The sequence below is a fragment of the Podarcis bocagei genome (genome assembly GCF_964188305.1).
Source record: "Podarcis bocagei genome assembly, chromosome: 7".
In the NCBI taxonomy this organism is placed as follows: Eukaryota; Metazoa; Chordata; class Lepidosauria; order Squamata; family Lacertidae; genus Podarcis; species Podarcis bocagei.
Window position 1 is genome coordinate 893232 of NC_138132.1, and position 251021 is coordinate 1144252.

At 49.3% G+C, this 251021-nt stretch overlaps 7 protein-coding genes and 1 long non-coding RNA gene across 15 annotated transcripts; 7 read left to right on the forward strand and 1 right to left on the reverse strand.

Moving 5' to 3' along the window:
* Nucleotides 1–11288: 11288 nt before the first annotated feature.
* On the forward strand, nucleotides 11289–82076 carry LOC308590372 (leucine-rich repeat and fibronectin type III domain-containing protein 1-like protein). 2 transcript variants are annotated; one of them, XM_081200375.1, is made up of 4 exons: nucleotides 11289–11526; nucleotides 50888–51044; nucleotides 77695–79089; nucleotides 81289–82073. In XM_081200375.1, exons 3-4 carry the CDS (start codon nucleotides 77714–77716, stop codon nucleotides 81788–81790), a joined length of 1878 nt encoding a protein of 625 aa, XP_081056501.1. In that variant the 5' UTR covers nucleotides 11289–11526; nucleotides 50888–51044; nucleotides 77695–77713; the 3' UTR covers nucleotides 81791–82073. The 2 variants fall into 2 exon arrangements, with proteins under 2 accessions (XP_081056501.1, XP_081056502.1); XM_081200376.1 differs by lacking the exons at nucleotides 11289–11526; nucleotides 50888–51044 and having other exon boundaries at nucleotides 77698–79089; nucleotides 81289–82076.
* Nucleotides 82077–92009: 9933 nt separating this feature from the next.
* LOC308590285 (uncharacterized protein) lies at nucleotides 92010–102579 on the forward strand. Its single transcript, XM_081200186.1, has 6 exons — nucleotides 92010–92156; nucleotides 95230–95822; nucleotides 96004–96085; nucleotides 96329–96411; nucleotides 98222–98348; nucleotides 98842–102579. Exons 2-6 carry the CDS (start codon nucleotides 95406–95408, stop codon nucleotides 101268–101270), a joined length of 3138 nt encoding a protein of 1045 aa, XP_081056312.1. The 5' UTR covers nucleotides 92010–92156; nucleotides 95230–95405; the 3' UTR covers nucleotides 101271–102579.
* A 2142-nt stretch (nucleotides 102580–104721) lies between these two features.
* LOC308590351 (uncharacterized protein) lies at nucleotides 104722–114282 on the forward strand. Its single transcript, XM_081200343.1, has 7 exons — nucleotides 104722–105037; nucleotides 108438–108942; nucleotides 109135–109216; nucleotides 109482–109564; nucleotides 110571–110697; nucleotides 111516–113431; nucleotides 113782–114282. The coding sequence occupies exons 2-6, from the start codon at nucleotides 108529–108531 to the stop codon at nucleotides 112841–112843; spliced, it is 2034 nt and encodes a 677-aa protein (XP_081056469.1). The 5' UTR covers nucleotides 104722–105037; nucleotides 108438–108528; the 3' UTR covers nucleotides 112844–113431; nucleotides 113782–114282.
* LOC308590658 lies at nucleotides 113049–114565 on the reverse strand. Its single transcript, XR_014009847.1, has 2 exons — nucleotides 114382–114565; nucleotides 113049–113249 (listed from the first exon to the last, which is right to left on the reverse strand). It is a non-coding gene; the product is annotated as an uncharacterized lncRNA (long non-coding RNA).
* A 1820-nt stretch (nucleotides 114566–116385) lies between these two features.
* LOC308590300 (uncharacterized protein) lies at nucleotides 116386–149296 on the forward strand. Of its 6 annotated transcripts, none has more exons than XM_081200220.1 (7): nucleotides 116386–116507; nucleotides 118069–118142; nucleotides 139325–139755; nucleotides 140361–140442; nucleotides 143826–143908; nucleotides 144212–144338; nucleotides 147126–149294. In XM_081200220.1, the coding sequence occupies exons 3-7, from the start codon at nucleotides 139342–139344 to the stop codon at nucleotides 149144–149146; spliced, it is 2727 nt and encodes a 908-aa protein (XP_081056346.1). In that variant the 5' UTR covers nucleotides 116386–116507; nucleotides 118069–118142; nucleotides 139325–139341; the 3' UTR covers nucleotides 149147–149294. The 6 variants fall into 6 exon arrangements, with proteins under 6 accessions (XP_081056346.1, XP_081056347.1, XP_081056349.1 ...); XM_081200222.1 differs by lacking the exons at nucleotides 116386–116507; nucleotides 118069–118142 and adding exons at nucleotides 126986–127468; nucleotides 128995–129068 and having other exon boundaries at nucleotides 147132–149296; XM_081200218.1 differs by lacking the exons at nucleotides 116386–116507; nucleotides 118069–118142 and adding exons at nucleotides 126993–127468; nucleotides 128995–129068.
* On the forward strand, nucleotides 122134–206430 carry LOC308590321 (uncharacterized protein). 2 transcript variants are annotated; one of them, XM_081200269.1, is made up of 5 exons: nucleotides 197626–198180; nucleotides 198805–198886; nucleotides 200553–200635; nucleotides 200961–201087; nucleotides 202230–206430. In XM_081200269.1, the coding sequence occupies exons 1-5, from the start codon at nucleotides 197779–197781 to the stop codon at nucleotides 203930–203932; spliced, it is 2397 nt and encodes a 798-aa protein (XP_081056395.1). In that variant the 5' UTR covers nucleotides 197626–197778; the 3' UTR covers nucleotides 203933–206430. The 2 variants fall into 2 exon arrangements, with proteins under 2 accessions (XP_081056396.1, XP_081056395.1); XM_081200270.1 differs by lacking the exons at nucleotides 197626–198180; nucleotides 198805–198886; nucleotides 200553–200635; nucleotides 200961–201087 and adding an exon at nucleotides 122134–122360 and having other exon boundaries at nucleotides 202475–206430.
* Nucleotides 194770–238389, forward strand: LOC308590286 (uncharacterized protein). The gene is made up of 6 exons (XM_081200187.1): nucleotides 194770–195073; nucleotides 226127–226621; nucleotides 227234–227315; nucleotides 228949–229031; nucleotides 229345–229471; nucleotides 235370–238389. Exons 2-6 carry the CDS (start codon nucleotides 226208–226210, stop codon nucleotides 237970–237972), a joined length of 3309 nt encoding a protein of 1102 aa, XP_081056313.1. The 5' UTR covers nucleotides 194770–195073; nucleotides 226127–226207; the 3' UTR covers nucleotides 237973–238389.
* LOC308590270 (uncharacterized protein) lies at nucleotides 218505–226014 on the forward strand. The gene is made up of 2 exons (XM_081200120.1): nucleotides 218505–224076; nucleotides 224339–226014. Exons 1-2 carry the CDS (start codon nucleotides 218533–218535, stop codon nucleotides 224585–224587), a joined length of 5793 nt encoding a protein of 1930 aa, XP_081056246.1. The 5' UTR covers nucleotides 218505–218532; the 3' UTR covers nucleotides 224588–226014.
* Nucleotides 238390–251021: the final 12632 nt, after the last annotated feature.

Genomic DNA, 251021 nt, shown 5'->3' on the forward strand with positions numbered 1-251021 from the left:
CCATTTTGGTTGCCCTCCTCTGGACACGTTCCAGTTTGTCAGCGTCCTTCTTGAATTGTGGTGCCCAGAACTGGACACAGTACTCCAGGTGATGTTTGACCAGAGCAGAATACAGTGGCACTATTACTTCCCTTGATCTAGATGCTATACTCCTATTGATGCAGCCCAGAATTGCATTGGCTTTTTTAGCTGCCGCGTCACACTGTTGGCTCATGTCAAGTTTGTGGTCAACCAAGACTCCTAGATCCTTTTCACATGTACTGCTCTCAAGCCAGGTGTCACCCATCTTGTATTTGTGCCTCTCATTTTTTTTGCCCAAGTGCAATACTTTACATTTCTCTCTGTTAAAGTTCATCTTGTTTGTTTTGGCCCAGTTCTCTAATCCAGTGTTTCCCAAACGTTTTTGGGCAACGGCACACCTGCTTACCGGAAAAAAATCTCGCGGCACACCACCATTAAAGCCCCGCCCCGTGACGTCAGCGCGCAGCGTCACGCCGGGAGGGACGCACAAAAGTGAACGTTTTTTCCCTCCCCCTTGCCGGGGTGGGAGGAGGCAGCAGAGCGAGGGCAGCTGAGGCGGCGGCGGCAGCTGAGGCGGCGGCGGCTGCGATAGCGGGCGGAGGAGGAGCCGTCGCCGGGAGTTGCTGCTGCTGCTGTTGCTGCTGCTGCCCGGACATGCCGGCCTCCTCCTCCTCCGCTGTCTCGCGCTCCTCCCTTTTGCGCGCGCTGCCCCGCCGCTCGGCACCACCACCGCGGAGCCGCCCCCGGCTCGACGCGGATCCTCGCCGCCGCCGCCTCTCGCCGCCGCCTCTCGCCCGCCTCCCTCCCACGGCACACCAGCCGGTGTCTCACGGCACACTAGTGTGCCGCGGAACACCGGTTGGGAAACACTGCTCTAATCTGTCAAGGTCGTTTTGAAGTGTGATCCTGTCCTCTGGGGTGTTAGCCACCCCTCCCAGTTTGGTGTCATCTGCAAATTTGATCAGGATGCCCTTGAGTCCATCATCCAAGTCGTTGATAAAGATGTTGAATAAGACCGGGCCCAAGACAGAACCCTGTGGCACCCCACTAGTCACTCTTCTCCAGGATGAAGAGGAACCATTGATGAGCACCCTTTGGGTTCGGTCAGTCAGCCAGTTACAAATCCACTGAGTGGTAGTGGTGTTGACCTCCCCACTGTATCCTGACCCACTGGAAGCTTCCAAATGCTCCACTTACAATGCATGGCAGAAACCTAACAGGATCCTTACCAAACTCAGGCCTTTACTTTAAAATGATATTTTAAAATTGACAGAGGAGGAGAAAACACACTTGCTCCATCTTGCACGTGGCAGCCCTTGATATATTTGAAGGTGGGTCTCCTATCTCCTCTCAGTCACCTCTCTTCCAGGCTAAACGCACCCAGCTCCTTCGACTGTTCCTCATCAGGCTTTGTTTCCAGACCCTTGTTCACCTTGGCTGCCCTCCTCTGCACACCTTCCAGCTTCTCAGTAACCTCCCACAACTGGACAAAGGAATCCAGGGGTGGTTTGACCAAGGCATGGATGTTGCAGGGGGTTGGGTTGGGAATCAGACAGCACAGGGAGAAGGTTCTAGATGGACCTCCTGCTCCCACCCCCTCCAGGCAAGTCATCTTCCCCTTCCCTCTTGCCCTCCCCAGACACTGAGCCCCACAAGGAAGGCAACAGCCCACAGGAAAAGGCCTGGCCTCCCCCAGCCCTCCCTTGCAACACAGCTGCCAATGGCAGAGCTGCCCTCACAATGAACCATCAGGATGCCATGGAGACGGCTGGCTTGCAGGTCCTGCTAGCAGCCAGGTGGATGGATCTGCTGAGCTGGATTCCCTCCAGCCCAGCCCTGCCCGACTCCTGACAGAAAATGAGTGTTTAACCAGAATTTAGGAGGCTAGGCAGAAGCACCTCAGCTCTGCCCAGGTTTGACAGCAGCTCCAGCTCAGGGGAAGCCGCTGGCCGAGAAGTGATTAGCGTTTACCATGCGCAGATTCCCAGAACATCAAAGGGCTGTTGGGGGTGCAGGCAGGTGCCACAAAGCCAGAGAAGCGTGTGGACAAGGCTGGGAGCCCAGGAAGGCCAGAATCCCTCTGATACTTGGCTCAAGTGGGTTGGAGTGCGAGTGTGGAGTCATAGGATTGTAGAACAGTGTTAACGGAGAAATCTGAGGGCTCCCTTGGACAAAAAACAAGGACCCCAGCCAGGAATACCAGAGCAAAACAGCAGCCAGTAGGCTTAGTCTTTACTGAAGACTGTCGCTACAGGACTCCCACCTGCCACCAGGTGGAACAAGATGGAGGCCCCGAACAAAAGAAGACCCCAAACTTTTATTAGTTGCTAATCCCCCATGTTACACCCCTAAGATTACATCATAACTACATCACGACTACATCATTGACACATCACAAAGAGGAGGGGTTGAGGGAGGAGTTGTGGTGGTAACCTGAGTGTCTTGTCACCTGTCCGGTTCCTCCTTTCCCCCTCCCCATGATTACATTCCTGAGGACAAAGGGGAGTTCCCTGTTTCCTGCCCCCAGAGGGAAGGGCTGGTCACTGTCCTTTGTTTCAGTCCCTCTGAATCAACTTCCATATGCAGGTCCTTTGTGAGTGTGATGGTCTTCTGTCCAGGACCATCAAGGTTGGCATGCCAACTGGGTAGGCCTCACTGTGGGCTTGGGGGATTATGGCTGCATTGTGTCAAGTCTATCTGCCCTCCCTTCCCCACAGGTGGGCGGGGTTTGCGGCACCGAGTGGGGCTCACCTGGGCAGGTGCCACCTACCTGCTTGAGCTGGCCTTTGACCCGCCCTTGGCCAGGGAGGACAATGGACGGCTGGCCGGGGGTGGGCCTAAGGCCAAAAGAAAAGAGGATGACCCCTCGGCTCAAGCCTCTTTTGCTGTTCTTCCTTCCAGGATCCATCCTTCCTTCCTTCCTTCCTTCCTTCCTTCCTTCCTTCCTTCCTTCCTTCCTTCCCCCTTTGATAGTCCTTCCTTCATGGTGTAAAATAAAAGTGGAATGGCACAGATCCGATGTACGGCTGATTTTCTATGAATTTATAACAGAAGCGTCGTGTATGTCGTGTGTGTGTGTGTGTCGCGTTTGTACAAACTGAATGATTGGGGGGGGGGTCCTGCAACAACAGGAAGGACCCTCAGGGGTCATCTGGCTCAACCCTTGTTGCAATGCAGGATGGCCATTCACTCTCCAAGGAATGAGAGCCCACCACCTGCCAAGGAAGCCCATTCTACCAGAGAGCAGCCCACCAGAAAGTTATTTAACACAGCCTAGAATAGCATTAGCTTGTTTTTCTGCTGCTGCTCTTGGCCCATGTGAAGCTTGAAGCCAGCAGTGTGATGCAGCAGCTCAAAAGCTAGGCTACTGAGGTGGCCGCGTGTTGCTAAATGCATTCCTCCTTGATTCCTGTTTTATTTACCCTGAAAAATGTATGCATGCTCAAAGTAGTCTTTGTAGTTAAAAGGATTTCTCTGATCTAACTTTGTACTCACCTGGTAGGTTTTTTTTTGGAAATGCTCAGAGGAAATCTGATTGGTTCTTACAAGTGCTGTGTTAAAAGTTCTTTTGTTAATAAAAGGGAGCTGGGCCAGGGTGTGGCGGATTATTATTGGCACTTCCTCCCAGAGTCTTGCTGGCCAAGCCTTGTGTGTATTTTATTAATCAGGGTCCAATCCTTCCTTTGCCTTCGGAACGCAACAGGCTGCACCGACAGAAGTCCAGTGCTCAGATCAAGGGAAGTCCGTCCTCAGCAGTGGGGCTGGGCAAGCGTCTGTGTGCTGAAGCCCCCCCGGCCTGCTGCTTCTCTAATGGGTGGGTGGGTGGGGGTCGGAAGGCGTGTGGCTGCACCACCAGCCCCTCATTCAGTGCCCACCTCTTAGGCATTACTTCTCTCACACCATAACACTCTCTCCTTCATTCTTTGCTTTTGTGAACACTTTTCAGTGAGCGGACGAACAGTGTGCACTCATTTTCCAATATCAGTGACCCTATTTCCTCTGATTCCGCTGTATATCTACAGCGGAATCTGCCTGGAGAAAAACAGGCAGGAAAAGACTGAAATGGTGTCACAGATTCGGCAGGGATGCTAAAGAGACACTGGGTAGCAATCAAAGGTATCAACTACCGTATTGGCCCAAATATAAGCCGCACCCGCAAATAAGCTGTACCTTTAAAATTCAAGGGGGGAACAGAGAGTACCCGAATGTAAGCCACTCCCTTAAAATTCCACAGGCACTCACACCAGCAAATGGCAAACGCAGAAGAAAACCCTACAGCGATATTGTGAAAGCCAATTTTTGTAAGGTCGCTAATTTAAGCCACTATTTAATTTTTCATGGTCGGAATTTGGGGGGGGGAGTGCGGCTTATATTCAGGCCAATACGGTATGTGGGACCCTGGGTTCCTGGGCACCCACACATTTTAAATGAAGGGCCCTCCCCCCAGGTTCTATTCCACGGCACTCGTTCACCCCATGGCACCCACTGGTGAGCTCACATCATCTTTTTAACAGCAAATCTCCAAAATTTGTGGGTGTCTTCCAGCAAATTGTCACAGAACTCGCTCAGGCCCTATTTGATGACTTCTACAATTCATAACCACACACAGTCAACGTACCTGAGTCGCTGGATAGCCAATGCAAAGAAAACATTTCTCCAACATATTTGGTGGTCAGTCTGGGCAATCGCATGGGCCAGCAGCGTGTGAGGATTTCTCAAACCTACTGGAATGGCAACCAGCTTCTTGCAAGAACTTTTGTTGTTCAGTCGTTTAGTCGTGTCCGACTCTTCGTGACCTCCTGGACCAGAGCACGCCAGGCCCTCCTGTCTTCCACTGCCTCCCTCATGCTGGTAGCTTCGAGAACACTGTCCCACCATCTCGCCCTCCGTCGTCCCCTTCTCCTTGTGCCCTCCATCTTTCCCAACATCAGGGTCTTTTCCAGGGAGTCTTCTCTTCTCATGAGGTGGCCAAAGTCTTGGAGCCTCAGCTTCAGGATCTGTCCTTCCAGTGAGCTACAGGTCCTTATTTCTTGGCCCTGGAGAAGATATGCTTTCCTCTGAGTTCCATAAGGAAGAGATGGGCTGGTGGAGGCCTATCCCGACTGGCCCTATGCTGTCGGAATGGAAAACTAGTATCATCTTCCCAATTTATACAAAATGGGATTGGAAGGATCCACAAAACTATTGGCCAATTAGCTTGTTAGACATCTCCTCAAAGTTATATACACGGCATCTCTCTCAAAAATTATCCAACTGGTTGCAAAATGACATTAATCATAAAGAACAAGCGGGATTCAGATTGGGACGCAGTATCGTTGATCCATGTTTTACTCTGAACCATATTATAAGGAAGTATGCCAGGAATATTAAGAATAATCTTTATGTAGCCTCTTATTGATCTTTCTGCTGCATTCGACTCTATTACTTGAAGCAGACGGTGAGAGAAATTTCAAATTGCTGACATCGACCATCGGCTTCTGCTATTGATCCAAGAACTATACGCAGCAATACACAAATGAGGGTCAGAGTAGGTCTGAATGGTGTTATGTCTGATGCTTTTAAGGGGCTGATGCCATGAGGGGTGAAGCAAGGTTGCGTTCTGGCTGCCACTGTTTTCAACATTATATTAATGGTTTGATGCCATATTTAGCCAATGTAAACGTCCCCTCTCCAGTCACTAGGAACAGAAAGAACCTCTCTCTCGATGTATGCAGATACATCAGGTTTCAGTGCTCCTGTGTCTTTCCTGATTGGGTGTCAGAGATTTCTTAGAGATGTCCAGCATGTACTGTAAACAGGAAAGCCTAACTATAAATTACTCCACAACCAAGATGGTGATTTTTGGCACACACAGTCCTAGGTATCAATGATGCTTAGATTAGCAAGCTGTAGAACAGAGTTGCTCCTTTAGATACATTTAGTGAAACCCTCCCTAGGAAGCGTCATATGGAGGCGGTAAAAGTCAAAGCACATAGGACCACAGAGGCCTCAATGAAGTTCTGTAACAATAAGGGAGGGCAGCTGATTGAACCTACCCTAAATATATTTGGTAGCAAAGTGCTTCCTCAAATGCTCTATGGTGTCGAAATCTGGGGCTCTGATACAAACTCCATCAACGTTTTGGAAACTGTGCAGAATAATTTCTCTCAGAAGCTGTACTCTCTGCCATCAAGAATATCAGCAGCTCTTCTTCATACAGAATCAGAGTGGCCAACAATTAAGACAAGAGCAGACTGTGTTCGGTTAAAGTATATTTTAATTTTTTTTACTATGCCTATTAAGGGACCTGGCTGGCGCTGTGGTCTAAACCACTGAGCCTCTTGGGCTTGTCGATCATAAGGTCGGCGGTTCAAATCCCCGCAATGATGGGGTGAGTTCCCGTTGCTCGGTCCCTGCTCCTGTCCACCTAGCAGTTCGAAAGCACCTCAAAGTGCAAGTAGATAAATAGGTACCACTCTGGTGGGAAGGTAAACGGCGTTTCCGTGCGCTGCTCTGGTTCGCCAGAAGCGGCTTTGTCATGCTGGCCCCATGACCTGGAAGCTGTACGCCGGCTCCCTTGGCCAATAAAGCAAGATGAGCGCCGCAACCCCAGAGTCGTCCGCAACTGGACCTAACGGTCAGGGGTCCCTTTACCTTTACTATGCCTATTGAGCATTTGCATGCAGTTTGGCTATATGGAATTGGGTGATAACCAACTCTGGGAAGCAGCTCATCAAGAAGTATTAGACTATTATTATTTTCCGGAATTGAAATCTGCTTTGACCTTGAGTGTCAACTATGGGATTGGCTCTTCTGGATAGAATCGAAAAGGGACCTGCACCTAATTAAAAACACTTACCGTATTTTTCGCACCATAGGACGCACTTTTTCCCTCCTAAAAAGCAAGGGAAAATGTGTGTGCATCCTATGGAGCGAATGCAGGCTTTCGCTGAAGCCTGGAGAGTGAGAGGGGTCGGTGCGCACCGACTCCTCTCGCTCTCCAGGCTTCAGGAAGCTATCTGCTAGCAGAGGGAGACCCAGCTCTCCCACCGCTAGCGGAGCGCTGCATTAATCCCGAAGCTTGGGGCGTGCGGAGCTCAGCACGCCCCAAGCTTCTGGGTGCCGGCAAGGTCTCCGCTAGCCCTGGGAGAGCCCCGCGACGTCGCACGGCTCTCCCAGGGCTAGCGGACCACTGCGCTAATCCCGAAGTTTGGGGCGTGCGGAGCTGAGCGCGCCCCAAGCTTCTGGGTGCCGGCAAGGTCTCCGCTAGCCCTGGGAGAGCCCCGCGACGTCGCGCGGCTCTCCCAGGGCTAGCGGACCACTGCGCTAATCCCGAAGCTTGGGGCGTGCGGAGCTCAGCACGCCCCAAGCTTCTGGGTGCCGGCAAGGTCTCCGCTAGCCCTGGGAGAGCCCCGCGACGTCGCGCGGCTCTCCCAGGGCTAGCGGACCACTGCGCTAATCCCAAAGCTTGGGGCGTGCGGAGCTCAGCACGCCCCAAGCTTCTGGGTGCCGGCAAGGTCTCCGCTAGCCCTGGGAGAGCCCCGCGACGTCGCGCGGCTCTCCCAGGGCTAGCGGACCACTGCGCTAATCCCGAAGCTTGGGGCGTGCGGAGCTCAGCACGCCCCAAGCTTCTGGGTGCCGGCAAGGTCTCCGCTAGCCCTGGGAGAGCCCCGCGACGTCGCGCGGCTCTCCCAGGGCTAGCGGACCACTGCGCTAATCCCGAAGCTTGGGGCGTGCGGAGCTCAGCACGCCCCAAGCTTCTGGGTGCCGGCAAGGTCTCCGCTAGCCCTGGGAGAGCCCCGCGACGTCGCGCGGCTCTCCCAGGGCTAGCGGACCACTGCGCTAATCCCGAAGCTTGGGGCGTGCGGAGCTCAGCACGCCCCAAGCTTCTGGGTGCCGGCAAGGTCTCCGCTAGCCCTGGGAGAGCCCCGCGACGTCGCGCGGCTCTCCCAGGGCTAGCGGACCACTGCGCTAATCCCGAAGCTTGGGGCGTGCGGAGCTCAGCACGCCCCAAGCTTCTGGGTGCCGGCAAGGTCTCCGCTAGCCCTGGGAGAGCCCCGCGACGTCGCGCGGCTCTCCCAGGGCTAGCGGACCACTGCGCTAATCCCGAAGCTTGGGGCGTGCGGAGCTCAGCACGCCCCAAGCTTCTGGGTGCCGGCAAGGTCTCCGCTAGCCCTGGGAGAGCCCCGCGACGTCGCGCGGCTCTCCCAGGGCTAGCGGACCACTGCGCTAATCCCGAAGTTTGGGGCGTGCGGAGCTGAGCGCGCCCCAAGCTTCTGGGTGCCGGCAAGGTCTCCGCTAGCCCTGGGAGAGCCCCGCGACGTCGCGCGGCTCTCCCAGGGCTAGCAGACCACTGCGCTAATCCCGAAGCTTGGGGCGTGCGGAGCTCAGCACGCCCCAAGCTTCTGGGTGCCGGCAAGGTCTCCGCTAGCCCTGGGAGAGCCCCGCGACGTCGCGCGGCTCTCCCAGGGCTAGCGGACCACTGCGCTAATCCCGAAGCTTGGGGCGTGCGGAGCTCAGCACGCCCCAAGCTTCTGGGTGCCGGCAAGGTCTCCGCTAGCCCTGGGAGAGCCCCGCGACGTCGCGCGGCTCTCCCAGGGCTAGCGGACCACTGCGCTAATCCCGAAGCTTGGGGCGTGCGGAGCTCAGCACGCCCCAAGCTTCTGGGTGCCGGCAAGGTCTCCGCTAGCCCTGGGAGAGCCCCGCGACGTCGCGCGGCTCTCCCAGGGCTAGCGGACCACTGCGCTAATCCCGAAGCTTGGGGCGTGCGGAGCTCAGCACGCCCCAAGCTTCTGGGTGCCGGCAAGGTCTCCGCTAGCCCTGGGAGAGCCCCGCGACGTCGCGCGGCTCTCCCAGGGCTAGCGGACCACTGCGCTAATCCCGAAGTTTGGGGCGTGCGGAGCTGAGCGCGCCCCAAGCTTCTGGGTGCTGGCAAGGTCTCCGCTAGCCCTGGGAGAGCCCCGCGACGTCGCGCGGCTCTCCCAGGGCTAGCGGACCACTGCGCTAATCCCGAAGCTTGGGGCGTGCGGAGCTCAGCGCGCCCTAAGCTTCTGGGTGCTGGCAAGGTCTCCGCTAGCCCTGGGAGAGCCCCGCGACGTCGCGGGGCTCTCCCAGGGCTAGCGGAGACCTTGCCGGCGCCCAGAAGCTTGGGGCACGCTGAGCTCCGCACGCCCCAAGCTTCGGGATTAGCGCTCCGCTAGCCGTGTCTAGGCTGCGGATAGCAGCCTGCTTCCCGGAGCGTCGGGCGCCCTGAAAGCAGAGCTCCCGGCGCTTTGGGAACACATCCGCAGCATGGGGACCCTTGCAGGAGCTCCCCGCAAGCTTCCCCACGCTGCGGATAGCAGCCTGCCGCCCGGCGGGTGGGGCACCCTGAAGCAGAGCGCCCCTCGCGCCAGGCATACATCCGCAGCGTGGGGAGCCCTGCAGCAGTTCCCCACAAGGCTCCCCAAGCTGCGGATAGCAGCCTGCCGCCCGGCGGGTAGGGCGCCCTGAAGCAGAGCGCCCCGCGCGCTAGGCAGACATCAGCCAGCCCCACAAGCTCGGGGGACAGCAGGGAGGCGCAGCGCCACTATCCCGCTGTTCCTCGACCTGGTTCGGTTTCCCTGACCTGCTTTTGGGGGGGAAATAAAGGGAAAATTTTTTTCCTTTATTTCCCCCCCAAAAAACTAGGCGCGTCCTATGGTCCGGTGCGTCCAATCGTGCGAAAAATACGGTAATTTTCCCCTTGGTAACCAGTCTTGAGGGCAGAGCATTTTAGAGCTAGTTATCTGACAAACTCTCACCACTTTCCTTAAGAAATGCCTTTACTGAGCTGGGTTTCAAGTACCGCCTTGGACGGCCACTACAAGATCCAGCACGCAGACAGTATTTGTGGTCAACCTCAGGTGGAAGACATCGCTCACGATCTGTCAGCCTGCCCCTTATAGAGAGATCCAAGAGATGAGAGTCTGAAATCTTTGTTCGCCCAAGCAAGCAGGCATACCCCAGCAGAAATGACCCCATTTCTTTTGAGTCAGAATAATAGCTTCTTTACACAGAGTGGCCCTCTATGCTTTGGCTGCGGGGGGGGGGGGGACAGGAAAAAGGGAGTTAGATAAAATCACTATAAATTGTTGTGGTGATCAGGGGGTTTGATCTGAAGTCAAGCTGGACAGCATTTTGGCGTCTCTAGTAATTTCTCTCTCTTACCTCATGGATGTTGGTAAACTGGATTTTAGAAAGGCAAAATAACATTGGAATTGGAGCTGTCAGAGATGCACAAGAGAAACTGTTTTAATGCTCAGGAATTTGGCAGTCTATGGTACATTATGCATTTTTATATTATGGATGCCTGCTCCATATTATTTTATTGACAATATTGCTTAATACAAGGTTTGTCATGGCCTTTGGCTAGAACAATAAAATTATGAACTGAACTGCTCTCAGGAGAGCGGAGCGCCCTGAGGGGAAGGGAGCGTCGCTTCCCGATCGCTCACTTTATTTAAAACCATTTACAACCGTTTCCTTTCGGCAACTCCTGCAGCCAAACCAAATGCGCAGCTTTCCTTTTCTTTGGTCCACATCAGCGACGCCGGGAGGGGGAGGGGGTGGTCATGTCGTCTGGACAGCCTTGGACCTGCAGAAACACGGCCCCGGCTTGCGGTTGACAAAAATGCAGCGCGAAGAATGTAAACCAGTCAAAACTACCAAGCCCCATCAGGCACTCTCTCCCCAAAAGGTGGGTTCCCTTAGTAGACGGGCAGAGGACCCGTCTCGTCCCCGGGGCAGGGGGCTTGGCAATGGGAGCGCAGTGGAGGCGCGGTGTGTCCGCAGCCGGCTGGAGAGCGGGGCGCAAGAGGCAGAGACCATCTCCCGACAGTCAGGTTGGCCCTCCGCGCCCTCTGGGGGCAACCAGCGCCCCAAGTGCCCCGGAAAGCCGAAGCAGCCCTCAGCGCCCCACCCCAGCCCTCGGCTGCCCGGCGGCATTACGGAGAGAAGCGCGCCCGGCGCCCCCGTCTTGCGCCAAAGGGCATCCCCGCTCCGCTCTCGGGAGCCAAAAAGCAGGCGAGGCAACGCCAGGGAAGGGGGCGCGCGGGGGTCGAGGGGCGCTCCCGGAGCTGGCCGGTTCCTGACGGCGGAGAGGCTCCCCCCAGCGGGCATGGCCGAGCCGGGGCTACGGCGCCTGCTCGGCTTTGGCGGTGGGGGGAGAGGAGAGGAGGAGCCACCGCCGCCTCCGCGACGCCGGCAGCCGAGCCGCGCTCCGACGCGGGCGAGCAGGACTAGGACGGCGGAGCGGGCAAGGCGCGGCCGGGCCACGGGGCGAGGGGGCAGGGGACGCGCCCGGATGGAGGAGCCGCCCTCCGGCCCCGCCGACTGAGCGACGCCCGCCGCGGCCCCGGCAGGCGGACAGGAGGAGCCGCCGACGGGCGCATGGCCAACCGAGCCGGAGCCGCCGCCGCGGAGCCCCCAGGAGCAGCAGCCGGGGAGGGGCGGCAGCAGCAGCAGCAGCAGGGACGGCGCCGCTCCCGAGGGAGGCCGTGGGGCCAGGTAAGAGGGCGCGGCTACATGGGGGGGGGGCACTCGCGGCTGCTGGGCAGGGGCCCCTTCCTCCCCGGCTCGAAATCGCCTCGAAATTGGCCAGCGCTTGCATCCTACCGCTCTGCCCCGAGGCGGGGCAGGCGGCCATGAGCGGAGGGATCCCCCCCCCCCACGAGAGAAGCGCCCACGCTTCCTCGCCCTGCCCGGCGGCGCTGGCTTATGTCCCCCACGCCCCGGACGAGCGAGGCTCCGCTGCAGCGCAGGCGTGGGGAGAACGCCGTTTCAGCACCCCGGAGGCAGCAGGCTGCGCCCCAGGGAAGTTTGCCGCTGGCTCCGGGCCCCGCAAGAACCGCCCCCCCCACGGGGGCTTGCGTGTTGCGGGTGGGGGGCGCTCCGTGTTTTCCGTTCCGCCTCCCGTGCTCAAGGCTTGGCTTAAGCGGCCCGCCCCTCCCGGAGCCGAGAGCCGGCGACCTGCTCGCTGCAGCCACGGCAACCTTGACTTCTACCAAGGCGGCGCCCCCTTCCTGGCCCGGCCCGGCTCGAGGGTCCTGCGCTCCGTCCTGGCTCGGCACCCGCCCGGCGGCGCCAAGGACGGGCCCAATCTGCGCTCCGCAGCCGCCTGGAAAGGCGAGGCGAGCTCCGAGGGGGCGCCCCGGCTTCGCTCGCCCCCCACAGTTGGGGAAGCCTCCGTCTGACTGGGGCGGGTGCGCTGGAGGGTCGTTGTCGGAGGCGGTCCTGCTTCCGAGTCGGCCGTCTGATTTTGGTGGGCAGAGAAAGCGGAGCTGCCGGAGCTGGAGTTTCCAGGCCGAGGCCTCCTCGGGAGGAGACGAGGGCGGCGCCCGCGGGAAGCTTGGGGACTCGCCCGCCCCGTCAGGGGTCGCTCTCCGCCGCCGCATCCCTGCCCCGCCGGAGGGAGGGGGTTCCAGGTGGGCTTCTCGACCCTTTATTCGGGGAGCAGGACGGGAGGAGGAGCTGCAGGCGGCGCCCCGGACACTCCTCGGGTGTTTCTCCGGGGGAGCAGCTTCCCAGGTTCTGGAAGAGAACCCAGACCTCGCGGCGGGGGCTCCTCGGCGCCATTCAGGCTGCGGAAGACCGAGTCAGACCAGCAGTCCGCCCAGCTAAGGACCAGCAGCAACGGCTCTGCTGACCGTCGGAGGTCCCTCCCGGCCTGCCTGCAGATGCCGCCTTCGGGGCTCGAACCTGCTGGGCGAAGGTGCTTGGCGGAGCTGGCGCGCGGAGCCATTTCGAAGCGTCACGTGCTTCCTTCCAGGCCAGAGAGAGAAGGGTGCAAAAGAGATGCGCGGAAGCAAATGGTCCAGTTGTCTGAGGGGAGGAGGGGAAGTGCTTGCCGCTGCCTTCCTCGCGGGCTGCCGGTGGGGGGAGCTAGAGAGCCTCGCCGGCCTCTCCTGCTCTGGGGAAGCGAAGATCCCACCCGCCCCCCCCCCGTGCGCCCCTCCTGGGGTGTCCCCGACTCTGTGTCTGTGTGTCTCTCCCGCCAAGGGGTGTCCTGTGGAGGGATGGAGTCCTGCTTTAGGGGAGAGGGGTCCAGTGGTCAGAGCTCCAGGGTTAGGCCCCTCTGCTGAAGTCCTTGGAAGTGCTGTTGAACCTCTCAAGAGTGATGTTGCGCAGGCAGAGCTCCTGTTTGCTGCTGACGTGGCGCTGGAAGAGCTGCAATGCTCCTGCTGTGCGGCTGGTGATGACCCCATAGCCCTCTGGCCGGTTGGAGTGGGAGAGTGGGAGAGTGGCTTGTGGCTTAGGACAACCCCCCCCCCATTCCTTGTGGACCTCCTTCTGGTGGGACTCCAAAGCTCCTTTCTCAGGCTGATGCTGGCCAGGGTAAGACTCACTGCCTGTGGCCTCCTTGGCTCCCTGCTGAGCTCTGGTCAAGGCAGCAGCACCCCAAGTAGAGAGGGTGGTATTGGGGTGAGCCTTTGGTGCCTGCAATGGCCCTGAGAGAGTCTGCCTCAGTGAGCAGGGTGCCCCCCAGGGGCAGGGGGAGTCCCCATGCACTAACTACCCTGCACTCCTGCACACTGGCTGCACTGTGGGGCTGGCCCCATGGGGCTTCTGGGAGCCTCTGTCTTCCGCATCCTCCTCGGGAGCAAAGAGAAAGATCCCTTCCATCACTGATGCGCTTCCCGCAACGGGCATTTCAGCGAAGCAGGAAAAGGTCATTGCTGCCCACGCAAATACTTCTGTGCTAATATAATATGGCAGAATACTTCTCCGGGTTCCGTAAACGAAGCTTTGCTTCCTGGAGAGATGCTGTTTGGGGCTGCCTTTTCCTCTCTTGGTTTGAGCCTTTGGGGACTTGCGGAAGTAGCAGCTAAGACCCGGAAGTCCCGCCTCTCCCTTCCTGCCATTTTGCCCACCTTGAAAGGTCAAGGCTCTTCCTGCTGGCCTTCTGCACTCCTCTGGGTGCCCTCGTCCAGCCTCCGCCCTCTGGCCCCGTCCCCTCTCTCGGTCCTTCTCTCTGGCATTGCATGGGGTTGGCCTAGATGACCTCTGGGTCCCCTTCCAACCCGACAATTCTGTGAGTCTGCGAATGTGGCTTTCGCTTCCCTCCCTCACCTGTGTGGGCTTTTTGTGGCTGTGCATTCCAAATATACTTAATTTGGGTTGATTCCCACCTGCAATTAGCACATCTCCTCCTCCTGCCTCCCCTCCCCTCTGCTTTCATCTTGTGTGGTTAACTGGAAGGGGAGAGGGGCTGATCCTCTGGCCAAGGGGAAGGGGGTGGCTGAGGGTCTGTAGGCCACTCAGTAGGTGAGATGCAGCTCTGGTGACTCAGAGGCTGTCTGTTCATGGATGAGGAGAGCGTCGCCTTCTGCTGATGTGGCTACCAGACTTCTATATTGTGGAGCTATGAAAGAGGTCCCCAGAAGTCCCTCTGGCTGGCCATTTACCCCAGTGTAGCCCACCACATGGGCTGGGGGCTCCTCCTGCCTTCTGACCAAGGTGCAGGGTCAGTGCAGAGTGGAATGTGGCCCTCTCTGTGTGGACTTCCATGGCACAGAGCAGAGGTGCAGTTGGGTCTCTCGCTTGGAGACCTCTTGTGTGGAGGTCTCCTCATCTTGCAGGGTCAGCGTTACCTTTGCAAGGTGCCTGCTCAGCTGAGGGAAGGTGAAGGAGTAGGGCGCGTCCTGCTTTCTCACTGCAGGAAGGGGCAGAGGGAGAGAGACCTGCCTTGTATGGAGTCAGGCAAGCTCAGTCCTGTCTGCACTGCAGAGGTGCTCCAGGGCTTTGGGCAGAAGCTGTTGACTCCCCAGGACCTTCTGTCTGGAAGGAGATGCTCTGCCCCTGAACCACGAGGGCCTTTCCTCGAGGTGAAGCAGGGTGACTTTCAAAGGAAGGCAAACCGTAAGCTGCTTTGAGCATGATTTTTTGTGTGGAAAAGAGGCAAACAGATGGATGGATTGGTTGATTGAGCAACCAGCTGTGCCATTCGAGGGTCCTGCACATCTGTCTGTCTTGGAAGGCCAGTTCTCTTGGGAGAAGGGCCTTTGGTGGCCCAAACCCTGTGGGTGGACATGGGGCAGGTGTTCAGACCATGGGCTGCCCCACGAAAGGGGACCAGGGCAGTGTTTGTTTGTTTATTTGTTGCATTTATACTTCATATTTTTTTCCTCCAAGGAGCTCCAAGTGGTGTACATTGTTCTCCTGCTCCCCATTTAATCTTCACAATGACCCTGCGAAGTAGGATAGGCTGAGAGGCAGGGACTGCGTTCCCCACCCACCCTATGAGCTGAGTGGCTCAGTGGGGATTTGAACCCTGCTCTCTCCCAAGTCCCAGTCTGGCCCTCTCCCCACTACAGCACACTGACTCTCTCAGAGTCCTATTGATGCTGCATGGGGTGCAGTGCTTGGAGGGAGGAGGATGTTTGCTTGGGAATCCTGGGAGGGGGAGCGCAAAGCCTTCTCCAGCCTCCTGGTCCACTGTGGCAGGTTGCCTTGCTCAGCCAAGGCTCTCCTTCTTCGGATGGCCAAGCGAGACCTGTGGGGAATGGGGAATCATAGAATCCTAGAGTTGGAAGAGACCCCAAGGGCCATCGAGTCCAACCCCCTGCCAAGCAGGAAACACCATCAGAGCACTCCTGACATATGGTTGTCAAGCCTCTGCTTAAAGAAGGGAGAGCAATATGGCTGCTTGCTCAGCGCAAAACTTCTGAAGAATCTGCAGGGGATGGCAGGCAAAGCAGGAGAGGGAGGAAGGAGGGCTGTTCTGGCACTGGTGATAAATGGCCAAGAGAGGCAGCCGGCTTGTTTGAGGGGTCTGCTCATTTATCAAAATAGATGGCTCTGTTTTGCTGCAGCTTCTGCAAAAGGGGTTGGAGTTTGGGTCTTGAGGACAGCAAACGTCAGTTGCAAGGAGTCTTGGAAGACGGTGATTATTTATTATTGTGATGGTTGTCATCTGCTTCTACCCCACCTTCCTCCAAGGAGCGAAAGACTGTGTATGTCGTTCTCCCTGCATTTTATCTTCACAGCAACCCTGTGAAGCAGGTTGCACTGAGAGAGGCAACCCAAGGGAGAGCTTTGCGGTTGAGGGGGGAGGATTTCAACCCGGGTCTCCCAGATCCTGGTATTACATGAATTTTAAGGTGTGCACATAGTGGACCAACACTCCACAGAAGACCACCACCTTTCTTGGTGGTAGATAATAATAATATTATAATAATTTATTATTTATACCCCCGCCCATCTGGCTGGGCCTCCCCAGCCACTCTGGGCGGCTTCCAGCAAAATATTAAAATACAATAATTCATCAAATATTAAAAGCTTCCCTAAACAGGGCTGCCTTCAGATGTCTTCTAAAAGTCAGATAGTTGTTTATTTCCTTGACATCTGATGGGAGGGCGTTCCACAGGGCGGGCACCACCACCGAGAAGGCCCTCTGCCTGGTTCCCTGCAACCTCACTTCTCACAATGAGAGAACCGCCAGAAGGCCCTTGGAGCTGGACCTCAGTGGATGATGGGGGTAGAGACACTCCTTCAGGTCTACAGGTATACACTCCTTCAGGCGTCTGCTCTGCATGCAAAGGCTCCCGGTTCATTCTTTGGCACCTCCAGGTAGGACTGGGAACATCCCTGGGCCCAAACCCTGGAGAGCTGCTGTCCATCAGTGCAGACAATACTGAGGTGTGAGGTGGACTCTTAACACCAGTCTGACACTAACCACTCTAGGAAGCATAGGAACCAAGCAAACTGCCTCACGTGGAATCAGGCTGTGGCTACATCTGTTTACGCTGCTTGTTCATGCTCAGGGAAGCCATTGCGATGTGGCCTCTGCTATTGTTGCACTAATTATAATAATACCTTGATTGTCCATGTACAACCTGTGTACAATGAAATGCACAATGACTGCAACACTCATCAGCCCCAAACAGCATAGGCAGGGATGACAGTAGTCCATCAACATGTGGGGGCTACTCATGGTCTGCAAAGATGGCTAGTGGCTGTCTAGGTTTCAGCCAGATGCAAAGCTGTCGTGGCTGATCTTGGAGGAGGGTGGAAGGGGGCTTGGAACCTGCCCCTTGTCTTGCTCAGGGGCTCAGTTTCCATGGCATTTCTTCTCACTATAAGCCTGAAATAATAAAGAGAAGAGTTTCCACATCTGCTGAGCAGGTGTCCTGACTTTGAGAATTTGCACTCTGGCATTATAAGAAGCAGCACTGTTTGTCTGGAGGGTGAATCACCACCGCCTGACATTCAAAGCTCTCAGGTGACCCCCCCCCCCAGCTCTCCTCCATCTCCTTGCTCTCCCCTGCTTTTCAGGAAAGGGGGTGGGCCCTCCTTCCTGTGTCAATCAGCACCTCCTTGGCAAGTGTTCAGGGAAAAGCCATCCCCGCCCCCCTGACTGTTTCCAACACTTCCTTTGCTCACTACAATTAGGAGCCATTTCTGAGTTAGAAAATTGCAGGCTCTTCATCTGAGCTCAGAATAGATTCCCTCGGAGTCTGTGTGTCCTCAACAGGCAGCTCATCTTTACCTTTGTGGAATTCCTCCCCTCCCTTTCGGAGAGAGGTTTATTTTGAGGCCTCCGGCATCAGGCAAGCGGCTTCTCTCCCCATCATCCTTTGTGCCCATCAGACATGTGGCTGGCCTGGGCAGGCTCTCCTCCTCCTCCTCCAGCTGAGCCATCAGCAAACGCTTTCTCTGCTGGACCCAGAGGCCTTGGAGTGACTGGGAGGCACCTGAGGAGGGAGGGGCCTCCTAACCTTGGCAGATTTCCTGGTGGGCCCTTTCAGTTTGGAGAAAAGGCAGGGAAGAGAGAACAGGACAGAAGCTTGTAGAATTAGGCATGGCATAGAGAAAGTGCACAGCTGCTCTCCTTCATAACACTAGGACTGCTGGGCATCCAGAGAAGCTGAATTTTGGGAGGTTCGGGACAGATCAAAGAAATGGTGTTAAGAGTCCACCTCACCCCTCAGTATTGCCTGCACTGGCTGGCAGCAGCTCCCCAGGGTTTCGGCCCAGGGATGTTCCCAGTCCTACCTGGAGGTGCCAAAGAATGAACCGGGAGCCTTTCATGCAGAGCAGACGTCTGAAGGAGTGTATACCTGTAGACCTGAAGGAGTGTCTCCACCCCCATCATCCACTGAGGTCCAGCTCCGAGGGCCTTCTGGCGGTTCCCTCACTGTGAGAAGTGAAGTTACAGGAAACCAGGCAGAGGGCCTTCTCAGTGGTGGCGCCCTCCCATCAGATGTCAAGGAAATAAACTGTGGAACTCCCTCCCACAAGAGGCAGTCATGGCCACCAGGGTGGAGGGCTTTGAAAGAGGATTAGACTTATTCGTAGAGTTGCTCTAGTGCTCTGATCCTGCTCGCTGGTTTCCTAAAGGCATCCGACCAGCCACTGAAAGGGCAGCATGCTGGACTCTAGGGGGCATTGGCCTGATCCAGCAGCCTCTTGCGATGCTCTTCTGGCCCTTGTGAAGCCCCGTGGGGTTGGGACGTCTGCCGCAGCCTGCGTCTGGCCAAGCGGCGAGCTGCGTATCCTGGCCTGCCCTCCCTGCGCATTCTGTGGGCTGGGTCATCCCTGTTTGCTCAGACAGTTTCAGCTGTCAGAAACGGGCTTCCTCTCCCGCCGCGCGTGGATGTTCAGAGAGCCAGACCCCGTGAATCTTCCAAAAATAGATACCCCATTTATCAAACCTGCTTAGAGGCGCGTTGGCGGTGGCTCAGGCCTGCCGCACGAAAGAGAGGCTGTGATTCAGGAGCTGGTGGCACGTCCTGGCCTCATGAGAAGCACCACAGAGGATGGGCTGGCAAGGAGGAGGAGGAGGCCGCAATGCCTGGAGGATGCCTTCTCCACCACCCCGGCTTCTGGAGAGGCCCCTGCTTCTGGCAGGGGAGAGTCCCTGGGCTTATGACCTTCTCTGTAGCTCCAGCGCAGTTCTGGATGCGTGCTTCCCTAGCAGAGTAATCTGAACCCCCATCAAACTGAGCTCACTGTTTATGTCCTCCAAGTGCTATTCTTAAAATCACGACTACAAAAGCACATTATGCAAATATTAATCTAGTGCTAACCACCCCGCTTTCTTCCTGTGCTGATCTAATGATTTTTTATGGCAGCCTCTTTTGAAGCGCTGCATTATAACTCTGTATAGAATTAAAAATCATCAAAGGCACCCCACTGCAACCATGCAATTACTCTTATTTGTTTTATATCTTCTGTAAATAAAACAGCATTTAAATATGACCTGCCCTTCCAGTCACTCATTCTGCGAGTGATTCCTTCGTCATTTCACAACGGCCGGCCACCAAACATGGAGCTGAAGACAGGCAGCCTCTGTGGCCGCGGGGGGGTTTGTGGCTCAGGAACATGCGTGGGGTGGGACAAGGCTGGGACATTGGGGGGACGGAGACCATTGGGTGCCAGATAACTGATTTTGGAGTATTTCTTTTAAAACTTGTTGTCCTTCCTTTCTGCCCATCAAGAGGACTTCTCCACCTCCTGGGGGGGGGGAGATATTCCTATAAAAAAACTCCACCTCATTAATTCATAGAAGCATCTACTCATTTTGAATCATTAAGTGCAATGAAAAAGTCAGCTGGTTCCTTGAGATTCTACTTCCTGGCTAGAATTCTCCAGAACTTTTGTGTCAAGATGGGCTGGAAGGGTGTGTCTTTTGGCCTTCAGGCCTTGGGCGGTGTTTGGTGGGAGGGAGTGGGGAGACACCCACTGAGCTCCCCCAAACATGCCCCAGGGTCAGAAGTGGATTTGGGGCTGTGTTGCTAAGCCGCTCTCTGCTAAATGGGCCTGGCTCTCAGTTAGCAGTTTGCGTTGCCTTTATCTCCATGAGTGAATGGAAGCCTTTTCCTCTTTAAGCAGGTGAGGCCTCAGCAGCCTTGACAGCTGCAGCCTTTTCCCCCTGGCAGTCAACCAGGTCAGGATTCATAGAATTGGAAGGGAACCCCAGGGTCATCTAGTCCAACCCTCTGCAGTGCTGAAGAATCTCTGACAGATGGCCATCCAATCTCTGCTTGAGAAACAACCTAGAAAGGTGGGTCCTCCTCCACCTTCTGAGGGTGTCTGTTCCACTGCTGAAGAGCTCTTACCCTCTTCCATGTGGCAGCCTTTCAGATATTTGAAGGTGGCTATCCTATCCCTTCTCAATCTCTTCTGCAGGCTAAACATCCCCAACTCCCTCAACTGTTCCTCATGTGGCTTAGTTCCCAGACCCTTCTCTGTTGCCTCCTCTGTGCATCTCCAACCTGTTTCCATGTGAATGACTTCTCCATATTCTCTGCTCCCTGAGCTGCACCAATACCAGGGTAGTGGTGTAGTGGTTAAGAGCGGTGGACTCGTAATCTGGGGAACCAGGTTCGCTTGCCCGCTCCTCCACATGCAGCTGCTGGGTGACCTTCGGCTGGTCACACTTCTCTGAAGTCTCTCAGCCCCACTCACCTCACAGAGTGTTTGTTGTGGGGGAGGAAGGGAAAGGAGATTGTGAGCCGCTTTGAGACTCCTTCGGATAGTGATAAAGCGGGATATCAAATCCAAACTATTCTTCTTCTAGATTCTTTTACACACACCCACAGTGTTTATTATGATGTTTACCTTGAACGTTTCTGCTGTCTGTGGGCAGGTAGCATATTAAAGGTGGTCTTATTGCAGCACCCAGAGCAGATGGCAGTATGCACTGAGTGGGGTTATGGGCTGCAAGTGAAAAACTACAGCGAGCCTGGGGTGGGGGCAAATGACAGCAGTCCAACCCCAAAGGCAGTGGGGGTGGAAGAGGAAGTGGGGCGGCAGTGGGAACCTCAGGAGGAAAAGGACATGAGTGCATGAGAGAGATTTCTAGGGAGGGAGGGGTGGCCTTCTTGGCCCTGCCTGTCCCCTTTGGGCAAAAGGATGCTCTTATCAGAAGGAGCCATGTGACCTCCCCTAATGCACTTGTTGGCCAACCCAGCCCAAACTATTGATTTGCTTTCAGCACTAATGCAGCAGAGGCAGGCTGAGCTTGCCAGCAGCCCATCTGCGGGAGATGCGTCAAGCCCTTGAACGTGAATTATTCACCGCCGCAAGCAGGCCCCTTGGCAGCCCCCACGGTGGAGTCGCGAGCCCCCCGGGGCTTCTGCAGCACCAGAATCCATCACGGCCAAGTCCCCAGAGGAGCGAAATGTGGGCACAATCAAGTTGGAAGGCTGGACTGCTGGGATGGGTGTGTGAGAGAGAAAAGTTCTGTTTCCAGCAGTGGCCTCCGCATAGTGGAGGTTTCAGGACCCTGGACAGGTCCATGCTGGACTGCAGCGCAAGAAGGAGCCTTCAGCTCTGCCATCGCCTTCACTTTGGTACAGCCTTCCTCATCCTGTGGGTCCCCAGATGTTGTTGAACTACAACTCCCATCACCCCTAGCTAGCAAGGCCAGAGGGATGGTGGGAGTTGTAGTCCAACAGCATCTGGGTTGATAACGGCTGCTTTAGTAGCTTTTGCCTCGGAAAGAGCTGGGAGGCCTCCGTTCATCTGTGAGCTGGAGTCCTCCAGATGAGACGAAGGCAATGTGGCTTCTCCTCAGGCTAGAGAGGTCCTGCCTCTCCATGGACTTCTCCTGGGCAAGCACTTTGGGTGTAGCCTGTACGTCTGAGGCCAGCCCTGCATATCGCTCCCTCTCACTCTCTGAATCCTGGCCTCACACAGACACCCACCCACCCCAGGAAGTCACAGCACTGGGGCTCATTGCTGGGGTTGGGGGGAGAGGGAGTCACAGTCTGCAATCCTGGAGAACGAAGTATTAGAGGTTACCGCCCACACACTTCTGCTGCGCTTTCGGCTTGTGTGGTGGCACCTCAGTAAAACCGTGTCTTACTGTTTGTAGCAGAGTTTTCCCCCAGAAGCAGAGGACAAGAACAGGAGTCATAGTCAAATTCCTCAGTCAAGAGCTTCTTCATTGCTTGACCGGTTGCACAAGCATTTCTGTTACAAATATATACAGTGGTACCTCTGGATGCGAGCGGGATCCGTTCCAGAGCCCCGTTCACATCCTGAGTAGAACGTAACACGTGACTGCGCATGCGCCGGTCACGTTTTGCCGCTTCCACGCATGCGCGTGATGTCATTTTGAGCATCTGCGCATGCGCGAGTGACGAAACCTGGAAGTAAAGTGCTCCATTACTTCCAGATCGCCATGGAGCGCAACCCGAAAAGGCTTAACCTGAAGCGACTTCAACCCGAGGTATGACTGTACAAACTATTTACATTCCTTCTATTTCTCTCCAGCAAGGTATAAACTCACTCTCTCTCTCTCTCTCTCTCTCTCTCTCTCTCTCTCTCTCTCTCTCTCTCTCTCTGTGTGTGTGTGTGTGTGTGTTGGGGGGGGGGGAATTGCAGCCTGCAACTTCCTCCCTTTATTTGCACCCCCAGCTGACACCAGTCAAGCCAAGAGTGACACTCCCAGACACTAAAGAAAATTCTGGAACCCTCTTTAAAGCTGAAAGGAACTTTTATCTGTTTATTGAAGAATGTTTTCCTAATATGAAGCTCAGGGATGTGGCCAGAGAGGAGGGGGCTTTGGAGGGGGGGGCGTTCCATTGTGAGGAAGCCGGAAGCACCTGGGCTGAGCTTTGCAGGGCACTGACCAGGGGAGGCTTCACCGGCTGCCCGTCTCACGTGCTCGACTCCCCACCCAGCTCAGGACAGGCTTCTTGGGCTCTGCTGCCTCCTTGCGTGGAGCTGGAGAAGGAGTGGGGTGCTTCTGGGCAGGGGGCCTCCCTTTGGAGAGGGGGGGGTTCCTGCAGAACAGGGAAAACCAACTCTGCACCCGCTTCTTCACAGTTAGGGCTGCCAACCAACCAACCCACAGTAATTGTTTGATCACCTGCCAATTAATAGATTAATGTGCCTATTATCAAAGCATTACTCTAGGGGTGCCTTCAGGAGGTACCAAAGCGAGATGCCAGTCAGTTTCCCATCCCTCTTTTGAAGTACGGACATATTTTCTTTTCCGTTGTTAACATTAATGCACCGGAGCTACAAGCATCCTCCAAAACCAAAGACGAGTGCCTTTAATTTGCAGCCTTGCCAATTAAACCCCCCTCTGATTAATCAACAAAATGTATTTCGAATGTTTGTGTCCTGCCTTTTGAGCCAAAGGGCCTGTAATTAAAAATGGTAAAAACGAGATACATAACAGTGATTGAAATATGATATTCCCCCAAACAGTCAATTAAGCAGCAGGGATGGCAGATGAGGCCGACAGCAGGAGAGCCCAGCAAAGCAGCCGGGAGCGGAGATCCCCTTGGCACGCGGAGCAGAAGGGCTTTGCTTGTGCCAAAAGGCTAACCAGTGGGGGGGGGGGCAGCGAGATGACACCCCACCCCTTCCAGGAGGGAAGAGGGAAGCGAGTTTGTCAAAGCTTCAGGACCCCGTATGGAAGGCCTTTACACACACAAACACAGAGAGAGAAAGAGAGTTCTTCACAGGGTCAGGGGGCACTGAGCCTCTGGGCCTCAGAGGAATTTCATTGGGGTGGGGAACTCATTTTCACTAACGGTTGCAATATATTTAGAATTGCTTTTTGCTCTTCTGTAATAATAATAATAATAATAATAATAATAATAATAATAATAATAATAATAATAATAATAATAATAATTTATACCCTGCCCATCTGGCTGGGTTTCCCCAGCCACTCTGGGTGGCTTCCAACAGGAGATTAAAAATACATTAAAACTTCAGTCGTGAAAAACTTCCCTAAACAGGGCTGCCTTCAGATTTTTCTAAATGTCAGATAGTTGCTTATTTCCTTGACATCTGATGGGAGGGTGTTCCACAGGGTGGGCGTCACCACCAAGAAGGCCCTCTGCCTGGTTCCATGTAACCTCACTTCTTGCAATGAGGGAACCACCAGAAGGCCCTCAGTGTTGGACCTCAGAGTCCGGGCAGAACGATGGGGGTGGAGACGCTCCTTCAGATATACTGGACGGAGGCCATTTAGGGCTTTCAAGGTCAGCACCAACACTTTGAATTGTCCTCGGAAATGTACTGGGAGCCAGTGTAGGTCTTTCAAGACTGGTGTTATGTGGTCTTGGCAGCCGCTCCCAGTCCCCAGTCTAGTTGCCGCGTTCTGGATTAGTTGTCGTTTCTGGGTCACCTTCAAAGGGAGCCCCATGTAGAGCGCATTGCAGTAGTCCAAGCGGGAGATAACCAGAGCATGCACCACTCTGGCGAGACAGTCTGCAAGCAAGTAGGGTCTCATCCTGCATACCAGATGGAGCTGGGAGACAGCTGCCCTGGACACAGAATTGTGACCACATTCAGAAAAGCCTGGCTGCTGAATCACGCCAAAGGGGGCCCGTCTAGTCCAGAGTCCTGTTGTCATTGTGACCAACCAGGTACCTCTTCTTAGAAGCCGACAAGGAGGAAGCAGCGATGGCCACCAAGCTGGATGGTTTTGAAAGAGGGTTAGACAAATTCATGGAGGAGGAGAGGGCCATGGATGACTCTGCTCTGCCCCCAACGTTGGGGTCAGCAGTGCTTCTGAATGCCTGTTGCTGGAAACCACAGGTGGGGGGAAGGATCATGTGCTGGAATCCTGTTTTGAGAGTCTCCCACTGGGGCATCTGTTTGGCCACTGGGAGAGCAGGATGCTGCTTGGCCTCATCCAGCAGGGTCTTCCTGCGTCTTTTGGACCTGAGTAGCACCAGTTCTCTCCCCTCTTGCGATTCCCAGCCACTGGCTCTGTCCAAAGTAGCTGACAATGCACAGAATGTAAACCAACAGCAGTCACAATCCATATCAAAATATTATATCAGCCCATTCAATAAACCTTTCGCTACCAGTTTGTTCAGGGAACAGAATATCCACAGTTCAATTCAATAAAAGAAGCCCAAGCTATAAAGCAGTAGCGAAGAACAGAGATGTGAAATCACATCCAGGTCAGAGTAGAGATTAAAATCAATCAGAGCCATGAGATCAAGGCAGTAAAGTGCACTTAAGTGAATTGATATGAAAAGTGCAATCAACACCAAGCAACCCAGAACGGGAGTTTTCAAAACCCCTCTGGAAGTTTAAGGATCAATCAGCCAATTGGTGTCCTGGCTCAATGAATGGATCTGAGCTGTTTTCTGCTGCCTCTGGGCCCACTTGAACCACAAGGACAGAACCTGCTTCCTGTCAGCATCTCCTGGGATGGCTCCAGCCCTTTCCATGGAAGGATAAAGTTGGCTGGGACACCCAAGGGTCATCTAGTCCAACCCCCCAGCAGTGCGGGAGGCAGAGCTGAAGCATCCCTGACAGAGTCCACCACCTTCTGAGGGAGGCCATTCCACTGTCAAACAGCTTGATTACTGTTAGAAAGGTCCTGTGTGAGTGCCTGGAGGTGGTTGGAGGATGAATGGTGGCTAATGGATTGAGGTTGAATCCTGACAAGACAGAAGTACTGTTTTTGGGGGACAGGGGGCGGGCGGGTGTGGGGGATTCCCTGGTCCTGAATGGGGTACCTGTACCCCTGAAGGACCAGGTGTGCAGCCTGGGAGTCATTTTGGACTCACAGCTGTCCATGGAGGCACAGGTCAATTTGGTGTCCAGGGCAGCTGTCTGCCAGCTCCACCTGGTACACAGGATGAGACCCTCCCTGCCCGCAGACTGTCTCGCCAGAGTGGTGCATGCTCTGGTTATCTCTTGCTTGGACTACTGCCATGCGGAAATTACAACTAATCCAGAATGTGGCAGCTAGACTGGTGACTGGGAGCAGCCGCTGAGACCATATAACCCCGGTCTTGAAAGACCTACATTGGCTCCCAGGACGTTTCCGAGCACAATTCAAAGTGTTGGTGCTGACTTTTAAAACACTAAATGGCCTCAGCCTAGTAGACCTGAAGGAGCGTCTCCACCCCCATCATTCAGCCGAAACACTAAGGTCCAGCTCCAAGGGCCTTCTGTTGGCTCCCTCCCTGTGAGAAGTGCAGTTACGGGGAACCAGGCAGAGGGCCTTCTCGGTGGTGGCGCCCGCCCTGTGGAACACCCTCCCATCAGATGTCAAGGAAATAAATAACTTTGCAACCTTTAGAAGACATCTGAAGGCAGCCCTGTTTAGGGACGTTTTTAATGAGTGATGTTTTAATGTATTTTTAATCTTTGTTGGAAGCCACCCAGAGTGGCTGGGGAAACCCAGCCAGATGGGCAGGGTATAAATTATTATTATTATTATTATTATTATTATTATTATTATTATTATTATTATTGAAAGCTCTTCTTAAGTTTTAGTCCAAATCTCCTTTCTTGTCCTTGGAATCTGTTGGTTCAGGTTCTGCCCCCTGGAGCAGCAGGAGACATTGCTCCATTCTCCCTGCGACAGCCTTTCAGGGATTTGAAGATGGCTATTGTATCACCTCTCAGTCTTCTCCAGACCAAACATCCCCAACTCCTTCAACCGTTCCTTAAAAGGCTGAGACTTCTCAAGGGTTGACTTTGAGACTCAAAAAATCCTCCTGCTAAAGGTGACTTGCAAGCAGCCTCCCACACCCTCAGACTTCAGATGTGCCTCAGAACTAGATGAAATGAAACTGGACATGCAGCTATTGGGTCACAGCACCAGAGATGCTGGACTTTGCTGGTGCTGTCAGGCCAGGACTTCCAGGGCTCTGAGAGGAGGGCCTCCCAGCACAACAAGCCTGATTTATGGCAGGCTGCATCCTGCCCCATCTCTCCTTGGTTCGTTGGGTCCCCTGACCTGCATGACCCCAGCCCTAACTTTGGGTGGATGAAGCTGAGCTCCGGTGGGGGCTCCCAGCTGCAAATGAGTCTATTTGGTCTGGAGTCCTGTTGGCATTATGTGGGTGCTCTGTCACCTCTCTGGTCAGCCACCAGGAACAGGACACTGGACTGTGTGAGCCATTGGCTGAATCCAGCAGGGCCATCTTATGTTATCTTCTTTCTTTGGCGATCCCTCGTAGCTGAGTAAGATTGTCTTCCACGAACACGCTTTTAACAGTGAGTCCGTAAGTGACTGTGGAGGCCAATTCTGGATCCAGTTGTCCTTCCACAGCGGGGACATTGGTTTCCAGGCAGGAGTTGATCACGGTGAGGGTTTGCCAAGCATGCCTTCCTCTTGGCACGTTTCTCCCTTGCGTCCTGAGTTCGAGTGTCTTCAAAGCCCAAGACACCTTTGGTCAAGGTTGTTCTCCAGCTGGAGCGCTCGCAGGCCAGTGTTTCCCAATTGTTGGTGTTTATACTACATTTTTAAAAATTTGCCTTGAGAGAGTCTTTGAACCTCTTTTGTTGACCACCAGCATTACGCTTTCCATTTTTAAGTATGGAATAGAGGAGTTACTTTGGAAGACGATCATCAGGCATCCGCACAACATGTCCAGTCCAACAAAGTTGATGTTGAAAAATCATTGCTTCGACACTGGTGATATTTGCTTCTTCTAGTACACTGGTATTAGTTCTCCTGTCTTCCCAAGTGATGTGTAAATTTTTCCGGAGACACCACTGATGGAACCTTTTGAGGAGTTTGAGATGGCGTTTGTAGTTGGTCCATGTTTCACAAGCAGACAGTAAGGTTGGCGGTACAATAGCTTTGTAAACATATCATTATGGAAACTCCAGGTCGAGGGACCATCTAGATTTCTAGACTCTCTGGGGCATTTGGCAAATGGGAGAACAGAAGGCTGAGCTCAATGGGGGTCCTCTTTGGCCTGATCCAGCAGGCTTTTCTCATGTTCCTATGTGCTCTGTCATGGCACCTGTGAGACAGAAAGCAGCAAGATCGGAGGGTGCAGCAGGAACGCCCATCAAAAGACCCCGTTAAAAGGTCAGAGAAAGCAGAGAGGTCTTTGCCAGGGCGTGTGGGGGCTTTGAAGGGCATAGTCTTCTCCATGTGCTCCCTGGGAGAGGGAGAAGAAGAAGAGACCCTCCTGGGCTCACTGTGGCCGAGTCCCGCCTGGGATTTTGGTACTTCTTGGTGGTGGGGGGGATGGGGTTGGGATACGCACTTGCCTGCCTGCCTGCCTGGGCTGCTGCCGCTGGCTGCTTGCAGAGTGAGTCATCCCAGCCTTTGCAATGGCAGCAGGAGCTGGTGACTTTTGAGCAGGATGTTCTGATGGGGAGGGACACTTGTGCGGGCGGCTGGCTGGCAACAGCGCCCAGTTGGCTGCTAGCCCTGTCAGCACTCCCAGTTCCTCTGCCTGCCACAGATTCTCTGTGCAAGTGGAGTAATAATGATCAGCGGTGAGCTTGGCACGGTGCTGGGTTCTGTCTGTCTTGCCGCTCGGAAGAAAGGGCTTTGCTCCTTTTTGCAACAGCCATGCTGAGTTGATTGCAGAGTTCCACATTCGGCTCGACAGGCTGCTTCTGTCACACACAAACGCCAGCATCGCGCAGCGTCCTGCAAATCCTGCACAACTAGGCAATTGTGTGTGAGGGTTTTTCTCCGAAACTAGTGGGATGAGGCGGGCAAGATCCAGCAGCTTCCTGAACAAGGAAATGGGGGTTTGTCTCCTGCTCCCCTCGGCATTCAGTCCAGAGTCTCCTCTTCCTCCAGGCCAAGGTCTAGCGCCCTGCTCATCTCACCCCCCAAATTGAGAGCTGCTTTCCAAGGTCTCTGGCAGAGGCAGGTCTTTGCCAGCTGTGCCACCTCTGACTAAAGACTGAACCTGGAACCATCAATATGCAGAGCACACAAAGCCTGAACCGTGGCTGTTTTTGCTAACACATCACTTCTTCCTCTTAAAAGCAGAGCATAATATATAGCCCCAGTTTTCTTATCAGCTTAATGCACTGGCTGCCATCATGAGTGTCACGGAACTTAAGAACACCTGCTGGATCCTGGATCCATAGTGGCTAACCTACAGACAGCCACCCAATCTTAAACAACTCCTAACCCACAATAATACTACAACCAGACTTAACACAGACATTGGCACCAGAGCCTGCAATAAACCCAGATGCCAACTTTGCTGCCACATACACCCGGACAACACCATTACTGGCCCCAACAACATCACACATACCATCTCGGGACTATTTAATTGCTCATCGTCTAACATTGTGTATGCAATCAAATGCCAACAGTGTCCTTCAGCTCTCTATATTGGACAAACAGGCCAAACCTTACGCCAAAGAATAAACGGACATAAATCTGACATCAAGAATCACAAAACAGAGAAACCAGTAGGAGAACACTTCAATCTCCCAGGACATTCTATACAAGATCTCAAAGTAGCTGTTTTACTACAAAGGAATTTCAGAAACAGACTGGAAAGAGAAGCTGCTGAATTACAACTCATTACCAAACTTAAAACAATGGAAAAACCTGGGCTGAACAAAGACATTGGATTCTTATCTCACTATACATGACTAAACCATTTCTCACCTCCTCACCCCTTGCCTTCTCCTGTAAGACCTATTACAGTCCTTAAGAGTCGTCAACAGGCTCTCCCAGCTATCTGCCTATCTCCCATTCCCACCACCCTTCTGAGTAACACCCCTCCCCACCTTCTCACTATATAGAAGGATCTGGCAACTTCTGTTTCAGTGTATCTGAAGAAGTGTGCATGCACACGAAAGCTCATACCAAGAACTAACTTAGTTGGTCTTTAAGGTGCTACTGGAAGGAATTTTTTTATTTTAACCAGATGCCAGTTATGGGGAGCCGGCAAGCAGGATTCTAGCCCAAGAGCCCTTTCCCCCTGCTGGGGTTTCCAGCAACTGCCCTCCCCAGGACTCTCCATAGTTCTCTCCTCCATGAATTTGCCTCATCCTCTTAGAACCATCTATATGTATATTTATTTCCCCAATCCATGTGGGCAGTTCATCTGAGAAGGAAGAAAATGCTTCCTCTGGGGTAATGTTGTTCTGCCCAAAGTATCGATTTGTTCTAGAAATTGCACTGAGGTCCAGCAGGGCAGTCTTGGGCCAGTGTGCGCTTTTGGACTGGCTGAGGGCAGGGCGATGTTGGGAGATGCAGCTATCGAAAGGGAATTCTCGTGCAGGGAGCAGGAGCCACTAGGCGAGCCGGCTGCTTGGCCTTGGCAGGGTTGTTCCTGGAGGTCTTTGTGAGTCCCGTGCAGGTGAGTCGGGGCTTGCGGCTCTCTTGCCAAACGCCCTCCTCTTCTGCCCTCCATAACAGCAACCTGCTGTGCTCTGTGAAGGCAGTAAAGGCGAATGTTTCTTCCCTGAATGGTGGGGGGAGGAGAGAGGTGAGTGGGGGGCATCCAATATGGAAGAGCTTCCTGGATGTTTCATGCCTTCGGGCACTGGTCTTCTGCTGGTGGGTCAGGAAACAAACAAACAAACAAACAAACAATTTATTTATACATACATACATACATACATACATACATACATACATACATACCCCACTCATCCGGCTGGGTTTCCCTAGCCACTCTGGGCAGCTCCCAGCAGATTAAAAATACATTAAAACATCAGACATCAAATATTTCCCTAAACAGGGCTGCCTTCAGATGTCTTCTAAAAGTCAGATACAGTGGTAACCTTGGTTTACAAACTTAATCCGTTCCGGAAGTCCCTTCTTAAACCAAAGCATTCTTGAACCAAGGCATGCTTTCCCATAGCGGCGAGGGACTCAATTTACAAATGGAACACACTCAACAGGAAGTGGAACCTGTTCTGCTTCCAAGGCAAAGTTCACAAACCAAAACACCTTCATCCGGGTTTGCAGCGTTTTGAATCCAAGTTGTTCATAAACTAAGCTGTTCTTAAACCAAGGTACCACTGTAGTTGCTTATTTCCTTGATATCTGATGGGAGAACATTCCACAGGGCGGGTGCCACCACCAAGAAGGCCCTGCATTGCAAGAGGGGGTTGGACTAGATGACCCCAGGGGTCCCTTCCCACTTTCTCTGATTCTCTTGCTTTCCTGGCTCCCTGTTCAGCTGCTTCTGCTCTATCCTTGGGGCATGTTGGGTGGGGGGGCTGAGCCCGGGGGGGGCCTTCCCCTCCCTTTCCCTCCTGGATGTGCCTTTGCCACGGAGGTTCTGGGAACTCCATTCTGCATTTCTGGCTCTGCCTCCCTCCAGCTCCCCATCTGCTCCTTCCTGTCTTGCCAAGTCCTTGTTCTTCGGGAGTCGGATCTGTGCAGTTTACCAGGAAGTGATTACTGTTTGGTTCGCAGAGGTTCTCCTGCAAGTGCTCCTAGAGGAGGCAGGAGGTTGGGTCCAGGGGGTTCCCCTCTCCTTGCTGCTGCTGCACAACATTTCTCAGCTAAGCTCTACGTGGGGCTCCCTTTGAAGGTGACCCAGAAACTGCAACTAATCCAGAATGCGGCAGCCAGACTGGGGACTGGGAGCGGCCACAGAGACCTTATAACAACGGTCCTGAAAGACTTACATTGGCTCCCAGGATGTTTCCAAGCACAATTCAAAGTGTTGGTGCTGACCTTTAAAGCCCTAAAAGGTAAAGGCACCCCTGCCCGTACGGGCCAGTCTTGACAGACTCTAGGGTTCTGCGCTCATCTCACTCTAAAGGCCGGGAGCCAGCGCTGTCCGCAGATACTTCCGGGTCACGTGGCCAGCGTGACAAAGGTGCTCTGGCGAGCCAGTGCAGCAGACACGGAAACGCCGTTTACCTTCCCGCTATACAGCGGTACCTATTTATCTACTTGCACTTAGGGGTGCTTTCGAACTGCTAGGTGGGCAGGCGCTGGGACCGAGCAGCGGGAGCGCACCCCGCCGCGGGGATTCGAACCGCCAACCATGCGATTGGCAAGTCCTAGGCGCTGAGGTTTTTACCCACAGCGCCACCCGCGTCCCTTAGCACCACAAGCCGTAAACGGCATCAAAGGCCCAGTATACCTGAAGGAGCATCTCCACCCCCATCGTTCTGCCAGGACACTGAGGTCCAGCTCCGAGGGCCTTCTGGTGGCTCCCTCCCTGTGACAAGTGAGGTTACAGGGAACCAGGCAGAGAGCCTTCTCGGTTGTGGCACCCTCCCTGTGGAATGCCCTCCCAGCAGATGTCAAGGAGATAAACAACTATCTAACTTTTAGAAGACAGTCCCTGTTTAGGGAAGTTTTTAATGTTTAATGCTTTATTTTGTTTTTAATTTTCAGTTGGGAGCCACCTAGAGTGGCTGCGGAAACCCAGCTGGATGGGTGGGGTATTAATAAGAATAAGAGTAACCGAAGTCCTCAGAAATGTGGCAGAGAGAGGGTACCAGGGTTTGGGGGGAGATGCTGGCAGATGTGTGTCTGAGAGCAAGAGGCTGTCTCTCCTGCCTTAGCATTCTAGAGAGAAGAGTGGGGTGTCAACAAGGTCATCTTCACCTCTGCAGTGATGGAAGAGTCTCCAGGAGAAGCTGTTGTCCTCCTGAGGGTTTCCTTCCTAATTTTTGTGATTGAAAGATGCTTTAGACTTTTTTTTTGCATTGCCTCTTGAACTCTGCCTTGGGACACCTTCACCATTGAGTTCCACCCGCCCTTGCCCTGCTGGCCCAGGAAGGCTGTGTGAAATGAGAAAGTGCATGGAGAAAAGTCCCATCCGTCCCCCCCATGAGACTCCAGACCTCACAGACACCCAATGCAGCTGAATGTTCAGGGTGGATAAAAGGAGGTCCTTCTTCATGTCACTCATGCGGTTAAGCTGTGGAACTCCCTCCCACAGCGATGGCCACCAACTCAGATGGCTTTAAAGGAGGATTAGACAGATTCATGGAGGAGGTGAGGGCTATGGGTGGCTGCCAGCCAGGGTGGCTCTGCTCTGACTCCACAGAGCAGGCAGCAGTGCTTCTGAATCCCAGTTGTTGGAGACCATAGGAATGGAGAGTCTTGTGTTCAAATCCTGCTTGCAGGTTTCTCATAATGGGCAACTGGTTGGCCACTGTGTGAACAGGGCGCTGGACAAGATGGGCCACTGGTTTGTTCCAGCAGCCAGGCTCTTCTTATTTTCTTCTAGAAGCCACAGGAGAAGAGGAATTTGGACCAGATGGGGCCCCCTTTGGCCTAATCCGGCGGGCTCTTCTTGGGTTCTGGGCTCCCAAAGTGTCTCCTGGTGGGGCAGGAGCAGCTACTTCCCGCTTGGGACAAAGCAGGCGAGCCTGACAGTGCTGAGTGGTGGCCAGTGGCTCAAGCAAGGGGTCAGCTGGACTCAGAAGAAACTTCATGGCCTCTTGCCAGCTACCTCACAGCCTTTGCTGCAATAAAGCCAGGACTCTTACAGAGAAGCCCAGGAGCCACTGACCAGGGGCGGTCAGGATCAGCCCAGGAAAGGACACCCCCTCTCCTCTGCAGGGGAGACAGAGAAGAGCAGTGCGGCAGATGGGTGGGTTGAGGTGGAGGCCTCCTGAGGCTTTGCTTGGCAAGAGCCAGAGCTCAGCCATGGATTTACAGCTAGTTTGGTGCTGATCTCGCTCCCGTTCCATGATTCAGGGTGCTGACCTGGCTCTCAGGAGCTAAGCCTTGCTGTGTTTTGTCAGGGAATTGCAGCATCCTGCTGAGCTGGGCATATCGACACCCCCCCCCCGCCCTCCCAAGCAGCTGAGTGCTTGTTGCCAAAAATAATGCCAGCTGAGCTGCAGGTGAGAGAAGAGGGTTGAGAGCTGCTCTCAGAAGAGAAGTCACTTCAGGGCAGAGAGGTTGTGGCTGTGAGTGACAGGGAAGTGGGGTGGAGAAGTTTTCTCCATGAGGTGGGGCTGAGATGATGATGATGATGATGATGATGATTTATACCCTGCCCATCTGCCTGGGTTTCCCTAGCCACTCTGGGCAGCTTCCAACAAAAGATTAAAAAGACATTAAAGCATCAGTTATTAAAATAACTTCCCTAAACTGGCTTCAGATGTCTTCTAAAGTCAGATAGTTGTTTATTTCCTTGACATCTGATGGGAGGTTGTTCCACAGGGTGGGCGCCACCACTGAGAAGGCCCTCTGCCTGGTTTCCTGTAACTTCACTTCTCGCACTGAGGGAAGTGCCAGAAGGCCCTTGGAGCTGGACCTCAGTGATGGGGGTGGAGACGTTCCTTCAGGTATACTGGGCTGAGGCTGTTTAGGGCTTTCAAGGTCAGCACACTTTGAATTGTGCTCAGAAGCGTACTGAGAGCCAGTGTAGGTCTTTCAAGACCAGTGTTATGTGGTCTCGGCGGCCGCTCCCAGTCCCCAGTCTAGCTGCCGCATTCTGGATCAGTTGCAGTTTCCAGGTCACCTTCAAAGGGAGCCCCACGGAGAGCGAATGGCAGTAGTCCAAGCGAGAGATAACCAAAGCATGCACCACTCTGGCCAGACTGTCTGTGGGCAGGTGGCCCCAGATGTGGCTTGGCTCCTCCCTGCAAAGAGATGGAAGGTTCTTGTCTGTGTGGCATTTCAGAGAGATTTTTTTTTGGGGGGGTGGGGTGGTCCTGGTACAAAACATGGACCAGGTCAGCTCATTAAGAAGAGTGGCTTGTTGGCATCCTCATTACGCCTCGTTAAGTCACAGAGACTCCTTTGCCATTGCCTTTTGGGGAGTCAAGAAGAGGGAGAGGCTGGCTGTACACACCTGAAGTTACATTAAAAAGAAAGACCCAGGACTAATCTATACTGGTGAGTTATAACGTTATAAATGCATTATAAAAATATGACACCAGAGGGTGCTGTACAGCAGCCAATGGAAAATTGCCTTGAGAGCTACAGTGGTACCTTGGTTTACGAACTTTACAGAAGTCTGTTCTTAAACCGAGGCTCGCTTTCCCTTACGAGGCCTCCTGCTGCCGGTGCCCTTCCATCATTCGGATTCCGTTTGTAGACCGAGGTAAAGTTCGCAAACCAGGACACTACTTTGAATCGTTCATAAACAGGGCTGTTCTTAAACCGAGGTACCTTTAAAAACAACCCCTAAAACAGCAATTTAACATGAGTTTTACTATCTAACGAGACCACTGATCCATAAAATCAAAGCAATAATCAATGCACTGTACTATAAAATAAACAAGACGGTATTGTAGATGATAAAAATTAAAAATAATTTTTTTTCTAACCTGCATTGATGATAGTCCTTGTTTGGATGGGGGGCTTTTATCCATTTCTGCAGTCTCACAATCCATCAATCAGGAGCTGAACTGGGTTCCGCACAGTCACAAAAACAAATGAACCGGAAAAGCCACAGAAACAAAAAATGCAAAATAAATAGCAAAAACAAAAGCGCCAAACTGAATCTGCTCTGAAACTCCATTTGACTTCTGAAAGGTTCAGAAACCAAGGTGTAGCTTCTGATGGTGCAGGCACCCCCGAAACAATATCCAACAGCTGCATCGGACGTTTGGCTTCCGAAAAACATTTGAAAACTGGAACATTTACTTCTGGGTTTTTGGAGTTTGAGAACCAAGGTGTTTGAGAACCAAGGTACCACTGTATTTGAAGAGTGAGCCATGGGCAAAATAACACACCAAAAATTGTGTAAGAGAAGCCTGCATGTGTCTGTGTGAATGGAGGGCCTTTGGCTGGGCATGCTCAGAAGCCTCCTGGGTTTCTGATGGCCAGGGGTGGGGTGGGGTGAGGGGCAGCCTTCCAAGCCCAGTCATCTGAACTCACGTCATGGTGGGAGTCTGCATGCATGTCCCCCCCCTGCACATTTCGATGAATGCATAAAGGGGTCGGTGCCTTCCCTGCCTGCATTTTACTTATTAATAAAAAATACCTTATTAAAAATATCCAAGCGGTTTACAATAAAAAATACATAAAATCATGCTGTTCTTAAAAAGTTAAAAACAGGCACCGATTAACCACTCTGGAAAGATGTATTCTTAATTGCCTGCACAGGCCTGGGGGAATTGAAAGGTTTTCAGCAGGTGTTTAAAAGTTAACGCAAAAGGCATCAGGGTGTGTGAGTCATCCTGGCTGCAGCGGCCGAGCCCCCGTCTCCTTTGCCTTTTGCATCAAAGGCTGCGGCAGTGACCTGGGATCAGAGAAGGGACCCCTGAGGGTCATCCAGCCCAACCCCCCACAGCGCAGGAATCACAGCTAAAGAATGCCTGGTAGATAGGGGGGCCACCTTTGTTCTGGCCAAATACAGGACAAGGCGGAGTGGCTGGGGAGCAGGTTCCCCCCCCCCCGGTGCTAAAGTGACTTCAGAGGAATCCATTACAATCTGTTGCAGCCAAACAGGATGGCCTTGCTGGAATTTGTCACACACACACACACACAAGTTCGTAAATTTGTCTCTGCTTGGATACCCAGAGATTAAATGCATGACCTTCCACACACCCTTACAATACCAGGACACAGCATTTTGTCCTGAAATACAGGACAAAACTGTATCAGTACTGTGGGAATGTTTAGGGATGCAGGAGAGGATATATTGTTTCATTATAGTATAACAATTATTTATTATTTATTTATTTATTTATTTATTTATTTATTTATTTATTTATTTATTTATTTGTACCCCGCCCATCTGGCTGGGTTTCCCCAGCCACTCTGGGCGGCTTCCACAAAGACCAAAAATACACTAAGATGTCACACATTAAAAACTTCCCTGAACAGGGCTACCTTAAGATGTCTTCTGAATGTCAGGTAGTTGTTTATCTCTTTGGCATCTGGTGGGAGGGCGTTCCACAGGGCGGGCGCCACTACCAAGAAGGCCCTCTGCCTGGTTCCCTGTAACTTGGCTTCTCGCAGGGAGGGATCCGCCAGAAGGCCCTCGGAGTTGGACCTCAGTGTCCGGGCAGAATGATGGGGGTGGAGATGCTCCTTCAGGTATACAGGACTGAGGCCGTTTAGGGCTTTCAAGGTCAGCACCAACACTTTGAACTGTGCTTGGAAACGTACTGGGAGCCAATGTAGGTCTTTCAAGACCGGTGTTATATGGTCTCAGCGGCTGGCCATTCCCAGTCACCAGTCTAGCTGCCTCATTCTGGATTAGTTGTAGTTTCCAGGTCACCTTCAAAGGGAGCCCCACGTAGAGTGCATTGCAGTAGTCCAAGTGGGAGATAACTAGCCTTTCCAACTTGTGTTAACAAGTTCACAATTTAGCAGAGTACCATTCCCCTTTTTAAACTTGCAGCAGATGCGTTTGCTCAGGCTCGCTAAAGCCTCTCGAATAACTGTTCTGGTATTTTCCCCTTATTTCCTCATAAAAGATAAGACACAACACAGTCTTCTATAAAAGTATAAAAAGAGTTTACTCACTTTCTCTTCACAATAGGATCCCAGAAGGCAGACTTACCTTAGAAAAGTAACATACACCTGGAAACTATCCCATAAGGAGACAGTCCCTCTGGAGGCCAAGAGAGCATCTTTGGCTAAGCAGATGTTGCTTCTTCGATGTATGTAGTCAAAGAGAGAGAGAAGAGAGAGATGGCTGCCCTGCCCTGTGCTTTTGTCGTTACCTGCACAGGTGAGGCCACGCCCACCTCTAGTCACACACAGAGGAAGTCTGTCCCAGCCCAGAAGGAAACAGGAAGTTGACCTGCTGGCTGGACAAACATTCCTCCCCATGTGTAAACATGTTCACTCTAGGAATGTTGTACTTGACTGCTCTTGTGTTTCACATCCCACAAAAACAGGACACAGCATTTTGCATCGACACACAGGGAAATCCTGTGTTATGCAGGGAAGGAGAGTCCATCACTTTTGCGGGGAGTCTGTTTCTCTATGGAATGGCTCTTGCTTCCCAACCTTCCCTGAACCATCTCTCTCTCTCTCTCCGCCTTTCCCACCACCTGCCTTCTTCTCAGATGGTGGCACAAGGCGGGATTTTGCTCAGTCGAATCCCCTGGGGCTGCTTTTGCCTCCTTGCAGCTGCGGCAGCCTCTGATCAGATTGCTCCTCTGCAGGGGCCTCGCATTGTGGCTTTGTTTGCTGAGCAAAGGCCTGACTCTGAGGCTGACCCGTTTCTGGGAGAAAGTGCTCCTGTGCCCAAATCTTGCTTGTGGGTTTTCCACCATGGGCCTTTGGTTGGCCTCTGTCAGAACAGGACAGTGGACCCAATGGGCCCTTAGCTTGAGGGCTCTCCATATGTTCTTATAGAACCTCCAGGTCCAGTGGCAGTCTATCCAGATTCCTGGGTTCTTAGGATGCTGGACTAGATGGGCTGTTGGCCTGATCCAGCACCCTCTTCTGGGGTCCTTATTTCATGCTGACTTCCATAGGAGCCAACTCCTAGGGGGCCAAGGTCCCTTCACCCCCCAATAAAATATTTGAGGGGCCCTCCCCCTACAGTTGATGGGCGTTGCCATTCAGATGCTGTGTGTGCACTGCGCCATGTGATCAATCATGCAGGGCGGGGCATACCTGGGTCCCCCCAATATTTTATCCAAGTTGGCCCCCCAGAGACATAGTGTGATGCAGTGGCGTAGCGTGGGTTGTCAGCACCCGGGGCAAGGCAAGTAATTTGTGCCCCCTAACCCGTGGATTTTGCGCCCCCTAACCCGTGGAGCGCGCCCCCCAGATGTTGCGCCAGGTGCGGCCGCCCCCCCCCTGCACCCCCACGCTACGCCACTCAGTGCCACGCTTAGCCTTTGTGGCCAGGAGCCATCGTGAGCATATTTTAAAGAGGTCTAGAAAGGGAGAACCCCCCTCTCTTTTCCCAGCCCCCACCCTCGAAGATGATGGTGGCGGTGAATTAAATTTGTATACCGCCCTTCATCCATATATCTCAGGGCGCTTCACAGCATAAACATGGCCGTTCACATCCTGCACCGGGTCTTTCCGCGCTCCCCACGATGCCCGCCGGCTACCGAGGAGAGACCCCAGACCCGGGCTTTGTGCAGGGGGGTGTCTATTCCCTCTGTGCGCCAGGTGCCTCCAGTGAGGCTGAAGGGCAGAGGGATGGGTGCTCCTGACAGATTTGGATTTTTATGACTTTTTTGTATTAGGCTTCTGCATTCTGGCCATCTTTTAGCGCAGTGTTTCTCAACTGGGGGCCATATGGCTCCCTGGGTCCTCCCCCCAGGATATTCCAAGGGGGCCACAGATGAAAATCGTGTAAATGGGGCGGGTACGGCACGAGACTGGGGGGGGGGCAGAGAGAGAAGTGATAAGTGAAGAAAACAGAAGTGACCTAGAGAAATAAACAAGAAAAAGACGTTGCTGTTTCTTTGCAAGAAGTGCTGCTAGAGCTGCAGAACGAAGTAGCAGCCAGAGTAACTTTCAGTCAAGAAAAACACCGTTTTTGGATAAAGTGTACAATATCTTTAAAGTTTCCACAGCTTTGGGATAAAGCAAAATTGTTTTAGTGGCATTTCCTACGTCTTACTTAGTAGAAGGAGGTTTCTACCTGGCCTGAGCAGTCTGAAGGGCGGGGGGGGGGGCAGCAGAGCGTAGAGGAGAGGGTCCCTGCCTAACCCCTTTCCCACCAGCCATTATCCAACTCAATATTATTCCAGGCTGAGCCTGCTTCTCTCAGCCCCGGGAAGCCATGAGTCAAGAGAGAGCCGGAGAGCCAGCGCTGAGAGCCGGAGCCAGCGGCGCCCCCTTCTGCCGGGAGACCCTCGCCCGCCCGCCGGCTTCCTCTCGGAGGGTTTAGGCGCAGCGAGGCCCCTTGGAGCTCTCCTCCCTCCCAGTCGGCAGAAGCAGCTGCCGCCTGTGGCTGGGCCGAGGGGATGTCGTCGGCGTCGGGGTGCGGAGGCTGCCCGTGCCCGGCCAGGCGTCGGTGGCGGCGTCGGCGCTGCTGCAGCGGCTGCTCCTCCTGCGAGCAGTGAGTGGAGCGCAGCTGCAGCGGCGGCGGGGGGCGCGCGCGCGCTAGGGGCGCAAGGCTGGCGGTGGCGGCGGGGAGCCCGGCGGAGGAAGGAATTTGTCCCTTCCCTCTGGACTCGCGCCCCCCCAGATGTTGCGCCCGGTGCGGCCGGCACCCCTGGCACCCCCCACACTACGCCACTGGTGTGATGTAGTGGTTAAGAGCGGTGGACTCGTAATCTGGGGAACCGGGTTCGCTTCCCCGCTCCTCCACCTGCAGCTGCTGGGTGACCTTGGGCCAGTCACACTTTTCTGAAGTCTCTCAGCCCCACTCACCTCACAGAGTGTTTGTTGTGGGCGAGGAAGGGAAAGGAGAATGTGTGCCGCTTTGAGACTCCTTAAATGGAGTGAAAGGCGGGATATCAAATCCAAACTCCTCTTCCTCCTCCTCCTCCACCCCTCCTGACTTTTATTTCAAGGCACCGGCAGAGAAAAATGTGGGTGTTGCTATTAGGGCTGCTGCCCTCGCCTCGATTTACAGGCGCTGCCCAGCGACACAGCCCCTTCCCTGCAGCCTCTCCAGGGTTGTATGGCTGCCCCTTCGTCTATTTTTACTCTGTCGTCCTCTGGGTGACCTTTTGTTTCTTCCCTCGATGGGAGATCAGCACCGATGTTTCCAGTGAGGGCTGAGCGAAAGGGAGACCCGGGGCCTTTGGCACAGAGAGGCAGAGGGGAAATTGAGAGAAAGATTTTGTGCTGCATAATGTGTTTTCCCGTGTATAACATGCCCCCTATTTTTTGGACTCCAAATTAAGAAAATGGGGGGGTTGCCCAGAGTTGTTAAGCTTTTTTGGGGGAGGGAATTGCCAAGGGTTGTTGAACTTTTTTGGGTGCGGAATGCCCAGAGTTGAGCTTTTGGGGGGGCAATGCCGAAAATCGCTCACCCACCTGACCGCAGCTGCCAATTGCACGCCTCGCAGAAGACACCAGTCATCTGCCAGATCACCACTGTATATCTCCTACTCACAGCTGCCAACAATTGCCCGTCTCCCCCTCTGCATTATCCGTGCATAAGACGACCCCAATTTTTTTTACCTTCTTTTTAAATAAAAAAACCCTCCTCTTATACACGGGAAAATACTGTAATCTCCTTTGGGTGCTGAGAAAGCAGCACCTCCCCCGCACCCCTCCTTCCCTTTAAACCAGCAGTTCCCAAACTATTTTGGGGGTCCCCACCTCCTTCACTCAGAGTGCCCCTCCAACCCTTCAAAAAGCATTATCTAGAACAGCGGTTTGCATGATCCCCCCCCAAGGAAGATAATAACACCCAAAGCAGTGCCAATTACCGTATTTTTTGCACCATAACACTCACTTTATTCCTCCTAGAAAGTAAGGGGAACTGTCTGTGCGTGTTATAGAGGAAATGCCTACGGGTGGCATGCCTACGGATTTTCCTCCTCTAAAAACTACATGCGTGTTATGGTCGGGTGCGTGTTATAGAGCGAAAAATACGGTAATTGCACATTTATTCAGATCCAGTCAAAAGTATTTAGTTTAATTCAACAGAACTGAAGCACTTGATCCAAGGATAGCAGCTTTCTAAGGTCTGGTGGACCCCTCTGGCACCCCCCTGACACCCCCTTGCTTCTTAGTCCCCCTCCCCCCAAGAATCCCTTCAACTCCAGGGGTGGAACCACCCCCAACTTGGCAGCCGGTCTCCCTGCTGGGCTCAGCCCCTCCAAGATCTGAAGACTTAGTGGTTGTCCCAGGGAGCTGGGCCGGGCCTGGGACTCGGCCACACTTCTGACTCCCAGTTGCAGATTCAGACCCCAATTCTCTTCCTTTTCTTCTCATCCGCTGGTCGTGCCGCTCCGGAGCCTGAGCCAGACTTCCTGGGACTCCTGATCTGACACAGAGATCAAGGAGACTTGCAAACAAGCCGTGGCACTGAGCAGCTGTTGCCTCCCACCGAGCAGGTGAGCAAATATTTGCGGGAATATTTGCTAGCTGCTTTCTAGGATCTGTGGTGGGCGGTAGGGGGGAGACGCTGACAGACGCAAAGAAGTCGTGAGGTTGCAGCCACAGGCTGGCAAAGATGATGTTGCTGCTGCTGCTGCTTCCTCCCTCCCTCCCTCCCTCCCTCCCAGCTCATCCCAACTCGTGAAGCAGACCTGATGGCCTCCATGCCCTTGACATGTGCCAGAGCAGCTGGAACCAGACTCTGCCAGGTTGGAGGTCCACAAAGCCAGGCAGTGCCAGTCAGCGAGGGCAAGGAGGTGCCAGCGGCGTCCTTCTGCTGAGCGCAGCAGGGGCATGTCAGGGTCTCTTTGCCTCTGATGCAAAATACCTGCTCATTAAGAGCAACATGAAAGGTGGGAAGCTTGTTAATTAGACCTTCATTCTGCCAGGGTCTCCCTTGCAAGTCTCTGGGGCTTAGAGGAAGGTTGTAGTCACGATCTGGCTGGCTGGCTGTGTGGCAGCCAGTGTGGTGTAGTGGTTAAGAGCGGTAGACTCGTAATCTGGGGAACCGGGTTCGCGTCTCCGCTCCTCCACCTACAGCTGCTGGGTGACCTTGGGCCAGTCACACTTCTTTGAAGTCTCTCAGCCCCACTCACCCCACAGAGTGTTTGTTGTGGGGGAGGAAGGGAAAGGAGATTGTGAGCTGCTTTGAGACTCCTTTGGGTAGTGATAAAGTGGGATATCAGATCCAAACTCTTCTTCTTCTTTTAACTTTATCCTACGGTTGCACAAAGCCTCCCACGGCCTTTCTAGGACACAAAATGATTGACAATAGCACAGGCTGGTATTAAGCTGCTGGCAGGGCCAGGGCTACCCCCCCCCCCACAGGGCAAGGTAAGGGGCATGCCTTCTATGGCAGTAGCAGATCTGGCCTCAGAGAGAGACATCACCTGCTGCTGCCGCCACACACACTTTGGACCAAGGCTGCAGGAGATTCCTGCTCTCATTCGGAAGCTGCGTTGGAAGTCTGGCTTACGGGAAAACATTCACAAATTGGAACACTCACTTCCAGGTTTGCAGCGTTCAGGAGCCAAGCCGTTTGACAACCAAGGTACCACTGTACCGGGGGCTTCCTTCTGGGGTCTCCTGGGCTCTGCGCCCACCTGGTGTGATTCATAGCAGCCCCTATGCTGTTGCCACAAAAATCTTTGATTCCCAGTTCAACCATTAAATGAGATTGTATCTTCCTGATACAGTGGAACTTTGGTTTTCAAACGTAATCCATTCCGGAAGACCAACTTCCGAAATGTTCAAAAACCAAAAATCAAAGGGCTGTTAGCAATTTCAGTGGAGGGGAGGAGAGAGAAACACGCCGTGGAATCTGTTTAAGTTCCAAAAAACGTTTGGTAACCGGAACACTTACTTCCAGGTTTGCGGCGTTTGGGAGCTGAAACGTTCAGCAATGGAGCCATTCGAGAACCGAGGTTTGACTGTATAGAGGTTCCTCTGCCAGGTCTCTGCTGCTGCTGCTGCTGCTGCTGAACCTAATGTTAAGGGGGGAAATTCCAGGGGGGAGAACGTACTCAACAGCCCAGCTCGTTGGGGTGCAAGTCTCCCATGGGTCCACGCAGTCAGTAAAAGAAGGAAGTTTCAGCCAAGCAATTCGGAGCGAAACACCGGTCAGTAGACCATGATTTTTAATGTTGTGAAACAGGTCTCCCCAGGAGTAAGAACCCCGAACAAGGGTTGACCTCCTCTTTTAAAACTTTCCTCTTTCCCCCAGAATACACTTTGAGGGGCATCACTGATACTGTACATCATCGCTACATCACTGGCATGTGACAAATGGGGAGGGGTACACAGGGGTTAGGGACGCGGGTGGCGCTGTGGTCTAAACCACTGAGCCTCTTGGGCTTGTTGATCAGAAGGTCGGCGGTTCAAATCCCCGCGACGGGGTGAGTTCCCGTTGCTCAGTCCCAGCTCGTACCAACCTAGCAGTTTGAAACCACACCAGTGCAAGTAGATAAATAGGTACCACTCCAGTGGGAAGGTAAACGGCGTTTCCATGCGCTGCTCTGGTTCGCCAGAAGCGCCTTAGTCATGCTGGCCACATGACCCGGAAAAACTGTCTGCGGACAAATGCCAGGTCCCTCAGCCTGTAAAGCGAGATGAGCGCCGCAACCCCAGAGTCATCTGCAACTGGGCTTAACTGCCAGAGGGCCTTTACCTTTACCTTTATACAAGGGTTACCAGTTCAACATTAGGTCACTTTATCAGACCCCTTTCCCAACACCTCTTAAGTCCCCATCACAGAAAGAACAATGAAACTCTTGACATCTCCTTGCCCTCAGGACTAGTCTGCAGATGGGCTTTCAGAACACCTGACTTGCTCAACTGTCTAGTGTTGCCCCCTTGGTCACTCCCTGGGTGGGGGGTCCTGTCTGTGCTCTCACGCTTGGGGAATAATGGTGGGATGCCCTGTTCCTGCTGCCTACAGTGACTTCCCGCTTCTTGGTTCATGGACAGAGGTGGAGCCCAAATTCACCTTTCTTTAAGGACCAAAATGGCGTTGGAATGAGGAGAGTCGGTTAAAGTGTGGATTTTCTACGAATTTATAAAGCTAGGTATCTTCCCTGAGCTGTCAAGTCGAAAGGATACATTCAGGCAAAATATTTGTAACATTGTAACAACTTTAAAGATGTGGGGGCCCCCTCTGTAATTTCTGTAACACTAACATGAGGCAGCTGGATCCGACCCGTGGCCCTTCTTGCCCAGCAGCCTGTTCTCACAGAGGCCAACCACATGCCTCTTTCGGGGAACCCGCAAGCCGAACCTGGGCTGCCAGAGCTCTTGCGCAAGAGTAGCCCCCCCCCCCCACCTCCTTGCCTCGCTTCTGCTGCTCTGGGTCTGGGCAGAGCCCCCGCTGCGCAAAGCCCCTTGTTTGAGCATGCAAATCGCTGCTGCTGCTGCTGCTGCATTATTTGTGGGCGCTTCAAAGCCCTCTTGTCATTTCGGCAGCGTCCTGGCAGGAGTGTCATCAAGGCCTTTGTGTGCAGCTGTCGCAAGAGCCTCTGGCTTTCTGTTCCTATCCTGGGAGTCCCCCCCCCCCCCGCTTGTGCGGTTGTTGTTTGGTGTGGCTTTCAGAGCTCAGCATTGTCTAGGGATTAGGAGCGCCGTGTTGCACTTCAGCGACATAAAAGGCAGGGATGGGGGAAACAGCGAGCCGAGTTTGTCAGGCTCCGCGCAGCCCTTGAAAGCCAAATCCTGCTTCTTCTCTCCCCTCCTTGCTCCCGCTGAGCTCACTTGGTGCGGCGGCTTCCAGTTCAGACGCAGGCAAGGCAAACGAGGGAAGAAGGGGCCGCTTTGCTTTGCCCATCCTGGGCTCCCTTCCTGAGCAGACGGGCAGCGAAGGGGAGGTCCTAGCCTCCAGGTATATGTGGCTGGGGTTGGGAAACCCAGCCAGCCAGCCCCCGAGTGGGTGGGCTGCAGGCGGGGGGGGGGCTGTCCCTTTCTGCCACCTGTGGAAAAGCGAAGCATGGGTTGGGGGAATTCCACTGCACATAAACCCAAAGGGGCTTACAAGATAGCCAAAAGGCCATATCTCATAATAAAGCCAAGAGCAGGTGAAAAGCAATTCAGTTAAAAAGCAAGAGTGCTAAATGCATGAAACCACAATGAAAGCCTGGCAGGTTCCCTGATGTGCAAAAGGGTCTCTCTGCAACATTTAGCAAAAAAAGTGGGCTTGCAGAACAGACACCGGAACATCAGAGCTGACCCACAAAAGATCCTTCTGCAAGCCGGTTTTGCAGAAAGCCAGCTAGTCTTGACCACCTGCCTGATGCAGCACAACCACAACGCTCTATTCTGCTTTGGTCAGAGCCACCTGGAGTCCTGTGTCCAGTTCTGGGTGCCATAATATAGAAAGGATGTTGACAAGCTGGAATTTGTGCAGAGGAGGCTGACAGAGATCATCAAGGGTCTGGAAACCAAGCCTTATGAGGAACGGTTGAGGGAATTGGTGGTGTTTAGTCTGGGAAAGGGGAGACTGAGATACATCCATATTCCCTGTCCCTTTATTTCCTTTCCTTAATTCAAACCCTGATCAAGATGGCTTACAGCATAAAAAAATACATAATCACAGTGCTTTTTTCCCAGGGAGGTGGGGGAATGACGACGACAAACTTTTTGTGAATCTTTGTACTTTTGTCCATATTCATTTTTCTCAATTTGAACTATAAAATGGTGATTGTCTTGAATCAAAATGAGAGTATCCCTAAACATTTTTAAAGAAAAAAACACAGGTCCTAAGCAATAAATGAGACACATCAAAAAGTGCAATTGAATTGAACAATTGCCACGTGAATCATGATCTCTTAAAAAAAAAGATGCAAAAAATGGACACCAATAACAGCAGCAAAGCCCCCTAAACAACCCCCCAGCCCAAGAGTCTGTTCAGCAGCCTCAGCTTTTGTAGCTGGAGTCCGTCAGCGCCCCCCCCAGGCCAGGTGGGGCAAGGCCTGGGCCAGCACAGACCCAGGGAAAGAGCTGGCCACTGGCCTTTCCAGGGAACAGCCTGGAGCCTGGAAGTCACTGCCACATCCCCACATGGGACTGGAATGGCTCTTCCACAAAGCCAGGAGGGTGAACTGGGCCAAACCTTTTTCTTAGGGGTGGGGTCCACAGAGGTAGAGAAAATCAGGTGCTCCTGTATCTTTAACACGCGACATGCAAGAATCCAGCAGGTTAAGCCTTTTGTACTGTGGAAATACAACTATGGGGAAAGTTTTCCCTGTTGGCAATTTGTCTGAAATCTGATTACTCCCCCCCCCCATCCCCCACTCTGTCTGCCCCATTCAAGCGTCCCATCACAACCAAGGACACAGTGAAATAGGAGCCGAGCAGGGCTGGGGTTTGTGAAAATAAGTTGTCTCAAGAGTCCTCAACGTCTTGCGTGTTTCGACTGCAGAGCAACCTCACTGAGGGAAGTCATTGATAGGGTAGAAAACTCATCTCTGTAGGCGTTTGCTGATGAAAAGCTGTGCTCAAAATGCTCAGGCCACGCAGTGTGTGAAGGGCAGCAGTAGATTATTCCTGTAATTCCACCATTCCCGCCACGGTGCCCAGATAATTTTAGCTGCATGTTTGCATTGGTCCCCTGAGCCAACATAAAATCACGCCGAGTCCCTTTCAGCGCCAGCTGGCTCCACCATCTCCCGCCCGCCAGCCTTTGCTTAGGAACCCAGGCAAAAAGGAGCATGAAGAAGCATTGTCTCCACCCCACGGATCAGGACAAAACTTGGGGTGTGGTACTGAAGCCGTTTCCCAACTTCGCCAGGGCCTGGCCCTGCAGCTTCTGAGTCTGGTCAGGTTCAAGGAAGAGACCACAACCAGGCAAAGTGAAGCACAACAGCAGCTAGGAAGCCGGATCATTTATTGCTGCAACAAGGTTCTAATTCCCCAGCCAAAACAAGGAAGAAGCAGCCCAGAACAAAGGGCACATGGCTTCTTAAGAGTTCCCACAATTTCCTGTGGTACATTTCGCACAGCATCATGAAAACATCATAGGTATGTCACAGAAAAGGTGTGGTGTCAGGCAGAAATGTTAGAACCGGATAGTTCAAGTACCCACTTCACACAAGTCAACAAACTATTTGCACATCCCTTTGTAAGGGATGCGGGTGGCGCTGTGGTCTAAACCACTGAGCCTAGGGCTTGCCGATCAGAAGGTCGGAGGTTTGAATCCCCGCGCCGGCATGAGCTCCCGTTGCTCAGTCCCAGCTCCTGCCAACCTAGCAGTTCAAAAGCAGGAAGTGCAAGTAGATAAATAGGTACCGCTCCAGTGGGAAGGTAAACGGCGTTTCTGTGTGCTGCTCTGGTTTGCCAGAAGCAGTTTAGTCATGCTGGCCACATGACCCGGAAAAACTGTCTACGGACAAACACCGGCTTCCTCAGTCGATAGAGCGAAATGAGTGCCACAACCCCAGAGTCATCCGTGACTGGACCTAATGGTCAGGGGTACCTTTACCTTTACCATACCTTTGCACGTCTTTTTCTCTTCCTGAATCTCATTTCCCTCTGACAACCCCTAGTCTGGTTCCTTTGTCTGAGCTGTTCACACCTGGTTTGGCAGTGGGGGGGGGCGGGATGCTGAGGACCTGAGGAAACATCTTGAGGATTATGGAGTCCCTGTTCCATTCAGGCCATGAGTCAGGCCCCCTCCCCTTACATCCTGGGACCACAATTTTATTACCTTTTGGAACGAAATAACACCCCAGAGGACAGGATCACACTTCAAAACGACCTTGACAGATTAGAGAACTGGGCAAAAACAAACAAGATGAATTTTAACAGGGAGAAATGTAAAGTATTGCACTTGGGCAAAAAAAATGAGAGGCACAAATACAAGATGGGGGACACCTGGCTTGAGAGCAGTACATGTGAAAAGGATCTAGGAGTCTTGGTTGACCACAAACTTGACATGAGCCAACAGTGTGACGCGGCAGCTAAAAAAGCCAATGCAATTCTGGGCTGCATCAATAGGAGTATAGCATCTAGATCAAGAGAAGTAATAGTGCCACTGTATTCTGCTCTGGTCAGACCTCACCTGGAGTACTGTGTCCAGTTCTGGGCACCACAGTTCAAGAAGGACACTGACAAACTGGAACGTGTCCAGAAGAGGGCAACCAAAATGGTCAAAGGCCTGGAAACGATGCCTTATGAGGAACGGCTAAGGGAGCTGGGCATGTTTAGCCTGGAGAAGAGGAGGTTAAGGGGTGATATGATAGCCATGTTCAAATATATCAAAGGATGTCACATAGAGGAGGGAGAAAGGTTGTTTTCTGCTGCTCCAGAGAAGCGGACACGGAGCAATGGATCCAAACTACAAGAAAGAAGATTCCACCTAAACATTAGGAAGAACTTCCTGACAGTAAGAGCTGTTCGACAGTGGAATTTGCTGCCAAGGAGTGTGGTGGAGTCTCCTACTTTGGAGGTCTTTAAGCAGAGGCTTGACAACCATATGTCAGGAGTGCTCTGATGGTGTTTCCTGCTTGGCAGGGGGTTGGACTTGATGGCCCTTGTGGTCTCTTCCAACTCTAGGATTCTATGATTCTATGATTCTATGACTACGGTGGCCCTGCAGGGTTTCAGGCTCCCAGCTGTACCTGGAGAGGCCAGCGGGATTTGAACCTGGAGCTTCTGCTTGCAAGGCAGCCACTGAGCTATGGCTCTCCAGGGCATTACAGGCGTGGCTGGCGTGCGTCCTGGGGGCCTGGTGCGCCACCCATGGGGCCGTGGCAGGGGGCGTTGCTGGCATGCATCCCGGAGGTGTGGTGCGCCACCCACAGGGCCGTGGCAGGGGGCGTGGCTGGCGTGCGTCCTGGGGGCCTGGTGCGCCACCCACAGGGCCGTGGCAGGGGGCGTGGCTGGCGTGCGTCCTGGGGGCCTGGTGCGCCACCCACAGGGCCGTGGCATGCATCCTCGCCCCCCCTTTGGAAGGCTCTATTTTGTTTTTGTTTTTTAATATATAAATTTTATTAGTATTTTCCACACAACAACACAAAAGATATCGAAAAATAACAAAACACAAAAACCAACGTTCAAAAAACCAAATCCATATCTTAATAATATAAGCACTAAAAAGAAAAACAAACATTGACTTCCATCAATCCCACAGCACCTCCTTTACCTCTCATTGTGTCTTCCTGTTTTCCTTATCATCTCTATGCTAACATCTAGATATAAATCCTTCTTTCTTATCCTTTCACTTCACAAGGTTATTCCAGACTCCGCCAGATTTCTGGCCTTGAACCTTGGCTTTTAACGTATTCATTTAGGCACTCCCATTCTTTCTTTACTCTACTTTTTGGTCTTTGTTTTATTATGTCTGTCAGTTTGGCTGATTGACATCCTGGGGGCGTGGTGCGCTGCCTGTGGGGGCGTGGTGCCCAGCGCGCGGGGGCAGCCACCATGGCACCCCACCAGGATCGTGCCACCAGGGGCAGTGCGCTCCCCCCGCACGCCAGTGCCTCCTACTGATCCAGGGTCGTTCTGCATGTGGCGCACCTGCTTTCGCCAGGAGCTGCAGCCTGATGCCAATGCTGCCAAATTGCGACTCTGCAGCTGCGGTTGCCATGGCGGTTGGATGTTCCCCGTCTGCTTTGTCAGGTTGATGCTCTTAATTGGCCTCCAGCCGAGACCCTAGAAATTAGCCGCGGAGAGGAAAGATCTGGTGGCAGGCGTGGCCTTCAGTGGCGCACTCACCTGGACGAGCAGCTGGGCTGCCACAGATGAGGAACAGGTGGACCTGGGGGGAACTGGGGGCCCCAGGGTGGCTGAGCAGGAGCCCCTGCCCTTTCTGGGACCTGCTTTCAGACGAAGCTGCTGCCAGAATTGTGCCCTTTGAGGAGACCTCCTTGCAGACGGGGGCCACTGGGGGTGGGGTGGGGAGATGCAGGGCGTGCCCCTCTCCCCCTGCTCCTTGGGGAAGGGGGGTTTGCTGGGATTGGCAGAAGACGGGAACCTGAGGTCTCCTGGGAGATGCTCCTTCTGGGAAAAGGGTCCTCTTGCAAAGTGGGGGCCTTTCAGTACCATTCAAGGAGGCTGAGCAATGAGAACTCGGCCCTCCCCACCCCAGGAGTTGTTTCCATTGGGAAAAGTGTGCTGCGGTGGTTAGAGTGTCTGTCCAGGACCTGGGAGAACAGGGTTCAAATTTCCCCCAACTTGGCCATGAACCTCACTAGGCGGCAAGTCACTGCCTCTCTCAGCCTAGCCTGCCTCACAGGGTGTAGGGATGATCGCTGCGTGCGGAGCACACTCCCCGCCCACGCATGACCTTGGGGTGTGGGGCACACTCCCCCTCACAGATAAAGCCACAGCTGTCTGAACATCGTGCCCTCTGTCTAACCTTTTGCAGTCTCAGTAGTCTGCGGTGTCCTGTCTGTAACCTTTGTCTCTGAGACCTTTTGTCTCCTTCATCATACACTGTGCAAGGGGAAAATGATGTGGTGGAAACAGGTGCCAAAATAACTTTGTACCACCCCATGATCTCGGGACTGTAAAGGTCACAGTCCAAAATGTATCTGCCTGGGTTTGCATATTGTGTCAATAAAAGGAGCCTCCACGGAGCTGGCCGGCAGCTTGCTTGCAGCTCACCTGCATTATCAACTCCTGCCTCATGTCCCTCACTTCAACAGGGTTGTTGTGGAGGTTAAATGGGGAGGAGGAGAATGATAAATGACACCTGAAGCTCCTTGAATAAAAAAGTGGGCTATAGATGCAATAAGAAAATGAGTGGGCCCCTTTGTCCTCTCAGGCAAAGTTCTTTCTGACGCAGCCTCCTCTTCCCTTCTTTTCTTTCAGGAGGGATGGCAGCCTGTGAGCCCCCCCAGGGGGGCTGGACTGACGGGCGAATGGCGGATCTGTCGCTCCAAGGGCATCCTGTGCGCCTGAGCTCCTGATGACAGGCGGTCCGGGAGGCTGGAGCCGGCCGGGCAGTGAACTTGGAGATTGCTTGAAAGTAAGTGCTGCCTCTTTGGTCAGGGTCCAAGCTGGGCTCTTCTTGGGGCCTCTGGGGGCCACCGGAAATGTCAGGATATGGGGCTAAAGGACCCCCTCCCTCTCCCCACACACATCCTGGGCACGTGGCAGATGTTCCCTCCGGCACTCACTCCCTCAAGGACTGTTGCCGAATTAGGTTTGATGATAAGGCGCAACTTCCCTGTTCCCCAAATTAAGGGGAAATTGCCGTGAAGGGAGATTTGAGCCTGTGCCTGCGTCAGCAAAGCTCTGCCGCGAATGCAAAGCACTCCCCCCCCCAAAAAAAAGGTCACCGCACCCAAGATGAAACCCCCCACCCACCCAGGGCTGTGTTTCGTTTTGGAGTTAATTTGCATTTTAAGCTCCTGTGATTCAATCCACCGCAGCACACCTGCCTCGTTTGCCAGCGAGTAATTAGATTGCTGTTCGGCATCTTGCAGTTCTCCGCTCTCTCGCAGCTCAATTCCGTTTTATGTTGCGGGTTTCAATTAAGCTATTAACACATTTTAGGATTCAGAAAATCGCAAAAAAAATAAAAATAATCCATTCTCTTCCGGCGGGTGAACTCGAAGGCATTTTTGAATCTGTCCAGGAGACAGGGAGAGAAGCGGGGATGTGCTTCAGGTGACCTGGGCAATTCTGTGCGTCGGCCGGAGGAGGCGACATCGCCGCCTTCTCCAATTTGCAGGGCTTGTAATAGGAAACAGGTCTACTTGAGCAGAGCACACAGGCGCTCACCTGAGCTATAGGGAGGGCGGCACGAGGGCCATCTTTACCGGGGGGGGGCGCAAGGGGTGCGGGACACCCCAGCACCGAATTCTGGGGGGAGCCAAATGTATACCTGCTGTATACCGATCCCTCTCAATTGTCGGCAGTGAAAATCAATGGAATGAAAGTTGTCCCCCTCTGTTGCTCTGTTATTCCATAGCGTCAAATATTCCCGATGAGTCAGGAAACAAAAGCAGTTATTTCCGCTGTGTCGTTGTTGCAGGTGAGCGGATTTTGCTACCCTCAAAAAGGTCAGCAACATTGGCTTCCCTCCCCAAAAACTTTTGAGTCTGCCCACCCCCCAAAACTAAATGTGGGAGCGCTGGGTGGATCTTTGCACCCCGGTGGGACATATGCTAAAGGTGGCCCTGGGCGACACTGTGGGGAGGGGTGGCGCTTGTGGGGTGTTTCCTGTGGGGGCTTGTGGGGGGCCCAGAAGGCACTGGTTTATTTTTATTTTTCTAATAATATTTTCATTAAATTTTCAACAAAATTAAAAAACAAACAACAACCACCACCACCACAACCACAAACTACACACTCACATACACACAAAAGCAGTATCAAATCCATAAAATGGGATTCTCCAAACCCCATGACTTCCCTCCCCCACCCAGTTCCTTAAATTTCCTTTTCAACTGCATATCATTTCCATTCCAAATTATTTTTTTCTACCTCAAATTCCCTATACTATTTCAAAAGTTACAAGTGTTCTTAAAATCTTGCCAACGTATTAACCTGTTTACAAGACTTTGCAAATACATGATAAATATTTCCCATTCTTTTTTAAATTTCTCATCGTCTTGATTTCTGAGCTTTCCAGTTAGTTTCGATATTTCAGCGTAGTCAATTAACTTGGTTTGCCAGTCTTCTTTGGTGGGACTGCTTCCTCTTGCCATCTGATTTCCGCCCACGTCCCCGCCTCCCCACCTTTGAACTGGATGCCAATTCCTGCAAGTTGCTTTGCCTTCTCACAGGTCTGGGCCTGGAAAGACCATCTTTTATGTCAGATGTTGTAAATGCAGCTGCTGGCGGTTTCTGCTGCATAACCACTGACTTGCTCGATGTTGACACTTCCATTCCACCTTAAGGAACAGGCATGGGATTGTTGAGTGTCACATGTCTGTTTACATTCCAGCACAGTATGCTGGGAACTTCCATTTGTATATAGCTTTTGCTTTACCCATTCTCTCTGGGATGACACGAGAGAAAGATGACATGTTTCTTTGTCCTGATTTATGATGAATAAATCTGTAGTTATAGTCTGACTTCACAAGCCTCACGCCTATTCTGTGTGCGCAGTACACTCTGCTAAGAGTGTGCCCTGGCTCTTGAAGTTGCTGATTTATGTCGGAGCACGGTCTGATGGATGGAGACAGCACAGCTGGGGCTTATCAGCCGGCCTCCCGGCCCTCTGCATGTCAACACTCATGCTGCTGTTGTTGGCTTCCATCTGTCTCAAGAGACAATGGAGTGTGCCTCCGAGGGTGAAGTCAAGTTGCTGGAGAATCGCAGCCCCTGCCTTCCTTGCTTTTTTGCTGCATTTGTGGCACCAAAGTGATCTCCGCAGAGAGTGAACCTGAGCAGAGTGTTTGGAGGCCCTGGGCTGCCCCGCTGGTGGGGTCCAAAGGAAAGCAGAGCAAAACGTTTGGCACCAGCTGGGCTGCAGGAGTTGCCGTAAGGAGGCAGACAAAATGCCCCCCAGCCGCCTTAGGGACTCCACTGTGGACTAGTGTAAGCTTTACTCCTTTGCCTTCTCTTCCCCCAAAGACATCTCGCAAGGCAGCAGGTGAATATTCTAGAATCACAGAATTGTAGAGTTGGAGAGGGACCCATGGGGGTCATCTAGTCCAGCCCCCTGCAATGCAGGAATTACAGCCAAAGAACCCAACCTCAGCTTAAAACCCTCCAAGGATGGAGAGTCCACCACTTTCCAAGGGAGTCCGCTCCACTGCTGAGAGGTTCTTCTTGTTATTATTATTATTTATTTAATTTATATACCTGGAGGTCTCAGGGCAGTTCACATAAAAGGATCACAGTACATAAAATAAAAATAAAAGCAATAACCCAATAAAAGAGCCACATTTTAAAAGGGTATGGGATGTCGATCAGGTCAGCCAAAGGCCTGGTTCAAAATGAACGTTTTTGCCGGGCGCCTAAAGGTGTATAGTGAAGGCACCAGGCAAACTTCCCTGAGGAGAGCATTCTTCAAATGGGGAGCCACAGCAGAGAAGGCCCCGTTCTTGTGTTGCCACCCTCTGGACCTCTTGAGGAGGGGGCATACGAAGGAGGGCCTCGGAATATGATCTCAGGGTCCAGGTAGGTTCATATGGAAAGAGGCTGTCCTTGAGGTATTGCAGTCCTGAGTTGCTTAAGGCTTTAGAGGTCAAAACCAGCACTTTTAATTGGGCCAGGAAACTATAATCAGTAGCCAGTGCAGTCGGATCAAGATTGGCTCAGACCGTCTTGCTCCAGTGAGCAGCCTAGACACTGAATTCTGCACCCGCTGAAGTTTCCGAACCGTCTTCAGAGGCAGCCCTACGTAGAACACATTGCAGGAATCGAACCCTGAGGTTACCAGAGCATAGACAACAGTAGTTAGGCCATCCCTGTCCAGGCAGGAGCGTAGCTGGGCCACCAGCTGAAGCTGATGGAAGGCCACTGAGTTCTTAAGCGCACAAAAGCTCTTCCAAATGTTGAGTCAGAATATCCTTCCTTGTCATTTGAAACCATCGGTTTGGGCCTTGCCCTCTGGAGCAGCAGAAAATAGGCTTCACCTTCTTCCACGTGAAAAGCTCATTGGATATTTGAAGGTGGTCTTCGTGTCACACCTCCCATCTTCTCTAACAAGAGACTGCGGCTCCAGCTGCACACTTAGCAGTGAGATCCTGGGGCACGGTGACCTTGGTCTGCTCCTTTGGGTTTCTCGTGCTCTCACTGCACACGTGGGAACATCTGAAGACGGTGCTTCTAATGCGCTCCTCCCCTCTGCTTCTCCTTGGAGAAAGAGCATCGCAAGGCCAAAGAGCATCGCAAGGCTGGCTTCTGCTTCCCAAATACACCTGAGTTTCACCTGAGAGTTTCACTCTGGTTTCAAAGCCCAGCCTCCTGAAGTCTTCTCGGGTCTGCCCACCTTGTTGGGCCGGACTCTCCCAAGGAAATGGCAATGGTTGGCATGGGGCAACCCAAGCGCTGCCCTCCTGACCCCCAGAATGGTGCAGCTGGCCCACCGGCCAGGGGGCCTGTGCAGCCCCCTCCTCGCCACTGCCTTGTCTGCCCCTGCCCCAAAAAGGGGAGCAGCAGGGCTGGGTGGGTGACTCTGCCCCTCTGCCCCCAATCTGGGTGGGTCCAGCGGCCAAGTGTGGGAATGTTCAGGGGTGCAGGAGAGGATATATTGTCTGATCATAGCCTTTCCAACTTGTGTTAACAAGTTCACAATTTAGCAGAGCAACATCTCCCTTTTTAAACTCACAGCGGATGCATTTGCTCAGGCTCGCTAAAGCCTCTAGAATAACTGTTCTGGTATTTCCACCTTATTCCCTCATAAAAGATAAGACACAACACAGTCATCTATAAAAGTATAAAAAGAGTTCACAATAGGATCCCAGAAGGCAGACTTAACTTAGAAAAGTAACATATACCTGGAAACTATCTCATAAGGAGACAGTCCCTTTGTCCTCTCTTGGCTGGAGGTCAAGAGAGCATCTTTGGCTAAGCAGATGTTGTGTCTTCAATACATGTAGTCAAAAAAAGAGAGATGGCTGCCCTGCCCTGTGCTTTTGTCGTTACCTGCACAGGTGAGGCCACGCCCACCTCTAGTCACATGCAGAGGAAGTCTGTCCCAGCCCAGAAGGAAACAGGAAGTTGACCTGCTGGCTGGACAAACGTTCCTCCCCATGTGTAAACATGTTCAGTCTAGGAATGTTGTGCTTGACTGCTCTTGTGTTTCACATCCCACATCAAGAAGGTGGTTTCATCACGTGCAGGAAAGGGAAGTGAGGGGCTGGTGGGGCTTGTCCACCTGGGAAGGGAACCCATCCAGGAGGAGGAAAACTCTGACTGTAAACCTCCGCTGCTTTGCAGGAGAGGAAAAGCCTACACAAATCTGGATGGTTGGATGGCGCCATACATGCCTCCTTCTAGCAACTCCTGCAGCCAAACTGGTACCAAACAGTTCGCACTGCTTTCCTTTGGATCCCATCAGAGTCACCTGGGCAGCCCAGGACTTCCAGACACTCTGCCCTGGCTTCTACCCCAGGGAGGTCACTTTGGTTCTGCTAACGCAGCGGCTTGACTTCACGCCCAGAGGGGCACTCCATTGTCACTCAAGGCAGACAGGTGCCAACTGTTGTGTGGAGAAGCTAAGAGGAGCCCCAGAGCAGCCCCTGGATCAGGCCCAAGTGGACCCACGTCCCCAGCCCCATGGCTACCAGGTTCCCCCCATGGGAAGCCCCACAAGCAGGACCAGAGGGCAACAGGCAGCCTCTCCTCACCGTTGCCCCCCCTCCAGGGCCTGGCCTTCAGAGGGTCTGAGGCCATGCAGGGAACACCAAACTGCTAAAGTTTTATTTCAATTAATTATTTGTTTTTTACGCATTGTGACCAATTCTGACAGCTTTTAGCTTTTAGCAATAAAGATTTCATTCATTCATTCATTTCACAAAGTCAAGCTGGGAGGCGGTGGGAGAGGAGTCAAGCAAGGAAGTTCTACAGGACCCCATCTAGGCTGTTCCAGCCTGAAAGCTTCCCCACATATTCTCCACAGGGGGGCTCCTTTCACCTCCCAGCCCGGGATAGTTATTTCTCCCAAACTAAGCAAATTGCAGGAGTCTAAACGGTCCCTTTCCTGATTCCGAATCCCGAATCTTGCTGCCTTGCATAAATAGGTTCCTCAGAAGTGGGCAGTTGCACCAACTCCCACCTCCATCAATGAGGGATTAAGCATTTCCAGTGAGCTCCCTCAGGTCTCCTAATTGTGCTTTGTGCTGGTTGCTCAGTTCAGCAGGCGGCAAAGCTGCCCTGTGCCACAGAGGCCGGATCCTGCTTTGGGTTTTCAGGTGCCCCAATGGGAAACCTGCAAGCAAGACTGGAGCCCAAAGAGTCCTCTCCCCTTTGCCAGTTTCCAGCAGCTGGGATGCAGAAACACAACTCCTTCCAGCTTCAGAGACAGAACATAGACCTCAATAGCCCTGCTCCCCTCCAGGACTCTGTCTAATCCTCTTTTTAGAGCCACCCAAGTTGATGGCCATTGCTGCTTCCTGTGGCAAGGAGTTCCACAGTTTAACTGTATGAAAAAGGACTCTCTCCCCCCCCCCCACAAGCCCATCTATGCACTGTACTGTTTTCCGCTTGAGGCAAAACAGGAAATGCCACCTTGCCCTGCTCCTGCCACCACTGCCTTTTCTGCTGCCACCGTGTGCCCTGCCGCACCCTCTGCTGTGGAGAAATGCCACCACCTCTTGCACCAGCAAGACTGTGCTGATTTCGAGTGAGAACTTGCCCCAAATGGATGTGATTTGCCCAGAATCAGTGCCAATGGCAGCAGTGGTTTGGCAGACAGGGCACCCGCGGGCATGCTTCCTGGGGGGTGTAGTGATCAGATGGGATTACTATAAGGAATTATGAAATGTGGAGCAAGCCATTGTGTCCGCGATGAAAGCATGGCGTTGACTGGGATTGATTCATTGACAATAATTTCTGATCAAATCCCACAAGCCTCTCCATCTATTGCATTTTTTCTTTACTGCCCAGTTCTCTCTGTCTGAGAAGCACATATAAGCATTCTAGGACATAGGCTGGTTGCCGGTTGCTGCACCAGGCATCCTAGACCATAAAAACAGTAGGCAGTTTCTTTTGATGTACCCTTCCTTGGTTTTGTTAAACTTAGGACCTGGAAATAGTTTCACAGGAAGGTGATAAAGATACCTATCGTATCTCCTTGCCATCCTTCCTCTAGTGTTTATTGCTTGTTTATGACCTCCGGGGTTGATGAATGCATTCTTCCTTTTTAGTTCTGTTTTAATTACCCCAGAAGTATGCATGCTTAAATTAGTTTTTTGTAGTTTATCTTTGTCCCCATGTGGGGTTTTTGAAATGCTCAGAGGAAATCTGATTGGTTCTTACGAACACTGTGTCAAAAGTTCTTTTGTGAATAAAACGACCTGGGCCGAGGAGTGGAAAGGAATTATTATTATTGGCACCTCCTCCCAGAGTCTTGCTGGTAAAGCCTGGTGTGTATTCTATTAATCAGAGTCCAATCCTTCCTTTGCTTTGGGGGGCTTCTGTCATCTGATACAGTGGCTGCACCCTGCCTCATGGCTGGGCCAGCTCTGACTCAGCTGCCACCTGCCTTTTTCAGACACGACTGTCCAGTTTGTGGGTGAATTTATGTCCTGCCGTGGATGTTTCTGGAATACTAATGTGACTGCCAAGTTGTGTTTGGGGGAATCCCCTTCATCTTGGTTTTCTTTCTTTTTCTCGGGTCTCATAAAACAATAGTAGAGTCATCTAGTCCAACCCCCCGATGAAGGAATCATAGAATCATAAGAGTTCAGAGGGACCTCAGGGGTCATCTAGTCCAACGCCCTACAATGCAGGTATCTCAACCAACACAGCCCTGACCGGTGGCCATCCAACCTCTGCTTTGGAACCTCCAAGGAAGGGAAGTCCACCATCTTCTGAGGGAGATAATTTCCACTGTCAAAATTCCACAGCTCTTACCGTCAGAAAGTTCTTCCTCACATTTAGTCAGAATCTGCTTTCTTGGAACTTGAAGCCATTGGTGCAAGTCAAACCCTCTAGGGCAGGAGAAAGCAAGTTCTCTCCATCTTCCATGGGACAGTCCTTGAGATGTTTGAAGCTGGCTCTCATATCTCCTCTTAGGCTCATATCTCCAGGCTCTAAGTGGATAAGGAAAAGGCTTTGTCCGTCTCTCCTAATGCTAGAACTCATGGACAGCCAGCTCAGCTGAGCGTTGGGAGATTTGGGACAGAAAAAAGAAAGTCCTTCTTGACACAGGGCAGAGTTCAACTATGGAACTCTCTCCCACAGGAGGCAGTGATGGCCAAAAACATAAAAAGGTAAAGGGACCCCTGACCATTAGGTCCAGTCGTGGCCGACTCTGGGGTTGCGGCTCTTATCTCATTTTATTGGCCAAGGGAGCCGGCATACAGCTTCCGGGTCATCTGGTCAGCATGACTAAGCCGCTTCTGGCACACCGGAGCAGCGCACGGAAACGCCGTTTACCTTCCTGCTGGAGCAATACCTATTTATCTACTTGCACTTTGAAGTGCTTTCGAACTGCTAGGTTGGCAGGAGCAGGGACCGAGCAACGGGAGCTCATGCCGGTGTGGGGATTCGAACCTCCGACCTTCTGATCGGCAAGTCCTAGGCTCTGTGGTTTAGACCACAGCGCCACCCGCGTCCCATGGCCACCAACTTTGAAGGCTTTAAAAGAGGATTAGGCAAATGTGTGGAGGAGAAGGCGATATGTGGCTCTTATCCAAGGTGGCTGTGCTCTTCTCTGCAGCTGGAAGCAGCAGTGCTGAATCCCAGTTGCTGGAAAACGCAGGAGGGCTTGAATCCTGCTTTCTGGTTTCCTAAAGGCATCTGTGCTGGATCGGGCCCCTTTGGTTTGATCCGGCTGCAGGCTTTTCTTAAGTTCTTCTGACAAGCCCCCCATTGAGTCTGAGTTGACAGAAAGGCCAAAAGTAGTTCTTGCTCCTCAGCTGCCCCTGGATGGAGGACTTCAGCTTGTTCTCCCCCTCCCAAATAACTTCTGGTCATTCTGTGATCCCTCTCCTGCTTGTTCTGCATATGACCCAGTCACTCTGGTTCCCCCAGACCCAGAAACCGCTGCCTGTGCAGGCAGAAACCACTTTATCTCCTACACCCCCTGCGCAAAGGCAGCCTTGCAGTCTCCCCATGCATAAAATCTGCTCTTGTTCGCTGAATATTTCATGGCGAGGCAACAAGATCTCCATCTCTGAATAAACCACTCTAGCCTGGGAGGGTTTTGCACATGTCGGAGCAGATGGCTGCTGCCTTCTCCAGGGGCAGCGGAGGGTTAGCCTGGCCTGTTCTCCTCGCCTGCTCCACACAGGGGAAGTTCAGCTCACCTGGGGCAAAGACTCTCTTTCTCCTCACAGGTGCCCCATTCCAGACACAGTGGGTTCAGATCTGCTGCCTCCCCCCCCCACACACACACCTCCCGGTGGTTGTCAAACTACTGATATATCCTTGGAGATTCTGGGAGCAAAGGAGGACAGGTTGCCACCAAGCGCCAATTTGCCTGACAGCCATCGCACTTATTTTGCAGTCTGGGGAGGTGGGAGATGAGAGGGGGAGCTTGCCCCTCCCCACCTGCTTGCTCTGTACTCAGGGAGATAACAAGGCGGGGGGGGGGTGAAGTAAGCTGTGGAACTGCTCTGGTCTGCAAAGCCATTGCAAGGCTGCTGCCGTTGCTGCTATAGCGGTGAATGTCAAGGAAAGGGTTCCCTGCTCCTTTGCAGTGCAACAGCCCCAGGGTCTTGCAGCAAAGCCCCTCCATCAAGACCGGGGGCCTTCTGGAAGCAAAGTCCCAGAGGTCTCCCACCTTTCCTAACCAGGGGCACAAGGGCCTGAAGATGCCCCACTTGGGCTTAGCATGGAGGGGGGCAAAACCATGCCAGAGCCCCCCTCCCCAATTGCCTCCCACCCACTCTGACCCCTCTTTTCTGCCTTATTTAAAAGGCCACCAGGCCTTGCTATAATTCCCAAACTTTTGCAAAGGACCGTGATTTTCTCTGGGATGTGAGCACTATCTGGTAACGGTGAGAACTGCAGTTCCCCCTCTCTTAATTTGGATATGTGTGGATTCCCCCCCCCCTTCAATCACTAAAGCGAGAGAAACTCCCTCTCCCCTTCTAATGAAAATGAATGTTTTTAGCACCCACAATGTGAGATGTGGCGATGGAATGAAAGGATTGTGTATTTTATGGGCTCCAATTAGCGCTGAAATATTAAAACATTAAATATTAAATGGGGATCATCCTAGAAGCTGCTGCAGAGAACTGAAATAACCCAGGAGAAGGGGGCTGGGGGGGCTGGGGGGGCAAGTCGGCCTCCGTTGGGGTCAAAGGTGCAGGAAAGGCCAGCTGGTGGCTGGTGTGGCTGGTGTTGCTGCTGACTTCAAGGCTTCTGACTTCAGGGCTGACGACTCCTGACTCCTTCGCAGCTGCTTGTCTCAGATAATTGGGCCCCCTTCAGATGAAAGCAAGACTCGCCGCCTCACTTTCAAAGGACTTGGAGGATGTTAACCAGCAACATGTGGTGGTGTGTCAACACCACATGGTGATGGTGCCCAAAATAGCCTCGAGGGCTCTGCGCCGGGCACACAGTGCCCTTCCTCTGCCTGGGTGAATTGGGGGCAGGCCGGTGTGAGGAAGGGGGGGACTTTTCGGCAGTCGCAGACTCTGAATGCAGACATGAAAGCTCACTCCTCGCCCAAGGGCCATAGACTCACAGAATGGCAGACTTGGGAGGGACCCCAGGGGTCATCGAGTCCAAAACCCTGCAATTCAGGAATCGGGAATCACAATTGTGTGCTCTTAGTCCAGTCCACTTTAGAGGAAGGTGATTGATGGCTCCTAGCCAGGACAGCTAGAGGCAGAACATGATTCTCAACGCCAGTGGCTAGAAACCGCAGAAGGGATTTAAAATTTATTTACAGAAATATTGTAAAATTTTTGGATGCTGATGACGTTGAAATGAACTGAAGGGGTTCTAGCAACAAGGTAAAATGTAAGATGGAATTGATAATAGATAAGCTAAATTGGATATGAATTTGCTGAACCAATTCTTAAAAGGGATACAAAAAAGGGAGACGTGAGGAAGTCAGGAAAATAAGTTAACGAAAGATGAGAAATTAAAAAAGAGGGAGTTTTGTTTTCTTTTATATGTGTTTTTTCTTTTTCTTTTTTGTGTTTAACGTTTATATTTTTGTATTTTGTAATTTTGTATTTTTCTGTTTTTGTATTTTTCTGAACTTTTCTACTGATAAAACTTAATAAAATATTATAAAAAATAAATAAATAGAAACCGCAGATAGGGGAGGCTTCCTCTTGTACTCAGAGGCTGCTTGCTAGCTTTGTTTGTTTGCTTGCTTGCTTAACTTATACACCACCCTATACAGTGGTACCTCAAGTCAAGAACTTAATTCGTTCTGGAGGTCCATTCTTAACCTGAAACTGTTCTTAACCTGAGGTACCATTGGGAATCATGCCAGATTCATTAATCAGCTAAAACGGAACCGCGAAGGAGAAAGAGCAAAATCACACAATATTTTCTCCAAAAGGAGAGTAAGAGGGAGCTGAACTCTAGATGAGGCCATTCCTCCTCCTCCCACTGTCCTAGATTGGTGAACTCTTCTTAAAGGGCTCCGACAAGATTCCGAAAATACTAACTACCCAACAAACCTGGCTCAAGAACTGGCCTTCGCTAAGAATCCTAAAAGGCAAATATAACTGATATAACGACCCAGAGGCCACCTTCTGACATTGGAAAAAACTTTCAAAGTCAACAGGTTACTTTACCTAATGGGGCCTCCTGCTGCTGCTGCAACACTGCTGCACAGTTTCTGTTCTCATCTTGAAGCAAAGTTCTTAACCCAAGGTACTATTTCTGGATTAGCAGATTCTGTAACCTGAAGCGTCTGTAACCCGAGGTACCACTGTACCCAGAGGCCTCAGGGTGATTCACAGAAAATATCACAATCTATAAAATCAAAATAAGAATGACAACCCAATAACACCCCCCCCCCAAAAAAGGAGCCACATTTTAAAAGGGCATAGGATGTCCATCAGGTCAACCAAAGGCCTGGTTAAAAAGGAACGTTTTTGCCAGGCGCCTAAAGGTGTATAATGAAGGCGCCAGGCAAACTTCCCTGGGGAGAGCATTCCAGATGGGGAGCCACTGCAGAGAAGGCCCCGTTCTTGTGTTGCCACCCTCTGGACCTCTTGAGGAGGGGGCATACGAAGAAGGGCCTCAGAGGATGATTTCAGGGTGTGGGTAGGTTCATATGGAAAGAAGTGGTCCTTGAGGTATTGCGGTCCTGAACCATTTAAGGCTTTAGAGGTCAAAACCAGCACTCTGAATTGGGCCAGGAAACTAATTGGTAGCCAGTGCAGTTGGATCAGGATCGGTGTAAGATGCTCAGACCGTCTTGCCGTCCGCTGAGCAACCTGGCCGCTGAATTCTGCACCAGATGAAGGTTCCAAACTGTCTTCAGAGGCAGCCCTGCATAGAACGCATTGCAGTAATCTAACCCTGAGATTACCAGAGCATAGACAACAGTAGTTAGGCTATCCCTGTCCAGACAAGGGCGTACCTGGACCACCAGCCGAAGCTGATGGAAGGCACTCGGGGCCACTGAGGCATCTGGGCGGCCCCTGGGAGAAGTCCATGCAGGTCTCGATGGGCCCCCTTTGGCCTCCTCCAACAGACAGGCTCTTCTTATGTTCAGTTTGGCCGTCAGAAGCGGTATCTGCCCGAGTGCATTCAAGGATTTCCCTGCCTGGCGAGGGCCGTGATGGGGCAGGGAGCAGGGAGAGAGCAGTGGCCAGGATTTCCTTTCCCCGCCTGCTGGGTCTTCATGATCCCCTTGAGCTTGAGGGTGCTATGCTGTAGCAAATACACTGTGGCCAGTGAGTCTGGGCTGTGGGTAGTGGTCAGCTCCTGTTAGGATGGCCAAAGGCAGGGGGTGCCCAAAAGCAAGTGAGGGACATAGCAGAGGGGAATGGAAAAGCTCCTTTTCTGGCAGCAGAGTCCGTGATGTTTTGGAGCCATCCATGGACAGCAATGTTCTGCCCGCAAAGGGCTCAGCGGATCACTCTTCTCTTCCTTGGTTTGCCTGGCTGTTTCCTGAGGAGGGAGGTTCCTGCTTTTCCTCCTTCCCTACATTCTTTCTTACATCACCAAAGAACTGGTGCTTTTGAATTCTGGTGCTGGAGGAGACTCTTGAGAGTCCCATGGACTGCAAGAAGATCAAACCGATCCGTTCTAAAGGAAATCAGCCCTGAGAGCTCACTGGAAGGACAGATCCTGAAGCTGAGGCTCCAAGACTTTGACCACCTCATGAGAAGAGAAGACTCCCTGGAAAAGACCCTGATGTTGGGAAAGATGGAGGGCACAAGGAGAAGGGGACGACAGAGGACGAGATGGTGGGACAGTGTTCTCGAAGCTACCAGCATGAGTTTGACCAAACTGCGGGAGGCAGTGGAAGACAGGAGTGCCTGGCGTGCTCTGGTCCAGGGGGTCACGAAGAGGCGGACACGACTAAACGACTAAACAACAACAACAACAACTTTCTTTCTCTCTCCACCCACCGCCCCACCGTATCCTGCAAAATAGTAAAATGCTAAAATGACTGCTGTGAATATTCATGAAACACCCCGAGTTGTGCCAGAACCAGATGCCAGAAAGGGCAGCTCGAGGAAGGTGGTTTTCTAGCCAAGAGTCGCTGGGCTTTTCCAGGCCTCTGAATTCCTGGACTTCAGCACCAGGCAAGAAAAGCCTGGAGGAGAATCGGGGCCTTCCCTGTTTCCAGTATTTGCCCAGTGTTTTCTAGGCGCAGGTCGGAAAGGGAAAACCCGCTGTTTCCCACTGAATCAGAACAAATGTCAAGAAAACCTGGGAAATAGCAGGTTTCCCCAGGGAAATCAGTGGGGCAAAAGTAAAACCTCTTGAACCCGTGCCTGGAAACCACAGGGCGAATTGAAGCGTAAACGAGCCAATTGTCAGTTCCCAATGGTATTTTTCTAGACATAAAGAAAAGCTACATGCACAAACAGAAACACACAACCGGAGGCTGTTGTATAGTAAAGTCCTCGTAGGACGGAAGCGGGGCAGCTGTTCTCCTGCTGGCCGCTTTTAGAAAAGCATCTTTGGCGCTGAAGATGCGAGCTGAAATGAAATGCAACCATGGGCAGATCCTGCTGGATCAGGCGGAAGGTCTGGCGCGTCCTCCTGTCCTCGCAGTGGCCCTTGAGATGCTTCGAGGAAGCCCACAAGCCGGAGCAGAAGGTCCTCCTCGTGGGACACGCAGCCAGCAGGGCTAACAACCTTTGGTTGCCTTCCCTCCAGCGTGTCTCCCCCTGATTCATGGACTTGTCCTCACGCTTCAGCTTCCAGGCAGCTCCCTCCTTATTAAGAGGCTGCTGTTCTTGGCTGTGCGGCTCAAGACAAGCTACAAAACAAGAGTAATTGGTTCTCATGAATATTCCTTCTCCCCCCTAACTGAGCCTTCTCTCCTGCACTATCTTCTCAGCCTCCTGGCAGGCTGCATGCATTACGCACTTTAATAATCCCACTTCCAAACAACGCCAAAGACTGATTTCTGTGCGCTGATTGATAGTTCCACACATCAACGGAACTATTCCACACAGGACTCAGGAGAGGATGAGGGTTGGGAAGGTTGGTGCGTGTTGTGAGTAGGGAGGGGTGGGGGAGGGGATCCTCCGGCTTCCTACTCAGGGCAGATGGGCTCTCCTGTCACTTTGCCTGTGGGTCTGTTGTTGTCTTGCTCTCTCTCTTGCCTTCTTCTTCTGTGCTCCTGAAGCAGTCTGTCCTTTAGATCTTCTTAGAATCACAGACTAGTAAGGTTGGAGAGTGTGCTGTGCCCGGGGGTAACCCATGAAACGCGGTCCAGGACCAGTCCAGAATCCAAAGATTCTGCTAGGAGTCAGTCCAACAGGGCCAAGTCAGGACACAAGGCAGGATACCAGGCAAGGACAGGTACAGGATCTCAGGCAGGATCTAGTATACAGCAATGTTGCTCCCAAAACCTAGAGCGGGGCCCGTCAGCCTTTTATCTTTGTTGGGGTAGTGGCCGGTCCTGATCCCCCAGTGACTCACCTCCCTGTCTTGCCTGAAGGCAAGCACTCCTCCTGCGAGTACTCAGTTCTCTCCTTCTCTCAGACCTTAGTCTCTGTAGCTCGGGAGACGTTGGTGGGTAACTAGACCCAGGGGCCGCCTCAGCCTCCCCTGACCCAACCGGTAGTGGAGCAGCTGTAAGTGATGGCCCAGCTGGAGGCAACAAGGTCATCCCCGCATCTGGAGCCAGGGCAGGATCAGGCCCCAGACTTGGTTCCGAAGCCGCCTGAGGCAAAGGATCCGGTGCAGACTGAGACTCCTCTGGTTCTGAGTCTGAGCCCAAGGCCCAGGCCATCACAGAGGGGACCCCAAGGGTCATCGAGTCCAACCCCCTGCAATGCTGGAATCTCAGCTCAAGCATCCATGGCAGATGGCCACCCGACCTCTGCTTAGAAACCTCCATGGGAGGAGAGTCCACCACCTCCCAAGGGAGACAATTTCCACTCTTGAACAGCTCTTACTGTCAGAAAGTTCTTCCTGATGTTTGCTCGGAATCTCCTCTCCTGTTGTTTGAAACCATTGGTTTGGGTCCTGGCCTCTGGAGCAGGAGAAAGCAAGATTGCTCCATATTCCGTGTGGCAGCCCCTCAGAGATTAGGAGATGGCTCTCGCATCACTTCTCAGTGTCCTCTTCTCCAGGCTGAACATCCCCACCTCCCCCAATCGCTCCTCATAAGTAGTCTCGGTTTCCAGACATGGGACTTGCCTGCCGGCTTCCCTGCTGACCTTGGCGCTTTGTCCCTGCAGCCGAAGTTCTCCTGAAGTCAACTGTCTTCCCCCTCATTTCCAGAAGTGATCCTGGGACTTGCGGCTGCTTGTCAAAGGCCGGACCAGCAGAGGAGGCCAGCCCTGGCAGTGCTTTCTTCCACCCTTGGCCGGCTTTAGTCAAACTGGTTCCTGGCAGATGCAGACGGGACGTTGCTTTTTGTGCTTCCGCCTCCCATTCCAGGTTGGAGCATGTCGTCAGCATTCCCGCTGCATGCATGGCCTTGTGGGGAAATGCCAGTCTTTCCACAACCAGGCCTTGGATCTGCACACGACACGAGGAAATCCTTTGGGTGTCTTCGCGGCAGCCACCCCCGTGGCACACAGCACCTGTTTCCTCTGCTTCTGCATAATTTTATAAACCTCTGTCATGTCGCCTTCCGTGGGGGACGGGAGGGAGGCTCCATTGTGCATCTGTGAGTGATGAGTGGTGACCCGTCATTTTCCTCCTCTTGTCTGGCCTCACTGTCTGACTTCTGTCCTTTTCCACTTCGCTGGCTGGATACTGCCCTCCGAGGAGCACCTGGTTCTGCTCTTGTCTTTCAGCTGCTTGCTGCCATTTCATGACACCCCCAATAACTCCTGCAAACCCCCCCCCCCAGCACACGGTCTGAGCAGTGTCCAAGGCTGCTTCACCGCCTTTGCCTCTTGTAATGTCTGCTTGGCAAGGCTCCAAGTACAGCTTTAGCCTCAGGTTAAAACCATCTCAATCATTGTCCCTCGCAGGAGACTTAAGCGCTCCGTATCGGAGAAGGGAGCAGGCTTCCAATCTGGCCGCAACTGGAGCAGTGCAGCAACTGGTCAGCTGCTTGTTATGTTCAAAAAATGCTTTGTGCACATGGTTCCAGCTGCCCTGACAGCCACCCTGCAAGGTGGGCCAGTATTATAATCCATAAACAAGAATTATAATAATTCTAAGCAAGTGTGCAAACTGACTTGCTGATCAGAAGGTTGGCGGTTTCGAATCCCCGCGATGGGGTGAGCTCCCGTTGCTCGGTCCCAGCTCCTGCCAGCCTAGCAGTTCAAAAGCACCTCAAAGTGCCAGTAGATAAATAGATACCAGTCCCGTGAGAAGGTAAACGGCGTTTCCGTGCGCTGCTCTGGTTCGCCAGAAGCGGCTTAGTCCTGCTGGCCACATGACCCGGAAGCTGTACGCCAGCTCCCTTGGCCAGTAAAGTGAGATGAGTGCCGCAACCCCAGAGTCGGTCATGACTGGACCTAATGGTCAGGGGTCCCTTTAAGCAAGTGTGCAATGGGGTGGGTGTCTGCAGAGGTTTTCAGGAGTAGCTGAAGCTACATACTCTGAATAAATAAATAAGTGCACACAGGTAGCATCAGAGGGCAAGTCTGCCATTTCTGGAAGTTCTCTCACCACCCACCACCCCCCGTTTCTCAGTGGGTAGACCAGCTGTCCATCTATAGCCTAACTTGCATCCAGCCAACGCCCATTCATCACTCTCGACTGGAGCCCCCAACACTTTCCCTGGCAATGCTGTCCCTCCAGGTGGAGCAACCGGGTCTGACCTTCCTGGATCCTTTGCAGGGGCATCCTAGCCCATGTCGCCACAGCCGCAGCCCTGGACACCTCCGTTGGAGCAGCAGCAGTGATCATTCCACCATCAGTGAAGGCCTAGCAAAGACGGATGGAGGACCAGACAGGAAGGTCCTTCTCTTGGGCTTTTGGGCCGGGGGGAGGGCATTTGCTTTGCCCAACTGGCCAGATCTTCCTTTCTAAATGCCAGCCATTGCTGTGACCTCAGTGTGGTGCAGTGGTTAAGAGCGGTAGACTCGTAATCTGGGGAACCGGGTTCGCTTCCCTGCTCCTCCACATGCAGCTGCTGGGTGACCTTGGGCCAGTCACACTTCTCTGAAGTCTCTCAGCCCCACTCACCTCACAGAGTGTTTGTTGTGGGGGAGGAAGGGAAAGGAGAATGTGAGCCGCTTTGAGACTCCTTAAAGGGAGTGATAAAGCGGGATATCAAATCCAAACTCCTCCTACTCCTACTCCTCCTCTTCTTCTGCTTCTTCCTCCTGTTCCTCTTCCTCTTTCTCTTCTTCACTACCTAAAAGGTGGGAGCAGGTTACTTCCTTGCAAAATGAACGAGGACAATGATGCCTGCCTTTCTTCCTGCTATCTTGGGTTCTGAAAATGCCAGGAACTTAATCTTTTTTAGAAAAAACACAAACAAGCCCCACTCTGACAGCTGAGAACCTGGAGATTGTGCTGGTGGCCTTTTGCTGCTGCTGCTAATGCCACCTGGTGGCAAAGCTGCAAACCTGCACGGGTGCTTCAAATTCCAGCGCAGGTGTCGCTGTTGCCACCCAGCGGGTCAGGAGGAAACTGCAAACAGTGCAGCTTTGGGCCTGGGGGACATAAGTGTTTCAGCATAATCTCAAATGCTGGTTTTCTAAGCATTAGGGGTTTTCATCGTCACAGTGCGTGCATGTTCCCTGGCCCCCTCTTTTCCTATCTTGGGCTGCAGCTCCCTCCTTAGATCATTTATTCCAATATCACCCGGTTGGGCGTCGCTTTCCTTTTGGGTGAAGACAGAGGCAAAGTAGGTGTTGAGAATTCCGCCTTCTCTCTGTCACCCAAGAGCATTTCTCCATCCTCTCCACGCTGAGCACTGACCACTTGCCTGTTCTTCCTCTAGCCGAAGAAACCTGCAGTAGAATATGTGAAATTGGGATATTTTGTCCACACCTGCACCCCTTTATAAATTAAAAAAAATTAAAATATCCAGTAGCACCTTAGAGACCAACTAAGTTTGTTCTGGGTATAAGCTTTCATGTGCATGCACACTTCTCCAGATACACTGGAACAGAAGTCACCAGACCCTTATATATAGTGGGAGGGTGGGGTGGGGGTTTTCTGGGGTTTATGCCATCAAATGCCAGCAGTGCCCTTCAGCTCTCTATATTGGACAAACAGGCCAAACCCTACGACAAAGGATAAATGGACATAAATCTGACATCAGGACTCATAAGACAGAGAAGCCAGGAGGAGAACACTTCAGTCTCCCAGGACATTCTATACAGGATCTCAAAGCAGCTGTCTTATTACAAAAGAATTTCAGAAACAGACTTGAAAGAGAAGTCGCTGAATTACAACTTATTACTAAACCGAAAGCTATGGAGAGACCTGGTCTTGACAGAGATATTGGATTCTTGTCTCATTACACGTGCTAAAGCTATTTTTGGTCATCTGCATACTATCCCTTGCTTTTTCCTGTAGGATTGATTGCAGTCATTAACAGGTTTACCATACCCTTTGAGTCAACCACCCATCTCCTACTACCCTCCTGAGAAATCCCCACCCCACCCTCCCACTATATATAAGGGTCTGGTGATTTCTCTTTCAGTGCATCTGAAAGTGTGCATGCACATGAAAGCTCATACCAATAACAAACTTAGTTGGTCTCTAAGGTGCTACTGGAAGGAATTTTTTTTTATTTTGTTTCAACTAAAGCAGACCAACATGGCTACCTACCTGTAAGTACATGCTATATGGTAATTTATGGACCTAATAAGTACCTCAAGCCATTGGCACATGTTGCCCTGCAACCAGTCCATGCAGAATGTCGGCACCCTATATATAGAAAGGAGCAAAGCAGGGATATTTTAGGGAGCAGGCGGGGGCCACGACTTGCATCATAGGAGCCTACACAACACAAAACACGGTTTCTGTAGGTAGGTTTCATTTTATTTGTTTTTTATCTTCTGTTTTGGAAATAGTTACAGGTAGGTAGCCGTGTTGGTCTGCCATAGTCAAAATAAAAAAAATCCTTCCAGTAGCACCTTAAAGACCAACTAAGTTAGTTCTTGGTATGAGCTTTCGTGTGCATGCACACTTCTTCAGATACACACTGAAAGCTCATACCAAGAACTAACTTAGTTGGTCTTTAAGGTGCTACTGGAAGGAATTTTTTTATTTTGGAAATGTACATTCAGGTTTTTTTCCCTTTAAATTTTTTGGAGGCCCCCAAGAGAGTGGGGCCCTAAGCTAGAACTTGTTTAACTTCTATGTAACTCCAGCACTGCTCCTGAATCCCAGTTTCTGGAAACCAGAGGAGGGGAAAGCACTCCTGGGCTCGGATCCTGCTTGCACGTTTCCCGCAAGAGGCACCTGGTTGGCTGCTGTGAGGGGAGGATGATGGGCTGGAAGGGCCAATGGCAGCCAGGCTCTCCACTTGCTCCGACCATAACGCCGTGAAGATGGAGATGAAACTCACAATAACCGGTCAATTTAGATGGAGAATGAATGACACCCTCTTTCAAGATAAGGAGATTCTCACGAAGGCCCAAAAGACCCTAAAAGACTATTTTGAAATAAATTTGAGGACTGACGTGGAGAAAAGAGTGATCTGGGACGCAAGTAAAGCTGTTATGAGAGGATTTTTGATCCAACAAAATTCAATAAAGAGGAAAAAACAAAATGAGAAAAAAGAGAAGATCTTGGAAATGATAAAGGAAGGAGAGAGGAAACTAAGAACAAAACCAAAGTCTCAGGACATTTTAAGAGAGATTAAGTTATATCAAACTCAATATATGGAATTGATGAACCAAGAGATTGAATGGAAGATAAAGCAAATGAAACAAAAGACTTTTGAATCAGCAAATAAATGCGGTAAACTTTTGGCATGGCAATTGAAGAAAAGGCAGAAACTAAATACAGTTACAAGCCTAGAGGTTGATGGAAAGAGTATATCTAAACCTAATGAAATTAGAAATTGCTTTCTAAGTTACTTCAAAAAACTTTACACCCAAGGCCCGCAAAATGAAGAAGATATAGACAAATTCCTTGGAAGATATGGATTACAAAATATCTCTCAGCAAAGTAAGATGGACTTGAACCAGAGAATCTCAGAACAAGAGGTAGAGGCTGCCATTCAGAATACGCAATTGGGCAAATCTCCGGGACCAGATGGACTGACTTCTAGATACTACAAATCGTTGAAGGAATGGTTGATTCAACCATTAAGAGAAGTTTGTAATGAGATCCTTGAAGGAAAAAGGGCACCTGAATCGTGGAAAGAGGCATATATCTCACTCATACCAAAGTCAGAGACTGAAAAGACCCAACTCAAGAACTACCGCCCGATATCACTCCTTAATGTGGATTACAAAATTTTTGCAGACATTTTGGCAAAAAGATTTAAAAGAGTTTTGATGGAGAAGATTCATAAAGACCAAGCAGGCTTTCTCCCTAAAAGACACCTAGCGGACAATGTAAGGAATGTAATAGACATTTTGGAAAAGCTGGAGGTGAATATAAACACTAAAGCAGTATTGATCTTTGTGGACGCGGAGAAAGCCTTTGATAATATCTCTTGGAGTTTTATGAGGAAGAATCTTCATGGGATGGGGGTAGGCCAGGGTTTTGAGAATGGTATGGCTGCAATATATTCCGAACAAAAAGCTAAGCTGATTGTAAATAATGTTGTGACTGAGGAACTTAAGATAGAAAAAGGAACTCGGCAGGGGTGCCCAATTTCCCCATTACTTTTCATTTCGGTTCTGGAGGTGTTGCTGAATATGATAAGAAATGACCAGCAGGTCAAAGGTGTGCAGGTCGGAGCTAAACACTACAAGTTAAGAGCGTATGCAGATGACCTAGTATTGACTTTGCAAGAGCCAAACACTAGTACGAAAAGGGTTTTAGAAATAATTCAACAATTTGGCCAGGTGGCTGGATTTAAGTTGAATAAGCAAAAAACTAAAGTCTTAGGGAAAAACCTAACAGATATGGAAAAGGAGAAGTTTCAGGAGGAAACAGGTTTGACAGTGGCTAAGAAAGTCAAATACCTAGGGGTTTATTTAACACCTAAGAATGTTAATTTGTATAAGGACAATTATGAAAAATGTTGGTCAGAGATTAAAAAAGATCTAGAAATATGGTCAAATCTGAAACTGTCAATGTTAGGTCGAATTGCAGTAATTAAAATGAATGTATTGCCTAGAATGTTATTTTTGTTTCAGACCTTGCAGATTCTTGATAAGATGGAATGTTTTAAGAGGTGGCACAAAGACATTTCGAAATTTGTCTGGCAGGGCAAAAAGCCCCGAATTAAATTCAAAATACTGACTGACGCTAAAGAAAGAGGGGGTTTCGCCCTGCCGGACCTAAAATTGTACTATGAGGCAGCAGCGTTTTGCTGGCTGAAAGAATGGATGCTCCTCGAGAATACAGATATCTTGGATCTGGAAGGCTTCAATAATGCTTTTGGTTGGCATGCATATCTTTGGTATGACAAGGTTAACAGTACCTTTAAAAATCACATTGTTAGAAAAGCATTATTTAATGTCTGGATAAGATACAAAGACTTATTGGAAAATAAAACCCCTAGATGGGTGTCACCAGTGGAGGCTAAAGCAGTGAAGAAACTCAATATGGAGGTCGGATGGCCGAAGTATTGGGAAATTTTAGAACAGGATGGAGACAAGGTTAAACTACAAAGTCAGGAGAAATTGAAGCACAAAGTAGAAAATTGGTTTCAATATCGCCAAATAATGGAAATTTTTAAACAGGATAGGAAAATCGGTTTCCAAGTGGAGAAATCAAAACTAGAGACCGAATTGCTAGAACCCAATACTAAGAATTTATCTAGAATGTATAACTTGCTGTTGAAATGGAATACACAGGATGAAACAGTTAAATCTGCTATGATTAAGTGGGCGCAGGATGTTGGACACAACATTATGTCAGATGACTGGGAATGGTTATGGAACACCGGTATCAAATTTACGGCATGTAATGCCTTAAAGGAAAACATTATGAAAATGGTATACAGGTGGTACATGACCCCAGTCAAGCTGGCAAAAATCTATCATTTGCCCGATAATAAATGTTGGAAATGTAAAGAGACTGAAGGTACTTTTTACCACCTTTGGTGGACATGCCCGAAGATAAAGGCCTTCTGGGAAATGATCTATAATGAAATGAAAAAGGTACTTAAATGTACATTTTCCAAAAAACCAGAGGCCTTTCTCTTGGGCATTGTCGGCCAATTGGTGACAAAGAAAGATAGAAATTTCTTTATGTATGCCACAACAGCAGCAAGAATACTCATCGCAAAGTATTGGAAGACACAAGATTTACCTACTCTGGAAGAATGGCAGATGAAAGTGATGGACTATATGACACTGGCAGAGATGACAGGCAGAATCCGTGACCAACGTAAAGAGATGGTGGAAGAAGAATGGAAAAAATTTAAGAGCTATCTTAAGGACTACTACAAACTCAACGAATGTTAAAATGTTGTGGTTGCTAGAAGTAACAGGGTACAGGGATACAAGGTTAGATAATAAAGGAGGACTAAGATGACAGAGATTAGAAAGTAACAACTGGGAGTTGCTAGTTCAAATATGGACACTGGGATGCAGAGAGGGGGGGTATGGGGAAGTCCAAGAAAAGAGGTTTATGAAAATATCTTTGAAAGCATTTTGTATGTTTGTTTTGTTTTGTGTTTGTTTGTTCTTTTTAAAAAAATGCTGTAAAACCAATAAAAATTTATTAAAAAAAAAAAAATGGCAGCCAGGCTCTCCTTAGGATCTCAGCTTTTTTGAATTCCCGGGGGTGATGCGGGTAGAGAGACACAGCCACCTGCAGATAAATGCTACAATACAGGCTGTGAATCTACGGCACTGGAATTTTTCAGAGCTTGTTCGGTGGGGGGATACTAGAAGGCTAGAGGAGTGATTATAATTAGGTACCATTTGTTTCTGATTATGACAAGGTTAATAATAAGGGAGCATAATTTATATAATTAGATTACAACCCTCTGTGGTTGCACAGGGTTGGTAGAGTCACATGCAGCTTCCTTCTGGGAGAAGATGGTGGAACCACCTTCAGCTGAAAGAGCGGCATTTGGGAGCTGTCTGAGAAGGTGTGCGTGCAATGCGTGTGTGTCAACAGAGGGGGGAGAGAGAGCGAGGGAGAGGGAGAGCAGTTGGGCTAACCTGTTCATTCATATTTCAGTTATCAGCCCATTTACTTTTAAAATATATATTCTTAAATACAGTGGTACCTCAGGTTACATACGCTTCAGGTTACAGACTCCGCTAACCCAGAAATAGTACCTCAGGTTAAGAACTTTGCTTCAGGATGAGAACAGAAATCGTGCTCCGGCGGCGCGGCGGCAGCAGGAGGCCCCATTAGCTAAAGTGGTGCTTCAGGTTAAGAACAGTTTCAGGTTCAGAACGGACGTCCAGAACGAATTAAGTTCTTAACCCGAGGTACCACTGTACAGATTCTTGATTAAAAATTAAATATAGATTATTGATTAAAAATACAGAAAGAATGATAAGGTAAAAGAAGAAGAAAGAAGAGGAGAACGAAAGGAAAAACTTATAAACTTATTATTAAACTTATCCTGAACTTTACCTAATACTGTGTCCAGGGCCGGCTTACCCATAGGCACCCGGGCGCCAGGCTCTCGGGGGGCCAGGTCAAGAGTCTGGGGCCAAGATTTGGAGTCCGGAGCCAGGCCAGCCGACAGCCGCTGCCGAGCGGAGCAGAGCCCCTCAGAGCGCCACAGGCTTTTCTGCTGCAGGTGCTGAGGCAGTCCGGCCGGCTCCACCCTCCTGCACACCTGGGATTGGCCAGCCGTTGAGAGGGCGCTGGGCAGTTTTTTGCACCCCGGCTCTGCATATGCTAAAGACAGCCCTGAGAGTGCCAGCCCATTTATTTCCACATAAGGAAAGCACTGTATGTCCTCTGTTTTGGGGGGGCTGTGACCATTTCTGCCCCAGCTCCTTCAGCCCAGCTTCTTCTCTCCCACCTTCCCACCCATCTATTGCCAGGTGATCTTGCGGAGGAAGCCATAATGGGGTGGAGGTAATGTGGTGCCCCCCCTGGAAAAACCTGGGAGGTGGGTGCAATCCAGCCCTTGAGCCCCCCACCCCCAGCAGGCTCCCACCCATTGTGCCTCCATCAGAATGGGAGTCCAAGGGCTCTGGGACCTGGCCAGGCAGGTGAAGAAGAGGAGCTTGGATTTAATATCCCGCTTTATCCCTAGCCTAAGGAGTCTCAAAGCGGCTCACAATCTCCTTTCCCTTCCTCCCCCACAACAAACACTCTGTGAGGTGAGTGGGGCTGAGAGACTTCAGAGAAGTGTGACTGGCCCAAGGTCACCCAGCAGCTGCAGGTGGAGGAGCGGGGAAGCGAACCCGGTTCCCCAGATTACGAGTCTACCGCTCTGAACCACTACACCACACTGGGGCCACTGCAGAAGTGCATCTTGGGGGACTTGGGGGAGGAGAGAAGACGAATGGTGGGGTGAGGGCTGTTGGAAGAGGGGCACCAGTGTAGGCTGGGGCTTGAACCATATTGGGGGGGGGGTGCTGATGTTGAAGACAAACCCCAATAGCCAGCATTGACAGAGCAGCAAAGGAGAGCTGTGCAGAGACTCCCGCCCAGTCCTTTGCCTACCCCACCCCCAGTCACCGCCTGCTCCTGCTGTCTCTTCTCTGGGCGGGGGGGGGGGTTCCCAAATATATTCACTTGACCTGGGTAGGACTCCCTCCCCTTCAGGCACTGTTCTGACCAGGCCGCATTTCCTTTAAAAAATAATAATAATTGTTTTTCTCTCTCACAGTTTTATACATTTTAACTTAACCATTTCAAACATTAAAATACAAGGTTCTTTTGAACCTTCAAACCTCTTTCCCTCCCCTCATGGGTTCCATGTTTAAGATTAAGTTTGCTGCATCTTTTACCCTTGTCCATCTGTTAAATATCCATAATTACCATAAATAATTCCACATTACACATGTCATTACATCCCTGCCAATGATTTTAACTGTTTACAGTGGTTTTAAATAAACTAAGAATTTACTTCAGTCTTTTGAAAATACTTGATCTTCCTGGTTTCGGATCTTCCCCGTCCGTCTCGCCATCTCCACATACTCCATCAGTTTCGTCTGCCATTCTTTTTTCATTGGTACTTCTCCTTCCTTCCATCTCTGGGCTAGAAGCATTCTTGCTGCCGTTGTTGCATACATTAAAGGTCTTTTGTCTTCTCTTGATATCTCTTCACCTGTTATACCTAACAAAAAGGCTGCTGGTTTTTTAACTAATGTGTTGTTAAACATTTTCTTTAATTCATTGTATATCATCTCCCAGAAAGCCTTTACCAATGTACACGTCTACCATATATGGTAAAAAGTACCCTCCTCCCCTTTGCATTTCCAGCACAGATTTGAACTTGTTTTGTACATTTTAGCAATTTTACTCAGTGTTAAATACCAACAATACATCATTTTCATATAATTATCTTTCAACAAACAGCATGCGGCAAACTTTATTTCCTCTTTCCATAACTTTCCCCAAGATGAGAGTTGAATATTATACCCAAAATCTCTAGCCCAGTGTATCACCACTGCCTTGACTTCTCCATCTTTTGTATACCATTCTAAAAGTAACTTGTACATTTTTGATAACATTTTCCAGCAGATTTATTTCGAACCTCTATCTCACTGTATCAAAACCTTTTTTTTAAAATCAACCTTAAAAAAACGTCATTTAATTGGTGAATCTGCAAAAAGAATGTCACAGGGCCAGCTGAAGTGTGCTTTTGCAGAAGGAGTCTCTGGGCAGATGCCGAGGCAAATGTTTTCGACACTTTGTTGGATGTCAACTTTTGCTTTAATATACTAATAGCCTTGATACGAATTTCCTCCTTCCTTCCTTTTTCTCTCTCGCTTCCCTTCTCCTTCCTTCCTTCCTTCCTTCCTTCCTTCCTTCCTTCCTTCCTTCCTTTTCTCTCGCTTTCCTTCTCCCTCCTCCTACTTCCTTCCTTTCTTCCTTCCTTCTGCCTCCCCCTTCCATCCTTCCTTCTTTCCTTCCCTCCCTCCTTCCTTCCTTCCTTCCTTCCTTCCTTCCTTCCCTCCTTCCTTCCTTCCTTCCTTCCTTCCTTCCCTCCTTCCCTCCTTCCTTCCTTCCCTCCTTCCTTCCTTCCCCTTCCTTCCTTCCTTCCTTCCCTCCCTCCCTCCCTCCCTCCCTCCCTCCCTCCTTCCTTCCTTCCTTCCTTCCTTCCTTCCTTCCTTCCTTCCTTCCTTCCCCTTCCTTCCTTCCTTCCTTCCTTCGCTCCTTCCTTCCTTCCTTCCTTCGCTCCTTCCTTCCTTCCTTCCTTCCTTCCTTCCTCCCTCCCTCCCTCCCTCCCTCCCCTTGGCCCTCTCCTCTTCTCCCAGGTGTGCTGCTTACCTTACCATGGAAAGGCTGGTCCTGTCCCTCCTGGTTATGAGCTCCGTGGCGAAGGCCACCACGTGTCCCACGCGCTGCATGTGCCAGAGCCTCTCTCCCTCCTTCACCATCCTCTGCACCAAGACGGGGCTGCTCTTTGTGCCTCCGAGCATCGACCGGCGGACGGCGGAGCTGCGGCTGATGGACAACTTCATCACCGCCCTGCGGAGGAGGGACTTTGCCAACATGACCAGCCTGATCCACCTGACGCTGTCGCGGAACACCATCAGTCAGATCATGCCTTATGCGTTCTTTGACCTCAAGGGCCTTCACGCGTTGCACTTGGACAGCAACCGACTCACCCACATCCACGAGGATCACTTCAAAGGGTTGGTCAACCTCCGCCACTTGATCCTCAGCAACAACCAACTGAACTATATCTCTCCCGGGTCTTTGGATGATTTCATTGACATGATTGAGGACCTGGACCTTTCCTACAATAACTTGGTGAACGTCCCTTGGGAAACCATAGGGAGGCTGTCCAACGCCAACACCATCAGCCTAGACCACAACCTCATAGACTTCATCCCCGAGGGAGTCTTCTCCAACCTCCACAAGTTGGCTCGGCTGGACATGACCTCCAATAAGCTGAAGAAGATTCCCCCGGACCCCCTCTTCTCTCGCATCCCTGTCTACGCCAAGCCAAAGGGGCTCCCCTTGTCCTCCCTGGTGATGAGCTTTGGGGGGAACCCCTTGCACTGCAACTGCGAGCTCGTCTGGCTGCGGCGCCTGACGCGGGAGGACGACCTGGAGACGTGTGCCTCCCCGCCGGAGCTGATGGGCAAGTACTTCTGGTCCATCCGGGAAGAGGAGTTTGTCTGCGAGCCGCCCATGATCACGCACCGGACCCCCAAGCAGGTGGTCATGGAAGGCCAGGGGGCTTCCCTGAAGTGCAAAGCGGTGGGCGACCCCGAGCCGTATGTGCGCTGGATTTCACCGGGCGGGAAGTTGGTCTCCAACACTTCCCGGACCGTCTCTTTTGAGAACGGCACCCTGGACATCTTGGTGGCTTCTGTGGAGGAGAAAGGGACCTTCACTTGCATCGCCTCCAACGCTGCGGGGGAGTCCACGGCCCCCGTGGAGCTGGTGGTCAACCCCTACCCTCACCTTGCAAATAGCACCAACTGTGATAAGGAAACAGAGCCAGGCCCCTCGGACATCCTCATCTCCGCCAAGTCCAGCTTCCCCAACGAAACCAAATCCCAGCCAGAGAGGAAAGTGGTGGTTGCTGAGCTGACCTCCTCCTCTGCCCTCATCCAGTGGCCTTCACAGCACCACATCCCAGGGATCCGGATGTTCCAGATCCAGTATAACAGCTCGGCTGATGACATCCTGGTCTACAGGTGAGTAGGCTCCTTTTCCTCATGCAGGCTGAGACCCTCCCCGCCTGCGGAGTGTCTCACCAGAGTGGTGCATGCTCTAGTTATCTCCTGCTTGGACTACTGCAATGCGCTCTCTGTGGGGCTCCCTTTGGGGGTAACCCAGTTACCTTCTTAAAAGACCTACATTGGCTCCCAGTACATTTCCTCAGCATCCGGGCAGAATGATGTGGGTGGAGACGCTCCTTCAGGTCTGCTGGACCGAGGCCATTTAGGGCTTTAAAGGTCAACACCAACACTTTGAATTGTGCTCAGAAATGTACTGGGAGCCAATGTAGGTTTTTCAAGACTTGTGTTATGTGGTCTCAGTGGCCGCTCCCAGTCACCAGTTTGGATTAATTGCATTTTCTGGGTCACCTTCAAAGGTAGCCCCACGTAGAGCACATTGCCGTAATCCAAGCAGAAGATAACCAGAGCATGCCCCACTCTGGCCAGACAATCCGCGGGCAGGAAGGGTCTCATCCTGCATACCAGATGGAGCTGGTAGACGGCTGCCCTGGACACAGAATTGACCTGCGCCTCCATGGACAGCTGTGAGTTCAAAATGACTCCCAGGCTGCGCACCTGGTCCTTCAGGGACACAGTTGCCCCATTCAGGACCAGGGAGTCCTCCACACCAGCCCGCCTCCTGTCCCCCAAAAATAGTCTTTCTGTCTTGTCAGGATTCAACCTCAATCCATTGGCTGCCATCCATCCTCCAACCATGAAGAGACTTTGTGGGGACACCATCTTGGCTTGGCTTGAATTGAGCTGCTTTGCTTCTTTTCAGTCAGATGGGGACTCCGTGGCAAACTGCCCTTCAGGGCTCGAGGTGGAGGGTGTGTCAGAAATGTCACGCACCTGAGCAGTTTACAAGATGCAAGCAAAGTGCAACAGGATAAAGCTTGCTGTGACCAGCAGGTTAATATTATCATATGTTTATTTATACCTCACCAGGTGACTTACAGGGGGAAATTAGGGAGAGCTCAAAACATGGAGGAAAGCAATCCTTAAAAATCAATTAAACATTGCTAGTTAGGTGGGAAGGTAGATGGGTGCATCACCTACAGATAATCAGTATGTATTGGGAATTAGCAGCCAGCAAGGGCAGCCACAAGAATCTCCCCAAGGGGAAAGATCAGGGAGGTGGCTCTCTCGAGTTTGGGCACGGGGGGAGCAGGAGGGCTGAGCAGAAAACTAGCCGCCCCATTGGGCCTTCCCTTCCTGCTCTTTGTCCCAGGGCAGAGCTCTGAAGGCCCCCCCCCCTCTCAGCCTGCCAAATGACCAGGAGTTGCTCCTTCTGCTGCCAGAGCAGCCGGTCAGCCCATCTCTTTGTTGTCAGTATTAAATATTTCCATCATTTCATTTCATTTATTGAATTCATATATCACCCTATACCCAGAGGTCTCAGAGCGGTTCACAAAAAAGATCACAATCTATAAAATAAAAATAAAAGCAATAACCCAATAATACCCCCCCCCCAAAGAAGCACATTTTAAAAGGGTATGGGATGTCAGGTCAGCCAAAGGCCTGGTTAAAAAGGAACGTTTTTGCCTGGCTCCTAAAGGTGTGTAATGAAGGCTCCAGGCAAACTTCCCTGGGGAGAGCATTCCACAGATGGGGAGCCACTGCAGAGAAGGCCCCGCTCTTGTGTTGCCTCCCCCGAACCTCTCGAGGAGGCGGCACACGAAGGAAGGTCTCAGAAAATGTTCTCAGGGTCCGGGTAGGTTCATACGGAAAGAGGCAATTCCTGGAGGTAATTAAACTTACACACCATTTGATAGTTTAACAAAACTGAAAGTGAGCTACAAGAAGGTAAAACAGCCAAACCCAGAAAAACCTTCAAGGCTGCTTTAAAGCATACAAAAGTTAAAATCCTAAAAAAAGATTAAAATCGCCTCCACTTTCTCAGCATCTGTCCAAACCAGGCGCCAAAAGGCACCTACAGTGAAGGCACTTGCTTGAGGTCAACAGGCAGGGAGTTCCAAAGGTATCTCCACACTGAGGGTTTGAGTTCTGACAAATGCAGAAAACGGGCATAACGTGGCCCCTGCCACAGGGCCAGTTCCGCCAATTGCCTGAGTTTGTGCCTTCGGCCCTCTGCACGCTCCCAGGGGCAAAGGCGCACTGTTCACGTTGCTGGCGCTGTGGACTGAGCCCCCTCTGTGTCCCTTTCCCTTGCAGGATGATCCCTGCTGCCAGCAAGTCCTTCTTCCTGAGCGACCTGGTTGCGGGGCGGGACTACGACCTGTGCGTCCTGGCCGTCTACGACGACGGCGTGACGCTCTTGACGGCGACGGCCGTGGTGGGCTGCGTGCAGTTCTCCACGGAGGAGGAGTACCGGCAGTGCCACTCCCTCCATGCCCAGTTCCTGGGCGGCACCATGATCATTATCCTCGGAGGCGTCATTGTGGCTGCCATCCTCGTCTTCATCTTCATCCTCCTGGTGAAGTACAAAGTCTACGCCAACCCCCACAAGAGCCAGGGCGCCAGGGTCAGCAGCGTCTGCTCCCAGACCAACGGCGGCCAGGGAGGCTCTGCGGTGCAGCCGGGCTCCAAGCCGGCCGAGGGGCTGCCACAGGACTGTGTGGCGCTGCCCGCCAGGGGCAAGACGGTGGTCGACCTGGAGGGCGAGAGAGCGGCCCCCACAGACGCGGCCCTTCGGAGGAGCGATGGTTTCTCCTGAGAGGCACGCCAAGCCCTGGCGACGGGCGCAGAACAATGCCCGGCACGGTTGTCTTTTAAGCGTCACGACTATTGTCTATTTTTAAGATCAGATGGTTTAAAAACTATTTTTTTAATCTGTAAAAGTTCTTGCATTCTTAACTATTTTTGTTGCACTATATTAAATATAAAGTGTGTGATTTACAAGGGCTTGGGCTTCTTCCTGCTCCCACCTACATCAACGCAGGCGGTGGGGGCCGAACGGTCTTTGGGGAATGTTTATTTGCTGATACGTAGCAGCAGAGCAGCAATCCCTTCCCCGAGCTTAAGCAAGGCTTTCCCCCAAGCAAGCATGCCAGAATGCCAGTGGCTGGAGACCACAGAAGGGGAGAATATGGCTCTTCTGCCCAGGTCCTGCTTGAAGGTTTCCCATGAGGACATCTACTTGGTCCCTGTGAGAACGCTGGACTGGATGGGGCCCCTTTGGCCAGATCCAGTAGGCTCTTCGTTGGCTCTTACGATCCTACTGGGCTGCAGCTCAAGGCTAAGGGCTCCCTTTGTGTTGGTGACCGGCCATTAGCTGTGTTGCCCAGTGGCATCTCCTGTCTGCCTGGGTCACCTGAGGCTGCCCCTCCCTGTAGGAATAACAGAGATGACAGGAGGTTGGATGCAGGTGAGCTGCGCAGGAGCAAGCTGGCAAGCAAGCGCCAAGCAAGCTGCCGGCTAGCTCTGCCGAGGCTCCTTTTATTAGCAGAAGTCAGCAATTGGAAACAGTAGTGAAACCACCCTGAACATGACGTATTTGCATCTAAGCACATTTCCAGCGTTAGCAAATACACGTGTCAGCAGGTGTTTCCCTCAGATGTTCCCCCCGATACTTGATGACGTCTGCGTCCCCCGTCATGCTCCAGCCAAGCGATATCTCTAGAAAACAAATTGTGAAAGGGCAAAAGGTCAGGGGGAAACCCTGTTTCCTAGCAAAGAAGGCAAAAGGTCAGGGAAAGCAGGCGTAATGCTCCTTGACATACTGTTGCACGTCTGGTGCGAGGTTTGCCTTCGCAAAGCGGAGCGTTACCTCCACACCTCCCCTCAGAAATTCCTTCCCTCTCCTCTGCAGCTCACCGGGGAGAAGAGGCTCTTGCTAGGACGAGGGTCTTTCTGGAGGCCAGGAGGGCCTCCTCCTCCCCCCCCCCCCGCGCCACCAGCTTGCTTCAGCAGGGGGGCCTGGCTGGGGGAAGCCTGCTGGCGGAAGTCCATCATGAAATGGCCCCTGCATCCCCACGAGCTTTTAGACCACCCTTGATAAGTTCAGTTCACATGAAATAATCACGTTACATTCCCATTTATTGCCTTTTCTCTGTGTATCTAAGAACACCGAGTTAGAAAGGGAAGCCGCTTTGCTGCAGACAACGTGGCCTTGGTCTAACTCAACTTGCACTGAAGTAGGACTCGGGGGGGGGACACACCTGCTCTATCTTCACTAACCTGTGCAATGTCACCTGTTCCATTTGGAAGCATCTGCACCCTTCCGCTGGTTCCTAGTAGGGCCAAGGACCTTTTGAAACCCTGGTTCAGTGCAGAAGCTCTTTGTTCCCTTTGAAACGATCCCCGTGACTGAACACCTTTGGGTCGTAGATGAAAAATGTCTGGTACAAGATGGGAGCACAGAGTTCAGCATGGAGCCTGCAGAATAATCTGCGTACGATCGGTGCTTGAGAAAGAAAGGCAGAGACGGAGGCCTTGGCAGCACTCAGAGGGGTCTTCTTAGTGGTGGCACAGTTTTGCTGCTGTTGCAGCTTATATACGGTACCTAGTCATTCCCAGGATGCCAAGCTCAAACTTAGTGGCAAGTACTCTTTGGTAAGAGAACTCCAGCAGAGATTTTAAATCACCAAATATACAGCAAAGTAAAGCAAGGAGATGAAGGCTGCTAGACCTTTAGAAGATGCCCGTGTGAGTTCCAAAACTCCCCAACACAGGAAAAGACCACACACTTGGTAAGTTAAAAAGGGTTTACTTACAAACTCTTCAAAGGTCAGTTTCATGTGCTTTTCCATAAAGCATTCAGAACAGGTTGTACAGGCAGTAAAACTTGGTTGAGTTCCAAAGTGGTGAAAGTTCCTAGATTATTGGTATAGGAACTCAAGAGTGGCTTGTTGGAGCCATGCAGTAAAGCTGTTTACAAACAACAACAACAACAACAACATGCTACAATACATGTCCCCCTTCCACACACAGGCAAGCTGAATAGATTTGTATCAAATATATATGAAATATGTCACATTGTTTGAAGTCTAGGGGGTGAAATCCACTGCTCAGGCTCTTCAGGATGAGGGGCTGAAAGAAAACCAGGCTGGTACATGGAGAGCTTGGGAAAGAAAATGGGATGTCCTTGTTGAGCCACTCATTGGCCTCTTGCGGGATGACATTGCCAAACTTGTTGGAGAGTCCTCAGGCAGTGTCATGAATGAGCCAGACCCCAGGAGAAGTTTGCAGCTAGCTCCCAGTGAAGAGAGGAGCCGGGAGGAGAGAGGGTTAACTACAAGGCAAGAGGATTATAGCCGTTTCCTGGAAGTAAACTCTCAGAGAATGAGGGAGAGGTAGGAGCTGACCCCCTCTCCCCTCGGTCGAGGTGTATGGAGGGGGGTCTTCAAGACAGAATACGTCACAAGAAGGCATTTGGCTGTTCCTGGCCTTGCCAGAAACACCCACCTTAGAACGGACATCTTGATCAATGGACGGACAGCTGTACTCGCCACTCTGGTGAACTTTGATGTTTTTGCAGCAACAAATCTTCCTTTAATTAACTCCGCTCGTTTTGTTATCAAGATTCCCTGACAGGAAGCCCCTCTGAGCCTCAAGGAAGTCCCAGTTCGAGGTCCCTTACTCTTGAACTTTGGTTCCAGCCTTTCCCCCTGCAAGCTGTTCCTTCTGTTTCTGTTTCCAAGGGAGGGAACAGCTCAGAACCCAGCCCAGAAAAGAGGATCCTGTTACCAGAAAGTAAGGGGTTGCTTTAGGGCCAGACCCCTTACCTGAGGTTACCTTGCAGGGAGCAAGGTTCCTCGGTCAGAGTGGAAGAAGAAAAAAGAGAGAAGGCAAAATTATTATTATTATTATTATTATTATTATTATTATTATTATTTATATCCCACCCTCCCCAGCCAAGGTCGGGCTCAGGGCGGCTAACAAGTTGAAAGAATACAACTTAAAAACAAGATTAAAATACAACATTAAAATATTGAAACATTAAAATATTAAAATGCAAAAAGCAAAGGGGGCTGTTAAGCCTCTGATCATTTCATTTGTTGTGGCAAAGATTCAACCTATCTGAAAGCAAAGAAAGGAGATCCCCGAGACAATTGGTGTTCTGGCTTTTAAATATTTCCATTTACAAGAAATCCCATCCTACAAATGTCAGTGACACGTAGGCAAATGCTAGAAAAACACCACAAAATTAGGAGGGGTTGCATCAGGTATAGCATCTAGATCAAGGGAAGTAATAGTGCCACTGTATTCTGCTCTGGTCAGACCTCACCTGGAGTACTGTGTCCAGTTCTGGGCACCACAGTTCAAGAAGGACACTGACAAACTGGAACGTGTCCAGAGGAGGGCAACCAAAATGGTCAAAGGCCTGGAAACGATGCCTTATGAGGAACGGCTAAGGGAGCTGGGCATGTTTAGCCTGGAGAAGAGGAGGTTAAGGGGTGATATGATAGCCATGTTCCAATATATAAAAGGATGTCACATAGAGGAGGGAGAAAGGTTGTTTTCTGCTGCTCCAGAGAAGCGGACACGGAGCAATGGATCCAAACTACAAGAAAGAAGATTCCACCTAAACATTAGGAAGAACTTCCTGACAGTAAGAGCTGTTCGACAGTGGAATTTGCTGCCAAGGAGTGTGGTGGAGTCGCCTTCTATGGAGGTCTTTAAGCAGAGGCTTGACAGCCATATGTCAGGAGTGCTCTGATGGTGTTTCCTGCTTGGCAGGGGGTTGGACTTGATGGCCCTTGGGGTCTCTTCCAACTCTAGGATTCTATGATTCTATGATTCTAGGTCAGTCAAGTCAAAAGTACAATATGTCAATCAAACCATTTGTGAATTGCAAGACTTTCACCTTTCCAGACAGAGTTGACATAAGACACTGACATTCCAAGCAGTTATTACAAGTTTCATTCAAATTGACCACAAGGGTAATCACAGGACAGGTGGGCTCCATTCACCTGACAGTCTGGACATGCATGGCTCTGTGCACTTAGGGGCCTATGATAGACAAAGGTTTCCCATAATGCACACGTGAAGGAGTGATTTCAGAAATCAAAGAATAAAGCATTTACAAAACATTTTACACTGTACCTCATCGCCAGGAGCCGGAGTCAAGTGTAAGTCATCAATTAAAAGAAACACGGTACAGTTAACTCTTTTTTTTAAGGACACCAAAACAGCACAGGCCTAGTGGTCGCAGTAGCTCTTCCCCGCAAATCTTTCTCCGATGAAAACCGTGTCCGCCCACAACCAATCTCTGCTCTGCTCTTTTCATTTCTCTGCATCTTCTGGGAGAAGGGGGGGGCAACTGGTTGCAGCAGGAAGGGGAGACTCCCTGGGCTCTTCGCCAGCCTGTCTCCACTCAACCCCTTGCCTACCCCCCCCCCAGCCTCTGCACTGATCTCTGCCACAGACTGCCCCTCCCCTCCTCCCCGCCCCCGTCTGCCCCCTCTTCTCTTTCTGACCACTCATCACTCCTCCTCTGGGCTCTGAGCCTTCCTTCCCTGGGAGAAGACATGCCATCTCCAGAGGAGGGGAAAACTTAAGCACTATGCAGACTTCCCAAGAAATAGACCAGAGGCAACTGTACTTCATCCAGCAGAGCTTTGTTGAAGGCAAATAGGCATAATGGTCACAAATCCAATACAGTCATACCTTGGGTTACAGACGCTTCAGGGCGCGTTTTTTTAGGTTGCAGACCACCAAAACCCGGAAGTGCTGGAACAGTCACGCATGTGCAGAAGCTCCAAATCACAACCGCACATGCGCAGACGCGGGTTGCGAGTGCTGCGGGTTGTGAATGTGCATCCTGCATGGATCACGTTCGCAACTCCAGTGTCTACTGTACATTCAGAATTGGCACAGAACACCAGAACAAAGATACTAAAAGAGAAAGTAGGTGAGACCCGGGGTCCTCCTGGCCTGTTCTAGTCAGCATGACCTTGACAGAAAGATAGCAGAACCAGTTTAAACCAGCTGCACTCAGCTTCCCAAACAAGAAATAACTCAAACAAGAACCTTCTTCCCGTTTCTTTCACACAGAAAGAAAACTTTCCAGAACCCTCTTGAATTAAGCAGAATAGCAAAAATCTCTACACATCAGATCAATACTTTCTGTACTGTTGTGGTAAAATCTGGGTGTGAGGCTGCTCTGCCACCCAGCTTGTTGGACTAAGTCCCTGCAGAAGAAAATGAGCTCAGCCGGAGACAGGAGCAAACTGCAGAAGATCCAAGTTTATTGTGCAACAGGTTCAAGGCGAGATTGAACAGCGAGAAAGGGGTGACATGAACTTTTGAAACTTCCCTCCATGTCCCAGAATACAGTGCAAAATACATCCCAGTTACATCATGAATACATTAAGAAGAGGTTGGGTCACACAGGATTAACATATGGAGGAGGGAGGGGGGAATATGCAGAGCTGGAGATATGCGCAGAGAAGCACATCCTGAGTACCTGATGAGAAGACAATGGTCCATGTATCCATGGTCTGCCACCTGGCCTTGCCCGGAGGAAGGGCTTGGCAGAGCGATTTGACCGGATTAGGGTCTTGACACCTTGCTTGAGGGATTATGGAGGACAGGGGAGGTGTCATGGAGTCCTAGAGAAATTGAGCAAATGGGCACGTTGATTTTCTATGAATTTTATAGATTTTAGTCCCTTTTGACATTGACAATTGGAAATAAATGGATATATTGTAGCGAAGAAGGAGGTGAAGAAGACATGCCCCCCCTTCCGTATCAGTACTAAGAAATGCAAACTGACGCACCTGTCTGCATCCAGCAAGTCCAGGACATTCATTCGTATGTACAAGATTTCCTAAGCAAAATAGGATGAATTAATTGTTTCCGCTTCATATTGGAAGTGTCCGTAGCATTGCTACATTGAGGCAGTGGGGGTTCCATTCATTAAAACAGGAGTAATACCTGCTAATTGCATCTAGCAGCCGCTGGGGGGCGCACTTAATGAGCGTGCATCAGTGACTAGGTGCATGAACACAAGGCAAGGCGGCACTTATGGACTTGATCGTGCATCAGTTTCCTGCCCCACCCGCCCCCCAAATAAAGCATATCTGGGTGTGTGTCCTGCACATCGCCCCCACTGTCCTGCTTTCGAAAGGGAGAGGGGGCTGAGCTGGGTGCGCTCGGCTTGCCAGGGGTTAAAAGGAACTGAGCTGGAGTCCTAGAGAGGATAGGAAATGAAATCTGCCGGCAGGTCCTCCAGAGCCCAAGCCCCGCCCTCCCAAGGTCTTCCCTGCAAGGAGAAGGCGGGTGGCTGCTGTCTCTCTGCTCTGCAAGTGCTGCCCCTTCTGGGATCTGGGGCGTCTCCCCTCTCTTCTGGATGGGGTGCATTGGGGAGAAGACTATAGCGGAATATGCGGGGGGGGGGCACCTCCAAGTCAGGGAGCAGAGGGTCCTGCCCCACCCCTCTGCAAAGCCAGAGAGGGGGCACGTTTGTAGGTCTGCAACTATTATTATTATTACTACTACTACTGTTACCAGTAGAAGGCTGATCGCCGAAGAATGGATGCTTTTGAATTCTGGTGCTGGAGGAGAAGAAGAAGAAGAGTTTGGATTTGATTTCCCGCTTTATCACTCCCCAAAGGAGTCTCAAAGCGGCTCACATTCTCCTTTCCCTTCCTCCCCCACAAGAAACACTCTGTGAGGTGAGTGGGGCTGAGAGACTTCAGAGAAGTGTGACTGGCCCAAGGTCACCCAGCAGCTGCATGTGGAGGAGCGGAGACGCGAACCCGGTTCCCCAGATTACGAGTCTACCACTCTTAACCACTACCCCACACTGGCTCCTCCACACTGGAGGAGACTCTTGAGAGTCCCATGGACTGCAAGAAGGTCAAACCTCTCCATTCTGAAGGAAATCAGCCCTGAGTGCTCACTGGAAGGACAGATCCTGAAGCTGAGGCTCCAAGACTTTGGCCACCTCCTGAGAAGAGAAGACTCCCTGGAAAAGACCCTGATGTTGGGAAAGATGGAGGGCACAAGGAGTCTCCTACTTTGGAGGTCTTTAAGCAGAGGCTTGACAACCATATGTCAGGAGTGCTCTGATGGTGTTTCCTGCTTGGCAGGGGGTTGGACTCGATGGCCCTTGTGGTCTCTTCCAACTCTATGACTCTATGACTCTATGACTCTATGACTCTATGACTCTATGAGAAGGGATGACAGAGGACGAGATGGTGGGACAGTGTTCTCGAAGTGACCAGCCTGAGTTTGACCAAACTGCGGGAGGCAGTGGAAGACAGGAGTGCCTGGCGTGCTCTGGTCCAGGGGGTCACGGAGAGTCGGACTAAACGACTAAACAACAACAACAACTGCTACCAGTGCCCTCTGTCAAGAGCTTGGGTGTAACCTTTGACGCCTCCCTCTCTATGCAGGCGCAGGTTGCAGCCACAGCAAAGGTGGCGTTTTTCCATCTCCACCGTATCAAGCAGTTGGTCCCTTACCTTTCTCGCCCTGATCTGGCCACAGTGATCCATGCAATGGTCCCTCCAGGCTTGATTACTGTAATTCACTCTACATGGAGCTGCCCTTGAAGCTGACCCAGAAACTCCAGCGGCTGCAGAATGCTGTGGCGAGGCTCCTTATGGGGTCCTTGCTCCAGGATCACATTCATCCAGTGCTTTTCCAGCTGCACTGGCTCCCGGTGGAGTACAGGGTCAGGTTTAAGGTGCTGGTTTTAACCTTTAAAGCCCTACACGGCCTAGGACCCTCGTACCTACGGGACCGCCTCTCCTGGTCTGCCCCACAGAGGACCTTAAGGTCCACAAATAACAACACTTTGGAAGTCCTGAGCCCCAAGGAGGTTAGGCTGGCCTCAACCAGAGCCAGGTATTTTTCGGCTGTGGCCCTGATCTGGTGGAACGCTCTGTCACAAGTGACTAGGGCCCTGCGGGACATGGCATCTTTTCCCAGGGCCTGCAAGACAGAGCTGTTCCGCCTGGCCTATAGGCTGGACTCAGTCTAAACCCCTCACCTTTTTTTTTTATGGAACCCTTTATATGGGATTTGTATATAATTTTCCCCTTGGCTCTTTTTGCTGGCCTATGTAGGACCAGCATGGATAGTTGGCCCCGGTGAATATTTTACATTTTCTCCCCTTACGGCTTTGATCTATGGGCTACCACTAAAACAAGGTTGCATTTTAAGCTGCATTTTAAACTGCAATCTGACTTACATTTTAATCAACTGGTTTTTTGGTTTGTTTTGTTTTCAATGTTTTTACTGTATTTAAATTCAGTGTTAGCCGCGCTGAGCCTGGTCTTGGCTGGTGAGGGCGGGGTATAAATAAAAATTTATTATTTTTTTATATAAAATATTTTATTACATTTTTCAGATACAAACTCCAGACATACAAAAAATACAAGAAAGAAATAAGAAAAAAGAAAAAAGAAAGACGAAAAAAACCAACTTTCCAAAACTTTTTTATACAACCTACTGGACTTCCCCACATCTTCCTCACCCTGCGTTCTTTACAATAAAAATATCAGCAAATTATTACCTTGTTTCATGTCTTATTTTGTACCTTTCAGATATTATGTTTTTGGATTTAAAATACTTTTTGTCAATTACTTGTACCTTAAATTAAACATAATATTACTTTAAATTTCAACCTTTTCTTACTTATAACTTAGTTTCCTGTTTCACCAAATCTAATTGCTGAAGCTAAAATTTCCAAATCGTGCAAATTCTTAACATTCATACAACTTATAATATTTTTGTAAATAGTCCTTAAATTTTTTCCAATCCTCTTCCATTGTTTCTTCTCCCAAATCTCGGATTCTGCCAGTCATTTCAGCCAGTTCCATATAGTCCATCAATTGCGTCTGCCACTCTTCCAGTGTGGGTAGATCTTGTGTTTTCCAGTGTTTTGCGATGAGAATTATTATTATTATTATTTCCCCAGCCACTCTGCAGGGCTCACAACAGAATGTTAAGATACAATAAAACATCAAACATGGAAAACTTCCTCAAACAGGGCGCTGCTTCCGGATACCCGTTTCTGGAAGCCCCGGGAGAGGAGCGGAGCTCTGGCGCCCGGATCCCGCTTGCTGCTTCCCCATGGACGCGCCCCGGCCAGATCCTGCAGCCTCTCCCGAGGTCCTTCGCTCTTCACGCAGCGCATCCCTGAAGGCGCTCGAGTCCCACCTGGCTGGATCCCCCAGATGATGGGATGCGCAAAAGGGGCTGCCTCGCCGTGCGCGCGGCGGTGTCGGGAGCGCGCCGGGCCCCGCCGCGCATGCGTCCCTGCCGCTGGGCCAGCCGAGCTCCTTCCGTGGACCTGGAGAGGTCGGCCGGCGGGCGCGCGCCGGAGGCTGCTGCTGCGGGGCTGGCGGGGCAGGTGAGTGGCGGGGGCGCGCGGGCGCGCGGGACGGGTCTGGCCGAGCTGCCTCCTGCTCCGAGGCAGGCGCACTCTGCGTGTGCTCAGAGGCACGCTCGTGGCCCGAAGAGGTTCGGCCGGAGAGCCCCACGCCAGCCAAGGCTTGTAGCCGGACAGGTGCCTTTCCCGGCGGGGCTCGGAGCGAGGATGGAGCCCCCAACACACACCCACACCCCCGCCGGGGCTCCGCTTTCGGAGAGCTGAAGGCCAGCCTAGAGGGTCCCCCAAATAAGACCCCTTGGGCGTGTGCAATGCATGGGACTCCAGGGAGGGAGGGCGTGGGGAGCTCCGCTTTGCAAGGGTGAAAAGGATCAGCTCAGGAGGCCAGACAAGAAGCTCATAGAAATAGTGAATTCTTATTCTTCTTATTATCAGGGGTCCCCAGGGTCACCTAGCCCAACCTCCCGCAAGGTAGAACTATTTTGCCCAACCTGGGGCTCGAACCCACGACGCTGAGATGATCGAGCCTCGCGCTTGACCCGCCCCTCTTGGGCTTTATCTCTGGGTGTCTGCAGTGCGCTTGGCTCCTCCTGCGATCCTGGGATAAAAAGAAGGCGAGCCTTGCAAGGGTTAAAAGGAACCGAGCTGCAATTCCTAGAGATGACGGGAAATAAGGGGGGGGGAGGCCGAGGTCCTCCCGAAGGAAAGCCCCTCCCACATTCCCAGCTTTCTCCCTGAAAGGGGGTGGCTTTTGTCTCCTCTGCAAGACCTGCGCCACTGGCACCTTTGGGATCTGGTACGTCTCCTCTCTCTTCCCCATGGGGCGCATTGGGGGTCCCAGAGCTGCAGGGCAAGGTGCATGGGGTGCCTGCTGAGGACCCCCAAGTCAGGGTTCTGCACCCTTCCTTCTCTACAAAGCCAGGGAGGGGGCGAGGGGGCAGGAGCTCCGCAGCTCTCCTCTTCCCTTGGATGGAGACCCTGCTTGGCCCCTTTGGGGAGGGGTCCCTGAGCCAGGGAGAAAAGGGATTGAGGAATCGGGGTCACGTTCCTTAGCCCAGGTGGCAGCCAGATGGAAACCTTTGGACGCTGAAACTTGGTCTGTATGGTGAACAAATAAACAAAGTCCATGCATCTCACAGTGCGCAGTTAGACCCATGGAACTCCCTGCCACAGGAGGAAGGGCTGGTCACCAAGCAAGAGGGTTTTCAAAGAGGATGAGGCCAATCAGGGAGGAGCAGGGGGCTACTGACAACAATAACAACAACAACAACAACAAAACAATTTATCAACAACAACAACAATTTATTGTTTATGCCCCACCCATCTGGCTGGGAAGCCACTCTGGGCAGCTTCCGACAAAAGATTAAAAATACATTAAAACATCAGTCATGAAAAACTTCCCTAAACAGGGCTGCCTTCAGATGTCTTCTAAAAGTAGGATAGCTGCTTATTTCCTTGACATCTGATGGGAGGGCGTTCCACAGTGCGGGCGCCACCACCGAGAAGGCCCTCTGCCTGGTTCCCTGTAACTTGGCTTCTCGCAGGGAGGGAACTGCCAGAAGGCCCTCGGAGCTGGACCTCAGTGTCCGGGCTGAACGATGGGGGTGGAGACGCTCCTTCAGGTATACTGGACCGAGGCCGTTTAGGGCTTTAAAGGTCAGCACCAACACTTTGAATTGTGCTTGGAAACGTCCTGGCCATGATGGTCATGCTCTGCTCCCACAGCCAGAGGCAGCCATGCTTCTGAAGGCCAGCTGCTGGGAAGGTCTTCAGTCCTGCTGGTGGGCTTGCCAGAAGAGGCCCCCTGGTTGTCCCCAGTAAGAACAGGAGACCAAATGGAAAGCAGAGCGCAACCTGGGGGTAACAGAATAAAGGATGCCAGGAGGAGCTGCCTGGACTGGGTGGACACAGAGGAAGAGTGAGAGGAACCAGCTGGGGGACCCCCAAGGGAAGGTGGCTGTGGGCCAGGGGAGGGAGCAGACTGGGAGAATGCGTCTGAAGCTGAAGAGATAACAGGGCTTAGTGAGTGGGGAGAGTCTGTGGCAGAGAGCAGTCCAGACAGAGGCAGAAGCTGCAGCAGGAAAGTGGGAAGAGGGAGGCAATGTTAGAAACCCAGATATATAAGCTAGGGGCCATTTTGGAGCAAGACAGCTCTCAAGTCTTATTTTTCAAATGATGGACTGACTGTGATTGATTCTCAGTTAAACATCCTGCTAGTTCAGATGACCTTGAGTTGGATTAAGAGTTTTGAGAACTTAAAGAAGAAAAGTCCCTTGATCCAGGAGCAGTCCACAGATATATTGGCCTGTTCCAAACTCTCTTTCTTAATGGTGACATGGACCATTCATGACGTAGGGATATTCTTCACAACCGTGAACAGGGCAGTCGGGTAGGCAAAGTGAAAACAATTCACTATAATGTTGTTTGCTGCTCCTGCTCAGAGTGCACAGAAAAAACATTCTGGTTCCAGGAATTCATTCTGAATGCGCCAATAAAATATAGCTGATGGCATTCTACAGGAGGGGGTATTAGTGTGTGAAAACAGTCCAGATCCAATGATACCCAGATGGTGGAGATGCCAGCTGCTATCCTGGCACCCAGGCAGCTTCACTTGGTGTTGCTCAGAGTCTGAGTTGTGGTGCAGTCCAGCCCTGGTCCCAAGCAAGACTCACCCACGCTTGCCCAGGGATCATTTCTCTTCTCCTTAAAGTAAAGGTAAAGGGACCCCTGACCATTAGGTCCAGTCGTGGCCGACTCTGGGGTTGCGGCGCTCATCTCGCTTTATTGGCCAAGGGAGCCAGCGTCCAGCTTCTGGGTCACGTGGCCAGCATGACTAAGCCGCTTCTGGCGAACCAGAGCAGCGCACGGAAACGGCGTTTACGTTCCCGCCAGAGCGGTACCTATTTATCTACTTGCACTTTGAGGTGCTTTTGAACTGCTAGGTGGGCAGGAGCAGGGACAGAGCAACGGGAGCTCACCCCGTCACAGGGATTCGAACCGCCGACCTTCTGGGAAGTCAAGGAGGAGGAGGCTAAGTCGGCCATGATTAAATGGACCCAATATCTAGGTCACACCATACAAATGTCTCAATGGGAGAATTTGTGGAAGGTAAATTGGAGGTTTACCGCCTGTTGTTCCATAAGGGAAAATATGCAAAAAATGTTATACTGGTGTTACCTGACGCCGCACAAACTCTCCAAGATGTATAAAAATACACCAGATGTATGTTGGAGATTTGGGGAAGCAGGAGGCACCATGATTCATATATGGTGGCCATGCCAGAAGATCAAAGAGTTCTGGAACGACATTCACTCAGAACTAAAAATAATGTTAAAGGTCAATTTCCCTAAAAAAACAGAAACATTTCTTCTGAGTATTACAGGCACAGATATCACCAAGGGTCTAAGGAAATTTTTTTTTTTGTATGTAACCACGGCCGTGAGGGTGACTATTGCAATATATTGGAAAAATTACAAACTTCCTACCAGAAAAAAACTGGTTACTCAAACTTACATACTATGTGGAATTAGCCTCTCTTTCTGAAGGAATTAGAGAAAAACCCAGACAGGAGTTCATTCTAGGATGGGATAATTTTAAGAACTACTTGAAAAATAGTTGTAATATAAACATGCTAGTTGCCTTTGAATGATTTCTGTAAATAGTATATATAAAGGAAAATGATATCAAAATAGAAAAGAGAATTTTTACAAATAATAGCAATAAATTTAATATAATATAAAGGGAAATACGGAGAAAATGGGAGGTAAAATGTATGTGTAGAAAATACATAGTTAAAATTGTATTTGAATTTCTTTTTCTTTTTCTATTTTTTTGATACTTTTTTCTTTCTATTTTTTTGGTGAACCTAGATATCTTTATCGGACTGACTGAAATGAAGATAATTATGTGTTGTATATATATGGAAAATAATAAATAAAGCAATTAATAGAAAAAAATACAGCAGGCACCTCTCATTAGGACAGGCAGAACTTGGCAGAAGGCCAAAGTATCCTTCCGATCTCCTGGAGGTGTCCAGAGAACAGAGATGGATGAGCAAGACTCAGCTGGCCCTGAAGCAGGAAGAGGCCATGCCATGGAAACTGGGAGCAGTGGGGGATTCTGGGAAATCTCTGTGAAGAAGGAACTGGTTGAGGAGGACACCCTTTGCTCAGAGGTGCAGAGCCAGCAGCTCAGGCAGTTCTGCTTCCAGGAGGCCAAAGGACCCCGAGAGGTTTGCAGCCAACTCTACCACCTTTGCCATCAATGGCTGAAGCCAGAAAGGCACACGAAAGCTCAGATGTTGGACCTGGTGATCTTGGAGCAGTTCCTGGCTGTCCTTCCAGAGGAGATGGAGATCTGGGTGAGGGAATGCGGAGCGGAGACCACCTCCCAGGCAGTGGCCCTGGCCGAAGGTTTCCTCCTGAGTCAGGCAGAGGAGAGGAAGCAGGCAGAGAGAAAGCAGGTGAGAGAGACTTTCCTCTGGATACTCCCAAGGGGCTCCAAAGAGGAGGGAGAGTATCGCCCAGTTCTCTACTAATTTGCCCATCCTTTTTTGGGAAAGCAAACCCATTAAAAAAGGAAGGGCCATTCCATTTCTAATCCTTCTCCTCATGCTCTGTTTTGAATGCTTTTCGCTCTTTCAGGGGAAAGAACTGTTTGCAGAAGTGGGTCTGGATTTCTCTGAGGCAGAACCGACTCCGTTGGATACCCGAGAGAGGCCACTGGGTAAGGAGGAATGAGTTTTTTCTCCATTTTGTCACATGTTGTAGATTTTGAAAGAACTCTGTGAGTACTTCTCATCTTTTGGAGAAGAGACTTGGGGTGAAAAATTCAGAGAAAAGGAGATACGTTTTTGCACAACTAAAATGGGAAATGGGTATAAACATCCTAAAGGGGTACTTTTTTGAAGGCCCATCTATAGTTTCCCCTCTGAGAGAAGCAGGCAGTCGTGACCTTTGTCTCTCGCAGGTGACAGGACGATGCCAGCCAGACCTGCTCAACCATCTCCTCACGATGGCGGAGGAGAAGCAGCAGCTGGGAAACCAGATCAGGTAGGAGGAAGGAGGCTATCATGGACTGGTTAGACACAGAGGAATGGTGGGAGGAGGAACCGCCAAGGAACGAAGGCTCAGGGCCAGGGGAGGGGTGGTGGGACGATGATGAGGGGTCAGAGGGAGAAAAGGAAGGAGACTGGGAGGAGGAGGTGTCAGAAGCTGGAGAGGCAACAGGGCTTAGTGAGCAGAGAGAGTCTGTGGCAGAGAGCAGCCCAGACTCAGAGGCAGAAGCGGAAGCAGGAGATGGGAGGAGAGAGGCAGGGAGGGGTTTGGCTTGTGTAGAGGCAAGGGGTCTCCCCATCCTCCTGCAACAAGCTCTCCTCCCTGCTTGTCTCCCACAACCCGGAGAGCCATGAAGCAGGAGGAGCAGTCTCAGGTTGCTTACGGAGTATTATGGAAAGGAAGGGACTTAGCTGGGAGAAATCGGGGCCTTTTGTCTCTGCAGCTGTCTCCTAATGGCAAGACCCACGGAGAAAAGTAGGTCATTAGGCCTGGCAATCCTACAAAGACCCCGTTTTTTTCTAATGAAGAGTTAAAATCACCCGTTCTGTGTAGGCAGAGAGGTGGGGCAACCAGGCTGCCTCTAGCATGAACAAATCTCTCTCCTCCTCCTGGCTTCCCTCAAAGAGGACCTAAACAAAGGCTGAAATGCTATTCAGGGAGGTTTATGTGCTGGGAATAAGGAACAGCAGCGTCCCCTTAACACACCTTCTGAATGTCGCTAGGATTGTTTTGTGGGATGTGAAACAAAAGAGCAGTCAAGTACAACCTTCCTAGAGTGAACATGTTTACACATGGGGAGGAATGTTTGCCCAGCCAGCAGGTAAACTTCCTGTTTCCTTCTGGGCTGCGACAGACTTCCTCCTCATGTGACTAAAGGTGGGCGAGGCCTCACCTATGCAGGTAACAACAAAAGCACAGGGCAGGGCAGCCATCTCTCTCTCTTTGACATTGAAGAAGCAACATCTGCTTAGCCAAAGATGCTCTCTTGGCCACCAGCTAAGAAAGAACAAAGGGACTGTCTCCTTATGAGATAGTTTCCAGGTGTGTGTTACTTTTCTAAGCTAAGTCTGCCTTTTGGGATCCGATTGTGAACAGAATGTGAGTAAACTCTTTTTACGGTTTTATAGAAGACTGTGTCGCGTCTTATCTTTTATGAGGGGAAAAGGGGAAAATACCAGAACAGTTATTATAGAGCCTTTAGTGAGCCTGAGCAAACGCATCTGCTGTGAGTTTAAAAAGGGGAATGTTACTCTGCTAAATTGTGGAACTTGTTAACACAAGTCGGAAAGGCTATAATCAGACAATAGATCCTCTCCTGCATCCCTGAACATTCCCACATGTTTATAAGTCATTACAGTTTCATTTCTAGATTGAATGTTAAAATAGGCTTCTAAGCGTTTTCACACTGTACCAAACCATGGCCAGGGTGCACCTAACCAGCGCCACCATTCACACAAAGGGGCTTCCCCCCCCATCCTTCTCATTCCCCCATTCACCTCTTGAACTTGGTCTTAGGGCATCGGGAGGGCCTCCTGACCCCCAGAACAGCACACAGGGAAATGGGATCCTTGCATAGGATTGCTTGCACAAAGAGAATGATTTGAAGAACACCAGGTTGTTAATAGCTCACATTAAAATACACAATGAATTATTCCATTAACACATTGAAATATTTATCCATAATTAAAATGTGCAGCAAAACAAACCCATTAAAAAAGAACAGCAGTTAAGAGGCAGAAAATAACAGAGTAAAGTGTAACAGATCACCTTTATGTTGCCTAAGAGGACAACCTTTTTCTTTTAGGGCCCAGTGTGCTTTAAAGATGTAGCTGTCCATTTCACAGACGAGGAGTGGGCGTTGCTGGATCCTGACCAGAGAGCTCTCCATAAGGAAGTCATGGAGGAGAATCATGGGATCTTGGACTCTTTAGGTAAGGCCTCCTATTGGATCATCCTATCTGCTTTGAAATTGAACACATCTCTCTATGGGAGGAACCTCTGATATTTCGATGGGGCTCAACAGTAAGCCTTGGATGAAAGACTATTGACAGCTTTCCCTGTGAATATTCTTCCTCCAGTTCTGCCTTTTCAAACCATGATCAGGCTGTCTGAACTGCCCAGGCCTACTTCAATGTAGGCTTCAGAGTGATTTAGGATGTAGAAGTAGCTTTTCCTAGGTTCCTTGTTATTGTTCTTGCTTCTTTGTGTTTTTGATTGACCAAAGATAGATTGACATTGGAGATGACACAGATTCCATGATTAGGCCAAACAGAAGCCATCCCAGAAAAGAGCCAGACCTTTTGAATTGCAGACAGTAAACTATGTAGGAAGAATTCACATCTAACTCCCTATAGTTCTTCCTGGGTCACAAGCATTATTTAGCATTGCTCCATAATCTGCTGCTCTAATCCATTTCTCTCTCAGTTGCAGGTGGTGATGAATTGGAAATGAAGAACAAGGGAGACCACAACAAAATCCACACAGTGGAGGAGCCATATCAGGATTCAGAGTGCGGACAGAGCTGCAGTCAGAGTTCCCATTCCACTTCCCATCAAAGAAATCCGCTTGAGAAGAAACCCCATCAGTGCTTGGAATGTGGAAAGAGCTTCAGTCGCCGAGGCCAGCTTACTGTTCATCAACTTATTCATACAGGGGAGAAACCCTATACATGTTTGGAATGTGGAAAGAGCTTCAATAAGAGCAGCAATCTCACTTCCCATCAAAGAATTCATACAGGAGAGAAACCCTATCAGTGCTTGGAATGTGGAAAGAGCTTCCTTCGCAGCTTCAGTCTCACTGTCCATCAAAGAAATCATACAGGGGAGAAACCTTATCATTGCTTGGAATGTGGAAAGAGCTTCAGTCAAAGGGTTGTACTCACAGCCCATCAAAGAATTCATACGGGAGAGAAACCTTATCAGTGCTTGGAATGTGGAAAGAGCTTCATTCAGAGACGCCAGCTTACTGTCCATCAAATAATTCACACAGGGCAGAAACCCCATCAGTGCTTGGAATGTGGAAAAAGCTTCATAGACAAAAGCCATCTCACTGTCCATCAAAGAATTCATACAGGGGAGAAGCCATATCAGTGCTTGGAATGTGGAAAGAGCTTCATAGACAAAGGCCAGCTCACTGTCCATCAAAGAATTCATACAGGGGAGAAGCCATATCAGTGCTTGGAATGTGGAAAGAGCTTCAATAAGAGCAGCACTCTCACTTCCCACCAAAGAATTCATACAGGAGAGAAACCTTATCATTGCTTGGAATGTGGAAAGAGCTTCATTCACAAAGGCCCGTTCATGGCCCATCAAAGAATTCATACGGGAGAGAGACCTTATCAGTGCTTGGAATGTGGAAAGAGCTTCATTCAGAGACGCCAGCTTACTGTCCATCAAATAATTCACACAGGGCAGAAACCCCATCAGTGCTTGGAATGTGGAAAGAGCTTCATAGACAAATGCCAGCTCACTGTCCATCAAAGAATTCATACAGGGGAGAAGCCATATCAGTGCTTGGAATGTGGAAAGAGCTTCAATAAGAGCAGCACTCTCACTTCCCATCAAAGAATTCATACAGGAGAGAAACCCTATCAGTGCTTGGAATGTGGAAAGAGCTTCAGTCAAAGCAACATGCTCACAACCCATCACAGAATTCATACAGGGGAGAAGCCATATAAGTGTTCAGAATGTGGAAAGAGCTTCGTTCACAGAAGCCACCTCACTGACCATGAAAAAATTCATACAGGGGAGAAAAAATATAAGTGCTTGGAATGTGGAAAGAGCTTCATTCAAAGAGGCCAGCTCACTGTCCATCAAACAATTCATACAGGAGAGAAACCTTATCAGTGCCAAGAGTGTGGGAGGAGCTTCAGAAAAAAGGACAGTTTCACTTCCCATCGGAGAATTCATACAGGGGAGAAACCCTACCAGTGCCAGGAGTGTGGAAAGAGCTTCCTTCACAAAGGACAGTTCATGGCCCATCAAAGAATTCATACGGGAGAGAAACCCTATCACTGCTTGAAATGTGGAAAGAGCTTCATTCACAGACGCCAGCTTACTGTCCATCAAATAAGTCACACAGGGCAGAAACCCCATCAGTGCTTGGAATGTGGAAAGAGCTTCATACACAAAGGCCAGCTCACTATCCATCAAAGAATTCATACAGGGGATAAACCATATAAGTGTTCAGAATGTGGAAAGAACTTCATTCACAAGTGCCAGCTCACTGTCCATCAAAGAATTCATACGGGGGAGAAACCATATCAGTGCCAAGAGTGTGGGAGGAGCTTCGGAAGAAAGGACAGTTTCACTTCCCATCAGAGAATTCATACAGGGGAGAAACCCTATCAGTGCTTGGAATGTGGAAAGAGCTTCAGTCGAAAGTACAGTTTCACTGTCCATCAAAGAATTCATACCGGGGAGAAACCCTATCAGTGTTCAGAATGTGGAAAGAGCTTCATTCACAAGTGCCAGCTCACTGTCCATCAAAGAATTCATACGGGGGAGAAACCATATCAGTGCTTGGAATGTGGAAAGAGTTTCAGTGACAATCACCAGCTCACTGTCCATCAAAGAATTCACACAGGAGAGAAACCATATCGGTGCTTGGAATGTGGAAGGAGCTTCAATCAGACGGCATCTCTCGCTTCCCATCAAAGAATTCATTCAAGAGAAAAGCCCTATCAGTGTGTGGAATGTGGGAAGAGCTTCAGTCAGAGCAGCCATCTCACTTCCCACCAAAGAATTCACAAAAGTGAGAGACCATTTCAGTGCCAAGTGTGTGGAAAGACTTTCAGCCACAGGGCCCGTCTTGCTTCCCATCAAAGAACTCACAGTGGGAGCGAACTACAGTAGTGGCTGTGTACAGATTTAATTGGAGGAGACTTTAGTTCGTATGAGGTAATGGTTGCAGCTGGGTTCTTTGCCACATCTGGTGCCCCATACATGACTAAGCCATTTCTCACCTTCTCACCCCTTGCCTTTTCCTGTAAGACCTATTACAGTCGTTAAGAGTCGTCAACAGGCTCATCTCAGCCACCTGCCAATCTCCCATTCCCACCACCCTTCTGAGTAATACCCCTCCCCACCTTCTCACTATATAGAAGGATCTGGCAACTTCTGTTTCAGTGTATCTGAAGAAGTGTGCATGCACACGAAAGCTCATACCAAGAACTAACTTAGTTGGTCTTTAAGGTGCTACTGGAAGGAATTTTTTTATTTTGACTATGGCAGACCGACACGGCTACCTATCTACAACTGGTGCCCCATAGTAATTCCTACCACGTACCCAGAACTGTGACTTGAAAGTCCTTCGCCAAGGTGTTGAATTCCTTCTTTATGTCATGCCTGGGGAGAGGGATAAGAGAGATTGGGTGACATTTACTGTCCATGATGAGCTTTCCTTGGAAGGAGTTGGTGTAAAATTTGAGATAGTTGATTGAATTAGATATTAATGATTTTAATTTTGTTTGAAGTGTCCTAGTTAATTGCATTTAACATTTTAGATAGAATGTATTAGTCTTGATTTGTATGCCTGCATTTTGTAACCCTCATTCCACCCTCCTGAACTATGTAACGCTGTGATGTGTATGTTCCCTACAGCTTGCAGCCTTTTCTGACCCCAGAAGGGCAGGTGATGTTTTGGGAAAGAGAGAAAGGGAGAAGTGTTGAGCTAGCATTTCCTTAGCCTGGTTGCCTAGGAACGTTGTTGAAGTGAGACATATGAGACCCAAATACAATAGAAATAGAAATACTTTGTTGTCACTTGTACAACTTATATACAGTGAGATTACACGAGCACCCCCCACTCAGCTCTCTTAGTCTTAATTCCCCTCGTTTACTGATGCACACCCACCAAACCCGAAAGTCAGTTGCCCTGTTTTTATCTTTTCATTCAGCAGCCTAACAGCCTAACAAATGGCCTGGGAACTGTGGGAGTCGATATTCGCATTAAGCAACACGTCCCATGATCTGAGAACTTTCTTGATGCAAGTGGAAGAGTGTTGTGGCATTTTATGAGTCTTTGTGTGCTGTGTATATTAGCTTTCTTCTAATGTGCCTCCTGGAAGCCTTTTCGAACTAGCTGCTCTGCTGAACAAGTGGTTAGCAAGGCTATCCTATTGCAATAGTTTGAATAAACTGGGTCCCAACAGAATTGCTCTCATTCCCTTGGTCCCGTGTTTATATTTGTGTTCCCTCACCTGGGAAACAAACTGATGGTGTAGAAGCAAATTCTTACTACCCAAGCTTTATTTATTATTTCTATAGATATTAAATTTCTAGAGCACCGTTGAGGAGGTTAAGGGGTGATATGATAGCCATGTTCAAATATATCAAAGGATGTCACATAGAGGAGGGAGAAAGGTTGTTTTCTGCTGCTCCAGAGAAGCGGACACGGAGCAATGGATCCAAACTACAAGAAAGAAGATTCCACCTAAACATTAGGAAGAACTTCCTGACAGTAAGAGCTGTTCGACAGTGGAATTTGCTGCCAAGGAGTGTGGTGGAGTCTCCTCCTTTGGAGGTCTTTAAGCAGAGGCTTGACAACCATATGTCAGGAGTGCTCTGATGGTGTTTCCTGCTTGGCAGGGGGTTGGACTCGATGGCCCTTGGGGTCTCTTCCAACTCTAGGATTCTATGATTCTATGATCTGAGGATGCCAGGGTGGTTCACATCATGAGTAGAGAGGTTCACAGTGCTTCCTCTTCCAGCGCCTCCAAGCTGCAAATTGGTGGGGCTCCTTCTTTTCTCCTGCTCATCTCCGTCTGCGCTGCTTTTACTCTGCTAGACCGGGTGCTCACAAGAGAGCAGTTGTGAGTCCCAGAACACCAGGACCCATTCCCGGGAACGCTGCGTACCTGTTCCAGTGCTGGAGGAGGCCGTGGGGCCTGCAAGAGTGTTCCCTAACGTTCCCCCACCAGCCCCACAGGCAAGCTGGATACATTTGTATCATATATATATCTGAAACCCATTCCATTGCTAGGGGGTAGGGGGTGGGATCCAGTGCTCAGGCCCCTGGGGATGAGGGGTTGAAATAAAGGAGGAGAAGGACCGCCCGGAGGACGGCCTTGCAGAGACACTCCTGGCCCCTTGCAGGACAACAAAGCAGCTTTGCCTTTGATAATTTAGTGTATGATTATGCAACTGTTATAATTTAGATATTATATTTTATGTGAGGGAATCACTGGGAATTTTGGTTATCATGTATATATGTTAAGTTTCAATAAATATATTTGAAAATTAAACAAACAAACAAAGCAGCCTTGTCGGGTGAGAGAGACCTCAGGCGACCCCTCCGGGCCTTTCACCCCTCGAGCTGTTGATACAGCTGGGACTAAGAGGCCATCCAAACACCCCAAATCCCAGTCACCCACGCAGGACGACGAGCCAGAGTGGGCCCCTCCACCTATAAACTCCCCTCCTAGTGATCTGCAGCGAAGAGGCTTGTAAACCCTTCAACGGAGTCCCGAAAGCCCTCAATGAAACATCAGGATTTCTCAAAGAACCATCGCTGACCAATGGGCATCGTCCAAGGTGAGAGGCAGCCAACCCGAAGTCAGGAAGCAGCAGCCCCGTGTCTGGAGCGCGTGATCCGCCAGGAGAGCGCAAGAAACCGAGAGCAGAAAGCGGGGAAGAAGCGCGCTGCAAAATGTAGCAACAGCGGATACAATGCATCCTCCTGTTTCCTTGTTTCTTGCAAGACAGAAACAGAGGGCGATCCAGGGCTCCCCTCCCCCCCTCCCTCCCTCCCTCCCTAGCAGAAGGTCCTTTGCCCCCCAGCTTCGCCCCAGGAGGCAGCCCATACCCCAGGCAGTAATCCGGATCCTTCCAGAGGAGAAGCGCAGGAAAGCCTCGCGACTGGGAGGAGGTGTGAATCTCGTTCTTGCTCTTTGGGGAAGCAGCTCCTTCCAAGGCGGTGGGAGCTGGGATGAGGGGCGGGGGGGGGGGCGACACTTTCTCCTTTCTGCAGGACAACCACTCCTCTTTGGTGACCATGGCGCAGCGTTTTAGTGGTGGTGGGAGGGATGCATTGTGAGAAAATCTCTTTCACCCCTTGCAAATACGACCCCCCTGGGGGCTGAGATGCCCGGGGCTCCTGCTTTGCAGAGGGAGGGGGGAGGAGCCCGGCTGGCCCAGGGTTCAAAGGAACTGGGCTGGATTCCGAGAGAGGACTGGGAATAAAGGGGGCCACGTCCCCCAGAGCCAAAGACCCTTCCTCCCCATCCCTTCCTGCAAAGGGGGGGGGGCTGTTGTCTCTCTGCTCCGCAAGTGCTGCCTCGGGGGCGCCTTCGGGGATCCGGTGAGTCTCCTTTCTCTTCCCCCTTTGGGCGTCCTGGGTCTCCCGCCCCCTTTGGATTCATTTCGCTCTCCGCAAATAAGGCGCCTCGACGCGTCTGCAAAGTACGAGGCTCCTCCCGGGCTCCTGAATAGAGAGGATGTGAGTTTGAAGTGCTCCGCCTTGCAAGGGTTAAAAGGAACTGAGCTGCATTCCTAGAGAGGACAGGAAATAAGGGGGGAGGACGAGGTCCTTCCGAGGATATCCCCCCCCCCATTTTCTCCCTTCCAGGGGGAGGTTTTCGTCTCCTTTGCAGGAGCTGCGTCGGTGGCACCTTTGGGATCTTGTAAGTCTCCTCTCTCTTCCCCATAGGGCGCAGGGGGGAGAAGGGGGCAAGTCCCAGGGCTGCCGGGGCGGGGGCGGGGGGGGAGTTAAAATTAAGTCTGCTGCAACTGGACAGTGCCAATCCTGGATGTGTTGCATTTCTGACCATTATGCTCGTTTGCCTTGGCTAGCAGTAAAGCTCGGCTGGATGAAATATATAATTGCCTCTGATCTATTTTTTGGGAATCCTGCAACGTGTTTGACTTTTTACTCTGCTAACTATGTGTGAGAGTTCTGCTCTGGATCAATATCCAGTAGAATTTAAATGACATAAATGGATATTCAATGAGGAGGGGCAGACCCATGGATTGGAGAAAAAGGTGGGATAAATACAGCACAAATCAAAAGAGGGAGCCCATCCATTAGGGGCCAGTTTCGGAGGCGTCTTCCAGGGCAGTTCCACCCAGAGGACTTGCAACCACCCCATGGGATCCAGAGCAGGAAGCCCCATGGCCACATCCTCTCTGTGCCAAAGGGACGGTGGCTGGAGCTTCAATTGGGCACTGCCAGTCCCCGAGGCCACCTGAGGGACCAGGTGGATGCCAAAGAACCTCCAAGCAAGTGGGGCTGGGGGGGGGGGTTGAGCTATGTAACACCTTCACCATCATCATCATCCCCATCCCATTTTCACCCTCCATTCCCAAGGCAGATGACAACATTAAAACACAATACTGAAAAGAACTTAAAGCGACTTACAATCACAGAATGAAGGGCAGTCCTACTTTTCTTGCTTTCAAGAGCTGTCCTTTGGTCAGCTCAGGATCTGGCCCTCAGAACAAAGGAAAAAGGGACCCCACCCCAGTAGTCTTTCTTGAGAACAGGGGAGATTCCACGTTCGGGAAAAGGAGAGAGGCGCTGGAAAGAAATGTGCCCTGGCATTTGGGGGGGGGAGGGACCCCCCACTCTTGCCTTGAGTCCAAACTATACTTGGTACAAATGACTCACTTGTCAATTCTGACCTTCATTCTTTCTGTTTTAAAAAAGAAACTTTGAGTCTGGGCTGTGATTCCTGCAAATACTTCTCCATGCTTGTCCAGGGAACCCTTTTCTCCTCCTTACTGTGTATCAATTTTATATCAGAAAAATGTATTTGCTTTTTAGGATTTGTCCCGGCCCCTACATGGGAGCAGTTCCTGAGAAAATATTTCTCAGTGGCAGAAGCTCCGGCCACTCACTGGAGACCTTCTAATCCCCTTCCCGTCTGGCCCAATACCGACCCTGCGGAAATCCTAGAATTGATAGCTGAGCTGAAAACTGGTAAGGCCCCTGGGCCAGATTTGGTCCCTGTTGAGGCTATAAAGCTACATTCTGCATGGTGGGCAGGGATTTTTAAATGCCACGGGCTTAATACCAGGAACGTGGAAGGAGGCCATTATAATTCCTATCTAAAAAAAAAGGCCCTCCCGGTGACCCAGGGAATTACCGGACTATCAGTCTGCTATCGTCCATTGGGAAAATATATGCCCGTTTTTTGCTGGCAAGGTTGACGAAGTGGTCAGTTGAGGCTGACCTGATTGGGCATGAGCAAGCTGGATTTAGATTAAACCGATCCACAACAGACCAGGCAATTATTCTTTATCACTTAGCCTGGAAATACTCGACACCTCGACGGGGCCAACTTTGCGCAGCTTTCATAGATTTGAAAGCTGCGTTTGATAGTATTCCGAGGCAATTACTATGGGATAAACTTGCCTGCTGGGGAATAGATAGACGGCTCCTGTGGCTTATCTCCCAACTTCATGCCGGGTCCGTGGCCAGGGTAAGAATATCCCCTGCTGGAGACCTAACTAACCCAGTGCCAATAAATAAGGGTGTACGCCAGGGTTGTATTTTAACGCCATTTCTTTTTAACTTATTTATCAGTGATATGAGGAACCCATTAATCAACTCACAAAAATTTATCCACACCCCCCGTATAGCAGATTATTGTTGTCCTTTACTTCTCTACACAGATGATGCGGTACTACTCTCTTACTCCAGAGTGGGTTTAAGGAGGGCACTAAAGATTTTTGCATCATATTGCCATTCTAATCATCTGTCTATCAACCACACCAAGTCCAAAGTACTGGTATTTTCAAGGAGTCGAAAATTATATTCATGGAAATTGGAGGGCACGAAAATTGAACAAGTACATAAATTTAAATATTTAGGAATTTATTTTCAATATAATTTAGGGTGGAAAGCGCACGTTGAATATCTTCAAAACAAGACAAAAGCCCTATCACACTCCCTCCTCCGTTTTTTCTACTCTGAGGGGGACCTATTCATCCCTGCGGCCTTGAAAGTGTATAGCATCAAAGTGATGGCCACAATGGCCTATGCTGCACCTTTATGGGCTGCCTTTGCAAACCTCTCACCTTTAGAGTCGCTTCAAAGCCAATTCTTACGCCGACTTCTAAAACTACCAACATGCGTAAGTAATGCGGCCGTTCGCTTAGAAATGAAGATCCCCTCAGTGGAGTTAGTTTTATGGAGGAGAGTTTTGATTTATTGGATATCCCTATGGCATAAACTCCCGAACCACTATCTCATTCAATGCATGTGGCGGGATGACTTCACAAATTTGTGGTCAGGAAAAATCCATGCCAAATTGCTGTCCTATGAGATCTCGCCCACTGAATTGCTCAAACTGGATCTAAACGTGGCAAAAAGGTGTATAAATCAAAGGCTGGATGATGCGGAGCTATACCAAAATTTCTTAGCTGGTGGTGGAGCCTGCTCGCCGTTAAATCTCGGCATAACCCCTATCTACCGTGCTCCGTCCTACTTAACATCGCTTATGGCCGCATCTCACCGATATGCCTTCATTAGAGCTAGGTTCAATGCTTTTCCAACAAACGTGCTGAGACATAGATTCACTAAGGGCCAAGTCCCTTCAATGTGTGCTTGTGAAATGAAAACATCTGAATCTCTACATCATGTTATGTTTATCTGCCCTATGTACAGTTCAGCTCGTGCTAGTATACTAAACTCCATAATCCAGCGTATGGCTGACAAACCAGTAGACCTACAGCTTGCCTGGGTTCTTCTAGATGTGGATCCTTATATTCCCCTACAGGTTGCTAAATTCCTAACAGCCGTCCTCTCGTACAAGAGACGGAATGGAATGTTAGCTGATTATTGATAGTTATAAGAATTTTCGATAATGACATCAGATATTGATTTTAGCGGAGTGTCTAAATTTTTAATCTTAATCTTAAATTTTTCTTTTGAATTGCCAATATTTGTCCTTGTGAGCTGTGAATTGTGTTATATTACTTGCGGCTTGTACGAGACCGCTGTTCTATTTGATTTGTTTTGTGTGTTGTGCTTTATGATGGGCGTAAAGCCGAATAAACATTTTGATTTGATTTGCTTTTTAGGATTTGCCAAAACCTCTCATTAGGACAGGCAGAACTTGGCAGAAGACGTAGGGACTCCTTCCGATCTCCTGGAGGTGTCTAGAGAACAGAGATGGATGAGCAAGACTCAGCTGGCCATGAATCAGGAAGAGGCCTTGCAACCAACCATGGGAGCAGTGGGGGATTCTGGGAAAACTCTGTGAAGAAGATCCTGGGTGAGGAGGACACCCTCTGCTCAGAGGTGCAGAGCCAGCAGCTCAGGCAGTTCTGCTACCAGGAGGCCAAAGGACCCCGAGAGGTTTGCAGCCAACTCTACCACCTTTGCCATAAGTGGCTGAAGCCAGAAAGGCACACGAAAGCTCAGATGTTGGACCTGGTGATCTTGGAGCAGTTCCTGGCTGTCCTTCCAGAGGAGATGGAGATCTGGGTGAGGGAATGCGGAGCGGAGACCAGTTCCCAGGCGGTGGCCCTGGCCGAAGGTTTCCTCCTGAGTCAGGCAGAGGAGAGGAAGCAGGCAGAGCAGCAGGTGAGAGAGACTTTCCTCTGGAGACTCCCAAGGGGCTCCTAAGAGGAGGGAGAGTATTCCCAAATCATTTCCTAATGGCCCCTCCTTTTTTGGAAAGCATCCAATGAATGATATCAGACATCCGTAAATTGTTTGTGTCCTAAGTCATTCCATTTCTAATCTACTTTTTTTGAATCCTTGTTGCTCTTTCAGGGGAAGGATCTGTTAGCAGAAATGGGTCCGGATTCCTCTGAGGCAGAGAAGACTCCCTTGGACTCCAGAGAGAGGCCTCTGGGTAAGGAGGAAGGAGTTTTTTCTCTGTTGGGTCACATTTTGTGGATTCTGAAACTAATCTGTCATTTCTTTTCATCTTATTGGAGAATTCACAGGGGACCAAGAGCCCAGAGAAAGAGAGATGTGTTTTTGCACTCTAGTATGTGAAATGGGTACAAACGTCCATATTTACGTGGCAACTCCTCCTTGTTTGAAGGCGCACCTGTAGTTTTCCTTCGGAGTGAAGCATGCGCTCTTGGCTTCCCACTTACCTTCTTCTCTTGCAGGAGACGGAACGAGGCCAGCAAGACCTGTTTGTCCATCTTTTCTTGGTGGCAGAGGGGAAGCTGCCCCTGTGGACCCAGAGCAGGTAGGAGGAAGGGGCCATGTGGGGAGAGAGGATGTCATGGACTGGGAGGAAGCGCCAAGGAAGGAGGGTTGAAGGCTCAAATAGGCTTCTAAGCAGTTCACACCCCATACCAAAGAGTGGCCAGGATTCTCCCCATCAGTCCCACAATGGGGCTTTCCCCCTCTCATTCCCCTGCGCACCTTGGAGATGTCTATAGGGCTTCAGGAGGGTCCTCCCCACCCGGCAAGAACAGCACAGAGGGAAAGAAGAAAGGGGATCCTTCCATATTTGTGCACAGGATTTGAAGAATGATTTGAAGAACACTGTTAATAGTTTCATTCTCCCGTCGCTGGATGTGTGAGTGTTAGATCACATGTCCTATGTTTACATTCCATGCTTGGAAGCGTGAGAACGGAAGACAGTTCCTATCACTTCCGTCCCCTTTGTTCTGTCTCTTGTTGTGCATGCGTTTTCGAATGTATATCTTGTTTGAAGTCCGGAGGAGTGTGTGCTGCTCTCAGCTCCAGACGGGTGAGATTGGACACCCGCACTCAGGGGGAGACACACCAACAAGCACCAGGTACTTAATACCCCTCGTTAAAATACAGTGGTGCCTTTGGCTACGTTGCCATCAGGTTATGTTACCTTCCGGTTACGAACGCGGAAAACCGGAAGTACCAGACCAGGTTACTTCCGGGTTTCTCCAATTGCGCATGCGCAGAAGTGGTTTTTCGCTGCTCACACATGCGCAGAAGCGATAGACCGCCCCGCACACATGCGCAGAGCAGGCACTTCGCGTTGCAGTAGTTTCCGGTTGCAAACGGCCTCCGGAACGAATCCCATTCGCAACCAGAGGCACCACTGTACGCAATGAATAATTCATTAGCACAACAAAATATGCATCCATAAAATGCGCAGAAAAAGATTCCCATTAAAACAGGACATCAATTAAGAGGCAGAAGACAACAAAGTGTAACAGTTCACCTTTATTTGGTCTAAGAGGACAACCTTTTCCTTTTTCTGTTAGGGTCCAGTGTGCTTTGAAGATGTAGCTGTCCATTTCACAGACGAGGAGTGGGCGTTGCTGGATCCTGACCAGAGAGCTCTGCATAAGGAAGTCATGGAGGAGAATCGTCGTATCTTGGACTCTCTTGGTAAGGCTTCCTCTTGGATCATCCTATCCGTTTTGTAATTCAAGACATCTCTCTATGGGAGGAACCTCTGATTTTTCAATGGGGCTCAACAGCGCCACCCACAGCACCTGGGATGCTAACACTCCCACAGCCAGCCTTGGATGGAAGACTGTTGACTGCTTTCCCTGTGAATATTCTTCCTCCGGTCCTGCCTTTTCAAAGCATGAAACCCAGCCAGGTGGTTGCCAGAGTGGTGCATGCTGTGGTTATCTCCTGCATGGACTACTGCTATGCGCTCTCCGTGGGGCAACCTTTGAAGGTGACCCAGAAACTGCAATTAATCCAGAATGCGGCAGCCAGACTGGTGACTGGGGGCGGCCGCTGAGAGCACATAACACCAGTTCTGAAAAACCTACATTGGCTCCCAGTACGTTTCCGAGCACAACTCAAAGTGTTGGTGATGACCTTTAAAGCCCTAACTGACCTCGGCCCAGTATACCTGAAGGAGCATCTCCACCCCCATCGTTCTGCCCGGATACTGAAGTCCAGTGCCAAGGGCCTGCTGGTGGTTCCTTCACTGTGATAAGCCCACCCTGTGGAACGCCCTCCCATCAAATGTCAAGGAGATAAACAACTATGTGACATTTAGAAGACATCTGAAGGCAGCCCTGTTTAGGGAAATTTTCTAATGTCTCACATTTTAATGTATTTTTAATCTTTGTTGGAAGCCACCCAGGGTGGCTGGGGTATAAATAATAAATTATTATTATTATTATTATTATTATTATTATTATTATTATTATTATTATTCCTGAGGCTCTAATCTGTTTGCCACTTAGTTGCAGGTGGTGATGAATTGGAGATGAAGAACGAGGGAGACCACAACGAAATCCACACAGTGGAGGAGCCACATAAGGATTCAGACTGTGGAGAGAGCTTCAGGCAGAGCTCCCATTCCACTTCCCATCAAAGAAATCCGATTGAGAAGAAACCCCATCAGTGCTTGGAATGTGGAAAGAGCTTCAGTCACCGAGGCCAACTTACTGTTCATCAACTTATTCATACAGGGGAGAAACCCTATACATGTTTGGAATGTGGAAAGAGCTTCAATAAGAGCAGCAATCTCACTTCCCATCAAAGAATACATACAGGAGAGAAACCCTATCAGTGCTTGCAGTGTGGAAAGAGCTTCAGTCACAGCCACCAGCTAAGTGTCCATCAAAATATTCATACAGGGGAGAAACCCTATAAATGTTTGGAATGTGATAAGACATTCACTCAGAGCTCCCATCTCACAACTCATCAAAGAATTCATACAGGGGAGAAACCTTACCAGTGCTTGGAATGTGGAAAGAGGTTCCGTCAGAGATACAAGCTTACTGTCCATCAGAGAATTCATACAAGGGAAAAACCTTATCAGTGCCAAGATTGTGGGCAGAGCTTCCGAAAAAAGGACAGTTTCACTTCCCACCAAAGAATTCATACAGGGGAGAAACCCTACCAGTGCCAGGAGTGTGGAAAGAGCTTCAGAACAAAGGAGACTTTCACTGTCCATCAGAGAAGTCATACAGGGGAGAAACCTTATCAGTGCTGGGAGTGCGGAAAGAGCTTCGTTCAAAAAGGCCATCTTATGTCCCATCAAATAATTCATACAACAGAGAAACCCTATCAGTGCCAAGAATGTGACAAGAGCTTCAGTCGAAGAGAGAGTTTCACTTCCCATCAAAGAATTCATACAGGGGAGAAACCCTATAAATGTTTGGAATGTGGAAAGAGATTTATTCTCAGAAGGCAGCTTACTGACCATCAGAGAATTCATACAGGGGAGAAACCCTATAAATGTTTGGAATGTGGAAAGAGCTTCATTAAGGGCAGCAATCTCACTTCCCATAGAATAATTCATACAGGAGAGAAACCTTATCAGTGCTTGGAATGTGGAAAGAGCTTCAGTCGAAAAGACAGTTTCACTTCCCATCAAAGAATTCATACAGGGGAGAAACCTTATCAGTGCTTGGAATGTGGAAAGAGCTTCAGTCGAAAAGACAGTTTCACTTCCCATCAAAGAATTCATAAAGGGGAGAAACCCTATAAATGTTTGGAATGTGGAAGCAGCTTCAATACAAGCGGCAAACTCACTTCCCATCAAAGAATTCATACAAGGGAGTAACCTTATCAGTGCTTTTAGTGTGGAAAGAGCTTTACTCATAAATGCCATTTTAGGGCCAATCAAAGAGTTAATCCATGAGAAAAACCCTAACAGTGGCAAGCATGTGGAAAGAGCTTCAGCCATAGAGCCCGTCTTGTTTGCCATCAAAGAACTCACAGTGGGGGCAAACTACAGTAGTGGCTGTATACAGATTTAAATTTAGGAGACTTTAGTTCATATGAGGTAATGATTGCAGCTGGGTTCTTTGCCACATCTGGTGCCCCATAGAAATACCTACTACGTACCCAGAGCTGTGACTTTTAAATTCTTGGCCAAGGTGTTGAATTCCGTCTTCACGTCATGCCTGGGGAGGGGGATAACAGTGATTGGGTGACACTGATGAGGTTGCTGTCCATGCTGATCTTTCCTAGGAAGGAGTTGGTGTAAAAAATGTGATAGTTGATTGAATATTAGATATTATAGATTTTGATCAAAGTGTCCTAGTATTAATTGCATCCAGCCTTTTAGATAGAGTGCATTAGGCTTGACTTTTGTATGCCTGCATTTTGTAAACCTCATTCCACCCTCCTGTAAAGTTGTCATGTGTAAGTTAAGGGGTGATATGATAGCCATGTTCAAATATATAAAAGGATGTCACATAGAGGAGGGAGAAAGTTTGTTTTCTGCTGCTCCAGAGAAGCGGACACGGAGCAATGGATCCAAATTACAAGAAAGAAGATTCCACCTAAATATTAGGAAGAACTTCCTGACAGTAAGAGCTATTCGACAGTGGAATTTGCTGCCAAGGAGTGTGGTGGAGTCTCCTACTTTGGAGGTCTTTAAGCAGAGGCTTGACAACCATATGTCAGGACTGCTCTGATGGTGTTTCCTGCTTGGCAGGGGGTTGGACTCAATGGCCCTTGTGGTCTCTTCCAACTCTATGATTCTATGATTCTAAGTTTCCTACCGCTTCCATCCTTATCAGACCCTAGAAGGGCAGATGATGTTTTGGCACAGAGGTCTGTGTTGAGCTAGCATCCATGTGAGAACTCACATCCCTCCTCAAAGGTCTTTGACATGTTTTGGGAACAGGAAAGTAAGATAGGGAATAGGAAAATCAACAGTCCCATGGAAGTCCTGGTTGCCATGGGCATGGTGTCAAAGTGAGACATAGGAGACCCAAATGACCTGGGCACTCTGGGACACCCCAAGGTAATTTCAGAGGAGTCGATATCCACATTGAGCCACGCATCCCATGACCCGTGACCTTTCTTGATGCAAGTGGAAGAGTGTTGTGGCATTTTATGAGTCTTTGTGTGCTGTGTATATAAGCTTTCTTCTAATAAGCCCCCTGGCAGCCTTTTCAAACCAGCCCTTCTGCTGAAGAACCGGATAGCAAGGCTGTCCTATTGCAATAGTTTGAATAAACTGGGTCCCTGCAGGACTCTGAGTTTCCTCTCCTTCTCTTGGTTCCGTGTTCTTATTTCAGATGTTCCCTTACATGTGTAACAAACCGCTGGCGTAGAAGCAAATTCTTACCACACAAGCAGGTAACGTACTTTATTATTTCTATAGCTATTAAATTTGTGCAGTGCCCTTGATCTGAGGATGCCAGGGTGCTTCACGTCATGAGTAGAGAGGTTCACAGAGCTTCCTCTTCCAGAGCCTCCAAGCTGCAAATTAGAATCATAGAATCATAGAGTTGGAAGAGGCCACAAGGGCCATCGAGTCCAACCCCAGATTGGTGGGGCTCCTTGTTTTCTCCTGCTCTGGAGGGTGGGATCCGAGCCAGTGGGTTAAAAGATAACAGGAATGGAGATTCCTATTAAACTTCAGAAAGAACTTTCTGCCAGTAAGAGCATATTTATAAGCAGAAGACACACGTTCTGTTAGCATTTCACTCCTCCCATTGCAAGGTCCATCTGATTCTTGTTTCCTTTCTGTTCCGTGAGGAAGGAAGCCAGTCTGTGTGAATTCCGTCTCTGGTACTATTGCACTTTTCCCTTCTGCTCTGCCTTGCGACGAGACAGGATGTCTGTATGAGGGCTGTTCCTCTCATACGTGTTCCGTTCTTTAATCTGTAATTAGTAGAAATAAAGTCGGTATGGCCAGATACCTCCTCACCTCTTTTACTCTGCTAGACCGGGTGCTCACAAGAGAGCAGCTGTGAGTCCCAGAACACCAGGACCCCTTCCCGGGATCGCTGCGTACCTGTTCCAGTGCCGGAGGAGGCCGTGGGGCCAGCAAGAGTGTTCCCTAACGTTCCCCCACCTGCCCCACAGGCAAGCTGGATACATTTGCATCAAATAGATATGAAACCTGTTTCATTGATAGAGAGTAGGGGGTAGGATCCCCCCGCTCAGGCCCTGGGGATGAGGGGTTGAAATAAAGGAGGAGAAGGACCGCCCGGAGGACGGCCTTGCAGAGACAACAAAGCAGCCTTGTCGGGTGAGAGAGACCTCAGGCGACCCCTCCGGGCCTTTCACCCCTCGAGCTGTTGATACAGCTGGGACTAAGAGGCCATCCAAACACCCCATTCACCCACGCAGGACGACGAGCCAGAGTGGGCCCCTCCACCTATAAACTCCCCTCCTAGTGATCTGCAGCGAAGAGGTTGTAAACCCTTCAATGGAGTCCCGAAACCCCTCAATGAAACATCAGGATTTCTCAAAGAACCATCGCTGACCAATGGGCATCGTCCAAGGTGAGAGGCAGCCAATCCGAAGTCAGGAAGCAGCAGCCCCGTGTCTGGAGCGCGCGATCCGCCAGGAGAGCGCAAGAAACCGAGAGCAGAAAGCGGGGAAGAAGCGCGCTGCAAAATGTAGCAACAGCGGATACAATGTTTCCTCCTGTTTCCTTGTTTCTTGCAAGACAGAAACAGAGGGCGATCCAGGGCTCCCCCCCTCCCTCCCTCCCTAGCAGAAGGTCCTTTGCCCCCCAGCTTCGCCCCAGGAGGCAGCCCAGACCCCAGGCAGAAACCCCTCGGGATGCAGAAGTGAATCCGGATCCTTCCAGAGGAGAAGCGCAGGAAAGCCTCGCGACTGGGAGGAGGTGTGAATCTCGTTCTTGCTCTTTGGGGAAGCAGCTCCTTCCAAGGCGGTGGGAGCTGGGATGAGGGGCGGGGGGGGGGCGACACTTTCTCCTTTCTGCAGGACAACCACTCCTCTTTTGTGACCATGGCGCGACGTTTTGGTGATGGTGGGAGGGATGCATTGTGGGAAAATCCCTTTCACCCCTTGCTGGGGGTTCTTCCTCTTTGCCACCTTTGAACCTTCCTTGCAAGAAACAAAGATAAGGTCTGCTGACCGCTATTTTCCTTCTTCAGCTTAGCTGGAGTCTCCTCCTTTTGCTGCCCCTAGGTAACTGGGGAAGAAGCGGTGTGAGGCCCGTAAACCCGATTATTTTCTTTAACCCTGTTGCTCCTGCTTCCCTTTCCAAGGGAGGGAACAGCTCAGGAGCCAGTCCAGAGGGTCACCCACATACGACCTCCCTGCTTTGCAGAGGGAGGGGAGAGGAGCGCGGCTCGCCAAGGGTTAAAAGGAACTGAGCTGCATTCCTAGAGAGGACAGGAAACAAGGGGGGGACGAGGTCCTCCCGAGGAAATCCCCCCCCCCATTTTCTCTCTTGCAGGGGGAGGTTTTCGTCTCCTTTGCAGGAGCTGCGTCGGTGGCACCTTTGGGATCTTGTAAGTCTCCTCTCTCTTCCCCATAGGGCGCAGGGGGGAGAAGGGGGCAAGTCCCAGGGCTGCCGGGGAGGGGGCGGGGGGGAGTTTATCTTCTTCTTCTTGGGCGATTCCTTGTAGTTAAGTAAGATGGTCTTCCACGAACACGGGCTTAACAGTGAGTCCGTAAGTGACTGTGGAGGCCGATTCTGGATCCACACCTCCTTCCACAGTGAAGACATTGGTTTCTGGGTAGGAGTTGATCACGGTGAGGGTTTGCCAAGCGTGGCTTCCTCTTAGCACGTTTCTCCCTTGCGTCCTGAGTTCGAGTGTCTTCAAAGCCCAGGACACCTTTTGAAAAGGTGCCCTCGCAGGCCACTGTTTCCCAGTTGTCAGTGTTTATACTACAGTTTTTTAGATTTGCCTAGAGACAGTCTTTGAACCTCTTTTGCTGATCACCAGCATTATGCTTTCCATTTTTAAGTTCAGAATAGAGGAGTTGCTTTGGAAGACGGTCATCAGGCATCCTCGCCATCACTCCCTGACCCCCAGCCCCGAGGCTAAAATCGAAGCCAAGACAGCTAGCGGGATCCATCCCGCTCGCTGTCATGGCTTCTTTGCTCTTTGAGGCACGGGGGGGGGATTTTTTTTCTTTATTCCCCCCCCCCAAAAAAAAATTAAGTGCGCCCTATGGGCCAGTGTGCCCTATAGGGCGAAAAATACGGTAAATGACATAAATGTGTCATTTCCTAAATGACATAAATGGGTATTCAGTGAGGAGGGGCAGACCCGTGGATTGGAGAAAAAGGTGGGATGAATATGCCACAAATAAAAAGGGGAGCCCATCCATTAGGGGCCAGTTTCGGAGCCGTCTTCCAGGGCAGTTCCAGACAGAGGACTTGCAACCACCCCATGGGATCCAGAGCAGGAAGCCCCATGGCCACATCCTCTCTGTGCCAAAGAGATGGTGGCTGGAGCTTCAAGTGGGCACTGCCAGTCCCCGAGGCCACCTGAGGGACCAGGTGGATGCCAAAGAACCTCCAAGCAAGTGGGGCAGGGTGGGGGTTGAGCTATGTAACACCTTCACCATCATCATCATCCCCATCCCATTTTCACCCTCCGTTCCCAAGGCAGATTACAACATTAAAACACAATACTGAAAAGAACTTAAAGCCACGTACTATCACAGAATGAAGGGCAGTCCTACTTTTCTTGCTTTCGAGAGCTGTCCTTTGGTCAGCTCAGGATCTGGCCCTCAGAACAAAGGAAAAAGGGACCCCACCCCAGTAGTCTTTCTTGAGAACAGGGGAGATTCCACATTCTGGAAAAGGAGAGAGGCGCTGGAAAGAAATGTGCCCTGGCATTTGGGGGGGGGAGGGACCCCCACTCTTGCCTTGAGTCCAAACTACACTTGGTACAAATGACTCACTTGTCAATTCTGACCTTCATTCTTTCTGTTTAAAAAAAGAAACTTTGAGTCTGGGCTGTGATTCCTGCAAATACTTCTCCATGCTTGCCCAGGGAACCCTTTTCTCCTCCTTACTGTGTATCAATTTTATATCAGAAAAATGTATTTGCTTTTTAGGATTTGCCAAAACCTCTCATTAGGACAGGCAGAACTTGGCAGAAGACGTAGGGACTCCTTCCGATCTCCTGGAGGTGTCTAGAGAACAGAGATGCATGAGCAAGACTCAGCTGGCCATGAATCAGGAAGAGGCCTGGCAACCCACCATGGGAGCAGTGGGGGATTCTGGGAAAACTCTGTGAATAAGATCCTGGGTGAGGAGGACACCCTTTGCTCAGAGGTGCAGAGCCAGCAGCTCAGGCAGTTCTGCTACCAGGAGGCCAAAGAACCCCGAGAGGTTTGCAGCCAACTCTACCACCTTTGCCATCAGTGGTTGAAGCCAGAAAGGCACACGAAAGCTCAGATGTTGGACCTGGTGATCTTGGAGCAGTTCCTGGCTGTCCTTCCAGAGGAGATGGAGATCTGGGTGAGGGAATGCGGAGCAGAGACCAGTTCCCAGGCGGTGGCCCTGGCTGAAGGTTTCCTCCTGAGTCAGGCAGAGGAGAGGAAGCAGGCAGAGCAGCAGGTGAGAGAGACTTTCCTCTGGATACTCCCAAGGGGCTCAAAAGAGGAGGGAGAGTATCCCCCAATTCTCTACTAATTTGCCCATCCTTTTTTGGAAAGCATCCAAGGAATGATATTGGACAGCCCTAAAGTGTTTGCGTCAGCTGCTCCTTTTCTAATCCTTCTCCCCACTCTCTCTGAAATCCTTGTTGCTCTTTCAGGGGAAGGATCTGTTAGCAGAAATGGGTCCGGATTCCTCTGAGGCAGAGAAGACTCCCTTGGACTCCAGAGAGAGGCCTCTGGGTAAGGAGGAAGGAGTTCTTTCTCTGTTTCGACACATTTTGTGGATTTTGAAACTAATCTGTGAATTCTTTTCATCTTATTGGAGAATTCACAGGGAACCAAGAGCCCAGAGAAAGGGAGATGTGTTTTTGCACTCTAGTATGTGAAATGGGTACAAACGTCCATATTTACGTGGCAACTCCTCCTTGTTTGAAGGCGCACCTGTAGTTTTCCTTCGGAGTGAAGCATGCGCTCTTGGCTTCCCACTTACCTTCTTCTCTCGCAGGAGACGGAACGAGGCCAGCAAGACCTGCTTGTCCATCTTTTCTTGGTGGCGGAGGGGAAGCTGCCTCTGTGGACCCAGAGCAGGTAGGAGGAAGGGGCCATGTGGGGAGAGAGGATGTCATGGACTGGGGGACACAGAGGAATGGTGGGAGGAACTCTCAAAGAAGGAGGGTTGAAGGCTCAAATAGGCTTCTAAGCAGTTCACACCCCATACCAAAGAGTGGCCAGGATTCACCCCATCAGTCCCACAATGGGGCTTTCCCCCTCTCATTCCCCTGCGCACCTTGGAGATGTCTATAGGGCTTCAGGAGGGTCCTCCCCACCCGGCCAGAACAGCACAGAGGGAAAGAAGAAAGGGGATCCTTCCATGTGGAAAACGGGAATATTTGTGCACAGGATTTGAAGAATGATTTGAAGAACACTGTTAATAGTTTCATTCTCCCGTCGCTGGATGTGTGAGTGTTAGATCACATGTCCTATGTTTACATTCCATGCTTGGAAGTGTGAGAACGGAAGACAGTTCCTATCACTTCCGTCCCCTTTGTTCTGTCTCTTGTTGTGCATGCGTTTTCGAATGTATGTCTTGTTTGAAGTCCGGAGGAGTGTGTGCTGCTCTCAGCTCCAGACGGGTGAGATTGGAAACCCGCACTCAGGGGGAGACACACCAACAAGCACCAGGTACTTAATACCCCTCGTTAAAATACAGTGGTGCCTTTGGCTACGTTGCCATCAGGTTATGTTACCTTCCGGTTACGAACGCGGAAAACCGGAAGTACCAGACCGGGTGACTTACGGGTTTCTCCAGTTGCGCATGCGCAGAAGTGGTTTTTCGCTGCTCACACATGCGCAGAAGCGATAGACCGCCCCGCACACATGCGCAGAGCAGGCACTTCGCGTTGCAGTAGTTTCCGGTTGCAAACGGCCTCCGGAACGAATCCCATTCGCAACCAGAGGCACCACTGTACGCAATGAATAATTCATTAGCACAACAAAATATGCATCCATAAAATGCGCAGAAAAAGATTCCCATTAAAACAGGACATCAATTAAGAGGCAGAAGACAACAAAGTGTAACAGTTCACCTTTATTTGGTCTAAGAGGACAACCTTTTCCTTTTTCTGTTAGGGTCCAGTGTGCTTTGAAGATGTAGCTGTCCATTTCACAGACGAGGAGTGGGCGTTGCTGGATCCTGACCAGAGAGCTCTGCATAAGGAAGTCATGGAGGAGAATCGTCGTATCTTGGACTCTCTTGGTAAGGCTTCCTCTTGGATCATCCTATCTGTTTTGTAATTCAAGACATCTCTCTATGGGAGGAACCTCTGATTTTTCAATGGGGCTCAACAGCGCCACCTGCAGCACCTGGGATGCTAACACTCCCACAGCCAGCCTTGGATGGAAGACTGTTGACTGCTTTCCCTGTGAATATTCTTCCTCCGGTCCTGCCTTTTCAAAGCATGAAACCCAGCCAGGTGGTTGCCAGAGTGGTGCATGCTGTGGTTATCTCCTGCATGGACTACTGCTATGCGCTCTCCGTGGGGCAACCTTTGAAGGTGACCCAGAAACTGCAATTAATCCAGAATGCAGCAGCCAGACTGGTGACTGGGGGCGGCCGCTGAGAGCACATAACACCAGTTCTGAAAAACCTACATTGGCTCCCAGTACGTTTCCGAGCACAACTCAAAGTGTTGGTGCTGACCTTGAAAGCCCTAACTGACCTCGGCCCAGTATACCTGAAGGAGCATCTCCACCCCCATCGTTCTGCCCGGATACTGAAGTCCAGTGCCAAGGGCCTGCTGGTGGTTCCTTCACTGTGATAAGCCCACCCTGTGGAACGCCCTCCCATCAAATGTCAAGGAGATAAACAACTATGTGACATTTAGAAGACATCTGAAGGCAGCCCTGTTTAGGGAAATTTTCTAATGTCTCACATTTTAATGTATTTTTAATCTTTGTTGGAAGCCACCCAGGGTGGCTAGGGGCACAAATAAATTATTATTATTATTATTATTATTATTATTATTATTATTATTATTATTATTATTATTCCTGAGGCTCTAATCTGTTTGCCACTTAGTTGCAGGTGGTGATGAATTGGAGATGAAGAACGAGGGAGACCACAACGAAATCCACACAGTGGAGGAGCCACATAAGGATTCAGACTGTGGAGAGAGCTTCAGGCAGAGCTCCCATTCCACTTCCCATCAAAGAAATCCGATTGAGAAGAAACCCCATCAGTGCTTGGAATGTGGAAAGAGCTTCAGTCACCGAGGCCAGCTTACTGTTCATCAACTTATTCATACAGGGGAGAAACCCTATACATGTTTGGAATGTGGAAAGAGCTTCAATAAGAGCAGCAATCTCACTTCCCATCAAAGAATACATACAGGAGAGAAACCCTATCAGTGCTTGCAGTGTGGAAAGAGCTTCAGTCACAGCCACCAGCTAAGTGTCCATCAAAATATTCATACAGGGGAGAAACCCTATAAATGTTTGGAATGTGATAAGACATTCACTCAGAGCTCCCATCTCACAACTCATCAAAGAATTCATACAGGGGAGAAACCTTACCAGTGCTTGGAATGTGGAAAGAGGTTCCGTCAGAGATACAAGCTTACTGTCCATCAGAGAATTCATACAAGGGAAAAACCTTATCAGTGCCAAGATTGTGGGCAGAGCTTCCGAAAAAAGGACAGTTTCACTTCCCACCAAAGAATTCATACAGGGGAGAAACCCTACCAGTGCCAGGAGTGTGGAAAGAGCTTCAGAACAAAGGAGACTTTCACTGTCCATCAGAGAAGTCATACAGGGGAGAAACCTTATCAGTGCTGGGAGTGCGGAAAGAGCTTCGTTCAAAAAGGCCATCTTATGTCCCATCAAATAATTCATACAACAGAGAAACCCTATCAGTGCCAAGAATGTGACAAGAGCTTCAGTCGAAGAGAGAGTTTCACTTCCCATCAAAGAATTCATACAGGGGAGAAACCCTATAAATGTTTGGAATGTGGAAAGAGATTTATTCTCAGAAGGCAGCTTACTGACCATCAGAGAATTCATACAGGGGAGAAACCCTATAAATGTTTGGAATGTGGAAAGAGCTTCATTAAGGGCAGCAATCTCACTTCCCATAGAATAATTCATACAGGAGAGAAACCTTATCAGTGCTTGGAATGTGGAAAGAGCTTCAGTCGAAAAGACAGTTTCACTTCCCATCAAAGAATTCATACAGGGGAGAAACCTTATCAGTGCTTGGAATGTGGAAAGAGCTTCAGTCGAAAAGACAGTTTCACTTCCCATCAAAGAATTCATAAAGGGGAGAAACCCTATAAATGTTTGGAATGTGGAAGCAGCTTCAATACAAGCGGCAAACTCACTTCCCATCAAAGAATTCATACAAGGGAGTAACCTTATCAGTGCTTTTAGTGTGGAAAGAGCTTTACTCATAAATGCCATTTTAGGGCCAATCAAAGAGTTAATCCATGAGAAAAACCCTAACAGTGGCAAGCATGTGGAAAGAGCTTCAGCCATAGAGCCCGTCTTGTTTGCCATCAAAGAACTCACAGTGGGGGCAAACTACAGTAGTGGCTGTATACAGATTTAAATTTAGGAGACTTTAGATCATATGAGGTAATGATTGCAGCTGGGTTCTTTGCCACATCTGGTGCCCCATAGAAATACCTACTACGTACCCAAAGCTGTGACTTTTAAATTCTTGGCCAAGGTGTTGAATTCCGTCTTCACGTCATGCCTGGGGAGGGGGATAACAGTGATTGGGTGACACTGATGAGGTTGCTGTCCATGCTGATCTTTCCTAGGAAGGAGTTGGTGTAAAAAATGTGATAGTTGATTGAATATTAGATATTATAGATTTTGATCAAAGTGTCCTAGTATTAATTGCATCCAGCCTTTTAGATAGAGTGCATTAGGCTTGACTTTTGTATGCCTGCATTTTGTAAACCTCATTCCACCCTCCTGTAAAGTTGTCATGTGTAAGTTAAGGGGTGATATGATAGCCATGTTCAAATATATAAAAGGATGTCACATAGAGGAGGGAGAAAGGTTGTTTTCTGCTGCTCCAGAGAAGCGGACACGGAGCAATGGATCCAAATTACAAGAAAGAAGATTCCACCTAAATATTAGGAAGAACTTCCTGACAGTAAGAGCTATTCGACAGTGGAATTTGCTGCCAAGGAGTGTGGTGGAGTCTCCTTCTTTGGAGGTCTTTAAGCAGAGGCTTGACAACCATATGTCAGGACTGCTCTGATGGTGTTTCCTGCTTGGCAGGGGGTTGGACTCAATGGCCCTTGTGGTCTCTTCCAACTCTATGATTCTATGATTCTAAGTTTCCTACCGCTTCCATCCTTATCAGACCCTAGAAGGGCAGATGATGTTTTGGCACAGAGGTCTGTGTTGAGCTAGCATCCGCGTGAGAACTCACATCTCACTTCAGAGGTCTTTGACATGTTTTGGGAACAGGAAAGTAAGATAGGAGATAGAAATGTCAAGAGTCCCATGGAAGTCCTGGTTGCCATGGGCATGGTGTCAAAGTGAGACATAGGAGACCCAAATGACCTGGGCACTCTGGGACACCCCAAGGTAATTTCAGAGGAGTCGATATCCACATTGAGCCACGCATCCCATGACCCGTGACCTTTCTTGATGCAAGTGGAAGAGTGTTGTGGCATTTTATGAGTCTTTGTGTGCTGTGTATATAAGCTTTCTTCTAATAAGCCCCCTGGCAGCCTTTTCAAACCAGCCCTTCTGCTGAAGAACCGGATAGCAAGGCTGTCCTATTGCAATAGTTTGAATAAACTGGGTCCCTGCAGGACTCTGAGTTTCCTCTCCTTCTCTTGGTCCCGTGTTTTTATTTCAGATGTTCCCTTACATGTGTAACAAACCGCTGGCGTAGAAGCAAATTCTTACCACACAAGCAGGTAACGTACTTTATTATTTCTATAGCTATTAAATTTGTGCAGTGCCCTTGATCTGAGGATGCCAGGGTGCTTCACGTCATGAGTAGAGAGGTTCACAGTGCTTCCTCTTCCAGTGCCTCCAAGCTGCAAATTAGAATCATAGAATCATAGAGTTGGAAGAGACCACAAGGGCCATCGAGTCCAACCCCAGATTGGTGGGGCTCCTTGTTTTCTCCTGCTCTGGAGGGTGGGATCCGAACCCGTGGGTTAAAAGATAACAGGGATGGAGATTCCTATTAAACTTCAGAAAGAACTTTCTGCCAGTAAGAGCATATTTATGAGCAGAAGACACACGTTCTGTTAGCATTACACTCCTCCCATTGCAAGGTCCATCTGATTCTTGTTTCCTTTCTGTTCCGTGAGGAAGGAAGCCAGTCTGTGTGAATTCCGTCTCTGGTACTATTGCACTTTTCCCTTCTGCTCTGTCTTGCGACGAGACAGGATGTCTGTATGAGGGATGTTCCTCTCATATGTGTTCCGTTCTTTAATCTGTAGTTAGTAGAAATAAAGTTGGTATGGCCAGATACCTCCTCACCTCTTTTACTCTGCTAGACCGGGTGCTCACAAGAGAGCAGCTGTGAGTCCCAGAACACCAGGACCCCTTCCCGGGATCGCTGCGTACCTGTTCCAGTGCCGGAGGAGGCCGTGGGGCCAGCAAGAGTGTTCCCTAACGTTCCCCCACCTGCCCCACAGGCAAGCTGGATACATTTGCATCAAATAGATATGAAACCTGTTTCATTGATAGAATAGAATAGAATAGAATAGAATAGAATAGAATAGATTCTTTATTGTCATTACACAAGTGCAACATTGTACAAAGTGCAACGAAATTGGATGCCATCCCTTAAAACATCAAAAGCAAAACAACAACAACAACCAAACAAACCACATTCCAGCCACACCCACACCACACCCATCAAACTCCCAGGTCACACTATCGAGTTACAGCATTCAAAAAGGCCACAGCTCTTGGATAGAAACTGTTTTTCAGTCTATTTGTCTTTGACTTGATGTTTCTATATCTCCTGCCAGAAGGCAGTAGTGCAAACAGACCGTGTCCCGGGTGAGATGAATCATGCAGGATGTTATTTGCTTTCCTAAGACAACGGGAACCGTACAGTTCTTCCAAAGATGGGAGAGGATGACCAATAATCCTTTGGGCTGTGGTTATGACCTTCTGGAGCACCTTCCTCTCCCTAGCTGTACAACCGGAGAACCAAGCACAAATACAGTATGTAAGAATGCTCTCTATGGAGCCTCGGTAGAAGCACACCAGCAGTCTCTCACTCAGATTGTTCTTCTTTAAAAGTCTGAGGAAATAAATTCTCTGCTGGGCCTTCTTCACCAGAGCGGTGGTATGTGCGCTCCAAGTCATGCCCTGATCGATAGCTACTCCCAAAAACCTGAATTCCGCCACCCTCTCCACCCGTTCCCCGTTGATATACAAGGGCTGAATGTCCGCCTTTTTTTTCCTGTAATCCACCACCAATTCCTTGGTCTTAGCCGTATTAAGAGCCAGATTGTTCTCTCCACACCAAACACAGAGCCGCTCCACCTCGTCCCGATAGGCGGACTCATCCCCTCCTGAAATGAGCCCCACCACCGTAGTGTCATCAGCAAACTTGATGATTTTGTTGCTGGAATAGATGGCTGTACAGTCATACGTATAGAGAGTGTAGAGCAGGGGACTCAACACACAACCCTGTGGTGAGCCGGTGTTAAGGCTAAGGGCTGTGGACATGTGTGACCCTACTTTAACCCTCTGAGAACGTTCTGACAAAAAATCCAAAACCCAGAGACAGGTGGAGTTGGAGAGTCCAATCGCCTCTAGCCTGGACACCAGTCTATGGGGGAGGATAGTGTTAAAAGCAGAGCTAAAATCCACAAACAGCAGCCTCACATAACTCCCCGGCTGCTCCAGATGGGACAGAGCAGCATGGAGAGTGGTATTGATGGCGTCTTGATAGAGACGGACCTTGATATCAACACCTTGGTATTGATAGAGAGTAGGGGGTGGGATCCCCTGCTCAGGCCCTGGGGATGAGGGGTTGAAATAAAGGAGGAGAAGGACCGCCCGGAGGACGGCCTTGCAGAGACAACAAAGCAGCCTTGTCGGGTGAGAGAGACCTCAGGCGACCCCTCCGGGCCTTTCACCCCTCGAGCTGTTGATACAGCTGGGACTAAGAGGCCATCCAAACACCCCATTCACCCACGCAGGACGACGAGCCAGAGTGGGCCCCTCCACCTATAAACTCCCCTCCTAGTGATCTGCAGCGAAGAGGTTGTAAACCCTTCAATGGAGTCCCGAAACCCCTCAATGAAACATCAGGATTTCTCAAAGAACCATCGCTGACCAATGGGCATCGTCCAAGGTGAGAGGCAGCCAATCCGAAGTCAGGAAGCAGCAGCCCCGTGTCTGGAGCGCGCGATCCGCCAGGAGAGCGCAAGAAACCGAGAGCAGAAAGCGGGGAAGAAGCGCGCTGCAAAATGTAGCAACAGCGGATACAATGCATCCTCCTGTTTCCTTGTTTCTTGCAAGACAGAAACAGAGGGCGATCCAGGGCTCCCCCCCCCCTCCCTCCCTAGCAGAAGGTCCTTTGCCCCCCAGCTTCGCCCCAGGAGGCAGCCCATACCCCAGGCAGAAACCCCTCGGGATGCAGAAGTGAATCCGGATCCTTCCAGAGGAGAAGCGCAGGAAAGCCTCGCGACTGGGAGGAGGTGTGAATCTCGTTCTTGCTCTTTGGGGAAGCAGCTCCTTCCAAGGCGGTGGGAGCTGGGATGAGGGGCGGGGGGGGGGGCGACACTTTCTCCTTTCTGCAGGACAACCACTCCTCTTTTGTGACCATGGCGCGACGTTTTGGTGATGGTGGGAGGGATGCATTGTGGGAAAATCCCTTTCACCCCTTGCTGGGGGTTCTTCCTCTTTGCCACCTTTGAACCTTCCTTGCAAGAAACAAAGATAAGGTCTGCTGACCGCTATTTTCCTTCTTCAGCTTAGCTGGAGTCTCCTCCTTTTGCTGCCCCTAGGTAACTGGGGAAGAAGCGGTGTGAGGCCCGTAAACCCGATTATTTTCTTTAACCCTGTTGCTCCTGCTTCCCTTTCCAAGGGAGGGAACAGCTCAGGAGCCAGCCCAGAGGGTTGTCAAAATAAGTCCCTCCTGGAGGCTGCGATGCCCGGGGCTCCTGCTTTGCAGAGGGAGGGGGGAGGAGCGCGGCTCGCCAAGGGTTAAAAGGAACTGAGCTGCATTCCTAGAGAGGACAGGAAACAAGGGGGGGACGAGGTCCTCCCGAGGAAATTCCCCCCCCCCCATTTTCTCTCTTGCAGGGGGAGGTTTTCGTCTCCTTTGCAGGAGCTGCGTCGGTGGCACCTTTGGGATCTTGTAAGTCTCCTCTCTCTTCCCCATAGGGCGCAGGGGGGAGAAGGGGGCAAGTCCCAGGGCTGCCGGGGAGGGGCGGGGGGGGGAGTTTATCTTCTTCTTCTTGGTCTTCCACGAACACGGCCTTAACAGTGAGTCCGTAAGTGACTGTGGAGGCCAGTTCTGGATCCACGCGTCCTTCCACAGTGGGGACATTGCTTTCCAGACGGAAGCTGATCACGGTGTGGATTTGCCAAGCGTGCCTTCCTCTTAGCATGTTTCTCCCTTGTGTCCTGAGTTCGAGTGTCTTCAAAGCCCAGGACACCTTTTGAAAAGGTGCCCTCGCAGGCCACTGTTTCCCAGTTGTCAGTGTTTATACTACAGTTTTTTAGATTTGCCTAGAGACAGTCTTTGAACCTCTTTTGTTGACCACCAGCATTATGCTTTCCATTTTTAAGTTCGGAATAGAGGAGTTGCTTTGGAAGACGGTCATCAGGCATCCTCGCCATCGCTCCCGGACCCCCAGCCCCGAGGCTAAAATCGAAGCCAAGACAGCGAGCGGGATCCATTCCGCTCGCTGTCATGGCTTCTTTCCTCTTTGAGGCTCGGGGGGGATTTTTTTTTCTTTATCCCCCCCCCAAAAAAAATTAAGTGCGCCCTATTGGCCGGTGCGCCCTATGGGGCAAAAAATACAGTAAATGACATAAATGTGTCATTTCCTAAATGACATAAATGGGTATTCAGTGAGGAGGGGCAGACCTGTGGATTGGAGAAAAAGGTGGGATGAATATGCCACAAATAAAAAGGGGAGCCCATCCATTAGGGGCCAGTTTCGTAGCCGTCTTCCAGGGCAGTTCCACACAGAGGACCTTGCAAGCACCCTATGGGATCCAGAGCAGGAAGCCCCATGGCCACATCCTTTCTGTGCCAAAGGTACGGTGGCTGGAGCTTCAAGTGGGCACTGCCAGGCCCCGAGGCCACCTGAGGGACCAGGTGGATGCCAAAGAACCTCCAAGCAAGTGGGGCAGGGGGGGGGTTAAGCTATGTAACACCTTCACCACCATCCCCATCCCATTTTCACCCTCCGTTCCCAAGGCAGATTACAACATCAAAACACAATACTGAAAAGAACTTAAAGCCACTTACAATCACAGAATGAAGGGCAGTCCTACTTTTCTTGCCTTCGAGAGCTGTCCTTTGGTCAGCTCAGGATCTGGCCCTCAGAACAAAGGAAAAGGGGACCCCACCCCAGTAGTCTTTCTTAAGAACAGGGGAGATTCCACGTTCTGGAAAAGGAGAGAGGCGCTGGAAAGAAATGTGCCCTGGCATTTGGGGGGGGGGAGGGACCCCCACTCTTGCCTTGAGTCCAAACTACACTTGGTACAAATGACTCACTTGCCAATTCTGACTTCATTCTTTCTATTTTAAAAAAGAAACTCTGAGTCTGGGCGGTGATTCCTGCAAATACTTCTCCATGCTTGTCCAGGGAACCCTTTTCTCCTCCTTACTGTGTATCAATTTTATATCAGAAAAATGTATTTGCTTTTTAGGATTTGCCAAAACCTCTCATTAGGACAGGCAGAACTTGGCAGAAGACCTAGGGACTCCTTCCAATCTCCTGGAGGTGTCCAGAGAACAGAGATGGATGAGCAAGACTCAGCTGGCCATGAATCAGGAAGAGGCCTTGCAACCCACCATGGGAGCAATGGGGGATTCTGGGAAAACTCTGTGAAGAAGATACTGGGTGAGGAGGACACCCTTTGCTCAGAGGTGCAGAGCCAGCAGCTCAGGCAGTTCTGCTACCAGGAGGCCAAAGGACCCCGAGAGGTTTGCAGCCAACTCTACCACCTTTGCTGTCGATGGCTGAAGCCAGAAAGGCACACGAAAGCTCAGATGCTGGACCTGGTGATCTTGGAGCAGTTCCTGGCTGTCCTTCCTCTGGAGATGGAGAACTGGGTGAGGGAATGCGGAGCGGAGACCAGTTCCCAGGCGGTGGCCCTGGCCGAAGGTTTCCTCCTGAGTCAGGCAGAGGAGAGGAAGCAGGCAGAGCAGCAGGTGAGAGAGACTTTCCTCTGGAGACTCCCAAGGGGCTCAAAAGAGGAGGGAGAGTATTCCCAAATCATTTCCTAATGGCCCATCCTTTTTTGGAAAGCATCCAATGAATGATATCGGACAGCCCTAAAGTGTTTGTGTCCTAAGTCTTTCCATTTCTAATCTACTTTTTTGAATCCTTGTTGCTCTTTCAGGGGAAGGATCTGTTAGCAGAAATGGGTCCGGATTCCTCTGAGGCAGAGAAGACTCCCTTGGACTCCAGAGAGAGGCCTCTGGGTAAGGAGGAAGGAGTTTTTTCTCTGTTGGGTCACATTTTGTGGATTCTGAAACTAATCTGTGATTTCTTTTCATCTTATTGGAGAATTCACAGAGGACCAAGAGCCCAGAGAAAGGGAGATGTATTTTTGCACAACTAGTATGTCAAATGGGTGCAAACGTCCACATTTACATGGCAACTCCTCCTTGTTTGAAGGCGCACCTGTAGTTTTCCTTCGGAGTGAAGCATGCGCTCTTGGCTTCCCACTTACCTTCTTCTCTCGCAGGAGACGGAACGAGGCCAGCAAGACCTGTTTGTCCATCTTTTCTTGGTGGCGGAGGGGAAGCTGCCCCTGTGGACCCAGAGCAGGTAGGAGGAAGGAGCCATGTGGGGAGAGAGGATGTCATGGACTGGTGGGAGGAACTGCCAAGGAAGGAGGGTTGAAGGCTCAAATAGGCTTCTAAGCAGTTCACACCCCATACCAAAGGGTGGCCTGGATTCACCTCATCAGTCCCACAATGGGGCTTTCCCCCTCTCATTCCCCTGCACACCTTGGAGATGTCTATAGGGCTTCAGGAGGGTCCTCCCCACCCGGCCAGAACAGCACAGAGGGAAAGAAGAAAGGGGATCCTTCCATGTAGAAAACGGGAATATTTGTGCACAGGATTTGAAGAATGATTTGAAGAACACTGTTAATAGTTTCATTCTCCCGTCGCTGGATGTGTGAGTGTTAGATCACATGTCCTATGTTTACATTCCATGCTTTAAGCGTGAGAACGGAAGACAGTTCCTATCACTTCCGTCCCGTTTGTTCTGTCTCTTGTTGTGCATGCGTTTTCGAATGTATGTCTTGTTTGAAGTCTGGACGGGTGAGATTGGAAACCTGCACTCAGGGGGAGACACACCAACAAGCACCAGGTACTTAATACCCCTCGTTAAAATACAGTGGTGCCTTTGGCTACGTTGCCATCAGGTTATGTTACCTTCCGGTTACGAACGTGGAAAACCGGAAGTACCAGACCGGGTTACTTCCGGGTTTCTCCAGTTGCGCATGCGCAGAAGTGGTTTTTCGCTGCTCACACATGCGCATAAGCGATAGACCGCCCCGCACACATGCGCAGAGCAGGCACTTCGTGTTGCAGTAGTTTCTGGTTGCAAATGGCCTCTGGAACGAATCCCGTTCGCAACCAGAGGCACCACTGTACACAATGAATAATTCATTAGCCCAACAAAATATGCATCCATAAAATGCACAGAAAAAGATTCCCATTAAAACAGGACATCAATTAAGAGGCAGAAGACAACAAAGTGTAACAGTTCACCTTTATTTGGTCTAAGAGGACAACCTTTCCCTTTTTCTTTTAGGGTCCAGTGTGCTTTGAAGATGTAGCTGTCCATTTCACAGACGAGGAGTGGGCGTTGCTGGATCCTGACCAGAGAGCTCTGCATAAGGAAGTCATGGAGGAGAATCGTCGTATCTTGGACTCTCTTGGTAAGGCTTCCTCTTGGATCATCCTATCTGCTTTGTAATTCAAAACATCTCTCTATGGGAGGAACCTCTGATATTTCAATGGGGCTCAACAGCACCACCCGCAGCACCTGGGATGCTAACACTCCCACAGTCAGCCTTGGATGGAAGACTGTTGACTGCTTTCCCTGTGAATATTCTTCCTCCAGTCCTGCCTTTTCAAAGCATGAAACCCAGCCAGGTGGTTGCCAGAGTGGTGCATGCTGTGGTTATCTCCTGCATGGACTACTGCTATGCGCTCTCCGTGGAGCAACCTTTGAAGGTGACCCAGAAACTGCAATTAATCCAGAATGCGGCAGCCAGACTGGTGACTGGGGGCGGCCGCTGAGAACACATAACGCCAGTTCTGAAAAACCTACATTGGCTCCCAGTACGTTTCCGAGCACAACTCAAAGTGTTGGTGCTGACCTTTAAAGCCCTAACTGACCTCGGCCCAGTATACCTGAAGGAGCGTCTCCACCCCCATCGTTCTGAAGTCCAGTGCCAAGGGCCTGCTGGTGGTTCCTTCACTGTGATAAGCCCACCCTGTGGAAGCCCTCCCATCAAATGTCAAGGAGATCAACAACTATGTGACATTTAGAAGACATCTAAAGGCAGCCCTGTTTAGGGAAATTTTCTAATGTCTAAAATTTTACTGTATTTTTAAATCTTTGTTGGAAGCCGCCCAGAGTGGCTGGGGTATAAATAAATTACTATTATTATTATTATTATTATTATTATTATTATTATTATTATTATTATTATTATTATTATTCCTGAGGCTCTGATCTGTTTGCCACTTAGTTGCAGGTGGTGATGAATTGGAGATGAAGAACGAGGGAGACCACAAGGAGATCCACACAGTGGAGGAACTGTCTCAGGAGTCAGACTGTGGAGAGAGCTTCAGACAGAGCTCCCATTCCACTTCCCATCAAAGAAATCCGCTTGAGAAGAAACCCCATCAGTGCTTGGAATGTGGAAAGAGATTCAGACACCGAGGCCAGCTTACTGTTCATCAACTTATTCATACAGGGGAGAAACCCTATAAATGTTTGGAATGTGGAAAGAGCTTCACTCAGAGCTCCCATCTCACGACACATCAAAGAATTCATACAGGAGAGAAACCCTTTCAGTGCTTGGAATGTGGAAAAAGGTTCCGTCAGAGACACAAGCTTACTGTCCATCAGAGAAATCATACAAGGGAAAAACTTTATCGGTGCCAAGATTGTGGGCAGAACTTCAGAAAAAAGGACTGTTGCGCTTCCCATCAAATAATTAATACAGGGGAGAAACACTATCAGTGCTTGGAATGTGGAAAGAGCTTCAGTCGAAAGGACAGTTTGACTTCCCACCAAAGAATTCATGCAGGGGAGAAACCCTATCAGTGCTTGGAATGTGGAAAGAGCTTCAGTCACAGCTACCAGTTAAGTGTCCATCAAAGAATTCATACAGGGGAGAAGCCATATCAGTGCTTGGAATGTGAAAAGAGATTCACCCACAGCACCAGTCTCACAGCCCATCACAGAATTCATACAGGGGAGAAGCCATATCAGTGCTTGGAATGTGGAAAGAGCTTCAATCAGAGTGCCCATCTCACTTCTCATCATAGACTTCATACAGGGGAGAAACCCTATAAATGTTTGGAATGTGGAAGCAGCTTCAATAGGAGCAGCAATCTCACTTCCCATAGAATAATTCATACAGGGGAGAAACCCTATAAATGTTTGGAATGTGGAAAGAGCTTCACCTGGAAAATAAGTTTCACTTCCCACCAAAGAATTCATACAGGGGAGAAACCCTATCAGTGCTTGGAGTGTGGAAAGAGCTTCAGTCACAGCTACCAGCTAAGTGTCCATCAAAGAATTCATACAGGGGAGAAGCCATATCAGTGCTTGGAATGTGGAAAGAGTTTCACCCGGAGCACCAGTCTCACTTCTCATCACAGAATTCATACAGGGGAGAAACCCTATAAATGTTTGGAATGTGGAAGCAGCTTCAATACGAGCAGCAAACTCACTTCCCATCAACAAATTCATACAAGGGAGTAACCTTACCAGTGCTTTTAGTGTGGAAAGAGGTTTACTCATAAATGCCATTTTAGGGCCCATCAAAGAGTTAATCCATGAGAAAAACCCTATCAGTTACAAGAGTGTGGAAAGAGCTTCAGAAAAATGGATAGTGTCATGTCCCATCAGAGAATTCATACAGGGGAGAAACCCTAACAGTGGCAAGCATGTGGAAAGAGCTTCAGCCACAGAGCCCGTCTTATTTGCCATCAAAGAACCCACAGTAGGGCAAACTACAGTAGTGGCTGTATACAGATTTAATTTTAGGAGACTTTAGTTCATATGAGGTAATGATTGCAGCTGGGTTCTTTGCCACATCTGGTGCCCCATAGAAATACCTACTACGTACCCAGAGCTGTGACTTTTAAGTTCTTGGCCAAGGTGTTGAATTCCATCTTCACGTCATGCCTGGGGAGGGGGATAACAGTGATTGGGTGACACTGATGAGGTTGCTGTCCATGCTGATCTTTCCTACGAAGGACTTGGTGTAAAAAATGTGATAGTTGATTGAATATTAGATATTATAGATTTCGATCAAAGTGTCCTAGTATTAATTGCATCCAGCCTTTTAGATAGAATGCATTAGGCTTGACTTTTGTATGCCTGCATTTTGTAAACCTCATTCCACCCTCCTGTAAAGTTGTCATGTGTAAGTTTCCTACCGCTTCCAGCCTTTTCAGACCCTAGAATCATAGAATCATAGAGTTGGAAGAGACCACAAGGGCCATCGAGTCCAACCCCAGATTGGTGGGGCTCCTTGTTTTCTCCTGCTCTGGAGGGTGGGATCCGAACCCGTGGGTTAAAAGATAACAGGAATGGAGATTCCTACTAAACTTCAGAAAGATCTCTTTGACATTAGGAACAGTTCAACAGTGGAAGAGACTCCATCAGAAGGTGGTGGCCTCTTCTTCCTAGGAGGTTTTTAAGCGGAAGTCAGGTGGCCAGCTCTCACTGAGTTGAGATTCCTGCACTGCAGCGGGTTGGACTAGATGTCCTTTGAGGTGCCCATCTTATATTTGGGCATCTGGCTCTTCCTGCCCAAGTGCAGAACTTTACGTATGTCCCTGTTGAAATTCCTTTTGTTAGCTTGTGCCCAGGTCTCCAATCTGTTAAGCTCATGTTGAATCCTGATTCTTTCGAGCGAGCCAGTGTGGTGTAGTGGTTAAGAGCGGTAGTCACGTAATCTGGTGAACCGGGTTCGCGTCTCCGCTCCTCCACCTGCAGCTGCTGGGTGACCTTGGGCCAGTCACACTTCTGTGAAGTCTCTCAGCCCCACTCACCTCACAGAGTTTTTGTTGTGGGGGAGGAGGGGAAAGGAGAATGTGAGCCGCTTTGAGACTCCTGAAGGGGAGTGAAAGGAGGGATATCAAATCCAAACTCTTCTTCTTCTTCTTCTTCTTTCTTCTGTGACATTAGCTACCCCTCCTAGTGTGGTGAGCGGCATTCTCTGATGAGCGTCCCCTCAACTCTTCTGTCCAAGTTGTCTAATAAAGGCATTGAGCGACAGACCCAGGACAGAATCCTGCGGCAATTGTCGCTTTCTTCCAGCACAGTGAGAAATATGCATTGGCCGTCTTTAGTGCCCTTGTTTGGCAGCCTGTATTGTGGTATTTACACTCCTGGTTCTGCAGAGACCCATCCCCTCACCCTCCCAAATAGGAGACAGCCAGCATGTTCAAAATCGATAAATTAAGGTCTACGTCTCGCTCAGGCATGTGCCTCCAAGCTGCAGATTGGTGGTGCTCCTTGTTTTCTCCTGCCCTGGAAGGTGGGATCTGAACCCACGGCTTCAAGGTAAGAGGAAGGGAGATTCTGATTAAAGTTCAGGAAAACCGTTCTGACTGCATGACGTGTTGAACTGTGGATCAGACTCCCTCCGAAGGAGGTTTTTAAGCAGAGGTTGGGTGGTCCTCTGTTCGTGCATTGCAGCGGGTTGGACTAGATGTCCTTTGAGGTGCCTTCCTCCTCTCCCCTCCTCTTCTCTTTCTGACTGCCACAGTCATCCTCCGCATCTCCAGGAAGGTGGCAATGTCTGCTTGAAGCTCTTCCTGGGATCTGCTGAACAGACAGAGGACGCCTGCTGCCAGAAAAGGCACAACTCCTCTGGGAGTCAGGAGAAGCAAGGTTGCATAGTGACACCCAAAGGACACCAGAGAAATAAAGTTTCTGCACAGGGATACAAAAGGTTATACACAAATTTATCTAGAGGTTCTAGGCGTCACCAGAAGAGTTACTTTGTTTTGGAAAGAAGCAAAAGGCTTCATTAGGAAGGAAAAAATAAGAGAGCAAGGCTGAATGAAATGGGGGCGGGGGGGGAGAGCCTCCCTCGACCTCCGAGTAAAGGTCGCATTGCGTGATTTCTCTCTTGAGGGTCCCAATCCTTTCAAGGTGCAGTTTACACCAAAGTCAAGCCAGGCTGGTGTCGGGAGAGCTTCTGGCAGAGCCCCTCCCGCTCTGGGTCTTTTGTGCTCCTCCTGCTTCTGTTTCCAGGGGAAGGGAGAGCTCAGAAGCCGGTCCAGGGGGTCCCCCAAAGAAGACCCCCCCCCGGGTGCTGCTGCGATGCCCAGGGCTCCTGCTTTGCAGAGGGAGAGAGAGGGGGGAGCTGGGGGCGCCCGGCTGGCCCAGGGTTCAAAGGAGCTGGGCTGGATTCCGAGAGAGGACTGGGAATAAAGGGGGCCACGTCCCCCAGAGCCAAAGACCCTTCCCCCCCCGTATTTTAGTCCTGAAGGGGGGCTGCATGGGGGGGGACCCCCGAGTCAGGGAGCAGAGGGTCCCGGCCCCCTTCTTCTCTGCAAAACCAGGGAGGGGGCGAGTTTGCAAGAGCTCTGCCCCTCTCCTCTTCCTTCCTCTGGGGGTCTTTGAGTCAGAAGGAAAAGGCCGACGAAGAAACCCCCTTCGGGTGGACGAATCAGGCGCATTGGGGAGGAGAGCCAGACATTTCGACACGAAATACAGTGGTACCTCGGGTTAAGAACTTCATTCGTTCCGGAGGTCCGTTCTTAACCTGAAACTGTTCTTAACCTGAAGCACCACTTTAGCTAATGGGGCCTCCTGCTGCTGCCGCGCTGCCGGTGCGCGATTCCTGTTCTCATCCTGAAGCAAAGTTCTTAACCTGAAGCACTATTTCTGGGCTAGCGGAGTCTGTAACCTGAAGCGTCTGTAACCCGAGGTACCACTGTATTGTTCTTTTCCACACGTTGTCACAATGACCTTCAGATCAAAGACAGATCAAAGAACCTCCGGTTGCAGACGCTTCAGGTTGCAGCATCCGCGAAGCCCAGGGACTATTTCTGGAAGGAATGAAGTCCTTAACCCGAGGTACCACGGGATCTGCCAGGCAGGCCAAGCCGACCTGCTGGGCGAGAAAGAGCAAGAGCGAGGCTGCGGGAAGGCGGACGGCAGAGAAGACCCCCGGGCGAGGGGGGCCCGGATCCTGCCGCGTGCTGCTGCTTTCCCCCGGGCCCGATCCTGCAGGCTCTCCGGATCTTCTCCGCTCTGGGCCCCGCGCCTCCCCCCGGGGGCTTTCCCCCACGAAGCTCGGCCCCGTCCCGGCTGGAGGGGGAGAGAGCAGCTCGCCAAGGGTTAAGGAAGGGCCGCCGAGCTGGCTTCCTAGAGAGGACCGGAAAGGAAGGCGGGCCGCTCCTCCTCCTCCGCTCTGACGTCCCTTCCGGCCTTGCCTTCGCCGGCCGGGCTCCTCTCGGGGGAAGCCTGCGGAACTCCCGGCCCCGGGAAGGGGCCAAGGCGGCCCTCGGAAGCGGCTCCGGAAAGCAAAGCCCCATCAAAGGAGAAACGGCGTCGCTTCTCCTTTTGTGCACCTCCGAGGCTGAGGTAAGATGATCATAGAATCATAGAATCATAGAGTTGGAAGAGACCACAAGGGCCATCGAGTCCAACCCCCTGCCAAGCAGGAAACACCATCAGAGCACTCCTGACATATGGTTGTCAAGCCTCTGCTTAAAGACCTCCAAAGTAGGAGACTCCACCAAACTCCTTGGCAGCAAATTCCACTGTCGAACAGCTCTTACTGTCAGGAAGTTCTTCCTAATGTTTAGGTGGAATCTTCTTTCTTGTAGTTTGGATCCATTGCTCCGTGTCCGTTTCTCTGGAGCAGCAGAAAACAACCTTTCTCCCTCTTCTATGTGACATCCTTTTATATATTTGAACACGGCTATCATATCACCCCTTAACCTCCTCTTCTCCAGGCTAAACATGCCCAGCTCCCTTAGCCGTTCCTCATAAGGCATCGTTTCCAGGCCTTTGACCATTTTGGTTGCCCTCCTCTGGACACGTTCCAGTTTGTCAGTGTCCTTCTTGAACTGTGGTGCCCAGAACTGGACACAGTACTCCAGGTGAGGTCTGACCAGAGCAGAATACAGTGGCACTATTACTTCCCTTGATCTAGATGCTATACTCCCATTGAGGCAGCCCAGAATTGCATTGGCTTTCAAGACTTTGTGGATCTCAGTTGATTTGGTTTCCTCTTTCTCCGGGGCCACTTGCATTCATCATCCAAAGGAGCATTCTCAGAATTGCTTCTCCATTAGGGAGTCTGTCAGCTGTCTCTCCCCTGGTGCTGCTGCTTCTTCCTCCTTCTGCTCTCCCAATATTTCCCAGCTTCTCCCCTCTGCAGCCTCTGAACTATGACCTTCTGCAAACCACTGTTGTCAATCTATACTGTCCTCCTCTTCTCGGGAAGGTTCAGGAGGAGGGAAAGGGGTCTCCAGCATTCCTCTTGGGTCCAGTCCCGGACACCACCTGGAGCCTGTTGGAGAAAAAGGTGGGATAGAAATGCCATTAGTGTACATGACCCCAGTCAAGCTAGCAAAAATTTATCATTTGCCTGATAATAACTGTTGGAAATGTAAAGAAACTGAAGGTACTTTCTATCACCTTTGGTGGACATGCCCGAAGATTAAGGCTTTCTGGGAAATGATATATAACGAAATGAAAAAAGTGCTTAAATGTACTTTCCCTAAGAAACCAGAGGCCTTTCTCTTGGGCATTGTCGGCCAATTGGTGTCAAAGAAGGACAGAACTTTCTTTATGTATGCTACAACAGCAGCAAGAATACTTATCGCAAAGTATTGGAAGACACAAGATCTACCCACCCTGGAAGAATGGCAGATGAAAGTGATGGACTATATGACACTAGCCGAGATGACTGGCAGGATCCGCGATCAGGGAAAGGAGACGGCGGAAGAAGAATGGAAGAAATTTAAAATTTATCTTAAGGACTATTATAAACTTGATGAATGTTAGAATGTCGAGGTTTTGAGCAAGAAAGGGTTACAGCAACATAAGATTAGACTGGAGGAAAGTTTAAGAGGACAGAGGATCGACAGAAAAATTTACAGTTGCTAAAAACTTTTGGTCATTGGGATGCAGAAAGGGGAGGTATGGGGGAGTCTGAGAAACAAGGTTTATGAAAAAAAGGTTATGAAACTATACATGTTCGTATGTCTTTTTATATGTTTGCATTGTTTTAAATTTTTTTTTGTAAAACCAATAAAAAAAAAATTATAAAAAAAAATAGAAATGCCATTAGTAAAAGAGGGAACCCAGGTGAGAACCCAACCGCTGCATTTGGGGCCAGTTTCCGAGGCGTCTTCCAGGGCAGTTCCACCCAGAGGGCCTTGCCACCGTCCCCGCGGATCCAGAGCAGGAAGTCCCCAAGGGACGGTGGCTGGAGCTAGACATGGGCCCTGCTGCTCACCAAGCCACCCAAGCAGATATGGCTGGGTTGGGGCGAAGCTCTGGACTATGAAGTGGGGTTGGGAGGTACCCCCACTGTTGCCTTGGCTCCAGATTACACTCACTTGTCACTCACAGTTATGGCTTCTCCCTCCTCCTCCTCTCCCCACGATTCCTCAGGGAACATTCTTCTTCTCTTGGCTGTGCTTTGATCTTACAATAGAAGAATGTGTTTGATTCGTAGGACTTGCTGCACCTTCCATTTGAACTTGCCAGAGGACCAAGAGGCTCCTTCCGATCTCCTGGAGGTGTCCTGAGAACAGAGATGGATGAGCAAGACTCAGCTGGCCCTGAAGCAGGAAGAAGCCATGCCATGGAAACGGGGAGCAGTGGGGGATTCTGGGAAAACTCCATGCAGAAGATCCTGAGTGAGGAGGACACCCCTTGCTCAGAGGTGCAGAGCCAGCAGCTCAGGCAGTTCTGCTACCAGGAGGCCAAAGGACCCCGAGAGGTTTGCAGCGAGTTCTACCACCTTGACCATCAGTGGCTGAAGCCAGAAAGGCACACGAAAGCTGAGATGCTGGACCTGGTGATCTTGGAGCAGTTCCTGGCTGTCCTTCCAGAGGAGATGGAGATCTGGGTGAGGGAATGCGGAGCGGAGACCAGTTCCCAGGCGGTGGCCCTGGCCGAAGGTTTCCTCCTGAGTCAGGCAGAGGAGAGGAAGCAGGCAGAGCAGCAGGTGAGAGAGACTTTCCTCTGGATCTCCCAAGGGGCTCCTAAGAGGAGGGAGAGTATTCCCAAATCATTTCCTAATGGCCCATCCTTTTTTGGAAAGCTTATTATTATTATTATTATTATTATTATTATTATTAATGACACCCTTGTGGCTGGGTGCCTTCCAGCACATATAAATGCATAAGAAGACATCAGATGTCTTCTAAAAGTTACACAGTTTTTTATCTCCTTCTCACCTGATGGGAGGTCATTCCCCAGGGTGGGGGCCACTGTGGAGAAGGTCTTCTGCCTGGTTCCCTGTAACTTCACTTATCACAGAGAGGGAATCAGCAGAAGACCCTCGGAACTGGACCTCAGTTCATGGAGACGCTCCTTTGGGTATACTGGGCCTTTGAGGCCAACACTTTGAATTGTGCTGGGAAACGTTCTGGGAGCCAGTGAAGATCCTTGAGGACCAATGTTTCATGGTCCTGGCAGCCAACCCCAGACACCAGTCTAGCAGAAGCAGGAAGCAGCTTTCACCTCTGTCCCCCGAAAGCGCTTGCCTCTGCCATTCCTTCTCTAACCCTTCTCCCCATTCTCTGTTTTGAATCCTTGTTGCTCTTTCAGAGGAAGGATCTTTTGGCAGAAAGGGGTCTTGATTCTTCTGAGGCAGAGAAGACTCCGTTGGACGCCAGAGTGAGGCCTCTGGGTAAGGAGGAAGGAGTGTTTTCTCCCCCGTTTTGTCACATTCTCTTGGTTTTGAAACTAATTGTGAGTTCTTTACATCTTTTGGGGGAAGATACCTGGAGCCCAGAGCTCGGGGGGGGGGAGATGTATTTTTGCACAACTATTACAGTGGTGTAATACAGTGGTGTAAGGACGCGGGTGGCGCTGTGGGTAAAAGCCTCAGCGCCTAGGGCTTGCCGATCGAAAGGTCGGCGGTTCGAATCCCCGCGGCGGGGTGCGCTCCCGCTGCTCGGTCCCAGCGCCTGCCAACCTAGCAGTTCGAAAGCACCCCTGGGTGCAAGTAGATAAATAGGTACCGCTTACCAGCGGGAAGGTAAACGGCGTTCCGTGTGCTGCGCTGGCTCGCCAGATGCAGCTTTGTCACGCTGGCCACGTGACCCGGAAGTGTCTCCGGACAGCGCTGGCCCACGGCCTATAGAGTGAGATGGGCGCACAAACCCCAGAGTCTGTCAAGACTGGCCCGTTCGGGCAGGGGTACCTTTACCTTTTTATTACAGTGGTACCTCGGGTTACATACGCTTCAAGTTACAGACTCTGCTAACCCAGAAATAGTGCTTCAGGTTAAGAACTTTGCTTCAGGATGAGAACAGAAATTGTGCTCCGGCGGCACGGCAGCAGCAGGAGGCCCCATTAGCTAAAGTGGTGCTTTAGGTTAAGAATAGTTTCAGGTTAAAAATGGACCTCCGGAACGATTTAAGTACTTAACCCGAGGTACCACTGTATATGAAATGGGTACAAATGTCCAAATGTGCTCAGCAGGGGAGACACTTACGATCGTAATTTGATTAGTTTACAATTACAGTCCAATAATTGCCTCCTTATAACAATGCGACATTATGATACAATTACTAATACCAATCTTTAAGATACCAAATTACCGTATTTTTCGCCCCATAGGGTGCACCGGCCCATAGGGCACACCTAGTTTTTTTGGGGGGAAATAAAGAATAGGCTACTATCCGCAAGCCTAGGGAACCTGCGGGAAGTCACGCCCGTCTCCCCAGGCTTGTGGATATCTGCCCAAAGGCTTCGGGATGCAGGCAACTCTCTTTGGGATGCGGGCAACTCCGCAAACCAGGTCGGGGAACAGCGGGATGGCGGCACTCCGTATTTGCAGAGTACACAGCGAAAGGATGAGCAGTACGTGCCACATGCTTAACTTTGCTTTATTTTCACTTCAATGTTGAGAGATTACAAACATGTATCTTGCCTCTGCGGGAGCAGAGAAGCAACCGTCCTTCTCCTCGGAACAAAGAACACCGAGGGAAGAGTGAAAAACAGGAAACCAGTGTACGTCACATCCAGTCTCCCATTCCCGTGGGAAACCCAACAGTACTCTGACTGTGGAATGTAAACATTGTCTTGTGACAAGCACTTCGCTGCACAGTGAAGAAAGCAGAAACCAACAAGCTTGTGGGGCTGCCCGATATCTGCTGTGCAGCGCGCCCCAGGCTTTGGGATGCAGGCTGCTATCCGCAAGCCTTGGGAGCCCGACGGGAACTCCCGCGGAGCTCCCAAGGCTTGCGGATAGCTTCCTGAAGCCTGGAGAGCGAGAGGGGTCCGTGTGCACCGACCCCACTTACTCTCCAGGCTTCAGCGAAAGCCTGCATTCGCCCCATAGGACGCACACACATTTCCCCTTCATTTTTGGAGGGGGAAAAGTGCGTCCTAGAGGGCGAAAAATACGGTGTATAATATAGGTGGCCCCCCGCATGCTAAAACCGATGGTTTGATTATTTTCTTGATTTCTGTATTCCAAAATCTTATTAATTTCAATTACACTCCTGTCAAGATAACAATCCTTTATACAACAGCTGCAATATTAATGACTTCCATTTGTAATGAAACATCAAATAATATATAAAACTACAAGTGAGGCACTCCAGCGCTATCCATACTCTTCCCATGTGTGGCAATCTTTCTGTTCGTGATGTTTCTTCCTGTCCTTGTAAAATGTTTTATCTTTTCCTGGTTGTTGCTGTTCTCCATTATTCCTTGGACGGAGCTAATATCCCATTGTGGTTTCAGAAATTCTCCATCGCTCTGTCCTGTGCTTCGTTGTTTGGCAACTTTAACAGCAGCTGCAAAAATCACACTGTCCCAATAAATAATCAGTTTTTGCCATTTTTCTTCTCTGCCTGGGAAGGAGAGGGATCGGTCAGAACTGCAAATGACTCAGTAATGAACCTTATCAGCTCCTACACAACTTTCAGATTCCTTACATCCCTCTGTCTGGCCTAAGAGAAATGCGCATTTATCCAATTAAATTAAATTAAACTCCAAGTCCTTTTGGCATTATTCAGTTCAGTCTGTATATAATAAAAAATGGGGAAGAGTCAGCTCTAATTTTCCATCGTAAACAATTTGCAAAATAGAGCTTCCCTCCCTTTTTCCTTTTTGTTTTTACACACACAGTTCCATTTGATGTTATATTCCATATCTGCAGTCCAGTTTCATCCCTGCTCACCTGTATATATATAATTTGAACTAATATTCAATGGCGGACTGCCAAATCATTAATAATAATAATAATAATAATAATAATAATAATAATAATAATAATAATAATAATTTATTATTTATACCCCGCCCATCTGGCTGGGTTTCCCCAGACACTCTGGGCGGCTTCCAAAAGAATATTAAAATACAATAATACATCAAACATTAAAAGCTTCCCTAAACAGAGCTGCCTTCAGATGTCTTCTAAAAGTCTGGTAGTTGTTGTTCTCTTTGACATCTGGTGGGAGGGCGTTCCACAGGGCGGGCGCCACCACCGAGAAGGCCCTTTGCCTGGTTCCCTGCAGAGAAGAAAACTTGATATAAAGAAGCCATAGGCTCCCCTCCCCCCACTCACTGTCTTTTGCACCAAATGAAGTCTACTTTCAAATTCAAACCTTAAAGACTTTGCAGCTGGTTCAATTCCACAGTTTATGATCTCATCTCTTCCAGCAATGCCTGTGCATTAGTCCAAATTGAGCTCTGATTGACAGGAGAACCTCTGCTTCTTAATGGCAGCGAAGGAGGGTTTTCGGCAGGCAAAGGGCTTTTGCACTCAGCGCCTCCCTGCCTCTCGCAATCCATGCCGGAGCCGGAACCTGGTACCAAGGCGAACTGGGAGTGAAGCCCGTTCCCCCCTGTCCCTGGGGGAAACTTGCAAGGAGAATTACCCTCAGTCATCCTTGTTTTTCCTTTGCCAACGATCTCCCGCTGCCTCCATTAAAGCAGAGCGGAACCGGAAGCTAGCAGGGGAGACTTGGACAAGCCCCATCTGTACGTAGAGATGCACTGTTTCACCTCTGAGGGAAGCAGGCGCTCACGGTTTCCACTTACCTTGGTCTCTCCCAGGTGACGGAATGATGCCACCAAGACCTGCTCCTTCATCTTTTCATGGTGGTGGAGGGGAGGCAGCAGCTGTGGACCCAGATCAGGTAGGGGGAAGGAGCCTTGTGGGGAAGGACTGCTTGGATGCAGACTGGCTGGACACAGTTGGATGGTGGGAGGAGCCAGAGAAGAGGGAGCCGACTGGGAGGAGGAGGAGGGGTCTGAAGCTGGAGAGGGAAGAGGGCTCAGGGAGCAGAGGGAGTCTGTGGCAGAGAGCAGCCCAGACTCCGAGGCAGAAGCTGCAGCAGGAGAGAGGGATGAGGAAGGCAGAGAGGGGTCTGGCCGCTGTAGAAAACAGCAGAGCCAAGTGAATGTTCTCTAAGAGGACAGCCTTTTTCCTGTTCTGTTAGGGTCCAGTGTGCTTTGAAGATGTAGCTGTCCATTTCACAGACGAGGAGTGGGCGTTGCTGGATCCTGACCAGAGAGCTCTCCATAAGGAAGTCATGGAGGAGAATCGTGGGATCTTGGACTCTCTCGGTAAGGCTCCCTATTGGATCAGCCTATCTGTTTTGTAAATCAAGACATCTCTCTATGTGACGAACCTCTGATATTTCAATGGGGCTCAACAGCGCCACCCACAGCACCTGGGATGTTAACACTCCCACAGCAAACCTTGGATGGATGGCTATTGATTGTTTTCCCTGTGAATATTCTTCCTCCAGTTCTGCCGTTTAAAACCACGATCAGGCTGTCTGAACTGCCCAGTCCTTAAATGTAGGATTCAGAGTGATTTTTGACCAAAGAGTTGCTTGACAGATTCCACGACTGAACCAAACAAACTCCATCCCAAAACAGAGCCAGGCTTTTTGAATCTCAGGCAGTGAACCCTGTAGTAACAATAATGATAATTTTATTATTTTCACACTGCCCATCTGACTGGGTGGCCCCAGCCACTCTGGGCAAATTCCAACAAATATGAAAAAAAATATAAAACATCAGACATTAAAAACTTCCCAATACAGAGGTGCCTTCAGAAGTCCTCTAAAAGTTGCATAGTTATTTCCTTGACATCTGATGGGAGGGCGTTCCACAGGGTGGGTGCCCCTATTGAGAAGGCCCCCTGCCTCGTCCCCTGTAACTTCTCACAGTAATGTAACATTTAAGTACAGTGGTACTTCGGGTTAAGAACTTAATTCGTTCCGTAGGTCCGTTCTTAACCTGAAACTGTTCTTAACCTGAAGCACCACTTTAGCTCATGGAGCCTCCTGCTGCTGCTGTTAGTGAAGTCTGTAACCTGAAGCGTAGTTAACCTGAAGCGTATGTAACCCGAGGTAACACTGTACAGTGGTGCCCCGCAAGACGAATGCCTCGCAAGACGAAAAACTCACTAGACAAAAGGGTTTTCCGTTTTTTGAGTCGTTCCACAAGACAAATTTCCCTATGGGCTTGCTTGGCAAGACGAAACGCCTTGCGAGTTCTTGCGAGTTTGTTTCCTTTTTCTTAAAGCCGCTAAGCCGTTAATAGCCGCTAAGCCGCTAATAGCCGCTGAGCCGTTAATAGCCGCTAAGCCGCTAATAGCCATGCTTCGCAAGACGAAAAAACGGCAAGACGAAGAGACTCGCGGAACGGATTAATTTCGTCTTGCGAGGCACCACTGTATATCTTAAATTTTGGACAGGGAACTTTCCCGCTTTGGCCACCTTTTAATTTCCGTCTTAAAAACTAAGGGGGGAAATCTGGGTGTCCTATGGAGCGAATGCAGGGGGGGAGGCAGGCAGGAAAAGCCCCCAAGAGCCACACACAAGCTTCGCGCAGCTCTTGTGGGCTTTTCCCCAGGAGGGAGAAGGGACTGACGCGGCCAGTCAGTCCCTTCTCCCTCCTGGGGAAAAGCCTTGCGCAACCTCTCCAGCCGGGGGGGAGGCTGCGCAAGGCTAAAGAGGAAGCCAGGGCAGTGAGCGCAATCCATCCTCTTTAGCCTTGCGCGCCTCTCCAGTCGCGGGAGGCTGTGCAAGGCTAAAGAAGCCAACTTTTTAAAAATCTCTCTATCTCTACCTCTTTTTCTTTTTCCATCCTTTCTCCACCCCCTTCTTTTCCTCTGGATCAGTGTTTTTATCTAACATTTTAGTTTGGAGGGGGGGATATTATAAAAAAGGAAACTTTGCAGCTTTTATTTTGGTATACAATAAAAACAGATTAAACAAAACACAAAAGAAGGAAATAGCATAGAAGAGGAAGAGTAAAGGGAAAGAGGGGGGATACAAAGCCATTTACCAGAGGTAGATCTTAACCCTTGCCTCACCTGGGAGCTTCTCTGGGCAGGTATTCCCTGGGCTTAAGTGGGGTGGGGGAAGAGTGGCAGGTAGGGGGGTACCTACCTAGACACTGAAGCCACATGTCTCTCCGATGAAAATTGGGAGTGTGTGAAGTGGCTGTGGATCTCCTGCCGCAGAATTGTAGGACTGTATAGAGTTGGGAGGGCCACCCGAGGGTCATCTAGCCCAGCCCCCTCACAATGTAGGAATCACAGCTAAAGAACACCAGGCAGATGGTTCCCTGACCGCTGCTTAAAAGCCTCCAGTGGTGGAGACCCCCAACACCTTCCATGGTCATAGAATTGCAGGGTTGGAAGGGAACCCCAGGAGTCATCTAGTCCAGCCCTGGTGGACAGCGGGCACGATCCATCCCATTGCGCAAGGCTAAAGATGCTGCACAAGGCTAAAGAGGCCAAGGCAGCGAGCGGGATGGATCGCGCTTGCTGCCTTGTCTTCTTTAGCCACGCTGGAGAGGTTTAGCTCCTGGCTGGAGAGGTTGCACGGCTATGGATCCCGCTTGCTGTCTTGGTTTCTTTGCTCTTTGGGACTGGGGGGGAACCCGGGCTTCCCCCGCAGCCCCGAGAAGCTCTGGGAGAAGCGGACAGGCTGTGCGCATCATGTCCACGGCTCTTTGGGGATGGGGGGGGAATAATATTTTCCCCCTTGATTTCCCCCTCTAAAAACTAGGTGCGTCCTGTGGTCCGGTGCATCCAATAGAGCGAAAAATATGGTAATAATAAAAGCACATTTTATTTATGTAGATAGTACAGATCCATATTTAAATTTGAACAAAATGACATTACCAGGTTAAGCTGTACTTTTCAAAACTAGAGAGAGAAAACATATGAAAATCAATGTGATTTGTATACGAAACTAGACATTTTGTAGAACAAAAGGAACATTATAACATCTAACTCCCTTCAGTTCTTCGCCTCTCCCAAGCATTAATTAGCATTGTTCCATAATTTGGGGCTGCACTTCTTCCCGAGACTCTAATCCGTTTGCCTCTTAGTTTCAGGTGGTGATGAATTGGAAATGAAGAACAAGGGAGACCACAACGAAATCCACACAGTGGAGGAGCCATATCAGGATTCAGACTGTGGAGAGAGCTTCAGTCAGAGATCCCATGCCACTTCCCATCAAATAAATCCCCATGAGAAGAAACACTATCAGTGCATGGAATGTGGAAAAAGCTTCAGGACGAGATTTGAACTCACTTCCCATCAAAGAAATCATACAGGGGAGAAACCGTTTCAGTGCGTAGAATGTGGAAAGAGCTTCAAACAGAGGGCCCATCTCACTTCCCATCAAAGGATTCATACAGGGGAGAAACCCTATCAGTGCCTGGAATGCGGAAAGAACTTCAGTCACAGCCACGATCTTACTTCCCATCGTAGAATCCATACAGGAGAGAAACCCTATCAGTGCTTAGAATGTGGAAAAAACTTCAGTCAGAGCTCCCATCTCACTTCCCATCAAAGAATTCATACAGGGGAGAAACCCTATCAGTGCATGGAATGTGGAAAGAGCTTCAGGACGAGCTTTGAACTGACTTTGCATCAAAGGATTCATACAGGGGAGAAACCCTATCACTGCTTGGAGTGTGGAAAGAGCTTCACTGCTAGCTCCTCTCTCACTTCCCATCAAAGGATTCATACAGGGGAGAAACCCTATCACTGCTTGGAGTGTGGAAAGAGCTTCACTGCTAGCTCCTCTCTCAGTTCCCATCAAAGAAATCATACAGGGGAGAAACCCTTTCAGTGCTTGGAATGTGGAAAGAGCTTCAATCAGAGGGCCCATCTCACTTCCCATCAAAGGATCCATACAGGGGAGAAACCCTTTCAGTGTGTGGAGTGTGGAAAAAGCTTCACTCGGAGTGCCAATTTCACTTCCCATCAAAGGATTCATACAGGGGAGAAACCCTATCAGTGCGTGGAATGTGGAAAGAGCTTCAGGACGAGCTTTGAACTGACTTTGCATCAAAGGATTCATACAGGGGAGAAACCCTATCACTGCTTGGAGTGTGGAAAGAGCTTCACTCAGAGTGCCAATCTCACTTCCCATCAAGGGATTCATACAGGGGAGAAACCCTATCAGTGCGTGGAATGTGGAAAGAGCTTCAGGACGAGCTTTGAACTGACTTTGCATCAAAGGATTCATACAGGGGAGAAACCCTATCACTGCTTGGAGTGTGGAAAGAGCTTCAGTCAGAGCTCCCATCTCACTTCCCATCAAAGGATTCATATAGGGGGAAAACCCTATCAGTGCGTGGAATGTGGAAAGAGCTTCACTGATAGCTCCTCTCTCACTTCCCATCAAAGAAATCATACAGGGGATAAACCCTGTCAGTGCGTAGAATGTGGAAAGAGCTTCAATCAGAGGGCCCATCTCACATCCCATCAAAGGATTCATACAGGGGAGAAACCCTATCAGTGTGTGGAATGTGGAAAAAGCTTCAGGACGAGCTTTGAACTGACTTTGCATCAAAGGATTCATACAGGGGAGAAACCCTATCACTGCTTGGAGTGTGGAAAGAGCTTCAGTCACAGGTACAATCTCACTTCCCATCGTAGAATTCATACAGGGGAGAAACCATATCAATGCTTGGAGTGTGGAAAAAGCTTCAGGACAAGCTCTGAACTCACATCCCATCAAAGGATTCATACAGGGGAGAAACCCTATCACTGCTTGGAGTGTGGAAAGAGCTTCAGCTCTAGCTCCTCTCTCACCTCCCATCAAAGGATTCATACAGGAGAGAAACCCTTTCAGTGCTTAGAATGTGGAAAAAGCTTCAGTCGGAGGGCCAAGCTCACTTCCCATCAAATGATTCATACAGGGGAGAAACCCTTTCAGTGCGTGGAATGTGGAAAGAGCTTCACCAGGAAAGAAAGTCTCACAGCCCATCACAAAATCCACACGGGAGAAACCCTAACAGTGCGTGGAATGTGGAAAGAGCTTCAGTCAAAGCAACAATCTCATTTCCCATCAGAGAATTCACACAGGGTAGAAACTATTTCAGTGCCAAGAGTGTGATCGGAGGGATTTATGAAAGTTTGGTCTCATTTTTAAAGTTCTTAACACAATTGGAGCTCTTAAAAGGACTTAGAGGTCTCTGAAGAAGCTAAAATCAAGACAGGTTTGCAGTCTTGACTATGCTACCTACTCAGTGGATTTGTCACTGGCTGACTGGTGCTCATCAATGGTTCCTCTTCATGCTGGAGAAGAGTACCTAGTGGGGTGCCACAGGGTTCTGTCTTGGGCCCGTGACGAGAACCTGCTTGTCATCAGTAATAATCAGTCTCACGCCAAGATGGATTGAGGGAATCTAACAGCCTCAGGAGCTGCTGCAGCTCAACATTTATTTTGTACCGTAAAAAAAATTCTCTCTAAGGAAAAAATAGAACATTGTATCAGCCGGCAGATAAAGACAATACCATACATGGGTATCATGCCACCATCAGGCTATGCTACGTGGACCAATCATTGAGATCGCATGAGGTGTTCATGCGCTGTTCATACTCCAAGCAACGCTTCTTGCTTGAACCCTGCAATAAACTTTCACCCATGCGCTTATGCATAAGCAACCATTTCCCTACATGCCCTCTTTTCTTATTTGTTTTATGAAAAGTAAAAAATTTAACAAAACCTAATCAGAATCATTTATCTCATTGCCTAAACGCTTATATTTTGCAACATAAATTCCTCTCATCATCCCTGTGGCGGGTCGTGGTTTGTACCACCACGTAGTACATTGGGCAAACAAAGAGGGCAGGCATTGAATGCAGCAGCACAACACAATGAATCCTACAACAAGCAAAATTCCAATTAGCAAAAGTTTTCTTAACCATGCTCTATTAGGTAACCAAGAAGACAACCATTCCCATGGATCAAAACCTTCGGGTGGATTCAAAGGATTATGGGCTATCATTTGTTCCATATAATCAATAGTAGCAGAAATATGAGAAGGAATCAAGGCACAAACTCCACCTTTGGAGGCAAGGATTACATCCAAGGCATAACGGTTTTGAAGAGCTACATCTCTTATTACTGACATTTCTTTGTTAATTGTTTTTAAGGCCAAAATGGTAGAATTAAACAAAGCCTCGGTCCAGTTTGCCAATCTATGCAGATGACGGTAATTCATGGCTACACCTAAAGAGGGCATAAGGGACCTAGAGATGGCTGTCTCTATATATCGAGAAACAGGTGATTGTACTTCCCTTCTGTTACGCAAACGGACCGCTGGGAGCTTGTCCATTTTATACACCAGGGGTATGACTACTCCTAAAGTGCAAGTTCCAGAAAAAGCAAAGGGGATTTCTTTGTAGGCTCTTGTGCCACAGAATAGCCATAAATCAGATTGAAGGAAACATGTAGATTTGCTGCTCTTCTTCATCCAATCCAACCAAACATAAAAATCTCTACACGCAGCGTGTTGTTCATAAGTCATGTTGGTCGTGACATTATTAACTAAAACTCTTGGCCTGCCACTCATAGCGGTAACATTAAGAAAACAAGAAGATCCATTAACATACTCATAGGTCCAATTACAATATGGATAATAACCTAAAAATTTACTACTATTATGACTGAAACAAAAACAATGAGACGCTACTTCTACAAGCAACAAAAACACAGGGGGTGAACTTGTACGATTATCCTTCATATTATTACTAATCTTATATGAAGCATTTACTGGAATACCATGCAATAATATGCCAGACCTCTTTGATTGAGGAGGTATATGCATACACACCCAACATTCAGAAAGATTAAGTATAGAAGCAAAATGATTTATGTCCCTAACATAGGTATTATTATTCCAAATCTGATGATAAGGTTCAGGCTTCCGGGCCTTCTGCAAAGGAGCAGCATGACGAAGGCGGCGCTTCACAGTGTCCACAGAGGGGCTCCACCCGTGTGAAGTAGAATTGTGTGGCCAATCGGGATGATGCCATACTGGTTGCTTGGGGGGGCAATAAGGATGAGAATGGTAAATCACTCCAATGGCCGCTTCCGAGCAACCTGCGTGATATTTCGTGGCTCGATTATTGGCATGTAAAAACCATGTAAAAACCAGAAGAAGCCACACAACCATTTTTGCAGACACAGGAGCCCATTTGCTGTAAATAGGCCTCATTTACTGCTCCTTGTACTGCCGAGCCAAAAGTCCAAACCCAACGTAACGTGATGGTGCAGATGGGATGACCGCTATTGGGGGGCAAAACCCAAGCGATGCCAGTCCAGCGAGGGCATCCTTCGAAGCCAGGCTCATTTCCCAAACAAGAGGCGGCAAAACTATAATGGTAATTGGTAGTCACGGTGGCTTCCCAGGGGGAAGGGGGGCCAATGCGGTAGGGACGAAGATGGCCTTTCAACGTGCCGGGAAACACTGGAACAGCTGTGGAAGGTGACTCTATCCAGGACGCATCAATGTGGCGATGTCTTCAACTGCAATGTGGGTTGAGGTCAGGTGGGAGGTCATCACTGGCAGATAGCGTAAAATACAGTTTCAAGGCGCTGGTGTCTCCTTGGGCGAAGACGAGGCAACAGAAGAGCGCCAAGGTCGAACGCACCAGGCTGGAACCCATCGTGTTTCTCCATCCACGTCAATGGCAGCAAATCCGCGACCCCAGGAAATCAAAGAAGTTGGACCCTTCCACTGCGGATCTGGAAGCAACCTGTAAGACACTAAAGGGCGCTGCAACACTTCTTCCTTCCTAAAGTGAAGTTCAGCAGGTGTAAAATTCCTATTATGAGGGTACAACAGATGATTTAAGGTAAACAACACTTGATGTACAATATTAGGTATTTCAGAAACAGTAGCTGAGCGGCCTCCCAATTGCTTGTTGAGAAGGGTCTTAAAAGTCAAGTGGGCATGCTCAACGATTGCTTGTCCTGTAGAATTAAAAGGGATACCATGAATCAACCTTATATCCCACAGAGAGCAAAATGTGGAAAAGGCCTGAGAAACATATGCAGGACCATTATCAGTCTTTAAAGTATGGGGTTTTCCCATAACAGCAAAACAACGCTTCAAATGTTGAATAACATGACGAGTGGTCTCTCCTTTTAGGGGAGTGGCCCAAATAAAGCCAGAGGCAGTGTCCGCAGTGAGATGTACTTTGGAAAATGGAGCCAAAGATGGTGTGTGGGTGACATCCATTTGCCAAATTGCCAGGGGATGCAGACCTCTAGGGTTGACTGCATCATAATGGATGACTGTGGGTGATTTAGAGCACACAGCGCACTGTGACACAATGTCTCGAGCTTGAGAAATAGGTAATGAAAAGGATTTAGCTAACACCTTAGCATTTTGATGAAATACTGAATGACTCTCAAATGGGTCAGAAAATAAAGAAAAGATGCCATCCTTCAAAGCTTGATCTGCCCGGTCATTACCTTCTGCCAAATAGCCAGGGTGACCAGTATGTGATCTAAGATGTGCTGACAAATTCTGGCTTGTACCAAGCCCTGCAAAGTGGAGAACAATGTAAACAAATTATCATCAATAGCAGGAGTAATATACGACAGCGGTAACACATTCAACAGATTATATACATACTGAGTATCCACAATGAGATTGAAAGGGATATCAGCAAACTGTTGGAAAGCTAAAATTACAGCTGCCAACTCAGCACGTTGTGCTGAGGACTGCCCAGGAGTGTACAAACTTTTCCAATCCCCCTCCTCTTCCCACACCACCACCCCTCTGGACTTGGTGCCATCGGTAAAAACCGTGAGGGCGGAGGGCAGGGGCAAGGGGGATAAAGCAGTTCGGAGGACATATAAGGAAAGATAGACGAGGGTCTCTGGGAGGATTGTGAACAATTTTTCCCAAAAAATCAGCAAAAGTTATTTGAGTACAAACGGCTGTCATCATCAAATGCATAAATTCTTCCTGAGAGAAGGGTAGATAAACTGATAATAAGTCCAGTCCGGAGAGAGCCAGGGCTCGATGTCTGCCCCTGGCAACAAGATCCATGACGCTATTGGGTGTAGCATATACATTACGCGGGGGAGTATGAGGCAAATGAAGCCATTCCACAATAGACACAGTCCCAGGCTTCCGGCCAGTGGTGTACAATATGGCCGTTGGAGTGGGGTGGCAAACACTGCAAGTGATAACACTGCCATGGAAAGAGAAGGGATCCTGTCCACCATACATCTGCGGAGATGGTTGTTCATGGTTGTTAGAGCCTCTTCCATTGCAGGGGTAACTGTGACCTTGTCTGCTGGATCCTTATGTCCTTTAAGGGCAGAAAATAGTGGAGACAGAGTGGAGGTGGGCAGGTCCAAGTAACTCTTTATCCAATTCAGCTGTCCAAGAAATTGTTGTAAATCCACCAATTTAAGATGATCAGGGAACTGTAGTTGAGGCGCAACTGGAATGGCAGCAGCTGCAGTCAACTTGTGTCCTAAATACATAATAGGCAGGGTCCGCTGAATTTTTTCTTTAGCTACTGTCAGCCCTGCCTTCATCATAGCATGGGTTAAATCCTTGAGAAGCTCGTCAGAGACATGCAGTGCTGAGAGCAAAATATCATCCATGTAATGATAGCAAATGACTGCTGGGTGGCGCTCGCGGAACGGCTGAAGTGCCTTGTCCACAAAATATTGGCACAAAGTTGGAGAGTTCCGCATTCCTTGAGGTAAGACAACCCATTGAAAGCGTTGAGTGGGTTGAGAATTATTTAGGACAGGTAATGTGAAAGCAAGGGACGCGGGTGGCGCTGTGGGTAAAACCTCAGCGCCTAGGACTTGCCGATCGCATGGTCGGCGGTTCGAATCCCCACGGCGGGGTGCGCTCCCGTCGTTCGGTCCCAGCGCCTGCCAACCTAGCAGTTCAAAAGCACCTCCGGGTGCAAGTAGATAAATAGGGACCGCTTACCAGCGGGAAGGTAAACAGCGTTCCGTGTGCTGCGCTGGCTCGCCAGATGCAGCTTGTCATGCTGGCCACGTGACCCGGTAGTGTCTGCGGACAGCGCTGGCTCCCGGCCTATAGAGTGAGATGAGCGCACAACCCTAGAGTCTGTCAAGACTGGCCCGTATGGGCAGGGGTACCTAATGTGAAAGCAAACCGTTGTCTGTCCTGTGACGCCAAAGGGATAGAGAAAAAACAATCCTTGAGATTGATGACTGCAAGCTGATGGTCTTGTGGCAACATATTAGGATTCGGAATGCCAGGTTGTAAGGTCCCCATTGGTTGCATTTGCTCATTGACCTTTCGGAGATCCTGAAGGAAGTGCCATTTGCCAGAGGCCTTCTTGATGACAAAAATGGGTGTATTCCACGGGCTGGTAGAAGGTTCAATGTGCCCCAGTTCGAGTTCTGCAATTAGCTGGGCCACCACTGCAAGCTTTTCTTTAGGCAAGGGCCACTGATCTACCCACACGGGGGTGTCAGTCGTCCAACAAAGAGAAAGCGCAGTCCGGGGCATGGCAGGGGCGGCCCTCAGCATAAATTTGTAGAAATGGTGGTATCCGCTGTGGCAAGCAGATCTCGCCCCCAAAGGGAGACAGGGATGTCCAGAACCAGTGGTAAGATGGTCATCTCAAAACCTTGTGAGCCTTGGATCAAAATAGGGTTCCTGCTGCGGCGGGCCGAGGTGGAGCCTCCAACGCCGACAACAGTAGAAGCTGGTTCGGTGGGCCAAGCAGGGGGCCAATCCTTGGAGGCGGTCACGGAGCAATCAGCGCCGGTATCCAGAACGCCGTCAATCGTGCGGCCCCCAAGGGTCATCTGGATCTTTGGTCGCTCCTCCGTGACTGAAAAAGTAGCGGCAACGAGAGGATCATGGTTCTGGGCTGACCCCAGGACGCATATGATTTTTGCTACAGGAGAGCCAGATGGCAGATGCACTGGGCGATCAGAGAATACAGTCACATAGGGGTCATTTTGTTGTAACCCATGTAAAACATCTGGAACAAGGTGGACCCCTTGCCGCAAGATCTCTGACAATGGAAAAACAAGGCACTGTGCTGAAGAAGAAAAACCAGCCCCTACTGACACTCGAACTTGTTGCGGCACATAGGGGACTGGCAGGCGTAAGTCCTGAGTTAAAAAGAGGTGCGGTAAAGCCGGAGGTGGGATGACTGGAGAATGCGCTGGATCCCCTATTGTTGAGCCTGGGCCCGGGGTGGGCCCGACTGCCGGTTTCCTGTCGGCTGGTTTTGCTGGTTTTGCTGAGGAGCGGCACTGGTTGGCCTAGTGGAAACCCTTCTTGCAAATGGGGCACTTTGTGCTAGGGCGACGTTGCTGTGTGGTTGATCTGCACTGCACATGAAAATGGCCCACTTTGCCACATCCAAAACAGGTTTTATCCTTGGCAGGATTCTGGGATACGGTGGAGGACAAAGCCGTGGCTAGCAGGCGAGCTTTATGTGTCTCAGTCCCCACCGATTGGCAGGCTTTAAGCATATCTGCAATGGCTATATTGGGAGTTGTCATCAAAGGGCGCAGTGCTTGCTTACAGTCCTCATTGGCATTATCAAACGCAAGCTGGCGGACAATCACTTCTTGGGCTGCCACGTCCTGAACTTGCCACTTAAGGGTGTTGTCAGAGCTGCTTCCAGATCCTAGCTCAAAGAGGATCACGCTAGCCAGCGTTCACTTTATAAAAGTCTTTATTGAGTTACAGTTTCCATTCTCAAGCTGCTGCGTGCAGCTCTACGTCTTATGGGTTAGACCGGCGAAGCTCCGTCTGAGTCTCCGCCCCCTGTACACCAGCTTAATACCCTAGCCTTACTCCACCTTTTCCGCCTGACCGTTCTTCTCTGGGTCCCTCTGCCCCCCGCTGTCTCTTCCTTCCTGGACTCTTCTGACGCTGACCCCCCGGACCCTTCTGTCTCCTTGCGTCGGGCTTTAGGACCTGGCTCCCTTTCCGGGCTGCTTACTGCGCCACCTTCCTGTGCATTTGAACTTGGCGCGCGCGCCCAACCTTCCACTTTCCGCTTAACCGTTTCTTCGCTCCCCGATGGAGGTGTGGCCACTCCTGACTCATGCCCTCCCCCCTGCTGCGAGCTGCCAGAGCTCGATACCTGGCGCCCTTCCTCTCCACTGCGCTCTGTTGGTGACGCTGGCCCCGATTTCCAACTGCTGCCCTCTGAGCCCCCTCTGGACCCTTCTTCCTGGGGTGTCCCCCTAGGTTCCCCCCTTGCTCTGGCCACTGGCGCTCCTTTCTGTGAATCTTCTGATTCACTGGAAAGACTCGGAGATCTCGGGTCGTCGTCATCACTCATCTTTTCTTCGGCCTCCTCCCCCTCGCTCTCTGTTTCCTCCCTTGCCCTCGCCTCTGCTCCTGAACCCCTGACAGGTGTTATACAAGCGATCGACAAATTGTCCATAAGGCTCTGTAGGGCCCTGTCTGACGCTGCCCCAACGGCCACCGCGCTCGTTTTTGTCATCAGGAACCGAGGACAAAGCCTCTTGGGCGGTGGCGGTGCTGGCTGCCCAATACATAGGATCAAGGGCCAACTGTTGGGCAATAGTAAGAAAATTGCCCCCACCCGTTAACCCATCAAGAACATCAGTTTGGGTCAACATAACAGGGGCTGGGGGTGCAGCCCCAGCGCCAGCAGCGGCAATCGCGGCTTGGTGAGCAGCCTGTGCAGCGTTGTTGAGATTATTGCGAATACCGTCAATGCGACGTTGACAAGCCCAGGGCCAGGCTTGTACAAACAAAATCATTTGATGAGGCTGCATTACTGTGCGGGCCAACAACTTAATAGAATAGAGTAGAATAGAATAGAATAGAATAGAATAGAATAGAATAGAATAGAATAGAATAGAATAGAATCCTAGAGTTGGAAGAGACCACAAGGGCCATCGAGTCCAACCCCCTGCCAGCAGAAAACACCATCAGAGCACTCCTGACATATGGTTGTCAAGCCTCTGCTTAAAGACCTCCAAAGTAGGAGACTCCACCACACTCCTTGGCAGCAAATTCCACTGTCGAACAGCTCTTACTGTCAGGAAGTTCTTCCTAATGTTTAGGTGGAATCTTCTTTCTTGTAGTTTGGATCCATTGCTCCGTGTCCGCTTCTCTGGAGCAGCAGAAAACAACCTTTCTCCCTCCTCTATGTGACATCCTTTTATATATTTGAACATTGCTATCATATCACCCCTTAACCTCCTCTTCTCCAGGCTAAACATGCCCAGCTCCCTTAGCCGTTCCTCATAATGCATCGTTTCCAGGCCTTTGACCATTTTGGTTGCCCTCCTCTGGACACGTTCCAGTTTTGTCAGTGTCCTTCTTGAACTGTGGTGCCCAGAACTGGACACAGTACTCCAGGTGAGGTCTGACCAGAGCAGAATACAGTGGCACTATTACTTCCCTTGATCTAGATGCTATACTCCTATTGATGCAGCCCAGAATTGCATTGGCTTTTTTAGCTGCCGCGTCACACTGTTGGCTCATGTCAAGTTTGTGGTCAACCAAGACTCCTAGATCCTTTTCACATGTACTGCTCTCAAGCCAGGTGTCACCCATCTTGTATTTGTGCCTCTCATTTTTTTTGCCCAAGTGCAATACTTTACATTTCTCCCTGTTAAAATTCATATTGTTTGTTTTGGCCCGGTTCTCTAATCTGTCAAGGTCGTTTTGAAGTGTGATCCTGTCCTCTGGGGTGTTAGCCACCCCTCCCAGTTTGGTGTCATCTGCAAATTTGATCAGGATGCCCTTGAGTCCATCATCCAAGTCGTTGATAAAGATGTTGAATAAGACCGGGCCCAAGACAGAACCCTGTGGCGCCCCACTAGTCACTCTTCTCCAGGATGAAGAGGAACCATTGATGAGCACCCTTTGGGTTCGGTCAGTCAGCCAGTTACAAATCCACTGAGTGGTAGCATAGTCAAGACCGCATTTTACCAGCTTCTTTACAAGAATATCATGGGGCACCTTGTCAAATGCCTTACTGAAATCAAGGTAGGCTATATCCACTGCGTTCCCTTCATCTACCAGGCTTTTAATTCTGTCAAAAAACGAGATCAGGTTAGTCTGACATGACTTATTTTTCAGAAATCCATGCTGACTATTGGTGATCACAGCATTCCTTTCTAGGTGCTCACAGACTGTTTTCTTAATGATCTGCTCCAGAATCTTCCCTGGTATTGATGTCAGACTGACTGGGCGGTAATTGTTTGGGTCCTCTCTTTTCCCCTTTTTGAAAATAGGGACAACATTTGCCCTCCTCCAGTCTGCCGGGACTTCGCCTGTTCTCCAGGAATTCTCAAAGATGACTGCCAGTGGTTCTGAGATCACATCTGCCAGTTCTTTTAATACTCTTGGATGCAGTTCATCTGGCCCTGGAGACTTGAATACATCTAAACTTGCCAAGTATTCTTGTACTATCTCCTTAGTTATTCTGGGCTGTGTTTCCTTTGCTGAATCATTTGCTCCAAATTCTTCAGGTCGGGCATTGTTTTCTTTATCGGAGAAGACTGAGGCAAAGAAGGCATTGAGGAGTTCAGCCCTTTCTGTGTCCCCTGTATGCATTTCACCATCTTCTCCTCTGAGTGACCCCACTGTTTCTTTGTTCTTCCTTTTGCTACGAACATACCCATAAAAGCCTTTTTTGTTGCTTTTAACCTCTCTAGCAAGCCTGAGTTCATTCTGTGCTTTAGCTTTTCTGACTTTGTGTCTACACGTGCTGGCTATTTGTTTGAATTACTCTTTGGTGGTTCCCCCCTTTTCCATTTTTTCTACACATCCTTTTTTAATCTTAACTCAGTTAAAAGTTCTTTAGATAGCCACCCTGGCTTCTTTAGGCACCTTCCATGTTTCCATCTCATTGGTATTGCCTGACGTTGTGCTTTTACTATCTCCCTCTTAACAAACTCCCAGCCATCATGAACTCCCTTTCCTTTTAGTATTACTGTCCATGGGATCTCACCCAGCACTTCCCTAAGTTTTATGAAGTCGGCTTTCTTAAAGTCAAGAAATTGAGTCCTAGTATGCTTGGCTGCTCCTTTCCGCTGTATAGTAAACTTCAGAAGAGCATGATCACTCGCGCCTAATGATCCTTCCACTTCTACCCCGCTAACCAGCTCATCAACATTGGTTAGGACCAGATCTAAAATGGCTGTTCCTCTTGTTGCTTCTCCCACTTTCTGGACAATGAAGTTGTCTGCAAGGCCAGTGAGGAATCTGTTTGACCTTATGCTCTTGGCTGAGTTTGACATCCAACAAATATCCGGGTAATTGAAGTCCCCCATTACTACTATCTCCCTTCCTTTTGCATGCTTGGCCATCTGTTCCAGGAAGGCATCATCTATGTCCTCCGTTTGGCTTGAGGATCTATAGTAAACTCCCACAATGAGGTCTCTGTTATTCTTCTCTCCCTTAATTTTGACCCAAATGTCCTCTGGGATTAGATCTTGTTGGAAAAGGGTACCGAAAAGTCTCAGGGTATAAGGGGAATGCAAGCCATTGTCCCGGACAGAGGAATACAGTTCCTTTATAAATCTCAAATCGAACTGTTCATGCCGAGGTGGCCCACCTGCCGGAGCAGCAGGAACAAGGAAAGGAAAAAGATTTGGGGTAGCAGAATCAAAAGCCAGCAACGGAGCAGCGGCACGGAGAGATTCTTGAAGAGGAGTGGTAGTGGGTGGTGTAGAAAGCGAAGGAGGTGGAGGAGGTGGTGGTGGGACAGGAGGAGCCGAAGGAGAGAGATCCGACGGTTTAGGAGGTACATAAACTGGTGGTTCCGAAGAAGGCAACGTGGGATGCAAAGAAGAGCCGGGAAGATAGGTAAAACAGCCGATGTGGCAGCTAGGAGGATATTTGCAGGAGTTAAGCTCGACATAGCTTTGTAGACTTTACACCAGGTATGCAAAACTTTGACATCAATTTGAGGATGGTTGTGGAAAAAATGCCCTATCTTTTCCCAATCTTTTAGGTCCCAAGTGCCATCCTGGGGGTACCAGGGGCAGTGAGTGTCCAGAGCCTCTATAAGTGCCTTAAGATCGGCATCCAGAACAACAAGGTTGTTACTGGCCAGGAGAAATTTAAGTTCATAAAAAAATTTCTTCTGCGGTGCAGAAAGAGATTGCCCCATGATAGCGAGAGAAGTGAAAAAGAAAAAAAAGAGAGGGAGCACTCACCAGGATCCACAGAGGATGAGAGGCGCCTGAAACCCTTGCCGGGCAAGGTGAGTGCTGAGAGGTTTGTAGCATCGCGAAGTCCGAAATCAAACACACGGGGCACCAAATGACGAGAACCTGCTCGTCATCAGTAATAATCAGTCTCACGCCAAGATGGATTGAGGGAATCTAACAGCCTGAGGAGCTGCTGCAGCCCAACATTTATTTTGTACTGTAAAAAAATATTCTCTCTAAGGAAAAAATAGAACATTGTATCAGCCGGCAGATAAAGACAATACCATACATGGGTATCATGCCACCATCAGGCTATGCTACGTGGACCAATCATTGAGATTGCATGAGTTGTTCACGCGCTGTTCATACTCCAAGCAACGCTTCTTGCTTGAACCCTGCAATAAACTTTCTCCCATGCGCTTATGCATAAGCAACCATTTCCCTACAGGCCCGGTCTTATTCAACATCTTTATCAACGACTTGGATGATGGACTCAAGGGCATCCTGATCAAATTTGCAGATGACAGCAAACTGGGAGAGGTGGCTAACACCCCAGAGGACAAGATCACACTTCAAAACGACCTTGACAGATTAGAGAACTGGGCCAAAACAAACAAGATGAACTTTAACAGGGAGAAATGTAAAGTATTGCACTTGGGCAAAAAAAAATTAGAGGCACAAATACAAGATGGGTGACACCTGGCTTGAGAGCAGTACATGTGAAAAGGATCTAGAAGTCTTGGTTGACCACAAACTTGACATGAGCCAACAGTGTGACACGGCAGCTAAAAAAGCCAATGCAATTCTGGGCTGCATCAATAGGAGTATAGCATCTAGATCAAGGGAAGTAATAGTGCCACTATATTCTGCTCTGGTCAGACCTCACCTGGAGTACTGTGTCCAGTTCTGGGCACCACAGTTCAAGAAGGACACTGACCAGCTGGAACGTGTCCAGAGGAGGGCAACCAAAATGGTCAAAGGCCTGGAAACGATGCCTTATGAGGAACGGCTAAGGGAGCTGGGCATGTTTAGCCTGGAGAAGAGGAGGTTAAGGGTGTTGGGATACTGCCAGGGAGATAAAGTCCATCATGGCCCCCAAGCCGGCTGCCGGACGATCCATCGATCTCCCATAGTCACGCAGTATCAGCTATTAGTGACATGAGCTCCAGAAATAGCCCAACATCTAGAGCCGATGCACACTCTCTATCAGCAGATAATGCACAGCCAAAGTTGCACTCAGGAGAGCATTATTTACAAGTTTTATTCAGCGTTGATCAGAACAAAGAAAACCATGACCGCCTGCTTCAGTGTCTACGACACAGAGAGAAACGAAAGCAAAGACACAACAGAAACATCCTGTGAAACAGGAAATACGCAGGCTGTGACACAAACATCCTGCTCCCTTTTAAGGTGGAACAGAAATATCCTAACAAAGGGGTGATATGATAGCCATGTTCAAATATATAAAAGGATGTCATATAGAGGGGGGAGAAAGGTTGTTTTCTGCTGCTCCAGAGAAGCGGACACGGAGCAATGGATCCAAACTGCAAGAAAGAAGATTCCACCTAAACATTAGGAAGAACTTCCTGACAGTAAGAGCTGTTCGACAGTTGAATTTGCTGCCAAGGAGTGTGGTGGAGTCTCCTTTTTTGGAGGTCTTTAAGCAGAGGCTTGACAACCATGTCAGGAGTGTTCTGATGGGGTTGGGCTCAATGGCCCTTGTGGTCTATTCCAACTCTAGGATTCTATGATTCTATAAGTTCGTTTCTCTTTGAAGGATAATATTTTATGGCGGCCAAGAGGGCCAAAATGGAGCCCGGCACACTTTCGCTGCGCCTGCAAGCTGTCTGTGCCGATCCAAACGTCCTCCTGCCTCTTTGGCCGGTTTAGCAGAGCGAACACAGCGGTCAGAAGCGATTGCAGTGTGTGGGTAATAAATCAGGACACACGCAAGCCGTTCTCTTATCTTCAACAGCCTTTAATTGTGTTGCATAACATCGTAAATTCCACTTCAGACACCCGGCGACAAAGCACACATCTCTCCTCTCGCAGAGCGGAGAAGAATAACACACACAGAGAAAACCACTCCCGTATGTGTATAGCAGCCACGCCTCAAGATGTGAGACGTCACTCAGAACTCTTAACCCTGTAAGTTCTGAAACCCTTCACACCCCCTCTCGTCTCGCATCCTGAGGGTAAGTGTGAACACCCATTTACAGACCTTTTTGAGTTCAACTCACCTCCCATTGCCTTTTGCCGCCCTCTGGCATCTGTCCCAGGCAACTGTTGAACCCCTTGAGACCTCCCAGAATCGCATTGCGCGAAACCAACCCACGCCCTGGTGACCTGAAACCTCTCAGGTGGAACCCCCTTTGTGGCGCGTGTTGACCGTCTGAGCACAAACTCAGGTGCTCCTCCTGACCCACTGAGGTCAGCAAGCGTGTCCTCTACATCAGAAGACTCCCCCTCTGACTTGCTGCGTCTTCGGGCCTTCTGGACTTTGCTAACAGGAGACGAAGGCTCACTCTTCGGTTCTCTCTTAACAGCCTGCGGAGAAACTCAACCCTGTTCTTGACCCTCATCAGAGACTTGCTCCTCAGCAACAGGCTCAGCCTCTGCCTCTCCTTCCTCAGAATCAGACAGACACTCTGAGAGAACGTCAGGACCATCATTGAGTCTTGACCAACTATCCTGCTCACAGAACTCAGCATGCTTACTGATCAGAAGCTTGGTCTGATCACCTTCTGGGTATGCAAACTTCCACCCATTTGTCGCAGGTTCATACCCACAGAAGATCATTTTCTGGTACCTTGGACCACCTTCCTTCCGTTGAGCCGTTGGTATAGGCACCCAAGCCTTGGAACCAAACACACGGAAGAAATGCACCTGTGGCTTTTTCCGATGCAATAGAAAAAACGGTGTGTCACCTATAACTTGGTTATAGGACCTGTTCATCGTAAAATTGACAGCTTTCCACGTCTCACTCCAAAAGCTCTGAGGCAACCCAGAGTCACACAGTAGAACCCTGACAGCTTCAGCCAGTGTTTTACTCCTGTGCTCTGCCACGCCTCTCTCCTGAGGAGACTCAGCACCCGTCACCTGGTGACGTATTCCCTTTTGCTTGAAAAACTCCTTCAGAGCAGACCCAGTAAATTTTGACCCACGGTCGCTCTTGAACCCTTGCAGCTTGGTGGAGAACCTCAGTTCCACCTCCGCAACCCAATCTTTGATCAGTTGCGCCACCTCGCCCTGCGTCTTCAGCGAGAAAGACCAACCGTTCTGACTAAAATCGTCTGTCAGCGTCAGCACAAACCTGGCCCCTCCCAGACTCGGACACTCCATGGGACCAAACAGGTCTGTGTGCAGAAGCTCAAAAGGTTTTGTGGTTACCCTCTCCACCCTGGGATAACTGCACCTTTGTACCTTTGCCCTTCTGCATACCTTGCACTCTAGGGATTTTCCACACGCTTTGAGTTTGCAACCCTTAGTGCAGCTGGGCAACTTCTGAACATCTTCCAAACTGCTGTGCGACATTCTCTTGTGCCATAAGTGAACACAAGAATCATGACTGGGAACACTAGCACACTGCGCCTGTGCTCTTCCGGCATTCCCCCCACCCTCCAGAGGTGTCTCTAGAACAAAGAGATTGTTATTGCATTCCACGCTGACAAGTTGTCTCCCCCCCCCCCTGGAAATGGAACAGACATCATTTTCAAAGCAAACCTTGTACCCTTCCTTTACAAGAGCAGGTACAGATAACAGACAACAATGCATCTCTGACACAACGTAGACTTCCAGCTCTGCCTGTAAAAAGGAAACATAAACATTTGTCACGTTAGACAATGGCCTTTGTGACCCATCAGCAAATTCAACAATTGTCCCAGCTGAAACAGCCCTGCAGTTTCGCAGCTCGCCAGCAGGTGGCGCTGGTATCAGGTGATGACTCGCTCCTGAGTCGACTACCCATTGCATCACCCTGCCCTCACTGGAGTTGTTCTTTAGGGTTGCCATGGAAGCAGTAAGATGATAAGAACTGTCTCCACTCTCTGAGGCATGTCCTCCCTTCGCATTCCCATGCTGGCCTCCTCTCCTGGACTGGCTCCCATGGGAAACGACCTTGGAGACATCCTGCCTGGCCTCTCTGCTTCTCTGCGGACAGGATCTTTTTAAATGACTGGTGGAATTGCAGACATAACATCGACGAGTGGAAAAAGCCTGGACGGAGCTTTCAGCTGGCCTAGCCCCCCCTCTGTAACCGGATGGGCTCCCTGTGCCAGCTCAGCCCTCTCTGACACGGCGTTCCTGATCGTCAGCCAAGCGTCCTGCCACGTACTGCAGAGTAAGATCTGCGGGACTCATCGACTCCAAAGTTAGACACAAATTGTCATAACTTTTGTTCAAAGAGCTGAGCAAAATATAAACTTTCAGCTCCTCTGAAAAGTTAACTTGCAACAGCCTCAACTCATTGTGTCAGGGGTTCAGGAGCAGAGGCACAGGAAAGGGAGGAAACAGAGAGCGAGGGGGAGGGATCCGAAGGAAATATGAGCGATGACAGCGGCCCGAGATCTCTGAGTCTTTCCAGTGAATTGGAAGATTCACAGAAAGGGGCGCCAGTGGTCAGAGCAAGGGGGCGCCTAGGGGGACACCCCAGGAAGAAGGGACCAGAGGGGACTCAGAGAGCAGCAGTTGGAAATCGGGACCAGCTTCCCCACCAGAGCGCAGTAGGGGGGAGGGGTCCCAGGTATCGGGATCTGGCGGCTCGCCGCAAGCGGGAGGGCATGAGTCAGGATTGGCCACACCTCCATCGGGGAGTGAGGAAACGGTCAAGAGGAAGGTTGAAGGCTGGGCGCGCGCGCCAAGTTCAAATGCACAGGAAGGCGGCACAGTAAGCAGCCCGGATAGGGAGCCAGGTCCTAAAGCCCGCCGCAAGGAGGGAGAAGAGTCCGGGGGGTCAGCGTCAGAAGAGTCCAGGAAGGAAGAGACCACGGGGGGTAGAGGGACCCAGAGGAGGAAGGAAAGACGGAAGAGGTGGAGTAAGGCTAGAGTATTAAGTTGGTGTACAGGAGGCGGAGACTCAGACAGAGCTTCGCCGGTCTAGCTTCTAAGACGTAGAGCTGCGCGCTGCGGCTTGAAAATGGAAACTGTAACTCAATAAAGACTTTTGTACAGTACTGCCGGCTAGCGTGGTCCTCTGTGAGCTGGGACCTGGAAGCGGCTCTGACAGTAAGCTCCGTCTCACCGCTTGCACCAAAAGCCTCGCAGCGTGAGTGGACGCAGCGAGGGGTGAAGGTTGGTGCTTCGCGAGCTCACGAAAGTCGGACGAGATGAATACTGAACAGCAGATAGCAGTCCTGCAAAATGCAGTGACACAACTAAACGCCGAGATACTCGCATCCAGGAAGAGGGAGGAGGAAGCGGCTGCCGCCTACAAGGATCTCCAAGTCAGGTTGGAAGTGCTTACAAAGCAGGGGCAACCGGGACCCAAATCGGAGGGAATTGGGCTGGGGAGAAGAGGAGGCAGCCTTGTATCTCATTTCGATGGGAATTTACAGCAGTACCCCAACTTCCGAGCAGATGTGCAGTTTGCGCTGCAACTGCTGGACAAAGACTTTAGAGATGAGCAAGAGAAGGTGGGGTTTATTCTATCCCATTTGCATGGAGACGCTAAAGCGTGGCTGCGCAATCTGTGGAGAGATAAGGATCCGGCGCTCCGAAGTGCGGATGCCTTCATTAAAGCGATGGATTCGTGTTTTTTATCAAATATAGACGTTGATATCGCCAGAAAAGAGATACATGGGCTGAAACAAGGGAGGGCCAGTGTGAGGCAGTATCATTCCCGCTTTTTTGCACTGGTCAGTGCCCTGGAATGGGACAAAGATTCAGCTCCAGTCAGAGACCTTTTCTGGGAAGGATTGAACAGTGTGGTAAAAGACGAAATTGCGAGGGGGGAGAGACCCCGGAGCACTCAGGAGATCGTTCAGAGGGCGCTGACGATTGGGGTGCGTCTAGAAGAACGTCCATGGAGCAGAGACGAAGGGCGTGGAGGACGTGAGTCGGCAAGAGCGCCTTCCTTCTTTCCCAGGGATGCAGCGTGTGCGCACTCCACGCCTCCACCAGGAGGAGGAGGGGAACCTATGGAGGTTGGAGGTGCCAGGGCTCAGTCAGCAACCAGAGCCCTAGCACCGGGAGCAGTCAAAGCGAAGCCTCCTAGAGGGAACAGGAAGTGCTACCTCTGTGACAGTCCTCAGCACATGGCGAAAGAGTGTCCCCAGAGGCTCCACAAGCGCACTGCAGCCTCCGCGACGGTAACAGAAGCAACTCAGCAGAGAGAACCACAGCAGGGAAACGACGGAGTCTGGCTGGAAACAGAGGCACTGGGGCCCAGCCAGACGAGTCAGTGAAGCAGTCCCCAGAGATTTTGCAGCCCACAGACCCCTTCCCGCCCAAACCAGTGGTGCAGCTCACCGCATCGCTCCGGCTACCCAATTTACTTACAATGGAAGTGCCAATTACCATTGACTCTGGTAGCAACGCGGACTTTATAGGACAGGATTTCATCGAGCAGCACAATATAACGCTACTGCCAGCCACGCTGCCCCTGAAGGTTGTCACGGTGGATGGCAGGGAATTGCTAGGGGGGCAGGTGGTGAAGCAAACGCCACCGATGGTGATGCAAATTGGACATCACAGGGAAGTCATCAGCTTTAATGTCACCCAACTGTCGGACACGCCTGTAGTATTGGGCATGAGTTGGCTGGACAGGCACAGTCCAACGTTGGCGTGGTACCAGCGGCAACTAACTTTCGGCTCCTCTTACTGTGCAGAACACTGCATCCTGCCCAGTCCGGAGGGGGAAGAAGAGGACACACAGCTGCAATTGGGCACGCTGCAAGCAGTGCCCCACAAGTACGCAGAATTTTTGGAGGTTTTCTGCGAGAAGGAGGCGGACAAGCTACCTCCCCACAGGCCCTATGACTGCAAGATTGACCTCCTGCTAGGGGCGACGCTGCCGACAGGGAAACTGTATTCCATGTCTGAAGATGAGCTACAAGAACTCAGGGAGTTCATAGATCATAATTTGGAGCGCGGATTCATCCGGGAGTCCAAGGCAGTGGGGGGCAGTCCCGTATTCTTTGTGAAGAAAAAGGACACGCCCCAAAAAAGACTTGTGGTGGACTATAGAATTTTGAACTCGAAAACCAAGCCCACGGCTTTCCCCATGCCCAAGATCGACGACCTCCTCGCGACGGTGCGCAAAGGACGCGTGTTCACCAAGTTGGATCTGCGAGGGGCGTACAACCTTATTCGCATACGGGAGGGCGACGAGTGGAAGACGGCTATGTTCACGCCCCTGGGCACCTACGAATACAGAGTTATGCCATTTGGATTACAAAATGGCTCCCACTGTTTTCAAGCTTTCATGCATCACGTGTTAGCGGGGCTCCTCTACAAGAAGTGTGTCTGCTTCCTGGACGACATCCTGATATTTTCAGAATTGCAGGAGGTTCACGACAGAGACGTCAAGGAAGTTCTGCAAAGGCTACAGGAGCATAGACTGTATGCCAAGCTGGAGAAGTGCCAGTTCGACATGACGGAGGTGGATTTCCTGGGCTACAAATTGTCGGACAAGGGGCTCGCCATGGACAGCACCAAGGTTCGCGCAGTGTTGGACTGGAAGAGCCCGCGCAACCGGAAGGAGGTCCAGCGGTTTGTGGGCTTTGCTAACTTCTATCGCAAGTTCATCAAGGGGTTCGCGATGCAGACGGCGGCCATTACCGACACGCTCAGCTCCAAGAAGAAGAAGTTCATCTGGACGGAGCAGGCGGAGCAGTCCTTTCAGAAACTCAAGCGTCTCTTCTCGTCCGAAGAGCAGCTACTGCATGTAAATCCCGGCAAACCGATGAGGGTTGAAACAGACGCCTCAGACAGGGCCGTGGGAGCAGTCCTGTTGCAGCAAGACCCGCATGGGGATTGGAGGCCGTGCGCCTTCTACTCCAGGAAGCTCAGCAAGTCGGAGCAGAACTACACCATCTGGGACAGGGAGTTGCTTGCCATTCATGCAGCATTCAAGGCGTGGAGGCACTTCCTGATCGGAGCCAAACACACAGTGCAGGTCCGCACGGACCATAAGAATCTGGAGTACTGGCGCACGGCGAGGTTCCTGAACCAGAGGCACATATGTTGGGCAGAATTCTTTGCAGACTTCGACTTCAGGATAGAGTACGTCCCAGGTGACAACAACGTCATGGCGGATGCACTGTCCAGGAAGCCGCAATACCTCGAGGAGGCGACGCCAGCGGCGGCCAAGCACATTTTCGCACCAGAAGCGTGGGGGTGCTCTTCGGCAACCGTAGACCTGGATGCTGTACGCCGCGTGCTGCAGGAAGACTCCTTCGCACGAGCGAAGATGGAGGAGGTGCACAGGGGCACGGCGAAGGGCGACGAGTTCCAGATACGCGAAGGGTTGCTCATCCGCAAAGGGGCCCTCTACGTACCGGGAGACGAATTCCACGCTACGGTACTGCAGCAGTTGCACGACGCACCCACCGCCGGGCACTTTGGCACGGAGAAGACGATAGAATTAGTCGCCAGAGACTTCTGGTGGCCCAAGATGCGGGGGGAAGTCGCGGATTACGTCGCGAGGTGCGACACCTGCCAGAGGGCTAAGCCAGTGCATAAACCGCCGGCGGGACTGCTTGAACCGCTGCAAACTCCACTCGAACCGTGGGAGAGGGTGGCCCTGGACTTTGTCGCGGATCTGCCCAGCTCGAGGGGTAAGACAGCAGTGCTAGTGGTGGTGGACTTGTTAACCAAAATGGCACATTTCATTCCATGTGCGAAGGTGGCCACGGCGGAACAGACTGCCAAACTGTTCATAGATCACGTGTTCAAGGTTCACGGTCTGCCACGGTCTATACTGTCCGACAGGGGGCAACAGTTCATCTCGAACTTCTGGCAGAAGCTGATGGGCATCCTGAACGTCAAGATCAACCTGGCGTCGGCTAGACACCCGCAGACCAACGGACAAGCGGAGCAGGTCAATGCTATCATGCAGCAGTACCTGAGATGTTACGCAAATCAGCAGCCTGCAACGTGGGTGGACTACCTGCCACTCGCCGAGTTCGCCTACAACAACACGAAGCACGTGTCCACGGGGGTGACGCCGTTCTTCGCCAACAATGGGAGGCATCCCAGAACCTTCCCGGGATTAGAGAGAGTGGGGGAGGGGGAGCCACAGGCAGCGGACGCCTTCACGTCAGAGTTGCAGGAGGTCCACGAACAGCTTCGAAGGCAGTTAGAGCTAGCTAAGCACGCATACAAACTGCAGGCTGACAGACACAGGAGGGTTGGGGAAGAAATACAGGTGGGAGACTGGGTTTGGTTGGCAGCCCAGGCAGTGCCGGCCAGATCGTTAGCGAAAAAGAAGCTCGGACATAAGCAGCTAGGGCCCTTCCAAGTCGAGGCACAGGTCAATCCGGTGGCTTTCCGGCTGACACTTCCAGAGGGATCCAGGATGCATCCGGTATTCCATAGATCAGTGCTCACTCCCTACAAGGCACCTCACAGATTTCAGGAGCCAGGGACGGCACCGAGCCCGCTCAGGGAAAGGACCACGCAGGGGGGTCGCCAGAGGGGGAGCCCATCAACGAGGTCACAGAGATTTTAGACTCAAGATGGGGGGAAGAGGGAGTAGAATACCTTCTCGCCAGAGAGGGCACCCCAGCCAGTGCCAACAGCTGGGTGCCGGGCTACGCTTTGGAGGAACCTCTGCTCAAAGACGAGTTTCATGCCCTCTTCCCACACAGGCCCATGCCAGCCGAGTTTTTCAACGACTGGCTTTTCACACCCACGCTTTCAGCCAGCACGTTCCAGGGGTTCGACTCGGACGAAGAACCGACACTGGACACACGTTCCCCAGAGGGGTCACCCTCAGGATCTGCCTCAGAACCCTCGTATTGGTGGGATGATCGACCAGAGGAGCAGTGGCGCAGGAAGTGGCTGGAGGGGCCCGGGCGAGCAACGTACCCAGAAGAGACCGAGGGAGAGACGGACATGGACGTGTTCGGGGAGGACCTTGGGTTCGAGCACGGCGGCACAGAGATGGAAGCAGAGGACATCGACGGCGGCGAGTGCAAGGAGGAAGAGCCGGACTTATCCAGTTGGATGTACGCCACGGGAAACGAACTGTATCCGGCACTCACCCCCATAACAACGGAGCACCCAGCACCCACGCCTGAAGGAGGGGAGGGGGGAAGGGGGGGCTTCGAGGGGGGATGGATGTCAGGGGTTCAGGAACAGAGTCACAGGAAAGGGAGGAAACAGAGAGAGAGGGGGAGGAATCCGAAGGAAATATGAGCGATGACAGCGGCCCGAGATCTCTGAGTCTTTCCAGTGAATCGGAAGATTCACAGAAAGGGGCGCCAGTGGTCAGAGCAAGGGGGGCGCCTAGGGGGACACCCCAGGAAGAAGGGACCAGAGGGGACTCAGAGAGCAGCAGTTGGAAATCGGGACCAGCTTCCCCACCAGAGCGCAGTAGGGGGGAGGGGTCCCAGGTATCGGGATCTGGCGGCTCGCCGCAAGCGGGAGGGCATGAGTCAGGATTGGCCACACCTCCATCGGGGAGCGAGGAAACGGTCAAGAGGAAGGTTGAAGGCTGGGCACGCGCGCCAAGTTCAAATGCACAGGAAGGCGGCACAGTAAGCAGCCCGGATAGGGAGCCAGGTCCTAAAGCCCGCCGCAAGGAGGGAGAAGAGTCCGGGGGGTCAGCGTCAGAAGAGTCCAGGAAGGAAGAGACCACGGGGGGTAGAGGGACCCAGAGGAGGAAGGAAAGACGGAAGAGGTGGAGTAAGGCTAGAGTATTAAGTTGGTGTACAGGAGGCGGAGACTCAGACGGAGCTTCGCCGGTCTAGCTTCTAAGACGTAGAGCTGCGCGCTGCGGCTTGAAAATGGAAACTGTAACTCAATAAAGACTTTTGTACAGTACTGCCAGCTAGCGTGGTCCTCTGTGAGCTGGGACCTGGAAGCGGCTCTGACACATTGAAAACAGAGAGCATCTCAGTAACATGCTGTCTGATGTTGCCACCTGGACGCAACTTCATCTCAAACAAGCGTCTAGTGGTGTGGATCTTTGCACCAGCCGTGGTCCTGTGGTGCACTCTCTCTAACGCTGCATAAGCTTCCTGAGCAGTCTCAAGACCCTCGACCAACGGTAGCTGTGAACCCTCCAAACTGAGCACTATAGCTCCCAGGGCTTTCTGGTTTTTTCTCTGCGAAGCGTTTGCAGCTGCAACCTCTGCTGCCGAAGCACCGGCCGCTGCTGGTGGTAGTGGAGGCCCTTGGACCGCCTCCCACAGCCCCTTGGCTACCAGCCAGGCCTTCAGCTTCCTGCTCCACTCTTGCCAGTTTTGCCCATTTAATTTTTCGAAGGGGACGGAATATGATTCATGGCTGTCTGCCATCTCCTCCCCCGGGGCTGAGCGTACTCACGAACAACAGCAGTAGCTCCTTCCGGCTCCCAGCTTATCCTCCCAGCGAGCTCCTTTCAGCCTCAAAGGAAAGCAAAGCTCCAGCTGGCTCCAGCATCTTCTCAGCTGGCTTCCCCCACACACGGGACGTCTCCGCTGCAACAGCTTCAAAGCTTTGGCTAGCTGCCCATAACCTATGGCGGCCAAGAGGGCCAAAATGGAGCCCGGCACACTTTCGCTGCGCCTGCAAGCTGTCTGTGCCGATCCAAACGTCCTCCTGCCTCTTTGGCCGGTTTAGCAGAGCGAACACAGCGGTCAGAAGCGATTGCAGTGTGTGGGTAATAAATCAGGACACACGCAAGCCGTTCTCTTATCTTCAACAGCCTTTAATCGTGTTGCATAACATCGTAAATTCCACTTCAGACACCCGGCGACAAAGCACACATCTCTCCTCTCGCAGAGCGGACAAGAATAACACACACAGAGAAAACCACTTCCGTATGTGTATAGCAGCCACCCCTCAAGATGTGAAACGTCACTCAGAACTCTTAGCCCTGTAAGTTCTGAAACCCTTCACATATTTCTTCTACTCTGAGCCACTTAAAGAGAATTGGATTCCTGCAAGACAACCACTCTTACCTGGACGTCTATGTCCTCTTGGACACATTATTTCTTTTTTTCTTTTTTATGGTTCCTCTCTTAAAGTAATTATTTGGTTTATTTGTTTAATTGAAATCTTAATTTGAGAAATTGGTTTTTATGTTAAACAGCTTATGTGTGTTGGGGATCAGGCTGGAAGGAAGAGGGAGGGCTGGAAAAATGCAGGAAACAGGATCTCTTGGGAAAGAGTTATTCTGTGACCTTGACAAACTGAAAAGGTGCTGCTGGAAAATAGGCTGCTTTGAGAACAAGGGAGAGGGAGATTTTGAATATGGCAGTTCAAAAACAGTTAACACTAGGCCTGTGTTAAATTTGGAGAAGCTATTAGCCCGAATTGATAAAAATCATTAAATGGTGACAAATTTGACCACTGACAAAGAAAACAGAAGCACTAGATGTCTCCATGAAAGGAAGGGAGGAGAAGTCTGAAAAGCTGGAAAAGAAGACAAAAAGTGGAAATCAGAACAGGAGACGCTTAGGATTGATGTGGACGGTTTGGGTGGAAGATAAGAGGCAATTGCGAGCGCTTTGGCGGTTCTTGAGATGAGACAGAAAGCCCAGCCTCTGAGACGGAGAGGAGGGAGGAGAGCAGGATTTTAGCAAAGGTTTGAGCGGAGTGGCTGGGAGTGGAAGAGGAATTCATGGAAGAGGCGCCACCCCCCTCACAGCCGGGGATGGTGGTTTTTGGGTAGAAAACCAATGTGAATAAATCCCCCCAGTGCCACCCCCTGGCCGGTCTTCCTGTCTCCCTCTCCCTGTGCCCCCACCCTGCCCCAATCAAAGTCCCAGCCAGCAGCTGCCCTCCAGGCCTTCCTCCGCCCATCTTGGGGCCTCAAGGCATGCGGGCAGAATTTGGTGGGGGGCCAGGCTGGGCTAAGAGGTCTGCTTTCCTCTCCTTGCACTGGGAAGCTTGTCTACTAACTAATAGATAAAGGGTTGTTTGGAAGACTAAGCCATCTCAACCCCCCACCCTGTTTTAAGGAAAACCCGCAGGAGGAGCGGGTAAGGGAGGCAGAACTAGGAAGTCCAGAAGTGACCGAGGCCGAGCAGCCACAGGAACCAGAACCACAACCAAGTGGACCAGCTGCGTCCAACCCTACGACCCCGTCACAGCCGGCAGCCCTGGAACAAGAGCCAGAAGCAGGAACCCCTACAGAGACACCCAAGACCACAAGGCTTACGTAGGTGACCGGCATATCTCAACGACTAGGAATGCTAACCTCCTGGGCGCAACGGGAACTTAGAGGGGAGGGGGGGTTATGTACTAAGCTTGGATCCTAGAAGAAAAGGCTAGTAGGATCCTAAAATGCAACAACTGATTGGCCTGCAGGAAAAGACCAATCAGGCTCCAGGAGGGAAGCAGAATCAGCCAATCAGACGGGACTAATTGTGTAAATAATGTAGATAAAAGCCTGAGGTTGGGGGGGGGGGTGCAATTAAATCACTGCTTTACAATCTGCAATAAAGAGCATGAAATCACTACAGGACTCCTGAGTAGATTTCAGAGAATCTAATGCATCTTTGGTTGGGATTGTCCAGCAAGGAGATTGGAGATGGTTGCCAGTCAAAGGGTAGTTTAAGACACAGGGGAGGGGAGACCTCCTTGTGAAAGGGGGGGCAGTTTTGGGAGACATTCCAGCCGTGCCATTGGCAGCCAGAAGAGGAATCCTGGAAGAGGACACTCCAGGCTCATCTAGTCCAACCCCTGCGATTCAGGAACCCCGGTTCTTAGTCCCGCCAGCTCCCTTGAGCTGGGCAACTCAGATGCCTGGAGCAGCGCCCCGTTGGAGAGCAGCCTTGGGTCGCCTCTGGAGCTGGCCGGACCTTTTGGACGGCTGTTTCCATCCCCCCTGCCTTCTGCTGGCAGGCCCGGTTGGGTGTTGTAGTCCAAAGCTTATTGAGGGTGCCTGGTCCTGGAGGTGGTTTTTAAGTTGGAACTATGTTTTGACCCTTTGCCAAAAGGAGATGCCACAAAGTGTGTGTGTGAGGGGGGGTGTCTTTTCAGTGCCAGGATACAAGGTGCTCTCTTGACTTGGGAGCCCAATCCCTCTCCCCCACCCCTAGAAAAGGGGGTCTTCCCCTCATCCTCTCCTTGCAGGACCCCCTTTTCCTTCCTCTTTGCTCAGAGAGTCGGAACCAAAACTAAGAATTTGACAAGAATGTATAACTTGCTGTTGAAATGGAATACTCAGGATGAAACGGTGAAATCTGCAATGATTAAATTGGCACAATATGTTGGACATAATATTATGTTTGCTGACTGGGAACAGTTATGGACCACAGGTATGAAGTTTACGGCATGTAATTCCCTAAGCGAGAATATTATGAAAATGATATACAGGTGGTACATGATCCCAGTCAAGCTTGCAAAAATCTATCATTTTCCGATAATAAATGCTGGAAATGTAAAGAAACTGAAGGTACATTCTTTCACCTTTGGTGGACGTGCCCAAGGATTAAGGCTTTCTGGGAAATGATATATAATGAACTGAAAAAGGTATTTAAATATACCTTCCTGAAGAAACCAGAGGCCTTTCTCCTGGGCATTGTCGGCCAATTGGTGCTAAAGAAGGACAGAACTTTTTTTATGTATGCTACAACAGCAGCAAGAATACTCATTGCAAAGTATTGGAAGACGCAAGATCTACCCACACTGGAAGAGTGGCAGATGAAGGTGATGGACTATATGGGATTGGCAGAAATGACTGGCAGAATCCGAGACCAGGGAGAAGAGTCGGGGGAAGAAGATTGGAAGAAATTTAAAGACTATCTACAGAAATATTGTAAAATTAATGAATGTTAGAATGATGTTGGATAGAAATTAAGTGGTTTCCAGCTGTAATGCTTTAAGGAATATGAAAAAAGGGTTATTAATAGGTAAAAATTTAACGTTATTATTTTTAAGATCAAAGATTAGGATAAATAAAGAGGGTAAGGATTTGCTGAACCAACAGATGGAAGTGGAATACAAAAAAGGGAGGTATGAGGAGGTCCGGGAAACAAGCTAAAGGAAAATAAGTAATGGAAATCTGAGTGTTTTTAACCATTTTTATTTTGTATTTTTGTTATTTTTTTCATTTTTACTGTACTATTTTAAAAAAATCTTAATAAATATCTTATTAAAAAAAACAGAAAAAGAATCCACTTAATACAGAACATCAATTAAGAGGCAGAAAACAACAAAGTGTAACAGTTCACCTTTTTCTTTTAGGGTCCAGTGTGCTTTGAAGATGTAGCTGTCCATTTCACAGATGTGGAATGGGCATTGCTGGATCCTGACCAGAGAGCCCTCCATAAGGAAGTCATGGAGGAGAATTGGGGGATCTCGGACGCTCTCAGTAAGGCTTAATATTATGCCTGCCCCCCTCCAAGATGGCCCCCTTTTGCTCTTGAAGGGCTGGTCTGTCTGCAGGGAACTTTCATGGGGGCAGAAGCAGAGAAAGGGCCTCAGGAAAGCAGCCATGGCTCTGGTCAGATGCACAGGAGGAGGAGGAGGGCTGACCCAAATTATGATCTATTCCTTCAATGCCTCCTTCACGTCATGACTGCACACGAAAGCTCATACCAAGAACTAACTTAGTTGGTCTTTAAGGTGCTACTGGAAGGAATTTTTTTTATGTATGCTACAGCAGCAGCAAGAATTCTCATTGCAAAGCATTGGAAGACACAATTCCTACCCACCTTGGAAGAATGGCAGATGCAACTAATAGACTACATGGAAATGGCGGAAATGACTGGCAGAATCCGAGACCAGGGAGAAGAGCTGGTGGAAGAAGATTGGAGGAAATGTAAAACTTATTTGCAGAAATATTGTAAAATTTTTGAAAGCTGATGACATTGAAATGAATTGAAGGGGTTCTAGCAACAAGGTAAAATGTAAGATGGGATGGATAATAGATAAACTAATAGAATATGAATTTGCTGAACCAATTTTTAAAAGGGATACAAAAAAGGGAGACGTGAGGAAGTCAGGAAAATAAGTTAACTAAAGATGAGAAATCAAGAAAGAGGGAGTTTTTGTTTTCTTTTACCGTATTTTTCGCCCCATAGGACGCACTTTTTCCCCTCCAAAAAATGAAGGGGAAATGTGTGTGCGTCCTATGGGGCGAATGCAGGCTTTCGCTGAAGCTTGGAGAGCGAGAGGCATCGGTGCGCACTGACCCCTCTCGCTCTCCAGGCTTCAGGAAGCTATCCGCAAGGCTTGCAAGCCCGGTGGGAGTTCCCGTGGGCTCACAAGGCTTGCGGGCAGCAGCCTGTAGCCCCCGCGAGTGTCCGCAAGCCTTGCGCGCCTGGCAGGAGGTCCCGCCGGGAGCGCGAGGCTTGGGGTGGCAGCCTGTTGCCCGAAGCACGGGGAGCCCTCCAGAGGGCTCCCCCTGCTTCGGGCAAGTGTCTGCAAGCCTCGCGCGCCCGGCAGGAGGTCCCGCCGGGTGCGCGAGGCTTGGGGTGGCAGCATGTCGCCCGAAGCACGGGGAGCCCTCCAGAGGGCTCCCCCTGCTTCGGGCGAGTGTTTGCAAGCCTCGCGCGCCCGGCAGGAGGTCCCGCCGGGTGCGCGAGGCTTGGGGTGGCAGCATGTCGCCTGAAGCACGGGGAGCCCTCCAGAGGGCTCCCCCTGCTTCGGGCGAGTGTTTGCAAGCCTCGCGCGCCCGGCAGGAGGTCCCGCCGGGTGCGCGAGGCTTGAGGCGGCAGCCTGTCACCCCGAAGCACGGGGAGCCCTCCGGAGGGTGCCCCGTGCTTCGGGCAGGTGAGCGCAAGGCTTGGGGCGGCAGCCAGGGCTGGGGGGGGGAAATAATTTTTTTAAATTCATTTCCCTCCCAAAAAATGAGGTGCGTCCTATGTGCCAGTGTGCCCTATAGGACGAAAAATACGGTATATGTGTTTTTTCTTTTTCTTTGTGTTTAATTTCTGTATGTTTGTATTTTGTAATTTTGTATTTTTTTGTCTTTGTATTTTTCTAAACTTTTCTATTGATAAAACCTAATAAAATATTATTAAAAAAAAAATATAAGGCTCCAGGCACATTCCCCATTCAGCAGAGTTTCCAGCACGGAAGAGACGAGAGGTTTGGGCTACATTGCTAGGAGTTTTATTATCTAGCTACGCAGGCAGAAAAATACATCCTCTCTCTGTGAGAGCAGAGAGCAACTGAACAACAAAGGAACAGGAAACCACTAACATCCCATCCGTCTCCCGTGAGACTTCCAACAGTATGGAATGTGTGGAATGTAATGAGAATCTTGTGACTCCAAAGCACTGCTCAGTGGCAAACAGAAATGGCAAGCATTTTCTCCTCACTTACAGGGACATTGGGAAGACAAGCTGGCCTTGTTGTGAGCCAGGTGTCCTAGAGAGACTCTGAAAGGCCCATGGAATCAAAGGGAGGCTGGGGAGGAGAACAGGTCCTCTCAGGAGTGGCTTCCGAGTGCCATGATGCACTGGGGCAGGGCAGGGACAAATGCAGAAGGGCACAGCCGGCCAATCCAATTCCCCGAAATTCATCACCCATCCTGAGACCCTCAGAAGAAGATTCAGGAGGGGCCTGGGCCCCTGACCAGCTACGTGGCTGGATGGTCATTTCCACCATTCAAGAGGCGAGTCCCTCCATCCCAACCAGGGACGGGTGTTGCTTTACTTGCCAACAAGCAGGACACGCACGCCTGTTTGTTGCCATCAGGCTGCAATAAGCTCAGGGGAAGTGGCAGGTTGGGGCACCTAGGAGAATATCCTACGCTGCATCAAGGATTCCCTGCCTGAGCTGCTTCAGGTTGTGGCAGATGTTCTCCTGGAGACACCTAGCTTGGTTGTCCTAGGGGATTTTAGCATCCATGCTGACACGACCTTACAAGGGGCCGCTCGGGACTTTGTGGAAAGCATGGCCTCCATGGGGCTGTCCCTGAATAAGTCTGGCCCAACCCATAGCCGCGGACATGCCTTGGACCTGGTGTTTACCTCTATGGATGTTGGTGATATGACACTAAGTAAAAGCGAAACCAAAGAAGTGCCATGGTCAGATCACTTCCTGGTGCAATTGGACTTCTCTGTGACCCTTCCCTCTGCAGGGAGGTGGGACTGATTTGGATGGTCCGCCCCCACCACTTAATGGATCCATATAGTTTCCAGAGAGTGGTAGGGGATGCTTTACCCCATGTTGATGGCCTTTCAGCTGATTCCCTGGTGGCCCGCTGGAATATGGAGTTAACCAGGGCTATTGACTGTTTGGCTCCGAAGCGCCCTCTCCGATTGCATGGAGCCAGGACAGCCCCGTGGTTTTCCATGGATCTGAGGGCAATGAAACAATTGTTGGAGACAGCTAGAGCGCCGGTGGTGGATGACCCATTCCGAATCTGACCGGACACAGGTTAGAGCTCTACGTTGAGCCTACCAAGGGGCGATAGCGACGAAGAAGAAGACTTTCTTTGCCGCCTCTATTGCATCTGCAGAAAGAAGAAGAAGAGGAGTTTGGATTTGATATCCCGCCTTTCACTTCCTTTAAGGAGTCTCAAAGCGGCTAACATTCTCCTTTCCCTTCCTCCCCCACAACAAACACTCTGTGAGGTGAGTGGGGCTGAGAGACTTCAAAGAAGTGTGTCTAGCCCAAGGTCACCCATGTTGGAAACTGGCCCCCTCGGGAAAGGCTGGCTCCTCTTCCCAGGCTTGTCGGGGCCTGTTGCCGATAACCTACCCTGGCTGGCATCCTGGCAGACCAGGGAGATCTGAATAGGCGACACCTCCCTGATGAAAGGTGCACACCCCCTTCCCCCTTGCATAGCAGCAGGAGAAAGAAAACAGTCAGAAAGTGGTCTATTTTATCTCTGTTTTATTCCTGACTGTACACTGTACAAAAACATGTCTGCTCACTCAGAATCCTCCGAGCAACTGAGAAAGTCCTCCTGGACACAAACAACAGGAAGGTCTCCTATTACACAGAGTACATAACCCTGAGAATCGCCTGGAACATCCTGTCCCACACTTAGACCCATCATGTGATGTAAACATCGAAATGCTTGTTCGCAGCTGCGTAGTACTCATATCATAACAACCCAGCAGCTGCATGTGGAGGAGCGGAAACGCGAACCCGGTTCCCCAGATTACGAGACTACCGCTCTTAACCACTACACCACACTGCCTCTCAAATAGCAGCAGGAGACTTTTTCAGGTGGTTTACAATTTAGCGGAACCACCTGCGACATCAGGGCCCAGTACGGGCCACATGATCTCCTGCAATGATTTTGCAAAGTTTTTTGCAGATAAAGGCACTCAGATTCGAGAAGAGGTAGACTCCACCGTGGGAGCAGGGCCGGGGCAGGAGAGTGCTAGAGTCCTGTCTAGTCAAATTGCGTGGGATCAATTCCAATTGGTTACCTCCGAGGATGTGGACAGGCTGCTTGGACGAGTGAAACCAACCACCTGTCTCCTGGATCCTTGCCCATCCTGGCTTATAAAAGCTAGCCGGGAAGGGCTGGGCGATGGGCTTCGTGGGATGGTGAATGCTTCCCTCCATGAGGGAACCTTTTCCAACCCGCTGAAAGAGGCGGTTATTAAACCGCTTCTTAAAAAACCATCTTTAGATGCGGCCACGATGGCCAACTATCGCTCAGTCTCAAATCTTCCATTCTTGGGCAAGGTGATTGAGCGAGCGGTTGCTGAACAACTCCAGGCATGCCTGGAAGAAGCGGACCATTTGGATCCCTTCCAGTTGGGATTCAGGCCTCATCATGGGACTGAAACTGCCTTGGTTGCACTGGTTGATGATCTCCGGCGGGCTAGGGACAAAGGTGAGAGCTGTTTCCTAGTTCTGCTGGATCTCTCAGCGGCTTTTGACACCATCGACCATAACATCCTTCTGGACCGTCTTGAGGGGCTGGGAGTTGGGGGCACTGTCATACAGTGGTTCCGCTCCTTCCTCCTGGGCCGTGTTCAGAAAGTGGGGGGGGGGATGAGTGTTCAGACCCCTGGGCTCTCACTTGTGGGGTGCCTCAGGTTTCTGTCCTCTCCCCCATGCTTTTCAACATTTACATGCAGCCGCTGGGAGAGATCATCAGGAGGTTTGGGCTGGGTGTTCATCAGTAGGCGGATGATACCCAGCTCTACCTCTCTTTCAAATCAGAACCAGTGAAGGCGGTGAAGGTCCTGTGTGAGTGTCTGGAGGTGGTTGGAGGATGGATGGCGGCTAACAGATTGAGGTTGAATCCTGACAAGACAGAAGGACTGTTTTTGGGGGACAGGGGGCGGGCAGGTGTGGAGGACTCCCTGGTCCTGAATGGGGCAACTGTGCCCCTGAAGGACCGGGTGCGCAGCCTGGGAATCATTTTGGACTCACAGCTGTCCATGGAAGCACAGGTCAAATCTGTGTCCAGGGCAGCTGTTTACCAGGATGAGACCCTATCTGCTTGCAGACTGCCTCGCCAGAGTGGTGCATGCTCTGGTTATCTCCTGCTTGGACTACTGCAATGTGCTCTATGTGGGACTACCTTTGAAGGTGACCCGGAAACTACAACTAATCCAGAATGTGGCAGCCAGACTGGTGACTGGGAGCAGCCACCGAGACCATATAACACCAGTCTTGAAAGACCTACATTGGCTCCCAGTACATTTCCGAGCACAATTCAGAGTGTTGGTGCTGACCTTGAAAGCCCTAAATGGCCTCAGCCCAGTGTTCCTGAAGGAGCGTCTCCACCCCTATCATTCTACCCGGACACAGGTCCAGCGCCGAGGGCCCTCTGTCTGAGGGCCTTCTCAGTGGTAGAACACCCTCCCAGCAGATGTCAAAGAGAACAACTACCAGACTTTTAGAAGACATCTGAAGGCAGCCCTGTTTAGGGAAGCTTTAAATATTTGATGTATTATAGTATTTTAATATTTTTTTGGAAGCCGCCCAGAGTGGCTGGGGAGGCCCAGCCAGATGGGCGGGGGTATAAATAATAAATTATTATTATTATTACACCCAAAGACACCCCATGTGGTTTAGCGGATGGACTAAGAGCCCTGGAGATGGAGGAGGGAGACCTGGGCCCAGTTCCCCCCATGGCTAGGAGCTTTGGAGGGAGGTGGGGAAGATGGGGAGTGAGAGGAGCTGGTTCTGGGTGGAAACATCCACTCTGAGGAAAAGATCACCAGCTAGAGAAAGGAGTCTCTGAGCTTAGTGGGAAGGAGAGTGTGTGGTGTCCTGGGAGAGTAAATCAGGCCAGGAATGAACTGGGAGGCTGAGCCAGGAGAAGGAGGAGCTGGAAAGAGACCGGCTGCTGAGCTCTCATCCCAGTCAGGAGGGGAGAGATCCTTCTAGAAAGAGAAGACTCCCAAACCAGAGATCCCTTGGGTCTTTGGCTTGGAGTACCTTGGGAGTAGGGTAACTGGCAGAAAGTGCCACCTTGTTAAGAGCCAAAGTATTAGGTGTGAAACAACAGAGAAAACCTTGAAGGGAAATAACATTGTAAACTGAAATATCCTAAGTTTTATCCACTCATGTCATAAACTTCCTTGTTAAATAAAATTGTTAATGTTTATTTGAATAAATCTTGCCTGAGACTCCCAATTAGTAAGTTTTACCTCACGCGAAGGACAGATCGTGAAGCTGGGGCTCCAATACTTTGGCCACCTCATGAGAAGAGAAGACTCCCTGGAAAAGACCCTGGTGTTGGGAAAGATGGAGGGCACAAGGAGAAGGGGACGACAGAGGACGAGATGGTGGGACAGTGTTCTCGAAGCTACAAACATGAGGGAGGCAGTGGAAGTCAGGAGGGCCTGGCGTGCTCTGGTCCAGGGGGTCACGAAGAGGCAGACACGACTAAACAACTAAACAGCAACATTTTAAAGCCATCTAGGTGAGCGGCCATCACTCCTGTGTTTAACATCCTGGGGCACACCTAGAAAGCATCCTAAAAAGCAGAGACATCACCCTGCCAACAAAGGTCCGTATAGTAAAAGCCATGGTTTTCCCAGTAGTGATGTATGGAAGTGAGAGCTGGACCATCAAGAAAGCTGATCGCCGAAGAATGGATGCTTTTGAATTCTGGTGCTGGAGGTGACTCTGGAGAGTCCCATGGACTGCAAGAAGATCAAACCTCTCCATTCTGAAGGAAATCAGCCCTGGACAGGTCCTGAAGCTGAGGCTCCAAGACTTTGGCCACCTCATGAGAAGAGAAAGACTCCCTGGAAAAGACCCTGATGTTGGGAAAGATGAAGGGCACAAGGAGAAGGGGACGAAAGAGGACAAGATGGTGGGACAGTGTTCTCAAAGCTACCAGCATGAGTTTGAGCAAACTGCGGGAGGCAGTGGAAGACAGGAGGGCCTGGCATGCTCTGGTCCAGGGGGTCACGAAGAGGCGGACACGACTAAATGACTAAATGATGACGACCTCACGCGAGTCCCCCACAAGATAATCTGAGGTAGTTGGAGGGCATTTGTGGAAATTGTGTTCTGTGAGGTGGGTGAACTATATTTAGGAGAGAAGACGGGTCCAAGGGTGCCGGGGGGGAAAGAGCCCTTGCGTCGTCGCATATTAATTGGGGGCAGAGGTGGGATATGAAGTTAAAACCCACACAGATCCTATTTAGTTTTGAGCGGACTGGCAGACTTAAACATTCATTAGGAAAACTGGATGCTGTACGTACGCCTACAGATATGTGGAATTTTGAGTGAAATATACTCAGATCTCAGAGAGGATGAAACCTCTGATTCCCTCACATTTAAGGAGAGAGTGAAAGTGCGCTTTGGACTGACTGCAGAACAAAGCCAAAAAGCCTTTCGTGAAATTAAAAGGAAACCAGGAGAGACGTAGGCCCAACTGGGTAGCCGAATTGACCAAGCTCTGGACAGATGGGAGGAAAGTTAGATGAGCTCAAACAGCTGATCAGTTTAGAGCAATGTTTCCAAGAGGTTCCTGCTCATTTAGGCTGAAAACAGCAACTGAAGTCTCTACCTTGGGAGATGAAATCAAAGGAGACTCAGGGGGAGCAGTAATACTCAGTCCCTTCCAGAAAAAGTAATAATTGGAAACCCAGGGAGGAAGTGGGGTCTCAAAACGACAACCCTGAAGCGCAGGCCCTGTCATGGCTAAAATGGCCACTGTTTGTTTAATAAAGCTGGGTCAGCATGACTCAGCGGTCTGCACCAAGTTGTATATATAAGTGAGAAATGTTAGTTTGTTGCTGAGGCTGGTGTTTGGGTTGGTTGGTTAGTACTGGTGTGTATAGGTATTCAGTCGTGTTTTGCACAAAGATTTTTAAGAATAAAACTCTGCAAGGATATTCTCGTGGACTCTTTTTGTGCCGACAAGGAGACTGAGGAGACAAAGGGAGGTCAGAACCCTTTCCTTCTTTTTTTTTTGCTTTTTACAAACACTGACAGGTTATGGGCCCAGTGTTTCTGAGCATGTGCAGAATGCAAAACGACTGACGGCATCTCAGCAGGGAGCTGGTGAGTCCTGGTGGTGTACGGAGCCAGTGGCTGTGCGTTGGAGCAGTTGGTGGCAAGCTGTAACTGTCTGCAGCGACGCTGGAGCAGCTAGGATCTGAGGATCAGGAAAGCACTCAGCGTCGGCTACTGGAACAGTTTGAACTGCTAGAGGACCACAGTAGGCGACTCACAGAGCAGCTACACCAGTTGCAGAGCCAGGCGGGACCTGAGGGTCAACAGAGGCAGCAGCTAGAAGCCGGTGAGTGCCAGCCAGGACCATCCAGTTGGACTCTAAAGAGAGAGTCAGGAGAGATTGCTGGAGGCCCCACAGAAGGGGCTCAGCAAGCACCAGCAGAGATGGCAGATTTCCAGTCTTCCCAAGTTGTAAATATTGGGGGAGGCATCCCTTTTGAACTTCTCTCAGAGAGCAACTGGCTGAGTTGGTCAATTAAAATGCAGCAGTTGTTAAGGAGATAGACTATGGGACTGTGTTGAAACTGAGGTTTTGAGACGGGACTCTGCTGAGAAAAAACGGCTAGATGAAAGGGCCCGTGCCCAAATTATGCTGTGTTTGAGCAACTCTCAGTTATTGCATGTAGCAAATGCTAGCACAGCGTTTGAGTGCTGGAATTTATTAAGGGCAATGCATGTCAGAGAAACTGCTGGAACTATCGTTTCTCTGACCAGAAGGCTGTTCAGGACTGTTATGAAAGAAGGTGAGAGTTTGGCAACTCATCTTCAAATGCTAAAATCTCTGTTTCTTCAACTACAGCAGAGAGGTAAGCGTTATGATGAGACTGACCAAACATACATTATCCTTTCAAGTTTGCCTGAAAGCTGGTTGCCTGTGATTAACAGCATGGAGAGTATGCGTCCCCGAGATCTGACCCTTGAGTATGTGGTTGGCAGATTGACCGAAGAAGCAGAAAGAAGGTCAGATAAACAGGCTGAACTCCAAGAGCGGAGGAGTTACAGTCGAGGGGGGCAGCAGCAGAATCTGCCAATGGAGCAATGCCAAGGTTTGGACTTGGCCATGGCGGTGAGGAGGTGCTATAGATGCAACCAACCCGGGCATCTCCAACGTCAATGCAGGGCAAGACTTCCAGGAGACGACGTGGAGCAGAGACAGCAATCGACGCAGAAACGTAAGCAGAAGGGGTTCTCTTCAGGGAAGCAGAACACGCGTTCTGCTCAGTTTGTGTCTGCATTTTCTCGAGAGGAGAGAAAGATACCTCGAAGATCATGGTTGCTGGACTCTGGCAGCAGCAGGATTATCTGCAATAGTCGGGAGGACTTTAAGACCCTGGAGAAGCCAGCTGATGGAAAAGACTCAATCTATCTTGCTGATGGTCGTAGAAGCAAGATTGATGGCCAGGGAACATGTTTCCTGCAGTGCTTGAACACTACTCTACCAGAGACTCTGTTTGTCAGCAGTTTGGACTATTGTTTACTGTCTGTAAGCTGTTTGATTAATGCAGGGTATAGTGTTAAGTTCACGCAGGATGGCTGTCTGATAAAGAATGGAACTCAGGTATGTGGCCATGCAAAGATGGAAAATGGGTTATATGTAATGCAGGACAAGCCTGTTAAAGCAGCCCAGGTGGTTCAGGATAATTTGCCAGTTCATAAGGGGTGTTTACATGAACTGCACAGAAAACTGGGTCACGCCAATTTCCGTGTGCTTTCAGAGATGCAAAAGGTGTGCAAGAACCGAAAAGTAAATAGCTGTATTTATTTTATTTATTTATTTATTTACGGCTATTAGCCCATAAAATATGTACAAACATAAAAGCACAGAGGCATAATGACCGATATATTCGACACCAAAGGGTGAAGATCATGGTACTAGGGTGGGTCAATGAGCAGAGCTAAATAACAGCTTGGGGCCCAGAGAGCTCCAAGGGACGGATCACAGAAAAAAGAAAAACTGAAGACGAGGTCCGACATGCACTCTCATCGTAACTGTCCGATTAGTTTTGGTGTTGTTGTTGTTTTTTGGTTGTTTTTGTGTGTGAGATAACCGCGTTCAGGAATCTCGCCACCTGCAGAGTTACCGAAGGATCTGTATCCTGCAAAAGTAGTGCGGCGTGTGACTCAACAGGCCGGCCCACCAAGCGCAGTAAAGCAGGACCTAGGAATTTAGTCCTGGCTATGCTATGTAGGGGGCAGTTGAACATTATATGTGGAAGAGATTCAACAGTTTTCCCGTCACACACGCATAGCGGAGACACCAAACCCTTAGAAAATCTGTGGCTCAGCAGGTTCGATGGAAGGACATTGAACCTTGCACGAATAAATGCAAGTCGGTGTGGTACAGATGAAAGAGATGACATGTATGATGGAAGGCCAAGTGGTGGGGTTATTCCGTGATACCTGGGGGAGCAAACACCCCCACCCCAGGCGAGGTTGTGTTGATTTTCAATGTCTGCTAATCTTTGCTCTATATGGCTTTTGGCTGAGCATAAGTTCATCTTTAGGGAGTCACAGAATCACAGAATCACAGAATCACAGAATCATAGAGTTGGAAGAGACCACAAGGGCCATCGAGTCCAACCCCCTGCCAAGCAGGAAACACCATCAGAGCACTCCTGACATATGGCTGTCAAGCCTCTGCTTAAAGACCTCCAAAGTAGGAGACTCCACCACACTCCTTGGCAGCAAATTCCACTGTCAAACAGCTCTTACTGTCAGGAAGTTCTTCCTAATGTTTAGGTGGAATCTTCTTTCTTGTAGTTTGGATCCATTGCTCCGTGTCCGCTTCTCTGGAGCAGCAGAAAACAACCTTTCTCCCTCCTCTATGTGACATCCTTTTATATATTTGAACATGGCTATCATATCACCCCTTAACCTCCTCTTCTCCAGGCTAAACATGCCCAGCTCCCTTAGCCGTTCCTCATAAGGCATCGTTTCCAGGCCTTTGACCATTTTGGTTGCCCTCCTCTGGACACGTTCCAGTTTGTCAGTGTCCTTCTTGAACTGTGGTGCCCAGAACTGGACACAGTACTCCAGGTGAGGTCTGACCAGAGCAGAATACAGTGGCACTATTACTTCCCTTGATCTAGATGCTATACTCCTATTGATGCAGCCCAGAATTGCATTGGCTTTTTTAGCTGCCGCGTCACACTGTTGGCTCATGTCAAGTTTGTGGTCAACCAAGACTCCTAGATCCTTTTCACATGTACTGCTCTCAAGCCAGGTGTCCCCCATCTTGGGGGGAAATTCCGATGCTCAGGAGTTTGGCATGGATTTTTCCTACCCACGGATTGACAAAGTCGTCTCGCCAGAGGCACTGAAAAAGGTAATGGTAGGGAAGCCTATGCCAGCTGGACAGCCAGTAGCCAAAGACTCGCTTCCAGATGACGGTCTCCAATGATGCAATCCTTAACTCCAGACGTATGGCTGCGTTGCTCACACACATGGGGAGTTTCAGGAGGCGACGGAGAAACTGATTCTGCAATGTCCCAAGCGATGTTAAATTGGACCCTGGGGCCCAGAGTGGGGCAGCATAACAGAGGGTGGAAACCACTTTTGCGTGGTATACCTTCAAAGCAGAAGGGATGTGGGAGGCTCCGTCGGCCGCAAAAAAATTGGAGCAGAGAATAGAGTATTGTTTTCCCTTTGTTTAGTAGATACTGAATCTGTGGCTTCCAGCTTAGGTTGTAGTGAAAAAAAGACTCCTAGGTATTTAAATTTGAAAACCTGTTCTAGTTGGACTCCATCTAACTTCCAGCTGTAAGTTTTCCGAGACCTGGTAAAGACCAGGACTTTAGATTTCCCATGATTAATAGTCAGATGGTTAAGTTTGCAGTAAGCCGCAAAAATCTTTAGAGCTCTGCATAGACCGACTCTAGAGTACGAAAGGAGCGCTGCATCGTCGGCATATAGAAGCAGAGGGCAGCGAAAATCAGCTAGGCGGGGGGCATGGATGTTGGCTTGAGACTCATTCAGAAAGAGCCTCATATCGCTAATAAACAAGTTAAAGAGGAGTGGGACCAAAATGCAGCCTTGGCGCACACCTCTATTTATTGGGACCTCGTTGGATAGGTTTCCCGCCGGTGTGAGTCTCACTCTAGCTGACGACCCGTGGTGTAATTGAGTTATAAGCCATAACAGCCTTCTATCTATGCCCCATCTCTCTAATTTCTTCCATAGACAGTTTCTTGGGATACTGTCGAAGGCGGCCTTTAGGTCTATGAAAGCGACACATAGGCGCCCCCGACTCGGGGCAGAATATTTTCTGGCAAGATGATACATAATTACCATATGATCAGTGGTCGAATAATTGTTCCTAAAGCCCGCTTGCTCATGGCCAATCAAATTTGAGTCGTTTGCCCAATGGGACAGCTTAGACAGCAAAAATTTTGCATAGATTTTCCCGATGATAGACAAAGGCTGATGTTCCGATAGTTCTCCGGGTCAGCAGGGGGACCTTTTTTATGGACTGGCACGATCACGGCCTTCTTCCATGACCTAGGGATAAGCCCTGTAGAATTAATTGCATCAAAGACTTTGGCCAAGATTTCAGCCCACCACCTCGGTTGCGCAACAATAGCCTCAGCAGGGACTAGATCCAGCCCGGGGGCTTTGCCCGTTTTCAGATCTAATATCAAGTTCATTATCAGGTCTGGGTCGGTAGAGGGCCACAAAGGTAGATGGTCGGCTCGGAATTCCGTGGATGAGTTGGATTCCTCTGCCAAGGAGAAATATTTACTCAAGAATTGTTCCCATGTGGGCGCAGGGATAATCGTCAGTGGGTACTTCCTTCCTCTTTTGTTTATCAAGGCCCAAAATTCCTGTGGTCTGCGGGATCTAGAGGCCGCAATCAAGGCTCGCCAAATAGCTGTAACTGTTTCCTAGATTGCAATGTATGTAAAATGGCCAAATCTAAGAGGAAGCCTGTGGCTTCTAAAAGTGACAGAGTATCTAAAGAGGTTTTAGAACTTGTCCATTGTGATGTGATAGGCCCTTTTCCACAGAAGACTAAAGGGGGCACCAGATATGCTTTTCTGGTAATAGATGATAAATCACGTTTTAGTTGGTTGTTTTTGTTGAAGCAGAAATCTGAGTGTTTCCCCACATTCAGAGAATGGGTTGCCCAAGCTGAAAAGCTCTTCGCTCGGCCTGTTGTGCAGTTGCAAACAGATAGGGGCGGAGAATTTCTGAACAAACAATTTGGGGCATGGTTGCGACGTAAGGGGATCACTCACCGTTTGACTAACCCTTATAGCCCTGCTGAAAATGGTCTGTGTGAAAGACGTGGGGCTGTAATACAGTCAGTAAAGGACTGCCTGCTAGTGGATGCAGGATTGGGCCACAACCATAGGCTGTGGGGCGAGGCTTTTCTGACAGCGAACTTTTTGATTAATAAAACCTGGTCTAGCTCTATAAAAGATATTCCTTATCGTGTGTTGTTTGGTAAAGAACCAGACTGGACAATGCTCCATAACTGGGGTGCTTGGGCACATGTAAATATCCCCAAAGCTCAGCGCCAGAAAGGGGGCGCTAGAGCGCAGAAACTGAGGTTTGTGGGATATCAGTCCTATGGCAAAGGGTGGCGTTTCAATTTACGCCCAGGACGAGTGGTTCTGTCACGAAGTGCAGACTTCGCTGACCAGGACAGATGGACTGTGATCCATGCCAACCCAGATTGCCTACTGCTCCTGCAAGTAAGAGAAGAGGCTTCTTCTCAGCCATTGGCAACACAGGAGCAGGATGAGGAAGAGGCACATATTTCCCCAAAAGACATGGCAATAGATAATACTTCTCTAGAGGAAGAGGAAGAAGAGCCAGAGATAAGGGGGGAAGAAGAAGTAGTTGTGCCTAGGCGCTCCCAGGGTTCAAACAAGGGTGTACCTCCTCAGCGTTTGACCCTAGGAGGAGTGAGAGTATGCAATGTGAGTTGTGTGGAACCTCAAAGTTATAATGAAGTCTTAGACTTATCCCCTGGGGAACGTGCTTTGTGGGAACAAGCTATGAAAGAAGAAATGGACTCTTTTAAACGTAACAAAGTGTTTGAGGTCATAATGCCACCACCTGGTGGCAGAGTGGTGTCATGCAAGTGGGTTTACAAAAGGAAAACCCTTGCATCTGGGGAACCACGTTTTCGAGCCAGATTAGTAGCCAGAGGGTTCACTCAGATTAAAGGGGAGAGTTATGATGAAGTGTTTTCTCCCACTGTAAAGAGTGAAACTTTTCATTTAATGCTTTCCATTGCTGCTGTAAGACAACTAGCAGTGCACCATTTTGATGTTGATGCTGCATATCTGCATGCAAATTTAGACCACGAAGTGTTAATTAGACAACCCCCTGGGTTTGAAGGGGAAAATGGTGCAGTCTGGCGTTTGAAAAAGGCTGTTTACGGTCTCAAACAAAGTGGAAAGTGTTGGAACCAGTGTTTAAATGAAGCCCTTGTAAAACTTGGTTTTAAAAGGAGTGGCTGATCCATGCCTGTACACCAAGGGGACAGGCAACAAATATCTAATGCTCTTAGTCTTTGTTGATGATTTGCTTGTGGCAGGGAGTTCCACAGATGAGATCCAGAAGCTCACAAGTCAACTGGAAAAGAGGTTTAAGCTTAAAGCCTTAGGGCCTGTAAGCAATTACTTGGGAGTAGAAGTAAGGCAGGAAGCAGATGGAAGCTTCCTATTGAGCCAGAAAGAGAAAATTCTTCATTTAATAGAACAATTTGGCATGGAAAACTGCAAGCCAGTTCAGACTCCCATGACACCAGATTTCCGAAAGACACTGTGTGATGATGAATTTGATCAGCCTGAGTTGTATCACTCAAAAATAGGATCACTGTTGTATCTAAGCCAGTGGTCAAGGCCAGACATTGCATGTGCTACAAATGTTCTGAGCCAACGTGTATCTAAACCCAGTACTGCTGATTGGTGTGCTTTGAAAAGGCTTATCAGATATCTAAAGGGGACATTAAATGTATGTTTAAAGATATCTAGTACACAAGATGAAAAACTAGAAGTATTTGTTGATGCGGACTGGGGAATCTGTGTAGGTACCAGAAAATCTACAAGTGGAATGGTTATGATGTTTGCCAATTCCATAATTGGATGGAGGTCCAAGAAACAAGGATTTGTTGCAACCTCATCCTGTGAGGCAGAATATGGGAGCCTAACGCTAGCATGCAACGAAATCATATGGTTTATACAGATACTAAAAGATCTAGATTATAAAGTAGACTTGCCTATCCAAGTGTATGAAGATAGCCAATCGTGCATTGTGTTAGCGGGCTCGGAAATAATGACATCCGCATCAAAACATATTGCTATCAGTCATGCGAATGTGAGAGATTGTGTACAGAATGGGGTAATCAAACTGGAGTACTGTCAGTCACAAGATAATATTGCTGATTTGTTTACCAAGCCTTTGCCAGCAACATGCCATAATGAATTGATGGCAAAACTGGGTTTATGTATGTAATGCATGTATGTATTGTTTCTGTTGGGGTTTTTCGCATTTAAGAAACAGAAGGGGTGTCACGGCTAAAATGGCCTCTGTTTCTTTAATGCGAATAAAGCTGGGTCAGCATGACTCAGCGGTCTGCACCAAGTTGTATATATAAGTGAGAAATGTTAGTTTGTTGCTGAGGCTGGTGTTTGGGTTGGTTGGTTAGTACTGGTGTGTATAGGTATTCAGTCGTGTTTTGCACAAAGACTTTTAAGAATAAAACTCTGCAAGGATATTCTGGTGGACTCTTTTTGTGCCGACAAGGAGACTGAGGAGACAAAGGGAGGTCAGAACCCTTTCCTTCTTTTTTTTGCTTTTCACAAACACTGACAAAGGAGACTTAGGAGGAGCAGTAATACTCTGTCCCTTCCAGAAAAAGTAATAATTGGAAACCCAGGGAGGAAGTGGGGTCTCAAAACGACAACCCTGAAGGGCGGGCCCAAGGGTGCCGGGGGAAAAGAGCCGTGATACGAAGTAAAAACCCACACAGAAACGTACCCAGAGACACAGAACAACCAGTTTAATAAAGGAGTGAAGTTCTTTGACTAAAAAGAGAAAAAATTCCTGTCAGAAAATGACCAGCAAGCGCCAAGCCAGAGAGACTCAGGATGACCCAGCTGCTGCGTCTGAGGAGAATCCTAATATATTGAGTTAGAGATGATGAGGCTAAGATTGGAATTGTCTAAGGTTGAAGCAGAGAAAGAAAGAGAAGAGGCCAGAATGGCAGCTGCCCTTCATTCAGCAGAGATACAGGAAGAGAGAGAGAGGGGGGGGGAGAGGGAGGGAGGGAGAGAGAGAGAGAGAGAGAGAGAGAGAGAGAGAGAGAGAGAGGAGCCCAAGAAGAAAGAGACAGGGAGGCCAAGATGGCCCATGAAAAAGAGATGCTTCCTTTAAAAATGGAGGAGATTCAGGCGAGGGCAGAACTGCCGCAAGCAAAGGTCCTTCAAGAGGGGCCTAGACCCTCCACAGAAAGAGAAAGAAGAGCTTTTCTAGGGGGACAGGGATATTGTCCTCCATTTATTCCTCTTTCTAGCCCCCATGCTGCTCCTTGACATGACTGAGTGAAGAAAGACCAGCCAGACAAGAGCATTTGGAGGGACCAGTGCCAGGCAGCGTTGGGACATTTAAAAACAGCCCTAGATCCGGGGTCAGCAAGCTTTTCCAGCCGGGGGCCGGTCCACTGCCCCTCGGACCTTGTGGGGGGCCGGACTATATATATATATTTTTTTATAATAATTTTTATTAATTTTCCAAACATATAATAGAACAAAAACAAAACAAAAGCATACAAGACATACAACAAATAAACATGTATAATTTCTTAAACTTATTTTCCTAAACCTTCTTTCCCGGACTTCCCCATACCTCCCTTTTTCTGCATCCTTATGTTAACCCTTTCTCAGCAACCCTTCGCTTCAGTTAATTCGATCATTTTCGTTATGCATTCTTTAAAGTTATGATTTACCGCTGCAAATCTCTGTTTCTTATAACCATGACATCTCAGCCATCATCAATTTTACAACAGTCTTTAAGGTATTTTTTGAATTTCTTCCAGTCTTCTTCCACCGTCTCTCTCCCCTGGTCACGGATTCTGCCGGTCATCTCTGCCATTCCCATATACTCGATCACCTTCGCTTGCCATTCTTCCAGAGTAGGTAGCTGCTGCGTCTTCCAATACTTTGCCAGAAGGATTCTTGCCGCTGTGGTGGCATACATAAAAAATGTTTTGTCCTTCCTTGACACCAATTGGCCCACCATGCCCAGGAGAAATGCCTCTGGCTTTTTCAAAAATGTCCATTTAAGGACCTTTTTAATTTCATTATAGATCATTTCCCAGTAGGCCTTTACCCTCGGGCAGGTCCACCAAAGGTGATAGAAGGTACCTTCAGTCTCATTACATTTCCAACATTTGTTACTGGGCAGATGATAAATTTTTGCAAGTTTGACTGGGGTCATGTACCACCTATAAATCATTTTCATTATATTCTCTCTTAATGCATTACAAGCTGTAAACTTAATACCTGTGTTCCATAACTGTTCCCAGTCATCAAACATTATGTCATGACCTATGTCTTGTGCCCATTTGATCATGGCTGCTTTTACTATTTCATCTTGTGTATGCCACTTCAGCAGCAAGTTATACATTCTCGACAAATTCTTAGTATTGGGTTCTAACAATTCTGTTTCCAATTTCGACCTCTCCATCTGAAAACCTATTTTCCTGTCCTGTTTAAATACCTCATTTATCTGATGGTAATGCAACCAGTCTCGTACCTTAGACTTTAATTTATCAAAACTCTGCAATTTAACTCTTTCACCATCTTGTTCTAGAATTTCACAATACTTTGGCCATTTGGATTCGGGGGCCGGACTATATTTGTTTTTTTGGGGGGTGAACAAATTCCTATGCCACACAAATAACCCAGAGATGCATTTTAGGTAAAAGGACACATTCTACTCATGTAAAAACACGCTGATTCCCGGGGGCCGGATTGAGAAGGCGATTGGGCCGCATCCGGCCCCCGGGGCTTAGGTTGCCTCCCCTGGCCTAGATGGACCTTGGGGTCCCTTCCAACTTTAGGATTCTGCTCTTCATTTTGGAAGGCGGACAAGGAGCAAGAGCCACCTGCCGTCACAGAAGGAAGAGGACGGAGTCTTCATCTCCTTGGTTGCCCTTCTCTGGGAGGGTGGGCAGATTGTGAGGAGCAAAAACGAGGACGCGATGATGACTCTCACTTTCAATACTCCTACTATAGGTAGGCTAGAGAAGCTGTGAGATGTTTTGCTGGGGGGGGGCAGGAGAAGAGAAGAGGAACGCAAGTCTTCCACCCCCAGTTATGTCTCCTCCAGAACGTCTGGCCAGAGACATTTTGACCCAGAAAATCCACCTGGACAGAAATTTTACCCCTGAGAAAGAGGACGTGTCCTGGAAAAAGAGGACACATGGCAACCCTTCTTCTCTGGCGTCCCTCGTAGCCGAGTAAGATTGTCTCCCCTAAACACGGTTTCAACCATGAGGCCCTCAGTGACCGTGGGGGCCAATTCTGGATCCAGGCCTCCTTCCTTGCCTGGTTGAAGGAGCTGTGAAGACACGCTGATTCCAGAGGAGGAGGAGCGTCAAACACACCGTTTAATCCACACGCGTCTGGCAACCCAAGTCTAAGCCAAATTCTAAGACTTACTGAATGCAGGAATTTTGGGGGTATAAGAATGCCAGCGTGTTCAGAACACACAATGTCACCAGAGGGGAATAAAAGGCTTCCTAGGAAAACCCCCTTGGCTGCTCCTGTGTTGCTTCCAAGGCGACTTCACTAACAGAGAAGAACATAGGATATTTATGGCTGAAATACAGACACAAAGCAGCAGATGGGACAACGCAGAATGGCCCCCCCCCCCAGCCATGTCTGGCAATGTCTCCCCCCTCCAGCTGCTCCTTCCGCCCCCCCGGAACCCCCTCTTGCTGGGACAGGGCTCTCTGCCCCGCAGACCCGCCCAGGGGCCCCCAAGAGAGACTCGCCCCCCCGGAGAAGTGACACAACCCCCCGGTCCCCCATCTGGCCCCCCCAAGACCCCCCCTCCCCCGCCCAGACGCCCCTGCGCAGCCCCGGGCAGAGAGACGGGCTCCTCCTCCCGGACACGGGTTCCCCCTTCCCACGCACACGCGCCCAGTCCCGGGTTCTGATTCCTGCTTCCTCCCTCCCCCCCCCCCCGGAAGGGGCAGCTCTGCGCCTGCACGACGCCCGGATTCCTCCGCAGGGAGAGAGAAGGGTTAAGGGGCGCCGAGCTGGCTTCCTAGAGAGGACAGGAAAGGAAGGCGGGCCGCTCCTCCTCCTCCTCCCCTCTGACGTCCCTTCCGGCCTCGCCTTCGCCGGCCGGGCTCTGGTGGGTCTCCTCTCGGGGGAAGCCTGGGGAACTCCCTGCCCCGGGAGGCGGGAAGGGGAGGGAAGAGAGGCTGGGGGGTCCGGGAGGGAGCCAGAGGGACCTCAGGCCCTGGCCAGGGAGGTGGGCCTGGAAGAGAGTGAGGAGGGAGAAGGACCTTCGGAGGGAGATGATTGTGAGGGAGAAGGATATTAAGAGGGACATAATTGTGAGGGAGAAGGATATTAAGAGGGACATTATTATGAGGGAGAAGGATATTAAGAGGGACATTATTATGAGGGAGAAGGATATTAAGAGGGACATTATTAGGAGGGAGAAGGATATTAAGAGGGACATTATTATGAGGGAGAAGGACATTCGGAGGGACATGATTGTGAGGGAGAAGGAGATTAAGAGGGACATGATTGTGAGGGAGAAGGATATTAAGAGGGACATTATTAGGAGGGAGAAGGATATTAAGAGGGACATTATTATGAGGGAGAAGGACATTCGGAGGGACATGATTGTGAGGGAGAAGGAGATTAAGAGGGACATGATTGTGAGGGAGAAGGATATTAAGAGGGACATTATTATGAGGGAGAAGGACACTAAGAGGGACATGATGGTGAGGGAGAAGGACATTCGGAGGGACATGATTATGAGGGAGAAGGATATTAAGAGGGACATTATTATGAGGGAGAAGGATATTAAGAGGGACACAATTGTGAGGGAGAAGTATATTAAGAGGGACATTATTATGAGGGAGAAGGATATTAAGAGGGACATGATTGTGAGGGAGAAGGATATTAAGAGGGACATTATGAGGGAGAAGGATATTAAGAGGGACATTATTGTGAGGGAGAAGGACATTAAGAGGGACATGATTGTGAGGGAGAAGGACATTAAGAGGGACATGATTGTGAGGGAGAAGGACATTAAGAGGGACATGATTGTGAGGGAGAAGGACATTAAGAGGGACATGATTGTGAGGGAGAAGGACATTAAGAGGGACATGATTGTGAGGGAGAAGGACATTAAGAGGGACATGATTGTGAGGGAGAAGGACATTAAGAGGGACATGATTGTGAGGGAGAAGGATATTAAGAGGGGCATTATTATGAGGGAGAAGGATATTAAGAGGGACATTATTATGAGGGAGAAGGATATTAAGAGGGACATAATTGTGAGGGAGAAGGATATTAAGAGGGACATTATTATGAGGGAGAAGGATATTAAGAGGGACATTATTATGAGGGAGAAGGATATTAAGAGGGACATTATTATGAGGGAGAAGGATATTAAGGGGGATATTATTATGAGGGAGAAGGATATTAAGAGGGACATAATTGTGAGGGAGAAGGACATTAAGAGGGACATTATTATGAGGGAGAAGGATATTAAGAGGGACATTATTATGAGGGAGAAGGATATTAAGAGGGACATTATTATGAGGGAGAAGGATATTAAGAGGGACATTATTATGAGGGAGAAGGATATTAAGAGGGACATTATTATGAGGGAGAAGGATATTAAGAGGGACATTATTGTGAGGGAGAAGGATATTAAGAGGGACATTATTGTGAGGGAGAAGGATATTAGGAGGGACATTATTAGGAGGGAGAAGGATATTAAGAGGGACATTATTAGGAGGGAGAAGGATATTAAGAGGGACATTATTATGAGGGAGAAGGACATTCGGAGGGACATGATTGTGAGGGAGAAGGATATTAAGAGGGACATTATTGTGAGGGAGAAGCATATTAAGAGGGACATTATTGTGAGGGAGAAGCATATTAAGAGGGACATGAGGGAGAAGGACATTAAGAGGGACATAATTGTGAGGGAGAAGTATATTAAGAGGGACATAATTGTGAGGGAGAAGGATATTAAGAGGGACATAATTATGAGGGAGAAGGATATTAAGAGGGACATAATTATGAGGGAGAAGGATATTAAGAGGGACATTATTGTGAGGGAGAAGGTTATTAAGAGGGACATTATTATGAGGGAGAAGGATATTAAGAGGGACTTTATTATGAGAGAAAAGTATATTAAGAGGGAAACACCACGAAGCTTCCCTTTTCTCTCTATTCATAAATCTCTGTATGTCGGCCATTTCCCCTCCCTAATTCTTTATTTGACTAAAAGTGTCTTCCAGGGCAGTTCCACCCAGAGGGCGTTGCCACCGTCCCCGCGGATCCAGAGCAGGAAGTCCCCAAGGGACGGTGGCTGGAGCTAGACATGGGCCCTGCTGCTCACCAAGCCACCCAAGGAGATATGGCTGGGTTGGGGCGAAGCTCTGGACTATGAAGTGGGGTGGGGAGGGACCCCCACTGTTGCCCTGGCTCCAGATTACACTCACTTGTCACTCACAATTATGACTTCTCCCCCCCCCCCCCGACAGCTTGGAGTCTGAGCTGTGGCGCAATCCAGCCCTGGTTCCAGATTACACTTGATACAAATGACTTGATACAAATGACTCACTTGTCATTCACAGTTATGACTTCTCCCTCCCCCTTTTCCCACCCAGGCAGCTTGGAGTCTGAGCTGTGGTGCAATCCAGCCCTGGTTCCTAGCAAGACTCAGGAAACATTCTTCTCCTCTTCATCTTACAACAGAATAGTGTGTTTGATTCATACGATTTTCTGCACCTCGCATTAGTACCCACAGAACTTGGCAGAGGACCAAGGGGCTCCTTCCGATCTCTTGGAGATTTCCGGAGAGCCCAGATGGATGAGCAAGACTCAGCTGGCCCTGAAGCAGGAAGAGGCCATGCCATGGAAACTGGGAGCAGTGGGGGATCCTGGGAAAACTGTGTGAAGAAGAACCCAGGTGAGGAGGACACCCTTTGCTCAGAGGTGCAGAGCCAGCAGCTCAGAGAGGAGGCCAAAGGACCCCGAGAGATTTGCAGACAACTCTACCACTTTTGCCACCAGTGGCTGAAGCCAGAAAGGCACACGAAAGCTCAGATGTTGGACCTGGTGATCTTGGAGCAGTTCCTGGCTGTCCTTCCAGAGGAGATGGAGAGCTGGGTGAGGGAATGCGGAGCGGAGACCAGTTCCCAGGCGGTGGCCCTGGCCGAAGGTTTCCTCCTGAGTCAGGCAGAGGAGAGGAAGCAGGCAGAGCAGCAGGTGAGAGAGACTTTCCTCTGGATCTCCCAAGGGGCTCCTAAGAGGAGGGAGAGTATTCCCAAATCATTTCCTAATGGCCCATCCTTTTTTGGAAAGCTTATTATTATTACTATTATTATTATTATTAATGACACTCATGTGGCTGGGTGCCTTCCAGCACATATAAAAGCATCAGAATACAGCAGATGTCTTCTAAAAGTTACGCATTTTCTTATCTCCTTCTCACCTGATGGGAGGGCATTCCCCAGGGTGGGGGCCACTGTGGAGAAGGTCTTCTGCCTGGTTCCCTGTAACTTCACTTATCACAGTGAGGGAATCAGCAGAAGACCCTCGGAACTGGACCTCAGTTCATGGAGATGCTCCTTTGGGTATACTGGGCCTTTGAGGCCGTTTCGGGCTTTGGGGTTCAGCACCAACACTTTGAATTGTGCTGGGAAACATTCTGGGAGCCAGTGAAGATCCTTGAGGACCAATGTTTCATGGTCCTGGCAGCCAACCCCAGACACCAGTCTAGCAGAAGCAGGAAGCAGCTTTCACCTCTGTCCCCCGAAAGCGCTTGCCTCTGCCATTCCTTCTCTAACCCTTCTCCCCATTCTCTGTTTTGAATCCTTGTTGCTCTTTCAGAGGAAGGATCTTTTGGCAGAAATGGGTCTTGATTCTTCTGAGGCAGAGAAGACTCCGCTGGACGCCAGAGTGAGGCCTCTGGGTAAGGAGGAAGGAGTGTTTTCTCCCCCGTTTTGTCACATTCTCTTGGTTTTGAAACTAATCTGTGATTTCTTTACATCTTTTGGGGGAAGACACCTGGAGCCCAGAGCTCGGGGGGGGGGGGAGAGATGTATTTTTGCACAACTATTATATGAAATGGGTACAAATGTACTCAGCAGGGGAGACGTTTATGATAGTAATTTGATTAGTTTACAGTTACAGTCCAATAATAGCCGCCTTATAACAATGCGAAATTACAATACAATTACCAATACCAATCTAATACAAAATTATATAATATAGGCGGCCCCCCGCATGCTAAAACCGATGGTTTGATGATTTTCTTGATTTCTGCATTCCAAAATCTTATTAATTTCAATTACACTCCTGTCAAGATAACAATCCTTTATACAACAACTGCAGTATTAATGACTTCCATTCGTATGGAAACTTCAAATAATATATAAAACTACAAGTGAGGCACTCCAGCGCTATCCATACTCTTCCCATGTGTGGCAATCTTTCTGTTCGTGATGTTTCTTCCTGTCCTTGTAAAATGTTTTATCTTTTCCTGGTTGTTGCTGTTCTCCATTATTCCTTGGACGGAGCTAATATCCCATTGTGGTTTCAGAAATTCTCCATCGCTCTGTCCTGTGCTTCGTTGTTTGGCAACTTTAACAGCAGCTGCAAAAATCACACCGTCCCAATAAATAATCAGTTTTTGCCATTTTTCTTCTACACCTGGGAAAGAGAGGGATCTGTCAGAATTGCAAATGACTCAGTAATGAACCTTATCAGCTCCCTCACAACTTTCAGATTCCTTACATCTCTCTGTCTGGCCTAAGATAAATGTGCATTTATCCAATTAAATTAAATTAAATTCCAAGTCCTTTTAGCATTATTCAGTTGTCTGTATATAATAAAGGATGGGGAAGAGTCAGCTCTAATTTTCCATCGTAAACATTTTGCAAAATAGAGCTTCCCTCCCTTTTTCCTTTTTGTTTTTACACACACAGATCCATTTGATGTTATATTCCATATCTGCAGTCCAGTTTCATCCCTGATCACCTGTACATATATATTTTGAAGTAGTATTCAATGGCGGGCTGCCAAATCATAAATGCAGAGAAGAAAACTTTACATAAAGAAGCCATAGGCTCCCCTCCCCCCACCCACTGTCTTTTGCACCAAATGAAGTCTACTCTCAAATTCAAACCTTAAAGACCTTGCAGCTGGTTCAGTTCTGCAGTTTATGAGCTCATCTCTTCCAGCAACGCCTGTACATTAGTCCAAATTGAGCTCTAATTGACAGGAGAACCTCTGCTTCTTAATGGCAGCGAAGGAGGGTTTTCGGCAGGCAAAGGGCTTTTGCACTCAGCGCCTCCCTGCCTCTCGCAATCCATGCCGGAGCGGGAACCTGGTACCAAGACGAACTGGGAGTGAAGCCCATTCCCCCCTGTCCCTGGGGGAAACTTGCAAGGAGAATTACCCTCAGTCATCCTTGTTTTTCCCTTGCCAACGATCTCCCGCTGCCTCCATTAAAGCAGAGCGGAACCGGAAGCTAGCAGGGGAGACTTGGACAAGCCCCATCTGTACGTAGAGATGCACTGTTTCACCTCTGAGAGAAGCAGGCGCTCACGGTTTCCACTTACCTTGGTCTCTCCCAGGTGACGGAATGATGCCACCAAGACCTGCTCCTTCATCTTTTCATGGTGGTGGAGGGGAGGCGGCAGCTGTGGACCCAGATCAGGTAGGGGGGAGGAGCCTTGTGGGGAAGGACTGCTTGGATGCAGACTGGCTGGACACAGTTGGATGCAGAGGAATGGTGGGAGGAGCCAGAGAAGAGGGAGCCGACTGGGAGGAGGAGGAGGAGGAGGAGGGGTCTGAAGCTGGAGAGGGAAGAGGGCTCAGGGAGCAGAGGGAGTCTGTGGCAGAGAGCAGCCCAGACTCCCAGGCAGAAGCTGCAGCAGGAGAGAGGAGGGATGAGGAAGGCAGAGAGGGGTCTGGCCGCTGTAGAAAACAACAGAGCCAAGTGAATGTTCTCTAAGAGGACAGCCTTTTTCCTGTTCTGTTAGGGTCCAGTGTGCTTTGAAGATGTAGCTGTCCATTTCACAGACGAGGAGTGGGCGTTGCTGGATCCCGACCAGAGAGCTCTCCATAAGGAAGTCATGGAGGAGAATCGTGGGATCTTGGACTCTCTCGGTAAGGCTCCCTATTGGATCATCCTATCTGTTTTGTAAATCAAGACATCTCTCTATGTGACGAACCTCTGATATTTCGATGGGGCTCAACAGCGCCACCCACAGCACCTGGGATGTTAACACTCCCACAGCAAACCTTGGATGGATGGCTAGTGATTGTTTTCCCTGTGAATATTCTTCCTCCAGTTCTGCCGTTTAAAACCACGATCAGGCTGTCTGAACTGCCCAGGCCTTCTTAAATGTAGGATTCAGAGTGATTTGGGATGTTGAATTAGCTTCAGGCAAGTTTCTTGCTTTTGTTCTTGCTTCTGTCTCTCTCTGGTTGACCAAAGAGTCGCTTGACATTGGAGATGGCACAGATTCCACGACTGAACTAAACAAATTCCATCACAAAACAGAGCCAGACTTTTTGAATCTCAGGCAGTGAACCCTGTAGTAACAATAATGATAATATTATTATTTTTACCCTGCCCATCTGACTGGGTGGCCCCAGCCACTCTGGGCAACTTCCAACAAATAGAAGGGAAAAAAAATCAAACATTAAAATCTTCCCAATACAGAGGTGCCTTCAGAAGTCCTCTAAAAGTTGCATAGTTATTTCCTTGACATCTGATGGGAGGGCGTTCCACAGGGTGGGTTCCCCTATTGAGAAGGCCCCCTGCCTCGTTCCCTGTAACTTCTCACAATAATGTAACATTTAAGTAAGGAAACTTGAATAATAATAATAATAATAATGCTGATATGACAAGTTTCTGCTGCATTCTGTGATGTCAAGAATTTATGAAAATTGGTTTAAGGTGATGCACATCATCATTAAATTTTTAGCCACTAAAGAAATTGGCCACCTTTTAGATAATAATGAAAACACATTTTATTTATGAAGATAGTACAGATCCATATTTAAATCTGAACAAAATGACGTTACCAGGTTAAGCTGTACTTTTAAAAACTTGAGAGAGAAAACATCTAATATTCAACTTGATTTGTATACGAAACTATACATAACAAAAGGAATATAAATCCTTTATCCCTTTATCCCATCTAAATCCCTTCAGTTCTTTCTCTGTCACAAGCATTAATTAGCATTGTTTCATAATTTGGGGCTGCACTTCTTCCCGAGACTCTAATCCGTTTGCCTCTTAGTTTCAGGTGGTGATGAATTGGAAATGAAGAACAAGGGAGACCACAACGAAATCCACACGGTGGAGGAGCCATATCAGGATTCAGACTGTGGAGAGGGCTTCAGTCAGAGCTCCCATTCCACTTCCCATCAAAGAAATCCCCATGAGAAGAAACCATATCACTGCGTGGAATGTGGAAAGCGCTTCACCTGGAAAAAGTGTTTCACTTCCCATCAAAGAATTCATACAGCGGAAAACCCCTATCAGTGCCTGGAATGTGGAAAGAGCTTCAGTCAGAGCAGCATCCTCACTTCCCATCGTAGAATTCATACAGGAGAGAAACCCTATCACTGCTTGGAGTGTGGAAAGAGCTTCAGTCGAAGCAGCAGCCTCACTTCCCATCGTAGAATTCATACAGGGGAGAAACCATATCACTGCGTGGAATGTGGAAAGCGCTTCACCTGGAAAGAGTGTTTCACTTCCCATCAAAGAATTCATACAGGGGAAGACCCCTATCAGTGCCTGGAATGTGGAAAGAGCTTCAGTCAAAGCAGCAACCTCACTTCCCATCGTAGAATTCATACAGGGGAGAAACCCTTTAAGTGCTTGGAATGTGGAAAGAGCTTCACCTGGAAAAAGTGTTTCACTTCCCATCAAAGAATTCATACAGGGGAAAACCCCTATCAGTGCCTGGAATGTGGAAAGAGCTTCACCTGTAAAGAAAGTCTCACTGTCCATCAAAGAATACATTCAGGGGAGAAACCGTATCAGTGCTTGGAATGTGGAAAGAAGTTCACCTGGAAAATAAGTTTCACTTCCCATCAAAGAATTCATACAGGGGAGAAACCCTTTAAGTGCTTGGAATGTGGAAAGAGCTTCAATCACAGTGCCAATCTCGCTTCTCATCGTAGACTTCATACAGGGGAGAAACCATATCAGTGTGCAGAATGTGGAAAGAGCTTCATTAGAAAGCACAGTTTCACTTCCCATCAAAGAATTCATACAGGGGAGAAACCATATCAGTGCATGGAATGTGGAAAGAGCTTCAGTCAGAGGGCCCATCTCACTTCCCATCAAAGGATTCATACAGGGGAGAAACCATATCAGTGTGCGGAATGTGGAAAGAGCATCATTCCAAAGCACAGTTTCACTTCTCATCGTAGACTTCATACAGGGAAGAAACCCTGTAAGTGCATGGAGTGTGGAAAGAGCTTCATTAGAAAGAACAGTTTCATTTCCCATCAAATAATTCATACAGGGGAGAAACCATATCAGTGTGCGGAATGTGGAAAGAGCTTCACCAGGAAAGAGAGTCTCACTGTCCATCAAAGAATTCATACAGGGAAGAAACCGTATCAGTGCTTGGAATGTGGAAAGAGCTTCAGTCAGAGGGACAAGCTCACTTCCCATCAAAGGATTCATACAGGGGAGAAACCATATCAGTGTGCGGAATGTGGAAAGAGCTTCACCAGGAAAGAGAGTCTCACTCTCCATCAAAGAATTCATACAGGGGAGAAACCCTATCAATGCTTGGAGTGTGGAAAGAGCTTCACCTGGAAAGAAAGTCTCATTGTCCATCAAAGAATTCATACAGGGGAGAAACCGTATCAGTGCTTGGAATGTCGAAAGAGCTTCAACAGGAAAGAAAGTCTCACTTCCCATCAGAGAAATCTTACAGGGGAGAAGCCCTATCAGTGCCAAGAGTGTGATCGGAGGGATTTATGAAAGTCTGGTCTCATTTTTAAAGTTCTCTAAAAAAATACAGTTGGAGCTCTTAAAAGGACCTAGAGCTGGCTGAAAAAGCTAAAATCAAGACAGGCTTGGACAAGTTCGTTTCTCATTGAAGGAAAAGGAGAATGTTAGCCGCTTTGAGACTCCTTAAAGGGAGTGAAAGGTGGGATATCAAATCCAAACTCCTCTTCTTCCTATTCTTCTTCTTCTTCTTCTTGCAGGACCCCCTTTTCCTTCCTCTTTGCTCAGAGAGAAACAACTCTCTCTCAAGGGACCCTGGAGCCAAACACCTGTAGAGTTTTCCTCTGGCTTCTGAAGCAAAGGGTGTACAGAAATCTGTTCCCCACAGAGGAAGAAGCTCGCCAGGCCCCCAAGGTCCCCGGATGGAGGAGCTCTGCGCCTGCACCACGCCCGGGGTGTTGGAAAAACGCCTGGGAAGGCCACCACCTTCCCAAGACACCGAGGCATCTCTCCGGTGGTCACCCTCTGACTGTAAATCTTCCTCAGTCCAGAGAGACTGGTAATAAGCAACCCCTCCCTCCTGAAAGGAGCACACTCGTCTTCTGGCATCTCATTGCAGAAGAAAGAGACAATCAGTAGCTATAAATTACTTTATTCATTGTCTATACACAGAGAATCCACCTGCATGTCTGCTCTCTCTGAGCAGCAGAACAGAAGAGCGCACTTCACACAGAAGCAAAAGTAACTTTTCACAGTGCTGAGATTTCCTGTCTCACGCTCTCAGACACTCACATGATGTAAACAACCATTGAGCTGCTCTCTGAGCAGCTAGTGAGATAAAAATCCGCCGGGAGAGAGGGACCAGCAAAAGGGTTAAGGGGCACCGAGCTGGCTTCCTAGAGAGGAATAAAGGGAGGAGGCTCCCCAGAGCACAAGCTCCACCCCCATCCAGGCTTTTGTCTCTCTGCTCTGCAAGTGCTGCCTGGGGGCGCTTTCTGGAATCCTGTGAGTGGCCTTGGGGAGATGGGGGGTCCCAGGGCTGCAGGGGAGGGTCCCCCAAAGAAGACCCCTCTGGGGCCCTGGCTCCTGAGAGAGAGAAGGGAGCAGGGCGAGCTCTGCTTTTCAAGGGCTCAGAAGAACAGCCACGAGGGCCAGGGAGTCATGATGAGGGACCCCCAAAGACATCTAGCCCACCCCCAGCCAGCCAGGAATCTTCTCCCCAGCCTGGGGCTCGATCCCAAGAGCCTGAGATCAAAGAGATTTGTGCTCTACCCACTGAGCTCTCCTACCTTGTTCAGGTTCATTTCTGGAAGAGTCAGAGAGAGAGAATGTGAGCTTGGTTTGCTCCACCTTGCAAGAGTTAAAAGGAACTGAGCTACATTCCTAGAGAGGACAGGGAATAGGGGGGGGGGACGAGGCCCTCTCAAGCAAATGCCCCTCCCTCCTTCCCAGGATCCTCCCTGCAAGACGGGGAGGGGGCTTTCATTTCCTCTGCAGGAGCTGCCTCAGTTTCCCTTCTGGCATCTGGGGAGTTTCCTCTCTTTTTTGCCATAGGGTGCATTGGGGAGAAGTGGGGCGGGGGTGTCCCAGGGCTGCAGGAGACGAATCTGTGGGGACTCTGCTCAGCTCCTGCAAGGGGATCCCCAAGCCAGGGCTAAGAGGTTCTGCTCCCCTTCCTCTGCAAAGCCAGGGAGGCTGCAAGTAACAGGAGGTCTGCAAGTCTTCCTTCGCATTCAAGAGACCGCTTGCTACAGTCACAGAAAATTGCTGATGTGTTAACCAAACTAAACCTGATGGATGCTAACCCTGTAGACACACCGATGACAACAGGTTATCAGGTAGATGATACTGAAGAAGCATTTTCTGACACTACACTGTACAGAAGTGTGCTAGGCAAACTAAACCTCATTGCTAGATGTTCAAGACCTGACACTGCAGTAAGCACGTATTTGCTAAGCAGACACATCAACAATCCTACTGTTAAGAACTGGAAAGCTCTGAAATGCATAGCACGCTATTTGAATGGCACTATGCACTACAGACTGAGATTTAACAATCAAAAGTCAGGGGGTCTTTGCTGAAGCAAAACAGCAAGCTGGCTGGCAATTGCTTCCCAACTTGAACCCAAAGAATGTAGAATCATGAAGGCTTACACAGCCTCTGGAAAGGTGATTCCATGCTGTTGCAACTCATGCCTTAGATTCTGCATTTCCATGAGGTGAGCACGTATAGCCAGATGGAAGCATCTTGAGGCACAAAAAAATGGCCTCTGTGCTAAACAAAGTCCTTCCATCTCGCAGTGCGCAGTTAGTGTTATGTACTGAAATTCTCACCCTGGGCCAGCAGGGGGATTCTGTAGATAGTTTTCACTCAGTTCCACATATGCAAATAAGGGATTGAAAGTGATGTTCAGTGATTGGACAGAAAGTGGTTACCATTGTGTTGTAGTGGAGCTCTATATAAGCAGGCTGGCTGAACCCTTCAGTTCAGTTCTGTTCTGGCCTGTGAATAAACAAGAGCTGTTTGACGAATTATTGTGTCGTCTGATATGTTCACCCACAACTTAACAGTTAGACCCATGGAACTCCCTCCCACAAGAGGAAGAGATGGCTTGAGAAGAGGATGAGGCCAATTCAGGGAGGAGCAGAGGGCTAGCGATGGCTCCAGGCCCCCCAGTGGGAGGCAGCCATGCTTCTGAAGGGGGAGGGAGTTGCCCTCAGAACAAAGACAGAAGTCTGCCTTACGAATATGGGAATATAGTGCTTGAACTCCGAGTCTGGGCTGTGATTCAGACTCACCCATGCTTGCCCAGGGAACATTTCCCTTCTCCTGGCTGTGTATCAATCTTGTAGTAGAAGAATGCATTTGCTTTACTGGATTCTCTGGCACCTTGACAGATTAGAGAACTGGGCAAAAACAAACAAGATGAATTTTAACAGGGAGAAATGTAAAGTATTGCACTTGGGCAAAAAAAATGAGAGGCACAAATACAAGATGGGGGACACCTGGCTTGAGAGCAGTACATGTGAAAAGGATCTAGGAGTCTTGGTTGACCACAAACTTGACATGAGCCAACAGTGTGACGCGGCAGCTAAAAAAGCCAATGCAATTCTGGGCTGCATCAATAGGAGTATAGCATCTAGATCAAGGGAAGTAATAGTGCCACTGTATTCTGCTCTGGTCAGACCTCACCTGGAGTACTGTGTCCAGTTCTGGGCACCACAGTTCAAGAAGGACACTGACAAACTAGAACGTGTCCGAAGGAGGGCAACCAAAATGGTCAAAGGCCTGGAAACGATCCAAAACTCCAAGGTGGCTATCACCTATGGAGGCGAAAGCTTTGAAAAAACTCAACATGGAAGACAAATGGCCAAAATATTGGGAAATTTTAGAACAGGAGGGTGACAAATTGAAATTGCAGAGTTATGACAAGCTTAAGGAGAAGGTGCGGGAATGGCTACATTATTTCAGATAAGAGAGGTTTGTAACTTGGATAAAAAAATTGGTTTCCAGGTGGAAAAATCAAAGTTGGAAACAGAACTGTTAGAACCCAATGTAAAGATACTTTCGAGAATGTATAACCTGCTGTTGAAATGGAATACTGAGGGAGAAACAGTAAAATCGGCAATGATAAAAGGGGCACAAGACATAGTTCATAATACAGTGGTACCCCGCAAGACGAACGCCTCGCAAGACGGAAAACCCGCTAGACGAAAGGGTTTTCCGTTTTGGAGGCGCTTCGCAAAACGAATTTCCCTATGGGCTTGCTTCGCAAGACGAAAGCCCATAGGGAAATCTCCGGGGACCTCTTTTAAATGCTAGCGGTGGGGAGCAAAGCCTTCCCCCCCCCCTCCGGCCTTCAGAAGAGGTCCAGGAAGGCTGGCGGGGGCCGAAAGGCTTTGCTCCCCAGCGCCAGCATTTTAAAAGCAGTCCGGGATAGCAGGGAAGCGCTTCCTGCTATCCCGGACGGCTTTTGAAGGCAGGAGAGTCTCCGCCAGCAGCGGCAGCGCTGCCGCTGCTGGCGGAGAGGTCCGCGAAGCCTGGGCGCGCTGCGCGCAGGCTTCGACATGCCGGCAAGTCTCCGCCAGCAGCGGCAGCGCTGCCGCTGCTGGCGGAGAGATCCGCGAAGCCTGGGTGTGCTGCGCGCAGGCTTCTGCATGCCGGCAAGTCTCCGCCAGCAGCGGCAGCGCTGCCGCTGCTGGCGGAAAGGTCCGGGAAGCCTGGGCCGGACAGCTTTTGAAGGCAGGCGGGGGGAGCAAAGACTTTCGCCCCCGCCAGCCTTCAGAAGAGGTCCAGGACCTCTTCTGAAGGCTGGCGGGGGGCAAAAGTCTTTGTCCCCCCTGCCTGCCTTCCCAGGGGCTTTTAAATCGCCCCGGACAGCGGAGAAGTCCTCCGCTGTCCGGGGCGATTTTAAAATGCCGCCCGCCAGCATTTTAAGATCGCCCCGGACAGGGGAGAAGTCCTCCGCTGTCCCGGGGTTTTTTAAAATGCTGGGGGTGGGAAGAAAAGCCCTTGTCCCCCCCCCCCAGCCTTCAGAAGAGGTCGGGGGACAGACTGTCCCCGGACCTGGTCTGAAGGCGGTTTCCCTAGGAACGCATTAATTGATTTTCAATGCATTCCTATGGGAAACCGTGCATCGCAAGACGAAAAAACCGCAAGACGAAGAGAATTGCGGAACGAATTAATTTCGTCTTGCGAGGCACCACTGTATCATGTTTGCTGACTGGGAGAAGTTGTGGACCACAGGGATTAAGTTTACGGCATGTAATGCCTTAAGAGAAAATATAATGAAAATGATGTATAGGTGGTACATGACCCCAGTCAAGCTTGCAAAGATATATCATTTGCCCAATAACAAATGTTGGAAATGCAAAGAGATTGAAGGTACATTCTTTCACCTTTGGTGGATGTGCCCAAGGATCAAAGCCTTCTGGGAAATGATATATAATGAACTGAAAAAGGTATTTAAATATACTTTCCCGAAGAAACCAGAGGCCTTCCTCCTGGGCATAGTAGACCAATCGGTGTTAAAGAAGGATAGAACTTTTTTTATGTATGCTACAGCAGCAGCAAGAATTCTCATTGCAAAGCATTGGAAGACACAAGATCTACCCACCTTGGAAGATTGGCAGATGCAACTAATGGACTACATGGAGATGGCGGAAATGACTGGCAGAATCCGAGACCAGGGAGAGGAGACGGTGGAGGAAGATTGGAAGAAATTTAAAATTTATTTGCAGAAATACTGTAAAATTTATGAATGTTAAGGACATTGAAATGAATCGCAGGGGCTTTAGCAACAAAGTAAAATGTAAGATTGGACTAACAACAGATAAATTAATAGGATATGAATTTGCTGAATTAATTTTTTAAAAAGGGATACAAGAACGGGAGACGTGAGGAAGTCGGGAAAATAAGCTAATTGAAAATGAGAAATTAAGAAAGAGGGAATTTTTGTTTTTTGTTACTATATGTGTTTTTATCTTTTTTCTTTTTCCTTGATGTGTTTAATGTTTGTATTTTTTGTATTGTATTGTTTTTTGTGATTTTGTATTTTCTTTGTTTATGTATGCTTGTCTATTGTGAAAAATTAATAAAATATTTATTTTTTAAAAAGGCCTGGAAACGATGCCTTATGAGGAACGGCTAAGGCAGCTGGGCATGTTTAGCCTGGAGAAGAGGAGGTTAAGGGGTGATATGATAGCCATGTTCAAATATATAAAAGGATGTCACATAGAGGAGGGAGAAAGGTTGTTTTCTGCTGCTCCAGAGAAGCGGACACGGAGCAATGGATCCAAACTACAAGAAAGAAGATTCCACCTAAACATTCAGAAGAACTTCCTGACAGTAAGAGCTGTTCGACAGTGGAATTTGCTGCCAAGGAGTGTGGTGGAGTCTCCTACTTTGGAGGTCTTTAAGCAGAGGCTTGACAACCATATGTCAGGAGTGCTCTGATGGTGTTTCCTGCTTGGCAGGGGGTTGGACTCGATGGCCCTTGTGGTCTCTTCCAACTCTTTGATTCTATGATTCTCTCAGTAGGAAAGGCAGAACTTGGCAGAAGACCTAGGGACTCCTTCCGATCTCCTGGAGGTGTCCAGAGAACAGAGATGGATGAGCAAGACTCAGCTGGCCCTGAAGCAGGAAGAGGCCATGCCATCTAACATGGGAGCAGCGGGGGATTCTGGGAAAACACTGTAAGGAAGAACCCGGGTCAGGAGGCGGGTCAGGAGGACACCCTCCGCTCAGAGGTGCAGAGCCAGCAGCTCAGGCAGTTCTGCTCCCAGGAGGCCAAAGGACCCCGAGAGGTTTGCAGCCAACTCTAGAAGAGGAGGGAGAGTATCCCCCAATTCTCTACTAATTTGCCCATCCTTTTTTGGAAAGCATCCGAGGAATGATACTGGACAGCCCTAAATTGTTTGCGTCTGCTGCTCCTTTTCTAATCCTTCTCCACACTCTCTCTTGAATCCTTGTTGCTCTTTCAGGGGAAGGATCCATTAGCAGAAATGGGTCCGGATTCCTCTGAGGCAGAGAAGACTCCCTTGGACTCCAGAGAGAGGCCTCTGGGTAAGGAGGAAGGAGTTCTTTCTCTGTTTCGACACATTTTGTGGATTCTGAAACTGATCTGTGATTTCTTTTCATCTTATTGGAGAATTCACAGAGGACCAAGAGCCCAGAGAAAGAGAGATGTGTTTTTGCACTCTAGTATGTGAAATGGGTACAAACGTCCATATTTACGTGGCAACTCCTACATGTTTGAAGGCGCACCTGTAGTTTTCCTTCGGAGTGAAGCATGCGCTCTTGGCTTCCCACTTACCTTCTTCTCTTGCAGGAGACGGAACGAGGCCAGCAAGACCTGCTTGTCCATCTTTTCTTGGTGGCGGAGGGGAAGCTGCCCCTGTGGACCCAGAGCAGGTAGGAGGAAGGGGCCATGTGAGGAGAGAGGATGTCATGGACTGGTGGACACAGAGGAATGGTGGGAGGAACCGCCAAGGAAGGAGGGTTGAAGGCTCAAATAGGCTTCTAAGCAGTTCACTCGCCATACCAAAGAGTGGCCAGGATTCACCCCATCAGCACCACAATGGGGCTTTCCCCCTCTCATTCCCCTGCACACCTTGGAGATGTCTATAAGGCTTCAGGAGGGTCCTCCCTGTTGTGAAATCTTTGTGGCGCTTTAGCAGAAATGCTTAGAGTTCCAGGTTCTTCAGTGCAGTATATTTATTGTGAGCTCTAGATCTACAAATATCTACAGGCTATAATACAGGAGCAGTTCATACAGTCAAACGGAGTACCTGGCTGCACCTTAAGGCAAAGAGGAAGACTCTCTCACTCTGACCACACTCCTCTGCACCACCACCTTTACTGCTGGACAGGTTTCCCTTTCAAACCAAGGATTGCCAATCAACTGACAGCATTCTGACCCTGCACTTGCATAGAAAGTATTGCAGGCCGATTGCATCAGCCAGTTGCATCAGCTAGCAGACTCAAGCCTGCAGACTTACTATCTCACACAGCATTCTGGGATCCCAACACTCCCCACCCGGCAAGAACAGCACAGAGGGACAGAAGAAGGGATCCTTCCATGTGGCAAACGGGAATGTTTGTGCACAGGATTAGAAGAATGATTTGAAGAACACCAGTTTCTTAATGCCCCTCATTAAAATACACAATGAATAATTCCATTAACACATCTAAATATGCATCCATAAAATGTGCAGAAAAAGAATCCAGTTAATACAGAACATCAATTAAGAGGCAGAAAACAACAAAGTGTAACAGTTCACCTTCATGTTGTCTAAGAGGACAAGCTTTTTCTTTTAGGGTCCAGTGTGCTTTGAAGATGTAGCTGTCCATTTCACAGATGTGGACTGGGCATTGCTGGATCCTGACCAGAGAGCCCTCCATAAGGAAGTCATGGAGGAGAATCGGGGGATTTCGGACTCTCTCAGTAAGGCTTAATATTATGCCTACCCCCCCTCCAAGATGGCCCCCTTTTGCTCTTAAAGGGCTGGCCTGTCTGCAGCCCCCACAGCCTCCCATCAGGGCCCCTTCATGGGGGCAGAAGCAGAGGAAAGGCCTCAGGAAAGCAGCCATGGCTCTGGCCAGATGCACAGGAGGAGGAGGGCTGACCGCTCTCCTTCCCTCTCAGACTCCATCCATCAGCAGCCCCTCATCCCCTCATAGGGGCAGGGCCGCCAGAGGTGCAAGGTGCTGAGCAGGGGGGAAGATCCTCCAGGACAGATAAGACACCCTCCCATATTTTTTTCAGGCTCCTCTAAACTGCCCAGGCCTTCTTAAATGTATCTCCAAAGTGATTCAGGAAGGTGAAGTGGCTTCTGTCATCATCAGGGGAGAAACCCTATCAGTGCTTGAAATGTGGAAAGAGATTCATTGAGAAGGCCAAACTCATGATCCATGAAAGAGTTCCCAGTGGGGGGCAATGATTTCAGTGCCAAGAGTGTGGAAAGAGCTTCAGTCACAGGGCCTGTCTTCCTTCCCATAAACAGGCAGGACACACACGCCTGTTTGTTGGCATCAGGCTGCAAGAAGCTCAGGGCAGCATCCGGACAACGTCCTTGCCGTGCGTCTTGATCTATCAGAAAAGAACATGGAGAAGTGCCAGGCTGGGGCACCTAGGAGAATATCCTACACCCGCCCTAACTGTGGTTTAGCGGACGGACTAAGAGCCCTGAAGTGGGGAGACCTGGGCCCAGTTCCCCCCATGGCTAGGAGCTTTGGAGGGAGGTGGGGAAGATGGGGAGTGAGAGGAGCTGGTTCTGGGTGGAAACATCCGCTCTGAGGAAAAGATCGCCAGCTAGAGAAAGGAGTCTCTGAGCTTAGTGGGAAGGAGAGTGTGTGGTGTCCTGGGAGAGTAAATCAGGCCAGGAATGAACTGGGAGGCTGAGGCAGGAGAAGGAGGAGCTGGAAAGAGACCGGCTGCTGAGCTCTCATCCCAGTCAGGAGGGGAGAGATCCTTCTAGAAAGAGAAGACTCCCAAACCAGAGATCCCTTGGGTCTTTGGCTTGGAGTACCTTGGGAGTAGGGTAACTGGCAGAAAGTGCCACCTTGTTAAGAGCCAAAGTCTTACGTGTGAAACAACAGAGAAAACCTTGAAGGGAAATAACATTGTAAACTGAACTATCCTAAGTTCTATCCACTCATGTCATAAACTTCCTTGTTAAATAAAATTGTTAATGTTTATTTGAAGAAATCCTGCCTGAGACTCCCAATTAGTAAGTTTTACCTCACGCAAGTCCCCCACAAGATAATCTGAGGTAGCTGGAGGGCATTTGTGGAAATTGTGTTCTGTGAGGTGGGTGCACTATATTTAAGAGAGAGAACGGGCCCAAGGGTGCCAGGGGGAAAAGAGCCCTTGCGTCGTCGCATATTAATTGGTGGCAGGGGTGGCATACAAAGTTAAAACCCACACAGAAACGTACTCAGAGACACAGAACAACCAGTTTAATAAAGGAGTGAAGTTCTTTGATTAAAAAGAGAAAAAATTCCTGTCAGAAAATAACCAGCAAGCGCCAAGCCAGAGAGACTCAGGATGACCCAGCTGCTGCGTCTGAGGAGAATCCTAATATATTGAATTAGAGAGGATGAGGCTAAGATTGGAATTGCCTAAGGTTGAAGCAGAGAAAGAAAGAGAAGAGGCCAGAATGGCAACTGCCCTTCATCTAGCAGAGATACAGGGAGAGAGAGAGAGAGAGAGAGAGAGAGAGAGAGAGAGAGAGATGAGCCCAGGAAGAAAGAGACAGGGAGGCCAAGATGGCCCATGAAAAAGAGATGTTCCCTTTAAAAATGGAGGAGATTCAGGCGAGGGCAGAACTGCCGCAAGCAATGTTGGGGGTGGAGATTTCACCTCAGCAAATGTAAAGTACCATATTTTTTGCTCCATAGGACGCACCTGACCAAAAGAAAACAAGAAAAAAAACACAGGAAAACAAGAAAGAAAAATCTGACTCAAATGTTGTACTAAACTATTTAAAACACAAAGTGGGTGGCTCCTGTCCACTTTGCTGCTTTAAAGCGAGCCACGGTATATAATGAAGAGAATGGGAAAAGGACAGACATTCCATTAGAATGTAGCTGTTTTCATCATCACTGGGAAGTCAGTATTGGCAACAGTCACAAAAACTAAAATTTGAGCATTTTACTGTTATTAATCAAGAATATTAAGAGTCAGGGAGAGAAACCAGGGCTGTGCAAATGAGAAGGGCTTGGAGTATGGAGGAACAGCAAAGAGATCAAATGATTGTGCTCCAGTTCCTAAATCTCTGAAGTTTTCTCAAAACAGGCATGGTTGTTTTGAAAGGAAGATTCAAAATGGAGTGACTGAGCAAAGAAGAGAGGAGGAAAAGAGGGCAGATAAATAGCTTCCATTCAATAACAAGAGAGCACAATGTTTTTGGTTTGGTATAGGTGGACTGTGCTTGTAAGAATTTTTTTTTAACGAATTATAGATTTGGAGTGGAATATCAGTGCCTCTTTTCAGCAATAAAGATTAGCTGCTAGGAACATGGTCCACACACAAACACACAGGATGTCCGGTTATAGTTGTGCAGTTTAAACTGTTCCTGAGCCAGATGCCTGCTCGGTTTTAGCTGAGCTCACTATGACTGGTTTGTGGAGATGCTTTGCATGTATTGATGACTATTTCCGCAAAACTGCTACTTGAAGAAATGCCCAAACTTAATATCTCGGTAGTGGCGCCCGCCCTGTGGAACGCCCTCCCATCAGATGTCAAAGCGATAAATAACTACCTGACATTTAGAAGACATCTTAAGGCAGCCCTGTTCAGGGAAGTTTTTAATCTGTGATATTTTACTGTATTTTTGGTTTCTATGGAAGCCGCCCAGAGTGGCTGGGGAAACCCAGCCAGATGGGCGGGGTACAAATAATAAATTATTATTATTATTATTATTATTATTATTATTATTATTATTATTATTATTAATAATAATAAACTTCAAATGGAGCAGGCCCAAGGGTGCCGGGGGGGGGGGGAGAGCCGTGATACGAAGTAAAAACCCACACAGAAACGTACCCAGAGACACAGAACAACCAGTTTAATAAAGGAGCGAAGTTCTTTGATTAAAAAGAGAAAAAATTCCTGTCAGAAAATGACCAGCAAGCGCCAAGCCAGAGAGACTCAGGATGACCCAGCTGCTGCGTCTGAGGAGAATCCTAATATATTGAATTAGAGATGATGAGGCTAAGATTGGAATTGTCTAAGGTTGAAGGAGAGAAAGAAAGAGAAGAGGCCAGAATGGCAGCTGCCCTTCATCCAGCAGAGATAAAGGCTGAGAGAGAGAGAGAGAGAGAGAGAGAGAGAGATGAGTCCAAGAAGAAAGAGACATGTTTCCTTTAAAAATGGAGGAGATTCAGGCGAGGGCAGAACTGCCGCAAGCAATGTTAGGGGTGGAGATTTTGCCTCAGCAAATGTAAAGTATGTACAGTGGTACCTCGGGTTACAGACGCTTCAGGTTACAGACTCCGCTAACCCAGAAATAGTACCTCGGGTTAAGAACTTTGCTTCAGGATGAGAACAGAAATCGATCTCCGGCAGCAGCGGGAGGCCCCATTAGCTAAAGTGGTACCTCGGGTTAAGTACTTAATTCGCTCTGAAACTGTTCTTAACCCGAGGTACCACTGTAAAAGCTGATGGTGTGCAGGCCTAACGGTCCAAGCTTCAAAATGCCAGTTTTCGAAACGAGGCAAATCAAAGAACATACATTTATGGCTGAAATAGAGACACAAAGCAGCAGATGGGACAACACAGAATGGCCCCCCCCCAGCCATGTCTGGCAATGTCTGCCCCCTCCAGCTGCTCCTTCCGCCCCCCCGGGACCCCCTCTTGCTGGGACAGGGCTCTCTGCCACGCAGCCCCCCCAGGGGCCCCCAAGAGAGACTCGCCCCCCCCGGAGAAGAGACACCCCGGGTCTCCCATCTGCCCCCCCCCCAAGACCCCCCTCTCCCTCGCCCAGACGCCCCTGCGCAGCCCCGAAGCCCCAGGCAGAGAGACGGGCTCCTCCTCCCGGACACGGTTTCCCCCTTCACACGCACACGCGCCCAGTCCCGGGTTCTAGGTCCTGCTTCCTCCCTCCCCCCCCCCGGAAGGGGCAGCTCTGCGCCTACGCGACACCCGGATTCCTCCGCAGGGAGAGAGAAGGGTTAAGAGGCGCCGAGCTGGCTTCCTAGAGAGGACAGGAAAGGAAGGCGGGCCGCTCCTCCTCCTCCTCCTCCCCTCTGACGTCCCTTCCGGCCTCGCCTTCGCCTGCCGGGCTCTGGTGGGTCTCCTCTCTGGGGAAGCCTGGGGAACTCCCTGCCCCGGGAGGCGGGAAGGGGAGGGAAGAGAGGCTGGGGGGTCCGGGAGGGAGCCAGAGGGACCTCAGGCCCTGGCCAGGGAGGTGGGACTGGAAGAGAGTGAGGAGGGAGAAGGACCTTCGGAGGGACATGATTGTGAGGGAGAAGGATATTAAGAGGGACATGATTGTGAGGGAGAAGGATATTAAGAGGGACATTATTGTGAGGGAGAAGGATATTAAGAGGGACATTATTGTGAGGGAGAAGGATATTAAGAGGGACATTATTGTGAGGGAGAAGGATATTAAGAGGGACATTATTGTGAGGGAGAAGGATATTAAGAGGGACATTATTATGAGGGAGAAGGATATTAAGAGGGACATTATTATGAGGGAGAAGGATATTAAGAGGGACATTATTGTGAGGGAGAAGGATATTAAGAGGGACATTATTATGAGGGAGAAGGATATTAAGAGGGACATTATTATGAGGGAGAAGGATATTAAGAGGGACATTATTATGAGGGAGAAGGATATTAAGAGGGACATTATTATGAGGGAGAAGGATATTAAGAGGGATATTATTGTGAGGGAGAAGGATATTAAGAGGGACATTATTGTGAGGGAGAAGGATATTAAGAGGGACATTATTAGGAGGGAGAAGGATATTAAGAGGGACATTATTATGAGGGAGAAGGACATTCGGAGGGACATGATTGTGAGGGAGAAGGATATTAAGAGGGACATTATTAGGAGGGAGAAGGATATTAAGAGGGACATTATTATGAGGGAGAAGGACATTCGGAGGGACATGATTGTGAGGGAGAAGGAGATTAAGAGGGACATGATTGTGAGGGAGAAGGATATTAAGAGGGACATGATTAGGAGGGAGAAGGATATTAAGAGGGATATAATTGTGAGGGAGAAGGATATTAAGAGGGACATTATTATGAGGGAGAAGGATATTAAGAGGGACATTATTATGAGGGAGAAGGATATTAAGAGGGACATGATTGTGAGGGAGAAGGATATTAAGAGGGACATTATTATGAGGGAGAAGGATATTAAGAGGGACATTATTGTGAGGGAGAAGGATATTAAGAGGGACATGATTGTGAGGGAGAAGGATATTAAGAGGGACATGATTGTGAGGGAGAAGGATATTAAGAGGGACATGATTGTGAGGGAGAAGGATATTAAGAGGGACATGATTGTGAGGGAGAAGGATATTAAGAGGGACATTATTATGAGGGAGAAGGATATTAAGAGGGACATGATTGTGAGGGAGAAGGATATTAAGAGGGACATTATTATGAGGGAGAAGGATATTAAGAGGGACATGATTGTGAGGGAGAAGGATATTAAGAGGGACATGATTGTGAGGGAGAAGGATATTAAGAGGGACATTATTATGAGGGAGAAGGACATTAAGAGGGACATTATTGTGAGGGAGAAGGATATTAAGAGGGACATTATTATGAGGGAGAAGGATATTAAGAGGGACATTATTATGAGGGAGAAGGATATTAAGAGGGACATTATTATGAGGGAGAAGGATATTAAGAGGGACATGATTGTGAGGGAGAAGGATATTAAGAGGGACATGATTGTGAGGGAGAAGGATATTAAGAGGGACATTATTATGAGGGAGAAGGATATTAAGAGGGACATGATTGTGAGGGAGAAGGATATTAAGAGGGACATTATTATGAGGGAGAAGGATATTAAGAGGGACATTATTATGAGGGAGAAGGATATTAAGAGGGACATTATTATGAGGGAGAAGGATATTAAGAGGGACATGATTGTGAGGGAGAAGGAGATTAAGAGGGACATTATTGTGAGGGAGAAGTATATTAAGAGGGACATTATTATGAGGGAGAAGGATATTAAGAGGGACATGATTGTGAGGGAGAAGGATATTAAGAGGGACATGATTGTGAGGGAGAAGGATATTAAGAGGGACATGATTGTGAGGGAGAAGGATATTAAGAGGGACATGATTGTGAGGGAGAAGGATATTAAGGGGGACATGATTGTGAGGGAGAAGGATATTAAGAGGGACATTATTGTGAGGGAGAAGGATATTAAGAGGGACATGATTGTGAGGGAGAAGGATATTAAGAGGGACATTATTATGAGGGAGAAGGATATTAAGAGGAACATTATTATGAGGGAGAAGGATATTAAAAGGGACATTATTATGAGGGAGAAGGATATTAAGAGGGACATTATTATGAGAGAAAAGTATATTAAGAGGGACATAATTGTGAGGGAGAAGGACATCGGAGGGACATTATTGTGAGGAAGAAGGATATTAAGAGGGACATGATTGTGAGGGAGAAGGATATTAAGAGGGACATGATTGTGAGGGAGAAGGATATTAAGAGGGATATAATTGTGAGGGAGAAGGATATTAAGAGGGACATGATTGTGAGGGAGAAGGATATTAAGAGGGACATAATTATGAGGGAGAAGGATATTAAGAGGGACATAATTATGAGGGAGAAGGATATTAAGAGGGACATTATTATGAGGGAGAAGTATATTAAGAGGGATATTATTGTGAGGGAGAAGGATATTAAGAGGGACATAATTGTGAGGGAGAAGGATATTAAGAGGGACATTATTATGAGGGAGAAGGAGATTAAGAGGGACATTATTATGAGGGAGAAGGATATTAAGAGGGACATTATTATGAGGGAGAAGGAGATTAAGAGGGACATTATTATGAGGGAGAAGGATATTAAGAGGGACATGATTGTGAGGGAGAAGGATATTAAGAGGGAGATTATTATGAGGGAGAAGGACATTAAGAGGGACATTATTGTGAGGGAGAAGGATATTAAGAGGGACATGATTGTGAGGGAGAAGGATATTAAGAGGGAGATTATTGTGAGGGAGAAGGATATTAGGAGGGACATTATTGTGAGGGAGAAGGATATTAGGAGGGAGATTATTATGAGGGAGAAGGATATTAAGAGGGACATTATTATGAGGGAGAAGGATATTAAGAGGGACATTATTATGAGGGAGAAGTATATTAAGAGGGAAATAATTATGAGGGAGAAGGACATTAAGAGGGACATTATTGTGAGGGAGAAGGATATTAGGAGGGACATTATTGTGAGGGAGAAGGATATTAAGAGGGACATTATTGTGAGGGAGAAGGATATTAAGAGGGACATTATTGTGAGGGAGAAGGATATTAGGAGGGACATTATTGTGAGGGAGAAGGATATTAAGAGGGACATTATTGTGAGGGAGAAGGATATTAAGAGGGACATTATTATGAGGGAGAAGGATATTAAGAGGGACATTATTATGAGGGAGAAGTATATTAAGAGGGACATAATTGTGAGGGAGAAGGACATTAAGAGGGACATTATTGTGAGGGAGAAGGATATTAAGAGGGACATTATTGTGAGGGAGAAGGATATTAAGAGGGACATAATTGTGAGGGAGAAGGACATTAAGAGGGACATTATTATGAGGGAGAAGGATATTAAGGGGGACATAATTATGAGGGAGAAGGATATTAAGAGGGACATTATTATGAGGGAGAAGGATATTAAGAGGGACATGATTGTGAGGGAGAAGGATATTAAGAGGGACATTATTATGAGGGAGAAGGATATTAAGAGGGACATTATTATGAGGGAGAAGTATATTAAGAGGGACATTATTATGAGGGAGAAGGATATTAAGAGGGACATTATTGTGAGGGAGAAGGATATTAAGAGGGACATTATTATGAGGGAGAAGGATATTAAGAGGGACATTATTGTGAGGGAGAAGGATATTAAGAGGGACATTATTGTGAGGGAGAAGGATATTAAGAGGGACATAATTGTGAGGGAGAAGGATATTAAGAGGGACATGAGGGAGAAGTATATTAAGAGAGACATGAGGGAGAAGTATATTAAGAGGGACATAATTGTGAGGGAGAAGTATTTTAAGAGGGACGTAATTGTGAGGGAGAAGGATATTAAGAGGGACATTATTATGAGGGAGAAGGATATTAAGAGGGACATAATTATGAGGGAGAAGGAGATTAAGAGGGACATTATTATGAGGGAGAAGGATATTAAGAGGGAGATTATTATGAGGGAGAAGGACATTAAGAGGGACATTATTGTGAGGGAGAAGGATATTAAGAGGGACATTATTATGAGGGAGAAGTATATTAAGAGGGACATTATTGTGAAGGAGAAGGATATTAAGAGGGACATTATTATGAGGGAGAAGGATATTAAGAGGGACATTATTGTGAAGGAGAAGGATATTAAGAGGGACATTATTATGAGGGAGAAGGATATTAAGAGGGACATTATTATGAGGGAGAAGTATATTAAGAGGGACATAATTGTGAGGGAGAAGGACATTAAGAGGGACATTATTGTGAGGGAGAAGGATATTAAGAGGGACATAATTGTGAGGGAGAAGGATATTAAGAGGGACATAATTGTGAGGGAGAAGGACATTAAGAGGGACATTATTATGAGGGAGAAGGATATTAAGGGGGACATAATTATGAGGGAGAAGGATATTAAGAGGGACATTATTATGAGGGAGAAGGATATTAAGAGGGACATGATTGTGAGGGAGAAGGATATTAAGAGGGACATTATTATGAGGGAGAAGGATATTAAGAGGGACATTATTATGAGGGAGAAGTATATTAAGAGGGACATTATTATGAGGGAGAAGGATATTAAGAGGGACATTATTGTGAGGGAGAAGGATATTAAGAGGGACATTATTATGAGGGAGAAGGATATTAAGAGGGACATTATTGTGAGGGAGAAGGATATTAAGAGGGACATTATTGTGAGGGAGAAGGATATTAAGAGGGACATTATTGTGAGGGAGAAGGATATTAAGAGGGACATGAGGGAGAAGTATATTAAGAGAGACATGAGGGAGAAGTATATTAAGAGGGACATAATTGTGAGGGAGAAGTATTTTAAGAGGGACGTAATTATGAGGGAGAAGGATATTAAGAGGGACATTATTATGAGGGAGAAGGATATTAAGAGGGACATAATTATGAGGGAGAAGGAGATTAAGAGGGACATTATTATGAGGGAGAAGGATATTAAGAGGGAGATTATTATGAGGGAGAAGGACATTAAGAGGGACATTATTGTGAGGGAGAAGGATATTAAGAGGGACATTATTATGAGGGAGAAGTATATTAAGAGGGACATTATTATGAGGGAGAAGGATATTAAGAGGGACATTATTGTGAAGGAGAAGGATATTAAGAGGGACATTATTATGAGGGAGAAGGATATTAAGAGGGACATTATTGTGAGGGAGAAGGATATTAAGAGGGACATTATTATGAGGGAGAAGGATATTAAGAGGGACATTATTGTGAGGGAGAAGGATATTAAGAGGGACATTATTATGAGGGAGAAGGATATTAAGAGGGACATTATTGTGAGGGAGAAGGATATTAAGAGGGACATTATTATGAGGGAGAAGGATATTAAGAGGGACATTATTATGAGGGAGAAGGATATTAAGAGGGACATTATTATGAGGGAGAAGGATATTAAGAGGGACATTATTATGAGGGAGAAGGATATTAAGAGGGACATTATTATGAGGGAGAAGGATATTAAGAGGGACATTATTATGAGGGAGAAGGATATTAAGAGGGACATGAGGGAGAAGTTTATTAAGAGGGACATGATTGTGAGGGAGAAGGATATTAAGAGGGACATAATTGTGAGGGAGAAGGATATTAAGAGGGACATTATTGTGAAGGAGAAGGATATTAAGAGGGACATTATTATGAGGGAGAAGGATATTAAGAGGGACATTATTATGAGGGAGAAGGATATTAAGAGGGACATTATTATGAGGGAGAAGGATATTAAGAGGGACATTATTATGAGGGAGAAGGATATTAAGAGGGACATTATTATGAGGGAGAAGGATATTAAGAGGGACATGAGGGAGAAGTTTATTAAGAGGGACATTATTATGAGGGAGAAGGATATTAAGAGGGACATGAGGGAGAAGGATATTAAGAAGGACATTATTATGAGGGAGAAGGATATTAAGAGGGACATGAGGGAGAAGTTTATTAAGAGGGACATTATTATGAGGGAGAAGGATATTAAGAGGGACATGATTGTGAGGGAGAAGGATATTAAGAGGGACATTATTGTGAGGGAGAAGGATATTAAGAGGGACATTATTGTGAGGGAGAAGGATATTAAGAGGGACATTATTATGAGGGAGAAGGATATTAAGAGGGACATTATTATGAGGGAGAAGGATATTAAGAGGGACATTATTATGAGGGAGAAGGATATTAAGAGGGACATTATTATGAGGGAGAAGGATATTAAGAGGGACATGAGGGAGAAGTTTATTAAGAGGGACATTATTATGAGGGAGAAGGATATTAAGAGGGACATGAGGGAGAAGGATATTAAGAAGGACATTATTATGAGGGAGAAGGATATTAAGAGGGACATGAGGGAGAAGTTTATTAAGAGGGACATTATTATGAGGGAGAAGGATATTAAGAGGGACATGATTGTGAGGGAGAAGGATATTAAGAGGGACATTATTATGAGGGAGAAGGATATTAAGAAGGACATTATTATGAGGGAGAAGGATATTAAGAGGGACATAATTATGAGGGAGAAGGATATTAAGAGGGACATTATTATGAGGGAGAAGGATATTAAGAGGGACATTATTATGAGGGAGAAGGATATTAAGAGGGACATTATTATGAGGGAGAAGGATATTAAGAAGGACATTATTATGAGGGAGAAGGATATTAAGAGGGACATAATTATGAGGGAGAAGGACATTAAGAGGGACATTATTATGAGGGAGAAGGATATTAAGAGGGACATTATTATGAGGGAGAAGGATATTAAGAGGGACATGATTGTGAGGGAGAAGTATATTAAGAGGGACATTATTATGAGGGAGAAGGATATTAAGAGGGACATTATTATGAGGGAGAAGGATATTAAGAGGGACATGAGGGAGAAGTATATTAAGAGGGACATTATTATGAGGGAGAAGGATATTAAGAGGGACATTATTGTGAGGGAGAAGGATATTAAGAGGGACATTATTATGAGGGAGAAGGATATTAAGAGGGACATTATTATGAGGGAGAAGGATATTAAGAGGGACATTATTATGAGGGAGAAGGATATTAAGAGGGACATGAGGGAGAAGTATATTAAGAGGGACATTATTATGAGGGAGAAGGATATTAAGAGGGACATTATTGTGAGGGAGAAGGATATTAAGAGGGACATTATTATGAGGGAGAAGGATATTAAGAGGGACATTATTATGAGGGAGAAGGATATTAAGAGGGACATGAGGGAGAAGTATATTAAGAGGGACATTATTATGAGGGAGAAGGATATTAAGAGGGACATTATTGTGAGGGAGAAGGATATTAAGAGGGACATAATTGTGAGGGAGAAGGATATTAAGAGGGACATTATTGTGAGGGAGAAGGATATAAAGAGGGACATGATTGTGAGGGAGAAGGATATTAAGAGGGACATTATTGTGAGGGAGAAGTATATTAAGAGGGACATAATTGTGAGGGAGAAGGATATTAAGAGGGACATGATTGTGAGGGAGAAGGAGATTAAGAGGGACATTATTATGAGGGAGAAGGATATTAAGAGGGACATAATTATGAGGGAGAAGGATATTAAGAGGGACATAATTGTGAGGGAGAAGGATATTAAGAGGGACATAATTGTGAGGGAGAAGGATATTAAGAGGGACATTATTATGAGGGAGAAGGATATTAAGAGGGACATAATTGTGAGGGAGAAGTATATTAAGAGGGACATTATTATGAGGGAGAAGGTTATTAAGGGGGACATTATTATGAGGGAGAAGTATATTAAGAGGGACATTATTATGAGGGAGAAGGTTATTAAGGGGGACATAATTATGAGGGAGAAGCATATTAAGAGGGACATTATTGTGAGGGAGAAGGATATTAAGGGGGACATAATTATGAGGGAGAAGCATATTAAGAGGGACATAATTATGAGGGAGAAGGATATTAAGAGGGACATTATTATGAGGGAGAAGGATATTGAGGGACATAATTGTGAGGGAGAAGTATATTAAGAGGGACATTATTATGAGGGAGAAGCATATTAAGAGGGACATTATTATGAGGGAGAAGTATATTAAGAGGGACATAATTGTGAGGGAGAAGTATATTAAGAGGGACATAATTGTGAGGGAGAAGTATATTAAGAGGGACATAATTGTGAGGGAGAAGTATATTAAGAGGGACATTATTATGAGGGAGCAGGATATTAAGAGGGACATTATTATGAGGGAGAGGATATTAAGAGGGACATGATTGTGAGGGAGAAGTATATTAAGAGGGACATAATTGTGAGGGAGAAGTATATTAAGAGGGACATAATTGTGAGGGAGAAGGATATTAAGAGGGACATTATTATGAGGGAGAAGGATATTAAGAGGGACATTATTATGAGGGAGAAGCATATTAAGAGGGACATTATTATGAGGGAGAAGGATATTAAGAGGGACATTATTATGAGGGAGAAGGACATTAAGAGGGACATAATTGTGAGGGAGAAGTATATTAAGAGGGACATTATTATGAGGGAGAAGGTTATTAAGGGGGACATTATTATGAGGGAGAAGTATATTAAGAGGGACATAATTGTGAGGGAGAAGTATATTAAGAGGGACATTATTATGAGGGAGAAGGATATTAAGAGGGACATTATTATGAGGGAGAAGGACATTAAGAGGGACATAATTGTGAGGGAGAAGTATATTAAGAGGGACATTATTATGAGGGAGAAGGATATTAAGAGGGACATTATTATGAGGGAGAAGGATATTAAGAGGGACATTATTATGAGGGAGAAGGATATTAAGAGGGACATTATTGTGAGGGAGAAGTATATTAAGAGGGACATTATTATGAGGGAGAAGCATATTAAGAGGGACATAATTATGAGGGAGAAGGATATTAAGAGGGACATTATTGTGAGGGAGAAGGATATTAAGGGGGACATAATTATGAGGGAGAAGCATATTAAGAGGGACATAATTATGAGGGAGAAGGATATTAAGAGGGACATTATTATGAGGGAGAAGGATATTAAGAGGGACATTATTGTGAGGGAGAAGGATATTAAGAGGAACATTATTGTGAGGGAGAAGGATATTAAGAGGGACATAATTGTGAGGGAGAAGGATATTAAGAGGGACATGAGGGAGAAGTATATTAAGAGAGACATGAGGGAGAAGTATATTAAGAGGGACATTATTATGAGGGAGAAGTATATTAAGAGGGACATAATTGTGAGGGAGAAGGATATTAAGAGGGACATTTTTATGAGGAAGAAGTATATTAAGAGGGACATAATTGTGAGGGAGAAGTATATTAAGAGGGACATTATTATGAGAGAAAAGTATATTAAGAGGGAAATACCACGAAGCTTCCCTTCTCTCTCTATTACTAAATCTCTGTATGTCGGCCATTTCCCCTCCCTAATTCTTTTTTTGACTGAAAGTCCAGTTTCCGAGGCGTCTTCCAGGGCAGTTCCACCCAGAGGGCCTTGCCACCGTCCCCTCGGATCCAGAGCAGGAAGTCCCCAAGGGACGGTGGCTGGAGCTAGACATGGGCCCTGCTGCTCACCAAGCCACCCAAGCAGATATGGCTGGGTTGGGGCGAAGCTCTGGACTATGAAGTGGGGAGGGGAGGGACCCCCACCGTTGCCTTGACTCCAGATTACACTCACTTGTCACTCACAGTTAGGACTTCTCCCTCCTCCTTCTCTCCCTACACTTCCTCAGGGAACACTCTTCTTCTCTTGCCTGTGCTTTGATCTTACAATAGAAGAATGTGTTTGATTCGTAGGATTTGCTGCACCTTCCATTAGAACTTGGCAGAGGACCAAGGGGCTCCTTCCGATCTCCTGGAGGTGTCCTGAGAACAGAGATGGATGAGCAAGACTCAGCTGGCCCTGAAGCAGGAAGAGGCCATGCCATGGAAACTGGGAGCAGTGGGGGATCCTGGGAAAACTCCATGCAGAAGATCCTGGGTGAGGAGGACACCCCTTGCTCAGAGGTGCAGAGCCAGCAGCTCAGGCGGTTCTGCTACCAGGAGGCCAAAGGACCTCGAGACGTTTGCAGTCAACTCTACCACCTTGACCATCAGTGGCTGAAGCCAGAAAGGCACACGAAAGCTGAGATGTTGGACCTGGTGATCTTGGAGCAGTTCCTGGCTGTCCTTCCAGAGGAGATGGAGAACTGGGTGAGGGAATGCGAAGCGGAGACCAGTTCCCAGGCGGTGGCTCTGGCCGAAGGTTTCCTCCTGAGTCAGGCAGAGGAGAGGAAGCAGGCAGAGCAGCAGGTGAGAGAGACTTTCCTCTGGATACTCCCAAGGGGCTCCAAAGAGGAGGGAGAGTATTCCCAAATCATTTCCTAATGGCCCCTCCTTTTTAGGAAAGCTTATTATTATTATTATTATTATTATTATTATTATTATTATTAATGACACCCATGTGGCTGGGTGCCTTCCAGCACATATAAAAGCATAAGAAGACATCAGATGTCTTCTAAAAGTTACGCAGTTTTTTATCTCCTTATCACCTGATGGGAGGGCATTCCCCAGGGTGGGTGCCACTGTGGAGAAGGTCTTCTGCCTGGTTCCCTGTAACTTCACTTATCACAGTGAGGGAATCAGCAGAAGACCCTCGGAACTGGACCTCAGTTCATGGAGACGCTCCTTTGGGTATACTGGGCCTTTGAGGCCAACACTTTGAATTGTGCTGGGAAACGTTCTGGGAGCCAGTGAAGATCCTTGAGGACCAATGTTTCATGGTCCTGGCAGCCAACCCCAGACACCAGTCTAGCAGAAGCAGGAAGCAGCTTTCACCTCTCTTCCCCGAAAGCGCTTGCCTCTGCCATTCCTTCTCTAACCCTTCTCCCCATTCTCTGTTTTGAATCCTTGTTGCTCTTTCAGAGGAAGGATCTTTTGGCAGAAATGGGTCTTGATTCTTCTGAGGCAGAGAAGACTCCGTTGGACGCCAGAGTGAGGCCTCAGGGTAAGGAGGAAGGAGTGTTTTCTCCCCCGTTTTGTCACATTCTCTTGGTTTTGAAACTAATCTGTGATTTCTTTACATCTTTTGGGGGAAGACACCTGGAGCTCAGAGCTCGGGGGGGGGAGAGATGTATTTTTGCACAACTATTATATGAAATGGGTACAAATGTCCAAATGTACTCAGCAGGGGAGACGTTTCCGATATTAATTTGATTAGTTCACAATTACAGTCCAATAATAGCCTTATTATAACAATGTGAAATTACAATACAATTACTAATACCAATCTTTAAGATACCAAATTATATAATATAGGTGCCCCCCCCGCATGCTAAAACTGATGGTTTGATGATTTTCTTGATTTCTGCATTCCAAAATCTTATTAATTTCAATTACCCTCCTGTCAAGATAAGAATCCTTTATACAAATAATATATAAAACTACAAGTGAGGCACTCCAGCTGTATCCTTACTCTTCCCGTTTGTGGCAATCTTTCTGTTCGTGATGTTTTTCTCCTTCCTTGTAAAATATTTTATCTTTTCCTGGTTATTGCTGTTCTCCATCATTCCTTGGGCGGAGCTAATATCCCATTGTGGTTTCAGAAATTCTCCATCGCTCTGTCCTGTGCTTCGTTGTTTGGCAACTTTAACAGCAGCTGCAAAAATCGCACTATCCCAATAAATAATCAGTTTTTGCCATTTTTCTTCTCTGCCTGGGAAGGAGAGGGATCGGTCAGAACTGCAATTGACTCAGTAATGAACCTTATCAGCTCCTGCACAATTTTCAGATTCCTTACATCCCTCTGTCTGGCCTAAGATAAATGCGCATTTATCCAATTAAATTAAATTCCACATCCTTTTAGCATTAATCAGTTCAGTCTGTATATAATAAAGGATGGGGAAGAGTCACCTCTAATTTTCCAGCGTAAACATTTTGCAAAATAGAGCTTCCCTCCCTTTTTCCTTTTTGTTTTCACACACACAGATCCATTTGATGTTATATTCCATATCTGCAATCCAGTTTCATCTCTGCTCACCTGTACATAGATATTTTCAACTAGTATTCAATCGCAGGCTACCAATTCATTAATGTAGGGAAGAAAACTTTATATAAAGAAGCCATAGGCTCCCCTCCCCCCACTCACTGTCTTGTGCAGCAAATGGAAGTTTATTCTCAAATTCAAACCTTAAAGACCTTGCAGCTGGTTCAATTCCGCAGTTTATGATCTCATCTCTTCCAGCAACGCCTGTACATTAGTCCAAATTGAGCTCTGATTGACAGGAGAATTTCTGCTTCTTAATGGCAGCGAAGGAGGGTTTTTGGCAGGCCAAGGGCTTTTGCACTCAGCGCCTCCCTGCCGCTCGCAATCCATGCCGGAGCCGGAGCCAGGTACCAAGACGAACTGGGAGTGAAGCCCGTTCCCCCCTGTTCCTGGGGGAAACTTGCAAGGAGAATTACCCTCAGTCATCCTTGTTTTTCCTTTGCCAACGATCTCCCGCTGCCTCCATTAAAGCAGAGTGGAACCGGAAGCTAGCAGGGGAGACTTGGACGAAGCCCCATCTGTACTGAGAGATGCACTGTTTCACCTCTGAGAGAAGCAGGCGCTCACGGTTTCCACTTACCTTGGTCTCTCCCAGGTGACGGAATGATGCCACCCAGACCTGCTCCTTCATCTTTTCATGGTGGTGGAGGGGAGGCAGCAGCTGTGGACCCAGATCAGGTAGGGGGAAGGAGCCTTGTGGGGAAGGACTGCTTGGATGCAGACTGGCTGGACACAGTTGGATGCAGAGGAATGGTGGGAGGAGCCAGAGAAGAGGGAGCTGACTGGGGGGGGGAGGGGTCTGAAGCTGGAGAGGGAAGAGGGCTCAGGGAGCAGAGGGAGTCTGTGGCAGAGAGCAGCCCAGACTCCCAGGCAGAAGCTGCAGCAGGAGAGAGGAGGGATGAGGAAGGCAGAGAGGGGTCTGGCCGCTGTAGACAACAACAGAGCCAAGTGAATGTTCTCTAAGAGGACAGCCTTTTTCCTGTTCTGTTAGGGTCCAGTGTGCTTTGAAGATGTAGCTGTCCATTTCACAGACGAGGAGTGGGCGTTGCTGGATCCCGACCAGAGAGCTCTCCATAAGGAAGTCATGGAGGAGAATCGTGGGATCTTGGACTCTCTCGGTAAGGCTCCCTATTGGATCATCCTATCTGTTTTGTAATTCAAGACATCTCTCTATGTGACGAACCTCTGATATTTCGATGGGGCTCAACAGCACCTGGGATGTTAACACTCCCACGGCAAACCTTGGATGGATGGCTATTGATTGTTTTCCCTGTGAATATTCTTCCTCCAGTTCTGCCGTTTAAAACCATGATCGGGCTGTCTGAACTGCCCAGGCCTTCTTAAACGTAGGATTCAGAGTGATTTGAGGTGTTGAAGTAGCTTCAGTCAAGTTTCCTGCTTTTGTTCTTGCTTCTGTCTCTCTCTGGTTGACCAAAGAGTCGCTTGACATTGGAGATGGCACAGATTCTACGACTGAACCAAACAAACTCCATCCCAAAACAGAGCCAGGCTTTTTGAATCTCAGGCAGTGAACCCTGTAGTAACAATAATGATAATTTTATTATTTTTACCTTGCCCATCTGACTGGGTGGCCCCAGCCACTCTGGGCAACTTCCAACAAATAGAAAAACATAATCAAACATCAAACATTAAAAAATTCCCCATACAGAGGTGCCTTCAGAAGTCCTCTAAAAGTTGCATAGTTCTTTCCTTGGCATCTGATGGGAGGGCGTTCCACAGGGTGGGTGCCCCTATCGAGAAGGCCCCTTGCCTCGTCCCCTGTAACTTCTCACAGTAATGTAACATGTAAGTACAGTGGTACTTCGGGTTAAGAACTTAATTCGTTCTGGAGGTCTGTTCTTGACCTGAAACTGTTCTTAACCTCAGGTAACACTCCTGCTGCTGCGCTGTTGCTGCATGACTTCTGTTCTCATCCTGAAGCAAAGTTCTTAACCCAAGTTACTATTTCTCGGTCAGCGGAGTCTGTAACCTGAAGGTTATGTAAACCGAGGTGCCACTGTAAGGAAACTTGAATAATGATACTAATGCCTACATGATAAGTTTCTGCTGCACTCTGTGATGTCGAGAATTTAAAAAAACATCCAAATTGGTTTAAGGTGATGCACATCATAAATAAATTTTTAGCCACTAAAGAAATTTAAATTTGGCAGCTGCTACACACATTTGTTCAATATATGCAAATTGTTTTTCAGCACATCGAAGTGACGCGCAGCGTAAATTAATAATGCAGAGTTTTAAAGAATTAAGAGCTTTACTGAGTTAAAATAAACTTCTTCATAAACAACATGGTTCCAAACAGGTTGACTGAGATTCCATACTGACTCTGCTCACAACTGATTCACTGATTCCTCTGATTCACTGCTTGTGGCACTTTGTAAAGTGTCAGTGCCTGAGGGCAAATTTTCCCCACTTCCTATCCTTTCCTCAGCAGCTGGCTGCCTGAGAGGCTCCTGTGGCTGTCCTGAGAGAGGAATTAAAATACTAGGATTGGCATGAACCTGTTCCCACCTATCCTGTTCAGCAAATTCAGCATTTTGTGAAATTACTACTTGGCCACATCCCAAAGCAAAACGATAAGACCTGCTAGAATAGCCCTGATAGCCAATGAAACGTAGCACTCTGGTTTTAGGCTCACCTTTGTGTCTCAGAGACTTGGGGATATGAACAGAAGCCCAAGTCCCCCACACATGTAAACCTGTGTAATCCGGTTCCTTCCCAAAAAGCATTCTGTAGGGCACATCACCCGTGGCAGTAGTGAAAGTACGGTTCACTAAAACATTGGCAGTCAGGAGAGCTTTTCCCCAGAGCTTTGCATCATTTTGCAATCCAGCATCAGTTAACAAGCTGTCCTTTACAATTTGCATGTTACCCACACGTCTCTCTGCAACTCCATTTTCCCTTTTTTTTAAAATATAATTTTTATTAACAAACCAATCAAATCACATTAGTACCAAATTACACAGCCAAATTTTTAAATTTTTGTTGGGGGTACCCATGCTTCAAGCTCAGAAAGGGATCCAAACATCTCTCTTGCTGCTGCTTTAATGTTCACAGTTCTGTTCAATCTTCTCTTTATTGTTTTCCTCATCTTCTTGTTATTGTCATATAGTAACAATAATGATTGTTACAAGGTTGTTGCAGGAAATTAGAGTTTTGCTGACATAGTTCAGTTATGAATACATCATTTTTTCCAGCTTTAGGTCTCTCTGTGACCCCATCACTTGGCGGAGAGTGCTGTAAAGGGTACAAGCCATCCACCATTTTTGTAGAAGAAATTTCCTTGCCCTGCTTCTTAATAAAACACTCATCACCCACAAAAATAAATTCAAATCCAACATTTGTAAGGCATGAAATTGACAATAAAGAAAAATCTAGTTCTTCAACAAACAATACACCCCTCAGTTCTGCATCTAGGCATGGCAAATAACACGTACCTATACCTGAGATTGGGCAATGCCGCCCATCAGCAAGACAAATGCTGTCCTTGCCTTTTGGCAAATTGCTGAGTGTTGTAAAGCAGTCAGGGCTGTTCATCATGATTCTGGCAGAGCTAGAGTCCAAGATGTAGTTGTCTGGAGAAATTTTCTTTTCTTGCGGCGGCTGAGACGAAATGCGTCCACTTTTCTGTCTCACGTGGATCGCTCGCTTTTCCTGGGTATTTCACATGGCAATCTTTCTTCATGTACCTGAGCTTCCCACACCAATAGCATTTCTTTGCCAACACGGCACGATCCGTGGAGCGTTCTTCGGTCCCATCTCCTGAGCATCAGGGTTTCTGGTTAGCAGGGCGACGCAAACTCCTCTGGTCTGCCTTCTCACTCAGCTTTTCCATGCGCTTTTCAGATTCCTCCTGTAGACGGGCTGTTACATACACCATTGATAAATCTTCTTGCCTCATGCTTTCAAGAGAGGCTATCACAATATTAAAGCTTGGTGGGAGACTGGATAGCAGGATATAGACTTGATCCAGGTCTGGAAATCTTTTATCTCTCCTTTGCAACTGGAGGAATAACATGTGCAAAGTCTGGAGGTGTGTAGTTAAACATCCGCCTTCAGGCAGCACTGTTCTATACAGTCTCCTAGTTAGTCCAATTATTGAACCAGCACTGTCAGACAGGTGTATCTGACGTAGATGATCCAAATATTGTTTGGCAGAGTCCAATTCTGCAATGTAGAATTATAGAGTTGGAAGAGACCAGAAGGGCCAGCGAGTCCAACCCCCTGCCAAGCAGGAAACACCATCAGAGCACTCCTGACATATGGTTGTCAAGCCTCTGCTTAAAGACCTCCAAAGTAGGAGACTCCACCACACTCCTTGGCAGCAAATTCCACTGTCGAACAGCTCTTACTGTCAGGAAGTTCTTCCTAATGTTTAGGTGGAATCTTCTTTCTTGTAGTTTGGATCCATTGCTCCGTGTCCGCTTCTCTGGAGCAGCAGAAAACAACCTTTCTCCCTCCTCTATGTGACATCCTTTTATATATTTGAACATTGCTATCATATCACCCCTTAACCTCCTCTTCTCCAGGCTAAACATGCCCAGCTCCCTTAGCCGTTCCTCATAAGGCATCGTTTCCAGGCCTTTGACCATTTTGGTTGCCCTCCTCTGGATACTTTCCGGTTTGTCAGTGTCCTTCTTGAACTGTGGTGCCCAGAACTGGACACAGGTCTGACCAGAGAAGAATACAGTGGCACTATTACCGTACTTTTTGCTCTATAAGACTCACTTTTTCCCTCCTAAAAAGTAAGGGGAAGTGTGTGTGCGTCTTATGGAGCGAATGCAGGCTGCGCAGCTATCCCAGAAGCCAGAACAGCAAGAGGGATCGCTGCTTTCACTGCGCAGCGATCCCTGTTGTTGTTTTGGCATCTGAAATTCAGAATATTTTTTTTCTTGTTTTCCTCTTCCAAAAACTAGGTGCGTCTTATGGTCTGCTGCGTCTTATGGAGAGAAAAATAAGGTGTAGTTCCTGGTGCACAGTAGACGCTCTGGTCAAGTAGATATGGAAAGAGTTGGTGTCACATTGAAAGCATGTCTCTGTCTCCTTGAAGAGATGGCAGTCAGACACAAGTATACATTATATAAGAATTGCCGTGCAAAAATCATAGAATTATAGAGTTGGACGGGACCACAAGCCAGGTGTCACCCATCTTGTATTTGTGCCTCTCATTTTTTTTGCCCAAGTGCAATACTTTACATTTCTCCCTGTTAAAGTTCATCTTGTTTGTTTTGGCCCAGTTCTCTAATCTGTCAAGGTCGTTTTGAAGTGTTATCCTGTCCTCTGGGGTGTTAGCCACCCCTCCCAGTTTGGTGTCATCTGCAAATTTGATCAGGATGCCCTTGAGTCCATCATCCAAGTCGTTGATAAAGATGTTGAATAAGACCGGGCCCAAGACAGAACCCTGTGGCACCCCACTAGTCACTCTTCTCCAGGATGAAGAGGAACCATTGATGAGCACCCTTTGGGTTCGGTCAGTCAGCCAGTTACAAATCCACTGAGTGGTAGCATAGTCAAGACCGCATTTGACCAGCTTCTTTACAAGAATATCATGGGGGACCTTGTCAAATGCCTTGCTGAAATCAAGGTAGGCTACATCCACTGCGTTCCCTTCATCTCCCAGGCTTGTAATTCTGTCAAAAAACGAGATCAGGTTAGTCTGACATGACTTATTTTTCAGAAATCCATGCTGACTATTGGTGATCACAATGTGCAGGACCTGTGATTCCTCTAGAGCCAACAAAATGTGCGCTCGGGCTCTATCATCTTCTTCACGTTCCTTCTCAGAGGGTTGTGGATTCAAACCAGTTTCCACACAGGACCAAAGTCTATCACGTTTTAGAACCAGTTCAGTCTTGAGAGCCCAAGTCAGGTAGTTCTTACCATTCAGACGTTTCATCTGGGCAGTGTTGCCAAGATTAATAAACCTCAGGTTGCTGAGCTGACGTGGCTTCTGCTCCTTGCTGCACCGGGTCTGCTTCTTTGGTACACGGCCTCACCACTGGACCTTCAGTCCCTTTGAGGTCCTCACCAACAGCACCCTGATTCTCCAGCTTTAGCAATTTGCCATCCATAAAACACTGGGCCCCATGACCTGACACGAAACGTAAATTAATAACGCAGAGTTTTAAAGAATACGAATCCAAACTCTTCTTCTTCTAGGCCATATCTAGATCCTCCGTCACTCTTTGGAAGCTGCATCCCTTATTAATAACGCAGAGTTTTAAAGAATAAGAGCTTTACTGAGTTAAAATAAACTTCTTCATAAACAACATGGTTCCAAACAGGTTGACTGAGATTCCATACTGACTCTGCTCACAACTGAGGCAGACTGACTCTGACTGAAATCTTTCAGAGAACACACAGAGAAAATGGCGGCTAAGTCACATGTCAGAGTGACTCAACAGTTAGCAGGCCTGAATAACTTTAGTAGGCCCAAATGATTGTGCAGTCCCAGCACTTCCCAGCCTGCTTTGCTGCTTCTGCTCTCATGTGTCTTCGTCACATGCCAAGAAGTTCACGTTTGCCATTTTTATTCCTCTACTCTTACATCGCCCACCACAAGGCAGCTGACTATGACCAAGTCAGTCCAGAGTCAATGTTCCCAGATATTTCTCCAGCTCTTAAAATTTGTTTACATTTATTACTGCATACTGAACAACTTAGCATATTGAATATATCTTAATTTTAACAGCAAACTTTCCCGCCTTGGCCACCTTTTTCAATAAAAGCACATTTTATTTATGAAGATAGTACAGATGCATATTTAAATTTGAACAAAATGACATTACCAGGTTAAGCTGTACTTTTAAAAACCTGAGAGAGAAAACATTTAATATTCAACTAGATTTGTATACGAAACTAGATATTTTTCCAGAACAAAAGGAATGTTATAATATCTAACTCCCTTCAGATCTTCCTCTGTCCCAAGCATTAATTAGCATTGTTTCATAATTTGAGACTGCACTTCTTCCCGAGACTCTAATCCGTTTGCCTCTTAGTTTCAGGTGGTGATGAATTGGAAATGAAGAACAAGGGAGACCACAACGAAATCCACACAGTAGAGGATCCATATCAGGATTCAGACTGTGGAGAGGGCTTCAGTCAGAGCTCCCATTCCACTTCGCATCAAAGAAATCCCCTTGAGATGAAACCCTATCAGTGCTTGGAATGTGGAAAAAGCTTCACCTGGAAACAGAGTTTCGCTGCCCATCAAAGAATTCATACAAAAGAGAAACCCTATCATTGCTTGGAGTGTGGAAAGAGCTTCAGTCACAGCCACAACCTCACTTCCCATCGTAGGATTCATACAGGAGAGAAACCATATCACTGCGTGGAATGTGGAAAGAGCTTCAGTCAGAGCTCCCATCTCACTGCACATCGAAGGATTCATACAGGGGATAAACCCTTTCAGTGCTTGGAATGCGGAAAGAGCTTCAATCAGAGGGCTAAGCTCACTTCCCATCAAAGGATTCATACAGGGGAGAAACCCTATCAGTGCTTGGAATGCGGAAAGAGCTTTAATCAGAGGGCTAAGCTCACTTCCCATCAAAGGATTCATACAGGGGAGAAACCGTATCAGTGCTTAGAATGTGGAAAGAGTTTCACTCGGAGTGCCCATTTCACTTCCCATCAAAGGATTCATACAGGGGAGAAACCCTATAAGTGCTTGGAATGTGGAAAGAGCTTCAGTCAGAGGGCCCATCTCACTTCCCATCATAGAATTCATACAGGGGAGAAACCATATCAGTGCATGGAATGTGGAAAGAACTTCAGTCAAAAAAGCAGTTTCACTTCCCATCAAAGAATTCATACAGGGGAGAAACCCTATCAGTGTGTGGAATGTGGAAAGAGCTTCACCAGGAAAGAAAGTCTAACTGTCCATCAGAGAAATCATAAAGGGGAGAAACCGTATCAGTGCTTGGAATGTGGAAAGAGCTTCACCTGGAAAGAAAGTCTCACTGTCCATCAAAGAAATCATAAAGGGGAGAAACTGTATCAGTGCTTGGAATGTGGAAAGAGATTCACCAGGAAAATAATTTTCACTACCCATCAAAGAATTCATACAAAAGAGAAACCCTATCACTGCTTTGCGTGTGGAAAGAGCTTCAGTCACAGCTATACTCTCACTTCCCATCGTAGAATTCATACAAGGGAGAAACCCTATCAGTGTGTGGAAAGTGGAAAGAGCTTCAATCTGAGTGCCCATCTCACTTCCCGTCAAAGGATTCATACAGGGGATAAACCCTGTAAGTGTGTGGAATGTGGAAAGAGCTTCACCAGGAAAGAAAGTCTCACTGTCCATCAAAGAATTCATACAGGGGAGAAACCCTATCAGTGCTTGGAATGTGGAAAGAGCTTCAATCATAGGGCCAATTTCACTTCCCATCAAAGGATTCATACAGGGGAGAAACCCTATCAGTGCTTGGAATGTGGAAAGAGCTTCAGTCAAAAGAGCAGTTTCACTTCCCATCAAAGAATTCACACAGGAGAAAAACCCTATCAGTGTGTGCAATGTGGAAAGAGCTTCAGTCTGAGGGCCCATCTCACTTCCCATCAAAGGATTCATACAGGAGAGAAACCCTATCAGTGCATGGAATGTGGAAAGAGCTTCAGTCAAAAGAGCAGTTTCACTTCCCATCGTAGAATTCATACAGGGGGGAAACCGTATCAGTGCGTGGAATGTGGAAAGAGCTTCAGTAAGAGGGCCAAGCTCACTTCCCATGAAAGGATTCATACAGGGGAGAAACCCTTTCAGTGCTTGGAATGTGGAAAGAGCTTCACCAGGAAAGAAAGTCTCACTGTCCATCAAAGAATTCATAAAGGGGAGAAACCATATCACTGCTTTGCGTGTGGAAAGAGCTTCAGTCACAGCTATAGTCTGACTTCCCATCGTAGAATTCATACAGGGGAGAAACCGTATCAGTGCATGGAATGTGGAAGGAGCTTCAGTCAGAGGACCAAGCTCATTTCCCATCAAAGGATTCATACAGGGGATAACCCCCATCAGTGCGTGGAATGTGGGAAGAGTTTCAGTCACAGCTACGATCTCACTTCCCATCAAAGAATTCATACAGGGGAGAAACCCTATCAGTGTGTAGAATGTGGAAAGAGCTTCAGTCAGAGGGCCAAGCTCACTTCCCATCAAAGGATTCATACAGGGGATAACCCCCATCAGTGCATGGAATGTGGGAAGAGTTTCAATCACAGCTACGATCTCACTTCCCATCAAAGAATTCATACAGGGGAGAAACCCTATCAGTGCTTGGAGTGTGGAAAGAGTTTCAGCTGGAAACAAAGTTTTGCTTTCCATAAAAAAATCCATACAGGGGAGAAACCGTATCAGTGCTTGGAATGTGGAAAGAGATTCATTAACAGCTCCACACTCACTTCCCATCAAAGAATTCATACAGGGGAGAAACCCTTCAAGTGCTTGGAATGTGGAAAGAGCTTCACCTGGAAAATAAGTTTCACTTCCCATCAAAGAATTCATACAGGAGAAAACCCCTTTCAGTGCCTGGAATGTGGAAAGAGCTTCACCAGGAAAGTAGGTCTCCGTGCCCATCAAAAATTACACACAGCAAAGGAGTCAGATCAGTGTTAGGAATGTGGAAAGAGCTTCAGTCACAAAGGAAATCTCATTTCATCAAAGAATACGTACGGGGAGGAATCATCAGTGCCAAGTGTGTGATTGGAAGGAGTTTTGAAAGTCTGGTCTCATTTTTAAAGCTCTTTTAAAAAAAATTGGACCTTTTAGAAAGACAGAGCTGGCTGAAAAAGCCAAAATCAGGACACGTTTGGACAAGTTTGTTTCTTTTTGAAGGAAAACATTTCATCTACTCAGCCCCTTAAAGAGAATTGGCTGTCACCGATGGAAGCGAAAGCTCAGAAAAAGCTTAATATGGAGGTCAGATGGCCGAAATATTGGGAAATTTTGGAACAAGAGGGAGATAGCCTGAAATTGCAGAGTTTTGAGAAATTAAAAAACAAAGTGTGAGACTGGCTTCATTATTATCAGATAATGGAGGCATATAATTCGGACAAGAAAATTGCCTTCCAGGTGGAAAAATCAAAATTAGAAACAGAACTGTTAGAACCCAAAACTAAGATTTTGTCAAAGATGTATAACTTGCTGTTGAAATGGAATACACAGGATGAAACGGTGAAATCTGCTATGATTAAATGGGCACAAGATGTTGGACATAACATAATGATGGCTGACTGGGAACAGTTATGGACCACGGGTATGAAGTTTACGGCATGTAATGCCTTTAGAGAGAATATTATGAAAATGATATACAGGTGGCACATGACACCAGTCAAGCTTGCAAAAATCTACAATTTGCCCAATAATAAATGCTGGAAATGTAAGGAAATTGAAGGTACATTCTTTCACCTTTGGTGGACGTGCCCAAGGATTAAGGCTTTCTGGGAGATGATTTATAATGAACTGAAAAGGGTATTTAAATATACCTTTCTGAAGAAACCAGAGGCCTTTCTCCTGGGCATAGTCGGCCAAATGGTGCCAAAGAAGGACAGAACTTTCTTTATGTACGCCACAACAGCAGCAAGAATACTTATTGCAAAGATGAAGGAAAATTTGGAGAAGCTATTAGCCCAAATTGATAGAAATAGTGACATGGTGACAAATTTGACCACTAAAGCAGAGACACTGACAAAGAAAACAGAAGCACTAGATATCTGCATGAAAGGAAGGGAGGAGAAGTCTGAAAAGCTGGAAAAGAAGACAAAAAATGGAAATCAGAACTGGAGACGCTTAGGATTGATGTGGACGGTTTGGGTGGGAGATAAGAGGCAATTGTGGGCGCTTTGGCGGTTCTTGAGATGAGACAGAAAGCCCAGCCTCTGAGATTAAGAGGAGGGAGGAGAGCAGGATTTTAGCAAAGGTTTGAGCGGAGTGGCTGGGAGTGGAAGAGGAATTCATGGAAGAGGCGCCACCCTCCTCACAGCCAGGGGGGTGGCTTTTGGGTAGAAAACCAATGTGAATAAATCCCCCCAGTGCCACCCCCTGGCCGGTCTTCCTGTCTCCCTCTCCTTGTGCCCCCACCCTGCCCCAATCAAAGTCCCAGCCAGCAGCTGCCCCCCAGGCCTTCCTCTGTTCATCTTGGGGCCTCAAGGCATGCGGGCAGCATTTGGTGGGGGGCCAGGTTGGGCTCAGAGGTCTGCTTTCCTCTCCTTGCACTGGGAAGCTTGTCTACTATCTAATGGATAAAGGGTTGTTTGGAAGACTAAGCCATCTCTACCTCCCACCCTGTTTTGAAATAAAGCCTATTTAAGAATTAGGGACATGGAGGAAGGAGATTGTTATGTACTAAGCTTGGATCCTAGAACAATAGGCAAGTAGGATCCTAGAATGCAACAACTGATTGGCTGCAGGAAAAGACCAATCAGGCTCCAGCAGGGAAGCAGAATCAGCCAATCAGACGGGACTCATTGTGTAAATAATGTAGATAAAAGCCTGAGGTTTGGGGGGGGCAATTAAATCACTGTTTTACAAGCTGCAAAAAAGAGCATGAAATCACTACAGGACTCTGAATATATTTCACTGGCGATGAAGGTGGGATCCTGCTGAGCTGTCTGCCGTGCACCGCATACAGCCGCCACTGGCAACACAGCATTGCACCGCGCATCCAGGCTACAGCTCCAGGACCCAAGGACCCAGAATGGTGACAGACAACCGCTTCATGCCATTCAGCCCGGCCTCAGGAGACTGGGAAGGATACGCCACCCACTTCCAGTTCCTCCTGGAGGCAAAGGACGTCATGAGACACAGCCAAGAAGAGGGCAACCTTCTTCAGCATCTGTGGAGAAGAAACGTTCAAGATCGCCCGAGTCCTCCTCGCTCCCACAAATATTGCGACCGTTCCCTATGACACGATAATAGAACGGCTGAAGGGGCACTTCTCGCAACAACCCTCAGTGGTAGCGTGTCGAAATGCCTTCTAGGCAAAGCGGCAGGTCTCCGGAGAAACCATAGCCGGGTATGTGACCTCCCTCTGCCAGGCTGCCTGGCTCTGCAACGTCACAGAGCTGGAGAACATGCTCCGTGACTGCCTCGTGGGCAGCCTGAGAGACAAGAAGCTGCAGTGGCGCCTCTACGCCAAGAAGGACCTGACGCTCCAGGCTGCCCTAGAGGAGGCTTTAGCAACTGAAGCTGCCGAGAGGTCAGTGCAAGGATTCCAATCAAACATGTCGTCCCAACCAAGGATCCACCATGAGGACCTCACCGACGACTCAGAATCCAACTGGGAGGACGTGCACTGAGTGCAACAGCGCACATAAGCCGCACGCCCACCACGACAGCCTCGTCCGGAAGACGGGAACTGTGCAAGTTGCGGGGAGAGCCACGAGCAGAGGACTTGCCATTTCCGCAACGCAGAATGCCGACAATGCAGAAAAGTGGGACACATCGCCCGGGTGTGCCGTGCCTACCCTGCCCTGCCCGATGCCTCGAACCAGATGGCCGACCCAAGAGTCCCAGGCCCCGTGGTCTGACACACCAAGGCAACTCGGCGAAGATCACAGACTGTCAGGTATACCAGTTGCCTCATTCTAATGCGGACAAAATTTACATCGAGGCACAGATAGAGACAGCCCCGTGCCGCCTGGCGCTTGATACAGGCTCAACCCTGTCCATAATCTTGGCATGGACATTAAGGAAATTGTGTCCCAGTGGTGGCTCCAAGTTAGGCCAGCCCCATTCACCCTCTGGGAGACTTCCACAAACGCAAGGTCCCCACGATGGGGGTGGGAACCTTCAATGTACAATATCGAGGGCAGAAGTGGCAGTTGGACTTGATCGTGGTCAAGGGGTGCTACGTTAGCTTACTGGGGTTGGCATGGTTTGGGGCACTGGGGCTAGCTATCACTGGGGTGAACCGCACCAGCTCCCACATGGACGCCATGTGCAAAGAGTTTCCAGAGGTTTTCGATGGGGCATTGGGATGATATCTTGCCCCCCCTCTTGGCCTACAAGTACACCCTGCCATACGACCCATCATGTTCAAGGCCCACCAGGTCCCGTTCGCCTTCAAAACCCCACATTGACGAGGAATCAGACTGGCTTGTGGAGCAAGGAGTGCCCTAGCCGGTGCCTAATGCCCCCTGAGAAACCCCAATCATCACACCCATCAAGCCCAATGGCTCAGTCCACACCTGCGCAGACTACAAATGTACCATAAAGAAGGCCCTTACGGCTCATGCATACCTGGTGCCAATGGTCAGCCATGTCCTCGCCACCCTGGCGGGGTCTAAGAATTTTGGCAAGCTGGCCCTGGCCCAGACCTATCAGCAGTTGCCAGTGGACGAGGCCACTGCGGAGGCACAGACGATTGTAACACACGGGGCCGGTTCCGTGTCAAGGGGCTGAAATTTAGCGTCCGCGTGGCCCCAGGCATATTCCAAAATCCAGTGGACTCTCTCCTCAAAGGAATTCCCGGTGTCACACTCTTTTTCGATGATGTGTTGATCACCGGGGCCATGCTGGGGGAGTTTGGGGACACACTCCGCAACATCCTGCACTGTTTCCAGACGGCCGGCCTCAAGGTGAAGTAGGAAAAGTGTCTGCTAGGAGTTCAATAGGTGGTTTTTCTAGGATTTACAGTAGATGCAGAGTCCATCTGACCGGGGACAAGGTGTGAGTTATTTGCAACGCCCCTGCACCTAAGGGTAAGGTGGAACTCCAAGCCTTCTTGGGACTATTGAACTTCTACCATGCCTTCTTACCCCACAAGGCAGCAGTCGCAGAGCCCCTAGATAGACTGTTAGATAAGCAGGCCCCGTGGGTGTGGGGGCAGTGCCATGAGGCTGCGTTCCAAGCCGTCAAAGATCTGCTCATCTTGAACTCAGTCCTGGCGCACTTTGACGAGAGGTTGCCGGTGGTCCCACCTGCATGTGGACTTCGCTGGCCCCTTCCAGGGAAGGACATTCTTCGTAGTGGTGGACTCATACTCCAAATGGCTGGAGGTCGTCCAGGTACTGTCCACTTCCATGGCTGCGGTCATCCGAGTACTATGTAGGCTGTTCAAAACCCACAGACTCCCTGACACCCTCATCTCCGACAACGAAACAGCATTCCAGAGTACAGGATCACACTTCAAAATGACCTTGACAGATTAGAGAACTGGGCAAAAACAAACAAGATGAATTTTAACAGGGAGAAATGTAAAGTATTGCACTTGGGCAAAAAAAATGAGAGGCACAAATACAAGATGGGGGACACCTGGCTTGAGAGCAGTACATGTGAAAAGGATCTAGGAGTCTTGGTTGGCCACAAACTTGACATGAGCCAACAGTGTGACGCGGCAGCTAAAAAAGCCAATGCAATTCTGGGCTGCATCAATAGGAGTATAGCATCTAGATCAAGAGAAGTAATAGTGCCACTGTATTTTGCTCTGGTCAGACCTCACCTGGAGTACTGTGTCCAGTTCTGGGCACCACAATTCAAGAAGGACACTGACAAACTGGAACGTGTCCAGAGGAGGGCAACCAAAATGGTCAAAGGCCTGGAAACGATGCCTTATGAAGAACGGCTAAGGGAGCTGGGCATGTTTAGCCTGGAGAAGAGGAGGTTAAGGGGTGATATGATAGCCATGTTCAAATATATAAAAGGATGTCACATAGAGGAGGGAGAAAGGTTGTTTTCTGCTGCTCCAGAGAAGCGGACACGGAGCAATGGATCCAAACTACAAGAAAGAAGATTCCACCTAAACATTAGGAAGAACTTCCTGACAGTAAGAGCTGTTCGACAGTGGAATTTGCTGTCAAGGAGTGTGGTGGAGTCTCCTACTTTGGAGGTATTTAAGCGGAGGCTTGACAACCATATGTCAGGAGTGCTCTGATGGTGTTTCCTGCTTGGCAGGGGGTTGGACTCGATGGCCCTTGTGGTCTCTTCCAACACTAGGATTCTATGATTCACATCACAGGAGTTCCAGACCTTCGCAACAGAAAATGCCATCTGCCATGCACAATCAGTGCTGTTCCAACCCGCCACCAATGGCCAAGCAGAGCGCATGGTGTGGACCACCAAGGACACCCTCCGCTGCATGACACAAGGGGACTGGGAGTATTGCCTAGCTGCATTTGTCCTAGTCCAGCATAGCACCCCCAACACAGTGATGGCCGGAGCCCAGCGGAACTACTCATGGGCTGGCGCCTCACAAAAAGACTGGACTGCCTTCACCCCAACAGGGCCCATGACGAGGCAGCAGTGGGGGAAGGTAGGAACCCCCGGACCTTCCAGCCCCGCGACCCAGTGTACCCAGGGCCTGGCATGGGTACCCACCACAGTCACCAGAGCAACTGGCCCCGTGTCATACGAGGTGCTAACGAAGGGGGGAAAGCTTGGCGCCGCCACTGCGATCAACTGCTGCGATGGTTCCTGGGGGGGAACTGCAAGGAGGGCTGGACAGAGGAATCCCAAGGGGATAGCAGAAGGGTGAGGCCCATAGAGCAGGAGGAGCAGGTAAGGGAGGCAGAACAAGGAAGTCCAGAAGTGACCGAGGCTGAGTAGCCACAGGAACCAGAACCACAACCGAGTGGACCAGCGGCGTCCAACCCAACGACCCCGTCACAGCCGGCAGCCCTGGAACAAGAGCCAGAACCAGGAACCCCAACCGAGAGACACCCAAGACCACAACGCATACATAGGTGACCGGCGTACCTTAAAGACTACGAATGCTAACCTTCTGGGCGCAACGGGAACTTAGAGGGGAGGAGGGTTATGTACTAAGCTTGGATCCTAGAACAAAAGGCAAGTAGGATCCTAGAATGCAACAACTGATTGGCCTGCAGGAAAAGACCAATCAGGCTCCAGGAGGGAAGCAGAATCAGCCAATCAGATGGGACTAATTGTGTAAATAATGTATATTTATAATGCCTGAGGTTTGGGGTGCAATTAAATCACTGTTTTGCAAGCTGCAACAAAGAGCATGAAATCACTACAGGACTCCTGAGTAGGTCATGTGTAAGTTTATTAAATTTGTGAGGCCCATGCCTTTACACAAAACACCATAAAACATTATTAAAAGAGGACTCCCTGCTCCTGAATGGGGTAACTGTGCCCCTGAAGGACCAGGTGCGTAGCCTGGGAGTCATTTTGGACTCACAGCTGTCCATGGAGGCGCAGGTTAATTCTGTATCCAGGGCAGCTGTCTACCAACTCCACCTGGTACGCAGGCTGAGACCCTACCTGCCCGTGGACTGTCTCGCCAGAGTGGTGCATGCTCTGGTTATCTCCCGCTTGGACTACTGCAATACGCTCTATGTGGGGCTACCTTTGAAGGTGACTCGGAAACTACAGCTAATCCAGAATGCGGCAGCTAGACTGGTGACTGGGGGCAGCCGCCGAGACCACATAACACCGGTCTTGAAAGACCTACATTGGTTCCCAGTACGTTTCCGAGCACAATTCAAAGTGCTGGTGTTGACCTTTAAAGCCCTAAACGGCCTCGGCCCAGTATACCTGAAGGAGCGTCTCCACCCCCATCGTTCTGCCCGGACGCTCAGGTCCAGCGCCGAGGGCCTTCTGGCGGTTCCCTCATTGCGAGAAGCAAAGCTACAGGGAACCAGGCAGAGGGCCTTTTCAGTAGTGGCGCCCGCCCTGTGGAACGCCCTCCCATCAGATGTCAAAACGATAAACAACTACCTGACATTCAGAAGACATCTTGAGGCAGCCCTGTTCAGGGAAGTTTTTAATGTATGATATTTTAGTGTTTTTTTTGGTTTCTATGGAAGCCGCCCAGAGTGGCTGGGGAAACCCAGCCAGATGGGCGGGGTACAAATAATAAATTATTATTATTATTATTATTAAAGATAAACAATAAAATTATAAAAGTAAGCTAAAATTCATGCCATGCTGTCCCAGCAAGGAAACTACCCAATAAACCCCACCATTCAGGGAAGAAGATACAGCAACAGGTTAGGAGAACAATGGGAGGGACCTCACCGTTTCATCCAGGAACCATACCCTAGTTTTCATAGCCTTCACCACAAAGACCGCTACCACGTGAGAGATCCGTGGATCAGCGTCCACCAGTAAAAACTTTACTTGGTCCTCAGAGTTGACTCTTGATTTGGGAATAGTTTGTAACATCGCATCCCTGAAAGCCAAATAGATGGGACAATACAACATGTAATGTATGCGATCCTCTTTGGTTCTCATATAACAAGGACATATACGCTGCTTTACTGGGATTTTTGCATATCTGCCTGACAGATAGGCCGTAGGAATGGTTTGAAAACGGGCCATAGTAAAGGCTCTCCGAAGAGTGGGATTGATGATATTCGCCAAATAATTGGCGCAGATTTTGACTACTTTCAGTCGGGGAAGCAGTGGGAGGACCCTAGGATCTGTATTTTTGTGATATCTAACAAAGCGTCTCTCTCCAGGATCCATTTCCGGACTTTGTCCGGACTCCACAGTTTAAGGATATTAAACTCCGGTAGGGTGTATCTAACCAGGATCTCAGATAAGTTTTGGCGCCAAGTGGTGTTCTTTTGAAAAGATACAAAGGCTTGTTTGGCCAATAAGGTGTTTGAAGTGTTTGCAAGGTTGATATAAAATCGTAGGAATCTTAAGTGGGCCCTGGCAGATACAGAGGGTAATCCAACGTCCACCCTCAAGAAAGCTGCTAGGGTTCCTTGAGGAAGGCCTAGAATCCTCTTGAGATAATAATTTTGCAAAATTTCAAGCTGTTCCAACAGCCTCTGGTTCCACTCCCAGAGTTCTATCCCATATAACATCTGGGGGATAGCTTTCCCAACAAAAGCTCTTAATGCCGGGATCACCAGTTGTCCCCCTCTGGAATGGAAGAAACTAAGCAAAGCACCAATTGTTCTTCGTGTTAGAATGGTTACAGCCTTAAAGTGGGCTAGCCAACTAGATGTAGCCTGGAATGTAACACCCAGATATTTAAAAAAAGGACACTGTTCAATCACATGTTCATCTAAAGACCATCTAAAGATGTGGCGAGCTCTAGTGAACACCACAATTTTTGTTTTGTCATAGTTTTATCTTTAGTGAGTTATGGGAACAGTAGGCTGCGATCCCCTCCAGCATGCTGCGTAAGCCTCTTCGGGTGAGTGCCATTAAAGCCATGTCATCGGCATTTAGCAATATATTCAGGCGTTTACCTTCAAGGGCTGGAGCCGATGACTTGTACTTTGCCATATACTGAACAATGTCGTTTATATAAAAGTTAAAAAGAAATGGGGCTAGCAGGCATCCCTGTTTGACCCCTTTCCCCAATGGCAGTGGGTCCGTAAGAGTTCCCGATGGCCCAGTTCTAATTTTGACTGTAATGTCTGTGTGTAGCTCTCTGAGAATTTTTAAAAGTCGTCAATCAATGTCCGTTTCATATAGTTTTTTCCATAGTCTATCTCTACAGATTGAATCGAAGGCAGATGTCAAGTCAACGAAGGCCACAAAGAGTCTGCTCTTATACGCTTTTGCATATTTAGCTACCAGGGTCTGTAGTACCATGCAGTGACCTATCGTATTGTGGCCCTTTCTAAATCCTGCCTGTTCCTGGTTGAACAGGTTAGAATGGTCCGCCCAATCTATCAGCTTGTTTAATAAGTACCGGGTATAAAGTTTGTATGCGATGTCCAGAAGGCTTATAGGGCGGTAGTTTGCTGGATCTTGAATATCTCCCTTCTTGTAAATAGGGGTTACCACACTTAGTTTCCAGTTTGTTGGGATTTTACATGTGTTGTTTATTGCCGTAAAAAGTTTGGCCAAAAAGATGGCCCACCATTGGGCATTTGATTTAAAAACCTCAGGGGAGATCATATCCTCACCAGGAGTTTGCCGTTTTTTAAAGTTTGAATTAGCTGTAGGCACTCTGATTCCGTAACAGGATCCCAGCTAGCTAGATGCTCATTCTTCAATGGGAGGAACGGGCTCAAGTTAGCAGTATTTGAAAGTGTGTATAACTTGGAAAAGTGTTGATACCACACATCGGATGGAATACTGCTATTTACAATTTTTCCTTTGGATGAGACTCCCTGTGCTACTATTGCCCAAAATTTTCTATTGTCTCGCGATTTAGTCGCCTTATCAAGTGCCTCCCATTGTTCCTTCCTATATAGGGATTTATTGAGTTTTAAGATGTTTTTATAGTAAGAGCGCCATCTGTGGAAATTTGCCATAGATGACAGAGTCCTCTCCTGTTTTACCTTATTTTGTTGTTTCCTAAGCAGGGATCTTAGCTTCCGGCAGTCTTTGTCAAACCAGGCCCCCGATTTGTTATGTTGTATGGGAGGCCTGGTGTTTATAAGAAATGGGAAAAGAGACTCTGAGACCCGCTGATATAGTGAAAAAGGGTCAAAGTTAGGTAAAAGACACTGGTCTCTCAGATCCAATAAATCTGGAGAGTGCAGGTGTTGTTTGATTTTAAGCTCCAGCTCGCTGTTCCATTTACGCCTGCGTGGGGCCGGTGCTTGAGGAGGGCCTGCACAATGTAGATGTTGTAATCCCCCTGATTCGAGGGGAGTTAGTGAGATAGCTCTAGGAAGATGGTCACTCTCGGTTCTGTTAAAAGTGCTGAGACCCTGTGTCCTCTCCAAAATTGTTGGAGAGACCAGGATATGATCAATCACACTTGCACCACGAGGGCCGATAAGAAACCTCCTGACCTATCCATGTAAGTACCATGCAGGTTATACAAATTATGCTTAAAAGCAATCTCCTGTAATGTATTACCTGCCTTATTCATGACCTTTTCATCAGAACTCCAAGGGATAAACCAGTCTGTCTCTGGTAAAAACTGGGTTTTGGAGCTATACGAATTGACTCCTGAGTAGATTTCAGAAAATCTAATGCATCTTTGATTGGGATTGTCCAGCAAGGAGATTGGAGATGGTTGCCAGTCAAAGGGTAGTTTAAAGACACGGAGGGGGGGGGAGAGCTCCTTGTGAAAGGGGGGGGCAGTTTTGGGAGACATTCCAGCCGTGGCATTGGCAGCCAGATGAGGAATCCTGGAAGAGGACACTCCAGGCTCATCTAGTCCAGCCCCTGCAATTCAGGAACCCCGGTTCTTAGTCCCGCCAGCTCCCTTGAACTGGGCAACTCAGATGCCTGGAGCAGCGCCCCGTTGGAGAGCAGCCTTGGGTCGCCTCTGGAGCTGGCTGGACCTTTTGGATGGCTGTTTCCATCCCCCCTGCCTTCTGCTGGCAGGCCCGGTTGGGTGTTGTAGTCCAAAGCCCATTGAGGGTGCCTGGTCCTGGAGGTGGTTTTCAAGTTGGAACTATGTTTTGACCCTTTGCCAAAAGGAGATGCCACAAAGTGTGTGTGTGAGGGGGGGGTGTCTTTTCAGTGCCAGGATACAAGGTGCTCTCTTGACCCGGGAGGCCAATCCCTCTCCCCCACCCCTAGAAAAGGGGGTCTTCCCCTCATCCTCTCCTTGCAGGACCCCCTTTTCCTTCCTTAACTCTCTCTCAAGGGACCCTGGAGCCAAACCCTTGCAGAGTTTTACTTCTCAAGCAAAGGGGGGGAAGGAATACATTCTTGTTGCTCTTGAGATGTCCAGAAATCTCTTCTCCTGGTTTTTAGCACCGCAGGCCTGCTGTGATGGGCTTCCTTGTCCCCCTTGCCACTGAAAAATTCCATTTAACTGCCTCTTTGCCGATTGTTACGTTTAATTACTTTTCCTAAGGTAAAGATGTTACGCTGCATCTTTGAGACACTGCACTTAGTGCTGCTTTTTTCTCTTCCGGGTTTGAATAAAACTTCATCTGTGGACTTTTTGTGTGGTCCTTTCCTGCTGCTTGATATTCAGGGGACGCTGAGTGATTTCGTTGTCCGTGGCATTTCCAGCCCCCTTTTCTCTCCAGGGGCTCCAGGGGCCAGAGACATGGTTCTCTCCCGCAGCCCCAGGCAGAGAGAGGGGCTCCTCCTCCGGGACACGGGTTCCCCCTTCCCACGCACACGCGCCCAGTGCTCCTTCTTCCCGGACCCTCCCAGGCCCCCCCGGACCCCCTCTTGCTGGGACACGGCTCTGCCCCGCAGCCCCCCCAGGAGCCCCCAAGAGAGACACCCCCGGGTCCCCCATCTGGCCCCCCCTGGAAGGCTCCCCGCTCCCCCGCCTAGACGCCCCTTCGCAGCCCCGCAGCCCCAGGCAGAGAGAGGGGCTCCTCCTCCGGGACACGGGTTCCCCCTTCCCACGCACACGCGCCCAGTGCTCCTTCCTCCCAGGCCCCCCCGGACCCCCTCTTGCTGGGACACGGCTCTGCCCCGCAGCCCCCCCCAGGAGCCCCCAAGAGAGACACCCCGGGTCCCCCATCTGGCCCCTGCGCCCCCCCTGGAAGGCTCCCCGCCCCTTCGCAGCCCCGGAGCCCCAGGCAGAGAGAGGGGCTCTTCCTCCGGGACACGGGTTCCCCCTTCCCACGCACACGCGCCCAGTGCTCCTTCTTCCCGGACCCTCCCAGGCCCCCCCGGACCCCCTCTTGCTGGGAAACGGCTCACTGCCCCGCAGCCCCCCCAGGAGCCCCCAAGAGAGACACCCCGGGTCCCCCATCTGGCCCCCCAGGACCCCCTCTCCCCCGCCTAGACGCCCCTTCGCAGCCCCGCAGCCCCAGGCAGAGAGAGGGGCTCCTCCTCCGGGACACGGGTTCCCCCTTCCCACGCACACGCGCACAGCCCGGCTTCTTCCCGCCCAGGCGCCCCTCCTCTCGGCCGGGGGCCCCGCACCCTCCCAGGCCCCACCAAGGAACCCCCCATTCCGGGGCCAGGCGGGCCCAAGTGCGGCCTCTTCCCCTCGGATGGAGGAGCCCTGCGCCTGCGCGACGCCGGGAGAGAGAAGGGTTAAGGGGCGTCGAGCTGGCTTCCTAGAGAGGACAGGAAAGGAAGGCGGGCCGCTCCTCCTCCTCCTCCCCTCTGACGTCCCTTCCGGCCTCGCCTTCGCCGGCCGGGCTCCTCTCGGGGGAAGCCTGTGGAACTCCCTGCCCCGCGACGCTGAGGTAAAGTCACGGCCTTTCCTCTTCCTCCTGCCCCGGACCAGGCCCGGGAGGGGGAGGGGGCGGAAGAGGGAGGGAGGAGCCTTGCCGGGGACCCGCCCCCCGCCCCCCCCCGAGCCCCGGACAGGGAGCAGGGAGCAGGGAGGGGGGGGGCCGAAAGGGAGGGTCTCTTGGCCCGGCTTCCCGGGAGTTTCCAGGCTCGAGGGGGCAGCTGGACGGGGTCTCCTTCCGGGGGGGGGCTCCCTTTCTTTTATCTCCCCTTATTTTCCTTTCTGGCAAGAGATCTTGTTCAGGTTTGAAAGGAGATGGGCGAAAGTGGGCATCCAATACCCCCCCCCCCATATCTTTTTATCCAGGATAAAAGCAAGGAATCTAAAGAAGCGCCCAAACAGAAAGGAGGGTCACGTCCTACTTCGCTTCCCTTGGCATCTTGCAATAACCTTAATTTTAGCTTGGCATTTTCCCTGCCATAAAAAAGGAGAGAAATATTTCTGCATCCCCCATCTTGACATATGCTTTAATTTCAGCACATAATTATTTTGAAACAACATCAATTGGTATTTGTCACAGTAACACACAAATATTTAGTTTTCAGTTTGAAACCCTGTTTCCTCCCCCAAAACCTTCTGGTCTTCTCCTCTCATATTCTTTGCTAACCTTTTCGTTTTCTGGTGATTA

Coding starts and splice junctions, on each gene's coding strand:
- LOC308590372 (XM_081200375.1), top strand. CDS start 77,714: ATGGAAAGGCTGGTCCTGTCCCTCCTGGTTATGAGCTCCGTGGCGAAG. Junction 79,090..81,288: donor GATGACATCCTGGTCTACAG/GTGAGTAGGCTC, acceptor TTTCCCTTGCAG/GATGATCCCTGCTGCCAGCA.
- LOC308590285 (XM_081200186.1), top strand. CDS start 95,406: ATGGATGAGCAAGACTCAGCTGGCCCTGAAGCAGGAAGAGGCCATGCC. Junction 95,823..96,003: donor AGCAGGCAGAGAGAAAGCAG/GTGAGAGAGACT, acceptor TCGCTCTTTCAG/GGGAAAGAACTGTTTGCAGA. Junction 96,086..96,328: donor TACCCGAGAGAGGCCACTGG/GTAAGGAGGAAT, acceptor TGTCTCTCGCAG/GTGACAGGACGATGCCAGCC.
- LOC308590351 (XM_081200343.1), top strand. CDS start 108,529: ATGGATGAGCAAGACTCAGCTGGCCATGAATCAGGAAGAGGCCTTGCA. Junction 109,217..109,481: donor CTCCAGAGAGAGGCCTCTGG/GTAAGGAGGAAG, acceptor CTTCTCTTGCAG/GAGACGGAACGAGGCCAGCA. Junction 109,565..110,570: donor CCCCTGTGGACCCAGAGCAG/GTAGGAGGAAGG, acceptor TTTTTCTGTTAG/GGTCCAGTGTGCTTTGAAGA.
- LOC308590300 (XM_081200220.1), top strand. CDS start 139,342: ATGGATGAGCAAGACTCAGCTGGCCCTGAAGCAGGAAGAAGCCATGCC. Junction 139,756..140,360: donor GGAAGCAGGCAGAGCAGCAG/GTGAGAGAGACT, acceptor TTGCTCTTTCAG/AGGAAGGATCTTTTGGCAGA. Junction 143,909..144,211: donor CAGCTGTGGACCCAGATCAG/GTAGGGGGAAGG, acceptor CTGTTCTGTTAG/GGTCCAGTGTGCTTTGAAGA.
- LOC308590321 (XM_081200269.1), top strand. CDS start 197,779: ATGGATGAGCAAGACTCAGCTGGCCCTGAAGCAGGAAGAGGCCATGCC. Junction 198,181..198,804: donor GGAAGCAGGCAGAGCAGCAG/GTGAGAGAGACT, acceptor TTGCTCTTTCAG/AGGAAGGATCTTTTGGCAGA. Junction 201,088..202,229: donor TGGGATCTTGGACTCTCTCG/GTAAGGCTCCCT, acceptor TTTGCCTCTTAG/TTTCAGGTGGTGATGAATTG.
- LOC308590270 (XM_081200120.1), top strand. CDS start 218,533: ATGATTGTGAGGGAGAAGGATATTAAGAGGGACATGATTGTGAGGGAG. Junction 224,077..224,338: donor ACATTATTATGAGGGAGAAG/GTTATTAAGGGG, acceptor GTGAGGGAGAAG/TATATTAAGAGGGACATTAT.
- LOC308590286 (XM_081200187.1), top strand. CDS start 226,208: ATGGATGAGCAAGACTCAGCTGGCCCTGAAGCAGGAAGAGGCCATGCC. Junction 227,316..228,948: donor CGCCAGAGTGAGGCCTCAGG/GTAAGGAGGAAG, acceptor GGTCTCTCCCAG/GTGACGGAATGATGCCACCC. Junction 229,032..229,344: donor CAGCTGTGGACCCAGATCAG/GTAGGGGGAAGG, acceptor CTGTTCTGTTAG/GGTCCAGTGTGCTTTGAAGA.